The 259895-nt window shown below is 41.0% G+C and overlaps 4 protein-coding genes and 2 long non-coding RNA genes across 10 annotated transcripts; 2 read left to right on the top strand and 4 right to left on the bottom strand.

Annotated features, from left to right (window-relative positions):
* The first annotated feature begins 78014 nt into the window (after positions 1-78014).
* Positions 78015-115446, top strand: LOC125023985. Its single transcript, XR_007114688.1, has 3 exons — positions 78015-78866; positions 82317-82461; positions 115322-115446. It is a non-coding gene; the product is annotated as an uncharacterized LOC125023985 (long non-coding RNA).
* On the bottom strand, positions 80826-99917 carry LOC125023986. The gene is made up of 3 exons (XR_007114689.1): positions 99856-99917; positions 98684-98882; positions 80826-81056 (listed from the first exon to the last, which is right to left on the bottom strand). It is a non-coding gene; the product is annotated as an uncharacterized LOC125023986 (long non-coding RNA).
* Positions 115447-117621: 2175 nt separating the features above from the next.
* LOC125024081 (transcription factor IIIB 90 kDa subunit-like) lies at positions 117622-204582 on the bottom strand. The gene is made up of 19 exons (XM_047611750.1): positions 204310-204582; positions 203182-203390; positions 202456-202536; positions 194570-194743; positions 188718-188749; positions 182669-182741; positions 172868-173017; positions 170739-170832; positions 169668-169794; positions 168339-168378; positions 167944-168036; positions 164161-164487; positions 148380-148441; positions 147642-147723; positions 147491-147546; positions 145226-145491; positions 128286-128337; positions 122323-122494; positions 117622-118870 (listed from the first exon to the last, which is right to left on the bottom strand). The coding sequence occupies exons 2-19, from the start codon at positions 203363-203365 to the stop codon at positions 118833-118835; spliced, it is 2103 nt and encodes a 700-aa protein (XP_047467706.1). The 5' UTR covers positions 203366-203390; positions 204310-204582; the 3' UTR covers positions 117622-118832.
* LOC125024084 (BTB/POZ domain-containing protein 6-B-like) lies at positions 176876-181632 on the top strand. The gene is made up of 4 exons (XM_047611755.1): positions 176876-177847; positions 179123-179213; positions 179351-179469; positions 180002-181632. The coding sequence occupies exons 1-4, from the start codon at positions 177393-177395 to the stop codon at positions 181032-181034; spliced, it is 1698 nt and encodes a 565-aa protein (XP_047467711.1). The 5' UTR covers positions 176876-177392; the 3' UTR covers positions 181035-181632.
* Positions 204583-205672: 1090 nt separating the features above from the next.
* Positions 205673-216772, bottom strand: zfyve21 (zinc finger, FYVE domain containing 21). 2 transcript variants are annotated; one of them, XM_047611760.1, is made up of 8 exons: positions 216569-216772; positions 215293-215343; positions 214577-214745; positions 213786-213861; positions 213617-213708; positions 213383-213436; positions 210295-210425; positions 205673-208652 (listed from the first exon to the last, which is right to left on the bottom strand). In XM_047611760.1, the coding sequence occupies exons 1-8, from the start codon at positions 216692-216694 to the stop codon at positions 208617-208619; spliced, it is 735 nt and encodes a 244-aa protein (XP_047467716.1). In that variant the 5' UTR covers positions 216695-216772; the 3' UTR covers positions 205673-208616. The 2 variants fall into 2 exon arrangements, with proteins under 2 accessions (XP_047467716.1, XP_047467717.1); XM_047611761.1 differs by lacking the exon at positions 213383-213436 and having other exon boundaries at positions 216569-216771.
* Positions 216773-217495: 723 nt separating this feature from the next.
* On the bottom strand, positions 217496-258833 carry klc1a (kinesin light chain 1a). Of its 4 annotated transcripts, XM_047611751.1 has the most exons (16): positions 258404-258833; positions 252197-252464; positions 250414-250644; positions 248574-248652; positions 243142-243370; positions 242515-242602; positions 240089-240190; positions 236293-236466; positions 236090-236189; positions 235872-235924; positions 235515-235582; positions 235115-235223; positions 233944-234105; positions 227564-227694; positions 224058-224124; positions 217496-222127 (listed from the first exon to the last, which is right to left on the bottom strand). In XM_047611751.1, the coding sequence occupies exons 2-16, from the start codon at positions 252461-252463 to the stop codon at positions 222062-222064; spliced, it is 1926 nt and encodes a 641-aa protein (XP_047467707.1). In that variant the 5' UTR covers position 252464; positions 258404-258833; the 3' UTR covers positions 217496-222061. The 4 variants fall into 4 exon arrangements, with proteins under 4 accessions (XP_047467707.1, XP_047467708.1, XP_047467709.1 ...); XM_047611752.1 differs by lacking the exon at positions 224058-224124 and having other exon boundaries at positions 258404-258832; XM_047611753.1 differs by lacking the exons at positions 217496-222127; positions 224058-224124; positions 227564-227694 and adding an exon at positions 229743-230890 and having other exon boundaries at positions 258404-258832.
* Positions 258834-259895: the final 1062 nt, after the last annotated feature.

Here is a 259895-nt window from a genome sequence, read left to right as displayed (position 1 = left end):
CTATCCTCGGACTTATAGCGTGAATGAAAACGCGCTCTTGTCTCACAGGAAGCCCGAGAGGAGGTGGTTGGTTCACACGCTCGACTGCCTTGTGTTGATGAGAATTGTTGAGGGAGTGTAGAAGAGAGACACTGATTCACACTCAGGTTCCCAGCAGGGATTCAAAGCAGCGAGGGCTTAGCAGCTGCAGCCGGTGACTGATCAGCGTTGCTCATCACAGGGCGTGGCCGACGCCGGTGTCACGCAGGAGCTGGGAAGATGTTTCCGAGATGCAGAGTTCACATGTGACGAGCCGCCGCTCATGAGGCGTGAGGCAACCCGGCCTTACTCAGATGCGGATCATGGTCTGGAAACAAAGCTGCAGGAGTCACGGTTTGAGATTTGACCTGTCGACCCTCTTTGACCCCGGTCTGCAGCCCCCCCGTCCCTCCTCCCGTCGCCTCAGGGCTTTACACCTTCAGAGGAGGAGAGCGTTTGATCCGCTAACAGCTCTGTGACAGGCCCAAGAACGCTCTCCACCTCAGCACATACCGGCCGGGAGGCCAAGCCTTCACACACACCGGCTTATCTCCACTTCATGAGTGAACTGATGACCCACATGGAGCATTATTCATCACTTTCCGCGCACACATTCCTTTTAACGCAATAACCTGGGATGGTGTGAATTTCCCTTCGAATCCTTTTTATAGGATCGATCTTGCACAAGGTAGTGAATGTGTCCTCAGGTGGAGCAGTGGTGGTGGTGGTGGTGTCCCCGGCCTTCTAGATCTCTCTTCAGTGATCTTTTAAGTTTGTGGCAGTGACCAGTGGTAGTTGATACAAACGTCCCCAAACGTTGACCTGAACCTCAGCTTCGGTTCGTCACCGTGTTTATATCAGGTTTGGAACCAGGTGAAGCTCCCGTGGTGCTGGAGGTGTTTTCTTTGCAAACAGAAGTCAGCCTCATCCGTACACTAGCAATATTTTTATGTTCCGCTTGTTTCATTCAGGAATGTTTAGGGTGAGACACGCTGAAAACACTGACCAGCCACAACATTATGACCGACGTCCATTAGCTTCATCAGGTTTTAATGAGTCTAAATATGTCACGACTGCAGATACTCAGGTAAAGGTAAAGACCAGGTAGACGATCTACGCCCATCAGTAGTGCAGCGTGGATTATGATAATGATGTATATTTATAAATAGCACTAGGCCGAGTTTAATACTTAATCTCTGATTCAGCTTATTTAACCTCCAGTTTAGTTTACTTTCCACAATAAATAAATGAAGAAATTACTTTAGTTTACATATATATTTTGTTGGAGGACGTGTTGAACTCACTGATCAAGCCGACAGCGCACACAAAGACAAACTGCCAATAAGACGGAGGCAGAGACGGACAGGTGGACAGGTGGACAGGTTGGAGTGAGTGGAGATAACGGCAGTAAACCATCCTGGCTCCAGCGTTATCAGCCACAAACCTGCAGATTGTAGAAGCTGCACCTGCTGCTGCCGCTCTCACGCTGACCTCAGCTCAGAGGAACCGGCCGCCGACAAACACCTGCTGCTCACCTGCCCTGTACGGGTGTGTGTGTGTGTGTGTGTGTGTGTGTGTGTGTGTGTGTGTGTGTGTGTGGAGGGGGGGTCGGTGCGTGGGCGTGTGGGCGTGTGGAGATGGGAGCGGCGGGTGTGTGTGAAGCTATGCACTGTGGTTTGGCTTTTAAGGTTGATTAGACATGAAATATTTGTGGGTTTCTGTTCTACAGAATGACGCAGTTGAATGGAAAAACCAGACTAATTTCTTTGTAAGTGTGAGCGGACTCATCAGAGAACGGACATGGGCCTTGTTTGGGGGGGGGCACCTCCGTGGATCATCCTTCAGATACTTGATCAGTTTGGGATCTAGTGAATTTAGAGGCCAGGTCAACACCTTGTTCTGCTCTTCATGTTTTCTGAGTTGCTTCTTAAATGTTTTTGTGTGTGTGTCTGTTCCATTTGTACTCAGAAGTTGGAATTTCTGAGTTTCCCAGTTTTCAGCTTCACTAAAGCCAGAGCTGAGTTACAAAGATGGCCGCCCCGTGTGTAAACAGTAATTAGAAGCTCCTGTAATTTATCAGCTCTTCTGATTCATCGTTGTTGCTTTCATTCAGTCGTACAGACAAGATTTATCCACATACACACGTTGAAATGCTGTTATGATGTAATTTATGTGTATGGGAACTACAAGCTCATGTCGCACTAACAACAACATCGTGGCAAATTGTGATTAACAGTGTATTTTTTTTTCTACAGTTGAATATTTGAATATTTTTATAAATTTCTGCCTCGTGTGGTCTTGTATATTTCTTTACTGCAAATAATTCTAGTAAAAAACTCATGAGTTGGTTCAAGTTATCTGTTCTGTTTACAATTTGTGCAGCTTAAATAGCCTAAGTTAGTTTAACATTGTAGCAATAATATTAGTTAATATCAAGAATTATTTAAAAACTTTTAATTTGACTGCACTAAAAAACAAATGCAAATATTGAAGTTTCAACCAAGTTAAATTCAGTCAATGCAAAGGTCAGGTCCATTAGTTTCCCAGCAGAAGATGGTTTTAATGTTATTTACTTCACCTGTTAGTGGTCATAATGTTGTGGCTGATCAGTGTAATCAGTCTCTAAAGGTTGAATCTTTAAGGTTTTGAGTAATTTACAGTTTAGTTACCAGATATAAACCAATGCAAAGTTCCTCACAGAGACAAACTGATCTCTAATCGTATTTCCCTGATACTCTCACGTCTCAGCTCTTTAACTGCAGATCCAGATCCTGATCCAGATCCTGATCCTGATCCTGATCCAGATCCTGATCCTGATCCAGATCCTGATCCTGATCCTGATCCAGATCCTGATCCAGATCCTGATCCAGATCCAGATCCAGATCCTGATCCAGATCAGCCCCACGTCTCTCACCTCTCGGCCGCCGGTGGCTGAAGCTTTGATTTCCACTCCAAACCCTCTTAACGTGTCCACAGCCACAGAGCAGATCCCTGTCATCTTCCATGGCAGCATATGGGCCCCGGTTCCCACACCCTGCTCCATGTAAACATCTCATTAAGCCTTGTTGGGTGGAGGGGGCTCTGAGCCATAAAAGGAAGGAACAAAACACCAGCACGCCCCCCCCCCCCCCCCCCCCCCCCCGCCCCCCCCCCCGGCCTCCCTCCCCGCAGACAGTGTCAATTAGGCCCCCGTCTGGCTCGGCCGGCCGCCTGCGCTGGAGGAGCTGCAGCTCCTGTGAAGCTCCAGGTAATCACCACAAATTAATACCTGAAGCAGCTCAAAAGGCCTTTAAGAACAGGGACGGAGGAGGAGGGACCCCCCCCACCAGCCCCCACCCTGCATCCTGAACACCTGACACAGCAGATTAGTCAACACGGACATCTAATGTTTATTTTAAAAAACCCGTAAGACTTTATAATAACTATACAACACAACATGAAGCTTTAGTAAAACAACAATAAACAGTTAAACGTATCAATTACAGACACTAGGAACTAGTTTACACACGCTTTTATTCTGAAAATGTGTTTTTATACTTTACTAATTATCATTTATGAAATAAAGCATTTAGAAACTAGTTGTTGAGGAGAAGACAGAAGATAAAATATAGTTCTACATGGATCAAATACACGATTAAAATAACGTTTTTCAACAATTATTGTCTCTAAAAAAGATTTATATTTATTTATTGCATCTTTTTGAATTTAGAGACAGAAGCACTTGATTTTAACTTATCACAGAAGCTGTTTAACGGCTTTAAATATAACCTGCACCTTCTTCAATAATTCCTCGTAACCTTTATAATTTTAGTCTCAGTCTGTGTGAGAACATTCATGAAAGCAGCAGAGAAGCTGATTATTTTATAAACCATTTATTATCAAACTCAGCGACTGTTCGTACACGTGTAAATAACAAGATGCACATTTAAATAGTTTAATAAAGGTTTGATTTCTGCTTCTTTTTTTTTTATTTAAAATGAAAATCTAATGAAACCAAACTGTCCGAAGCTTCTTTGGGCCGTAGAGTCTGTGACTTCACTCATATCTTTTATCTCCTGGTTGTGTTTGTGTGGTTCATCTGATGGTTTTACTTCACTTTCCTTTCTCTGTGTTATCGTGTCTGTGCTCTACGCTCACTGGGCGTCAGTGAACTCATCACATTCTTTGATGGAGAGATGAAGATGCAGCTCAGATCAGAGATTCAGACCGGAGGAGAAACGGAGTTTACACTTCGGTTAAATTTAGGATGTTTGCTTTGGATTCACGGGTTAAAATGCATCTGAGCCCAGTTTCTCTGTAAATCAACCTGATATTTTAGTGGATTTCTGCTGCTCTTTTATGTTTTTTTTATTTTAGAAACGTGCAGTAAACTCAGATTAACTGTTAACTCTCAGGTTCATTCTTAAAACAGGAGACAGGACGTTAAACTTAAACCTCCTTTTTAATACACTCACAATACGTATATATGTATATAATATATACAATATAAAGGTTATTATTATTATTATACTGACAGGAAGTGAAGGACACATATATTATATGATTGATCTATTAATAAGGGGTGAGATTTGCTCCTTTATGTAGACGGCGGCTTATTTAGTTCATGTTTACTTCATTTTTTTTTTCATTTCCTGTTATTTATGTTATTTATGTTGATTGTGTCCATTCCTGTGATTCCTGATTTTTTTTTTTTTAAATAAACTCAACTAAAACTAAATTAAAAACAACAGCCTCCTTTTACACATATTCATTTTACAGACATTCTTAGTTTTAATTTTACGTAAGTTTACATAAATTTTTAAATTAATGCCTTTTCCTTTGTCGTTGTTAATGTTGGTGTTATTTTTTTTTTTTTTTGAGTATTTTATTTTTTTGGTGGAGGAGCAACCTTGAATAAACCCAGTTAGGTTTTTATTTTTTTATTTTTTGCTTTTTATTCGCTGACACTTTATATATGTTGTTTTATTTTTGTTGTTTTTTCTTCTACATTATTGTCTCAATATTATGGTGCAAATAAATGAATCTAAAATCCATATATATATATATATATATATATATATATATGAATCAGACATGGACATACGCATGAGAATAAAAATAAAATAAGAATAAGTAGATTTTATTGTATTGCTGCTATACTTTTATCTTTCTAGTTTAAAACCAGAGCTGCTGAACTCTATTTCTTTCTTTTCTCTCTCTCTCTTTTTTTTTTTTTTTTTTTTTACATCATTCATCACCAGGATCTTACTGATAATTAACCACATGTTGATACGTTTTTTAATGACAGAATCACCTCAAGTTCAATCATGTCTAGATTAGATTCTAGTTCAGATTAGTTTCTTGTTTAGTCTGGTTCTTAGTTCCGAGGCCAGAATCTTTTTTAAAGCCTGAGTTTAACTCTTCTCCCACAGATCGGCCTGTAGAGTAGGTGGATTTAGATATTTATTCATTTATAAGATCTTATTTTATCCTAGAAATAAATACTGTGACAGTCCAGACCAACACACGTTCTCTAGGTGAGATATCAGAGTCTAATTATATCTAAAATATAAACTCTACACAGACAGATGCTTTATTTATTAGGTCCATCTCACACAAACGTAATTTCCCACTGTTTGTTTTAAAGAGACGTCCAATAGATTTAATACGTTCTCACAACTCTGAAAGGAACGAGGTGAAATGTGTCCCAGACCAACGTTAGCATTAGCTCCGTTAGCATCACGGTGCCCATCACTAACGTTGACTGAGGTCACATATTCAAATACATCTCATGAACACGTGTGACTGGATTCACCAGGACAGATGTAAATGTGAGTAAATGTTCTCACCAGTTATTTCAAAGAGCCGACCAATAGAGGCTTCGCACTGACATCACTTCCTGCTGAGGCCACGCCCCCTGAGTAATGGTCCATACAAAACTACCGAATAACAAATGGTCCACAAACGACTTTGTGCTGTGTGGAAAAGTGGATTAGCCTCAGTTTCAGTTCATTTCACTTCAAAATAAATGTAGCTAAATAAAAGATGCTAACGCTAAGAGCTTTACTGAGACGTGACGTTAGACACATAACACGCGTAACTTAAGCTATGACTTCATCCAGAAACACAGCATAAATTAATATTACCTGACACTAAGTGCAAACCACAAAACCTGGATTCCAGCTGTTTCTCCTAAAGCAGCGATCCATTCACTTCCCTTTTCTTTGGCAGATATCTGTCAAAATATATCTCTGACTGCTGCAGTTTAGACGGATTTAAAAGCCTGTGATTCGAGCTAATGCTGCTAATCTCCATGTTCTTGCTGTGACATCATGTGCATTCCCTCCACAGGTAAATACTGTTAATGTGAAAAATGTGAAAACCTGAACCTGCCCTTAAGTGGCAGGAAGGCAGCTCTCAAAGAAAGGCTGTGTTGTAACATCGGATTAATTTCCACAAACCGGACGACGTTTAAAGTCTTTATCGCGATGAGAAATCTCAGTCTGCTCAGTTACTCACGCAGCAGTCGGCTCCTTAATAAAGAAAAGGCTCCGTGACCTGAAGAATGCCATTCAGTCTAAACATGTATATTTTTTCTTCTTCTTTACTTTGCACAACATCCTCAGTGGGAGGTGAGCAGAGATGCGGGAGAGGCTTCACTCTCACCACCACCACCACCACCATCACCACCATCATCATCATCATCATCATCACAGCTTCCACCAGTAGCAACAAGTGGCTGCTTGACTGCATATTTGTGGAGGTGGGCATGTTTGGCTTGGCTCACACGAATATTTCTGGTTGAGTACAGTAGGTAGGTGATACCCCACGCTGGCTTCATTTACAGGAAACACGGCTCTTTACAGAAAAAAGGCTCTTATATAACTGCAAGTGTCAGAGTCAGGATAGTTTATTGATTCTTCAGGGAAATAGTTTCGTTGTGTTAGCTTTCATAAAGGGAAATTGGCAGATGCCAATGAAGTGAACTAAATAAAACACAGTAACACAGGAAGTACTTAAAGTTAGCAGAGGATGTTAGCTAGTAGAGAACAGACGTGACTCTCCAGAGAATGGACATGGATCTTTGGTTGATTAGACATTTTTATATATTTTTCTTTTACATATTCACCCACAAATTTAAATTTCTTTAAATACACATTAACATAAATCCAACATATTTTAGTAAAGGGATAAATGGAAGCAGAAGACGTTTCGCACCGAGCGCCACATTAGCCGAGACCTGTCAATCTGTCTTGTGCTAGCGCTGGCTAACATTAGCCAACCGGATCAGAATGGTGTAAAATCTTAAAACCCAAGCAGGTGATGAATGAAAAGCTTTAGATTAATAGATTATCAGATTAAAGGTGTATGGTGTAGGAAATGGCACAAAAAAAGTTGGACCTTCTGTACACAGTAAGCCCCGCCCCTATCGCTGCTGAGCCAATCATGAGGCTGCGTATCACACGCTGAAATATTAGCAGAAGAGAAGTGGTCTTATGGTCACATGGGTCTTAAAATGCTCCTTAAAAGCATCAACAGAGTCAGAGCTCCTTGCTGTGCCGTTAGCTTCCGGTGCTAACAACATGAACCGGTTGTGCTAGCTCTGGCTAACATTAGCAATCCGGACCAGAATGGTGTAAAATCTTAAAATCCAAGATGATGATTGATGATCTAAGCGTAGGCGTAGGAAGTTCCTAAAATGCACAAAAAAAGTTTTGCAGATATGTTTTTGTTTGTCCAGGTGGAGTTAATGTGCAGCCTGATCAAGAGACAGATGGAGGATGTTGTGTCCTTGTCACGAGATGGTTTAAATGTTATTCACGTCTCCTGTCAGTGGTCATAATGTTGTGGCTGATCATTGTAACTATGATTCCTACGGGGACTGAACCCAGAACCTTCTGCATGTAAACACTGACTGGCGGAAGAGGATGGATGTTGCTTTGTTTTATCAACACAACAAGACGCTTGTAGAAAGTCGGCGCCCTGTTGCATGATGGGGGGTAAAATGGATGTCGCTTGTAGTTCATTGCATTGTGTTTTAATAGGGCATGCTCATATCTAAATTATGATTCATTACGTCGACTGTCGGCTCAGGCTGCATTCAAGCGACAAATACATATTGTTTGAGAGCAGCAGCGCCGCATACGTCTGCGTTTACAGCCCAGTGGTAAATGATTGAGGTGTCCTTTCAAGGCGAAACGCGACCATTGTTTCTCTAACAATCCCCCAATCTGACGCAGGAAGTGACACACAGGACACAAATACAATGACCAGCGCGGCTGTGCGTTGGCGACAACAGAACGGCGGCTCCACGGAGCAGTGGGAAAAAGTTCCTGCTCGCTCTCTGGAGCTCCAGAGCACGCATTAAAAAAAAAATTAAAAAAAAAACACATGTAGAAAAGACGGATTCATTTGCAGGACACGAAGGCATCACGTGTCAAACCTGGAGCCTTTATCGGCACGAAAGAAAAACCTTCTGCAGCAAACGTAGCTTTGATCTAAAACTGTGCGTTTTTGCACAACTTCTGACGAATAACACGTAAAAGTAATTAAAGGTGTAACGAGAACATGGAGATGATTTAAGGCTGATAAACATCGTAGGGCGCTGCAGGGAAAAACAAGACGTGAAGCTTCGGGAGCCGGTCCAAGAAGAGACCGCTTTCCCCCCCTCACCGTTCCAGACTCCCTCCTCAACTCCTTCCCTGCCAGCGTTTCACTTCTTTATTTAGCTTTTCTCTGTTATTCATAAAGGAAGCAAAGAATAATCGGTCGGTTGTCTAAGAGCTGCAACCGCTTTCGAGAAGTCTCCTGGAGAAGTGTAAGTGTTGACGCAGGCAGTGGAGGTTGTTTAAGGGCACGACACTTCATAAAGTTTAAGACAGATGTTGACAGCATGGACGCAGCCTAGAAGACAGGTGAGGAGGGCAGTGGGTCAATGCAGGAAACAAGCAGCGGCTCAACAGTGTTTTATCTGATACAGCAGCCAAACCAGTAACGAATGAAAACATACGAACTTCGTCCAAAGATGGTGCCTTTTTTAATTCTAAGGTATTTTGTGACGTGCAAATTAAACAGAATATTAATTTAAATAACATAAATACAACTAAGACTAAGAAATAAATGAACCAATATAATAATAATAATAAAGTTACAGAGCTAAGGAGGCTAAGCTAATTAAAAACTGGCACCAAATGAAGCACCCACATCAGCCTGGTTACTACCGTTAGCATTAGCACAGAGTACCGAGCATTGGTGCTCATCCCCGTCCCTGTTACTGCAATGCATCTGAAAACACATCCGCTAACGCCAGCAGAGGAACGGCCCAAATCCTCAGTCAGTAACAACTTGACCAAACGTCCTGTGGTACCTGAGAGAAGGAGGCTGCACATCAGCTGTTTGATGAGGTTATTAGTGCTTCAGCTTCAGATAAATACCTGCTCCACACAGGCTGTACATGTGTGCAGCTCACAGCACGGTGTGTGTTCTGGTCAACAATGTAAATTTCATTGTTGCAAAGCATTAGTTTCTACTGGGTTTTTATTGGTTGGTGCATCCTACTCATGCATCCTCCAGTAGCTTCATGGATCACATTTAGAAGATGTTTCCGTGTCGCCACCATATTTGCTGCTAAATGCAACACTTGTGCGTCCTCTGTCCTGGGATGATGGGGGGGGGGGCTGGACGGTCAGAGGCTGGACGGTCAGAGGCTGGACGGTCAGAGAGCGATGACAGATTCGCCTTTGAGCCTTTTTGAGTCCAACCAAGCGCCACCGGGTTAAAAACCTGAACCCGGCCGAGAGCACTCAGACTGACCTTCCCACAACTCTCTCTGTTCTCCGTTTACTGTCAACACGGGTAAGAGGCCTTTTTTCAAGCCGTGATTCTGTTTATTTGTCCTTTTCCTTCTTCTTCTTCTTTTGTCTCCTTTCTCCTTTGGATCTCCAGCCGGCGGGGAAGCGTTGACCTCTTGTTGAGCACTTAGTGTGAGGATCCCTGAGTCTAATCGCTCTGAAACTCGATGCGTCAGGTCGTCCTGTTTAATGTGTGCGTGTGTTTGTGTGTGTGTGGGAAAACTCAAACTTCCTCCGGGCTGCAGAATTATTTGGGAATCGTTGCTTTATTGCAACAAAAAAAAAAAAAGTTGCAGGATCTTGACGTGCCAACTCTTGAGCCGACATGTCCTTGACACCACCGAGCTGCACTGATTATGCCGAAGGAAAAAAAAAAAAAGAAAGACGTGAGGAAGGCAATCTGAGAGGAATGCCACTGGAATTCCCCGGAATCCCCCCCTCCCTCCCCCGCCTCCCCCCTCCCTCCCTCCCTCCCTCCCTCCTTCCACTGTCCCCCATCACTGTTCACAAATCCATAAGGAGTTTTAACATGCGGCACAATGGACAAGGGGAGCTATTCTGCGACCATAATGCAAGGAAATGTTACCTCAGAGCAAAAAATGTCAGGACTTACAGAGGCCCCCGGTCCTGCAAACAATCAGTGAGGAAGCCGAGGCAGGTGCCCACCTCCTGTGAAAATATCCTACTGCGACGTGACGAGGGAAAAGGCCGGGCGTGTCGCCGTCGCCAGCAGCAGGAGCAGGAGCAGGAGCAGGAGGAGCAGGAGCAGGAGGAGCAGGGCAATTAAACCATAAAGTCATAACTGCTCCGCCGCCACAAATCACTGCACCGATGCAAAACAGAAGCACTCGCATGCAAACACGCAGACACGTAAACAGCTCACGCTCACAGCAGGAATTCAGCTGGAGGTCAAGGAAGAGACGCCTCCGGACGTCACTTCATCAAACAGCTCAATTCGGTTTAATCTGATTCATGATAAATTGTTCTAAGCTTATATCAAGAACAAACATTCAACTAAATACATTAAGGTGAAGAACTTAACACGGAAATCTCAGATGAGGAGTGGCTTAAAATGTGAAGATTCATCTGATTCATCAAACATCCACTAGACAGTTTCCATGGAAAATTCTTATCTTTTTTTTATTACAACGGAAATGAAAGATAAGCAGAAACGAGGATGTGGATCTTTTAATGTAGAACACTCTCACATTTTTTGGAGGTGTTCAGGATGTGGAGAACCTCAGAAACCTAAGAGCGACTTCTCAGAAGAGGCTGTTACTACCTGCGGTGGTTACTGGATCTAAATGCTGCTGCTGGCAGGTTAGAAAGTCATCACGAGAAACGCCACCAACGAAAATCTTTATAATGGAAAAATAATGGAAATACTGAGGGTACACGAAGCACAACTGGACAGAAAAAGTGGGAAAATAGACGACGTACAAGACTCAAAACCACGACACTGGACCAGATCAATAATCCATATTATTATTTACTCCACAGACGGACTCAGCTCACATGGAGGGAACCAACTGATACGAGGCCGGATACGTAGAAAGAATTAATGTTTCGGTGTTAGGATTTATAACATTAGTCGAGCTCATTCCATAATATCAAGAAAAATACATTTTAATGTTTGAAATCTGATCAATTTAAGTACATTTTGAAGGTTTGCATCATGTTTTAATCTAGTAGATCAGGAGTCTTCAATGTTTTTCAGGCCAAACTGATGAGAGACTAAGTAGGGACACCCACCTACTATATGTGTTCTATATTAAACTCATTCTAGTTCTAGAAGACCTATGTAATATGCTAATAAATAAGTCAGACTCTGATATAAACTCACATTCCAGTTAATTAGGTACAGGAGTGAAATGCATTTCTCAGATCATAGTTGCTCTCGCGTATTAAAAAGGGCTTTCGTACGGGGTCTGGGAGCGATTTCGATTTAGCTTGAAGCACCGAAACTACCTTCGATTTAAAACGATGTTTGATCGGTTCTTCCGAAGAATGACTCCACGTATGACTCCGCATCTGACTCACATCAGTGGTTTGTAGTACTACTGAACTGACACATGCTCCTGTTATTGTGCAACTCTAATCAGTGGACTAGGTCAGTAGCTGAAACAAACTCCATCCTACAATAAAAATCAAAGTCAAAACCACGTACGACACCGTTTCAGCATCAACTGAAGAGTCGTGAAGGAGGATTGAGTGCAGGAGTTTATATCCCGGTAACTTATAATATAACTAAACTGCTCAGATATTTATGCACGTTTAATTTGAGAATTATGTTCTAAGACCCTGTAAAATTGGAACAGTGATTTAAGCCTGTTCCATTAGTGTCTTTGCTTTCAAGTGAGAATCTAAACTTTTGTTAACAATGACGTTCATTTCTCTCCTTCCGGTGTCATTGTTTTGCTGGAATGCAGCGGCAGAATTTATCGCTGCCCGTTCATCCACCATGTGAGCAAATATTGTGCCGATCAAAGGAATCTGAAATTGGAAAATTCGTATCTAACACTAACTGTGTCAAGGTTTTCTATTCCCATCATGCGTCAGATGAGTGGGCGGATGTCCTGAAAAAAAAAAACACTCCACACCTGTGATGAATATCTACAAGATGGCGGCGTGTGAAGGCTTGCAGCGCTCGCTAACGGCATAAAAATCAGCCGAAAGCAGGTGTTTGAAATGATAAAATTATGACAAGATTTTATCGCATCACCACTTTTTCCATTGTTGGATTTGTTGTGAAGTAGGTGGAGTCGGGCAAATATGGAGACGTCCGGAGACGCTGCACTGAGCTTCAAAACTCCAGGGAACATAAGAGCGACACCACAGAGCGTTTATCTGCCTTTATAGACAGTCAGCGGCATGAACAGGAATCCCAGAATGCACCTCACCTGTACTGATGATGGATGATGTGAAAGCAACTCGTCATTATCATGTTAAGTTTAGATCATAGGTCTTCAACATGGGGTCTGAAACCCCTAGGGGTCTGCGAAGGGGAGTCACAAAATTTTTGGTTGATTAGACATTTGTTATATGTATATATTTTTTTTAAATTTCCCCCCAAAATTTAAATTTCTTTAAATACATATTAACATAAATCCAACGTGTTTAAGTAACGGGATAAACAGCTGCATATATATATGTAGTTACGTACGTTTATGTTTGCAGCAATTGCACTCGTGTATTATTTGAAAAGCTAAATACTGAATGCAAAATGATAGTAATAATGTATAAGCCAAGTTTAACATAGAATACATATAGTAGGTGGAGGTCCCTACATGATCTCTGCATCAGTTTGAGGTCCTTGGCATCAAAAACGTGAAAAAAAGACCCCTGGTTTAGATGTTAAAATTCACTATTTAGATTTGAAACATGTCATAGAAACGTAATGTCATTAAAAAGGTACTTCAGAAGATGTTTCTTGTTGTTCCCAGTCTGTGTCACCAGTTTACAGAACTCTAGAGTAATTTACGTTGGAATTAAGATAATTAGCTTCTTTGCCATTTTTTTCAAACCTTTTTGTAAGCAAGGCAAATCAAAAACAAAACAACAACACTTGATTTGGTGCAACTATGCAGAAGATGCTGTAAAACGCTCAACGTACTAAACCGTGTGCACTGCAAAAAAACTTCTTCTTCTTCTTCTTCTTCTTCTTCTTCTTCTAAATGCGTGACGATGATCCAGACCCCGGACGTCTTGCACCATTTGATAAGTCGGAGACGTTGGAGCCACAGAATACTGTAATTTCGTTTTTTTTGTGTGTGTGTGTGTGCGCTGGTTTTTATCCGATAATGAACAGCTCAGCGTCCCACGAGAGACGGCCGGGATCAAAACTCTGCGGCCTCCCAGAGGACTTCCTTTAATGTCTTTGTGTGCGGGTGGATTTGATACCCTCGCTCCCTCCTTTAAATTAGATCCTACTACATCCATTAGTCTCAGAAGCCTGTTAATATGTCTCCTCAGAGGGAGGGGACCCCTGTATAAAGGTCTACAGCGACCTATTGTGAGTCTAAAGCCTGTGTAGGTTGTGATATAAACGGCAGGCATGCATGAAAAGACCTCCCATGATTGATTGTGCGTTTTTCTTTTTCTCTTTTTTTTTTGTGGTTCCAGATGTAAAAATCATGTTTTATCTTTTTAAGGAAATGCGGTCTGAGCTGCATCGCTGCAGCTTTCAAAGACTCAAGTTACTGTCAGAGAATCAGGTGCTGAAACAGGAGACGAAATCCACTGAATGACTTTGATTCTCCATGACAACACGGTTCTGGAGGAAAGGTATAGAGTGACGTTGGGAATTAAGAGGAAAAGGGACGCACATTAGTCAAAAATGAACAAATAGAAACTCAAAAAGAGCTGAAAATCTCCTTTAAATTCCTTGCATCCTTGGTGGCGTACGAACAGGAAGTGACTTGCAGTGACGTGTCGAACAGAGACCTTCTCAAAATCTTTTGAGACGCACAACAGGCGTATGCCAACTTAAACTAATCTCAGCTTTGAAGCAACAACCAATGGGAGTGTCCGATAGAGTTGATTGACATATGATCTTGTTTGCACTTGTGTAATTTTCAAAACGTCATCAGTCACTGCCCACGTATAGTTGCATACTTGGAAGCATTCTTGCCCAAACTGTTAATTAAGAAAGCATTGGCACGTAACATGTTGGGACTTGGGGCAACCATATATTCCAGAGAACATTTCTGGGCAACCACCAAGTTCCCTGCAGTTCCAGTCCCAGGATGACGGTCCAGAGTCTGAACATCCAATCCAACAATCCAACAATCCAATGTGTCAAGTCCGAACTACCAGGCAAGTCCAAAGCTGACATACTTGATTCCCAAAGAGTTCCCCAAATGTTTGCCTGAAGAAAACATCGTCCACCACTTTGGTTATAGCTGCAGGCTTGGGTGAACCCTCATGGATTTGCATTTTGTCTTTTCGGTGACAGTAAGCAGAGCTAGCTCCGTCCAACGACTAGCAATATTTTCATGTCCTACTTGTTACTCTTAAAAACATGCAAATGCAACCAGAACCTGAAGGGACCACCTGCATATAATAATGAGGCCTTATGCACAAACAAAAAGATAAACAACCAATGACACATCACTACAATTTAGTGAAGAAACGTCGTGTTTCAAGGCAAAGTTGCATTATAAGTTGGACACAAGTCCTGCAAGTTTTTCATGCAGTTTTAAAAGATAAAACATGATAAATCCTAGTTTGTCCAGTGGTTTGATTCCAGCTGCCAAAGCTGATTCACATTTAGCCTGAGTGCTGCTAATTTTAGCTCAAGCTTTGGTCAAACTGGGACCAAACCAGCCCAGTTTTCACACTTTAACTAAGTCAGAATAAATCTCACTTAACACAAAACAAAGATGCAAAACTGTGCATTTTATGGAAGAGGTAGCTGAAGGTCAAAAAGCCAAACATGGGCAACCAGAACCTGGAAGGACCGAAAGCAGATTGCTGTATATATTGATGAGACTTATGCACTTATTTAGCGTAGAAGCCTAAAATCCTACATCATGTTTCAAGGCAAAGTTGCATTATAAGTTGGACACAAGTCATGCAAGTTTTTCATGGAGTTTTAAAAGATGAAACATGATAAAGGCTCCATTGTCCAGTACGCTGGTTTGATCCAAAGTTAGCCCAAGTGCTGCTAATTTTAGCTGTAAACTTGTTCTGAATGGATCCCAACCAGCCCAGTTTTCCCACTTTAACCAAGTAAAAATAAATGTCACTTAACACAAAAACAAAGACGCAAAACTGTGCATTTTATGGAAGAGGTGGCTGAAGGTCAAGAAGCCAAACATCGTGACTGCATGTGTTCATGGGTGTGTGCATGTTTGTGCTTATCGCTGGCCAGGATCTCAGCAGGGAGCAGCAGCATTGTTAATACATGCTCATTTTATGTTGCACTGAGTGACAGACCAACTGGAAATGTACGTTCCCGCCTTTCTTGAGAGGGTGGCAGCGGGCTGCACTCGGGTGGGTTTAACATGAGGAAATGACACTTTCTCCTGCGAGATCTCAATCTGCCGCCGCACGCTGCCAGTCACAACAATGCAGTGTTGAAAATGGGAGTGGGCCGTATTATCCTCCTGGTTCCGAGCTGAAGGAACGGTCCGGCTGGTGGGTCTGATAAGCACCTGCCATGAGGCTGTGACAGAGGTACAAACTGTTCTGATTAACACCCCGAGTGACCCTGCATGAAGTCACCCACCACCAAATCCTCCAGGGATGTAATGCCCTTCAGTAAGAGAAAAAAATGACTTCTTTAGAACAAAGCAGTGAGTCATTTAAGGTGCGACCTTCGCCGAGCAGCTTCTCCAAAACTACGCTTCACCACGGATAAGAAATGCATCCAGGAAGATAACATAGGAGATAAGACGTGTAGGGGGTGATGAGCCACGCCTGAACTGACAGGCAACCAAAAATAGATAAACAAAACCTTGTTACTACAAAAATGTGAAGGCTAAACAGTGGCTAAGCATTTAGCTTTGTGTCTATGCTCGACACGCAGGTCAGGTCGGGGTTAGATTTAGAAAAGCCAGTTGAACGCCAGAAGAAATTAAATTGTACTTTTGATATGCTGCATTGTCTTTTATGACAATGACACGTGAAGTTTAACCTTTCTTTCTAGGTATTTAATGAATAATGGCTGTGAGGTTGCAAGCCATTGCACTTGAACACACCACAAAGCCAACAACCTGCTGGCCCATATGTTCTTGACCTGCGTGAAAGGAAATAAAGCTTCCACAAAACCGCTATTAGCCAGGAAGCTACTGGTCTGCAAAAGGACTGTCTGAGGAAGCAAAGTTAAAGGGATTATTAGCAACATCTACACTTCCCATCTTTCCCGTCACCATCTTCCATCTCACTGTCCCCCCTCAACAAAAAAAAACATGAAACTGAAACCACTTCCCATGGCCTTTTGTACCCATCACCGATTGCATAACTCCCATCAGCATCTGAAGGCAACGGGGCCCATTACCCTCCCAGTTCCTAATTACAGAGGCCAACTGGGGGGCACAGCAACGAGCCGACATGTCCGGACACAAACGTTTCCAACATGGACCCCGTTACAGACACACCTGTAACAGGGCCTCAGTCTCTTTGTGTATGAAAAAGCTTTCATGGTTTATTTGAGCCTTTTCAATCGCTACATGGGTGTGGTTGACCCCATTAGAAAATACAATGAGCAGTGAAGTGTTCAATCACAGGAAAATATTGTTTCAGTTTGTTCAGTTTACCTTCCTGTGAGTGACAGCTCGCCCTGCAGACTGAATTCCCACCCATGTGGTACCAAACTTCAGTTATCGGCTCACTTGCGGTTAATCCAGCCTCACACAACTCTCAATTATTTCTGGGAATCCTAACGAGGACCTGAGTGTGCCCATGAGCACTGATGTACAGGAACATTACTCCATGTTGTACCTCTTTGTACAGAAGAGATTTGGGCTTTGGTCCAACTTAGAATTGTAGTACAATTAAGGACTGAAGACAAAAATGTCAGAGTGGTTTTCAGATTTTTGTGCTTGGCTGTATTCTGACATTTTAACCCAGCACACCCTGCAATTACCAGTGTCTGAATTACTGGCCGTGTGATGGAAACATCACGTGTTTTTTAGCAAAACGTTTTAGAGGAAACATAATGACCGTATGGATTATGTCACAGGGAGGTGGACAGGGAAAAAATGTCGGTGTACAAAGTGCAGGAGTCTTGTGGTTGGATTGTGGGTTTGATTAAATACTAAAAAACAGTAAACATGCTGTCTTCCACTTCAAGCTCTGACCGTAGTTGTCTGACTTTGATTGACCGTCATGGCGGCACAGAATGGAGAGCGTACATGTTAAAGGGTGTCGACACAGGAAGAGACTGGAAGCAACGTGGCAGCAAGAGAATAAAATTCAGCGAGATGTCGGGAAAAAAGGACCCAAGAACTTCAATCAATGGAGCCAGTGATACAGTTGGCTCTAAGCTCTGTCCACCTGTTTGGTTCCTACGGCCAAAATGACGTCGTTTTGTTCTCGCAATTTGTACTGGTCACATCAACCGGAGAACCTTTTTTACTCGTGTGGTGTCTGGCAACTATCCTGTGATTAGTCTGAAGTCAGAAGTGAAGGTGGTTGATGCGTGAAAGCGTCAAAACGGCTGACCGACATCCAAAAATGTGACGTATGCTGCGGTAGGAGGGGCCTATGAGGACTTCCTCAGAGTTCGGCGCCTGAACTTCTTGTGAAGTATAAATGACGTGACCAAGCTAAGAATTGGTGTCACTGATGGTGTTTTCTTTTCAAATCGAGAGCAGTGCTGTAAATATCTGAGGCAGAGAGCACACGAGAGGATTGTAAAGAGGTTAAAACTCCAACCAAACTTCGCAGTATCCAGAGCAACAAGCTATTCTGGTGATAACGATAAAAATCCATGTTTTTGAGCTCTGAGATGATACTTTCCAGTCAGCACAGTTAAATCAGCTGCTTCATTTTTGTAGTGCTTCTCATATGCAACAGACCGACTGAATGGGCAATTTTCGGCTGAATTTCTTTGTCTTTCTTTTGTTTTTTATTTCCTGGAGGATGTAGCTGGTTTCTCCTGACTCATTTCCTGGCTCTTATCAGTCCGATTCCGGCTTGTGGTTGGTTCAGGTGGTGGAATAAATTTGTTGTGTTGTCTTTATCTCCATTATTTTTTTTAAATATGGGTCAGGTTAATTCCACATCCGCGAGCCTCGTTTAGTAATAAGCTGCTGAAAGATCTCCATGTCTTCTTCACCACCTGCTGCTATACTTGTTATTCTGCTCTGCACATTAGCCACAGGTGAGCTACAAGCATGTATAGTATGTTGCAAGCGCCTACATCATCAACTTCTGTTGTTTTTGGCTGTAAATCATGACAGATAAGTTATCGCACATTCCTAGTTGACGCTGACACTTTTGTGTATGTAATAACTTGCACTGCACTTTCATGGAAACACACCATGCACACTTCCTGGCTTGGATAATCTCTCATGGCAATAAATAAATAAATAAAACATAACTGAAGGTAGTTTTACTTAAGCAAAACATATTTATTCTTTGATACTAGAGATTGCTAAGTGGTCCTGGAATTTGCAGGTAATTCTTATTTAGTGTAAAGCCTGTGAAGAGTCCCAGGAACAGGTGGACCGAATTTCAAGTTCCTATTTCCATTATTGTTTTTTTTTAAAGAGTTATTCCTTAAATATTACCTAATTTGCATCATACAATTTTATATGAAACCCGGATGATACTTATTTTTTTGTTTGATGAGACGTTTTATATAGTTGGAAATAAAATAAAAAGTACTTTTATTTACCATGGATTGCAAAAATGAATTAATTTGCAAAAATGTGTCAAAAAAATGCATAAATTCATAGATTGGGAAGAATAAAGTATCATGTACATGTTGCACGTTAATATATTTTGATACTTTTTTTGTTTGATGAGACGTTTTATTTAGTTGGAAATACAATTAAAGTACTTCAATTTACCATGTATTACAAAAATGGATTAATCTGCAAAAATGAGGCAATAATTTTGCAAAAAAATTCGCTAAATTTTACAGCTTTGGAGGAATAATGTATCATGTACATGTTGTACTTTAATATATTTTGATGAAAAGTATTTTTTATGAGGGTGAACTATACCTGCTGTTTGTTCTAAGGATAAATTAGATAAAAGAATAAAAATGTCTTGGATTTATCAATAATCAAGATCCACTGCAACTCCAAACACGAGCATGTGCAAAATGAATGAATGTGAGTGGCGAAAGGCGTAACGCCCCCCTCCCCTCCCTCCCCAAACATAGCCCAAATAAAATATGTAATACTCGGTATGTGTTGTGTTGTGAGGCCGGACACAGACGAGCAGCTCCTGACAGGCACTTCAAACCCCTCCTGCCCTCTCCACCGTGTGGCCTCGCCGATAATGGGAACCTGATCGGAGGGAGCGCGGAGCGGGCGGCTGGGTGGCGGTGGAGGGGTGTTCGCCTTTTGTGAGAAACTCTTCAAAGCGCTGGCCCTCCTATTTGTCCGGTGGAGCTCTTTGTAACGGTATCCTCCACTGTCATTTTGCCCCTTTTATTTTTAGGCAGGGCTATTATTGCTCCCATACCCCTCACATACCCCTGGGCTTTGTGTGCAGGGACAGGGTCAGGTTTTAACTTTTTTTTTGTTGTTTTTTTTTTTTTTTTTCGTCCACCCCCTCCCCTCCCACTCCCCTTCCACTTGTCGTGAGTACAGGGTAATGCATCACACTGGCCAGCGAGCGCTCTCCTAATTCCAGGCCTCACTGGGAACACGGCGGCATCTGGTTGGTGCACGGTGCTTGACTGAAGCCTCCATTTGACTGCGGCGCGATGGTAATAATACCGTCTTCCATCTGCTGCGAGGAGTTTGTGCAGCTGTGTCGAAAGTCTTGGAGCTTTTGCCGCATTTCTAGAACAACTGCGCAGATTCTCCGGAGGTCACTTGAAGCCTGATCTAATAGATATTTGTTTCCGATCTCACGAGTACAAAAAAAAAAGAAAGTGACGCTTCTTTTCACACAAAGCTATTTGGGGGCGTCTGTGATCTCATCTGAACATTTAAACCCATCTATTACTATTGTCATCATTATTATTGTCTTTATTTATTTAAATTCCTTAACCCAAGGTTTTTTTTATATATGCATTTTTAATTTCTCCAACATATTTGGGATCAGTAGGACCAAAGAACTATAAAAACTAAGCATCAGCTATCAACAGGAAGTAGTATTCTTGGAAAAAAAAACTATGTCCTCATAGGTGGACACTGGGATTGTTTCATTATTTATATTAAATAAAGTTACCAATGTGTGACAAAATATAAAACTGTCTGAGCATAACCAGAAATGCGAACAATGAAGTCCCAACATCCTCAAACGAGTACTTGCTAATTAGCGAGGTTGTAGCTCGTTGCGATTAATAAAATTTGCTGCTCATATCAATAAATACTTTGCTTTAAAATAAATAAATGAGTTTCAACCATAGAACTTGATGGGGTTTTGTTCCTCGTCCACTTTTGTCCCGTGATCAGCTGCAGAATGAATCAGCTCGCTATCATGTTTCTACAGACTAGTGTACTGACCCTTTGCCACCACTAGATGGCAGACTAAAGTGTCCACTAACGAGCACAACGGGTTTAAATGAAGCAGAACAAGTTGCAATAGGACCTAAAATTTAATGTCCCCAAATGAGGACGCAGGGTCTCAGGAAGTTAAGTCTCGAAAATCACTGAGGTTTCCCCCCATTTGTTTTGTAATGATGTCAAGGTAACAAAACAAAATCAACAGAGATTAAAATAAACTAAAATATTAGGAGACTGCACTCAGTGCCTCCATGAAGCAGGTGCACACTGAAGTGAAGTGGTTTGAGAGCAATGTCTTAAAATGTCCAGGAGTAACGAGAGTGTCAACCACGAGTATATTTAGGAGAAGGTTCCATGCTGTTGGTGCACAAAAACTAAAAGCAGGTTTTCCTAGTTCAGAGTGAACCCATGGGACGCATGGGAAGATTTTAAGAGCGGGTTGGGTACGTTCCTGTGGTCCAGTCCAGCATGGATGATGTATATGGTGCTAAATGACCAGTGAAGGCTTTATAAATAAACAGATTAAAGTTTACTCATTACTCTAGAATGAATATACAGTGTACCAACTCATCAGCACGATTCTGGAGAGAAGAGCTCTTCCTAGCTTCCTAGCCTCCCAGCTAATAATAGCTCTTCCTCTTCAAGTGCAACTTTTTGGTCCAGGAACGAGTTGGTAGACAAAGCCACAGTCAGGCCTTGGAGTTCAGCATTTCTCTGCTGTCAGTTTTGTCTTTTGACCGACCCGTGCAGACTCATTACGCTGATCAGCAAGAGCCTTTTAGCAAAAAACACCCTTCATGCGCTGATAAAAGTTTGATTGCAGTGGCTTTCATTGAGGCTCTGGACGCAGAGGAGAAACAGGTGCTAGCAGAAGAGGGACGGTGGTGATTTGGGGTCACTGTGACAGATGCATGGACGTAGACAGAGCCCTACAGTCCATGGCTGCTGCCTGTTTCTCTGTCGGGTTGCCAGCCTGTTTGTGTCCACTTCCTGACCCTCTGGAGCAGTGGTGCATGCCACCCCCCCGCCAACCCCCCCATGCCCACGGCACCCTATCTGTCCCCCCTGTAATATCTGACATGAGTAGATGAATAATAGATCAGAGGCTTTAGCTGGCCCGTAACTCTACCTGATACCCCGGGACAGGAGGAAGGCCAGCGGCGGCTTCAGCCAACAGGGGACACGTGACCACAGCAGAATGGCCATTCAGTGTGACCGTTGATGAGTAAAAGCTGTATTATTACCGCCAGCCAAACACCATGTGGTTGATGTGAAGGCTTAACTGGCCGGTGCCTACAACTGTGGCCTCAGTGTGCGTCCAGCTGCTCTGGTGAACACAGCTGCAGAGGGAGAGCGATGGCTGATGTCTACAGTCTGTTCTGAGTCTTTAACAGCAACTTTGAACTGTATGTGAGGTCACGCTGTCATCTGACCCTCTGTTTTATTGTCTTTAGGTCACGTTATATACACAGTATGTGCTGTCAGCTGCAAGTCTCAGCTTAGAGTTTCTTTTCAGCATGTGTACTGTAAAACAAGGAGTTCAGAGGTCAGAATAAATACTAGATGTGTTTGGCTGCAGGGTCAACTTGGGCCGAGGCGTCTCACTAATGACAAGAATAAAAATGTCTAACCTTAATCAGAACAGACGGACCCGATCAGGAAGAATTTTCAGTCCAATCTGACTGAAAATCTGAAAAGCAAGTCTTCATATGGTGATATTAAGCTTTAGGTTTTATTGCAGCTCATTCTACTTCATTCAAACCCGTCGTCCTCATTAGTGGACACTTCAGTTTCCATCTAGTGGTAGCAAAGGATCAATACACTAGTCGGTAAAAACATGATAGTGGGCGTTTCATCGGATTCATTCTAGAGATGACTGAAGGACAAAAGTAGACAAGGACCAAAAGCCCATCAAATTCTACAGTTACAACTTATTTATTTGTACTTATTAACGTTTCTAGTTTGTTATGAGCCGCAAACGTAACAAATTCTATCAACAGCAGTGAGCCACACTGTCGCTAATTAGCAGGTGCTCGTTTGAGGACGTTGGGACTGGGATTGTTATTGTTGTTAACAGGACTTCGGTCTGTATAGGGAATCAGAAAGTGCTCGAAAGTAAGAATATTTAAGTGTGGTCAGTACTTAAACTGTCGCTGTCTAATAAAAGGCATTAGGTTTACAAGCCGTAATTGAAACATAAATTAAAATTTAAAGAATAAAGAACATTTCAAGCAGCAGGCAGGACCTCTGTAAAGCGTAAAGTATTAAGAATATTAATTGCTACCCAGCACGACTAAATATTTGAGTCCTCCGATGTCAATTTAGCATGAACGCCTCAGAACAAGCTGCTACCGTTTCCAAGATAAAGACAGAAAGTCAAATATTTTGTCCCCAACATGAGCGACTTGCTACTGGAGCCTCGATGGCAGCCATTTTTATTCGCAAACATTAAAGGAGATGAAGAAGAAAGTAGCGGATATGATTCATTTCAGAAGAATGGCAATTATCCTAGGACATCAGAGCGGAAGCACATATCTTGGAGGAGATGGTTGTTCCCCTGTTTGGGGTGAAACAATCAACGTGTTTTCAGTGTGCTATAAAATAAAAGGTGCAGCCGGGCTGTTGATGAACGAAATAACAATGCACGCTATGAGTCAACCTGCAGCTGCTGGAAAAGAAACAATTTTCACTTTTTCCCCAAAGGGATGTCGTGAGCTAGGCAGAAAATAACGCGCTCAATTCCTGTTTTTCTTCCACTTTGAGGAGTTCCAGTGACATGAAATGTTATCATTAGCTCCAGGACTCATCGAGTACTTCCTAAACCGACAAACTTTTGCTGTAATTTGAGGTTTAAAGTAAACCTTCCGGCATGAAACATGGTGGTGCGAGCAAGCTGCCAACATTTGCTTTATAATGACAAGACGTCTGTAAAGGCTGTCATCCATCCATCCATCCATCCATCCATCGATCCATCCATCCATCCACTTCCATTCATCTGAGATTAGGTCAAGGTTGCAAACAGCTAAGCAAGTAATTCCAGATGTTCCTCTTCCTAGCAACACATTCCAGTTCTTCCTGGGGTGTCCTCAGGCGTTCCCAGGGTGGACAAGATATATAATGCCCACAGCAATTTCCGGGTCTACCCCAGGGTCTCCTCCTAGCTGACTGTCCTCAGTAAATCTCCAAAGGTAGGTGCCCAGGAGGATCCACTATAATAATAAAACAAGATGGTGGAGGCAGTGTGATGCTTTGGGCAATGTCCTGCTGGGAGACCTTGCAGACACCCTTTCATGGAAACCATATTCCCTCCTCCTCCTCTGCCTCAAAGCAAAAAAAAAAAAAGGGTTCAGGAATGATTTGATGAACAACAACGAGCTCGAGGTGTTGACTTGGCCTCCAAATTCTCCACATCTCAGTATAGTCAAGCATCCGTGGGATGCGATCCATGGAGGCCTCCACCTCTCAGCTTAAAGCAGGACTAACTGGTTGGTGTCAGATACCACAGCACACCTTCAGGGGTCTAGAGGAGTCCGGGTCTTGAAAGGTCAGGGATGCATTGGTGGCAAAAGGACGACCTACACAATAATAAGGAGGTGTAGGTCAGGGGTGCCCACACTTATTTTGACTGGCACACCTGGCATAACTGCATGAATCTTCATGGAACAACACATGTCAATACATTCATGGTCACTTCCTTTACTCTGCAAACATTCCTCCTCCCTCATTTTTATACTCAGTCTACCCACACTACCTTTGAGATCCACAGGTCGATCACAAGTCACCTGGGAACCCCCACAGACTGCACAAATATGGACGTGTCGCCACTTCTTTGCATTGGCCAAATTGACGCTATATTCCCAGGTATATGGGTGGACCCACAGGACACTTTACGGACACCAATTTAAGACGATGTAGCAGCAATAAGCAGCGTCACTGAGACTCTGTTTCAACTTTTGTAAAAGTGCTAACTTCAGCGTATATTTCAATTTTTAAATTGTGTTGATAGGCCAAGTAAAACTGGATTTATTATAAATAATTTACGCCACAAGTGAATATTGTCGTCATGTTGGTGCACGTCTGGGACACGGGAGCCAGCGCTAGCCAACTTCAAATGGTCAAAAAAAAAAAAAAAAAAGACATGACACCCCCTTTCCTATAGGTGAAAAAATGCATCCCATCAACAAACCAGGAAATGGTTGCCATGGAAGAGGGAAAAGCTGTGGGAGTGACGTTACATTCAGTCTATGGAATGACTGCAGCCAAAGAGGAAGTGGCCAGAGATTTGGGAAAATTTAGATAATATTACTTACTGTTACACCTGATGGTTGTAAATGGTTGTAAACAGTTGTACAAAAATGGGTGATGCATTTCCTGCATGTTAATATATATAGTCATAAATAAATAACTAGATTCACATTTTAAAAATGGTTCGTTAAACATGTTCCTTCTTAGATTTTATGTTGTTTAGTTGTTTAGTGGTTTTAGGTCTGATGTGTTAATACAGTTTGTCAAAATGAGAAAAAAAAGGAACTGTAAAATGACACATGTGAGGTTGTGTTAAAAGAATGACACCAAACCAGGCAATGTAAACCATTTTTAAGATGAAATGTAAAGGTAAAACCTAAAGTAGTCAAAAATGGCCAATTATACTCTGGACTCCAGAAAGTTAACTACCTAAAATGACAGAAACCATCGCTGAAAAAGATTTATTTGACATGTATTTTAGTGTTTTAGTTACTACTACCATGGAGGGGGTGGAGCTTATGGCCTATACTGCAGCCAGTCACCAGGGGGATCTTTAGACATGTCGCCACTTTTTTTGCATTGGCCAAATTGATGCTATTTTCGCAGGGACATAGTCGAGGGTGGAGCCACGTTGAGTTGTGAAATTGATGCCCCGTCCACACTTCCTCCAAACTCACTCACGTTTTTTGTTTAATTAATACTACGCTCTGCTCTACGTCCACCAGTTACAAGGAAATGTGCTTATTTTTACTTTTTTTTTTTTTTTTTTAACTCTCATGGCCCCATGAGACACTTTACAGACACTTTGACTCTTGAGTATGCGTCAGTATTATATAAACTACAGACAATGACAGAAACAATCCTTGAAAAAGATTTATTTGACGTGTATTTTAGTGTTTTAGTTACTACTACCATGGAGGGGGTGGAGCTTATGGCCTATACTGCAGCCAGTCACCAGGGGGAGCTCTACTAGCTTTGGCTTCACTTTAGAGGAGCTGTTTCGCCTCAATCTTTGTACATTTTGTAGTTATCACTGTGTAAGTGGAGTACAATCAAAACAACAAGCTGAAAGAAGCTAAAAAAACATGCAGTCACGCAATGGAACATTATACACATCTAAATATGACTGTTGGACTTCCAGTAGGCAGAAAGTAAAAGGGGTGAAGGAGCTGACAAAGTGAGAGGTTTTCTCAGAAGCTGGGCTCTGAGGAGAAACACTACCTGGCCTTGAGTTGAATAAAGAGTCGATTACAACGGAGGCCGATCAACACAGTGTATCTGATTCACACACTGACCGGAGAATAATGCCACACGCTTGGATACTCGCACAACAAACGCAAGCAGAGGGCGCAAACACACAAATAGTCCCAACACACACACGCCAGCCTCTCAGGAGAGGATCGGGTTTCCTTCTGTGTCCAGTGGCTTATTAAACATTAAGCTCAACAGCTTCCCTACAGGAGGGGAAAAAGGCCTCCCCCCCCTCCTCACCCCTCCTCACCCACCCACCCCCTCGTCCCGGCCTCCCCTCTCTCATTACAGCTGTTGAGGTATGAGACAACAGAGGCAACAATGGAGCCAGAGGCCCGAGAGCCAATCGGTGCGTTCGCTGCAGCGTCGGCTCTGGCGACAGCAGGTCGGCCTGAGAGGGACGACTTCCATGTGGCAGCAAACTGAGGTGAGCTCCATCACATTAGACACGAGAAATCATACAGGACAATAACTGGCTGACCTTAAACTACTGCAAATAAAAAAATAAATCAATTAATTAGGAGAAAGAAAAATGCAGCAGTAGTGGGTGGACTTTCAAAATAAAAAAAAATGCATTAACCTTTTTTTTCCCATGAATTTATTAATTTACAGACTTAAATGTTGCATAGACAACTCAGAGGTTTTTATCTTAAAGGAAAACAACGTCTAACGATGGCAAATCAAAAATGCACCAAACCAACTCCCTCACGCCTTTTAATTTTTGAACGGTAAGAACACTTTTCTACGACAGTAAATGTAATTTTAGACATTTAAGTTGATTTAAAGTTTATCGTACATATCTGCATATTCTGAGTAAGTCTGATTAATGTTGTACAGTTTTTCTATCTTTTGCACGCTTTTATTTTTATGCTTATTTAAGTGTTGTTTTTATTTTCTTGTACCACTTAGACGAGTGTCATATTCCTCGTATGTGCGCACACACCTGGCCAATAAGGCTGATTCAGATTTAATCTTGGACAAAGCACGGAAGTCCGACATGTCAGTATGGAGTCTGGGATTTTTTTTTTCTCCATTTTATAGACTATAGACAATCAATTGTGTGATGAAAATAACGAGCCGCAGCCCTAACAGCTTCCTCTATCCTCGTCCCTGAGCTCCGAGGGGGTTTCTCGGCTACTCAGGTGTTGTGGCGACACACCCTCAAGTGTGTGAGGTTGATAGTTTGTCACCTGATACCTGACAACAAGCGAGAAGTGTGTGTGTGTGTGTGTGTGTGTGTGTTTGAGTTAGAGACTAAATAAATGACCTGGAAACCTTTGCTGAGGCGACAGCGCCTCCTTTTGGACGCAGCAAGAACAAATCACTGCTACAAATACAATTTAATGTAAAAAGAATGAAAGGAATGAGGAGTGGAAGTGGGAGGATTTGCATGTTTTCAGGACTATATGGAATGGCCATGAGTAAATGGCCATAACATTATGACCAAGTGACAGGTGAAGAGAATAACTCTTCTTCTGTGGTTATCATGGATCCAGTCTGTGGGTGGGGCGTATTAAACAAGAGGTGAACATTTGGTCCAAAAACGTGAGGTTAGAAGCAGATGGAGGTGTCTGGATAACTGGTCCTGGTCCTGGTCTGCAGTGGTCGGTACCAACCAACAGAGGTCATGGACCAAAGATCACTGAGTCTGACTCGTGTGGTTCTCTCGCAAGAGTTGCTCTGATAGAAAGGAGTCATAAAACTCAGCAGATCTGAGACCAGTCAGTCGACCTTTGACCTCTGATAAAAGCTGCTATAAAATGGACACATCAGAACCGGACCAGGGAGACATGGAGGAAGAAGTGGATTCTGATCTGGATGCATCATGTTTCCTTTCATCAGTCCAGCCCTCCAGTTACTATAGCAGTATAAATGGTCTCCATCAATTTCCATTTATTAATTATTCTAAATTGGTGTCTTCTGGTCAAATAAACTGAGTCAAAGTCAATGGATGAGCGGGTTGAACACCACAGAATATGTTTGCATCAATTTAAGGAGGATTAAAATGGGATTTATATCGACCGAGAACACGCAACTGCAGCAAAAACAAATCTTGCAGATGAATATATAGAAGAAGACACAGAAGAGTAAAGATCACTGAATCAACTCTCATCCAGAAACGATACCTCCAACCTTCTCCAAACTCCTGACGAATGCAGGCCTCGGTATCTCTCTGAAAGTCTTTCAGCCATCAGGTGATCGTCCCCCTCACGACATCAGATTCGAGGAAACAGCTCCTTTTCGTCTTGCCGATTTCCTGTGCAGCCACAGAAGCTCCCCTTCATCCTGGCAATTAAGGCAGATGTTGATAATGCATTAGTGGGCTGCAGACAGGCGGCCAGACACTTGAATCATTTAATTAGCGGCCACAACAGATTAGACTGACTGGAGAGGAGAGGAGACTAGACAAGCCTCCTTCAAGCCACTGGACTTCCTCTTAAATTAAAGTTAGGAGAGTCTGAGGGAAGATTAACTGACCTCTCTGTGTAAACCAAGAGATATTAGGAGGGTGAGGTCTCTCCTTAACCCTCCTTAGGTCTGTAAACACACTAGGTATTAGTCCTGATCGCTTCTTTATATAAGTGCGCTGGATGGAAAGTTGGGGGGAAAAAATGGTCAAAATCAAATGATATATATTTGTATATTTTAGACTCTTGTCCTATCACTGTCCAATTAAGATTAATTAATTTATTACAAAACGATTTAAAAGAATTACGTTTTCCGAGGTTTGGTTGCAATACTGCGTTTGACCACATAGACTGGAAGACATTTACCAGCAATGAAAACCAAGAGAGGCGCTGTTTCGTTCATTACGATTAATTAGCAAAAAAACTGTTATATAACGTTAAATATCTAAATATATGTACTTATTCATTTACTTAGAACATGCGCAGGAGAAGGATACGACAATTATGTGATAAACAAAACAATAATAATGGAAATGGATTGTAAACTTCCTCTTAAGTCAAAGTTTGTAGAGTCTAGGTAAAGATGAACTTAATTATTACGAACGAAATAAAATCTATTTGCCAATAAAAGCCACAGAAACACCCAGAACTCACATGTATTAATGTCTGCGTCCATTTCAAGGAGGTGACACGACGTTTCATTTCTCTTGTTGCACCGAGGTTCGTTCAGTTTGTTGACGTAGCCTCCGCTAGCTAGCGCGATTAGCTTAGCCAAACCCGCATCAAGCTAACTGTACCTGCTCTGTTGGTTTAAATACCATTTAAACTTCTCATCGAATGCGGCTCCGTGGTTAATTTAAGAGATAAATTTCCCCAAGTGGTGCTGAAAGCCGACGATTTAACGAATTATTGTTTAAAACAAACTTTTACTATTCCCGTGATTTGGCTGCAGTACCACGTTTGACCACAAACGTGCAATTGGGAGACATCCACAAGCTATAAAAAGAAAGGGGGCGCTGTTTTACAGATTACAGGAATTACGACAACAAAACAAGAAGTGAGTTATATTATATCAAAAGGATAAAAATAAAAATTATTGCTATTGTATCAAGTTTATAACTTTATCGTGAATTATTTTTGAATTTCTGCATTAAAATCCTTCTAAATTCCTTCTTTCTCTTCATAAATTATTTCCAAAAAAAGACAGGGGTGTAATAGAAAAACGAAAAGCAGTAACAAGAAAGAAAGACATACGAATGAAAGATAGATGTTTCATGTTTTAATTTGACCTGAATTAATTGGTTGAAATGAGACAGACCCACAGATGTGCAGCGTTGCCATTTAACCACTTGATGGCGCTGAAGAACCATTTATGCTCTTGTCCAGGTTGATCCCAGTTTCACAAAGAAGAAGCACAGAATGATGAACTTTCATACATGATGAGCTAGAAAGGGCTGATGACATGCAGTGTAAATCATACAAGTAGTTTAACTTTGGTTAATTGAAACATTTCTGTGTCTAGTTTTATAGTTAAAACACGTCTTTAGGCTTTTTGATCCTTCACTGAATTCTGAAAAGGCTCAAAAACTTTAATTTCTGTGTCTTTTTATTCAGCTGCACCTCATAAAAATGAATCTGGTTGCCTTTAATAGCAAATCTGTGATTAATTCAATTGACCCTGCACAAGATTTCACAACTAATATTACAACTAATACTGCTGCCACGTCTTCAGTAGGATTTAAGTTTAGCAGATTAAAGTGTTTCATTTCATGCATGCATTTCCTTTTAAGACACTATCTGCTTGGAGATGCTGGATCCCTGGTGCATCTTACAGTTAAAATGACCCTTGAATGTACTATTGATTGTTCTTTGTCCTCTGCACAAGTTTGAAGGTAAGTTGTAAAGTTACAACAGCACAAACTGATGAATATGTAGCTGCTTTATTCCCTGTTTTACCAGTGGCAGCGTCACTTCTGTATTACTTCATAATCACTTTATCATTTGATACTAAATTATATAAATACTAAAATACACGGACATAATTTGCAAAATTGCAAAATGATTGCACATGTCCAAGAGTAATTGTACACGAGGTTAAAAGTTACACATTCAAGTAGAAAAACTGCATCTAAAGTTATATAATATTACATATATTTTGCTCTGTGCATCAGTACTTGATGTTTGCTGTGATTAAAGCTCCTCGTCTCCTTCACCTTGACTAAGATCACAGGTTTTATGTATTTATTTGCTCCCTGCCTCTAAGACCTGGAGTCACATTAGAACCTGTGGAGTGAGCTGTTTATCTCCGCCGGCTGATTATGGCACCACGGGGCGATCGTTAAAACACAGACAAACATAAATAAGGGGAAATAACTAGTGTGGCTGCGTTTCCATGGTAACGAAACATAATGCATGTTTATATAACAGTTGGACAGTGGTGAAAGTTTAAACCACAGGTTCAGCTCATCATTAAACGGTTCATAACGAGGACATAAACGACTCTTGGCTCCATTGTTGTCGACTCAGAGATGTGAGACTGATTCTCACTTCGCTCTCTTGGACACGATAAGGTTCCCTCCTCCTCCACCTCCTCCACCTCCACCTCCTCCTCCATCTTCAACATAACGCCTCGTTCTCACACTCAAGGTTAACTCAATTACAGAGTAATCTGCTGCTGGCTCTTCACAGCCTCGACCACATTTCCAACCATTGTCATTATAGATAGAAAAATAAATAACTGGAAGTCCAGTGTGTGAACTGTTGTGTTTTCTTTGGGGCTAAAGGGTCAAAAACACAGCAAAAAAACTGTGTTACTTAAACGCAGCAAAGGTCGGAGTTATTTTAACACTTAATCTACCGAGACCAACACCTCCAGGTTCACCTTCTTCAGAGTGTCACAAGATTATTAAATAGACCACGACTTCCTTTCTGGTGAAGAAGTGCCCGTTTTCTGCCCTTTTATACGCACTGATCAGGCTCAACATTCAGTTTGGGATCTAGTGAATTTGGAGATCAGGTCAACACCTTGTTTTGTTTTTTTTGTTGTTGTTTTCAAGGATTCCAGGATTTTTATTTGTCATTCGCCACCATACAGAAGCATGAGATGGAATCAAACGAAGCACTCAGGTCCCGGATTATTACCCGTAGTAACTATAATATATAGATACTAAGTTAACAGTATAGATGCAAATAAAAGATAAATAAAGTAGAAATAGAAATAAAAATGACAACAGAACAGCATGTGCAAGGAAAATGTGTAAAACATTGGGTTGTCTCCTCAGACTGGAGGTCCAGCTCTCTACTCTGCAGCCTAGGGTCAGGGGTCAGGGGTCAGATTATAGGGGTTAGGGTTTAGGGGTTATGGGGGCAGAAAGTTATGTCCTTTCTGATGCAGGTTGCCCTCTTCCTGCATCTGGATGTGTAAATGTCCGTTGTTTTGGAGAGACTCACTCCACCACCCTGTGCAGAACCTTCTCCTCTGCAGCCACACAGACACAGTGATGCAGGAGCACAGGATTCTCTCCACCACAGACCTGTAGAACGAAGTCAGCACGTCTCAGCCGTCTGAGGAAGTAGAGGCGCTGCTGTGCATTCCTGACCAGAGCTGTGAGAGCTGAGTTGTTCCTAAAGTGTTTTTGTGCGTATGTGTGTGTCTGTGTCAGGCTGGTCTGGTATAAGAAACATCCACATAAATGAACAGAACACTGAAGATGGTTGACATGTTATTTGCTTCTCCTGCCGGTGGTCATAATGTTGTGGCGGATCGGTGGATCAGTTCCCTGTGAGGAGTTCAGACTGAAACTAGTCTCCTGTTATGAACTGGTCCATGTTTTATCTAAATATCTACAGAAATCTCTTGCCAATATTTAAATCTCTTCTGTATCAACTCACATTAAACATCACTGACTGTTTCAGGCAGTTTTTTCCTGCATTTTAAAATCAGTCGGGATCAGAGAGGAGAGAAGAACGTTAGCATAGTAAAACACGTGAGCGATAACTTCTTCCTCCTCCTCCTCCTCCTCCCTGCACGGCTGGAGAGCGTTATGAAGCGGCAGATGAAATATTAATCTTCCTGAATTTATGATGGGGGACAGCGGGGGGAGGAAGACAGAGGGAGAAAGAGAGGGATGGGCCGGCTAATAGAGAGATGCTGAGAGACAGAGAGGGAAGGAAGGTGAAGAGCATGAGAGAGAGAAGAAAACCTCCCAGTAGAATTAGATAAACTTATTTCAAACATGTCCTTGACGGAAAGAAAGATTCTTTCTTTATGTCGTTAGTTAAAAGGCTCCAGTCTGAGAGCAGCACATTCAAACCTTTTACAAGTGACAACAAAACGTTTTCAAGTTAAACTGCGAAGAAACTGAACGTCGAAGTAGGTTCATACTGAATACGGGTGTTTTTTTTCCCCGTTATGATATGAATTTTTAATAAACCTTCATACCTGTGTATTTGTTAGGAACGATGCACCATGAGACACTGTTTCAGACCGGACCATTTTAAAGGTAGCGCTTCTAAACACACACTGTGCGACTGTGTCACTGTGACGTGGTGAAGATGGAAAGACCCGAAAAAAGAAGCGATTTTTGGGGACGGTCCTTGTTTTGGATGACCTGTCCCCCGGCTAAAGCTGTCCCCTTGTAGCTTTTTATGAATGAGGAAAAAAATAAATGTTGCGCATAGACTACAGTTATTACGGTAGCCGCTCGCGCTGCTATTGACATTACAGAAAAAACAGTTTAAATATGTTTAAATATGAATAAATACGTCAAATAAATTAAAACATCATTTTCATCTCATCTTGATAATATTTAATTATTATTATTATGCCTCTGAGCTCAGATTTCCACGTCAGCAGGGTCATGCAAACCTGTTTTACTACTAGTGTGGGATTATTCTACAATATTTACTCACCATCACAGTAAAATAGTTCATCCTTAGTCAATCTGCTGCATTAATTCCTCTCTCAACCAGCAGAAAACGTTGTGAACTACGTAGAAGTTTCATTCTGTTCGTTAAAAGATGTTGAAGCCACATTCATGTCTGAGCTGCTTCTTGAGAATTTCTAGTTTCAGGGTGATTATTACCAGCTGGAGTTATAACAGGGAACCCTGCTGAGCTCAGTTCATGGAAAAACCAGAAGAGTTACTGAAAGAAACGACCACCGCTGCTGCTGGAGGACGTTCGTTCTACAGTCTAACCGGAAAAATCAACCCGCTTCTTGTTTGTCAGTGTGACGTGGAAACGTTTGGAGGTGACTGGTTTGACATTTCCCTGTTTGTGACTGCGATGGAGACGCTGGTCCTTGCAGCCCGGAGCAGGGCGGTGTCCTGGCCGTGAGGCGGAGGGGAGACAAAGAGAAGCAGAGAGCAGCACCTGATCCACATTAACCGCCTCCCACGGCTCAGATTCATCGGGGTTCGCGTCGGGCCGGAGCAGCGGAGTGGAAAGAGCGAAGCATCTCGGTGACCAGGGCTAATAAAGGAGCTCAGTGTCAAGTAAAAATAGGCTGCGATGTTAAGACATGGTTGGACTTCGTGACTCATGTCTCGGTTTAACGGTTTAGGGGCTGAATGTCAGACAGTCGCTGATTCAGTGTGAAATAAAAAATGAACTGAACCACTTCCTGCTGCAGCTGTTTGGGCCTTTTTGCACAAACCGATTTTACTGAAACATTAATTTTGTTTATTTGAACAAAATTTAGACAAAACAGATGCATCCAAATATCACAATCTACATAAGATTCCAATGTACAAACAATTACAAGAAATAACCCAAACAGAAAAAAACGATAATACCACATGAAATATGATTTATTAAATACTAAGAATAATATTAACCTCCTGAGAACCTGCATCCTCATATGGGGACATTATTATAATTTAAATAATGAAATAATCCCCCCTCCCCTACACAATATTAGGCGGGTGGTCATAATGTTATGGCCGATCACTGTATGTAGGCAGCTGCTGAAGTATGAAGCTATTTCCCTAATGTACCTGTGTCTGATGTGTTGTTGTTGTGTTTACGTTCTTTACTGTTACCTTAGATTGTTTTAGGGTTTGATTAGAGTTTAGGTAGAAACATTTTTATTATTTATTCATAATTTATTAATTGTTTTCTTGATGTTTCTGTTTATAAGCTATGGATGAAGCTTCTGGGGATCATATCCTGCTGTGAATCATGAAATTAAATTGGATTTGAAATGATTTGTAAAATAAACAAACCTTATTTAGCAGCGTAAGTAGGAGTAAAGGCATATCTTATCTTATGTCCGATATTTTTTATCTTTTTCCGATATCCGACAGCCAATATTGTCCAAATTCTTAATTTCCAATATCAATGGATATGGGATATCGATATACGTATATGCTTTTTTTTATTCATATGCAGACTAATTTTAGGTAGTTAGCAACCTGTTAGCCACGCTAGCTACACTCTGTTGATGTTTTGGCTCCGGGTGCAGTTTGATAAGTTCATCAATCACACACCAGTAAATGTCTCAGGACCCACAAGCAGCAGCAGCAGCACAACCCGGGCTTTATGTTACCTGCTTTCATTATCGGTAGTAAAACTGATAACGATATGAACAGATATTACAAAAATAGGCTAATAACGTCCGATATTATCGGTCGGCCGATATTATTTCCCTGAGAAGCTGAAAACAGAGCTAAAGTAGAGTTAATATCAGGTTGTTGGTTGATGCAAACATGTAAATCATGGTGTTTTATTCAAGTTGTTGCACTAAACTGGTCAAAGCACAGATCTTTCCATTTCTTTTTAACAGCGCGTGGTCTTACGAGCTCGTCCTGGAGCTGATTATTAGTCACTCACTCATCCAGACACCGACATGTGAAGTGTGTTCGGTTACAGCCAAAGTCATGTAGCACTGACCACTGAGCAGATGCGCTGCAGCAGTGGGAGGCTAAGCACCTTTCAGAAGGGCACCTTGGTTCCCCCGTACATCCAGCCGACAAATTAAAATCCTACACACGGCCTGAAAGAACCATCGGCATGTCCTGTGTCTTCCATTCTTAACCTCCTGAGACCCGGCGTCCTCATACGGGGACGTTATGTTTTAGGTTTGTTGCAGCTTATTCTGATTCATTTAGTCCTGTTGTCCTCATAAGGAGACACTTTTATCTGTCATGTACTGGTAGTGAAGGATTAATGCACTTGTTTATTTATGCTTATTAACTTTTTCTAGTTTGATTTGACATGAAAATGTAACAATTAGGTTAAACAACTCTAAAAATAGTACAATAATGTAGTTTTGCCCAGTTTTGTTTCATTCTTAGTTCTGTCTTTCCCTAACATTTGTTAAGTGGATTATTTTATAGTTTGACTGTTTTATAACTGTTTAAACTAAATAAATACATGTTAGCCAGGTAGCATGCTGCTAATAGTTTATCATCCCAGTAAGTTCCTGTCTTATTGTTTTCCCATTAAAGTTCATAGAACCACTGCTGTTCATTGAGTTAACTTTTTATTGTTTAATGACTGTAGATTATGAGTTTGTATCTAATGATGTTCTTTTCTTAAAACAGCAGTGACAGAGAAACTGGATTGATTAAGCAAATTTACTTGTTAGAGTATTGGGGAGTTTTTGTTTTATTTCTTGCTATATCTCCTGTTCACACTCCAGTCCAGAGGGTGGAAGTAATGCCCCATTTTGTTGGTTGCCAATAAACCCATAAACCAAAAAGAAGAAGAAGCCAATCAAATAAAACAATAAATCATGTAATCAAATACTGTAAAAGTATGAGGTGGAGAGGAGACCTCAAATGGATAAAGATTTGATTACATTTACACAGATCAGAAGTTTTTTAATTTTTATTAAAAAATTTACTAGATTCACTCCGTAGAGTCTAATGCACAATTTACCGAGGCTTGGTGGTTGTAAATATATATTATTTTTTTTTTTTTATTAAATCCACAGCTTGTCATGCTTGTAGTAAATACATTTTTCCGACTTTTCATCAGACTCATTCTAGGTCAGAATGTGACACCTACATGATACACTTTCAGAATTAAACCATCTATTCTGCGTCTGTGACCTTGTTCTCTGAGAGAAAGTTAGTCTGAAAAAACATTAGAACAGCCTCTGTCCTCATGGAGCTTTGGTTTAGAGACGTGAGAGGAAAATGAAAGAGTAAAGATTTAAGATAAAGAACTCGTCTGATGATAATACGCCGAACACATGCACGGACGAATACTGTGTTTTTATACAATTCTGAAAGAAGAATTTCGTTAAACAATTTCTGCAGAAACCAAACGACTCCCACACACTCAGGACCAGAGTTCCACATTTAAACTCACCTCCTGTACGATCGATACCATCATTAAACGTTAAAAATGTAAAGCTAGCAGCTCCTTGGTGGAGGCCCCGCCCCCTTTCTCAGCCACTCCCACCAGGTTCATCCATTCATCACTTCACAGCAAGAACCAACTCATCATAAAAACACAAAAAAAGACAAAAGACAGGTAAAAAAGTAGGTCATTAGAATAAGAATGTAAGATATATATATATATATAAGAATTGTTTGCTTGTTGTCTTGCTTTAAAGCTTTTTAAGGACGTTCCTGCTGAACATCCCGTGTCATGATTAGTAAACCTGTTTTACTGCCTGTTGTCTCCTCTCACTGCGGCTCCTAAAAGCTTTGTTACAGCCGTTAATGAAGTCGTGTAATGAAGCATGAAGGTAATTGACGTCTATTGGTGTTTTAATTAGATGAATGTAATAAATCCTCCCTGGGTGCGTTCGCTGAGAGAGGGTCTGTAAAAACATTAAATACATTCAGGACATGAACTCAGCTACTCAAGCTGATCATTAATTAAGGACCAGAAGAGCTGATTTTTTTATTTATTTATTTATTTAATTTGAACATTCAGAAGAAAAGAGATGCATCAAATGCTTCTACGGTTGAAAAAGAAACAAAAGACAGAAAAATTAAAAGACTTCAAATAACTGATATGAAGGAGCAGAGAGAAGCAACAGACTGATCTGACCCAGATAAAGAGGAACAGAGGAAATAGAAGACATCTGAAATGATAGAAAGTTAGTGAGTTAGGAAACGAATCAGAAAATGAGCAGTTAAAGAGGAGGAGGCTGCACAGAGCTGGATGAGAGTTTTATAAAACCATGTCTGTGTTTGGATTAAATGGAAGTAAATATCGATATAAATGTTTATGCAAAAGTGCAACGGAAACACTTGTTTTGCGTTTCCCCGTCACTGGTGATGACCAGGGATCGGGATCGATAGTCGGTATCATAAAGTCTTTTTTTTCCCTCTTTTTAGAAACTTTATTGAAATTTGTAAAGTGCAAATAACAAAAACAATTCCCACATGTCGACGACCCACACGTCAGTTTTTCTCCTGCATGGATGGAAGTGAACCTTCAACATGTCTGAGACCAAACGTTTGACTAAAGTTTGTCTGGACTTCACCTCTAAAGATGCAACGAGGAGGAAACACCTGGAATTAGATCCAACATCTGACCACACATAGCATTAGCATTAGCATTAGCATAGCATTATATTAAAAGACCAGAGATGTAGCGTCTTTGATAACCTGCTGCAAACCTGAACCAGACCTATGATGACGCAGGCGTTCATTAGTAAAACACCTTTCAACGGAAACACGTACAGAAATGTCATAAATATCACTTTTATTTAGCGAAAAACTGAAATGGAAACACAGTCGGTGTCGTTATATTGTTATATTTAAGTCTCATCAGCAGCGAATACACGTCTCTCGTTGGAAAGAAGTTTGTCTTAAAGAAACGTCAGAAAACTACTGGTCTAACAGATTTAGAAGCAGCTTTTAGCCCCGAGCCCTTCGACCTGTGAAAGCTGCTCATTTATCATCAAAACCAATAACTTCCATCTGAACCGTGTGAGCGTCTGAGTGAATGACAATAACATCATCTTATCAGACTTACAGACTTTTTTAGCTTCTTTTTTTTTACCACTTGATGAATCCAGACGTCTTAAACACTGGCCTCAGTGGGATTTATGGGGATTTATTTGTCCAGAAATCCTTTCGCTGAGGTTAAAAATAATTACTTTGGATGTGAAAACAATTACAGTGGAACTAAAATTTGGACTTTCGTTGGTCTGAAGAGCCTCAAATAACTGTTATAGCCCTACAAGACCAGTCTGGTCCACCACCGGATGAATTTATAACGTGCGAATATGAAACAGAAAACATTAAATCAATCAAATTTGCACCTATTCCTAATTTGTTCACTAATGTTTGCAAAATAACGCAACACTACGACCAGAACTGAACAGTAGGTGGCAGCAATGAGCTGAAATTAAACTTATTTATCTTAAAACATTTCATAATTTATTTATTTTTAAACAATAGTCCATTCAGTTTAACCATTAATTACGTTACTGGTCAAAATGCACCATTCTTCAAAAAAAGAAGAAAAAAATAAGACTTTCTTATGGAGTCTGTGAACTTTCTGTTCCCTGAAATGATTAAATTAGCGGGCGGTGGAGGGGGTGAAGCTGCCATGGTGGGGGGAGGCTAAACAGAACAGGGCCGACACAAAAGAATTCCTGGGGTCATTCCTCTGATGCCGATGTGGTCATTCCGGAGAACCGAGGGGAGGGGGGGGGGGGCATCTGGGCCCGGGGAGGGGACAAAAAGACAGACTGTCGACCCAACGGGGGCTCATCTGAACCCTGGACACGCTCGTTACTCCCAGAGCCTTTTAAAAGAGGGACGGAGGAGGAACTGAATGAAGCAGACAGAGGAAGGAATAATGAGGTTTTCAGGGGTTTGGAACAAACAGGCTGCGAAAGGAACAGATGAACCAATGAATATTTAAGCTAATCAATAGTTTCTTTGTAACAACAATGTTTCAAATGATCAAAGATAATTATCTGCATCTGTTAAGAGTTTTAGCATTTTTAGCTAATGGTTGTAAATCTGTAATATCTACGTGGTGAAAATGCATCACAGTGATGGAGAATGAGAGGTTTGTTGTTAAAGTTCTAACCTGAAGACCAGACAGACTCTGTCTGTGTTTTAATGGAAGTCAATGGGACATTTTTATCATCTAAGGTCACAAGAGGGTTGTAAATTTTAATGCTACACAAAAACTAGTCAGTATTTTAGATAATCTTGGTCATACCCAAGACTGATTTGATAAAAATGTCCCAACATTAGCTTCATGGAAAATAGCTCATTTTCATGTTTTTTTGTTTGTTTTTTCGTAAAAACAACTCCAGGTAATCAAACTGGCATTTAAAGGGTTAAAATTCCTCAAAATGACTATTTTTTTTGTAGTTTTGTAAAGTTCTGAAGTAGTTTGAGAAATTTATCTCGAAAAAATCTGAAAAAAATATAAATCGGTTAAGTTTTTACAGCAGTTTCTGGACATGGACGTTTTTGTTCGCTAAGGTTACAAAAGGATGGTACATTTTTTTCAGAGTGTTCTGTTAAACAATTAGAAATATTTTTGTTTTATTTCAAAATTTGTGTAGAAACAGACTTTGTTGCAAACACAGTGAAATGAAGAGGAAGATTTTGGCCAAAAGGACAAAAATGTCCCTGAGGGCTGAATGTGATTTGCTCAGATTTTCTTTAATTGCTCTGATTAACCTCCTGATTCCTGAGCTTTAGTTTTTTTATGCATTTTTTTAATTTCTCCAAAGCATCTGGGTTCAGTAGAAACTAAGAAGTATAAAAACTAAGCATCATCTTCCAACATGACGTAGGAAAAAACAGTCTAAATATAAATAAATCATTATTTATATTATAATAAAGTCACCGACGTGTGACAAAATATAAAACTCTTTATTTTAACACCTGAACTGAGTGAAACCAGAATTGTGAACAATGAACGTCCTCAAACAACTACTTGCTAATTAGCGAAGCTGTAGCTCGTTGCTACTGATAAGAAGACCTACGCTGTAATTACTTTTTGCTGAAATAATTCTAATATTTTACTCTGTACAAAAGTCAGTAACGTGTGTTGCAATGAGTTTTAAACCTGGAGTCAATTAAAATAATTAAGTTCTGTGTGTTTTTATACAAATTTGAGATTAGCAGAGGAGAACAAAACTCAAATGTTAGCTTCCTGTTAGCGCTAGAGAACAGCTGATTAGAGAGAAGAGTCGGACTCTTCATTCTCCAGATGGACACATGCTCGTTATTTTCACTTCGTCAGAGAAAAGGAGACGAAGAACATTAGAGGTAAGTTCACTTTGAAGAAGAAGAAGAAGAAGAAGAAGAAGAAGAAGAAGGGGGAAATAACTGATTTCAGAGACCAAACATGAACATGACAAGTGAGAAAATGGTCAATTATTCCAGACGTAGGAACCAGAAGAGACACTTCATAAAACACACACTCTGATAAACATGGACACAACAGCTGTTCCTTTTTTAAGAAGAAGAATCACAATGGAGGAGCTCTGCAGGCTGAGGGGGGGGGGGCAGCACCTGCCTCCATACGAATCTCCATCCTCACCCACAGGACACGGCTGAGAGATGAAGGAGGGTGAGGGGGGAGGAGGGGGAGGAGGGTGCGTGCCTCCAGTCTCCATTCACCCCAGTCAGCTGCCTCATTTGCATAGCGTTTGACTTGCTGCTTCTAATTTGGGCTCGTTCCCCTTTGAAGGCAGATGCATGTAAACAGAGCGTCTTTTCATCTGGAGGAGGATTCGGAGATGACGGATTCTAGGTCATCAACCCCCCCAGGACGCAACAACGGCGAACAAAGAGGTGGACGAACCTGCAGGGAGGTTTGAGGCTGGGTCGACCCCCAAACGGTCGGATGAAGAAGGAAGGAAGGAGGGAAGAGTCCACTCAGGTTGAGATTTTAGACACAGTCCTGCTTCGTTTCCTCGTCTCTGATTGAGATCGGTTTGTTCCTCCCTCGTTAGTTTCACCTGTGTCTCGTTCAGCTCTCAGTCCGAACTCACGTTGGTGGTTTTCAGGTCAATGACCCCAAACTAACCCAGAGATTAATTAGAGACCCCCGACCTACTATATGGTTCTATATTAAACTAGTGCTATTTATAAATACACATTATTATTATTATAATTTGCATCAATATTAAGTTATTCAAATAACACACAGGTTCAAATATGACGTTTTTTTTAATTTCAGTGGTGCAGCAGTAGAGCGGCCGTGCAACTGCCGTAAACATAAACATACATATATATGTATATACACTCACTGGCCGCTTTATTAGGTACACCTGTTCAACTGCTCGTTAACACAAATATCTAATCAGTCAATCACATGGCTGCATTTCACTGCATTTATTCATGTAGAGGTGATCAAGACAACTTACTGATTGTCAAACTGAGCATCAGGATGAGGAAGAAAGAGGATTTAAGTGACTTTGAACGTTGTATGGTTGTTGGTCTGAGTGTTTCAGAAATTTTAACTCACAACCATCTCTAGGGTTTAACGGAGAATGGTCCGTTGAAAATATCCAGTGAGAGGCAGTTGTTGATGTGAGAGGTCAGAGGAGAATGGTCAGACTGGTTGGAGATGATAGAAAGGCAACAGTAACTCAAATAACCACTGGTTCCAACCAAGGAATGTAGAATACCATCTCTGAACGCACAACACGTCCAACCTTGAAGAAGATGGGCTACAGCAGCAGAAGACCACACCGGGGGCCACTCCTGTCAGCTAAGAACAGGAGACTGAGACTACAGTTCACACAGGCTCACCAACACTGGACAATAGAAGAAGAAGGAAAAACGTTGCCTGGTCTGACAAATCTCGATTTCAGGGTCAGAATGTGGAGTAAACAACATGAAAGCATGGATCCATCCTGCCTTGTATCAACGGTTCAGGCTGGTGGTGGTGGTGTGATGGTGGGGGGGGTCATGATTTAAATGCCACAGCCTCCCTGAGTATTGTTGCTGACCATGTCCGTCCCTTTATGACCACAGTGGACCATCTTCTGACGGCTACTTCCAGCAGGATAATGCACCATGTCACAAAGCTCATATCATTCTCATAACATGACAATGAGTTCACTGTTCTCCAACGGCCTCACACACACACACACACATATTGTAGCATGTGTCTGGGATTTCCCCTGTGCACTGAAAAGGCTCTCAGCCAATTGTGTGGAACCTGACAGAGTCAGTGTGTAATCTGTGGCCTCGTGATTGGCTCAGCAGAGATAGGGGCGGGGCTTACTTAAATTGACAGGTTTTGCGACCCCCCTGCAGTACCTCTGCGGACCACCTAGGGGCTGTGGACCCCCTGTTGAAGACCTGTGTTTTCCGGGAAATAGACGCTGTTCGTAGCTTTACGCAGGTACGATGCCACTATTTTTCCAAAACTAATATCCTGATAATCGAAGCTCTTATTTTCTATGTTTAGGAACATTTTGTGTTTTCATCCATTTTCCTTTTCGCCGTGGCCACCAGGTGTCACTGTTCCACCTCGTGTTGATCGCTCCTCTCACGGTTTTTGAGTTTTGTTTACCTGTGAATGGTTTTCAGTTCCCTCTAACGAGCTGTGTGTGCAGAGTCGTGTCAGAGAAAAAATGTGTTTTTATACAACAGTGTTTGTATCTTGACCGAGGGGCAGCAGCAGCAACGCACACTAGTCAGAAGACAAACTGTGTGTCGCTGTTTTGTGCAGAGAGCACAGACCACAGCTGGGACGATGTGACTTCGAGGACCAGAACAATAAGGAGGTGCTGTTTGTTGTTGTGGGGTTGTGGGAGGTGAAAGTGTGCGCATGTGTGCAGGGGGTCAAACGTCAACGCACACCCACGCACACATTCACCGTGTCCCACAAACTGACATCTGCAGCCTGAACTCTGCCCTGTGGTGTGTGTGTGTGTGCACATGAGGACACGTGCATGATGACAAGTGTGTGTGTGTGTGTGTGTGTGTGTGTGTGTGTGTGTGTGTGTGTGCGACTATGTTACACATCTTGCATCACTACACGTCCTTTTATTGAGGCTGAAAGAGACGAGTTGGTTCCAGAAGATGCTGAAACCTTGGGGAGTTTTTCTGAGTGCACAGCTTTTAACAATAGGTCGTAAATTCAGGAGACGCCCCCTCATGCCTTGCAGCCGATGGCACACTTAGTGCACACACACACACACACACTTAGTACACACACACACACACACACACACACACACACACACACACACACACAGGAGTATCCCACATCCACACAACACGCCCACATGTGTCTAAATATTCAGTTGCCATGGAGGCAGATCAAATGTCTGACGCCCCCACTGAGCGTGTGCAGGCAGGTCGGCTGAACCCCCCCGAGGAGGAGGATGGGGGGGGGGGGGGTTCCCTGACACGACTCCCGAGAATCAATCAGTCAAACTTTATTTGAGCAGCGAGATTCGTACAAAAGGGTCTGAACTGTGATCGACATCACAGAGAAAACAGAAGAAGTGTTTGATGCTGGAGCACATGAAGAAGAACACGAACACCTGCTCTCCTTAAAGAAACAGGTGAGGGGGGGGGGGGACCCCCCAACCTCAAACTGTGACTCGAATTTCAAGGGTTAAAGTCACAAATAAGTGTTCAAGAAGATTTCTGGGCTTTGATATGGAGCAGATGTAAATTACAAAATGTCAGAAAAGCTTCACAGGATAAAACTTAAAAAAGTAAAACAAACAGTGGAGGAGAAAAGACTCTGAGTCTCAGGATCCTCCTCTGGTTCTACTTTGAGTCTGGAGAGTCCCAGTCAGATCAGGTGAACACATGTGTGAGACTTTTCCTCTGCAGTAAGAATTCACCTGTTACAGATATGATCAAACACAAAGACTCGACTTAAGGAATGAAATTATTAATTATTGGCTCTGAGGTCATTTTCATTCCAGATACTGAATTAACGATGTTTAGTCTCCACAAGTTATCTTTTTTTTTTTTTTTTTTTGCTAACTCTGAAGCATCAAAGGCCTCAATCAAACCTTGTATTAACCTCTCTAACCCTCTCAATCTGATCCATCTTTAAGCTCCTCTGTTCACACCTGGAGTTAATGAATTAAAATTGTCTCCACATGAGACCAGGGTTATTTATCAGGAGCCATTTTAGTCTAAAGAGCTGAGAACTTAGTCCTACTTTCAAAGCTATTTATCAACTTTCTCTAACTCCTTCTCCTCCAGATATTTCAGACATCCAGAGGTGTTGTAGTGGTTGGGAGTTACCAGTAGAGGGCGCCACTGAGACCCGAGAGAGGTTTTATCTTTGTTTGATGACGAGCAGCTGATCAAACAATGTGGTTTAGACAGTGTGGAGATTATCTTGCTACAAGATAAATGCACCCGTGTAACGTAGATGATTTAGTTCAGCGTTCTTTGACATTTTTCTGGTTAAGGATAAGCAGAGCGTGTTCTATAGTAAACTAGTGCTATTTATAAATATATTATTAGTATCACTTTGCCTTCAGTATTAAGATATTCATTATCCCTAGATCCATGTTAATGTGTATTCAAAGAAATTACAAAAAAAAAAAATTAAAAAATGTCCAATCAACCAAAGGTTTTGTGACCCCTCCTGCAGTACCTCTGTGGACCCCTAGGGGTCACGGACCCCCTGTTGAAGACCTATTATTTAGGACCATCTCACCCGTCGGTTTGCAGAATTGTAATGGAAACAATAAGTTTGTTTGTTCCTGACTTCGCACCGACACCAGGAGCGAACTGCTTTCACGCTAAGAGCTTCCTCCCCGGAGGAGTCGCTGCAATCGATGGCAACACATCAGGATTAATGTTCCCAGTGTGGACGAGAACATTAATGTGAACAGGAAGAGGTTCCACAGCATCAACACACAAGTGGCTTTTGATGCAGAATACAACAACATCTTGGATAAAGCTACTCTGGAAAAATAGTCATTGTTATTGTATATCTTTTGTATAATTTTGTGAATTATTGTCAAAATTTAATGACTCACTGAGACGCTCTCTAAGATATTTATTCTTTTGTGATTGGTCAGTTCTATGGACTTGGAAGTGACGTCATCTAAAATAGTTCTGTCATAACTCACACTTCACTAAAAGTGTGAGTGAGACACTTGATAAATAACTTTTAAGAGCAGAATCTTTTTATTTAACAGTTTTCTTAGGAGTAAAGTTTGATGAATGTGGCCCCTGGTCTCAGTTTGTGTTCTTTGTGTATTTTACTCAGCCTTGACCACGGTGTGGTCTAAACCACCCGACCACTACTACTTCAGATCAAACACAACCTGGATGTGTCCACAGCTGGACGTTAATTTCAGGTCTCATGGCAGATTCCCAGGAACGTAACCAACAAGACGTTTTCATATTTACTCTAGAAACCAGCATTTCTACGATTGGACTCTTAGTCTGTAGATTGAGAGAATTAGAAGATATTTTTAAATATTTAAGGAGTTTTTTATCCAAACCCCCGAGGGAAGAACGTGCCGCGGTAAAAAAAGACAACAGCACGTCTGCAGAGAAGTAGTTTAAGAAGTTACATTAAGAGGATTGAGTTTCTCCCGGACTCGTTTCACTTTAGATCCTTTGAAATGTTGTAGGTTCTGGTCAAACCACAAGCTCTCACTGGTAATCCAGGGATTTATTAAAGTTGGTTTATTAAAGCAAATTTCTGGAGTTTTCTATTCACCAGGCAGAGAGGAGGTTTACTGGGAATCATAAGGAAAACATAATCACTAAATAACTTCTCTGCCCTCTTCTATAACCTGCCTCCTCACAGTTTAAACCAATATGAAGCTGCATGATGAGGAAGCACCGTGATAATACTGAGTAAATATTACACTGTGGTTCTCCAGAGTCTTCATGATACTCGAGGCTCTTGGTCCCAGCGGCTCTTAAACTCTGATCTACTGGCTAATTCCTCCGAGGCGTCGCCAGACAGAAGAGAGGGGAAGAACAAAAGATAATAAATCTTGTGGGAGAAGAGGAGCACTTTAAGTTTTTGGCTTTCGGTTTATTTTTCACTGCATTAATTTAGTTTGGGGCTGCACGCTTAGGGATGTATTTAGTTTGACTTCATTTGGATCGATCCAGCGGCACCGTTTGTTCTGTTCGCTCCATTAAACTGGATTTTAACTGTGTGTGTTCCTACATTCGAGTCCTTCTTCTTTTTAGTTATACCCAGGGATGTCCCAGGGAGATCGGGATCAGGGGCGATCCAGGCATTTTTTAAACGATCAAATTGGAATGGGACTTCAGCCAAAGTCTGATCCTTAGTAGTAATTTATTTTCTGCCTTAAACCCAAAAACCATGTCCCTGTGGCAACTGTTTTAATGGTCGGTGGCTGGGGTCATAGCAAAAATGTGCACGTATAAAGAAACAGCCATAAAATCCTCATACATCAAGATTTTTTTTTGTATTTTTTTTCCCCATAAATCTCTTAAACATCTTGAGCTCAAAACTACCAACATTTCAGTTACTTTCAGGGTTTTAATCCTTTAAATTTATTTGAAGTACTTCACTTTTTTATTAAAAAGAAGGACGTCACCGGATGCTGGGTCTTTGGTGATATTTGGAGTCTTGGATATATCAAAGATTAACAATGAAACTAATTTGATGGCATCATTATTTTTTATGTATGACTGTTATTTGCATGTTCACCACGAAGGTGTCCAGAGGGTGAAAAATGCAACATAAGAGTATAAAGAGAAGAGTTCCTGAAGAAATTCATACCACAAGCTGTAACAAAATGATCACCACATGAAAAAAAATTTACATATGTACATTATATTTTCCGTGAATACCTATTAAAAAATCTGTTCTATTCACTTCATTTCATAGCTTTTCCCCAGGTTGTGCTGCCTACGAAGTGTATTTTCATATTAAATCTCTTATCCAATCAAATTTCAGCTATAATTTGTTGCTAGGGTCAAAGAAATCTGCCTGGAGTCCTTCAGAATCAGTTCTGGAGTCCCTGCAGCATAAAATCAATGCACTTGCATGCATACACTACTGCTGTACATGCAACTTTATGTCAATAAAGTTTGATTTGATTTGATTTACAAGACGGATTTTTCAGTAAAAGCTGGACATTGTTAAGAAAGATCAGGAAGCTACAGAGAAGTATTTGTCAGACACTTTCAGTGCTCTAACTACGAGCATATTTACATCTTTTATGTATATTTTTGCCATTTTATTGGGTCGACATTGATGCTTCTGCTGGATTATTGGGGCTTGGGGGCGCTGGGAGGTGTTTTGAATAAAGCTGAAGGGCATTGAAGGCTTATGTAGTAGGAGAATCATCATCATTCAATGCTACCAACAATAAAATCAATCCATGGAGTCCACTCAGGCCAAAGGCTGCAAACACGGAACGTTTAAAAGAAGAGAAAAGTTTCCTGGAGACTAATCTTCCAGAGAGAGTTAGGGAGTTTACGGCAGCGTTGGAGGACCAGAACATTTCTGGAGCAGAGAACACGAGGTACGAACTTCTCTCTCCACATTAACTTAGACTGAAAGAAAGATTTATTGGACTGAATCCAGTCGACTCCAGGAGAAGACAAGGAAAGACTTCAGGAAGCTGCAGGAGAGGAACTTTAGGACATTTAAGACCAGATCAGGACGTCCCCAGATATACCTCAGATTTGACACATCCCTACCAAATTCTACATCCACGGACGGTTCCCTCTTAGCAGTTAAAACAATTCATAAAACCCAGAATCAGTAAAATGTTTTCTGTTGGAAAAGGGACGGGAAGTGTTTTCAATACCTGCTCCTCCGCTGCCTCCACAATTCAACGTCAGGTCGACATACATTATTAAAAGAAAGTGAAAGTACCAATGAATAAATCGTGACGGCAAATAAGATGGGATGAGTGAGAACTGGGTCAGAACGAAGTCGGTCTAACCCCCCCTCCCCCTCCCTCCCTAATACAAACACACTCCAGTCCATTAAAACTTTCCAGAAGCGTTCCTACATTTGGATGCTCGGTGTGTAACGGCCTCGCTCTGCTCTGCTGCAGCAGCCACCGACTGATCCGCCGTGAGGAGGAGGAGAGTGAAAAAGGCCACATATTCCAGTCATATTCTCCTCCTGGAAACCTTCTTTGTTCCCGCATTTCTCTCCCACACAGTCATCAGATTACATCCTCCTCGCTGTTAGCGCTTTAAGCTCCTTTACGCTTCCATCGGTGCATATATTTTCAGCGAGCACAGCGTCGGAGGGATGTGATTTCTTGCAGCTTTGGTGGTAAATGCATCCCATGAATTTGCATACCGGACTTTCAGATGATGCTTAATGGTTTCTGGATGCAGTGGAAGCTCCTTCACACATTCGTAGTTTGGACTTTTTGCAGGCAGCTCTGAGCCGCGTTCATTCAATCATTGTCAACATCCTCAAAGTTGAAGAGCTCCTGTGTCTGAGGCGGGAAATAGACCTCGGAGCGGCCGCCATCCGTCTCAGACGAGATGATAAATGAACCCGATGCTTCCTTCTTTCCGAGAGGACGCCGTGTGCTCACATCCCGCCGCTTCAGAAAGAATCCGAGTTTATACAATTCTTGGATTATTACTTATAAAACATCTTGTTCTGAACAAGATGTTTGTCGTGAGGAGTGAGATGCAGGATCTACAGGGTTTGTTCAGTGTTTTTCCAATTAGACATTAGGGATCAGGAGCTCTGATGTATCGGCCACAACATTATGACCTTATTATTGTGCTAAAATAAGGCTAAAAAAAATTGGAATATAATATAATATAATTGCTAAAATAGTGAATGTGGACAGTGAGATAATTAGTGCAAGATAAGCAGATTATTGTGCAAAAGAATGTGTAAAAAGGCCCAAACAGGTCTCAGAGACGGTCTCTGAACAACTGAACACTGAGTTGGTTTAAATGTTATTCACTTCTCCTGTCAATGGTCATAATGTTGTGGCGTGGGGGGGGGTCTAGGTTGACCTTAGAGACTCTTAGTTGGTTTCTAATAAAGGTTGTGATCTGAGGGAGGCAACGTAAGGAGGTGACAGAAGGAGGAGGAGGAGGAGGTGATGGTGTTTTGGTGAAAGGTGGAGGTTGTGGGGGATGGAGGGGTTGGGGGGGGGTCTCTTTAATTGCTTTTCTTGGGTGAGTGGGAGGAACTGATTGACTTATGAGGTATGAAAAGGACGGACCTGCTGCTGCCAGAGTGAGAGTGTGTGTGAAGGAGTGTGTCTTTGTGCGTCTTTGTGCGTCTTTGTGTGTTTGTCAGGAGCATCTGTTGAAGCACGGGCCAGATGGAGGAGTCCTGTGTGAAGGCACGAGCTCAGTTCCTCCTCCTCCTCCTCCTCCTCCTCCTGCCTTCTGCTCCAGTAAAGAGGAGGCCCGGCCAGGGGCCCCGACAGATGTGTCAGTTTAACACAGGAGGCCCCTGGAGGAGACAAAAGGGGGGCGGAGTCTGACCGGGACGACCGAACTCTGACCTCTGACCTCAGTCGCAGACGAAACATGCTCCAGATTTGAATGAACTTGTTGCAGCTGCAGAGGCTCAAAGTGTCAATAAAGATTTATCAAAAGAAACAGAACTTAATCAAATGATCTCACATGGACCGCGTTAATATTTGGGCGTGGGGGGGGGGTCGGCTGCTGCTGCTGCTGCTGCTAGGCAACAGCGAGGCTAGCGGTTAGCGAGCTAACAGCCAGAAGGTGAAATTAAACTATAGAAACTAAACGACCGCGTATCAACTTCAGAGATAATAAGAGACGGAAGTTCTGCATAAAAATGACTTTCACTCAGAAAATAGACAAATAAAACAGAAATATTCAATTCAAAACAACTTTATTAATCCCTTAAAGGGTGATTTCACATCCCCACATGCTCATAACACAAAACACACAACTAAACAGAGACGGAAAGAAAAGTTGGCACCTGCATCAACTATCTCTGCTAATAGTTTACATGAGAATAAATATCTTCTGTAAAAACACGTCTCTTCATCTCTAAAGGATAAAATGCATAAAAAAGTGCCCAGTACATAATATAAAAACCAAACTGATTTAAATTCAGATTAATTTATTCATCTTTTCTGAACCTTCCTGTGTCATGCTACAGACCTTTGGATGTTGCGTTTCCTGTTTTTATTTTCTAATCTTCTTCATGTTTTTCGTCTTCCTTTACTTCCTGTGATTGTTTGATTGGTTTCCTCTCGTGTCTCATCTCATTAGTTTCACTGTGTTTCATCAATGCTCCTTGGTCTTGTTTAACTGGAACCACTCAACAAATGATCTGATCTGTTTCCCAGTTATTATATCCTTGTATTTCTGTTCTACTCCTTCGATTAGTGGTTTCCAGAGTTGATTTAAGTCTTTTTGGTTTTTGTTTTGTGCTCCTGCCTCCATTTGTGTCCTGCATTCGGATCAACACCACCACAACGTGGCACCACCTGTAAGCAAAGTAAACTAGACTAAACTAAATGACTGATCCATCTCATTCATTCTGACTCTTTAGGTGTTTTAGGGTCAGTGTCGGGTTGAGTTTTTAATCTATTTCCGTTCTTTCTTGATGTCATACACTTGTGCAGACACAGGTTTTGAAGATCAGACTGATTTTAGAATGAAACAGGAACATTTCTGAACAGACTCTTTACGTTCAGTGTCTCCTCTTTAAACACAGAAATACTTTGGGACCTGATGTTTCTGGAACATTTGTGTTTGTGACTTTGTCCTTTTATGTCGACGTGGATTCATTCGCCCTCAGAAATCTTTCAGCAGCTTGAACCTCCTGCAGGTGTTTCAGTGATTCATGTGCGGAGGAGGAGGAGGGGGGGGGTGAGATATTTATTGTTGGCGTGTTCGTCTGATGATTGGATGTGGGAGTGAAACCTGTGAGTTCTGTGTCGTTCTGCTGATTGCAGCTGGAGAACGAATCCATTTTAGTCACTGGGGAGAAACTTAATATCGGCCTCACAGAGACGCTCTCATTATGAATATTATTTCCAGGACTTTATTACGTCTTATGTTTCGGTCTTTATTACCTTCCTGCTCTCAGACGTTCGATTCACTGGTTGGTTTTTCTGCAGCACATTCCTTCAGGGATCAATAAAATGAATTGCTGCTCATCTTATTGTGTTTTATTTTATTTCACATGCACAGGTTTTCCAGAGCGTCCTGCAGCTAACGAGCTCCACGAAGACACACGCTGCAGATGTTCACATGTGGAAAAGCCCAAACGAAACGAGGGAAGACACAAACACTGATGAGCTACTCTCCGTATAGTGTTTATTTCTAACCCTTAACTCCTGCACTGAGCTCTGATTGGTTCAAAAGATACTATGAGTGTTTGAGTAAATGCTGCATGATGCAATATGTCATTTTCCTCTAGTTTCATTGATAAAAGTCAATAACTGTGTTCCAGCTTTGATTCCTCCAGAACTAAGCCACTTAGACTGATTCTGACTTTTGTGATAGAAACTTCAGAGTCTTGTCTTTTAAAAGAGACTAAGACCATGAATGAGCTCCAACATATTCATCAACAGCGTTCAGTTACTTTGGCTATGTCCTAAAAAGGTGTTATTTTGTTTTTATGCAAAAAGTCTGCAAACGTTGCAACAACTTAACTTCTGAAACTGGATCTTTGCAGGATCATAATCAGTTTCTAAAGCTTGATAAGTTGCATCAAACTAAACAAACTCCTATTATCAAAGAAAGAACAAACTGAATGATAGTTATTACAAATAAAGGGAAAATACATGAAAAGTACAAACACAGACTTTGAGCAAAACACTATAGATCAGTGTTAATAAAAAGAGGTTATTAAGGTCCAGGTTTTAAACTTTCTCAGAAATAGTCAAGTTCTGACTAGAACCCATTAATCCAGCGTTGGAAACAGCTAAAATATCAAACATCGCTTAAACAGATTAAAAGAAATCTTCACGTTTATCAGTTCATTTCTGGCTCAGTTTCTCCGTCTCCTGCTCTCGTCTCAGCTGCATCTTCATCACAATGAAAATGTCCACTGAGGTCACATGATCAAAAGCAGCTTTTTGATTGGATGTTTGTCTTGTTCCCGAATAAAAATAAATAACTAAATAAACACATTGTTTCTGCCTTTGTGAAAACTGAACCAGCCTAAAGGATCCACTGGAATATTATTTAAATCAAAGTTACGTTAAACTACAGTTCATCCAGCTCTTCTTCTGAAAGTTAATCTGGACGTATCTGGGTTTTGTTCGGGGTGTAGACTGTTACCTGCTCCACGGGAAGTTTGATGTGAATGAATGTGTGAGGAAAACTTTAAAAAACTATAATAAGTGAACGACAAGTCATGAGGAAAATGAACAAACTTATGCAGTTGATAACAGGTTATTTTTTTAAAGAGAGGAACAGAAGAATCTCTGTTTTTGCTGATCATTCTCAAAGTTAAAAGTTAAAGGTAGAATTGAAAAGTTTTCTCCTCCACAGAAAATATCCAGATGTGAAATCTTTCTTAATAGTTTTGTAGATCATTTGTCTGATTCGCTGCAGACCTTCTTCTTCTTCTTCTTCTTCTTCTTCTTCTTCTTCTTCTTCTTCTCTTTTTGTTCTGAAGTGGAAATAAATCTGTGCTAATGAAGTGTGAAGACTCTGGAGCAGATTTAATGTAATCTGTGAGTTAAATATACGACAACACAGCCGCCAGCTACTGGTGGATGTGGAGTGATTCTTCCCGGGGATCGTGACTCATCCCGGGCACATGTGTCTGGGGAGGGAGGGGGGGCATTATACATTATATGTAACATTACACATGCATGAATGTGGCCACTGAAGCCTTTGTTTACCATAAACACAGGAGACAGATGCTGTGGGCTCTGACTCAGCCGTGGGTTCTTCTGTTAAGCTTCATGATGGGACGTTGAGGACCCCCCCTCCACCCCCCACCCCCTCCACCCCCCTCCACCACCACCAGCCTCCTTTCAATTAAACTGCTCCACATGTGTGGGAGTGTGTGTGTCTTACTTCAGTTCTTACGCTGCTTCTTATGAGACGAATGCAAACGTGGCGTTTGTCTCTGAACGGTGCTGCTTAAAAAAGTCCTTTAAAAAGTGGACGAAGAGAATCAATGAAACATTTATTTATTTATTTAAGGAAATTAATCATTTTGTATCTGTGAGTTGCAAAAGTGGGTGAACCCTTGATTCAGTATCTGATGTGATCACTCATCATAGTGGGAGAGGAACCAGAGGAACCAAGGAACCAAGGGAACCAGGGGATCCACTTCTGAAGGAAGTGAAAAGGCCTGTCTGGTCAACATGGGCTGGGAAGGAAGGAAGGAAGGAAGGAAGGAAGGAAGGAAGGAAGGAAGGAAGGAAGGAAGGAAGGAAGGAAACTAGATCATGGAGTAAGCAAGGAGGGAAGGACAGGAGAAAGGAAGGATACTGGATCATGGAGGAAGCAAGGAAGGAAGGAAGGACGGGAGAAAGGAGGAAGGAAGGAAGGAAGGAAGGAAACTAGATCATGGAGTAAACAAGGAAGGAATGACGGGAGAAAGGAAGGAAGGAAGGAAAGAAGGAATGAAGGAAGGAAGGAAGGAAGGAAGGAAGGAAGGAAGGAAGGAAGGAAGGAAGGAAGGAAGGAAGGAAAGGAGAAGAAGGAAGGAATGACAGGAGAAAGGAAGGAAGGAAGGAAGAAGGAAGGAAGGAAGGAAGGAAGGAAGGAAGGAAGGAAGGAAGGAAGGAAGGAAGGAAGGAAGGAAGGAGCCCAATAACACCAGTGGTTCTAGTAGAACGTTAAAACAAGAACCAGGTGAATAAAGTCCTGATCTTCATCCAATAGAAACGTTGTAGATCATCTCAGAATGTTCTGGTTCTGTTCTGATGAATGAGACCAGATTAATTAGACCTAATAGTAACAGTACAGACTCCAGACTGTTCAGGCTGTTCAGACTGGTCGGCTGGTTCCTGGGCCTCATTGTCAGTGTTTACTTTGAACCAGGAACAGTGAGGATCTGTTTAAGCTACGCTAACACGCCGCTGCTCCACAGCCTCCTGTTCATTGTTGCTCTGTAGAAATGAGGTCATGAAGATCCACGGAAACACCTGCACAGTCCTGAGGGCAGATCTGATCAGCCACAGTGTGAGTGATGTCACCTGTGTGGGCGGATTCCAGGTGAGCAGGGTCTGTAGCAGTGAGTCCTGAGGGTTAGTTTGAAACTGCGTAATTATCTCACACCTCTTTTGTAAACGTTGTTTGCAGCAGCAACTAAAATAAACAGTAACGCTCATATCTGCCCTGCAGCAAACACAGAAAACACTCTGAGGAACCAGCAGGTGGACGTAGGGGATCGTTTAGCATCGTTTAGGAGTTAGCACGGTTTGTAAACAGTGTGAAGTGTTTTCAAGGGGGCGGGGCTTAACTGGAGGCAAAACATCTCAAACACGGTAGCCTGTAAACGGTGGTTAGCATATCTCAACGGACTGTTTTGGCAAGAATGAACGAGGAAAACGCATATTTTAGAGAATATATTAAAACGATTTGACCAAATGCAACTCATCAAGCTTTGGGAACTGATTATGCTCCTGCACAGATTCACTTTCAGAGGTTTAGATGTTGCAAAGTTTGCATTTGTGCAGGAGAAAACGATGCATGGATTAGTTAACAGCTCATAATTTCAGGCTTTTTGCAAAAAAACAAACAAACATACCTATGACTAAAGTAACTGAACGCTGTTGATGAACATGTTGCAGCTCATTCATGGTCTCGGTCTCTTTTTAAAGACAAGACTCTGAAGTTTCTATCTCAAAAGTCAGAATCTCTCTAAGTGGTTTAGTTCTGGAGGAATTAAAGTTGGAACACAGTTAAAAATGAGAAGAAGTTGTTGGTTGAATCCTATAACAACTTTTATCAATGAAACCAGAAGAAAATGACATATTGCATCATGCAGCGTTTACTCTGTGATTGGTTCCAGAAGCTGCTGCGTCCCATAAACCACCAGAGGAACGATAAACGGTTTTAAATGAGCTTTAACCCGTCACCTTCCTCAATTAAAGTTGTGTTTGTTTCACGCTGACGGGGACAAGAGAGCGACACAACATCCTCTGTGAGACATTCTCAGCGTTTCACTTTGCTGTTCAGCGTGAGTTCAGGCTTTTACGAGCCCCCGTCCCGTCGTCTAATCACAGAGCAGCTCAGCTAATTAGTGACGAGAGCAGCAAACACACTCGTTTCCATCCGTTCCTCCCGTCCCGTGACTGTGTCCTTAAACGCCTCTTAGCTGACGCCGTGGTGTCATGTCTGAACTAGACACTGAACACAGATGGAAACGTGACTCAACGTGAGATAAGATGAACGTAAACAGAAACACATCATCCTGGAGTCATCAATCATAACATGTGGTTTTATTTTGGTTCTGGTAGGAACCATCATCCATCCATCCCTCTGTCATCACAAAGCTTCAACCATCGATCCTCTTTCTATCACCTCTGGAGCGTTTCCAGGCTCCACCCCTTTCTCTCCGTCTCAGAGGTTGAAGAACTGATCCGAGCCTTCGTTACTGTAACACACTTCTCATTGTAAGAGCCTGCAGCTTTTATCCTCCACCCACCAGGATAGAGTGTGAGGTTTCCCTCCTCACCCACCCACATGCCTCAAAGGACCAGAACCAGACCAGAACCAGACTCAGGACCATGGGAGCCCAGACCTTCCTTTGACTCCCTGAAGGCACCACAACCCACTGACTGTATTAAAAAAGGGTCTTAAGACATTTCTTTTTAGCAGAACTTTTGGTTCTTAGATGTTTTATCTTGTTTTTATTTCTCTTTCCCCAAAATGAGATATTTTTTCCTTTTGTCGCCCTCTGAGATCTGTTGCTGAAAACGTCACTATAAATAAAATTATTTTATTGTTATTGTTTTTATTTAAGTCTTATTTTCATGATCTTCTCCTTCATCTTCATCACGTCTTCAGTGTCTTCATATTTGTTTTTGTTTTGTTTTCATCTCCATCATCCTCTTCTTCAAATTCTTCTTCTTCTTCATATTCCTCTCGTCTTCTTCTCCCCCTCATCTTTTTGCTAGTTCTTCTTCGTCTTGTTGTTCTTCTTCCTCTGTTTTTTGTTCTTATTCTTGCTCATGTTATTTTTATTTCCTTTGTTCTTTGTTGTTCTTCATCTTCTTCTTGATCTTTATCATCATCTTCTTCGTCTTGTTCTTCTTCTTAACTCCGTGTCTGAAGTCAAGGAAGCGACGCATTAATTCATCAGTAGCTCCTCAATGTTCAAGAAGAATAAAGTTCCTCATGTGCTTCTTTAAATTAAATTAAACCTCATCCCTCTTTAATTAAATCAATCAGCTGTTCTGATGGAAATACTGAATAACTAACTTCCTGGATTCCTTTAAAAATATATTTCAGTGAATTAAAGGTGGAATCATTATTATTGAAGCTTCACGTTGCTCTGGTTTAACCTTTTCTGTTTTTTTATTTTTTTTTTTTTTTTTTTTTGCAGACCACCCAGAGCAAATGAAACCATCAGATTCCAGGCCCAAACTCTCGGGAGCCCCCGTACAAATCTAATTTACCACATTTTCTTTAAGTGGATAATAAAAACCAATATTTGTCCCTGCGCGGGGGAAACACCCAGTCTGAGTCCATCCAGTGTGACTCATGTATGACTGGAGATTAGAGAGTTAGTCCTGATCAGGAGCAGCAGAACATCCCTTAATTCTCCTCCTTCAGACCCATTCTGCCTCTAATCCTTCGCTTTAACGTCGCTGGTTTCTCTCTTGGTTATTGGAATAAATCCGTTCTGTCTGAACACGTAGGGTGAAAACCTCAGGTACAGGAACAGAAAAACAAAAGATGAACCAGAGCTGGAATCAATGAGGACATTTAGTCCTCAACTCCAGTTTCCTTCTTTCTTCTTCTCCACCTCCTTAATCTTCTCCTTCTCCTCCTTCCTCCATCCCTTTATTCTGCTCCTCTTCCACCTCCAAGCCTCCTTCCTCATCCTCATTTTTCTTTTTGATCTTCTCCTTCTTCTCCTCCTTCATCTACTCCTACTTCACTCTCCCTCTTTTCTCACCCTCATCTTTTTTCTTCTTCTTCTGTTCTATTTCCAGTAGATGTAGTGCTCTTATCTTATCAGATCTTTTTATTTAGTCTCCATAGAAATGATGCCAATAGTAATAATAATGATAATGATAATAATGATAGAGACCAGGCTGGTTAAAGGTTAAAGGCTAAAGGTTAAAGGTTAAAAGTGACCGCGAGGCCTCCGTGATCTGACCGACTGGTTTTCAGACCTCCCACAAGCACACGACTGCATTTACAGTCAGAAATAAAACCCGATGAAAGGTTTCTTTCTCCTGTGATTCCAGGCGTCTTCAGTCAAAACTTCAGTCAACAGATCTGAAGCCACATGAGTGATCTTTGAAAGGCTTGACACCGCCTTTCATCTCCACTCCTTCTTTTAGCCTCTTTCTTCTTTTCCTGGAACAGGGAATCCCCCCAAATAATAAAAAAAGAAAGCGAGTCATTTGATATTTGTTGAGCAGTTTTACTTTAGTGTTGATGAAAAGCTGAGCCCTGCACAGTTTGGTTTCCCTCTTAAATGGAGTTAATTATAAGCATCACTATAAGCTCATACCTGAACGGTAAATATGAAGAAAACACATTATTTCATTTATATAGCGCCTTAAAAAAAAACAGGAACATGTCGTATAAAAACATGTAGAATACAGATCAAAGACGTAAAGTTATTAAAACCCAAGATGATCAGATGAAAGTAAAAACAGGTCAAAAGATCTATTAACAGACATAAGACTAATGTGAATTTATAATAATTATAATAGAAATACAAGTTATTACAACTCCTGTTTGGTTTCCTTTGTGTTTCTTATATATATAAACATATTGCATATTGCACTTATAGTCTGCATCTTGTTCTGGTTGGTGCATTTTTCTTTTAGCTTTGAGCTTTTACGGCTAATGCCTGTTTTTGCTTTGCTATTTTAACATCTTTGATTTTTTTATGATAATTGTTCTTAAAACATCTTACCAGAAGGACTACAGTTAAAAATTAGCCTCATTGCTAACACTGACATTTACTGTGAAGATAATAAATGTGCAATGTCCTTTTTTAAATAAATAAAAACATAACATAACACTTAGGCTTATAAATATTCCGCAAGGAACATTTTGTATATGTGTTCAGTATGAAAAGCAGATACACTCGTCCTCCGGCTCTGAATCTGTGACATCAATAATTCACAGAGACAATGTTCAGAACTAATGAGACGATAAGTCGTGATTACTCAGAATTTATTTTTTTGTCTTTGGTGGATTCAGACAGTTTTTCTTGTGGAATCTGAATCAATCAAATAAGATCCGTCATCTGAGTGTTGGGGTCAACTGCTCAACGATGTTTTATTCAAATCACATTTCATCACATCGTCTTTAATGTGCCGATTTGAGCTCACTTGAAGTCGGAGGAGCTTTTAATCTGAACAGAACATTTGCATGTGTCACCAAAAGTTTGCTCGGCCGATGTTTAGGGAGAGGATAAAAGGACGGACGGAAATACTTGGACCTCATCCTCCTCGATTATCGTCCTCTTTGATCAGCGGCGGAATCGCTCTAATCAGCGAGTACAAAGGCTGTCGGCAGAAACACACTCGGGTTAATAACTGCTGACACATTACGAGACGGTTTTACATCCTGGAACCGACAGCTTTGGACGAGACTGAATACTCACAGACAAGAGGCTCCAGGCCAGTAGGGGGCTCCCAAGGGGCTCACAGACTTTAATTTACAGAAGTGGCTACGTTACATATCATGTGCATGACTCTTTACATTACATTTCCAAATGAAAGGAAGTAAAAAAGAAATAAAGATAGCAGTAAATAGCTAACTATTAGCCTGTATAAATCGATATTTCAGTATCAATACATACGTCACTATTAAACAGGATGTGACATCATGATGACTGACAGTTGCCATTGAAAACACTGTAAACTGTGCTAACCGACCTCAGTGATCTGAGGTTAAACTTTTATTAAGGTAATTAACTTAGCTAGCTAAAGCAACATTAGCTCTGTTTGGCAAAAAGGCATCAACGTATAGTTAACATTTACTGAGTCTGAATCCATAAAAAATAGTATAATAATAATAATTAACCAGACACTAACTCTTGACACTATTGCTCAGACTCCAAATTCGCAAAATCATCAAAATTTTAGCCTCACTTTATCCCAAAGGAGGAAATGAAGACACGTCGGCCATTTTTTCTTTCTACAGTCTGTGGGCTAGACTTAACTTCCATTAGCATCACATTAGTTTGTTTTTACTTTGACCGTAGCTAACTTGGCTAGCAGAGCACTGTGCCCAGTTCTGTTATTGACAGCTAGTCGACTAGCTAGTTGTTAGCTAAGCTAGTTGTTAGCTTAGCTTAGCCTGAAACGTGAATAAGTCGCTAAATAACCTTCAGCCTAATTATCGTTACCAACATGTGCGTGATTTCTGCCGTCGCTTGAGTTTCTCTTGTTGTTTTATTCAATTTGTTCCTGCAGATGGAGAAAATGAGCTAATTTGGACATTTGTTACTTGTGTAAAGTCAGTGAACTTAACTTTTTTACACCCAATCCCCTCTGGCTGCAGTAAAAAAAGCAATAATAAGAGTCAAACATAATGAAATCATACGGAAGCAACTTTAGAAATCCCATTATATTTACCCATAATAACGCTAAATTGAAAGAAAATTGTCAGGTTGTCTCTGCAGAAGTGGAAAATGAACTCCTGCAGCTCCAACAACAGTTAATTCAAGATGGAGAACACACTTTCCTACTGCGTATCAGATTTTCAAGTTAATTAAATGAGCGTCTCGAGGTCCACAAATGGAGACGCCGACATTTTCATGACTCCAGCTGAAATTGGACATTAGTTCTGCCTCGTCAGATTCAAGCCACCAGAGTGTTTTACTAGACTCCGGCAGCAGCAGAGCAGCTCAGCCTCATACGCTCCAGACTGGAAGGATGTGAGGAGGCGGCTTTTGTTCTTAATGCTCCGTGCTCCAGCAGACTCAATTTAAAATAAGATAATTGGACACTACACTAAAGTGGAAACTCTCAGCTTCTGTTTGAGGAGGCTCGTGTGAATATGAACTGTGTGGGAGATTTAAAACAGTTTAAGGGTTTAAGGATTCAGTGTCTGGGTGTTTGTTTGAGGGTTGGTTTTAGAGTCAGGACACTTGGTTCAGATGGTTAGTGTAACTGTGTCAAGATTAATAAGTATTATATAAATACCTAAAAAAAAAAAAATGGATTCGGAGTGAATGACATTAATTCAGGGAATAATATATGGGCAATAATAGAGTTAAGGTTGTTACACTCTGAGAAAAACTTTGTTCTTGACACATAAACTTTTTTCTCATGTGGTTTCAGGTTATTATTCTGTGATTGGTCAGAAATTGGAAGTGGGCGTGGTTAATGCTCCTAGATCCAAATATTTGCTGTGCAACCGCTAATTAGGGCTGGGAGGTTTAACCAGAAATGTACATCACGGTATTTTTTTTCATGCATAATTCTGTAAATAACACGAATATAGTATATTGCGTTTTTCCTGTTGTATATTATGTAGGGTGTTGATTGGGATTAATAAAGATCTATCTATCTATCTATCTATCTATCTATCTATCTATCTATCTATCTATCTATCTATCTATGATGTGTAAACAACATTTCCTACTGGTTGAGAGAGGAATTAATGCATTAGATTTACTAAGAATGGCCTATTTTACTGTGATGATGAGTAAATATTGTAGAATAATCCCCCACTAGTAGTAAAACAGGTTTGCATGGCCCCGTGTTGCTGATGTGGAAATCTGGGGACAAAAAAATAAATAAATAAATTAAATATTACCAAGATAAAATGAAGAAACAGAGACAATTATGGTTTCATATTCATATTTAAACATATTTAAACTGCTACGTCTGTCATTGCATCCAGTTTTTATACAGTCTATGCTCGTTACCCTTAGGTCTGGGTCGGGCCTCTGGTCGGGATGGTTGGGTTAAAGGATGGAAAGTCTGTGCATGTGTCGGACCGGGGAACACGGACCTGAGAGGAGGATACGTTCAGCGTATGCGACAGGGCTGGGAGGAGGAGGAGAGGACGGCCGGGTGCCAGCTCTCTGCACGCCGTCAGGACTCATCCACGTCACGGACACAAATTAAATAAAACACTCGCTGCACAAACCACATTAACCTTCTCAGACTCATACCCGGTGTCACATACATAAACATCAGAGACACAACACTCTCCACAACTATAAGTCACACGAGTCTTCGCACGTGACTCAGCTGCTTCGCCGCCTGCTCGTCTGTCTGCTTCGCGTCCGGTTTCACTTCACGTCGTCTCATATTCTCGGCACCGACTGTGTTGATTCCAGTGGAGACAAATGAAACATCAGACTTTATTATTATTATTATTTATTTATTACTCTGTTAGATCGTTATCTCTGACGTTAAGCGATTCTCTCTTTCTCTCTTTCGAGTTTAACATAATAAATGGAATCATTTCTGCATGACATCTTTGAGGAGTTTCATGCAAAAGAGATAAGGAAACAGGATTAATCTTTAATTAAATCTGAGATTTAAAGATGGCATAGTCTTAAAATCTTTAAGAAGTAGCTGCAGAGGGTAGATTTCCACCCCCAACAACAAAAACGGAAAAAGCACAAGTGATGTATGTTCAGTAGTAATGAGCCTTTTAAAATATTCTGTCCTTGTAGCTGTTAACGAACTAAAGAAGAAATAAATCTAATAACATGCTTTTTTAGGGTGTTTTTGAAGAGGATTTAATTGTAACAATGTATTTTTGTTGCCTATTTGATGTTGTTTGGTGCCTGCTCACTGTTTTTTTCTGACTTGTGCTGCTGAAACATTTGAATTTCCCCAAAGTGCATCAATAAAGTCTTATCTTATCTTATCTTATCTTATCTTATCTTATCTTATCTTATCTTATCTTATCTTATCTATTTAGGTTATACAGTATAAAAACTGAGTTATCATAAAATTTGAGTTTGAAATATCAAAATTTATTAATATGATAATATGAGAGCAAAACGCACAACGTAACTGAGTTATTAAGTTTCAGTTTCTTCCTCTTGTTTGGAGAAAGTTTAGAAGTTTTAATATCAGAGCGTCTACAACGGTGTATTTTTACACTGCGGCTTAATTAATACTGTACTTCGATAAATGACCTGAATACTTCACCATTCTTACCGGGGAGGATTGCCATGAGCACATTTGACAAAAATAGGAAACACACACACACACACACACACACACACGCTTCCATCCGGCTGTGAAGGCATGTTTATGAATGATGGATTGCCTGGTGGAGGAAACGCTGAATATTCATAAGGCCTTTTGAAGCAGGCCTCCTCCGGCTACATCAGACATCAGTCGTATGGTGAAGGTCGGCGGAAAGCTGACTCACGTTAAAATGACCATAACCCCCCCACCCCTCCACCCAAACACACACACACACACACACACACACATACACACACACACACGCACAACCCCCGTCAGTCCACACCTTCCTCCCCCGCCTCTCCACGCCTGTCCGCTCGCCATGTGACACGTACCATCTGTAGGAAGACAGGCAGCAAGACATGCACACACATACAGATAACACAGACTACACACACACACACACACACACACACACACACATATGTGCACGAATACACACGCATTCACGCATTTACACACACGTCAAGAAATATTCCAACGCACGCATAAAAAATTTATTGGAGGAAGAAAAAACAAATTGTAAGAAAAACAAAAAAAAAATGCACAAAGGAAGCGAATCCGCACAAACGCACACAGACACACACACACACACAAATGTCAGATCCCAACTGCCGCCTCATCACTCAGCCTCGCGTCCGCTTCGGGATTGGGTGATTCAGCTTGGCAAGTCATGTACTGTGAACCGTGATTGGCCTACTCGCGGGAGCGTGCTAATCTTGACACGTATTGAACCGGCTGCTCGATCCCCTGAATACAAACGAGGTGTGAGGCCGGGAATCCCTCTGCCTCCATGTAACATCTACAACTGTTTCGTTTTTTTTGCTTTTTTTGTTGTTTTTTTTTCCTGCTTGGTTGATTAAATTCACACGGTAATTAAATAAATCTGCACTTCTCGCAGAGGAAATGGCTTCATATTTTTTTTTTTTTTTTACGCACACAAAGACTTTATCTGGCCGGGGTGAATTAAGACGGAGACGTCGATAAAAATCTTTCAGTGGGAGATGGAGAATAGGAACCCGGAGAGTTGAAAAGAAATTGCCGTCCCCTGAAATGGAAGGAAAATTGAAAACTGTAATTTGGCTGCTCTCTTCAGACGCCTGAATTCTCGTCCAGGAAACTCTGCCGCAGATTAAAGAGAAAGATCAGGGGAACCAAACGGAGAAAAAATAAATGAACTTTGAAATAGGAACCGGTCAGTACGAACACTAGGTGGCGTTGTGTTTCTTGTCAGTGTCAATAGGTCAAACTTTACAGTTGATCTATTACATCATAGAGTAAAGAAGAGTCGTTCATGCAGCACAACAACCAGATGGATAATAGTTTTATTAATATAATAGCTTTTTTCATCTCATACATACTGTGCGCGACACTTCTGGTTCAGATAAGATGGCGCTATCCCTTCTTGGATGTTTTTGGTCTAGTTTAACTCCAGTTAAGGCGTAAACATGGCAGAGAAAATCGATAGAGGAGAACTATATTATTCAGAGTAACGTAACATGCACTTAAGTGTCCAGTTAAAGTCTGATTAAGGCAATAATTAGTTGTTGTTGTTTTGTGCTGGTTGTTCGGTTTCTCTACATACCAGTAACTTGAATAAACTATAGACTGTAGAAAAAAAAATCTCCACTCTTTCCTATTGGTCAAACAGATGCTAGTATATCTGGGATATATGCGGCGCCATCACATGAGTTTGTAGCCAAAGTCTGAGCCGTACCTTCTGAGATTTAGTCAGTTTTACAATGAAATACAGAAGCGTATTGCATTCATTTAAAAAAGAAAAGGTAACTAAACATCTTTTTCTAAGTAATGTATTTTTTGGTTTGTTTGTTGGCCTAATTATCTCTGTTTTTCTGAGAAATTTTATTTTTTATCATTTTCTTTTGGTATGTTCTTTTTTTAAACCTTATTTTTCTCGTGTTTTTCCTGTCTCTTATGTTTTTTGCACTCGTTTTCTTGAGTGAGTTTCAAGGGAATTTGATAAAATAAATGCATATCTGAAAAACGGGGGGAGAAAAAAAAGAAATATTACTTACAAAATTTCTTTTTCAAGTGAATTCATTATGCTTCTATAATGAATTGGTGGATATCTTGCAAATTCCATTTGTTACTATTGCTACTATTGTTCTACTACACATATACCCACCATTAGACAAGATTCCACATGATTGTACGACACATTTCCCATTGTCACTGTTGCACATGATGACATTGCATATCTCAATTTCTTCTTTAAATTTTTTTGTTTACTTGCTGCATCGTAGGCTTTTGAGGATGGTAATTTCAATCCTGTATTGTGTTGCACATAATTACACTATTACACATGCTTGTGTAAACATTGCACATCTCTCTAAAACTCTTTTAATTTACACTATTAATGTGCCTTCAACACTATTTTTTTTAGCGTTTTTTTTAACTTTCTACTGTGCATTTATGTCTGACAGCAGTTATCCAGTAGTCAACGTCGACTCGACTTTCATCACATTTTAGTTGACTTTAAAAAACCCAAAGTCATTCAATCCCTACTCACATCCTGTTTTTATTATTAGCCTCGATTTAACCAGGTTGATCCCGCTGAGATACAAAGACCTCTTTTCTAAGGGAAGCCTGGCCAAGACAGCAGCCTGAGAAAGTCGGGACAATTAAGAACACACTAGCTAGGTGGCTAGCTGTTGCAGGGCTGCTAGAGGCTAGCTGGAGGCAGAGGCTAGCTTCTGCAGGGCTGTTGATGCTAGCTGGAGGTGGAGGCTTGCTGGAGGCTAGCTTCTGCAGGGCTGCTGGAGGCTAGCTCTTGCAAGGCTCCAGCCTTTATACAGTCCAGAGGGAAACTAGGCCTCAATCACACAAGCCTTAGACAGAAAACTTGCTCTCTGGTGACTAAGAATTAAGCTTCTGAGACGTCAGAGTGGGAAATATGCAAGTATCTCACATTCAAGCCCAGATTTACATAAAATATACGATATACAATGACATAAAATGATGAAGTTGACTCGGCTGCCATCTTGGATTTTATAGTGTCAAATAACTAAAAGGAAACTTCTCAGACTGTTGAACATTCATGAACATTATATTAACAACCTACGAGATACTAGTTGGTGTAAAAACATGACAGCAAATTCATTCTGCAGCCAATGAGATGACAAAAGAGGACAAGATACAAAAACCTCATCAAATTTCACACTTGAATAAGTGTTTTTTTTTTTTCCAAAAACCACTTTGAGACGATGCTTAGTTTTTAGAGAAATTGAAAATGCATACCAAACAAAAGCTCAGGCTAGTAGGATTAATGCTAATGTTATAGCTAGCAGAACAGTGTACGAGAGTAGTGATACTTCTATTATTATTCTTGGTCAACAAATGAAGCATCCAGAGCAGAATAAAAGGCTGCGCTGAGTCCAGGGTGTTTGTTCATATTTGACACAGACGGCTGCGATTACAGCCTGATGCAGTCATTACCCACAACGTTTCTTTCAGTGGCTTCACCCTCTGTCTGTTCCCTCATCAAACACTGATCACCTCAGCTTTGTGTTGTGCGACAGCTCGTCAAGATGAATGACACGTCTTCAAATAGAAAGTTCACAAAGATGAGAAAAGAAGAAGAAAAGTCACTGATGTTTTTCCTTCTGCTTCAAAACGAAACCCAGTGTTTTCTGGGAAATGTTGGAAACTAATGACAGTAATTATACGATGATCAACTGTAACATTAAGAACAGAAACCAGTGAAGACGATCTGATTAACGTTCTCCTGGAATCCTGGGTTCTAGTATATATACTGATCATCCACAACATTATGACCATTGACATGAGAAATAAATAACATTTAAGGCGTCTTGTGACAACTCAGTGTTCTGCATGGATGTTAATGGAACCCAGGTTCACCATCTACTGTCTGGACAAGTCTGGACACAAGTGGTCTTCATGGAAGAGCTGCAGCTACAAATCCATCCCTCTGACATGGAAACAAGACCAAGAGACTCAACTATGAACCAGAACATAGGAAACATCTGGACCGATGAGGCAACATGTGGAGTATTTGTCAGGTTGTTGACTGAAGGGCTGGAGAGAGCTACAATGATGAGAGTCTGCAGGCAACAGTGAAGCATGGAGGAGGCTCCTGGAGAGTCTGGTCAGGATCAATGGTCCTCAATGCTGAGAGATACAGGCAGATACTGATCCACCATCAACACCATCAGGGAGGAGGAGGACTGGCCCCACATTTACTCTGCAGCAGGACAAAGAGCACAAACATCCAGACAAGGTCATTAAGAACTATCTTCAGAGGAGACAAGAACAGCATGACCCCCCCAGAGCCCTGGTCTCAGCATCATGGACTGAGTCTGGATTACATCAGGATACAGGAGGATTTGAGGAAGATCTGGGGTTAGTTCTCCAACATGTTTGGGACGATGAAGCCCATGAGGAAGTGCAAATAAACTGCAGTTCATCAAGTGGCCACTAGAGGCACCAAAAGGGAAAAAATCCCCATAGACCCCCACGTTAAAAAAACAACAACTTTACAGCATTATTAAACATGCTGGTAGCCTGAGCTGACAGGTGGGCGGGACTCAACGCCCAGGCTGCTTTAGCTCCGCCCCAACACGACCCCCCTGTGCACTGGAACTAGAAGAATTGATGGTTTCTGGAAGGTAAAGGATGGTTGTTTAAATATCTCGTCTGTTCATTCAGTACATTTTGTTAATTGATAAAAATAAACTATTAACACTTCCATTTTTGAAAGCATAAGAAAAACCTTTTGCACAGAGCTGTATATAGAGCTGTGTATATATATATAAATATACACATATATGTGTGTGTGTGTTAATACGACAGCATCTAAGTCACACACACACCTGTTTTCCTCCAACAAATTCAATTTGACGCTTCCTCAGCGGAGCATGATGTTCTCAGATGCGCTCGGCGGTGCCATCTGTGACAGAGCAGCGTTCCCACGACTCGTCTTCTCAGGCCTCAGATGTATCAGACGAATGTAAAAAAAAAAAAAAACTGAAGAGGCGAGGAGGAGATGTCGGCGGATCTAAATTGACTTAGGGACACGTTTCCTCCCTGGGGGGGTTGAAGGAAACAGGAACTGGTCTGTCAGCGTGTCAGAAGGATTCTGGCTCTGGAGGATTCTGCAGAATAATAGGACGTCTTTTTCTAGAAAACTGGGCTACGACCAGACACTTTCATCAAGTATATTGATTGACCTGAGTCTTTTATTCAGGTCAGGGTCCAAAAAAAAAAAAACCCAACAACCAACAAATCTTGCACAGTGTGGTTTTTCATTTACTCAGCTGTTCAATTATGTTCTCTGTAATTAAGTGGAAATGCTGAATTACTGCAGTGGCTTGGATCACGCTGCCTTCAAGACATAAAGTCAAACATCCGTCATGTGAAATATTCTCTGGTCTGAGCTTCAGTGGAAAGTTTTGGTTTGATGAATAGATCACTTCAGCAATCACAGAGGCAGCGTGGGGTGGGTTTTATTTTAGCTAAGCTAGCGCGGCGGCGGCGTTCAGATCCCATCGAGTTCAATGTGTTCACGAGTGTTTTTCAGCTATTTCTGACTTCAGAGTGGAAACAGTTCAATGATGCGTTTAAACGTCGGGATTTTCTAAGTTTCTGCATAAAAATGACTCAAAATGAACTGAAAGTAGATAAAGAGAGAATCACACCAGAAGATTACGATTCTCTGTTTATTCAAGAAACTGAATCATCTGTTCTGCTCTGAGCTTTTAAATGAATGTTTCTGGAAACAGCTGATCAGGAGGAACCTGGTCCAGAACAGAACCACTGGTTTCCTCTCCTTCCTTCCTTCCTTCCTTCCTTCCTTCCTTCCTTCCTTCCTTCCTTCCTTCCTTCCTTCCTCCCTCCATGACCCAGTGGCCTTCCTTCCTTTCTTCTTTCCTTACTCCCTTCCTTCCTTCCTTCCTTCCTTCCTCCATGACCCAGTTTCCTTCCTTCCTTCCTTCCTTCCTTCCTTCCTTCCTTCCTTCCTTCATCCATGACCCAGTTTCCTTCCTTCCTTCCTTCCTTCCTTCATCCATGACCCAGTTTCCTTCCTTCCTTCCTTCCTTCCTTCCTTCCTTCCTTCCTTCCTTCCTTCCTTCCTTCCTTCCTTCCTTCCTCTATGACCCAGTTTCCTTCCTTCCTTCCTTGCTTACTTCCTTCCTTGCTTCCTCCATGATTCAGTTTCCTTCCTTCCTTCCTTCCTTCCTTCCTTCCTTCCTTCCTTCCTTCCTTCTTCCTTCCTTCCTTGCTTCCTTCCTTCCTTGCTTCCTCTATGATCCAGTTTCCTTCCTTCCTTCCTTCCTTCCTTCATGACCCAGTTTCCTTCCTTCCTTCCTTCCTTCCTTCCTTCCTTCCTTCCTTCCTTCCTTCCTTCCTCTATGACCCAGTTTCCTTCCTTCCTTCCTTCCTTCCTTCCTTCCTTCCTTCCTTCCTTCCTTCCTTCCTCCATGCCCAGTTGCCTTCCTTCGTTCCTTCCTTCCTTCCATCCATCCATCCATCCATCCATCCATCCATCCTTCCTTCCTTCCTTCCTTCCTTCCTTCCTTCCTTCCTTCCTTCCTTCCTTCCTTCCTTCACAGTTCATTGGTCCATCAATGATGAGCAGATGCAGCAGAACAGGCCCAAACCAGGACATTAGCGCCCCCATGTGTCCTGGAGGGATGAGGTTCTGATGCTGGAATGCAGTGTTGGTTCATCTCCAAACATTTAAACCAAACTGTTCTACTCTGGTCTCATCTGTTCACTAAACATTGTCCCACATGTTCTTTGTGGACAGAGAGCAGTGTCTTTGGTTGTTGAGTGGATTCATCAACATGAACATCAGCCAATGTGAGAGAGGCCTTTAGCTGCTTAGAAGTTCCCCTGGGTTCCTCTGGTTCCTCTGGTTCCTCTCCCACTAAGATGGAGTGATGTTTGTTGGTGGACCACTCCTGTGGAAGGTTCAAGTTTACAGTTTTATCCTGAGTTTCCATAGTTTATAGTTTATTATTCAGATCAGTTGCTGCAGGTTGGATCTAAATTAAAGCAAAATGTAAATATCTGGTTCCACATTTTATCTTCGTTCATCTCCATTTCAAAAGACGCCCTTCGTTTTATCCTCCTCTTTAAAGCGTTGTCGTTCTTTTTGATTATTCTCGGATCAGTCGCCATTATCAGGTGTCAATGTTTTTATTTGTTTTCCTTCTCAATCATAAAACAGTTAACACGACGGTGAAAGCCTTTCTCGATGGGACAAACGGAGCAAACAAAGGAACAATCACCTCCGTTATTCTCTTACGAGAATTATGTTTTTCAAAGAGTTAGCAAATTACCCTCTTAGCCACAAAGATGGAGTCGCTATTATCTCCATTTAGCGCCGTCGCATGCTCCATTACAGACAAAGAGAAGGAGGGAACGGAGACGGAGGAAGAGAGCGGAGAGTAGAAAGGGAGAAAGAGGGAGATTAAACGCACCATTAGACCAAAATGACTCCTGTGAAGAGGGATCAGAAAACAAACAGGGCTTTGGAGAGGCTGCTGGCAGCGCTAGCCGAGGCAATTACCGCCATTATTATTGTGATCATGTTTACAGTGATTACTCGCCGTCCACTTACTGCCTCGCCGTGATGAGGGAGGGATGAGCTGCGAGCGCTCGCTAACACTTTGAGACGCACTCAGACATCGAAAGGAACCACAATGAAGAACTTAAACGGAGTTCATGAGGACTTCCCACTTTGATTTATTGGGGATTCTCTTTGCAGGACAAGGCTGTTTATGAAGAGTATTAAATTAAAACACCTCAGAATCTCCTGTTTCTATACTTTGATTTCAGAGCTCGTCCAGATACAGTCGGTAAAATGAGACCGGATGAACGTGAACATCTGCAAAGAGAAAAAAAGACGACGTCTCTGTTTGGTGATTGATGACCGATCCCATTAAATCACCGTCCTAATATCGTGTAGGTCTCCCTGGGGGGGACTCATCAGAGGATGGACATGGGCCTTCTGGGGGGGGGGGGGTGTTAATGGGGGGTCTTTGAGGGGAGGGTCCTCTCCACAGAGACTTGATCGGTTTGAGATCTTGTGCTGTTCAATTGTTCCTAAAGAGCTTTTATGTGTGTGTCAGGTTGTCATCAAGGAGTGTCATTGCTATGGGGTGGGGAGGTCAGGAGGAGGGCTGATCTGGTCTAGGTGGGGGCTACATGTCTAAGTCACATCCACATGAATAAATACCAGGTCCAAAAGTTTCCCAGCAGAACACTGAATCGTCACAAGATGGTTTAAATGTTGGTGGTCATAATGTTGTGGCTGATCGGTGTGGACAAACCTCAGAATATTTCCCGAAGAGAAAAAGTGGAACGGAGCTGAACCTAAAAGTTTAAACGTGTTTAAATTAATTAATTACATTTTATTTTTTTCTCTCCTCCCTCGACCTCCATCACATCGACCAGAGGTCGACGAATGCTCTCCGTCGCCACGGCAACCGCGGCCATGTTGAAAGATGCTGGCGTCGATACATGATGCTGCGTTGTCCTGCGTGGTCCAGGTCTGATTTGTCCTGCTCTGAATGACGTCATTAACCTTTTAGTGCTGACTGATAAAAATAATAACAACAACAACAACAATAATAATAATAATAATAATAATAATAATAATAATAATAATAATAATAATAGAGCAGCTGTGTGTGGGACTCAGCCTCTGGTCTTTGCCGTCTCGTTTCTCTTTCTGTCTCCCCCTCTTGTCTTTCTCCCCCTCCTCCCCCCCCTCCGTGGTCTTTCTCTGCAGCCTGATGGCTCCTAATCACTCCTGGTCTGTTTCTGTGACTAATGGGCCTATTAGAGTTTGGGTGGAGGACGGAGGACGGAGGCCGTGTGGTCTCCAGGCAGCGCTCGCTCATGGTTTCCACTATTCACTCTCCTCCCCTCCACACATGCATGTGAGTCTCGTTTGTGTGATTTAAAGGGGGGGGGGGGGGGTTTGCAGCTCGGAGCGTCGGTGGAGCGTGACTCTAACGGGGCCACGATCCAGGGTTTGACCTGTAAACTGGATTCACAGGCTGAGGGGGGCACAGAGACCCTGCAAACGCCAGGAAACTTTATTTAGTTAGTTATTTATTTGTACTGCTGGGATATTTTATGTATCTTTTTAATTTATATTTATTTATTTATTTTATTTGATCATATTTGCTTATATTTATATATTAAATGTATTTATTTATTTATTTATTTATGTGTTATATATTTATCCTGTATTTTATATATTTAATTTTATATTTATTTTAATACATTTTATTTATTTGTATTTGGTGATTTTTTTATGCATCTATTTATTTATTTGTTTATTCGTTATTTTTCCACATTTAGGTGTTATGTATTTCTGTATTGATCTATGATCTATAATTAATTTCTCTTTTTTTTTTACAACATTTGTTAAAACTTTCTCATTTTTAGTTTGTCATGAGTTCTTGTGTCTTTATTGTCATATTGTTTTGTGTCTTTGTTTTTTTTTCTGTCTATTCATGGTCTTGTGTTGATTTTGTGTCTTTGAGAATTAGATTGTGTCATGTTAGAGTTGTGTCTCTCTACAGCCAGTTTGTGCCTTTTTTCTTGTCTCTTTGTGGTGATTTTGTGTCTTTTTTGGTCACTCTGAGTCATTTTGTGACTCTTTATTGTCATATTGTTGTATTTTGTAGTGATTTTGTGTCTCTTGTGTCATTTGTGGCCTGAACCTGATCAGAGCTGCTTCAGTCAGAGAACATACAACTATGAGAATATTGACTTTTATTTTTATTTTTTATTTAATAACTGTTATTTTTAGCGTAACAATAAGAAAATAAAAGGATGAACTGTGATAAATAATTGATAATAAATTATAATCTGAGAGGGAGGGAATAATATTTGTACTTCTACTGTCATACATATATTTATGTAGGAATTCTATTCCAGGAACTCATTTACATTTTCAGATTTTTTGTGAGTTTAAAGTATGAAAGTAGAAATGAAAGTAGAAATGAAACTGAGCAGAAGAGACGAGGGAACGTGGAGATAAATATATAGTTGTGGTTTAAAATGACTGAATCCTTTAAGAAGTAGTGAATATAAATGTGATAGCTGGTCTGGTGTGAGGACGGGGCGTGTCCCTCTGTCCCCGGTGGGAGACGGAGGGTGAAAGGCAGGTATGTCCTCCAGACTGACTCCCGCTGAGCAGATAAGAGGAAATGATGATGGTTACGGGACGGACGCGACGTTTCCTCCGTCAGCCATCAGCTCATTAATCTTCCCCTGACCTTCAGAGGACGAGACGGTCCATCAGAGAGGAGGGGGGGGGGGGGGGGGGGGAGGAAGAGGAGGAGGAGGAGGAGGAGGAAGAGGAAGAGGAGGAGGTTCAGTTTCTCTTTACATGACAACACAGGTTCAAATCCTGACTGGGACTTTTCCTAAATATCATCGTTCTTCATCAGACACCTGTCACTCAACCATGAGATAAAAGAAAAGGAAAGAAAAAGAAAGAGAATGAAAAGAAAAAGGAAATGGAATGAGAGGAGAGGAAATGGAAATAAAGGAGAAAGGAAAGGAAGAAGAGGGGAAGAGATGTGAAAAAAGAATAAAAAGGAAATGAGAACAAAGAAAAGGTAAGGAAAAGAGATGGGAGTGAAAAAGGAAACAAAGGGAATGGATGGAACAGGAAAGGAAATGAGAGGAAATGAAAGGAAAGGAAAAAAGAAGAGGGGAGGGGAATAAGAAAAGAGGAAATGAGAATAATAACATATGGAAATTAAAGGACAAATAACATAAGATGAAGAAAACAAAAATAGAAAAGATCAGAAAGAAAGAAAGAAAGAAAGAAAGAAAGAAAGAAAGAAAGAAAGAAAGAAAGAAAGAAAGAGAAGAGGAGAGGAGGAGAGTTTGGAGAGGACAGGTGGAGGTGAGCTAAATGCTGATGATGTTTTCTGGTGACAGGTTGAAGGATGAGTTTTTCTTGCAGAAATGAAATTTTCCTCCCGTCAGTCGACAGGAAAAACAACAACTAGAACAAGCAACGAACGAATCACAGCAACAACTACAACTACAAAGGAAAGGAAAGGAAAGGAAAGGAAAGGAAAGGAAAGGAAAGGAAAGGAAAGGAAAGGAAAGGAAAGGAAAGGAAAGGAAAGGGGTCAGCCCCAGGATGCTCAGAACCAGCTCTGTTTAGTTCTTCATCGTGTCTTTAACATGAGCCTGAGTCTGTGATGGGGAAGTCGTCCTCCACTGACTCCAAGGACCAGAAACCTCCCACATCACGAAGACCCTGGAGAGACTCACAGACTCTCAGATCCTGATCCAGGGGGTCGCTGAGGATTACAAGTATCTGGGGGTTCACGCTGACGTTAAGCTGGACTGACGCCCGGTTCAGGAAGAACCAGAGACGCTCAGGATGTTCTACGAGCAGAAGGCTGAGGGCAGCAGACACCAGACGGATGCATCAGGCCTTCACAAAGCGAACGATGAGTCCATGACGACACTAACTGGTCGGCCACAATTTACTGAGATTGTGCAATAACTCATGTTCGCTTTCTTGTCATATACTGGATGTATGGATTTCTTTATATATTTATTGGACTCCATGTGCAAAAACTTACAATCAACACATGTTCACTTGTACTCGTACATATGTGTTTATTCTGCATATTCTTCTTATTGTCAACATTTGTTCCAGTGAACTCTGGTTCACTTTGAGTAGGAGCTGCTGTAACGAAAAGTTCCCTTGGGATCAATAAAGAAATTCTGACTCTGATTCTGAAAGAAATGAAAGGAAAGGAAGTGGAGGACAGTGACGTGGGGTTTTCCTTCAAAAGAAGAAGAAGAACTTAAATCATCTGAGGGACGCCAGGTTTGAGAAGGTGCTTTTATGCCCTCACACCAAATTAAACTGGCCAGCTGAGACACTTAAATATGCATGACTTCAGCTAGTGCTGCTAGCTTTCCTAAAAATAGAGCAGGAAGTCGTGCTGGCGTATCAGTTCTGAGGTCAACGCGTCACCATCGTTCACAAACAGAAAAAACTCTGAAACCTCTGTGGCCTGGACGTGCGCCTCTCTGGCCAGAGGATTAGATGTTCGCTCTTTAATCCCGCTCCACAGTGTCTTCTGCCTTTCTCTGCTCTTTCTGTTGGGCGTCTTTAATCCGGGGAGAAACCCCCCCGAGTGCCTCTGCTTTGTGTTACCAGCTGCACATTCGCAGGTAGCTGAGTGCATCTGCATGTCTTTTTGTGAGCCCGTGCATTGTCTCGCGGATGTGGCCTGATGTGTCGTTACAGCACATGTGAGTCTGTATTTTTAGATGAAACTCATGCCGGCGTGCAGCAGCTCGGCCATCGCCTCCCCCCTTCCTCCCCCCCACAAACACACACTCCCTCCGTGCCCCCTCTCTGAATTATTCATCCGTTTGGGTGAAGTAACACACATCTATTATTCATCCCTGCCTCCCTGGTGTCAAGCCACTCGTGCAGCTACAGCGTTGTGAAACCTGAAGGGAGCGCTGCTTTGGGCGCCGGCACGTCGCTTCACAGTGTGCAACACTTTGCAACACTAGCTATTGTTGGGGGGGGATTTGCATAAACTGAATAGGAATTTAGCAAGTCGATGCTTCTGCGAAAAAAAATATTAAAACAAGTTTAAATCCAAAATGAGATTCTCACCCATTTTTAAAATTGTGTTACGATGCTTGTGTGTTGTCTGCTGAGCACTTTGGAGCAGGAGGCTGCAGCTTCACTTCTCTGTGACTTTACTAGTCAAATTATTTGCAAACACGGAAGGAAAACCTACGATTTAATAAATCTGGGTAACTCTTAACCTCCTGAAACCCTGCGTCCTCATATGGGGACGTTATGTTTTAGGTTTTATTGCAGCTTATTCTGCTTCATTTAGACCTGTTGTCCTCATAAGGAGACACGTTTGTCTGCCATGTCCTGGTAGCGAAGGGTCAATACACTTTGTTTATTTATGCTTATTAACTTTTCTAGTTTGATTTGACGTGAAAATTTAACAAACTTACAAGTACTCGAGGACGTTGGGATTTCATCGTTTCCAATTCTGCTTTTGCATTAAAATAAACAGTTTTATATATTTTTTTGGGATCACATTGGGGATTTAAACTGTAATGTACAGTGAAATAATCCTTGAGTTCACATCATTTTTTTTTTCAAAAACTACTTCCAGTTCAAACTTGATGTTTTTTTTATATACTTCTTAGGTTCTACTGATCCCAAATACCTAAAGATCTTAATCTTATCTTAAAGAAGTTAAGATGGATCCTGACCACTAAAGTAAAGACTGAACTTTCAAACTCCTCCTTTTAGTGATCAACTAACATCTATGTAAGATGCTCCATCAAAATGAAAATGTTTGCAAAATGTTTGGAAAGTTAGCAGAGTTGGTCCACAACCAACTACAGGATAACCAGTGATAGATAATGGATGGATAATAATAAAGGTCAGTTTAGTCACTTTAACACAGGTCCCTTGTATTCAGATTGTCCAGGTCTGACATTATTTCACGGACGTGTGTTAACGCCACCATGCTAACTGTATGTAAATGCATTTGAAAAGTAAATATGCTAAATTATCTATAATTTACTCCTTCTTACTCAGTTTTCCAAGGAAGTTGACTCCACAGGTTAATGAACATCGCCAGAAAAGTAATATTGATCTGTTGAATTATCTGAAAATTCATTTGCGGCCATGCATGTGTTTCTTGAGACACAGATATGATCCTTAAATGTTTCCTGATCCACTTAAAACGTTTCTGCGGAGCCAGGAAACAGTAAATAACAGCATCCACTTACTTTCTTTTCTGGTCTGGAAAGAAAAAAAACAAAAAAGATTTGGCAAAGCACTTGCTGCATTTTGGAGCAACTGCCAAGTAAACTTCCAGCAATAAAGAGAGACTGGTTCATTATCTGCCACAGTCACTAAGAGAATTTAGCAGCATCAGCTTGTGGCTGGAAGTCGTTTCCAACTCTTAAAAAGTCTATCGAAGCCAAATCTAGATGCATCCTTTGTCAATATTCTGCAGCAGAGCCAGGAGTAAGTCTGGCCCTGCAGATAAAAGCTAAACAAACTGGACCTCAGATGTCGTCTAAGAGCAACAGTCAGGTTTAAGTGTAAATACCACATAGGTTGTACGCAAACAAACACACAGGAAGTAACCAGGAGGAAGAATGGAAGAGCAGTGGGGTCACCAGAGGTCAGCGCCACCTGTGAGGAAGCTCTTGGTCGTGATTGATGTTTCTTGCAAACAGAAGCCGTTTATGTTCCTGTGGCTGTCATCTCCACTCTTATCATGGAAATGTGCACTGAACCTGCCGGATGTTCCCCTGGGGGGGAGCAGGGTGAGTGTGAGGAGGGAGGAGGCGAGGAGGCGAGGAGGAGGAGGTGCAGCAGGGTTAAATAAACTAAGTCACTAGTCTGATCTTACTACCTGCTCCAAATATTTATGTGTTGTTGCTCTCAGGTTTATTTAACTTCTTAAAACCCCCACAGTTATAAAATAAAGAAAATGATGTTTGCATGAACGGCACCTAGAATCAATAATGATTGAAGTGGACTATTAGTTAGTAGATTGTAATTCAGATTGTAATATATTCAAACTTTCTGTATGATCACTCAAAGATTTTAACTTATACCTAATTTCACATACTTGTAAACACAAAGAAAACAAATACGTCTTCCTTTAAAAGATGATAAGGTTCTATATACTCTTTCCTTTTCTTCAGATATAGTAGGCAATGCGAATAGAAATGTGCAAAAGTATTAATTATTGTATATATGAGATCAGCTCTCTTTACCAATCAGTACCTGGATGTTCTTAAGATTTATTTATTGAGATTTATTAAGAGTTATTTATACACAGTACAATGCACCATGAAATGTATTTATAATATACACAATTCTCAAACGATAATGTTTGTTTACATACTTTGAATAGTGTGCACATTATTCCTCGATCCTTCTGCATAGTATTCAATAAATATTCAGACATTTCCATGAATAAATAAAACAAATCTTCTACACAATATTATCCATTATATTAGATAAATTCCTGTATTAATGTATTTTATTATTAGTTCTATACACATATTAAAACAAGCATCACTCACTTTATACTGAAGCTAGATTTCATTATTACCCTTTTTATTCCCATTGATTGGTTAATTGATTCATATGGGCTGTCTGCTTCTAACAGCAGGTGTCTTAATTGGCGTTTCTGAAAGAATGATCCAAAGTTATCAACTTAAACTTAAACTTTTAAGAGGCACAACCGGCGTCGGTTTAATTTTAACTAGCTAGCTTTGCTAGCTTAACGTTAGCTAAGTTAGCTTAAAATGAGCTTTTAGGCTTGACGTTAGCTTTACTAGTTTGGCGTAAGCGTAGAGTTAGCTTAACGCGAGCGGAACGTTAGCATCAGTTTAGCCAGCTATGTTAGCTTAAAGTTAGCTTAAAGTTAGCTTAGTTAATAAGTGTAATGTTAGTTGAACGTAAATTTGAGGTTAGCTTTGTTAGCTTAACATTCGCCTTGTTGTAAGTGTTACGTTAGCTTAAAGCAGGGTTAGCAGTAGCTTCGTTAGCTTGACCTGCACCTGAACGTCACGTTGGCTTCATTTGAGCCTCGTTAGCTCAACTTTAGCTTCGTTAGCTTAACATTCCGCTCCTTTAGCTTAAAGTTAGTTTCGTTAGCTGCAGTTGTTTAAGTGAGTTGAGCGCACAAGGTTCGTTAGCTCCATTTTAGCTATTAACTTCATTTTTTTTTCTTTAAACTAAGAACCCGGATAAATAAAAGTAAAGGTAAGAAAATCATTTATTATTAGTGCACTTGTGTGAATTGTTATGATTTCAGAGGTCAGCTGTTTACTGCCAGAGCTGCTGTTTGTGTTGGAGCTGGTTTAATTCATTGTTGTTGTGATACTGAGGTCAGCATTAACAGGCTGTTCCTGTACCAGAATTTCTCTCAGCATTGTTTTAACATGACCTCCCACATGCATGTGTTCACATTGTTGTTTGTTTGTCTTGACCCTTGGTTCTCGTTTTGCACAACTGCAGGAGTCAGTGAAGGTTTTAATCCAGGCAACGGTGCATAAAAAATCTGTTGGTCAAATCTGAATCCTTGTAAACTTCTTATCAAAGTCAGGTTTCCTCAGGCAAACAGGCCTGAAATCACCTGTAGCTGCAGCCGAAAACTGACACGATAAGCATGAAATATGGATTCATACTGAAGTAACATAACTTACTGATGTTTACACTTGATTCTTCACTGTTTCTGTTTCAAGTGATTCTGAATTAGGACACTACTCAGCTGAAAATCCTAATTTGATGCATAAAAAGTTGATGTGGATGTGGATTAATTTGTATTTAACATATTGTGATTATTTCTGTAGAGAACAGAATAGATGTTTAGTTCTCTGGAAGCATAAGAGGTTTAAACACGAGAGGAGACAATGAATCATAAAGAAAGTCAGCTAGTTGTTGTCATGAAAGGAGGGAAACTCAGTGGGCATGTACCAATTTTAACTGTTCACAACTTTTAGGATAAGATAAGATAATTCTATATACTATTTATTTATCCCTCAGTGGGGAAAACGTCAGTGTTGCAGCAGTTTCAAGAGGAATGCACACAGGAGATAAAGGGAAGTAAACATTAGATACGTACAGAAAACTAAACTTTAAATTGATCAATTTGATATATAGAACACCAGAGAATAAAGTCTGTGCATGCAAGCTTTAATACTAACTAAGCCTACAGGCGTTTCACTCTCTTCCAACACATTTTAGACCAAATTATTTCCGTCATTTGTTGCAGCTCTAGAATAAACAATAGAGTAATACAGGGCTGAAAAGGTGCAATCTGGTTAAGTCGCGGGGTTAATTGTTTCTGGGGCTTTTTGCTGCACGTTTTCCTCCACATTTCTCCATATTTTCTCCAACTTTGTTGTCTTAAAATCTTCCAAACCAAACACTTTAAACGAGAACCTGAGTGAGCTCAGAATAGGATAGAATAGAAAAATACTTCATTCATCGAGTGTCCAGTAGCTTGTGCACAAACATACACAGACATCAATATAATATAACATAACACACCAACGAAATCAACCGTGCTAACGGCTGCTGTTTCTCGGCCCCTCCAGGATGTCATGGAGGTGGAGGGGGGGCTGATGTTGTCCAGGATGGACTGTGCTGTGCTGTGTTGTGTTGTGTTGCATGTGCGCCTCTCAACAATAGTCCCCAGTGAGTCCCACTTCCTGCCAATCAGCGGCCCAGCCTCCTTAACCAGCAGGTGTAAATCTGCGTGTTTATAGCGCCGTCGTTTCACTTTTCCCTTTTTCCCGCCTGTTAAGGTTGTGAGCAGCTGCTGTCAAAACCTTTTTATCGCCTCACAGAATCATTTGGAAGGTTTTCACAGTCAGCGCCGTTAATGTGTGCACGGTCAAATGCTGTTTATTCCTCCCACGTGTTGCCTTTTAGTAAAGAAAAGTCAATAAAGTGGGGAAAAAAAACTGAATGTCACCTACAATCAGGTGTAAATCTGCTGCAGTGACGGGGGAAAAAAAAGTCGATATGAATTATGGTTTCTCTTGAAGCTGTGCGTCATGTGGGAGCTTAAATCTGTCTCCACAGATATCTTATCTTGTTGTTTTTATCCAAAAGGAGCCAGCAGGAATTTATTTATCATTTAAAGCAGCAGGAGAAAAAGGAAGCTGTGTTGAAGGTGTTAAAACATGCAGAGATTAACACCGACCCGGAGAGGGTTCGTCTCCTAATCCCTGTCCTACACGGGAACTCTGTGAGACAATGACGGGGATTTGGGAAGTAGCTTTACCTGGTGCGATGCTCAGGGAGCCTGACAGGATGCAGATAATCATCACTTCCTCCGATGACAGGAAGTCGATCCCCCGTTCTGGGCTCGGAGCTCAGTGTCTTTTTCAGATGTTCGCCCTGATATCCTCAGGAAGTCTTGAAAAACACTCGCTCCTCTGCTTCCTGTCAGCGTGAACAATAAGGAGTTAGGAACGAACGCGGGGGGAATTTAATTAGTCGTGTGTTTTAACTCCGTGGGTCGTTCCTGACACCTCAGGTCCTCAGCACACGTGGATTAGGACACACATCCTCAAAAAGATGTTATACAGAGACATAACTCATGATATTTCTAATAGAGTCACTTCACTGAAGATTATGGATTATTTATCCATCTGAAATGTCCTTAGTAAATAATTAAATTAAAGAGAGTTTATAGTGTAGCTCCTTGTTGGCTCCTTGGGAGGAAAATGTAAAAGCTCGGAAAGTTAAGAACATGTTTTTAGCAAAGCATATTTAAGTTACACTTCAATATTTAACAGGTCTGGGTGGCGAAGTGTCGATTTGATAAATTCATTTAAAGACATTTCATACGTCATACTTTTTTAAAATCGTAGTGCAAGAAATTCATACCATTCTCAGTCCAGCTGTACAACAACTCACCTTTCTGTAACAGATAACTCCATGTTGTTCATGCTGATGAGCATTATTACACCTTATTAGTTCCTCCTATGTTTATATATTCACTTCTGTCTCCATTTCTTCTACATTTGTTCATAAACGCTATTTTATTTTTATTTTACTAGATTTTTACTGATATTTTAATTTATTTTACTAGAGTCTTACTTATGTTATATTATTTTTATTTTATTATACTAGATATTTATTCCTATTTTATTTGTTTTATTTTTACTAGATTATTTACTTTTATTTTTTTTTATATTATTTTACTAGATTTATTTATTTTTTTTTACTTATATTTTAAGTAAGTCTAATACGATGAATTGTTTTATGAATTGATATCAAATCTCTATTGGTTTACATCAGACGAAGGTTTTTCCAAATTTAATCAAATAAATTTACCATAATCATAAATGAAATGTTTAGCTTCCAAGGGGTGAATTGTTTGTCCAAATCTGGGGAATAAATAAATGATGAACTTCACTCACGCCCACAAAAAGTTATTTTACATATATGACCAGAATGATTAATCAGGTTTAAGGAAATATTATAAATTTAGTAACTGAGACACAGAAATGGATGAAAAAGTAAATGAAACCTGTTTGTCTGTTTTTTAAAGTAAAAGTTTTGCAAAGTTTATTTGCTGGTGAGAAATGATCCAACGGAAAAAAAAAAAAAAACTTCTTGGACTGAGCCTGACAAATCTGGACAGGAAATGAAATGCTTAAAATTGAGAGATTTATCTTTAAATTTTTTATTTTGCAGAGCACGCATGGCGACACGTCTTCCTCCGAGGTGTGTGAACGAGGAGGACGTCTGGTGACAAATGAACATGTCAGAGATGTGAAGAGTCGCCGTCTGCTGCAGACTGCAGACTGCTGACCGAGCCTACGAGGAGACGTGATGACAGGTTGGTGTTTTGTCACCTATCATGAGTAAAAGTCTAACTCCATTAAAGTATTCATGGGAAGCTTCCACTCAGGAGAGAGAAAAGATAAAACCTGAGCTCGTCTTGTCGTGTTTGTGTTGGACAAACGCTGAACAGAGTCTGTGGGTTGTTTCTGATCGGAGGAAGGGGTCGGATTCACTCAGTTTTCATGCTGTAATGAAGGTGGATGAACAGCAAAGCCTTTTAAAGCTTCTCCTTCCAAAATATGCATGAGATGAATATTTCATGTTTCCCCAGGAGGCTGTGCAGGGTTTAGGTAGCGGCGCATGTTCAAATCACTTTTCTCTTTATGTCTTCTTCTTCCTGTGCGATGTTAAACACATCCACGGCCCTCGTGCTGCGGAGCGCCGGCTGTTACGGTGCGTTCAATTTGTGTTTGGAAGCCGGAATTTCCGAATTCCGAGTGGGAATTCTCATTTTTATACTCGAAAAGTCGTAGAATCAGTTTCCAAGATGGCCGCCCTGTGTGTAAACAGTGATTAGAAGCTCCTGTAATATTCCTTTTATCATCACTTCTGATTAGTTGTTGTTGCAGTAAATTGGTCGTACAGACAGTATTTTTCTACATACATACGTTGAAATACTGTTATGGTGTAATTTAAGTTTTTCATGTGTTATATGAGAACTATAAGCACACGTCATGCTAACTATGAGGTGAAAACGTTTGCAATGAGGATCTTAAAGTCAGCGTCTCTTTAAACCAGCAGTGCACAGAATCTCATACAACACAGGGTCTTATTTTACAACCTGTTTACTAAACCTAATATTTAAACTAACTAATATTTATACAAACAGTTGTAGCTAACTGTGATTAATGGTGTATTTTGTTTCTACAGTTCTATTTTTTATAAATTTCTGCCTTGTCTGGTTTAATTCTAGTAAAACACTCATGAGTTGGTTCAAGTTGTTTGTTTTACAATTTGTGGAACTTCAGTAGCTTTGGAAAAAAGTTTCCACTTTGCAATAAAATGTTGCATAATGTTGCAAAATATCTCAAAATGTAAATATTGAACACACAAAGTTTCCACCAAGTTATATTCGGACAAGGCCGGTGCTTTCGTGGCGGCGGCCATCTTGTTTTCCGACTCGGAACGCCGATAACTCGGATGTGACGTCATTCCCAGCTCCGACCTCCGACCCCCGAGATAAATGAGACGCGGTATTAGCTTTGGCTTGATGGAGCTGTCACTTCACCGACGCCTCCTCGTCAAATCACCCCGTCACGCTCTGCTTAGCGTCAGCGCCGGCTAAAAGGAGTCGAGCGAGAGGTCAGAGGTCGCCGCCATCTTCACCGTTTCTGCTGCAGCTCAGCTTTTCATTGACCGGCCTTTGAGAGAGACATGAAACAGGAGGGAATGAAAAGGGAACAAGATGAACTGTTCAGGTCGGAGGTTTCCATTTGATGTAAAGAATAAACTGTCCATTCAGCTTTTCTTCGGCCGGGATAGATGGAAGAAGTAGCTGACAGTTTCACTGATAGCGTTGTTAACTTTATTTGAAGATGAGGTTAGAGGTGTGTTAGATGTGAGCTCTGCAGAGTTTCCTTTTATCTCCGCCTGGGAAGGACGAGGCATTTTACTGGATAAGACCAAAAGTTGGTTCCTTTAAAGGAACAAAAGAAAAGAGAATGTTTTATTTTAGATTTAAAAAACAGACCAGAATATAAAACGTGGTCGAGTGGATGCGCTGAGCATCATAAATAGATGCTGCATGTGTCCTGAGTGACTTTAACCGCAGAGAAGCTGCATTAAATCAGCAGTGAAACACTCGTCTCGTGTCCTACCTGTCAGACACTGGACATTAGTTGACTTTGAAAGGATGAAGTTCATATAAATGTCAAGCTGTGTTTTAGTGAGGAAGAAAAATGTGTGTTTCTCATTTATTCAGTTCACCACAGCGAACGATAACTCACACATGTTTTACTGAGACTTTACGAGCGTCCAAACAACCAGTCGGCTCTTAGACCTAAAACATGGGAGACCTGCAGCTCTTCTCTATTTAATACGGACTGAAATTTAATTTAAATTTAAATGAGCCAGAAACAAATCTCTAAGTGAAAACTAAACAGGAAGTAGGAAGTGACTAGTGGGAAATAAGGAGTAGGAAGGGACTATTAGGAAATAACGAGTAGGAAGTGACTAGTGGGAAATAAGGAGTAGGAAGTGACTATTAGGAAATAACGAGTAGGAAGTGACTAGTGGGAAATAAGGAGTAGGAAGTGACTTTTAGGAAATAATGAGTAGGAAGTGACTAGTGGGAAATAAGTAGTAGGAAGTGACTATTAGGAAATAACGAGTAGGAAGTGACTAGTGGGAAATAAGTAGTAGGAAGTGACTATTAGGAAATAACGAGTAGGAAGTGACTAGTGGGAAATAAGTAGGAAGTGACTAGTGGGAAATAAGTAGTAGGAAGTGACTATTAGGAAATAACGAGTAGGAAGTGACTATTAGGAAATAACGAGTAGGAAGTGACTAGTGGGAAATAAGGAGTAGGAAGTGACTATTAGGAAATAATGAGTAGGAAGTGACTAGTGGGAAATAAGGAGTAGGAAGTGACTATTAGGAAATAACGAGTAGGAAGTGACTAGTGGGAAATAAGTAGGAACTGACTATTAGGAAATAACGAGTAGTAGGAAGATAGTGAGTAGGAAGTGACTAGTACAAAGATGACTAGCAGAAAGTGACTAGTAGGAAATATGAGGAGTAGAAAGTAACTAGTAGGAAGGAAGAAACATGAATTGGTTATAGGGAAGTGACTTGCAAGAAATGACTAGGAGGAAGTGACGAGTAGGAAGTGGTATACAGGATAGTTATTCCTTGCTACAAAGAGATGGATGATGAGTAAATCGCTTTATATTTGGCTTTAGTCGTCATTTTAGAGCCATAGATCAAATCAATTTGAAGTCAAGACACTAATTGACTAATTTGTCCGAAAGAGAAACCGCCTCAAGCTAATTTAACTAAAACGATTGTGCTATATGTTTGCAGTGGGTGATGCAAGAACATCATTTTAATCTGAATTAAAGAGTCTTACGCCGTAATTTTCCTGTTACACACAAAGATGCAGGAAACAAAAAAAGTGTAGCATAGCTCCGCTGGAGCAGGCGGGTGGCCTGGTGCAGAGGAGGCAGGCTTGACCCAGATGTTTCAAAGTGCCATTTACCAGCCGATAGCACTGACAGACTGCCCACATGCTACGGCTAATTCTAAGCTATTAGTCTCCCACTCGTCCACGCAGGCCGATGTGCTCGTTTGGCTCCGAGCAATGTTTTATTTACAGAGCAACACAACCAGTAATTTGCCTCCCGTGTTGCGCCGCCGTCAAAGCCATCTGGACACTTGTCTTTTACTCTAGTCGTAGTACTACTACTACTACTACTACTACTGCTACTAGTACTAGTCTGGATTCTTTAAGACTTCACGTGCATCTACAGGCGTCAGTTCTGATTAATTTCTGGATTAAAGTACAACAAGTCAGTCAGTTACAACCTGGACTGTAAATAAAATTATAAAAGCAAAACTTTGGTTAATTTATTCGGTACATCAGTGAGCAAAAGCAAAGGTAATAATCTGCGTTAATGTGTCGAGCAGTTTAATTGTAAAGGGACAGACAGTTTCAGAAACCAGGCTCATTAATTCTGTTAAGATTCATCTACCTGTAAATGTGACATCATTTTTGAGAAATGTATAATTTCTTGCCTCAGGATTGTGTTGTGTCTTTTTTTTTGCGTCAGTGTTTTCACTGTATTTCTCATTGTTCTCCAGTCATTAACCCGTCCACCGAGTGGGAAAACATTTTAAAGGGGAAACTCTGCGTCACGGCATATTTCCCCACCACTTTCTTCTCACCCAGGAGGTTATCTCACTCCACCGGCTTAAAATAGAGCAAAGAGTCAAAGTTGGCACTGTGACGCTTCAGGGAAACCAGGAGCAGCTTCAAAATCCTTAATTTTACACTGCATCTGGTTCAAATGTGCCTCCTTTTTTTATTTTTTATTTTTTATTTTTGAAGCATCTGTGACACAGTTTGGATCTTTGAAATGTTGTCCCAATAAATGGAAAATGGGTTTCCATTTTTAGACTGCAGTGCCAGAGCGCTGGCGAAGTAGCGTCAGGGTTTGGGAGCATATTCAAAGCCGGGTTGATGCACTAGTTAACATAATTACAGTTAATAATAACAAGCAGGGAAATTCAAAACAGGAGGTGGATGAGAAGGCTCCTTTTGCTTGGAAAATGTTTTATATTAGTATAAAATAAATGTAATATATTTGCAGGGATCCAGACTGATTTTATTTACTAGGGTTCGCTGTGGCTTAGCTTAGGGGCACAATTAAAATTGACCTGTAGCTCGTTTATTCCCATTTCCCACATTTTTGTCTGTATTATTAACAAATGATTTGGCAGCATTACTGAAAAGAAAGTATGTGGTCAGTACCCAAAGCAACTTCATTCTTTAAACTCTGTTGACGTATTTCAGACCTAATACGTATCCACAAACTTCATACACTGCTTATATTCTAAATTTACCTTGGTATCAGTTACCACTAAGAACAAGTACAAGCTATTATTCCAATGATAACTCTTCTTGTTTCTGTTGCTTTTAAAATCTTTGAGGACTTCATTAATCCCTTTGTGTTCACCGCATATCGTTATATTTGCATGAATTAAAACAAAAGAGACTGACAGCCTCAGTTTTGTGGGGATTTTATCGGTTTCCCTGTGGAATAACATTGGATTTTTTTGGGGGGGATCTTGCCGTATAAATAAATCCGACTGCAGGGACTCTGCCCGGTGAGCGTCCACTCCTTCAGAAACCACCACTAATTACGAAGAAGGTTACCCCCCCCCCCCCCCCCCCCTTTCCCCGTAGAAACAGCTTAAATCAATTAGCCCACGCTCTGGACGGCTGGGCTCAGTCCTCGCCGCCTTTCTCACGATCCCGCTGAACTGTGGGAAGCTCGTCTGATCGCCTGCCCTCCCCCCGAGGCTTCACTTCCCCGCTCCTCCCTTCCCCTCGTCCTCTATTTCCTCTCACCTCCATCCTCACCAGCTCTGCATTGACGTCCTAACAAATGCTCCAGCTACTGTCCTCTAATTACTGTATAGTAGAAGAAGAGCCAGCTCCGTCCACACACTGGACATATTTTTAGGTTCTGCTCGTTTTTGGTAACCAGAACCTCGTTACTCTAATCCGACCACTTGTTACTATTTCTAAACCAGTAATCAGATTAAAGTTACTTATCAAAGTTTCTGTGCGTTACTATTTTCCCATTTTCCTGAGTATAAATATATATTTTTGCATGTACCTAATAAAGTTAGATGTAATCTGACTTTTACCAAGTAATCAGTAAATACAGGTCATAAGCTCCACCCCTTCCATGTTAGTGGGCGGGACTTGGGTTGGTTGAACTAAAACACGTCAAGTACATTTTTTCAAGGATAGTTTTTGTCATTTTATGTGGTTAATGTAATGTTGATGAAATTTTTTTTGGATAAGTTTCGTTTGAGTTTATTTATTTGATGCTATTTAAGCAGGACATGACATAATGGGGACTTATCCAAGTCTCTGTGTGTTACTATTTTCCCATTTTCCTGAGTAAAGCGATCCCACGGTGAGATTTGTAAAAACTATTTTCATTTAAATAAGCACAGTGTATAATCCCAGATTTCCTTGTAACTGGTGGAGTTAGAGCAGAGCGTAGTATTGTTATTGTTATCGTTATAATCATTTTTTAGGAAGTGTGGGCGGAGACTCTGGTTCTAAAATATCTCCGGGAAAACAGCCTAAGTTTTGCCAAAGCAAGAACGTGCAGATGTGTTGTCCATATTTATATACAGTCTATGCAAGAGACTGAGAGAGAGAGAGACTAGAGAATCGTTTTATATGTGGACAATACTTGGATTTAAAATGAAGAAAATGTTAAAATGCAAAGTTTAAGATTCACATCCATGAACTGTAAAAAGCTTTGTCTGTCATAGTCGGGTTTCGTGTTCAGTCCCCTCATGTTTAAATGGTACAAATGTCCAAGGATTGATCATTAAAATTTTTAAGGAATCATATTTTAAATCGGTGTTTTTGTTCAGTTTTACATTTACATCTGTCTTCATATTTAGACCCAGTTATCTTCTGGATGTGCAGCTCATACCTGTGCTACAGATTTACCCAGCAACTGTGTTTTTAAATCGGAGATTAAACTCCGCTGATCCCCGCAGAGGAAAGAGTTGATGCAGCAGCAGAATAACAAGGTTCAACAGGGAAGCAAAACGAGAATAGCAGCACACAAATAGAACGAAGAATAAGCAGGAAAACAGAATACAGATGATAGGAGGGTTGTGTAAACACGTTCTGCTGAGACTTCCACTATGCTAAGTGGGCTACATGGCTACAGACTTATAATATTTATGGATTTACTTACAGATGTTCCCACTCAGCTCCAGCGGTCCCAAAAAATAAAGCTCAGCGGCTCAATGGCAGGAACAGGGAGATGTTTGTGTTTTTGGTTATTAGCAGACTTTGTCTTTAGCTCCAGGCCAAACTAAGTCCTGACCCTGTGGAGCGGCGCTGCTCTTGTTAGTACAGATTTGGAAGCTTAAGCTTTTGCTAAAGTGTTAAAATTAAACTGAAAAGGCCTCTTTGGGCACCACCTGACCCACCGAGACATGGACCTGGTTCTCAACCTGTTTTCAGTGACGCACCCACGGTGAAATATTTTTTCAACTAGATGTAATACACAGTTCATTCATCTGTAGTGGTTTCTTTTAAAAACACAAACAATACCCTAAAACTTGGTAACAAAGAAATAGTTAACTTCAATATGAATAAAAATTTTTGCACATAAAATAATTATGCACAGTGGTGTGGAGGTGGCGCTGGAGACGGGCTGGCTTCATACAGCTGTTAGCCAATATCTCTTCGCAGAGAGGCCATTGGTTTGTGTAAATGCCATCAAAACATACTCTTCTGAATACTGAAGAAATTTTACCAGCTCTGGTTTCACCTTGTTTTTGGCGTTTTTTGCCTCCGTGTTCTGATTAGCATTGCTGCTACGCTTTAACCACGACTCCACAGCTGTGATTGACAGGTGATGCTCATTGACATGACCAGGTTGGGTCAAACCATCCTGGTATGAGGGACGGGGGGGTTTGAGGAAGATGGAAATTTAATAGCCTTCTGAAAACAAATTATATTCAATGAACTTTCAATTTTTTTTTATATTTATTAAATAACTGTTTTAAAGTATTTTTTGAATTGCTATCATTTCTTTTTGTTATTATTAATATTATTTTAAATGTCATGTACCCCCTGGAGTCCCTTCAGATCCCCCCAGGGGTACGAGAACTTTATCAGGTACCAGGATGTTTAAGGTGAGGGCGGGGCCTCTCTGCACCTGGTCAACACCTTCAACTTGTTGTTATTCCTCAAATCATTCCTGAACCTCCAGTTGTTTCCTCGTGAGACGCTTTCCTCCTCCTCTTCCCTCTCCTTCTCGTTTTCCTCTTCCTTCCTCCCTCCTTTCTTGCTCCTTCTTCTCTTCTTCCTCTACTTACTGTATTCCTCTTCCTCCTCCTCATTTTCCTCTTCCCTTTGCTCCTTCTCTGCTTCTTCCTCCTTTTCCACTCTCTTCTTTTGTTCCTCATCTTCTTTCCAATACACCTCCTCTTACTCCTTATTTTCCTCTTCCCTTTGCTCTTTCTCCTTGTGCTCTTCCTCCTGCTTTCCTTCTTCTTTTTACTCCATTTCCACCCTCTTCCCAACCCTTCCTTTCTTCCTCTCTTCCTTCCTCTCTTCCTCTCTTTCTTTCTCTCTTCCTTCCTTCCTCTCTTCCTCTCTTTCTCCTCTTTCATCTTCATTTCCTCTCTCCTTTCTCCTTTCTCTAATCTTCTCTCAATCCTCCTTCTTTCCGATCTCCTCTCTTCTCCTCTTCTCTCCTCTTCTTCTTGTTCTTCCTCTTCCTCATCTTCTTTCCAGTCCTTCTCCTCTTCCTCTCTTCTGCAGCACATCTAGTCATTAGCATCTATTTCCTGACTCCTCTAAGCTGTTGTTGAGAGGTCATAAGTTGTAACTCTGGAGGCTGAGGGTGCTGCTGTTCTTAATATTTAGTCTGCACTGATTGGTAGAAACGTTGTGGAGTGTAAAACAGATATGACCTCATGAAGGCGTGACATTCCAACTGATTGTGTTCACCGTCGGCAAAATATTTGTCGAGAAACTATTTTTTTTTTTGTTTTTGTTGCGTTTCTGCTTCCAGGCAGAGCTCCTACCCGTCCACACTCGAGACACCCTTGACACGGAGGATGTTTACAGATTTCCTGACTGGAAGCTCATTTTTGTCTCTTGTTAAAAATAAAAAGAAGACAAGGTTCTGCTATTCTCGTGTTTGACTACATGTTCTTGCCAGTGTGTACTTTTTCAACCCTCTGGAGGAGGGGGGGGGCAGAAACGCTGAAGCCTGCCCCCTCCTCCCCCATCCATCCAGACAGACAGCGTGGGAGGGGAATGAGGAGGGGAGTGGGACGGGGGTGTAGGCGTTGGGTTTACCAGACTTGGGGGGTCCCGTCTGCAGGGAGATAAATAGTTCGCTATCCATCCAGCTAAAGCCCCTGGCAGGTTCTATCTATGGCAACAGACACCTCAGGAATCAAGATCTTCTCTCCTCACCTCAAAAAGGGGGGAGGAGGAGGAGGAGGAGGAGGTGGAGAAGTCATGGAGCTCTGCGAAGCTCCATAAATATAAAATATGTGGGATGCTCGGAGGGAATCATCCAACCTCTGTCATTTCTTAGGCTTTCATACCCTCTCCATCCAAAGTTCTTCTTTGTTTTCTTTTTTTTTACGTTTGTTGTTTTCGGGATGTTTGTAAACTGCTGCTCCAGATGCTTTTGTTTATGACTGGGAAAATTACAGGGCCATGGAGAGTAAAGGGCTCTCCATGCTCCCCAGCTCCCCACGGTTCAGGAATGGTTTGAGTAAAAAGATGTTAAAGGTTTTGACTCGGCCTCCAAGTCAAAATATTAGCTCTTCCCAGCGAATAGTAGCTCCTTCTAGCTTCCTAGTCTCACAACTAATAGTAGCTCCTTCTAGCTTCCTAGTCTCACAGCTAACGCGTCTCTAGTGTAGCAACCTGCAGAACTTGGTCATTTTATTACATGCTATTATTATTACTGTTTTTGCTCATTTATCGTAGACTCTTTATTTGGGGTCTAATTGTTGTTTTTTTTCTTATTACTTTAGTTTGGGAGCATTGATTAAACAAAATATGGAAATGTTTTAGAGAGTTTTGTTGGCATTAAGATCCCAGCGAATAGTAGCTCCTTCTAGCTTCCTAGCCTCCTGGTTAATAGTAGCTCTTCCTAGCTTCCTAGCCTCCCAGCTAGTAGTAACTCCTTCTAGCTTCCTAGCTCCTGCATAGTACTCCTAGCTAATTCTAGCCTTCAAGCTCTTCCTAGTCTCCCAGCGAATAGAACTCCTTCTAGCTTTCTAGCCTCCCAGCAAATAGGAACTTCCTTCTAGCTTCCTAGCCTCCTGCTGCAACAGTAGCTCTTTCTAGCTTCCTAGCCTTCCAGCGAATAGTAACTCCTTCTAGTTTCTTAGCCTCCTAGCTAATATTAGCTCTTCCTAGCCTCCTAGCGAATAGTAACTCCTTCTAGCTTCCTAGCCTCCTGGCTAATAGTAGCTCTTCCTAGCTTCCTAGCCTTCCAGCGAATAGTAACTCCTTCTAGTTTCTTAGCCTCCTAGCTAATATTAGCTCTTCCTAGTCTCCCAGCGAATAGGAACTCCTTCTAGCTTTCTAGCCTCCCAGCAAATAGGAACTCCTTCTAGCTTCCTAGCCTCCTGGCTAACAGTAGCTCTTTCTAGCTTCCTAGCCTTCCAGCGAATAGTAACTCCTTCTAGTTTCTTAGCCTCCTAGCTAATATTAGCTCTTCCTAGCCTCCTAGCGAATAGTAACTCCTTCTAGCTTCCTAGCCTCCTGGCTAATAGTAGCTCCTTCTAGCTTCTTAGCCTCCCAGCTAATAGTAGCTCTTCCTAGTGTCATAGTCTCTAGTGTAGCAACCTGCGGGACTTTTTAATGCAGGTGGTCATTCTATTACTTTCTATTCTGGCTGATTGGTTTTGCTCATTTATCGCCGACTGCTGCTCGTCTGTTTCCTTATGCCGCGGAAAAGAAAGAAGCAAGCGATTTGAGTGTCTGTGTCAGTGTGAAGGATGGAGAGACAGAATAAGGTCAGGGGCAGATGGAGTCGGCATCATTCACATCACATCTGCAGCTTAAAGGATAAAGAGGCAAACAGGTGAACGGGCGAGGTGATGGACTGATCTCATTAGTGACATAAAGGAAAAAGGATAAGGAGGAGAAGTGACCCGCTGACAACGGACGTCCTCTACCTGCATGATAATGTGTAAATCCACCACCAACTTTTCCCCCGTGAAAGTCAGATTTTGTTTTAAAGTCTTCACATGAGACACATTTTCTGTCTGCGTTCCTTCTGCAGCTGTGGAACTAAAAAAGATTCCTCACTCTGTAAATACTGCTGACACTCCACCATTCCCCCCCACTACGTTTGTTGGCAATACAAAAGTATTAATAATTCTTATTCTTCAGTCAGCTGACAGCGAGCAGAGCTAATTATGTCAGAGTCAACACGACCGGGGCTGGTGGCAGCCTGACAAACCTGCAGAGCAGCTGCTTAGATTGGATTCAGAGATTATCTAAAGACCACATTTCTGGATGGAAAGCTCAGGATGGGTGTGCACCTCATTAACATGTTTTTATTTCCTCGCCTTTGTGCAGCCGAGGTCTTGGCAAACAGGCAGGCAGACGGTCGGACAGACAGACAGATACAGACAGATACAGACAGATAACACCAGTCATAAAGGGAAACAGATGGAGTCAGACGTAAACACACAGACTGCAGCTCTTATGCTGCGATTCTGACTCATTGCTTACATTCAAATTTAGAATTTCTCTCCAGATTCCACACATTTTTATTTCTGTGTTTTATATCTGACTACAGTCAAATTAATGTGATACACCCTTATGTTAAAATTCATTAGGCTTTTTATTTTAGCTTCTAAATAAATTAGTTTGTAGAATCGTTCTTTATTTGCATAAATGGCTCCAGAAAAAGTGTCTTTTTAGAATGAGGGTTTATCCCCATCTGGGTAGCTTTGAATTTAATTGGGCAGATGAACAAATTTTAGACTGGTTTTGTTTTTTTGTGTTACTTCAGTTTCGTTGGCATTAAGATTTCAGCTAATAGCAGTTCTTCCTAGCTTCCTAGCCTCCCAGCTAATAGTAGCTCCTTCTAGCTTCCTAGCCACCGGGGCTAATAGTAACTCTTCCTAGCGTCATAGTCTCCCAGCTAATAGTAGCTCCTTCTAGCTTCCTAGCCTCCCATCTAATAATAACTCTTCCTAGCCTCCCAGCTAATAGTAGCTCCTTCTAGCTTCCTAGCCTCTCAGCTAATAGTAGCCCTTCCTAGCCTCCCAGCTAATAGTAGCTCCATCTAGCTTCCTAGCCTCCCAGCTAATAGTAGCTCCTTCTAGCTTCCTAGCCTCTCAGCTAATAGTAGCCCTTCCTAGCCTCCCAGCTAATGGTAGCGCCTTCTATCTTCCTGTCCTCTTAGCTAATAATAACTCTTCCTATTGTCATAGCCTCCCAGCTAATAGTAGTTCCTTCTAGCTTCCCAGCTAATAGTAGCTCTTTATAGCTTCTCAGTTAAAAGTAGCTCTTTGTAGCTTCCAAACCTCCCAGTTAAAAGTAGCTCCTCTTAGTTTTCTGGCCTCCCAGCTAATAGTAGCTACAAATAGGAACTCCTTCTAGCTTCCTAGCCTCCTGGCTAATAGTAGCTCCTTCTAGTTTCCTAGCCTCCTGGCTAATAGTAGCTCTTTCTAGCTTCCTAGCCTCCCAGCGAATAGTAACTCCTTCTAGCTTCCTAGCCTCCTGGCTAATAGTAGCTCTTCCTAGCCTCCCAGCTAATGGTAGCGCCTTCTATCTTCCTGTCCTCCTAGCTAATAATAACTCTTCCTATTGTCATAGCCTCCCAGCTAATAGTAGTTCCTTCTAGCTTCCCAGCTAATAGTAGCTCTTTATAGCTTCTCAGCTAAAAGTAGCTCCCTCTAGCTTTCTGGCCTCCCAGCTAATAGTAGCTACTTTTAAATTCAGACACAGGAAATGTGAGGGGACGTCACAGTTGGCTTTTGTTGCCGGTAGTTTCTTTGATGTTCTTTCTGATTTTGAACTTAGATTTACTCCTACCACCTATACATTTCAAAGGGAATAACACAGCACAAGTAACTAATATCAGACTCCATCATTTGTCATGCATCATTTAAAGTTGGCCTCTTTATTAAGTTGTGATTGCAGGAAACTAAATTGGTGGTTGGTCTTTGTGTTGTGATCAAGTGAAATGTTTTAGACACAGGAGACGTGAAGCGATGTCACAGTCGGCCTTCGTTCAATGGTCGTCTGTTAATTGTGTGTCCATGTCCTGAGTATTCACATCCCAAGTCCTCAAGTTCAAATCAAGTTTGGAAGATTTTTGATCGCACCGTCAAGGATCTGGTTGGTCCTGGAGGAACTAAAACAGTTTTTCTGCCGTTTCCTGAAGTATTTTAGACGTTCTGGCTGCTCACCTTTATCCAGACTAAAAACCGTGAAACCCACTAGTTTGTTTTAAAGTCACTGGCACAGATGAGCATCCTTGTTGAGCGCTACTTTTTCTGTTACTTGGCTTTATAAGGCGACTGGCAAACAATCCCGTTTTGGCGCTGATTTATGCGACACTGTTTTATTGTTTCGTGACATCTTGAACGTGACAAAAAACATAAAAACAACAACGTTAAATGTCCTTTTTAGCTCTACAAGCACAAATAGCACATCCCCCCATCCACTGTTACTCCGCTTTGCAAGTTTCCTTTATATATATATATATATAAATATATATGTATATCATATAAATATATCAGATTTCCGTGCTTTCTTTCCTCCTCCCTGCCTTCCCCTCGCTGTCTCTTCCAGCCAAGTCTGCCAGCTCTCATGCAGATCTGAGCTTGGACAGATGGTCGCGAGCAAAAAGTGTTTACTTGCAACACGGTTCCTAACAAAACGAGCAGATGCCTGCACGAGCCGCCGCTCCCCTCCAATCACCATGATACCCAAACAGGCCCGACAGGAGGAGGAGGAGGAGGAGAAAGCTCAGAGGAGATGAGAAGAGCTAGTTTGTGCTCAAATGGAGGAAAGAAATTTAGTTTCCCCCATCATCAAATATACACCAACCCTTCGTCACACACACTACTGTTGTCACAGTATTCTTTCCTAGGTTTCTCATGCACATATTTGTTTGGTCTTTACCTTTTTCCTTCGCGCGGAACCAGAACCTGATCTATATCCGTGAGCTAATATCCAGATTTACTGGCGTCAGCGTTGATCTGAGTCAGATTTCATTAAAAGAAAACCATGATTAGCTCAATAAAAAACATCCAGAGTCACTGAAATGGATCTGAAACAGTGTTTAACATTGTTTAAAGCATTTTCAGATAATTATTAGTGATGTGACGCTTCATAAAGCAGCTCTGCAGCATTGAACACAAGATGCTGGTGATGCTACATATCTGGGTTTGTAATATACTTAAGTTAAGACAGGAAGAAACAACTGTACATATGAAAATTTAATTATTAAACGCTTTATTTAATGCCCTTCGTAAATATTACAAATGAGGCTTTGTTTACTGCAGTATTATTCCTCTTTGGAGGTTTTAAAGGTACTTTCGTTGTCCAGCAGAAATCTAAACAGTATCTTTGGTTTTGTTGTTTAACCACCTTTAATCTCCCTAGTTCCTGGTGCCAGTAACTCACTGGAATTAGCCGGTGCATTGCAATAAACCCCCGTCTCCAGTCTGTGGCGTCTCCTACCTCCAGTAATGCCAAAAAACTTTAAACCCAATGGTCAATTAACAGGTGTAATTTGTGGAAATTCTAATTCTTTGTCTTGGATCTTGGTCTGATGAGATATTTGGTCCAATTGCTGCTTTGAGCTTTTTTGGTGACACTTATGGTGCTTTATATAAAATTCAAGGCACAATTAACCAACATGGCCACCATGCGGCAACAAGCTATCCCATCCAGTTTGAGCTTAGTTGGGCCGTCATTTGTTCTTGAACACACCTCCAAACTATAGAAGGACCTAAACCCAACTGAGATGGTTTTGAAAGGCAACGTAGTCGACAACAGCATCTTCTCAAAACGTCTGGAAAGACTATTTAATTTAATCTCATGAAGCTGACTGAGAGAATAAAATAATCTGAAATATAAAACATATTCTGTTTGGTTCAACACTTTTTTATTTACTATATAATCCCAACTGTGATCCTTCATAGCTTTGATATCACAGACTTTTCCGTAAATGCGGCCATCTGCCCATGAATTCCAATAAAAATACATCGTATTTAGTCTGAAAAGACGTTTCTCATTGGTACTGATGGCAGGGAATAGAAGACCACTTGAAAATAATAATAGATTTTGTCCCCAAACCACGTCTCTACCACTTTTATCCATTATAACCACACACACCTGCACAAACAGCCATGTGCCACAGCTCCCAGCATCCTTTGCTGTGGCCATCCCCCCTCTCTGTAATTATCTTGATTGGCACCCACAGCAGCGGCTTTGATTAACGAATCGTCATTAGTGATGCAGGAGTTTCACAGTCAAAAACGCAAACATCCCACCCTCCCTCCCAACCAATTACTGTATGTTGGTGTTGGCCGCCACCGTCAAGTGACTTTAATGAACCGCTAAAAATAGACTTCTTTCTTTTTTCTCCTTTTTTTTTTTTGCTTGGCATGGAGGGATTAATCTTCTTCTTCTTCTGAACGTCCTTGAGAAAATGTCAGACATCTTCAGGCTTATGAAAATACTTGCAGGGTCAAATCGAGCCGCTCATCGATTTCTGTGTCGTCTCTTTGTTCTGTTGTCGAGACCTTATCACCCAACGTGAAGTCAGTCTGGCAATTTTTCAGCCGTTAATCGATGCGGTTGGGTGAATTTCTATCTTCAAGCATCTGCAGATGCGTAAAGCATAAAAAATATTGGCTCTATATTTAGGTCATGTGCACGGAAAAAGTCTCCGTTGGTGTTTAAAACATCATAATTACCCTTTGAAAAGCTGAGTTAGTTGCCTTCAGAGATGCACCTAGTGGCTATCCAACTCCCTGCGCGCCGCTCGCCTAATTCACCAAACAGACTCTATGCAGAATATTCATTAGCAGCCACAAATATCTTCTTTCTGAATATTCATGACTACAGGGAGAACAAGAACGAAGAAGAAGGAAAAAAAAAAAAACGAGACAAAACATGGAGGGGCCAAGGTCTCAGTCTATCTTTCTCTGGAACAGCGTGTTTTTCTTCTGTCTCCGAAACATTTTGTTCCAGCTTTTTTTTTTTTTTTACTCTACAGACACGTGAGTCAATTCATTTAAAGTAGGTTTCCTCACACTGAGAGAACAACAACAACAACAACAAGGAGTTTTGTAGAAAGTCTTTAAAGGTTTGAAATAACGACGTCACAGAATATTGGAACAAAAACAGTTCAACGCAGTGCAACAGCTGATCTAAAGGGCTGGGTACAATTTAAATTTTCCAATACCAGTTGAGTATTTTATTCGATTATTTTCAGTTTAGATTCAGTTTTTTGCACAAATACATTTTGAAAGTGCTCAAACTGCTTCTTAAATCTATCGAATAACTTTGCAAACTTGTACAACAACGTATTATTTGGGCTGTGTAATTTTCATCATCACAACCATGAACCAATATTCTTCTAACATGATGAAGCTCCTCATCAAACATGGAGAATCTCGCCACTGAAGAGAGCAAGTTAAAATTTCCAATACTAGTTGAGTATTTCATTCGATTATTTATTTATTTTCAGATTCAGTTTTTTACACAAATACATTTTCAAAGTGCTCAAACTGCTCTTAAATTCAAATTTCATCATCACAACCATGAACCAATATTCTTCTAACTTGATGAAGCTTCTCATCAAACATGGAGAATCTCGCCACTGAAGTTAGCGTTAGCACGTAAAGCTACGTACCACAACATGCCGAAAACGATTTACTCAACAGTAAATGTTTTAACACACAAAGGATTAGCGCAGTTAGCCTAGTAGCCATTTATATATTACCTGAAGTTATCCACAGTTGCTCTGCGTCATGTTGAGAAGACAGGACTTGTAAACTCTAGGACCAGCAGGTGTGTAGTTCAGCCGATGTCTTTTTTTAGTGGCGTCTCCGAACGTTGAACAGCACGAAACAAGCTGCTGTTGTTGTGGTGGCGGATCAATCACACGGTGCATTGAATCAAAGAACGCTCTCAGTGATTGGCTGCAAGCAAAACCACAGAAACGGTCTTTTTTTTTTTTTCTAGATCCAGGTACAAAAAGAACTGATTGCAGTTCTTCATTTAACAGGTGCAGTTTCAATACTACTCGTACTGGGTTGTTTCGGTTGATGCCTTTAAAGTGTTTAACCTGTTGTCGTTGTCATAAATTTACTTGTTATGGTTTCAAAAGGAGGCGTTTGGATACTTTCAAATAAATTCAGTTTAAAGCAAAGATTTTAAAACATGTAAATGCAGCCAATTAACATTCAGCCTGAACCTGAATATGAAGAATCTTTAAGTTCCTGTGTTCACACCTGGTTTTAAAATGCGTCCACATCCATCAGCTGAGATCTGATGTCAGTTTGTCTGTAAATAACAAGAACAATATTGCACCAGCTGCTGTTTCTAATTGATCTGTACCTGGATCTTCACTGAAATCACACGCATTAATTTATTGATCTCCACTCTGATCTGATTCCTCAGGACAGATGCAACGTCTGAACGGGGTCTCACGTAAAAGACTTTAAATCAGATTTAAAAACAAAAAATTTGCAAAATCTCACACACATTTCTGTGCTTTTTCTGTCAGATCACGACCATATTTTGTTCTGCTGTTTGTCATGATGTTTTAATGTCTTTGTCATTGTTGAATACAAATAAACCTGCGTTGCCATGACCACAACAGTCACAACAACTCAATCATTTTGACACCAGAAATTGCAAATCATGCAGTTACTAGAAATTCCTCCTTTATATTCTTGGTGTGACATTACAGTCATGATGGATGAAGGATTTCTCAGTACGTTTTATTCATTTCCTGATCATATCAATTTGTTTTGAATGTATGTTGGATGCATATGGATTTTTAGAGATGTTTTGATATTACAGATTCTAATACGTGCACACCAGTAATAGTAAATACTAGACACATGGAGCATCAAAAGGACTTGGTCCTTATTTCTTCCCTAAACTCACCATGTTCCTGCAGACGTAGAGTAAAGCAGCAGAGCGTTTGTTAGGGAGGAGCAGCCGTTAAACAGACGAACAGAAAGTGCTGAGTTCAGGTCTGGAGGAGGGAGATATCAAAACAACCGTCTGTAATGAGAAACCTCTCCACGGGACCGCGGGCCAATCAGAGCCCTCCCTGGGTACATGTCAAAGTGATGTCAGCCCGTCCTCGTCTCCGCCGCAGGACCGAGCTGCAGCTTCATCACTCACCTGCGTTTTCCATGATGAAACAAATCGGTGTCTGAGTTTCATCAGTGGCGGCAGCTTTTCAGATTCAGGTCGGCGCAACGTGGGAGCACAGCGCGAAACACGATGAATAATCCATCACCGTGATGTTAAAATAACAGCTACGCATATTATATAGACTTCTCTTTATGTCTTTTTCTTGTCAGTCAACATTAATTTATACCTTTGCACTTCATGTCCAACCAGCGCTGCGTTTAGTTTGCTGCTGGTTTCTTAGTGTATGTTCCAAAAAAAAAAGGAATTAGAATTAAAAGATGAACAAATAGTCATTAATATTCTGATTATTAGTTCACTAACTATTTTCTTTTAATAGTTTTCTTGCAGTGTTTTTAAAACTTTAGTTTTCTGCTGCACTAGAATCTAAATAAACAAACGTACCTTTAGAGGAACTTTGCTTGAACAGAAAAACACAAATAAACCAACTCATCACTTGCAAATCAGTTTCATGTTTAGGGCTAAACTTTGCTGAATAATAACATTTCTTTTTGTTTAGTTTTTTAAGGTTTGTCTGTGATAACAATGCAAAAATAATTGAGCACAATATGTGGTTTGAACATAGACGGGTATTGTTCCTATCTCCATCTTCTCGTTTAAATGCAATTTATTTTCTTTATTTTTTTTAAACAACGTGAAGTTGGACATTAAAGCTCTGAACCTAGAATCGCCCCCGGTTTGACTCTGTCACCATAGGAAGATAAACTGATGTAAGTGAACTGGTGGCGTCAACACAAAATGGTTGATTGTAAACACAAATACAGGGATTTACATTTGTAGATTTGTTTTAATTTAATATTGTGATTATTTATGCGTAGCTAGTTGATCATACAACTTACATCAAGTAAGAGAAAGAGAAACTTTCTATACCTTATTCATGCCTTGATTATTTTTAATTTAATTTAATTATTTTATTTAGTCATTAAAAACAAAGCGCGTAGGGAATCTTCTCTAAATCTCCTCTAAATCTAAACTTACTAAACTGTTTTATCACATCAGCTGTAATCTCCTGTGAGTTGGTGCCTTTTATTATGAAGTGAGAAATAAACACAGATTTAGTTTTCAGGGTTCCTCTGTGTGTCTCCATCGTTTCACACTCAGAGTTTGTGCTTCATGACTAATTGCTCAGTAAATAACGTGAACAAAATAATAAAAAAAAAAAAAACACAGAGGCAGCTGGGAGTCTAGTGCTGCTCATTAAGCTGAGTGGCGTCGCCCAACGAGCCGAACTAAACACGACCCGTGATTACTCAAAATCAAACATAACTCATTTACATTTCATCTTTGGCAAGATGTTTATTTTAGAGATAATGACTTAAAACTTTAAAGGCTGTAAAGACGTCTTTTACCTCCACGGTTTAATAATCACATTCCTACAGTCATAAAATGAACGGAAGCAGGAAGCGCTTATCACCAGGGAAACAAATAATCTAGATCTGGGCGTCGCCGTCTTTTTTCCGTGCCAGACTCCACCAAACTTCCAGCTAATTCAAAAATGGTCCAAGGGGTTTTTCAGGCATCCAGGTCAGAGTTTATCCTAAAAACTGGCTGAAACAGGGACAACTGGACTCGTAGAGTCTCTTGAAGATGTTTCATTCAAGTCTTCGGTTCTAAATGGTTGGGGAGTTGGTGGTTTCCACCTGAAACTGAGATGACAAGGGAGGAAACTGTTTCCCAATGAATGATGCTCTGATGAAAAGAAACATGGTGTGAAACATCTTGGAGACAGAGAATCATCCATTGGAGAAAGATCTGGTCATTAAGAAGAAGAAGAACGAATCTTTATTGTCATATATTATATGGTGCATGTGCACCTGAAACAAACCCCAGCTCCTCACCACGCTTTTAGATCTAAAGGCTTGGTCCATGTCCACTTCTTTCAGTTGGTTGTTTGGAAACTAAAACAGGGACCAGGTCTAGTAAACTGTCTAATAAAGAAAGCTGAAAGTTGTGATGCCATCCCACTTATTATTTATCGTTCCTCTGGGTGGTTTATGGGACAGCAGCAGCTTTTTGAACCAATCAGAGCTCGAGTTGTGTTTGAGTAAATGTTGCATGATGCAATAAGTCATTTTCTTCTGGTTTCATTGATAAAAGTCATTATTAGATTCAATTAACACATTTTTTTTTCAAAACAAAAAAAAATCAGATGAACCCAACAACTTGTTATTTTTTAACCGTGTTCCAACTTTGATTCCTCCAGAACTAAACCACTTAGAGAGATTCTGACTGTTGTGATAGAAACTTCAGAGTCTTGTCTTTAAAAAGAGACAAAGACCATGAATGAGCTCCAACATGTTCATCAGCAGGATTCAGTTACTTCGTCTTAAAAAGGCTTTGTGTTGCAAAAAGACTGGAATGATAAGAGGTTAAAAGCAGTTTATACAATACATGAAATGTCTGCAGATACAATATGATGCATTATTGATCAGTCATATTAACTTTGAGCGTCAACAGAGTTTGCGTCATCTACAGGAACACAGAACGAGCACAAATGCATGTTAGTTTAAATCATATATCAGAAAATTCTGGATCTAACCAAGTTGGATCATCTCTCTTTAAGTACTTGTAAATGGTCTAAACAATGAAGAGCTCTAACACTGGATTTTAAATGGAGGCGATAACCTACATCTTCAGTAGCGGCCGATGTGTGTGGTGGAGGTTTGGGAGGAGGTGTTTGGATGTGTACAAATATTTCCACTTCATTATGAGACTGTAAGTAAATTACACCATGGCATTAACATCATATGGGAAACCTGGTTTATTAGTGCAGTACTTCAGTAAAATGGACTCTCAGACTTTCTCTTCCTGTTCTCACATTCAGCATCGTCGCAGGAGTTTCAGCGTCGGAGGCCTGAAGGCCGACTGCTGGTCTGCTGGACCCTGCAGGGCGGCACTTTAATAAACCTTACATCCGACCCAGAGCGAAACACATAAACCCAACCAGCCCTGAGTGCTGCGTGAAGCCGTCCACGCCGAGGGAGGGGGGACACACTTTAGAGTGTGGGAGGGGGGGGGGTATAAAATGAGAAATGGTGCAGGGGGTGAGGAAGTAGCTCCTCACAGCGAAGGCCTGACGACCATCTCCTCCACACATGTAGTCGTTCGTTATGTCACAGGACTTCATTTGATATGTTGTTTACAGGCAAATCAACATCAAACCTGAACCGTTTGTCTGCAACAAGAATCATGTTGTGTTGGTTGTGTTGATCTTAGATTGTAAGGCCAATATCCAGGCTCCTTTTAGCTCTTAGAAGGTTTTTATATGCTCTATTTTCTTCGTTGCATTGTCTGTTTGCACCAGAGCAGAAATATTACGGAGTTTTTTCTGAGACCGCTATCTAAAAATAATGGTTTTAATTAACCGTTATTAAGTCTGTGGAAGGAAAAATGACAAACTACTGATTTGAGCGGTTTTCGTGGGCTTATATCCGTTTCAGTGCTATTTCAAATGATGCTTTTCTTGGTTCCTGGACACTTGCAGCCCAGTTTCCCGTCAAATCTTTATTGTCAAGAGCTTTGACAACATCCTCAAAAGGTTAAACATCAGCAGTCCTGTGAGTCCACTGCTGTCATGGTGTCGTGCAGCAATTTGTTTTGCCTTAGCCCTGAATATATATATATATATATCCCTGTTCTACCCCTGGGGCATCCCCTCCCTTTAACACAGCGTCCCTGAGTGCAGCTTTCTCCAGGCACTTAGGTGGAAAAGTGTGTGTCTGTGTGTGTCTGTGTGTGTGCTGGAGGGAGGGGGGGATTAATTGATGACACAGCGTCCCGGCGTCCTGTTTGGTTGCCGTGCCGGAGTCTCCGTGGTCATTGTCTGGAAAACAATCCATGCAGAAAGTGGAAGGTGGAGCGACGAGCCTTCGCTGCAGAGCCGAAAAACAAACCAGCCGTTCTCCGCAGTGTCAAAACAAGGTCGTGCGGACGCGTCTCATAACACATCATCCCTGAGTCCGACGGCGAGTCTGCAGCAGCACGCGGCGCTGGGAGGGAGGCGTGCAGCCAGCTAATGGAGGTGGAGGTGCAGCTGCAGAGGATGGAGGGGAAGCTCAAACAGACCAGACAGCTGACACACATGGTTTCGTCCATGAGGGCGTCTGTGTTTGCGTCAGCGTATAAATAAATATACATTATATTAGAGAGACTTTTGTTTGTGTATTTTTTATTTTTTTTTTGTTGTTGTTGAGAACTAACAAACCAGCCGAGAGTAGACACAACAGAATGTTTGGTTGCAAACAGAGGAAACAGAAGTATTTTGTACTGAAGTAAAAGTACGGATACTAGACGCCCGCTGTGAGCTAACACATGGATGCTAATAGCTTTGCTAACGTGTCTTTGCAGAGCTGGTGGAGTTGGTTTTGTGGCAGCACATATCTACAATTTCATGGATTAGCATTAGCATATTATAATGCTAATGGGACTTTATAGAGGGCAGTGTTCATAAATAAATGAGCATAGCTTGGCTCTAATGAAGTGTCCAGCTGGCTGTTAGCATCTAGCTGATCTCTAGTCTCTGTGAGTTACTGCAGGGAACCACATTATCAATGTTTTACTTGGTTCTTTCTTTCTTCAGCTACATTTGCAGTTATGCTGTGAATCCTTAGCATTAGCGATGATACCGTTCCATGCAAACAAAGATGTGATGGAAGTGCAGAGACAGCAGTTAGCTCTTAGCAGCAAAACAATGCAGCACTTGTGGAAACCAGATTAAGTGCAGACACACTGAGGTTTCCTAACCTTTGTTCTCAAGGGCACCGCTGACAGCGTCGGCCACGGGTGATGGAGGAGAGAACGGGGCGGCGAGGGATGTGGAGGGAGGGGGGGAGGAAGGGAGGATGGATGGAGGAAGTCAACCAAGCCAGTCTGACCGACTCTGGTGCTGTCACACTGCAGCTCGATGAGCCAAAGCTGCTCGGGTTTAACTTCCATCTCCTGCAACGAGGAAACTGAACACGGATTTAAATTCAGCTCTCGGACACTTTTCTGGAAACACAAATGTGAGACTTCAGCCTCTTGTTCTCTAACACGTTTAAAATGAGGCCTTTGATCTGGACATGAGGGGAAGATTTACTCAAGTGTCGTCTGAGACGAGAATGAGCTAATCCCATAAATGTGATGGCGCTGGCAACATGGACGTCAGCTCGTCTGGATACAGTCACTGTAGTTACTTGTTTGTCAAACTTCAGCCGCTCTCTCACGGCCGATAAACCTCCCCGTGACCTCGGCCTCCGTAAAATATAAAAAGGCTCTTTATTTGCATTCGGCACCTGGGTGTTTTTTGCTGCATGTGGCTGCACATATACACGACTAAATCCTTCCTGAATTGGAGCCCGAGTGGCTGACCAGTGGAGAAATAATGGGCCGTGCTGTACTGGCAGCGTTTACAGGCCATGAGGTTGGCAGCAGGCGGCTGAGTGAAGCTCGAAATGAGTCTGGCTGACAGAGGGGGGCTTTGAGGGGTAGAACAAAGTAGTTTCACAAAAATATGAGAAGGTCGCTCCAAGATCCGAGTGGTTTATAGGACAGGATTAGTTTGGGAACTGGTCACTGAATCTTTTGGGTGAAAAGATTTAGTTTCCTTAAGTGGAAGAGAGCGGGTTTGACTGTAACACGAACGGATCAGAGGTTTGTGTAAAACTTTGTGTAAAACTTAAACTGGATCATCCCTGAAGTCTTGTTATAATATTATCTGTATTAACTATATGTGGTTTGTAGGCGTTTCATTCTACTGAGAAATATTGATTGTGTGGTTGCATCCAGGACTATAGAATAATCACCGACGAGCTAAGAACTGCAGTTCCACTAATGACCACTAGAGGCTCCAAGAACGAGTCCAGTTTTTTGCTCATAAAAACATATAATTTTTTGTCTCGAGTCCAGAATTACTGAATTTAGTAAGATTCATCCTCTGAGATCAAGTTATCTTAGCAGCTACCAGTGGAAAGTTGTTGAGATATTTGAACAAAAAACAACAATTTCCAGGGCTCAAGTAGCAACAACTGCAGTTCCTCTAATGTCCACTAGAGGCTGCCAGTCAATCCCCATTGACCTCCATGTTAAAGGGTCTGAATTTACAGCAGAAATACACATGTTTACAGCCTATAAATATAATGTCATGGATGTAGAAAAAATAAAATGAGCCAACAGTATGAACTCGCGTATTGTCAAGATGGGATTAATTGGTTCAGTCAGTCCACACACTACAAGCTAGTCTAGCTAATCTAGTCACAGAAAATCTAACGTAATTTAATATTTATATCCACTTTAAAGCAGATTTAGGTTGTTAGTCTTGTGGCTCTTTCTACGCTTTTGGCTTATTCAGCAAGAATTTAAACCCATTTACCAGATCATTAGCTAAACTGGTTAAAAACTAATGAATTCTAATAAAAGAGTCTTAAACTAAATCATCTCGTATTCAGCATTAGTTTCAAATAAGAGAGAAGAAAAGTTATTTGAAATATGTTTTGTAGGATGTAGTTTCTATTATTTTGAAAACCGTGATCTAGTTTAACAACATCACAAACTTAATCCTCCAAAAACTGTGTTTTAACGTAAAGAAAGGCTGATTTAGATTAGAACACATTCACTATTGTACCTAATGAAGTGGCCAGAGAGTTCACATCCAAACAAGAGACATAAACTGCATCTACAGACAACGCTCTCATTAATCTGTGCATCGATGCAAACAAGCTGCTGGATGAGGGACATCACAGACCTGGTGTACGAGCCAAACTAATGAGCCTTGTTCTATTGAGATGCCGGAGGTTTCGTCTCCGGTAAAACGAAAGTCGGGGAAGGCAACAAGTTTTTCTGAGCCGATCTTTCTACTGTATCTCCGTCAGTCGTCATCAATTATTCATCTGGCAACAGGTAACTTCTGTGAGCTCTGAGCTCCCGGAGCAGGTTCTGTGTTGATATCTCGTCTCAACAGACTTGTCTCAATATCTTTCCTTTTCCCAAATGTAATTAGAAGCTTCCAAGATGTTGTCAAACTTGGAGTTACTTAGCAACCAGGACCGCGAACCGCACCCTGAGTCCTTTAAGCCTCGTGTTTTTAGGAGCAAGGGGAACAAAGTTAGCGTCTGATCACAACTCAAAAGCCCGAAGTGAAGAAGAGGAGGAGGAGGCGGAGGAAAATATAAAAAGAGGACCCCCCTCCCCTCCTCGTCCTCCTCCTTGTGGTCTTTTTAATCAGCCGCCAGGTGTTCATCCCCGTCCCTCCCTTTTCTTCTGTCTCTTTCAGTTTCACTCAGGCTCCATCGCCCACCTCCCATCATCATCATCATCATCATCAGCAGCAGCCGGCTGTAAAAACAGAAAAAAGATTCACAAGTTAAGCATACAATTTGTGCAAGAGCAGCACATGCAAACACACACACACACACACAGGTGCATGCACACACACACAAAAACACACATACACAGGTGGGCTGAAGCTTCCACCCTGTAATTAAATTCTGTGTCTCCCACCTGTGTTACAGAGGCAGATCTGACTCGAGCTAATTACAGGGCTGCAGTCGCACAAAACAAAAAGAAGGGATTCGCACACACACAGACACACACACAGGCAGAAAGAAAGAAACACACACCACCAGTCTCTCTATAGCTGTGAGGTCCATCTGTTGACATAATGCATTCTGTATGAACCCTTAAAAACATCGAGAGGATCAGGGAAAATATTCTCACAGCCACAAATCACCTCTTGATGTTGTTTTGTCGAGAATTAGGCCACAAAGACAAGTATTATGCACACAACCTTGTGTGTGTCTGTGTTTGTTTGTGAGGAACCCGTGTGTAAACATAATGTATTCACCAGCTCTAGTTTAAACTCGAGTGTCTTGATAAAAATGGCAGAACAAGGTTAGTTCTCTCCGTAAATAAAAAGACCACACACCATAAAATTATGTGTCAGTGTTTGTGAAGATCCTCCAGAGACGCAAAGAATTCACTAGCTTCTAACCCCAAAACCAAACCTTAGGAGGCAAAACGGCCTCACGACGTAATAAAAACAAGATCATTTAAACAAATCTGTTTCAAGCTTTGTGAAGGTCTTTCAGAGACATAAAGAATTCACTTGCTCTGCACCTTCACCCTAAAGCAAAGTAGTTTTAACCCTTAAAAAGTGGAGAAATTACCTCAAAGGCTCAGTTCTTTCTGAAATATTTACCCCACAACTTCATAAAAACAAGACCAAACGATGTTGATATCTAATCTAAGGACGCTGCGTAGACTTAATGTGTTCCTTAGCTCCTTAGCCTAACGTCACAACAAAGACTTAACACATTTTAACTCTTAAAAAGTGACAAAATGATAAAACAAGAAAACAACCATAAATAAAAGACCAAACAGCCAAACTCATGTTTCAGTGTTTGTGAAGATCTTCCAGAGACATGAAGAATTCACCAGCTTCTAACCCTACAACCAAGGGGAAAATTGGCCTCATGGTGTTTTAATTTTCCCTGAAAGATTCGTCCCCGTAACCAGACAAAACGCACAAACACACAATTTAAACTCTGTGAAGCTCCTCCAGAGAATTATTCATTCGTTAGCTCCTTAAAGCCAAGTTTTAACCTTGAAAAGGTGAAGAAATTACACCAAAAGGTTGGTTTTCTGCAAAAGAATTGGTCCCCACAACTTAATAAAAACAAGACTAAATGTTCAGTGTTTACGAAGATTTTAAAACCAAATCTTAACACTTAAAAAGAAAAACTGACCACGCAACTTAATAAAAAATACACAAACTCATGTTTTTATATCTATAAGGACCATAGGTAGACATAATGTATTCCCTAGCTCCTTAGCCAAACCCTTAGCCTAACACTTAGCCTAACCTTTAGCCGAACCCTACAAACTAGTCTTAACAAGTTTTAACTCTTAAAAAGAAAAATTGGCCCCTTCAACTTCATGAAAACAACAAAGCATGAACAAACTCATGTTTTAAGCTTTGTGAAGACCTTCCAGAGACACAAAACAACCCTAAGAAAGTGACAAAATGACACCACAAGGTTAGTTTTCCAAGACAAATTGGTCCTTACCTTAATAAAAACCACCACAAACACACAAACGTGTTTTTCTATGTTTCTCAAGACCTTCCAGAGACACAAAGCATTTCCTTAGCTTCTTAATCTAACCCCCAAAAACCAAGCTTTAACCTTTAAAATGAGACTAAATTGACACACAAACCTCATAGAGATTAACACAGTGCTACAAAGCAAAGCGATATTCACATATTCACATCCCTAAATGAACCCCGCGGGGGGGTCACAACGTTTCCCATCAGGGTTCCACTGTAAATCTGCTGTAATATGCTTCAGCGTCCCGCTGCTCTTTGGTTGCGGCCTCCTGCTGCTCCTGAATCACATTGTGTTTGCGTCCTGAATGCATCATATTCAGTTCATCGCGTCCGGAGAATTTTACACCTCTGAGCTGCGTAAACAGGCAGATAAAGACCAAACACCAGATCCTCCCTCGATTCAGATTCTGTGTGAGAAACAGTCCCGTTTAAAAGAAGGAGGAAACAGCGGTGGATGTTTTCATGTCACTGGAGCCTGTTACTGGACAGTGACTCAGATCTTTGGTCGATAAACTTAATGAAGCAACGATCATCTAGAATTAATAAAGTTTAGACCAACGGATAACGTGGTTCCATAGAGAAAAGCTTCATACGATGGCTTGTAGCTCTTCCTAGCTTCCTAGCATTACAGCTAACAGTAGTTATCCTTCCTAGCCTCACAGGTTATAGTAGCTCCTTCTAGCTTCATAGCCTCACAGCTCATATTAGCTCTTCCTAGCTTTGTAACTGCTAAGCTAATAGTAGTTCCTCCAAGCTTTGTAGCCTCTCAGCTAATAGAGGCTCATTGTAGGTTCCAAGCTTACTAGCATCACAGCTAATATTAGCTCTTCCTAGCTTGTTATTCTCTCAGATAAAAGTAGCTCTTCCTATCATCCTAGCTTCCAAGCTAATAGTACCTCTTCCTAGCTTCCTAGCTTAAGGTGACCAGACCTAAGTTCGGGAAAAAGAGGACTCTTCAGTGAGGGGCCAAGAAACACAAACCAAATTCGATGTAACCATGTTCGAGGTTGAGGACAATTTGAAAATTGTTTCAAAGTCTGAGTTTGACGCATTTTTAGGTCTCAAAAAGAGAGATATGTCCAGGAAAAGCCTCCTGGTGAATAGTACCCCTTCCTAGCTTCCTAGCATCACAGCTAACATTAACTCATCCTAGCTTCCTAGCAGCCAAGCTAATAGTTGCTTCTTCTAGCTTCCTAGCCTACTAGAGTCAGAGCTAACACTAGCCCTTCCTAGCTTCCTACCTTCACAGCTATTAGGAGCTTCTTTTTTTAGCTTCCTAGCCTCCCTAAGTCTGTATCTGTCCACGGTTTTGTCTTGAACATACACGTGTACAATGCCTGAGATTGTGAGTTTATTTGTGTGAGCACAGTGTCGCTGATAGTTTCGTGGTCTGTGAGTGTGATGGTCGTCCTGGGAGTTGTCTCTGCAGATGGGAGCTCGGTTATTCCGTAATGAATTCAAGCCATACATCAAAACACAGCACCAAACTCATCTGTGGCCGCAGAGAAACTATCTGAAGCCTCCTCCTCCTCCTCCTCCTGTTTACTGAGTCACGCAGCCAAAAAAAAAAAAAAAAGAAATGCTGAGGATTTATGTTTGGGAACCGGGGGACGACAGGAGCTCGGCGCTCCGTGGCGGCGGATTCAGCTCGGCTCTGGAGCCAAGAGGCTGGATGGCTCCACAGCCAAGACTAATTTCTTCATTTTCTACGCTGTTCAGTCTGATTTGGTCTGAGCCGTCGCTGTCTGTAGCTCAGCGGCGAGCAGAGCGAGAGGGTTTTCAGTGTCACTCGGTGGCATTTTCCCAACTACGTTTCCACATTATGTGTCTAATTTCTGTAAGTGCTGCGGCGGCGCAGGCCGCGCACAGATACAACTGCCAGACTGACATATTGTCACGCACAATTTGTGAGTCTTACTCGACTCTTTGAATAGCATCTGAAAGGAGAACTTTCCAAAGTGCTCCTCTCTGCAGCTCTTAACTCACCGATGCACAAGCACCTGAGTCATAGCAAAACTTATTTTATAGCGGAGAGACATGAGATTTATATACTTTAAAAAAAAACTTCCAGACTAGTACCTGTTGTTCGCCTTCTTGACCTCTGGAAGACTTTTAAAAAAACCTTCGGTCGTTGTTCGTATGAATAATAACCAACATCCTGACAGTCAGAACATATTTTCAGAGGATAAATTCAGGTATGTATGAGAAGTAGCTTGAATTACGGTTTTAAATAGCTTCAGTTTGACCAGTGCAAGGAATCAGAGACGTGTTGTCCATATTTATTTAGCCCATCAGAAACGTGCATGACTTGTTTCTGTTATCGACCAGAAACTGGGACGACTAATGTCTGTTAACGGCGTATTTTAAAAAACAAACATCGCGTTCAACGCTTAAAACGGTCAAAAGTTTGTTTGGACTTCACCTCAAAAGATGCAGACTGGGCAACTTGCAGCAAAGGGAGGTGTCGCCTGGAATTAGATTAAAAACATGTGATGACGCATGGCATTTTTAAAAAAAAAAAAAAAAAAAGCTAATGTAGCGTCTTTGCTAGCCTGCCAGACCCCACGCTAAGTTAGCAGCATCCAGCTCTGTCCGTGCCATAGACATCAGAGATGATGATGACAGCAGACGTCCTTCTTCATTAAGACCAACTTAATGTTGTTAACGTGTAATTTACATTGAGCAAGTCACTTGTTTTTAAATTAACGCTAAATTAATTCATGTAGGATGAACTAGCGAACACCGTCGTAATCACATGCAGCTGTTTTTTTGTCGTTTAAGGACATTATTTCCCTTCACCCTGGTTAAAAAAGGCTCAATTTACAAAAGAATAAGGGGAAGAAATTCCAAGAGGTGAAAGTTCTTCATCTATTTTCAGTGGTGGTTTTAATGAAGAGCAAAGCCACATATCACCAGAAAAGTCTAACATGGTCCTGTTTTGGGAGAGAAACTTAAAAACTGAATATTAATTGAAAGTACTGTGATATCTTGTGATAATTTTGGGTTGTTCTCTGGATGGTAGCTGGTTTTTATACGCTGCTGTTTTTATTATGATACTTATTGTGAATTTTATTCTACATTGGTCCATTTGTTTCTTGGTCTTAGTTGTATTTATATTATTCAAATTAATCAACGTGCACGTCACAAAATGCCTTAAAAAATAAAAAATAAAAAGGAACCGTTTGAAGTTTGTTTTGCACCGTTTGTACCAGTTTGGCTCCGGTATCAGATAAAACCTCAACCATCACCACCCTCAAACTCTCCCCCCCCTTCTACCTTTTCCGCACTGCGTTTTCCTGCATCAGCATATCAAACTCACCCCACCCTCGTCGATCTGCATCCCACCCCTCAAACACCACAACCTCCCTCCCTCCCTCCTTTCCTCCCTCCCTTCCTTCCTCCTGGTTGCCTTCCTCACCCCAATTATTTCCCGGGACCTCGGCTTAGAGGGATTCCTCCACCTCCCGTTCTGCCTTTTGTAGTCGGGCTCCTCACTAACCTTCCCCTCCTCTGCAGGCGATGGTGTCCATCGTGTAAATGAATACATGGGGGTATTCACGCCGCCCTCGGTTGCCTTGTTTTCTCTGCCGTCATCTGGATGACTGCTCCTGACAGGTAGCTTTAGGCTGAGGGGAGGTATGGTACGAGTTTAAAGACGATGGTCCAGAGGGAACCAGTGAAGGACGGACACAAACCGTCGGATTTAGATGTGGAATAGAACAGACTCTGTCACAATTACATTAAGCTTCTCTTATGTTTGCAACTAAACGCACGATCACATGGAAAGAGACTGTTAATTCAGAAAGTTGGAGCGACCACACAAGAAAATATAGAATAGAATAGAATTCCCTTTATTGTCGTGATGCAGTGTAAAGCAAGACTGAAGTGGACGAAGTCGAACTAATTTAAAACATTTCAATCTGGAACCAATCAGAGATGAGACAAGATGAGGAGTTGAGACGAGATGTGATGTCTTCTTGTATCTGATCCTGTGTCATCATCATCTTCTCGTCTTGTCTCCTGCTTTATCAAATCGTCTCTATCTCGTCTCGTCTCACCTCTGAAGACGGGGACAGAAAGAGATGTAACATTAGGAAAAACCTTTGATGAAGGAGGACGGTGGAGGCGGGACGTTACATAAAAATGATGAGACGTTAGAGGAGAGGAAGATGAAGAGAGAATAAAATGGAACATTAAGGAGGAAGATGCACTAAAAGACTAAAAAGAAAAAAGGGAAGAAGAAAGATAATAATGGAGGGATAATAGGACACGGATGAGAGGACGGAGAGACGTTAAAGACCCGGTCAGAGCTGCATTTAAATCCAAAATGAATTCAGTTCAAAGGAGTCGCTGCCATCTGTGGATCCACTTCCAGCCTGAAAGAGCTATTACAGCGTTTTAACTTTTATTTAAGCACCTCCACTGGGACCAGGAGCTGCCCCACACAAGAGAAATGAGACGTTTCAGAGCCCAGCGAGCTAATGAAGCTGCTTTATTGTTTGCTCTCGGAGTTTCTTTTCCAGCCTCTTTGTGTGATTGATGGATGATTGTTGAAAGATGACTGGAGCTAAAAAAACAAAAACAAAACAAAAATAAGCTGAAACGAGGACGACTCGGCTTCTAGAGTTTATTCAAGATGTTTCATCCAAGTCCAGAAGAGGAAACTTATTCCTTGTGAAGGACGATTTGCAGGAAAGACAAAAGCACCTGAGGAAGAAGAAGAAGACGACTCCTTTCTTTGTAGTGACGGAAGCAGGAAGGAAATGAAAGGATAAGGAAGGAGGAGGAAGAGGCCAAAGAGTTACGCTCGGAGCAAAAGAGACTGAACAAACTTTTAAATTTGTTCAGTCGAGCCACGTAAGCGTCATTTTTCATGTGTGTGGGGGAGCGAGAGCCTTTCGGCCCAACGACGTCGCTGACACTGCAAAAAAACAAACAGACAACTTTTATTTTTTATTCCTTCTGCCTCCTTCTCAAAGGTTAAAGTTTGGTGTCGGGGGAAGATTAAGTCTCGGAGCAACTTTAAAGTGTTGAGGGGGGGGAAAGTCGGCCCCGTGGGGACGGACCAAGCCGACTAAGAAGGGGGGGATGGGGGGGGGGTGGAAAGCTGACCTGACAGCACAATTACACAGCATCAGAAAGCATGAAATTATTTTCTGGGCTGCGTTACTTTGAAAAGTCGACCTGAAAAGGACACCAGCAGAGGAGGGTCACATCCAGGGGAATTTAATAGTTTTCTTGACTGTTCCTGTTCTTAAAAAGGCCCGAGGCGTCGTTCTGGTTCCAGCTCAGATGTTGGCGGCGGGTTTGACGGGACGTTTAAGTCCCAGAGACAGCTCCAGGCTTACTTCCTGACATTTTTACGCCGTATAGTAATCTGCTAATACGACTAATTTAGCTGCACTTTGGATGAACCGCACGGGGAATATTGGATCCCAGTACTTCTTATTTATCTTATAAATATAAAATCCACAACCAGAATTCAGCAGAGAGGACACTTAAAGGTTAACAAATATTAGAAGATTAAAAATATGGACAAAATTATAAGAAATTAATTCCCCCAGTTTCTCCCCTTGGCTCGTTTTTTACACTTTTATTTGACTTTCATTTAGACTTCTTCTTCTTATTGGATCACATTTTAACTTTGCGAGTTGGAAATTAAATATGATGGTTTTTTTTTTGTTTTTGTTGTATGAAACCTGTTTGCTGGAAATAGGGTGAATTTAAGAAATCGATCTGAGGGTTTTATGACGATGTTGGATCTTCCAACTCCAGATCGATTGGAATTGGATCGATTTTATGTTGTGATCAATCAGAAATCGTGTATTTTTCCCCTTTTGTCCCTCGCGGTTGGAATATATGCTTTAAATTTAAGATTTTTATTGATTTTGGAAAGAAAACTGAATGAAAAACCTCCAATCACAGCTAAGTATCTGGTCGATAACAGACTCTCGTCATGTGATTGTGTGATTAGCAACTCGAGATGTTTATGATTAAACCCCGGCACCAGTCGTTTAGGTCTAAAGACTTGGATGAAACTCTACTTGTCCAGCTTGTGTTTTTGTGTCCAGTCCTTATTTAAATCTTCTTTCTCTTTCCGGTATTTCCTTGTAGACTTGAACTCGGCCTGAACTCTTCCTGACAGACACCAGCATTGGGCTCCATCCTTGACCCGACACCATCCACCATCATGACGGTGCCTTTGATGGGACCAGACGCTGCGTTGTGCGAGTGGATCGTGTGACGCCGGTACAGTATTACAGATCTCTGGAGGCTTTGTTGTGTGGAGGAATTCTACCGAAAGACGAGTCGCTCATCAGAGGGAAAGGAAATCTGAGACAGGAGAGACACTTACAGGACGTCAGATGATGTAGGACGAGTCTTCACACGCAAACTTTTCTCCTTTCGAGGCCAACATCTTAGTTTCAGACCTGTGGTTCAAATAATGCTAATGATGCAAGTTATTGTTAACAGAAAAAATATATAACCATAGGCCATGATAACCTTAGGTCATGATAACCATAGGTCATGATAACTATAGGGAGATGATTGCCTTAAAAGGTTTTGCACCGCTCACAATTTTCTATATTTCTGAATAAAAATGACTCAACGTAGACAAATGAAACAGAAATATTATGCTTTGGTATTTGTTTATTCAAGCAAATGAATTCATCCGTGTGATGTTTATGTTTTCTAGCCTCGAGTCTTCAGGGAGTTGAGTTTCCAGTCAGACAGACGAGCTCTTCTGGTGAGTCACTTTATTAGTTGTAATCTTACAGTTTCCTTTTTAATCTTACCTGAGGCTAAAGTTCAATTAATTTATTCTTTCCGTAAATTTATAACCAATCACAAAGCTGTTAATAGGAACATTGTGTTGAGGTTTGTCTTGATGACCATGTGAACACCAGCGTTAATTCTGATTTGGTCTGATGCGTTTTAGTCTTAAGGCTCATTTAAGGTCCTGCAGCACCTGGACGCTGTGTAACAAGCCACCGAAACACTAGCCAGTAAGTCGCTGTGTCTTTTGTTAGTCGGGTTAATTTTGGTTTCTACTTCCTGCTTCATGTTCAACAATGGCGACGAAACTTTTAGCTAAATTTCGCCCAAGTCAGGTCGTACAAATGTTTGAGCCTCACTGATTCTTTATTGATCCAAAATGTTTGAAAATTGGGAGATGGAGAAACAACTGGAAGAGGAAACACACACTTATCTAGTAAACTAATCAGAGCTCTTAAGGTCTGCGTTGTCGTTAGGCTAAAATTTTAATCATTACATGTAGTCAAACATCATTTCATACATCGTCTTTAGATAAAATATTAATCAGAAGATAAAATAAACAGGACTAAATAATAATAATTCTAACTGAAGCAGGTAACAGTTTGTATTAATGCTGATCTCTTAGACTAGAGATGGACGATTTTTGAAAATAATCCAATTGCAATGTTTTTTCTCCCATTTAATATAATTATTTTTTTTAAAAAAAGAGACTAAAACTGTTAAAGTGAAATATGGTTGAGACTCATGGTTCTCATTTTATATCAACAACATTAAAGACAACAACAAAACACAAGTGCAGCGTCGTGCAACAGAAACAGACTTTCCAATTACTTTTTTTAAAACCAAAATAATTATTTAGTTAAAAGCTACGGTGTTCGCTAGTCACATGACCACCGTGTAATTATAAATTCAATCAGTGGTTCAGTCCTGTCTTAGTCTCTTGTCGATTCCTAGAAAGGATCTAAGACGGAGCAGCTTGATAATGTTGGTAGGCTAATGCTAACTGATCATGTATTTTAAATGTCCGATATTCAAATAATGTTCTAGTCAACTACCGTATTTTCCGCACTATAAGGCGCACCTAAAAACCTCCAATTTTCTCAAAAGCTGACAGTGCGCCTTATAATGCAGTGCGCCTTATATATGGACCAATATTGAGCCACAACAGGTCTCGCAACTACGGTAAGAAGCCGCCGACTTCATTTTCCCCCGTAGAAGAAGAAGAAGCGCGCGGTGCATGCTGGGATATTTGACTGGGCGAGGCGGGCCGTTTCATTTCCATTTGTGTGTTTGTGTAAAGGCCCCAAAATGGCGCCTATTAAGAGACACGCTTACGACGCAGAGTTTAAACTCAAGGCAGTAGAACACGGGAATAGAGCAGCAGCGAGAGAATTTAACATTAACGAATCAATGGTGCGGAAGTGGAGGAAGCAACTTAGTCAAAGAAAATATGAAAAAGGAAATTAATGTTAACCAATGTTAAATGTACGATTGTAAAAATATAATGTCAGCTACTCCCTGAATCTGCCAAAGTTAGTCTCTAGTAACAGCAGCAGTGTTTTAGTATTTTATTTTAGTTATTAGTATAAACTAAACTGCCCAAAATAAAACCACCAAGAAAAACAGGACAACAAATGTTTCTTTGTTCATTAAGTGAAATCTTTACTGTAGCAGCAAAGGCACAAAACATCATCCAGACGTAACATGGTGACTTATAGCAGCAGTCGAGGGTGAACCTCATTAAATACTGTTGTATGTGGAAACAGAGAAAAGGCCACAACCTCCATCACCACCAACCAACCAAACCAACCCCGCTCCCACTTTAGTATCATCATCATTTCAAAAAAGGTAAAATAAAACAGACCTGTTCTCTTTAAGCTCCTTCAGTCATTTGGAAAATATAACGTGGAGGAAAATGTATTTACAGATACATAAATCAGATACAACGCAACATAAATTAATTCCACTCCAATAAAAATAAACGCTCCCAAAACCAAATTAATTAATAGTCAAATAAAAGCCTTTTCCTTCTACCAACTAGGTGAAAAATTAAAACTCATGATTGCTTCAGTTGTTCAAAGGCAACATCGTCGTAGTACTTTGGGTTTTAGTGTCCGACGCTTGTTTTGTTGAGAGTCAGCAGTGAAACATTAGTTAAGTGTCACGAATGCAAAGTGCAAATTCAAGGATTACAGGTTTTGTTCAGCATCTGTAAACATTCCTCAAAAAAATAAAAATAAAATAAAAGTCACAAAGCTCATTTCTGCAGCACGTCAACAATGGATAGTTTTTTTTTTTTTTTTTTTGCAGGTGTTTCTTCGTGGTACCTGAGAATAAACTGATATCTGATGTTCATTAGCTTGTGAAGTCTTATGCATCATGATTTATCTTTTCCTTCCAGGGAGTGTTCTTCACTGTAAAGCAGCACTTTTAAAACACTGACATGTACATTATGTTGTGGAGTTACCAGAAGTAAGCAGGGGTGCAACGAGTCACTATTTCTATTATTACCGTTAGCGTCACATTCACAACGTTCACAGCGTCCACGCGTGAAGGAAACTCTCTGGGAGGCAGGAAAGATGCCACCAGGTTGAACCCAAACATGGTCAGTTTACGACAAATAATAATCTTAAAAATAACTGATACGGGCTCCAACCAGTGTTTACTGGAGTATTTGATAAATTCATACCCAGCACTGAGGTTCCTCCAGCTTCTTATTTACTCGTCCAAACCTGGAGCTGCAGCCACTCGGTGCTTCCTCCTCCCGCTAGTAAACATCTGATGCACGTGGAGGGAGATTCAGAATTGTCTGTACCAGTCGGGGTATAACAGCCTCTAGGGGGCGCCGCTAGAATCCATCGTCGTATTCTCCATCACAGCCGTAATCTGGAGGGTGAGACGAATAAAGATGAATTAGAAGATAAATGGTTATCATTGATTCATTTGGATCTCCATTAGCTTTGGCTAAGGCTAACGCTACACACCCAACACAGTTATCTTCACACTGCTCAGTTACACAAAATGTACCACATGACAACTAAAAACATCTCACAAAACAAAAAAGAAAGACATATGGGGCTAGTTCCAGTTAGCTCTCAGCATAATTAATTCAAATTAAAATGATTAAAAACGCTCCACAGGTGTTTAGAGAAACACTGGAAATAAGGATTTTATACTTTTAAATCATCTAAATCAGACTTTTTTATTAGTTTTATTTGTGAAAATGTTTTTTTTTCCTCCCCACCTACAATTCATTTTTATCTCTTCATTGGCAACGATTTTCATTAATTTTGTTCCCTGTGTTTAAATTTTCCAAAAACTAAACAAAGATGATTTAATATCCAGTGGTTGTGAATTATTATCATAATAATAATAAACTATAGTTATTATTTCTGCAGTTGTGATCAGATGTTAAACGTCCTGGAGTTGGTCTCCTGCAGTTTCCTAAAGTCTGTCCCTGTCTTCTCCTGGAGTCGACTGGATTCAGCCCAATAAATGTTTAAGTCAAAGTTAATGTGGAGACGAGAGCTCGTACCTTGTGTTCTCTTCTGGAGAAGATTTGTCTCCAGGAAACTTTTCTCTTCTTTTAAACGTTCAGTGTTTGTTGCTGTTTGGCTGCAGCTTTTAATCTGAGTGGACTCTGTTTAGTCATTTACTAACATCTAACCAATCATCCACATTACGCTAGTTGCTAGCTACTGACATTCATCAGATTTGACGACTAAAACAAAATAAATAAAACCGGTTAATATTAGATTTCTCCTTCCACAGTTATCAATGAAGAAATTAGATTGAAAGGCTCTAGACATGAAGTTCTCTGAGGATTGACTCACCTTTTCGGAATCAGCCTCTAGTGGACATTTGAGGAACTGCAGTTTTTGCTACTTCGGGTTTTAAATTTCAAAGCAGGGCTCGTGTTTTTTAACGCTTGACTCACAGCAGACATGTTTAGACACAGGATTCTGGGGATTTTTCCAGCTTTGACGTTAACAAACCTCCATTAAAACAGAAGAAGTTTTGACGTTTATGTCAGAACTAAAACTTGAACTTAACACGACGCATTCCCGGAGAATAAAAACATGCTCAGCTTCCACAGATTTAAACAGAGGGTCAAAAACACTGAAACTCTCTGAGGACGAACACTGTGGACTGTCCATCGACTGAAGGACTCAGAAGACGTCCGTCCTGTTTCAGAGGACGAGCCCTGAGCCAGACCTTGACCCCGTCACCTTCCTACGAACAAAGAGCTCCCTACAGGAGTCAATTAAGCAGCTCAGGACTTTTTATTGCGGCCGAGTCGAGGACCTGAGAGTTTAACAGTCGGAGACATAAAGTGAAGAAATATAATCTTAGCGAGGACTCATTAAAAACAGACCAGGGGTCCGAGCCCCGACCCAGAGACCCGGCGTCATTAAAAAGTAGTCTGACTGAGAAGTGACAAATCAGTCTGTCGCCATTAACCTCAACTAAGATGTGGAAATGAAGCAGCCGACAGAATCTGCGCTGGTTTGAGGCTCTTATCAACGCGAACTCACTTCAGATGAACCCGGTCGACCTCATTCTGTCCTGAGCCACAAACAAACTGAACGATTAGTTCATCATTTATTTGTTAATCAGCAGATTGTGATGAGGTTCAACAGGGTCATTTGGTTTTGGGTATTTATAAGTTTGCTGGCAAAACAAAACTATTTATTTATTTTCAGTAATTTTGTGCAAGTTTATGACTTAAACAAAAAGAACCAATCAAGCGCCTCTAATGAGAGTAATTAGTTTGAAGCCTTAATTGACACCGACGTTCAGAAACAAGTTGAGAGAATCTGACTCAAGACGACGCAATCAGACAAATATGTACTTTTTAAAAAATGTCCACACGAACCAAAACAATCTTTTTTCTCTGGTTTTGTTTCTAGAATTTATCTGTAAAGGTCGATCCAGAGTAAAACCGCATCTAGTTGTAGGAAAGCTATAGTACATATCCAGGCCTATGTGTGGCGGTGTTTCTGCTACAGCCAAAAAAAAAAAAGAATAAGAAGAAGAGGCGGAGCATGTGCATCAACCCTGCACATCGTATACAAACATACAGTCTTTAATACTTTTTAGTTCATTGTAGTGGTGAAGCATCAGTATATATCGGACCAAGCCTCTACTCAAACCATTATGACTAGAGGGTCGAGGGGTGATGACATCATCAGACGTCCACACGAAGGCAAAAAAAAAAAATAAAAAAGAAACTGCACAGGCTCCATATTTCACTGGGACCTGGATTCATAAATGTTCCCAGACTCGTCATGATGGTCAAGACTTATGAGGTTTCAGCCAAAACGTGGCCGTAGTTATTTATTTTCCATTCTGGCATAAACCAAAACCAGGTCCCTGTGGTGTCAAAACTACTTCTTCTCTTCTAATGGTGGTTAAATTAAATTAAATTAAAGCCAAAAAGTCCCAGAAGAAGAAGACAAAAACCAACATCCTGTGACTAAACATGTCTGGTGTGTGAACTGAGCTGAAACAACAGCAACAAACAGTGAACGTTTAAACGAAGAGAAGTTTCCTGGAGACTAATCGTCCAGAGAAGGTTAGGAAAGAAGTTACAGGAGAACAACTCAGGGACATTTAAGATTAAATCAGAGGCAAAATGCTAAAGCTAAAGGGAGGCCAGGATTATTATCGCAGAGAATATTAAAGTTAAATTTAGTCAAATGCTGAAGTTTCGACTATAAAACAGTTAATGTCCTGTGAGCTTTTGACCCATTTTCCAGAATAACTGCAGCTCAATATCAGGCAGTTTAACCCTTTATCATTCCTGGGACTTCTGCATCTTTTTGAACCAATCAGAGCTCTGGACATGAGTTTTGTTGCATGAAGTCATTTTCTTCTGGTTTCATTGATAAAAGTCATTATAGGATTCACGTGTTTTCAGATGAACCCAACAACTTGTTATTTTTTAACTGTGTTCCTACTTTGATTCCTTCAGAACTAAACCACTTAGAAAGATTCTGACTTTTGTGATAGAAACTTCAGAGTCTCGTCTTTAAAAAGAGACAAAGACCATGAATGAGCTCCAACACGTTCATGAACAGGATTCAATTTACTTTGGCTATGGCTATGCTAGGAGTTATTTCGCAAAAAAGTCTGGAATGATAAGAGGTTAATAATCTTCGGGGAGAGGCACAAGTTAAATTACCATAATGACACCATATATCTATCTGGTGGGATCTATCTATATATCTTTCAGAGATTTTTCTGATTGCACCAGCTCTGATGTAGTTATGATAATAAAAAATGCACCAACGTCCCACCAGCAACATGTAGGATAAATAAATAATGTTAAAACTGACCGTTGGCGCCCATCAGCTCCATGGCGCTGACACAAGCCTCTTCCTCCTCGTCCTCCTCCTCGTCGGCGGCCGGATCGTCGTAGACCACCGGGCCGCTCTCCACCACCACCGCCACCGCTCCACTGGCGGAGGGGGGGCCCACGGGCACCGGCAGGGGGTTGGCGCTGGCGACCTGGCAAACAGGAAATATTTTCGTTCACGAGTTTACGTGCGGAGTCGTATTTTTTAATATTTTCCTCTGCAGGACACAGGTCACCCCCCTCCCTCCATCCTCCCTCCCCCCCCCAGGGGAAATCTAAACCAGCTCTGATCTCATATGCCCCCACTACCTTTAAAATGAAAGAATAATAATAACATAGCGTAGAGTCGCTGTAGGTCAGCGGAGGACGACGTGTTTAACCTGCCGCAGCGTTTCTATGTGACAATATGAGCTTTTTAATATCGTCTGTATCAAACAAAAGAGTCAGAAATTAATCAGAGCCTCGGGGTAAATACACCCTTCAACACTGCTCCTTCTTTTTTTGCATTTCATCCAGTCACATTGTCTCGGTTCAGCTGTCGAAAGTTTGCACCATGAATTCCCCTCGAGGGCAACTACAGGTGACTCTACGAGCAGCCGAGTCGTTTCCAGGTGCATGCTGGGAGTTGTTTTTGATCCAGAATCAGAAACAGGAGGGAAAGTTGGCAGCGAGAGAGAGAGGGAGGGAGGGTAAACAAGTAGCGCAATAAAAATAGACTCTGCCGCAGAGGTTGGAGTCAAATGAATGTCAGAGTTGAACTGTGAGAATTTCTTATCAGTATTTTCCCTCAAAAAAAAGAAAGAACAAAATGACCAAAAGTAAAGAATCTGCCACGTAAACAGGCATCGATTGAGCTGTAGTATTATTGTAGCTGCTCCCGTATCACAGGAAGTTTAGTTTGGATGATTCACGACTCTATCGACCCATCACACACAATTTAGCCTCTAAATTTATTCGAATCACAAAGCGATTATTGCACCTAAAAACGACGTGATTTATTCTAACTGCTGCATAAAGTTACGTTAAGTCTTTTCTTCAGTTGTTTGTTGATTATAATCTATAGGTCCTCAGCTTTCAGGGGGCAAATAATGTGCATTATTAGCATGAACTAGCATGGTCGCTAGCTCTTTCCACATGTCAGGTGTTTAAAAATCTCACCAATCCCCTTTGTCTTTACAAAAAGAATCAAACACCATTGTTGAAAGTTTAAAGACAAAATTGCTTTAGATGTTTTAGAGTTGAAGGGACCATAAAGGTTCACGAGAGAGTTGTTGAGATTAAAATGGGAAAAAAAAAACAACCTTTGGAGACGGGAACCTGAACTAATCTGAACTTGGAGGCAACTAGCAAACGTTTCCCTGAAGGAAACATCGTCCACAACTAACAACAAATCCTTCATGCAGCATCAGACCGGTTTCCTCAGAATATAAGTCTGGTAAAAACTCCACTGTGCACATCTGGATAAATCCAACCAGAGCAACGAAGCATTCAGGACAAATAGCTTTAATTTCTGTTAACGTTGCTCTTTCAATGGCACCATTGAGTCATCTTCATATTTATCTACTCACGACCAAGTCACTGTTGCCCAACTGTACCAATCTTTTGATTCTAGAGAATCTCTAGACCGACTATGAGTCCAGTTCAGTCTGGAGCAGTATTTTTATGTCTGACTTGTTTCACTCTGAAACATTTGGAATCAAACAACAGGATCATGAAACACTAGAGACTAAATATCAGCTACAACCTTTGAGGTGAAAGGTTGAACTGATCATCCTGGGTTTTAATTAAGCTTCTTCCTGCTCATGCGTAGGTCACAGTGTCGTCAGCAAACCCTGAAATGTCATTAGCGTCCATCTAAACCCTAATAATTCAACTTCTACTGATTTATAATGGAGGTTAAACCTGGATCCAGCTGTCAGTTTTTTCTCTCCACTGTAGCTGGAGAACAAGGTAAAACCACTGTATCAGTACAACAAAGGGAATTTATTTCCTTGGTGATGAAACGTACAGATACCAAACAATGTGTTTCACCGGGGAGGATTTATCTACAACGAGGCACCTCACTTTGTTTTTGTCTTTGCTCTTTTTTAAGCTTTGGAATAAAAAGAGGGAAACCCACAGCGACTAAAAGGAAACCGTTCGTCCAGGGCTAATTATAAAGCTGGAGGAGAAGCAGGTGGAGGGTCCACAGCGTGACACCGAGATATTTCTGTTCTGTTACAGTCCCTGCTGGGGCCTTTCGTTCTTGCCTTCCTCCTCCAATTTGTGTTTCTTTTCCTCCTCCATCCCTCCTTCCTCTCCTTCCACCTTTATGCCTTTCATGTTTCTGCTGTTTTACTCCTTCACCCGATAAAATATCTTCCTCTCCTCTTAACTCCTTGTGTCACGATGCAAGAAAATAAAATAAAATGAAAACGTCCTAAACACGACGCTCTGGGCTTTAAATAGGTCGGATCTATAAACTAGCACTACGTCTGTCTTTGAAGGTTCTCAGTCATCAAGGTCATAAAAGTAGAAAATTACAAAAAAAAAACAGAAACGGGAACTAAGAGTTCCTTGAAGATGTTTGATTCAGGTCTTCAGTTCTTAAAGACGAGCGTGGGGGTTCAGGAGGTAAGAAAACAGATCAAAAACACAGAAAACATGTGGATATTTGAACTGGTCTGTTCTTATAAACATAGACTGTATATAAATATGTACAACACGTCTCCGCTCCACTGTCACTGGCCAAACCGACGCCATCTTGCCAGGGTTATGGGCGGCGCCAGAGTCTGATCAGTACGACCTGAGGGCGGAGCCATGGTATCGAAGCCCCGCCCACACTTTCTCCAGACTCACTCACGTTATTGTTATTGTTATTGTAATTAATTAATTGCTCTACCTCCACCAATTACAACCAAATGTTGGATTATATGCTGGACTTATTTTTAACAATTGCTTTACGTAGCGGTTGACATGGCAACTGGTGATCAACATTATGTCACATCCTGTTTCTATAGCGTCAAATAACTAAAACGAAACTAAAACAAAAATAAAATTACTCTTGAACACGCAACGTTATATTAACTACCTAAAATAACAGAAACCATTCTTGAAACAAATTTATTTTAACTGTTTTAGTCCCGCCCACTAACAGAGGGGGTGGAGCTTATGATATATACTGCAGTCAGTCACCAGGGGGAGCTCTACTAGCTTTGGCTTCACTTTTGAGGAATAGTTCTGCCCTCCATCTTTACACAGTCTATTTTTAAAAAGCACTAAAAAAAGATCTCCCAGAACGGACAAAGAGGAAGAACCTGTTCAGACTTCGTATTAACATCTGTCCCGGTCCATCTTTAAGCTCCTGGTCGTAATTAAAACGCGTCCCCAGGCGGCACCTGAGCTCTGATCTCAGCTGGTCTCTGGTTTACAGAGTGAACGATGAGGTCGGTGTGTTTCTACAGGACGAGGCTGCGAACGCTGCACTTTGTCCAGTTTACTGCTGGGCCGACAGCTTCTGCACTTCAAACGGATTCCCTCTCCACGACTATCGCTCGCCTCAGCAGACTTATCGCTGCAACGTCGGAGCAACCGTCTGCGGTTCAAAGCCCTTCCTCCCCGTGACCCCGTCGCCCCCTTTCAGATTTCTAAGCCTCTTTGAAAATCCCCCACGTCTCCGAACCTGAGTCTCTCACACTAAACGTGGCCACAAACACAACATCTCCGTCGAGTGAAAAACTGATGGTTTCCTCCCTCGGCTTGTTTGACAAATGTTAGAACTAATTGCTCGAGTTGCAGGAGGAAGATTTTTCTTTTTTTTTTTTGTCTTGAGCAATGAACAGAAGCTCTGACTCTGTGAGGAAACGACAACATTACATAACACGAGCTGTGAGCGGCCAGAACCAATGGCTGTGCCCGTCCGCTTCCAGTTCCCAGGGGCTGGTGGGGTGATGGGGGTGATGGGGGTGGCGAGGTTGCTAAGTAACAAGCCTTGTTTACCCGGCCCCTTGTGGCCATGTTTTCTTCCTGGTCGACAGAGTCTGACATGATGAAGAGAGAGAGACAAAGACCAATGGAGGGATGAGGAGACGTTAGGGGAAAGATTCTAGTTTCCAGTTTGAAACTTTAACTCATCCTGTCCTGTTCTCCTGTTCCATCTTTGGGGGGAAAGGAAAGCGAGCAAATTCAGAAACCTGAAGAATAATTTAATCTATTTTCATTAAATCCAACACCAGAGAAGAAGACTTCCCAGCGGCCTCATTTAAAAGTTTTATTTAATGACGACACACATCATGGAGACTGGGGGTTTACTTTTTGCCATCCTGTATCTTTTGGAAGCTGCACAAAAAATGGTGCAACAGTGGAAATTTAGTTTTTTTCTCCCGCACTTCTCCAGAGACTGAGTAACTTTTAAAGACTGTCTCCTTTGTTTGCAGACCACACTTGGTCTAAAAACGATGTTGTAACGTTGACTCTCAGATATTCATCAGCACAAAGGTTATTAGAGCAAAAGCGTAAACTCCCAGAGCCAAAGACCATTTTCATTCGTATCACCAGCAGCTTGGTGTGTCAGAAGAAGTAGATCTAGGCCCGTCCATACTCTAACACTGTGTTCATGTTCGAGATACGAGGTTACCAAGGAAACGAGGCTGGAACGCCTCCTAGAGAATAAACTGTCGTCTACAAAGAGACGGACAAAGCTTTAGCTGTTAAAAGTCACTCAATCTACTCCACCTGGACAACAAACACCAAACTAGAAGCTCAAAGTGGTTCTCACATATTTCGTACGGCCGAGTCTCAACACCGATATATTCATTAGAGACATTTCTATTTTCTAATGTCATTGATTCTAGTTTTACACGTCTTCCAATCGTCTGCCTGTCCTGACTGACCTCGTTGCGTGATCTCGCCAAACAGCAGCTAATCAGATCTTCATAATCAAGATCCACTTAAATCAGGCAAAAGTGGGCGTGGCTTAGATGGAGCTACGTTCAAGGAATTCGGAAATGTAAAATACTTGACCAACCGCTCAGGACCTATTTAACTAAATCTGTTCATGATAAGTGTTTGGCCTGGATCGTAAAAACTATTGATCCTAAAAAAGTCAACTTCTGTACCTAGCTCCACCTTTGATGTCATCGTAATAAAACAATAGAAGAAGAAGAAGAAGAATGACTTTTGGTGCTTGAGTCTCCAAAAAAAGTGACAGTGATTCCAACCTTTAAGACTCTTCCGACGCCGCTCGTGGTCGACATAAAGTCCAATTTAAAACCAAATTGAGACTCAAACCAGGAGAATCTGTTCTATTTCTGACTGAAGTCGCCTGGAAAGCTGCAAAGCTATAAATGTTGAGAATGAGGACATCTGGAAATTAACCGTCCAACGCCAACAAGTCTAACTGGGTCCAGTAAAGCAGAGGGAGAGGACACACAGTGAAGTCATCTAAAAGTCGTGACTGCAGGACGAGAACACAAAAAGACCTCTAAACCTGCAGCTGAAGACATTTTAACGTCAGAGTTTAAGGCCGTATTTATTTTAAGACCCTGTCAGAGGTTTATTTATTTATTTTTTTTTATTTTATTTCAGGAGCAGTGAACGGCCTGCAGCAAGAAAACTGAGCGAAGGAGGAGTAATAATACGGGAAGGGCAAACAAAGACAGAGGGAGGTTCAGCCTGAGAGGAGATTTATTTCTCCCCCGTCCACTCTGCAGGAGATCAGAGCAATCAGCTCCGTTACCGTTTATTTTCTAAAACCAACGAGGAAAGTGTCCTACATTCAAGAAGCAAATGTATCTGAATCCTGATTTATCGACCTTCTGTTGGATCAGAACCAGGAACGTGGACGTGATCCAGATTCAGGAACAAGACGGAAAAACTCTCACTCAGATAAGAACTGAACCCTGGAAGGAAGGAAGGAAGGAAGGAAGGAAGGAAGGAAGGAAGGACATGAGGATAGAAACTGACCTGCTCCACAGCCACCTTCTTGTTGGGTTGTCCTGTGATGAACGGCTGCAACCTGCAACACAAACAACAACAACAACACACAATGAGCACAAAACAGAACATTTAACCGCTGGTTATTGTGTCACATTCCAGTAGAAGGTTTAGTTAAAGAAGGTTTAAACCAATGAGTGGTCGTCTTTGAACGTGTTGTTCCTCCTGCTGCCTGTAGGGGGTGCAGAGGAGCACGAACGAAACTCAACTAAACGCAACAAGAAAAGATCAAACTAAAACCAAACCAACCAATGCACAACAGCTCAACTGCAACCAGCAGTCTTCACCCAACAAGAAGAAATAAAAAGAACCTTTATGTTAAACAGTGGCCGGTCTTTATGACCTGGAAGTTAAAGGACTGTAGAGAATGAGGCCGGACGACGATGACCTGAAACCAGAATGAAACGAGCAGATTTTATGGACCTCTCAGTCTGAAAGTGAGAGAATTCACTTCCAGACATTAGAGGAGGACAATAAAACCTTTCTCTCCGAGGCCCGTTCAGATTATGTTTCACCTCAGCAGCGAGGACGTCGTCCGTCTGCCAGGTTACGCTCAGCCACCGTTTCTACTTTATACTCTTTCATTTCCTTGTTTTTGAGTTTGCTGCCTGAAGCTCGACACAAAGACTTGAAGGGGATTACTTTGATCTACACAAACACACGATTCTAAGAAAACTGATTCAGCATTAAAATCTTAGAGGAATAAATGTTATGCAATGACATTTTTATGGAATGGAAATCCCAAACAGGCTTTGAAAGGACTTTTACAGGCCAGTGGTCGTGATATTAATGATAAACTGTGCACTGATCAACACAGATGCTCCAAAAGTGAGTCAATCCCCATCGACCTCTATGTTAGCTGCAGAAAATAAACACGTTTAACGTGGTACAAAGAACAGCTTCGGTTCCTAAAGCTAATTTTTTCTATTCATGGCGACTGTGCACGTCACAGTTTTATTTTTTTTTACCAGTCGGGTAAATTTTTGTTTCTACTTCCTGTTTCACTTTCAACAACAGCGACTGAAACTTTTGCAGAAATTTCGCCAACGTTGAGTCATACAAATGTCTGTACAGTTGAACCTCCTCAGTTAACCTTACTGATTCTTTATTGATACAAAACAATCAATTCTATACTTCTAATACTATAATAATAAAAAAGAAACACGCTACTACCAAGCGACCATTCACAGCTCTTACGCTATGGCTAAACACCGTATTAGTTAAAATTTGGTCGAGGAAAATTCGTTGCATTTTTGTCAACTTTGAATTATTACATTCAGTCAAACTGCAAATGACATTTCATACGTTGTCTTACATGAAATATTAATCAGAATTATTTTCAACTCTGATCTCTTAGACACTAGTTGAATGAACACTAGTTGGCGCTGTGTCTTTTTTGCAAGTCGTGTTAATATTTGTTACCACTTCCTGCTTCAACAATGACAAATGAAACTCACCAAAATTTCACAGAAGACAAGTCGTACAAATGTTTGTATCTCAGAGCCTCCTCCATTAACCTCCCCTCATTATATTCCATATTTATTCATCCAAAACAAACAATTAGTAAAAATTGTGGAAAAAGAAAAGCAGATGGAAATAGTAAATCACAGCTCGCCGCCATTTCTGTGGAGGTGAACGTCTAAGCTGTTGGTGTAGCATCGATATTTATGGTAAAATCAGACAAGATGGCAACGAGTGGAGACGCAACACTGAGCTTCAAAACCTCCAGGAAACACGTTAGCATAAAAAAACAAACCCTATTTAGGACGTAGCCAAACTAACCTGAACGCTGCTGATGAACATGTTGGAGCTCATTCATGGTCTTTGTCTCTTTTTAAAGACAAGACTCTGAAGTTTCTATCACAAAAGTCAGAATCTCTCTAAGTGGTTTAGTTCTGGAGGAATCAAAGCTGGAACACAGTTAAAAAAAAACATGATTTTTGTTTCACCTGAATGTTTTGTTTTGAAAAAATGTGTTTATTGAATCATATAATGACTTTTATCAATGAAATGAAACATGTTGCATCATGCAGCATCAGCAGCTCTGATGAAGCTGCTGTTGTCCCATAAACCACCAGAGGAACTTATGATAAAGGCTAAACACCTTTTAAAGAAATAGGATATAATAGACTTATTTTACATGAGACACGATATTATTACTTAATAATTCTTTTGAACTTTAAATGTATAAAATATAATAATAATAATGATGTATAATATATTCATTACAGTGTTCACCTCGGGATTTAAATGTTGACACAATAGAGGGTTGAGGGTTTTAATTAGATCACTGCATCTGGTCTTTGGATCTTTCTTGGCTTGAGGCGACCGGCTCATAATACGAACCGTCAGGGTGCAGAGGACGGGAGGGGGGGGGGAGGACGGAGGGAGGAGGGGGGAGGAAAATAAATGGTGTGAACGAGAAGCTGTGAGTGACAGGCGTGGCCGTCTGTCTGCGTGTCGGCCATCTTTTCCTCGACAGAGATAATCAGCAGTGAACCCATCACCACCACTAATTCCTAAGAAGCCGTCCCACCAACCAACCCAGCGGCTGGAATTAGCATCGTTCCTGGTTCCCCCCCCCCCTCGTCCGTCCCTTGCTCCCCCCGTCCCTCCCATGCCCACCCGGGCCGACGCCGAGCGCTCCCCGGGGGCTTACAGTAAGTGCTCAACTCTCACTGATAACACAGAGAGCGTGAGTGAGCTTTTAATTAATCTGCTTTAACCAGGGGAAAGGAGAAGGGACGGGGGGGGGGGCTCATTAAAAAGGCTGGCGGATGCCCCCCCCCCCGCTGAGAGAGGACTATTCAGGGCTCGGTACATGTGCGAGACGAGGCCTGTTCCCCCCGAGTCCTGACCTGGACACTGAGGATGGAACGAGGGAGGAAGCTGCCGGGCAACGGGCAACAGGCAACGGGCAGCGACGGACGGAGGCAACAACACAACAACCAGGGAGCAAAGGATGAAAAAATATGGGGGGGAGGTTTAAAGGGGACAAAGGGGTGAGATGGCAAAGAATAATGCGATGGACTGAGGCACAGAGAGGGGAGGACCGAGTTATTATGGGTTATTCTGAGGTTGTTAGCTTGAATGCTAAGCTAGTGGTCGCTCCAGATTAAAACTATAGACGCGATAAATATGGAACAAATCCTCTAAAGTGAAACCAGATTAGCAGAACTGGTTTGAATCATTGACTTTAACAGCATCTAAACGGTAAAACCAAATAATAATAATAAATAAAAGGTGAAGAGATGTTGTGTGATTGACTGAAATAAGATGTAAATGCTCAGAAACCTGTCGTTGTGTTTCATTTAGTGTCAGGTAATATTAATTTATTCTAAACTATTTCAGTTCCAACAATAAATGAACGAATAAACAGAATATTTGTGATGACTCCTCGTCGTCCTTTTAACGCTACAGTATTTTATGGCTAACGTTACTTCTCAGTGAAGCTCTTAGCGTTAGCATCTTTTATTTAGCTACATTTATCAGAACTGAAGTTCTAATAAGTGATAAGTCTACTACAAAGCTGTGTCTTAAAGTCATACTTTAGTATAAACTGTTTCTCCACCTGTTTTCCTATAAACATATATTTTTTATTTTCTATAATTTGTCCTGAGTCAGATCCTTCCTCATCACTTCATCCACTTCCTGTCGTTTTTATTTCTTTGCTGCTCATTTCATGGATCTTATCGTCGCTGCGTCGTTATTGTTTTTCTCTCGTTAGCGTCGAAGGTGAAACTCCTCGTTTCTAATCCCGCTGCCATCTGCACCCGTTTGTTGTTGTTGTTTTTTTTATTTAATTTAATTATTATTATTTTTTTTAAATCGACCTCCACCTCCGCACCAACGTAATAATGGAATAATTTCACTGTTCGTACTTTAATCTAATCGAGGAGATAACGAGGAGGAAAGACGAGACGCGAGCGGAGATAATCCTCAAACCGGGGGCTCGAATGAAATTAGTTCTGTGCGACGAGCTCGGATGTAAATAAATAAATGATGATAATAATCTGAGCTCGCGCACAAAACACGCACACAAACGCACACAAACGCACAACCTCCTACAGCACAATTAATTCAGACATAATCACAACCCCCACATACCCCGAAACCCACTCATACTTTCCCAGACACACACATACAGACACACAATACAGCCTCACACACCACCTAACAAAGACTGTGTGTGTGTGTGTGTGTGTGTGTGTGTGTGTGTGTGTGTGTGAGAGACTTGTGTCCATTCAGGCTGCAGTGCATTGTGGGTCTGTGTGCAGCAGCTTGGCAGCAGGAGCTGCAGATTCAGCCAAAAAGACTGATTGTGTTTGGAGGTTGTTGTTGGTTTTTTCTCCACTGGTCAGTTTATCAAACACACACACACACACACACACACATAAACACACACACACACACACGTACACACACACACAAATAGAACCTGGTACTGTAGATTAACAGGAGGCAGAATTACATTGAGGTCATTTGTTGCACAAACACATGCAGAGTAAACAGAGAACGACCCTGATGAATGTTTATCTACACAAATAAAAGTATTCATTATTATCTTTATGTGTAAATGTTGTTCTCATTGTCTTTAGATTCGCTCACATTGATCCTCATTAAACATTAAAACCCTATTTGACTCTTTTTAAATTTATCTAATCACTTTATATTTGACACTATTTTCTGATACGGATTAAAATAATTCAACACTTAAATCTCAGTATTTATTGAAGATACTTAAAGTTCCTTCAGTTCAATGTTAATAGAAATCACCTGGTTTGGTTTTACAGGTTTATATGAGCGGAGACAAATAAGTGGAAAGCAGCGCTGGCTTGCTAGCAGTTAGCGTTAGCATTAGCATTAGCATCAGCTCTACACGACTGATGATCATTTTCCTTTAACTTTACTAAAAGCACTAACAACACACTATATAAAACACACTGTAATACACACTACAACACATAGTCTGACACACTATAACCGAACACACAATGACACACACTAACTCACACTCACACTATAACAAACAATAACTCACACTGTAACACACACTGTTACACACTATAACAAACAATAACTCACACTGTAACACACAGATCAAAGTTTCAGACTTTGTGGAGATTTTATAAAAATAAACTCCAGTTTGACGTGAGTTTCCTGCATCAGCCTGATGTCATAACAGGAAAGTGACATAAATAAAACTAAAGGAACCAGAACTAACTGTGAACTAACCTTTGATGTCTTCAACTTCATAATCAGGAAAAAACTCTTTTTGTGTTGTTTTTGAACGAGAATATGACAAAACATTTTACTGCAGCGTTTACGTCTTTGGAGGAAAAATATAAAAAACCAAAAAGACACTAATCACACATTAAAGTCTAAAATCAGGAAAAATGAAAGACGTTAAATATGAGGTTATCGGAAGTTATCAGAGTTGAATCAGTTGAGGGTTTTATTTGGGGTTTTATTGAAGGTTTTTTGAGAGTTTGTTGAGTTTGTTTGTTTGTCGCCTGCTTCGCTTAAGTAATTTAAACCTCAAGAAAACCAACGACTACTTAAAAAGTTAAACTCTAGATCTGTAACTGAGAAGAGCTGGGATTCATCTCATTCAACTCTACCTGAAATAAAATAAAATAAAATAAAACAATGAGAAAACCTCCATCATCACCATGGAAACCAGACGGGACTGTAAGGTAGAAGAATCATTAAAAGACCAAAACCCCTGGGACGAGATTAAAAATGATTCAGTTAAAGATAAAGAAAGTGGAAGAAGAGAGAAAGATGGAGAGACGGGATAGAGATAGAAATAAATAGGAAGACAGAGGGAGAGATGGAGGCTGGAGATAATTTCTCTGTCTAAAATCTTTAGTTTTCTTTGTTTTAGTGAATCAGCTGGAGTCAGATTGTCATAAAAACCTGAGAAGTATTAGTCTGATGAAGATGATGATGATGAATAAGATGATGAAGATGATGAAGAAGATGAAGAAGATGAAGATGATAAAGATGATAAAGATGATAAAGATGATGAAGATGATGAAGGCGGTGAAAGTGATGAAGGTGATGAAGATGATGAAGATGATGAAGATGAAGATGATGAAGATGGTGAAGATGGTGAAGATGATGAAGATGATGAAGAAGATGAAGATGAAGGTGATGAAGGATGAAGATGATGAAGATGTGGTATTTATCAGTCTTTATCTCCGTCTCTGAGGAGCGTTTGTTATTTTCAGGGCGACTATTAATCTGAGCTCAGTGTCACTTGTGGAGGTCAGAGGTCAAATGGCTGCCGACAGCACAGCCGGGGGGGGGGGGCTTTTTGGCGGCCCGCCGTCACCATGGCGACCGTTTACAGCAGCAGGGAGTGGCTCCTGACTCCCGGTCAGGCCTCGACATGTGATAAATAACTTCACCCCTTCAACCTTCTTCACCAAAACAATACGACCATATGCAGAAAGAAGAACGAGGAAGAAGAGGAGGTTAGGATCAGGATGAGAGGAAGAAGGAAGAGGAGGATAAAAGGGAAGAAGAAGAGGGAGGAGGAGGAGGGAGGTCACGGCTTCTTCTTTCTCCTTGGGCTTCGTTTCTTTTATTAAACTCTAAAATGCTGCGCTGACGTTTTTAAAATAAACTTAAACGTCAGCCTGTTTGCAGACGATGTCCTGGTTTCTAGGACACAATGATTCATTTAATATTTCCTCTATTCTGCTGCAGGCGGCGACATTAATTACTACATGTTTCTGTGTGTTAATATTTCCAGTCGTCTGTCCTATATTATAACATTTAAATCGATTAAATTATATTTTTAATTGGCTGATCCATCAGTCTGTAGTTTAAGGACCAGGTCACGTTTTTATTACTTATTAATAACATTACAAGAAAATATCTGAACTATCGCTGTTATTTTTTATTAAACTATCAGTCGACCATTTGAGGATCTTTGTTTTTTCTGTGAAACGTTTCCACCGAGATCAAACTTGCTTGAAAAATGAATTAATTACATATTTAAATAATTTAAAGTCGATGTGTAAAAGTCCTTAAATATTCATTAAAATAATTCCTGAGCGTCAAATCATTAAAAAAATCTAAAACTCTTAGATCCCTAAAGAGTTTGCTTATCGCTAAAAATCTTAATTTTTAGGGATGAAATGACAAAAAAATAAATAAATTGTGTTTTATTATTACACATACGTCATAAAATTCACCAAATATAAACAAGATTACGTTTTATGAGCATTAATCCTTAAAAATCTCCACCAGGATCAAACGTCTCCACTATTTTCATAACAACTTGCTCAAAAAATGAATTAATTATTTAAATAGTCTCTATTTAAGGCAACGATTTTCTCCTCGAAAGGATAAAAGATGAAAACAGTTAAAATGTTTGACAATAATCCAACGTTAAATTAATTCCTTTGCGCCCAAATCGCTCATAAATATATATTTTATATATTTAATTGTTTTAATCTGATTAAATTGTCTTTTACTAGAAATAAAAAGTCCTAAATTTATCCGAGGGAGTTTCCATATATCATAAAATTCACCAAATAGTAAAACAAGATTACGATTTATGAGCATTTAAATGAGTTTTTTGAGACCACAGTTTTCTCCACAATAGAATGAAAGTCAGTAAATATGTAATGAGAGATGAAAAAAAGATATGTTTGACAATAATTTATAAATAAAATTCTAAAATCGTGAATAAATCTAATACTAACAGATTTTATTGATATTTTTTTTTAGTTTTTACGGATTAAATGACAACGACAACACTACACATCACACTGCCATAAAAATATATAAACAAGATTACGTTTTATGATCATTAATCCTTAAAAATCTCCACCAGGATCAAACGTCTCCACTATTTTCATAACAACTTGCTTGAAAAATGAATTAATTTATATATATATATATATATATATATATATATATATATATATATATATATATATATATATATATATATATTTGTATTTAAATTTTTTTTTTCAATTTTTTGAATTTTTCTTATTATTTTTCATCTTTTCTTATTTTTTTCGTATTATTTATTTTTTTAGGGGACGTAACGATTGGTGGAGACAAAAAAAAAGGGGGGGAAACCACTTGTGCACTGTAGAAATGACACAAAGTTAATTTTTGAACCAAAGTGGAATAAAATTTAACGTTACGTCATGTTTCTACGTTAATCAAAAATGGCCAGAAATGTGAAAAATAAGCATCACTTCAGAACCAAAAACACGTTGAGTTAAAATCATTCTCAAAATCGCTAATAAATCTAATATTAATCAATTTTACAGATATTTTTAATTCTTACGGCTTAAATGGCGACAAACTCTCATGAAATTTTAGTTTTATTAGTTATAAAAAGAACCAGCTGACATATATGGTGAAATTCACCAGATATAAACAAGATCCTGTTTAATGAGCTTTAATCCTGAAACATGAGGTCGGATGTTTTTATTTCATCTGTAAATACATTTTTATTCGGTGTCGATCTAAAGCTTCTCCTGAGTTTCAGCGTCGCCTCGTTTCCCCTTTCACCTTTTAACCTGCAGCTTTCTGCAAACTCACTTTCCACCCTTTCAGCATCACCCCCCCCCACACATCCTCCTCCCCCTCCGTCCTCCCCCCCTCTCCCCCCCTCTCCTCACCTACTACCAGCTACTCCCTGTGTTGGACTATCAATCTCTGCTGAGCTTAGTGGCTCGTTCCTAATCAGCTTACTGCCAATGAGACTAAGCCTGAGCTGAAAAGGCGATTGAAGGGAAGGGGGGGGGGCTTTAGCCACTGGCTGACAACTGGCAATAGCTGGAGGGAGAAGAAGGGGGGAGGAGGAGAAGGGGGTGTTATTAAAAGTATAAAGAATAAAACAGAAAAATGAAACGAGTCTTTTAGGAGTGTGAATCTACACTGGGACTAAAGAGGACGTGTCTCAGTGGTGGAGTGTCTCTAAGAGGACGGGGGGGTTGGTTTGGTTGGATGGTTGGATTGGGGGGGGTGGAGTGGGGGGGTTTAGAGCCGCTAAGCCGAGCCGAGGCCCCGCGAGGCCGTGAACTACCACAATAGTCTCAACTCCTTTAGTGTCAACATTTTCAGTTGCTGCCTGGGCTGATTTTTTTTTCCCTTTTATTCTGAGGCTTAAGCCCCGGATAAAAAAAGAAGGAATACTGGGATGATTTCCAAATGGCCCAGTTATTTTATTTTTTTTTAAAGAGTTGGACGTCCTGTTAGTTACAGTGTGAAGAAGAGGGAGGGAGGGAGGGAGGGGGGGAGATGTTTGGATGGAAGAGGCTGCAGAGAGACATGTGGTTGCATGAGATTAGTAACGAGGAAACAATGATGCCACCAGATTCTGAGCTAATTAGATGTACCCCAATCAGCCAAAACATTATGACCACTGACAACGATAAGTTAATGACGTTTAAACCATCTTGTGACAATTAAATGCTCTTCTGTGAAACTTTTAAACCTGGTATTCATTCAGAAACATCACCAGATGTTGGACCATGTCCATTCTCTGATGACACCTACGCGACATTAGGAAGGTGGTCATAATGTTGTGGCTGATTGCTCTGGTTTACCTCCACGTTTGGTCTCCACCAGCTCATTTTAGTTTCTTTTAAAATGACCGTTAATTCCTGGAAAACTCAGCTTTTTAATCTAATCCTTGAATACGTGCAGCCGCCATCACATGGTGGTGGGAGGGGGGGGGGATCAGAGGCTTTTCAGGGAGGGGCTGCAAACCACACACAAATTATACGCCCCCCCCTCTTCCTCCCTCTTCCTCCCTTCCCAACACAGCTGCTGCGTTAACTAGGAAAACATCCTCTCTGGTCAGGAAGCTGTGATTCCGACCTCCTTCTCCACGGGACCACGTTCAACTTCTTTCCTGTTTCAGCTTTTCTGAAAAACACGTTTCCCTTTTCTCGTGACACCTGCTAAAAACAAATGGTATTTCCTTTTTTTCCTCCCTCCCTTCAAGAAGAAGTGTTGGAAACATCTGGCTCAAAAAAAACAAAAAAAAACACTGAGTTTTCCAGTTTTTCCTCCGAGTCTGTGGCTCTGATTTAGATTTCTGGAAAAACGACGCAGACTGAAATTATTCTGAGGAGGAAAAAAAAAATGCAGCGAGGAATTCTCTAAAAAGCTTTTCACAAAGGAGAAGAAAGAAAGAAAGAAAGAAAGAAAGAAAGAAAGGAAAAAGTTGTGAATTGGGCAGAAAAGCAGGAGTGAAGCAGAGAAAGCGACAAAAGAGGAGGAGGAGGAAAAAATATCACTGGAGGGCAATTATCTGGGCTATTTCTGGAAGACTGCTTTTTCCATCCTCCAGTGGGGATGGAGGGAACAGGGAGGGTCTGTTTGGCAGCCGGCGGCAGGAGGAGGAGGAGGAGGAGGAGGAGTGAACGAGTGCAATGGTACGTTTGAACCTACAGACTGGTCCAGTACAGTAAATACAGCAGCAGCTTCCTCAGGTTCCTGAAGTTTTTCCTCGTCTCCTGCTGGAGTCGACTGGATTCAGTCCAATAAATCGTCCTTTCAGTCAGAGTTAATGTGGAGACAGGAGTTCGTACCTCGTGTTCTCTGCTCCAGAAATGTTCTGGTTCTCCAACGCTGCCATAAACTCCCCAACTCTCTCTGGAAGATTCGTCTCCAGGAAACGTTTCTCTTTATTGTTTTTAACCTGAGTTGACTAAACGGATTCTCTTTATTTTACTGAAGGACGATCAACTACTACCACCTCATCAAACATCCACGTTAAAATAGGAAGTAGCTGCCGACATTAATCCGATTTGACGTTAGAAAAACCGTCACTTTAACGTGTAAATAAAACCATGTCAAATACTAAAAGTTGTTATTAATGAAGAATTTATCAGAAAAGACCAGAACCGTCTTTGTTCCAGGCTGTTAACATGTTTATTTGAGCTAATAACATCAAAGTCCTTCGAGGATCGACTCACTTTTTCGGAGTCAGCCTCTAGTGGACATTGGAGGAACTGCAGATTTTGCTGTTTCGGGTTTAATTTTTAAAGCAGGTCTTCTGTTTAGCGCTTGTAGACAATAATTATTAAATTAATTCATCAGACATGACACAGATTAACATCAATATGATTTGAAATTGTAATGTAATTACTTAATTGAATTTTCTTTTTGAGCTGCTATTGGATTAATCTACTACTCGTTTTGGCAAGTAGATTTAGTTTTACATAAAGAAATAAAATATGTCACTTAATTTAAGGACGTTTTAACATCTACGTAGAGTCACTCACTTTTCGGAGTCAGCATCTAGTGGACATTAGAGGAACTGCAGCCAGAGAGTCAATAATGATCAAGGTTCATTAAGGAAAGTTCCTACGGTTCAAATGCATCTAACAGACTGAAAATTTAAACGAAATAAAGCAGCAAGAGGTCACAAATATATATATTGTGTACATATAATTGGAGGCTGAGACATATTTAAGGCCTATAAAAACTTCAGATCACTCTAAATATAATAAATATAAAAGAAGATTTATCTGTCAGGTTGAGGAAACAAGAACAAAACCAACAAACTGTCCTAAAAATAAAAAACTCTGACCCTTGAAAACAACAACAACCAGTGAAGTGATGTGTCTTAACGGCTGCTTTAGTCTCGTCAGACTCTGCCATCGCGATCAAACTCATCTGAGACGTTGTTTTATAAAAGTACAAATGTGTCAGTGGAAAAAGAGAGAGATCAAGAGAAAAGATGAGACGCAAAAAAAATAAATTAAATAAAAAATGAGGAAAAACTGAGATGCGACAAAGACAAAGAACTCGTTAGTGAGACGGAGAAGTGATGAAGCAGAGACGCAGCAACAACAACAACAACGATGGGGCCTGAAGCTTCGGAAGTTTTTAACTATGAGACGATTAGAAAAGACGAGAGGACGAAGAAAACAATAAAAAAAAAGTTTAAGAAAGTTTAAGAAAGAATGAAAGTTTAAGAAAGAATGAAAGTTTAAGACAGAGGAACTAAAAGGAAAGATGTGGATGCAAATGGAAGGAAGAGGTGGACAGAGAGGGTTATCAGCCAAATCATTATGACCGCTGACCGGAGACGTTAATGACATTTAAACCATCTTGTGACAATTTAATGTTCTGTTTGGAAACTTTTGGACCTGGGATTCACTCAGAGCAAGATGGTGGTTGTATTGTGGTATTATTCGGTAATTTAATTGTTGTGTTGTGGTACTTTTGGGGGCCACTGCTTGTCCTCCAAGTGGTTGTTGTTGTTTTTTTGTCTTTGTGGTAGTTTTGCATCTACTTGGTGTATGTGTTGCACCACTTTGTGAGCGTTCTGCTGAGAAACGTTTGGACCTAGGATTCATTCTTCATTGGTGTGGATGTTACTTAGACATGTAGCCCCCACCCAGACCAGACCAGACAAGACCAGACCCTCCTACACCCCATAGCAATGACACTCCTCGATGGGAGCATCCATCCCCAGCAGGACGCAGCCACAAAATACTTCAAGAGCAACTTGAAAAACCATGAAGAACAGCACCAGGTGTTGACCTGACCTCTAAATTTACTAGATCCCAAACTGATCAAGTATCTGTGGGATGATCCACAGAGGCCCCTCCCCCCTCACTAACAACAGGACACCCTCAGAAGGCCCATGTCCTACCAAATAAAGTACATCCATCTAAGAAGAGAAAACCTCCAGAGGCCAAATCTAAACAAGTGAAGCCTGGAGGTGGAGCAACCAGGAGCAGCGAGAAGCAACCAGGAGCAACCAGGAGCAGCCAGGAACAAACCAGGAGCAACCAGGAGCAACCAGGAGCAGCCAGGAGCAACCAGGAGCAGCCAGGAGCAACCAGGAGCAGCGAGAAGCAACCAGGAGCAACCAGGAGCAGCGAGAAGCAACCAGGAGCAACCAGGAGCAGCGAGAAGCAACCAGGAGCAGTCAGGAGCAGCGAGAAGCAACCAGGAGCAACCAGGAGCAGCCAGGAGCAACCAGGAGCAACCAGGAGCAACCGGGAGCAGCCGGGAGCAGCCGGGAGCAACCGGGAGCAGCCGGGAGCAGCCGGGAGCAACCGGGAGCAGCCGGGAGCAGCCGGGAGCAGCCGGGAGCAGCCAGGAGCAGCCAGGAGCAGCCAGGAGCCCCGGAGGAGGAGGCGGCAGCACAAAGCCTCAGTGTCGCCCCTCAAACAGGAACAAGGCACAATGGCTGCACTGTCGGCCGCCTTCTCTCCTGCGCTTCCATAGGTCTCCCTGACACCAGGCCTCCTCTCCCCCTCCTTTTTTTTTTTTTTCTCTCAATAAAGCAGCACAACAACCTTTTCAGGGGCCGGAGCAACGGTCTGCTCTTCGCCCGCCGCCCTGAATGAAACCATTCTCTGCCCAACGGCTGCAGCCTGACGCTTGTTTCTCTCAGAGCTGAAACCAACTTTCGGAGAGAATGGGAGATTATCATCATCTGGTAGCAGGAAAAAAAAAAAAAAAACGAGAAACCACAGGGGCTGAAAACATTCAGAGCGAGAAAAAGGCAACGTTGAGCGATTTCTAGACAAATGGATGGATCCATTCAGGAAAATGAAGGAAGGAACGAAGGAAAGAGGTGAATGAATGATTCACAACGAGACTCCGATCAATCATTTATCAGCTGGACGGGAATGATGTGTTTTTAAAAATTCATCCATTCTCAAAAAAACAAACAGGAGAGGACGGGGCAGCTCCTCTTTAAAGGAGATCAGAGGAGGAACATGGAGACGCTCCTTCATTCATGAAGTGTGTCGGCTTTCCAAGGAACAGCCATTAGTGAAGTGGAGCGGCTCAAATCCTGCAGCTCTGTTGTCGGACGGTGTTTTGGTGTCAAACTTCCATAAAAAAAAAAAGTTTTTAGTTTGGTCTGTTGGGCTGATCTGACGTCCTGTTAGTGGCTCTTTTAAAGACGGAGATTTTAGTTGTTTTCATTTATTCATGACATGAGTTTTTTAAGTGAATAAAGGAATTTTCAGCAGAAAATGTGGAGAAGAAAAGAAGAGAAAGATAGAATCAGTTGATATCAATATAGAGGAAATAGAATAGAACAGAACATAATAGAAAACCTTTATTTGTTGCAGTTTGCAACATAGTGGCAGAAAAGTAACAAGAATAAAGAGTGAACTGTGTAAAAAAATAAATAAGATTAAAAAAGTAGAATAGAATAAATAATATACGTATATATAAGTATTGGCACATACACAAAGGAAGAAAGGATAGAAGAAGAATGAGGAAGATGAAAACAAGGAAGAGAAGGATGAAAAGGCAGAGGAGGAAATAAGAAACAGCAGAACTGAGAAGAAAGAGGAAAAGAGGTGATGAAAGGAAAAATGGAAAAGAAAGAAGAGGAAGAAACAGGAGAAGAAGAAAGAGGGGAAGGAGGAAGGAAGCGGAGAAGAAAGAAAATGTAGGAGGAGAACAAGGATGATTGGTTTGGAAGAGAAAGAAGCAGAAGTGGAAGGAAGAGGAGAAGGAGTAGATGAAGAAAGTGAAACTGGAAAAGACAGAAGATGAAGATGAGGGGAAGGAGGACGAGAAGAAGAGGAGGAAGTAAGACTGTAGGACTGTGAAGAATGAGAGAAAGAAACTGAGACGTTTCCTCCTCCTTCCTCCATGTTTCCGATGTTTCTGTTTCTCCTCAACCTGAAGGTTTTACTCCGTGAACCAGAATCCAGATTCCTCACGGTTGTTTCTGTTCAAGTCGTTCATTTAACCTGTCGTTGTGTTGAAGCCGTGAATGGAGCCACTTACAGAACAAACACAAAGAAAGAATAAAAACTCTCTTAAGTGTTTCTCTGTCCTTCAGGATGGAAAAGACTCTCGAGCCTCAAACGCTGCATGACCTCTGACCCCTTACCCCCCCCATAAGGAGGGACCAGAGCCCAGAAGCAGTTTCCCCCCATGACGACGATAAATCAATAAAGCCTCATGTTCTCGTCCTCTAATGACTCTGATAATGTGTCATAATCTCACTCATCAATCATGTTGTCGGAGGACGACGAGCGCATGTTTTTCTTTCTGCTGAAAACAGCATCTGTCAAAACTATCGGCACAAGAAACTACAGAAATTTAACATATTTAACCTATTTATTTTTATTCATCTTATTCATCTTAATAACTATTTGTCCCAAGGGTTAAGTCTGTAACTACTTTTTAATGACAGTCTCTTAACTTATTTATTTTTCTATCTGTTAGTTGCTAGTTATAGCATCTGCCAACCTTCCAACCTACCTACCTACTGAGCTAACTACGTACTTACCGAGCTAAATACCTACTTACCTACCTACCTTCTGAGCTAACTAGCTAGCTAACTACCTAGCTACTGAGCTAACTATTTACTTACCTACCTACTGAGCTAGCTACCTAGCTAACTACCTACCTACCCAGCTAACTACCCAACTTCCTCCCTCCCTCATGCAAACAAACACACTGTCTCGCTGTAAATCTACTCGTGTACACTCCAGTCCTGTAGGGGGCAGTAAAGCACCCGACAACTTCCAGATCAAACCACAAGAGAAGAACTTAAAAATACTTTTAATATTCACCAAGAAGGAAAAATGTTTGGGAAGGATTTCAGCCGTTGTTTTATCGGTAGCATGCTACCTAGCTAGCTAACGTTAGCCATGAAGGCTATTATGTTGTATCACTTTTCCTTCCTTCCTTCCTGTGTTTTTACTAAACATTATATCTGACTTGTTAAATGTGTCTGAAGTGAGTTCAGATAAAAGATGGAAACTGAAATGATCTGTGAGACGAGGACGTTACTGAGTCTCAGTGTTTCTGTGACTGTGAATCCGTTTGTAGCTCCAGAGAAAAAAACTGTGTGTTGTTTTTCTTTGTGTTTATATCACATCACTCTGGAGTTTAATTAAAGAGCGTTTTACAAAAAATACATCATAAAAAAAAAAAAAAAAAAATGCAATAAAAAGTCGACTTGTCGTCGTCCTCAGAGGATCTGAAACCAAACATTGAGCTTTGTCTTTAGTTTAGTTTACAGAAGCCGAGCAAACTGCATCCATATGAGTGGAGCTGAGCTCAGCACAGATAGGGAGGAGGTGGGAGGAGGTGGGAGGAGGCGGGAGGAGGCCGGGGGGGTAGGCTGCCTCTATAGGAGCTCCATAAAGATGGCACCTAAAAACCAACATTAGCTGAAAGAGGTTTAAAAAACAGAGCCACAGGAAACCAGCTCCCACCCCCGGCTTTTCTCCACCCTGCAGAAAATCCCCCATTAGATGAGTCTGAACGCTGTGGATCCATGAACGGAGGGAGGAATAAATAAATAAATAAATAGAGAACAGGAGCCGGGCATCTGTCCTCCTGTCACAGGTGATTATTTTAAGGCTGCAGGAGTCGCTCTCCATCCATCTCGTCTTTATTCAATCCAGCATCTGTTGTTTGCATCCAGGATGTTTTAATGGTTTGAGGGAGGAGGGCGGGCGGAGCAGATGTGATTAAATATGGATTTGTGAGCGCTACGTGTTATTATTTATCAGCGCTGACATTACAGCGAACAGCGCTAACAAGAGGAGGGTAAACAGTGACCGGCTGAGATTAAAACACGAGCTCTGAAATATTTATTAACAGATACTCGACCAGGAACTGGATGAAACAGTTTGATCAACGATAACAGAGAGAGATGAAGCAGGTGAAGAAGAAGACGGGATGAGAATAAAAGGAAGGAAAAGTGAGATAAAAAAAGACGATGAGGAGAAAACAAATAGGAAAAGGAAATAAAAGAGTAATTTTCGTCCATCTTTGTCTCTAACTGAATTAACTCAGTAGAAGAAGACGACTAAAGTGTTGGAGGAGGACTTCCTGTTTGTTTAATCGTCTCCTCTCGTCTCTGTTCGTTATGTTTTACGTCCAATAAATGAATAAATGAATAAACCCGGAGCGTGACCGACCTCTTTCCCAGCGTGCTGAGCGGCGTGCTGAGGCTCAGCGGAGCTCGGGCCGGTTTCCTGTTACGTCCCGTTAGCTTAGCGGCCGACGGCTCCTTCCTCGGGGACTCGAGGTGTCGCGCCGGGCTGTCGCCGGGCTTCACGTTCAGGTCCTTCAGGACGTCGTAGTTGATCTTGGACGAGATCTTCTTCTGCTCCAGCATCTTCTCGATGGCCTCGTCGGCCGTGCTGGCGTTGATCGGAGGACGCTTCCTCGCGGGGCCTCGAGACTGTCGCAAAGAAAAGACAAAGAAAATTAACATTAAAAGACAAGAAAAGGCGTCTTGAGCCAGGTTATAGCAGCATTTGCTAACTTCCACCTGTCGCCCCTGGACAGAACTGATGGAGAAGAAACATAAGAAACACTGGAACATGATGTGATGAGTCATTTAAAAGTGGACAAAACTGTTTAAAAATCATCTGACGTGTTTATGAAATGTTTTGTTCTGCAGCCATGTGACCAAAATGCTAATGGACTCATGCTAACATGCTACTATGTGCAGTTTACTGCATTAGCATGCTAACATTTGCTAGCGTGGCTGATTAGAAACATTGTAGAGGACGGACATTCGCTTCACCTGCAGCTTGAACTGAACATTTTTATTATTTATATGATAAAAGGTATAAATACAAACTATTCTGTGTCGACTCAGAAGCTTCTGATGCAAATATAATAAAAAATGCAGCTTAAAAAAAAAGAAAGAAAGGAAAATGAGGAATATATATCACTTAAATTAAGAAAACGAAGTAAAGGTTTATATATATATATTTTTATATATATTTATATATTATATCCAGCCTCAAAGAAGCCACATGTATCTTTATTTAGACTAAAAACAAGCAGATTTATTTTTACAGTAAATAGTTTTACTTTTATTTACTCAACAGTAAAGTCATTGCTCTGGATTCTTCTATGGAAACACGTTATTGCCGTTTTTTAATATAATGTTAAGAGACAAAAAGATGCTTTAAGTAAGAAATGTTAAATTTGACAAAGCAGTTTTTGTACTTTTAGATTATTATTCTCATTTTCAGCATTAACTAGAGAATTTAGGAACAAAATACTTTAAGAAAGTCTGATGCTTTGAACAAATAACTGCTTTATAAGAAGAAGAATTTTGGTAAAAACTCTAATTTAAGATATTTTATCTCAGATTTCTTTCTTTTTTTAATTATTTAAATGGATTCCACTTAATTCAGCAAATCAGCTTCAAATCTTCTTTGTATATTCAAACATTTAGGTTTGAGAAGATTTAAATCCACATTTATGACCGAAACCTGCTCTTTTTGTAATTAGGATATAAATCTGACGTCCTTAAACCAGCAGCGTCTGATAAACTCAGTTTCCTGGTGAAGGATGAGGCGGTTTTCTGGTATTTATTGGCTGATGTGTCGGTGACGTGGCGACGAGCTGCCGGCTGGATCAGAGCTGTCAGGAGGCTTCACGTCTCATTAGATCTCTGTTCCAGTCGCAGTTAATCCAGACGGTTAAAAAGCCGCCAGCAGATGTTGTGTCTAACGCGCGAGTGTGAGAGATGAGCCAGAAATCAGTAATGGGAAATGAGAGGGAACCAGTTTCACAGGAAGCTGCCGTCTCGTCTCCTCTCGTCTCGTCTCGGTTCAGTCGGATCCATGTTTGATAAGACGTTTAATTCATCTTTTAAATCCAACTCGGTTTTATTTTATTTTATTTATTTCGTTTAGCCAAACTCATCTGGATTAATTATGAGGAGAATATTTAAAAAAATACGTTTGCATCAACTAGATGTTCCTTCAACCAAACAGAGACTTTTAAACTATTTATTTATTTAATTGCAGCAGATTATAGATGATGATTAGCTTGGTTTTCTGTCTCAGCTTCCAAAGATCGGTGGCGTCTCCTCAGCTTCTCGTCTTTGTGTCGTCGTACATTTTAAATCCGATCATGTTTCTGTCCTGGACTCGGACTAATCGAGATTTACTGCACTAAACATTTCTACAGAAGAGGAGATTTAAAAATGTATTTAAACATAAATATATTCAAATCTTTTTTTATGAATTGACATCAGATTTATCAAATGAAGATGGTTCTGAATCAGAAAATAACAACAAATAAGAACATTTAGACTGAATACGTTCAGCGTGATTCATTCTCAACGTATGGACGTGTGAATATCTTCTTAATATTAGACTTATTTTTTTATTTTTTAACAAACACAGTCTCAGATCTTCACTCTTTCTACCGTTTACCTTCTTTTCTTTGTAGATGCCGAGCTCCTTCTCCTTCTCTATCTTCGCCTCTTTTTCTGAAATCAAGAAACAGTCGAGTTAAAGTCTGAGGTAAAGAAGAACGAGTGAAGAGTTATCAGCTGCTTCCTTCCCTCCCTCCTTCCCTTCGTACCTTTCTGCTCTTTGAGGTAGTCCGAGTTCTCTGCCATCCAAAGCGCCGTCTTGATTTTAACTTCTTTGTCATTGAGCAGATACTGTTTGAAGGAAAGAAAATGTAACAGGAGAGAATCTTTTATTAATAATTTAACAGAGCAAACGTGACTGATCTCTTCCTCATTCTCATCGACCACTTTGTCTCATTTCCTCTTACGCTCCTTTTCTCATTTTCTTTCTTCTGTTCTTCTTCCTTCATCTTCTTTCCCTCATTCTTCTTCTCCTACGTCTGTTCTATTTCCAGCAGATTTGATGCTTTTTTACTTCCTCCTTCTTCTTCTATTACTCCTTCTACTGCTTCATTGTCTTGTTCTTTAACTTCTTCTATTACTCTTTCTATTACCTCTTCTTCTATTACTGTGTCCCCTTTCTTTTTCCATTATTCCTTGTACTGCCTCTTCTTTAACTCTTTTTATTACTTCTTCTATGTCCTCTTTCTTCTTCTACTATTCCTTCTTCCTCTTCTTCTTCTTCTGATCCATTTCCAGTAGCGTTGACGCTCCTCGTCATCAGAAACTCTCCGTCAATAAAGTTCCCGACGTTCTGACGTGAACTCGTGTATCTGATCAGATCATTTTATTTATTTCGTCTCCATGGAAACGGTTAAAACCTCTGATCAGAATAACTTGATCAGGATTAAGAAGAATTATTGTGTGCGTAAAGACTGTGGAGCTCGTTAAGCAGCGTGTTAACGTACCAGCTCTATCTCATTGTCATCGATCCCACTCAGGTCCAGCTCCCCAGTGTCAGCGGCTCCGTCTGTCACAGACAAAAACACATAAAACACATCAGGTTGAACTAATTACGTAAATTACAAAAAAAGGCTAAAAAAAAACGGAAGTGCAGTTCCTTAAATGTCCACTAGATGCTGGCTTCTGAAATCAACATCCTGCTGCGTTTCTTCCTCTCGCTGTGGAATCGGCAAATAAAACGTCCCACGACTCCCGATAAAACTTTAACAGGCTCTTTCTCCAGTTATTGTATAAGATGCAGGATTAAAGGCCTTTTCACGCAGCACAGAGAACAACATTTTACATTAATTAATTAACATGAAAGAGCAGATCCTCAGACGTGACCTTTGGGGGATGAAGACTCATTTTATTTAATGCTGCTAACGGTGCAACATGTATATAAATGTATATTTTACAAAGTTCTGTTCTTTTACTTAGACCATAATTAAATTAATGTTCCTTGTGTTTTATTTTGATGTCTCCTATTTATTGCAGACCATGTGGAGCTGCACCTCCTGCTACAACGACAACAAAGCTTCTGACATCGAGTCCATCCTGTCGACCTTCAACTTAAAAGGTCTAATAAACATGCACATTTCAACAGGACGTCAACTTTCTCATACTGTGGAACATCTTCCATCAACAAGTTAAACAGACCATTGTGATCATTGTTTAGCTAATTATTTACACAAAAAAAAGTCCTTAAATGTCCAGTAGATACTGGCTCTGACATCGAGTCAATCTCCATAGACGTCCATGTTAAAAAAGACGACTTTAAATATGAAAACACGTGCATCTTAACCTCTCATAATTTCGGCCTTTTTGCAGAAAAACTCATATTTAGGAGAAACTCAAAGTAACGGAATATTTTTCATGAACATGTTGGAGCTCATTCATGCTCTTTGTCTCTTTTTAGACTCTGAAGTTTCTATCACAAAAGTCAGAATCTCTCTAAGTGGTTTAGTTCTGGATGAACCAATAACAAGTTGTTGGGCTTTCCTGAACTTTTTTGTTTGGAAACAACGTGTTGGTTGAATCCTACGATGACTTTTATTAATGGAATCAGTTCTGTCCCACATATGAACCAGCGTTGGTGTTAAAGAGTTAACAGGAGGTCGACTTCCTGCTGCCTGAATCAACAAATAAACCTCCCGATAAGACGTTAACAGCCTCGACATTAACACGCCCTCCTTTCACTCAGACTCGCGCTTTATTTTGAAAAGCTGAAGCAGCACTTTAAATTATTCACGTGAAGCCTGAGACGAGACGCCGCCGCCGCCGCCTCGCTGACTGCGAGAACGACGCAACGGACGCGTTTAATGTCTCGATAAAAAGAAAAAGAAGAAAGAAGAAAGAAAAAAGGCAGTGGAGAAAAAAAAATCCGACTTTAATAAAGGAAACAAAAGATGTTTCCACTCCGACAGATTCTCCAGCTCGATTAGCCGCCGCCTGCAGGCGTACGACATTCAGTCAAAGCGGGAAAAGATGGATGTTAAAGGTTTATACGAGTTATTAAACGTCCGTCAGCTTCCTGCGTCTGACGTGTTCACAGCGGCCTTCCCTCACGTTCAAACTCCCAACAGGAAGGCGGCTTCAAAGAGTCCACGGGCAGATTTCCTGCTTCATTAAGGGAAGACAGGTGAGGGGAGGAAAGACGAGGACGTCCTCACACTGAGCAGGGTGGAGAGGCTGGGGGGGGGGGGGAGATAATCTAGTCAGGCATTTGGAGTTTAAAGCTTCCCTTAAAAAGAAAGAAAGAAAGAAATGAACGTCTCCAGAGGGAAGAGGCAGGTCAGTCGCTATCTGTTGGGCCCAGCCCTCTAAGAACTTCCTCTCCGTGAAGTGCGAGGACGAGATAAGATGGAGACGAGCCCGGAGAGAGATCGGCAGCTCCGGGAGGGAAAGACTGAGAGCTGATAACACCGGTCCGACCCCGGAGAGGAGGAGGACGAGGAGGGAGGAGGGAGGAGGGAGGGAGGAGGAAAAGGGAGGGAAGGATGGGAGGGGAGGGAGGGAGCAATTACCGGGTAATTATTCAGCCGCTGCTTTGATATATCTGCACTCGCTAATTTGATCAAAGCCAGAAAAAATTGTTCTTGGTGAGAGGAATCTGCACAGCTAAGGTTCAGGAAGTTCAAGTTCTTTTAATAAAGAGAAAGAAAAAGACAAAGAGAGAGGATGTCACAATAAAATAATGTGAAATTATAACAAAAAACTAAAAGAAGCTCGAGGTGGTTCATCTTTACCAGGTGGCAAAGTTCAAAAACTAAAAACTGCAGTTCCACTAATGGCCACTAGAGAGACTCAGGATATCCGAATCAATGCAAAGTAACAACTCACTGAATCAGTTATGTCACAGAGTGTACTGTACCAAAACAGATGAAAAAAACATGTTAACAGCCAGTTTTGATCTTTAAAGCTAATTTAATGCACCGTGAATGGATCGTTGTTGAGTTGTTGCGTTAGTCAAATGTTTTTGTGAAACACAACATAAGAAAATATTAGCTCATTGCTACTAATAACTCAAACAATGTGCAAAAGATTTGGGCTACGAAGCCATGAATTGATGGGATTAGCTCAAACGGCAGCATGAGGCTAAATAAATGAGGCTAACACTGAAGTGCAGTTCCACTAATGGCCACTAGAGGTCGGCTACGAAAATGAGTCAATCTCCATGGACCTCCATTTTAAAATGTTCAACTTTACAGCAGGAAAAATCTCGTTATTGGTCAAACGTTTTCGTCAAACATAAGAATATATTAGCTCAATGCTACGAATAACTATTGAAGTGCAGTTCCACTAATGGCCACTAGAGGCTGGCTACGAAAATGAGTCCATCTCCATGGACTTCCGTGTTAAAAATGTTCAACTTTATAGAAGAAATAAAGATGAAAACTAGTTTAAACGAGCGATTGAGGAACAGTTCAATAGTTACTCAGGAAAAATCTAATTTAATTTCTTCTGTTTACGTGGAATAAGTCTGAAACTTTAACCTCCTTCATTTATTTCTCATCTGTTTTTCTGTCTCTGTCGGTTTATTTAGACTTTTTATTGAGAAGTTTTGATACTTCACAACACACACCATCGATTTTCCAGTGAACTAACTAAACTAAAGGACGATAAAAGCTTTTAACCAAAACGCTCTGAGGTTTAATCACAGCTGCACTTATTACATTTCTAATAAAACAGTTTTTTTCTTCTGCAGGATGAAAACGAAAGAGGAAAAGGAGAAAGAAAATATAATGATTTAACTTTGAAGGATGAAATTATCTCGTCTTCAGACACGAGATGAAATGATTCGAAGCGTCTGGATCCATCAGTGGAAACAGCCACAAACCTTTTAATGTGTGAGTGGATCACGTCACCACATCAGCACCAAAGACAAATAACTACATAAAAATAAATAAATTAAATAAAGGTTCCTCATTTCTCCTCCTGTCATCTGTCTGATCAGACCGTTTTATTCCGTCTCCATGGAAACGGTCCAGTCACATCATCTTCAGTCTGAGCTCGACTCATTTCTTCTTCTTCTTCTCTTTTCTTTTTCATGAACACAGGTAACAGAACTCTGAAGCTCCTCCAGGCTGTTAACTCCATCACCCACAGGTAACCCGACCACACATTCACCTCCTCCACCCTCCTCACCCGTCTCCCTCCCCCTCATGAAGGCTCGTCCTCTGATGTGGTCGGGAGAATAAGACGCTTGATACCAGAGAGGAGAAAGAACAGAGAGAAATCCCTCCAGGAGTGAAACTAAAACAGGTGAAGCTTTGAAGATGGAGGGAGGAGACGTAAAATAAGGGAGGAGCATTAAAAGGTTTTTATCTTGGTAACTCGACACAGAAACGCAAATTAAATCCGAGACAATAATTGGCCAAACGAAGTGAAATCCAGTGACGAGCAGCTGTCTGACATCATCTGTCTTTTTATCAGCTTTGACGTTGAGCTTTGAGCCTTGAGCCGCTAAAACATGGAAATAAAACGGGTTAATATTAAAATTCTCCTTCTACAGTTGTTTCTAATGAAGAAATTTGCAGAAAAGGCTGAAGTCATGTTTATTTCAGCTGCTGACATGAAGGATTGACTGGACAGTAACTATTTCAGTTCCAACAATTAACAATAAAACATTAACGCTACAGTTTTATATGGCTAACGTTACTTCTCAGTAAAGCTCTTAGCATTAGCATCTTTCATTTAGCTACATTTATCAGAACTGAAATGACCTAAAACTAACTGAAAACAACTTAAACTGAGGTTAATCAACTTTTCCAAATCCCTAATAGTTCATATGGATCATTGTTAAGTCCAATTGTCCACATTTTTCCCTGGTCTCTCTGTATTTATTGACAAATTTCACTGTGTTTTTGTCCCTCAGGGGGCGTGGCCTCGAGAAGTGACATCAGTACATATTAACATACGAGTATATTTAATAAAAAAAACTGTAGAAACTATAATTACATCGCGCTATGAGAAATATATAAAACATTATTAATTATAGTTGTATAAACTGTAAATAACTTTATATAAATATAATGTTTACAAATCTATATGAAATGTCTTTATGCACAATATTGTATATAAATAGATATAGTTACAAATACAGTGTATGATACAAATCTCTGACTTAAAGAACCACATAGATCAGTGGATTAGTGGATTAGTACTTTATGTGATTCTGGCTCCATTGAGTCAGAAGCTCATGTTTTTATGTTTGTGCGTTATTTATATGGACATTCACACTGATATATTTATACTTTAAGTCCTATTTTAATTTTAATGATCTTGATGATGTGAATAAATTGTGTGTAACTTTATCTGGCAAACGTTGTATTAACGAATGTGCCGAAGCCGAAGTCTGTCACCTCGTCCTCATAGAAGAAAGTCTCATTAGTTCCAGTTCATTAAACAACTTTCTGAACATAACGTACGTTTTTATTCATGATTTTATTAGTTAGTGTCTCACAGATGTTTTTAATTTTGTCAAAGGAGGAACGAGTAATTTGTCATAAATATTGGATTTTTATATTGTCTCTTATTGTGTGTTGTGATGTGACAACGAAATAAAGCCCATCTATCTATCTATCTATCTAGATTATGCAAATAAAGAGGTTCTTCAGGTGCTGTTCTTAAAGAACCCTTTAAGAACCATTATTTTTGACTGTGCACGTCGACATCAGTCACAACAGCAACAGGAGGCGTCGCTTTTATTAGGAACAAAAACTCTAAATGCCTGCGCTGCTTTATTTCTCTCTTATTTCTGCTTTATTTTGCGTTTGTTCCTTTGTTCCTGGAGCCTCCAGGTGGAGGTGGGAGTCGTGATGAACTCCTTTTATTCTGCAGAGGAACGAGACGTGAAGACAGACGGAGGTAGAACCAGCAGGACACTCAACAAACAACCTCCTGCTTTAAGAGACGAGAAATGAACAAGAAGAAGAAGAAGAAGAAGAAGAAGAAGAAGAAGAAAAGTCCAAAGAGGCTCAAGACAAAAAAAAATAAAAAAGAGGCAGAGCAGGAAAGATTAAGAGAGGAGAGAGAGATGAAGGGATGAAGGAGACAAAGAGGCTGATTGAGAGAAGTCAGCAGGAGGGAACCGGAGAAAAGACACAGAGAGAAATATTAGAAAAGAGGCTTAAGAGGAGTTCAGAGATCTCCTCTAATCCTGATCAGAAGACGAGAGGAGGAGAGAAAAGTCACACTGGATAAATTAAAAGGAAGCTCCGGTCTGCTGACTCCTCCTCCTCCTCCTCTTCTTCTTCTTCTTCCTCCTCTTCCTCCTCCTCCTCCTCTTCCTCCTCCTCCTCCTCCTCCTTCTTCTTCTTCTTCTTCCTCCTCTTCCTCCTCCTCCTCTTCCTCAGACAGTGAGGTGTGAAGATGCTGCAGGATCTGATGTCAGCAACACTCCGCCACAACCAGCGGGAGGAGGAGGAGGAGGAGGTCTGGTTTTTAATGGAACAGATAAGTTTAACATCTGACATTAAAGGAGTCAGGAGGAGGAGAAACCTTCTCCTTCTACTTATTCTGTCTCTCCTTCTCCACCTCTTGCTCCTCCTTTTGTTTCTCCTCCTTCTGTTCCTTCTTCTTCTTCTGTTGTTTCTACTTCGTCTTGTTTCTTCTTCTGTTTCTCCTTCTCCTGTTCCTCCTCTTCGTTTCATTTCTCCTCATTCTGTTCCTTCTTCTTCTTCTTCTTCTGTTGTTTCTACTTCGTCTTGTTTCTTCTTCGTTGGTTTTTCTCCTCTAAAGTTGTCAGTGTGTTCCCTCATGGAGCCTCCAGCTCATCCATGTATGAACCTCCTCACTCTGCAGTCTGCCGAGGAGGAGGAGGAGGAGGAGGAGGAGGAGCAGGTGGTTGAGTGGGAGGACTCTGGGTCTGGGCTCCTCTAAGGTCGGGGGGAGGTGGGGGTGGGATGGGGGGGTCAGGTTTTAATGGGCTGGCCCGACCCGTCGGTGTCAACGAGAAAACCTCCCGGTCTATTTATTTCCTCAGCCCCGAGACCTCGTTACCTCAAACTACAGCAGGAGGAGCCGCCTCCTCCCCAGGAGCATCTGGGTTTATTTACTGGAGCCACTGGAGGAGGAGGAGGAGGAGGAGGAGGAGGTGGTGGTGGAGGTTAAGGATACATTTTCCTCCTATAGGAATAATTAAATAAATAAAGTTCTTGCTGTCTCCCAGCTGTAGCATGCTAGCACAGTTAGCCTCTGATGCTACATTTAAATGTCAATGCATCTGCTTAACTCACAGTTAATAAGGGATTAATTAAACAAGAGTGAGAGGAAGAAAGGAAGAGCTGCTGATAGAAGAAGAAGAAGAAGAAGAAGAAGAAGAAGAAGAAGAAGAAGAAGAAGAGAAGAAGAAGAAGAAGAAGAAGAAGAAGAAGAAGAAGAAGAAGAAGAAGAAGAAGAAGAAGAAGAAGAAGAAGAAGAAGAAGAAGAAGAAGAAGAAGAAGAAGAAGAAGAAGAAGAATTAGTCCAGTCTGCTTATTGTTTTTCCTCCATCTTTCTACTCTTAGACTCTTAGATGATGTCTCCTCCTTCGTCCTCATTGATTCCATCTCTGGTTCATCTTTATTTTTATTTGTTCCCCTCGTGGAGCAGAGAGAACGGATTAATCCAGATCTACGTGGTTATTAGAGGTTTACTACTAGACGTGGTGGAGGCGTCAGATCAGGACGCAGCAGGTTAAAGGTTAAAGCGTCGTGTCGTGTTTGTTTGTTACAGCCTCCTTCCTGACATTCATCTGAAACCAACACATGTTTTAATCATTTCCATCAAGTGGAGTTAAAACCGAGCAGCGTCCATGATAAAAGCCCCCAGAAAGGATGGGAGGAAGGAGGGAGGAGGCTGGGGGGGAGGAGAGGAGGGAGGGAGGGAGGAGGCTGGGGGGGTAATAGCCAGAGGCGAGTGGTTTCCTGTCGGCTAAACGGCTGCTGTCATCTCTGGTCAGACCAATCACAGCTGGAAGAGGTGATGGTTCAACACTCAGAGTTTATACTGAATATACAGAGGAGGAGGAGGAGGAGGAGGAGGAGGAGGAGGAGGTGGTGGAAGAGGAGGAGAAGGAGGAGGAGGAAGACAAGGAGGATGGAAAGAAAGAAGAGGAAAAGCGAGAAGAAGAAGAAAGCAAAGGAGGAAGAGGGAGAAGAAGAAGAAGATGCAGAAGAAGAAAGGGGAAAGAAGAGGAAGAAAGGCAGAAAAATAAGGAGAAGAAGAAAAAAAAGAGGAGGTCCTTCTGTTTAACTCCCCCTGGAAGAGGAGAAAGAAGCAGAGGATGAAGAAGAAGAAGATGGAACAATGGAGAAATCTACCTCTTCACATCCATTCACTCCTCATGCGTTTATATTCAAAAAGCACCAAGAAACAAACCTCTATGACTCTATTAGACTAATAATAATAATTATCTTCAGTTTTCTTCTTCTTTAGTTTTAATTGTGTGTCTCTCCTCATCTGATGCCCCTTTTCCACCAACTGGTTCCAAACTGGTTCCGAACCAAAAGCAGACCAGTTCTTTAGGTTCTTTGAAGGTTCATTAGTTCGAATCCGTCCGACCATATGTCTGTTAATCCCCCACCCACACTGACCCCCCCCATGTAAAGGCCTGACCAGCTGTCCCAGCAGCAAAGAGGCTGCAATTATCAGCCTAAATTAGTCATTAGTTATTACTAATTAAACACACAATTAGCTCCACGTTTGTTGTCCTGGAGGAGGAGGAGGAGGAGGAGGAGGAGGAGGAGGAGGAGGAGGCTTCAGGCTTTAACTTAACGGTTAAATGAAATATTTATTCAGCAGGTTTCAGATTCATGTCACTTTCCCTCAAATGTGTTTAATCACCAAGTACTGGACTTGTGAGGACCAGTTCATCCTTTATAGATTCAGACCAGAGAAGAAGAAGAAGAAGAAGAAAAGGAATCAAAAAGAGAAAGAAGGTAAAGAGGAGAGAGAAGGGAACAAAGATGAAAGAAAAGAGGATGATAAAGATGACAGAGGAAGAAGAATCCTTGTGTTTTATTGTGATGCGACGACTCGTCTTTCGCATCTTTAACCAGTAAATAAACCTGAAGAATCTTCTCATTAATATTTAAAACGATGATAAATCGTCGATTCGATTATTTAAAAAGCTTCTTTCAGCTCCACAGATTGAGCCTTCGACTCTCACTTCTCCTTCAAATGTGATGAGATTGAATAACTAAAGAGCCTTCCTCCTCCTCCTCCTCCTCCTCCTCCTGCTCCAGATGAAAAGATTAAAACCGGTGACCTCCTGGTTTGAAAGGCTCCGTCTGCTCGTTAGCAAAGAGACAACACCAAAAAGATTTTTTTTTTTGTTTCGTTTCAGATCTAAAGTGTCGGCCGCCTTTTTTAAACGCAGGGATGAGCCTTTTGAGTTTCTCTTTCATCCCTGAGCGACTCCTCTGTGGACGCAGGGAGATGCAGACGGATGCTGCTCGTTTAAGGAAAAATAAAAGAGGATAATTGACTCGGCGGAGGAGCTTCCACCAGGAAACACACAGAGATTTACTGTAGTAAGAGGAGGACGGACGGCTTTATGCTAGTTTTTCTTTTTTTTTTTGCAGAAGAGTCGTGTGGCTTCTTAAACAGCCGGTAAAATACTCGAGGTGTGAGAAGCTGAAGTTCATTCAAAACACCTCTAAATATCATTGTTATGACACCAAAGCTACAAAAACCACCAACAACCAGCGTTTCACACAATATTTATGCAGCATATGACACATTTTTAGATGTTGGCTCTCACTGTTTTTACTGTTTGTTTGTTTGTGTCATGATTTTAGTCTTATCAGTCGTGTTGTTTTAAAGTAAAGATTGATGGATAAAATAAGAGCAAATGTTTTGTATCCGTGCCGTTGTATCTATGGACAAATGTATGTAGGATTAAATAAAGTATCATAAAATGATACGTATTGTAAGAAAACTGTTAAATTTCAATCTATATTTTCTAGTTAGCACCTACAAATTTAAGAGTCATGTTCATGAGGCTCTGAGGATAAGAAGAGCTACTAGCTGGGAGGCTAGGAAGAGCTTCTACTAGCTAGAAAGCTAAGTGGGGCAAGTGATTATAAATTCTGAGCTGGGAAGCTAGCAAGAGCTACTATTAGCTGGGAGGCCAGGATGCTATCTGGAGGCTATGATAATATGAAGAGTTACTGTTAGTTTGGAGGCCAGGAAGCTAAGAGGATCTCATATTAGCTGGGAGGTAAGGATGACAGGAAGAGCTACTGTTACATGGGGCTAGGAATACCTTCTACTAGCTTAGATGCTAGGTTGTTGGGAAGTGCCATTATTAGCTGGGAGGCTGGGAATCTAGCAAGAGCTACTATTAGCTGGCCAGGATGCTATCTGGAGGCTATGATGATAAGAAGAACTAATATTAGCAAGGCCAGGATGCTAGAAAGAGCTACTGTTAGCTGGGAGGCTATGATGATAAGACTAGCTATTATTATCTGGAAGGCTAGGAAGCTAAGATGATCTAATATTAGCTGGGAGGCTATGATGATAAGAAGAACTTCTACTATTAGCTGGGAGGCTAGGAAGCTAAGAGGATCTAATATTAGCTGGGAGTTAAGGATGACAGGAAGAGCTACTGTTAGCTGGGAGGCTAGGAAGCGCTTCTACTAGCTTAGATGGTAGGTAGCTGGGAATGCCATTATTAGCTGGGAGGCTGGGAATCTAGCAAGAGCTACTATTAGCTGGCCAGGATGCTATCTGTAGGCTATGATGATAAGAATAGCTACTATTAGCTGAGAGGCTAGGAAGCTAAGATGATCTAACATTAGCTGGGAGGCTATGATGATAAGAATAGCTACTATTAGCTGGGAGGCTATGATGATAAGAAGAACTTCTACTAGCTTAGTTGCAAGGAAGCTTGCAAAAGCTACTGTTAGCTGGGAGGCTAGTAAGGCTAACAGTAGCTCTATCCTAAAAAATATTTTAATCATATATCTAGAGATTTTAAACACTGAATGGGGTCAAATTGACCCCATAGATAAATAATAGGAGGGTTCAGGTCCGGTCGCCTGCAGAAGTAAAAGCTGCTCCTAACACCTAGTTTCACACATTTCAGGCGACTCGTACCCCCCAGACGTTTGCAGCCAATAAAAACCTCGGCAGAGTGGTTTGACGAGGGCCGTGGAGCTGTGCTCACCGAGGTAGTTAAGGTCAGGGCAAACGGCATCGATCCGACTAAGTGCTCCTCTGAAAACAGTTCGCCTCAATCAATGCTGCCACGGTTCCCTGAAGACCAGAAGACCCGAAGACCCTGAGACCTCGAGACCTCGAATATGGACCAATGTGACAAAGTCGGGCCGAGGTGTCGGAGTCACGTTCCTTCTTTTTCCGTCTCCCTCCTCCCCTCAGCGCGAGTTAATGAAAATGCCATTACTCAGACAGGCCGTCGATGGGGGAGAGGAAGGGGTGAGACAAGGTGAGACACAGAGAGGAGATTAAGTAGGAAAGAAGGACGGCGTTCAAAGGACGGAGGAACAGAACCTACTGGAAATAGAAGAGAAGAAGAAGAACGAGGAGGATGAAGGAAGAAGAGAATCTACAAACTAACGTGTTTTATATTTCCTCCATTTCCCAGAAGCTCTCGGTTATACTAGTATGAATATCTATAGTCCAGGTAAACATTTATTGTCTGTGTTTCCATCTCAAACAGAGATTCTGTTCTGGACGACGTTTCCTTTCTTGTTCTTTTTTTTTTCCTGATTGAATCCTAAATTACACTCTTTCACTTCCTCCGCAAACAAACGACACACAGCAGAGTGGAGTGAACAGATGAAAGGATCGGCCCTAATGACAAGGTACCCTGTCCACTTAATACTTCAAAGATTGAGCTCCGAGCCGGGGGGGCGGGGGGGCGGCCCTCATGGGCCCCTCCCTCGTCCACCACAATTAGCCGAAACCTGAACCGAACCAGGACCAACCTCCTGTAACCAGCCAGGAAAAAAGAAACACAGCCTTAAGGCTAATCATGAACATATGTCCACACACACTGATGTAAATAGAAATGAAGACAAAGCTATTAATAGCTGGGAGGCTACAAAGCTAAAATTAGCTACTATTAGCTGGGAGGCTAGGTGGCTGGGAGGAGCCATTATTTACTTAGAGGCTAGGAAGCAAAAATGAGCTGCTGTTAGTTACAATGCTAGAAAGCTTTGAGGAGCTACTATTAGCTGGAAGGCTAAGAGGAGCTACTATTAGCTGGGATGCTAGTTGGCTCGGAAGAAAAATTATTAACTTAGAAACTAGGAATGTGGGAAGAGCTACTATTGACTGGGAGGCTAGTATGAGCTAGTATTTGCCTGGAGGCTACGAATAGCTGCCATTAGCTGGAAGTCTATGAAGGGCTACTGTTAGTGTAGAAGCTAGGACACAAGGATGATGTCTGATGATGAGGCTAGGAAGCTAGAAGGAACTACTATTAGCTGGGAGGCTGGGAAGCTAAGATGCGCTACTATTAGCTGGGAGGCTAGGAGGCTAAGAGGTGCTACTATTAGCTGGGAGGCTAGGAAGCTAAGAGGTGCTACTATGAGCTGGAAGTCTATGAAGAGCTACTGTTAGTGTAGAAGCTAGGACACTAGGATGTGCTACTATTAGCTGGGAGACTAGGTAGCTAGGGGGAGGTATTATTGGATTAGAGGCTAGGAAGCTAGGAAGCTAAGAGGTGCTACTGTTAGCTGGGAGGCTAGGAAGCTAAGAGGAGCTACTATTAGCTGGAAGTCTATGAAGAGCTACTGTTAGTGTAGAGGCTAGAAAGCTAGGAGGAGCTTCTATTAGCTGGGAGGCTAGGAAGCTTAGAGGCGTTACTATTAGCTGGGAGTCTAGGAAGCTAAGAGGTGCTACTATTAGCTGGGAGGCTAGGAAGCTAGGAGGAGCTACTATTAGCTGGGAGGCTAGGAAGCTAAGAGGTGCTACTATTAACTGGGAGGCTAGGACCCCTAAGAGGTGCTAGCATGAGCTGGGAGGCTAGGAAGCTAACAGGAGCTACTATTAGCTGGGAGGCTAGGAAGCTAAGAGGTGCTACTATTAACTGGGAGGCTAGGACCCCTAAGAGGTGCTAGCATGAGCTGGGAGGCTAGGAAGCTAAGAGGTGCTACTATTAGCTGGGAGGCTAGGAAGCTAGGAGGAGCTACTATTAGCTGGGAGGCTAGGAAGCTAAGAGGTGCTACTATTAACTTGGAGGCTAGGACCCCTAAGAGGTGCTAGCATGAGCTGGGAGGCTAGGAAGCTAACAGGAGCTACTATTAGCTGGGAGGCTAGGAAGCTAAGAGGTGCTACTATTAACTGGGAGGCTAGGACCCCTAAGAGGTGCTAGCATGAGCTGGGAGGCTAGGAAGCTAAATGGTGCTACTATTAGCTTTTTCAAGCAGCATTTATGAACTGAACAGAAACACAGTGAATTCTTTGTTGCTGTGGCTGAAAACTAAAACACCTACAGAATAATTTAACGTTTTAATATACGAACTGTCTATAAGAGAAAATCCGACAGTGGGAATGAACCCAGCGATTTAGAGTCTCAGACTCTGATCACATCACCGACCAGCCCACAATTAAAAACCTTCCATCGCCTCCATTCCTCATTTTTAACGCCGACTCTGTTGCTCGTGGTCACACGCGATTCACGGAGGCAGAGGGACGACTCCAGCCGACGTCACCAGGGCGACAATAAATAAAATAAATAAATAAATAAAATAAAAGAGACGAGGAGGAGGCGTTTACAATTAACCCGGGAGCGTATGATTCAGAGCGTCGCGACCCTTTCTCCGTCTCCGAACCCTGAGTTAGTGCGACGGTATGAGACACGATGTCAGAGCCACGTCTCCATCCGACCTGAGACCTGAGACCGTTACCATGGAGACGGGACGGGACACGACGTCTCCATCCGACCTGAGACCTGAGACCGTTACCATGGAGACGGGACGGGACACGATGTCTCCATCCGACCTGAGACCTGAGACCGTTACCATGGAGACGGGACGGGACACGATCCGACCGGAAAACATCAACACACGAATAAGTTTATTAGTGAAGAGGTTCGACTGGAAACAGGAAGGAGGAAGGAGGAGGAAGATAAGGAGGTAGAAGAAGAAGAAGCAGGAGGAGGTGAAGGAGGAGGAGTATAAGGAGGAATAGAATAAGGAAGAGGAGAAAGAGGAAGAAGACTAAGATGAGGAAATGAAGGAGGAAGAGAAGAAAAAACGGAGGAAGGTGAAAAGAAGGAGGAGGAAAAGGAGAGAGGAAAAGGAGGAGAATGAGGAAGAAGAGAAAAAGGAGGAGAAAGAGGGAAGATAACAAGGTGGAAGAGAAGAAGAAGCAGGAGGAGGAGGAGGAGGAGGAGGAGGAAAAGGAAAGAAGATGAGGAGGTAGAAGAAGAAGAAGCAGGCGGAGGTGAAGGAGGAGGAGTAAAAGGAGGAAGAGGACGAAAAGAGGAAGTGAATTAAAAAAGTGAAAATATTTATGAAACAACAGATTAAATTTAACTGAAGTCTGAGACCAATAAATCCTGTAAAATAAAAAGACTAGAAGGCTCCTCCCCCTCTTTCTCCTCCTCCTCCTCCTCCTCCTCTTTAAGTTAAGGAGTTAAGTGTAAACATTTCAGATGTTTTATAAAATAAAATAAAAACCTTCCAGCTCAGTATTTGTGAACAGTATTTTTGTCCTGTTGGGCTTCAAACCTGTGACCTTTAACTTCCAGGATGTTCTGCAAACATTAGACCACTCCTCTCCTCCTCTCCTCCTCTATCCCCCCCCTCCCCTCCTCCCCCGGCCTCTCCTGGCCCCCCCCATCACCTCCCACTCCCTCCCACTCCCTCCCACTCTGAGCCACAAACACACAGGTTTCCTCATCAGGACAGATGTAGCTGAACGGTAGCGCTACAACGCATCCATCAACGCCTCTGCTCACCCAGATGGGGAGGGAGGGGGGAGGACGGGGGAGGAGGGGGGAGAGGGGTAATTAGGTAATTATAGGCAACGTATGATGGATCCCTGTAGTCGTTTATTTTTGAATCCGATAATAAGTCACAGTGACAGAGGTCGTGATCACTGCTGCAGCTCAGCCTTTTTTTTTTTATTCTGCCCTGAGTGGAAATAATCACCTGACTCCATTTAAACAGATTTATTTAGAAATATGCAGCTTTTAGTTCTTCACACGGCTTTCAAACATAGAAATGTGTTGTTTCACTTTGTTGATTATTGTTGTTTGTTTTGTTTCTTCTTTTATTCCGTGTTTAAATTGATGGTCATTCACTCAGTATTAGGAGATTAAAGGAGAACAAGTTACAGAGGTCTGAAAGCAAGATGGCCGCCTCCACGAAAGCTCTGCTTTGTCTGAAACTTGTTCAAGAGTTAAATTTTTTGAGTGCAAAGTGAAATTTAAAAAGGTTTTTATTCTTGATGTTATTACTATAATGTTAAACCAAATTTAGGCTTTTTAAGTTCCACAAATTGTAAATGGAACCGAAAACTTGAGTTTTTTTACTAGAATTATTTACAGTGATGAAATCTACGAGACCACAACTAATGACAAGAGCTAATAAACAGAATGTTACAGGAGCTTCTAATTACTGTTTACACACAGGGCGGCCATCTTTGAAACTCACCTCTGGGATAGTGAGGAATCTGGAAACCTGCTCATCTGATGTTCACCCCACGTTACTGAATAAATAAAACACATTTCTGTTTCTTTTTTTAGACCTGCAATGCAAAATATGCTCCTATTTAAGACTTTTTAAAATTCCCTGACTTAGAATGAGTTGCTATTAGGTAATAATAATAATAGTAATAGTACATTTTATTTATAGGCGTCTTTCAAAACACCCCAGGACATCGTACGTTAGTGAGACAGGGTTTAAAATAAAAAACAGACATCGAAAGCATTAAAAAGTACAAGTATAAGACTCAGAAAAGATAAAATAATAAAAGATTTGCTTAAAAACAGAGCCACTGTATCTCTGTTGCTTCTAACCTCCTGAGCATCCGCCCACATTCAACCAAACGGCTGAAACAACACAATGAATTTCAGCCCGGAGCCGAGTTCATTACCACAATTAAACCTGTGAGAGCTCTTATTTACCGTGATTAAATAAACGCGGATTATTATTGTGTTACCGCAGCATTCGTAATCAGATCAGCTGCTTTCACGAAGACGTTTGAGACACAATAACTCCTGATGAGGCGTCTCCAGCTTCCGTTCAGACAAACGCAGTAAATCTGAAAATATCGTCGGGTTCTACTCACCGTTCTCCTTCTCGTTCTCTCCGACGCAGTTGTTGATGGACTCGGGGAGGCCCAGCGTGGACGATGAAGGCATCGTTCCCAAGATGGACGCCAGCGAAGGGCCTCTTCTCTTTGGGACGTGGTCCTCACCCTCCTCACCCTCCTCCTCTTCCTCCTCCTCCTCCTCCGCTCTCGTCTTCTCCAGTTTTATCAGAGCCTCCAGAGTGAGCTCATCCAGGTCTTTGCCAAAGTGTTTGGCCACGGCCTGGAGCTCATCGTCGTCGTCCTCTGGTTCCTCAACGTCGGCCAGTTTAGACGACGTGGAGAGGACGTCGTCATTCAGCAGGTCTGCAGAAAGACAAGAAGAAAAAAGTAAATAAACACGTTCTTAGCGGTGGAAATAAAACATATGACGGGATGAAAATCAAACTGATCTGTGGCCTGAAATGTCTTTGTTGTTCTTTCAGCTTTAAACAGAGTGAGGTTTTGTGGTTTCCCCTCAGTTTCAGTCTTTATGCTAAGCTAGGCTAACTGCCACCGAGTAGCAGCTTCATATTTGTTGTGTGGAGCCCAGGAAGTCTAGCGACCACTAGATGACAGCTAATGGAAATCCTAATAAAGAATAAGAATATTTACAGTAGATGGAAAAATCCGACAATTTACGACGAAATGTTTTCTTCTTGTTTGCAGGAGGTGTGTCTTGAATTCTTTAAATTTAACATGTAGTCTGTTTTTGGGGTTTGTTTTCATTTTCTGTTCAAGTTTTATCCATTATCTCCTGGTTTTTAATTGTTATTTAAATAAATAATAGTAAAGCTAAAGAGAAAATGTAACAAAGTGCAGTTCCTCAACTGGCCACTAGATGCTGGTTCGAAAAGAGAGTCAATCCCCATAGACCTCCATGTTAAAATGTCCAACTATACACGAGAAATAAACATGTTTATGTTCACAGTTTTGATCTTTACAGATAATTTATCATATTAATGAACATGAAGGATTATGGGCCTTTCTATAGAGCATAGATCAGTTTTTGCTTCAACGTTTCTTTTCTTAGCATATTACGTAAATTATAAATAAGTGTCAGGCCTTGTTCTGAATTTCACTGACAAAACAATCCTCCATTTTATTTTAATATGGATCATTATTGGTCATTTTGGTGAAACACAACTAAAAGAAATATTAGCTTACTGCTACTGATGACCAAAGAGAGAGCGCTAGCAACCTGGAGAAAAGAGTTCAACTTCAGATTCTGGCTCGAAAGCTGTTTATTTTTATTGCCATTCAAAGCAATACAAATAAAAAAAAGTCTGATTTCCTGTGATTAGCTCAAACGTCAAACTTTGAGGCTTAAATTTATGCTAATGGAACAGAAGTGCAGTTCCTTAACTGTCCACTAGATGTTGGCTCCCCCGTATCCTCCGTGTTAAAATGTACAACATTACAGCTGAAATAAGAATGTTTACAGCCTAGTACAAGAAACTGCTTTGGTCTCTACAGCTTTTTTTTAGGTGAAGTCAGGCACTCGAGCCAAGATGGAGGCGGCCATCTTGGATCACAGGCGCCACATTGAGCTTCAAAACCTCTGGAAAGGGTTCGTCCACTTTGAAAAGACCTCAATTGGAGTTATCTTGCTAAATTATATAAAAAAATGTTACAGTTTCCAAATAAATTAGCGACAATGCTAATAGAGATGGTGGTTTAACTCCTACTGAGTGAGTTGTGTCCTAACGCCTGCTTCCTTGAATTAATCCTAATAATTCTTCAGCTCACCTTCACTTTATTGCACATTATTATGCAGCTCCTGACTCCCTGTTTTCCCTGAGGATTTATAAAACTGCATCACGGTTCATCATAAAAACAAGTCAACGACACAAACAGCAGCAGATAAAAATGGAAGATGTAAAATCGCCACAAGTGCAGAAAAATGATCCCCGAGAATAGAAAGAATGATGAATATTCACATCGAGACAAAATAATTGGGACTGTCTTTTTTTTTTTTTTTTTTTTTGGGCCGTCCTGGTATCTAATTAAAATGTGTCCTTTAATCAGCTGTAATTAAAACGTCCTCGTCGCAGACTTTCAGGCCACGAGACAGAAAAAAAAAAATCAACTCGCTGTGAGAAGAAACTGTCGGATCTGAAAAGCAGCAGCTGGAGCAGCAGCCTGAAAATCAGTGACAGCCTTTTAAAAACCTCCCACTGCGTGAAAGCAGGAGGACGCCGGGACAGAAAGAAAGACTGGCCGAGGCAGAGATAAGAGCCAAAGGTAGGAAGAGATAAAGAGCAGGAGCGGCGGGACGCTGCAGTCTGTTGTGTGTTGCTGTTTTTCTTGGATGGGATGAAGAAACTCAACAGCAGCTCGGACTCTTCATCCTCTCTGAGACGGACACGGCGACGAATAAAAAGCTTCGTCACACTTTAACCTGGGAAGTCTGAAGACGTCCGTCCCGCTCAAACTATTCAACAGCTGCTCGAGTTTCTACCCTGGATTTTATTTCAGAGACGACTCGTCTGGTCTTGGAGCAAAGCATCTTCTCGTCTATATAGTGGCTACACAGCTACGTGCAGCTACTATTAGCCGGGCGCTAACCTCCTGGTCTGAGTGATGAAGCTTAAACGCGGAAATGCAAAACTTCAGAAAGTCCAACTTTACAGCATCATTAAACATGTTTATTTCACTACTCATGACGACTGTAAGGGGTTGATTTTTTTTCTAAATCATTTGTTTAATTTTTGTTTAGAATTCTGCATAATTTTCTGCACTCTGAGTGACAGCTGTTAGCCTGAGCTAACAGGTAGCGGAGTGTTGGGTGGGTGGGTCTCAACGTCAAGGCTGCTTTAGCTCCGCCCCAACACAACCCCCACGTCCATATTTGGAGTATTTGAGTGTGGGCGGAGTAAAGCTCATCCAACATGGCGACCACAGGCTCCGCCCACTCCGGGTGACGTTACGATGGGTTTGTTCATAGGATAAACAGTCAATGCTATTAGCTGAGAGGCTAGGAAACTAGCTTCTAGATCGTCATGTTGATGTGGAAATATTCTTCACTTTCTAAATATTCTTGGTGCTAAACATTTTTACGCTCTCATCAGGTGCTTTTGTTTGTTTTTTTTTAGACGTATCAATACAAAACTTTATCGCAAAAGTGCAAAGAAAACGCTTATTTTTTTTCTCATTTCCCTGTCGACCAGTTCATTTTCAGTCCATCTTACTCAAAGTGAAGTCTCTCAGGTGTGACGAGAAATTAAAGAGAATTATGGGATATAACAAAAAGAAACTTTCAATGGAAACAAAACCGAAATTTCAGAAATATGGAGCATGAATCCCAGAAAATGATGGAAGCTGATTCATTTTACTGTGGCTGATACCAAATGGATGAAGAGCAACAATGAGCAGCATGAATGAAAATGAATGGAAGCAAATACATGTAAATACTGAGCTAGTGGGTCTGAGTTTACACACATTTTAAAGTAGAGCTACTATTTATTTCTCTTCTTTCTGATGCCACAGACTTTATAGAGGTGAGATTCTAGGGTTTAGTCCATTGATGTGACCAAAAGGTGTATTTTCCTCCATATTTTAGGATCAGTGAAATGATGCCTCATACGTAGCAACGGGCTGAACCAACCTTCCCCTTAACTGAGAGTTTCTGTGAGTTACAAAGACAACGTCCAGGAATCTCTTCTAATCTAAGACTCCTTCAGATTCAGTTAGGAGCGAAATCTCACAGTCTTTAGTCTTTAGTCTCTAAAAGCTACGATGTGGGACACACTAAGGTTAAAACATTAGCATCATGGGCGTCACCTTCTTTAGTGTAGGCGGCGTAAACTCCTCTCAGTTTGGGTCGACTGTTCTCCAGCTCTGCGTCTATTTCATCCTGGTATCCTTGAATCTCATCTGTAGAGGACAGAAAATAAAACTATTAAAACCATTAAAACCTAAACAACGAAAACAGAAAAGGGAGCAAACGGTTCAGCAACATGAATTTAACTCCAGCTTCGATTGTAATACGTCACTACTGTGACTTAATGAAAAGTTAATTACACGTTGAGCAGAAACTAAATCATGTAGAAACCAGAGTCTGATCTTCACTGAGTCAAGGTCGGCCAAGAGGAGAAACATCAGAGGAGGAAACTTTGACTGTGGAACAAATCATGTGAACTTCCCTGAAAAGTCAGAGGAAAGAAAAGTGTTCGTACCTTCGTAGCTTTCCATCTTTTTCTTCAGCTCGATCTCCAGCTGCAGGAAGGAGAAGACAAAGGAGGACAAACTAAATGAAAGTCTTTCTCCAAACCCACAGTCACTGCAGTAATTTCATAATTATCCAACCACATCAGCACAGTTTACTAAAACATGCAGACGTCCCAGGACACGGACTCTTCCTCCTCAACGTTCATTCAACAATTCTGTCACAAACTCTGTGGAAAATCAGCCAGTGTTTGTGTTGTTTTCTGTCTAAAGTCTGATTCACCAGCTCCACTCGACTGTTCTGCACTTTAAATAACACACTGGCTCAGTTCTATGAACCAAACATTAGGTTCTGCTGCTCATTATTTACATTCTGTTTAAACACATGTAGGTTGTTGCTCTGTATCCAAACATGTGACAATAAAGTTGAATCTAGTCTTTTTTTATCGTCTTTTCTTTAGTTAAAGTGTTAAACTGTTATATTTTGGAGTCGATCTCTTTAAGCCTCATGATAGTTTTTATTATTACTGTTCTTCTTCTATTATTATTATTATTATTAATTATTGTGTTTCATTTATTTTAAAATGAGCCAAAAAATAAAATAAAAGTGGAAGTAAAACATCACAACAAAGGAACCAAAGCTCTTCTCCACCTCCTCCTGTTTTATTTCCAGTACAGTTGATTCTGTCCAGAACCTCTTTGTCAATAAAGTTTTAAAGTGACTGATGTTTATTGATTTATTTTAAAAATCACAAATTAAACTCGAACCTGAAGCACAGAATCAGAAGTGGATTCATACGAACGTTCACACGGCTCCAACTATTACAGTTGTTTAAATCACTGATTAGTCGCTGATTATTTTATGAGTTAATCATCTAGTTTATTAACAGAAGAAACCTCAGATGTTGACTAAAACGAGGAAAAATCAGCAAACTAACACTTAAAAATGTTCTGATTCATTTACTAATCAAGTAATTGTTGGAACTTTAATTTCACGCATGATCCACAGGTTTAAAAATACAATTTATTTGGTCTAAAATCTGACTCCACAGAAGCATAAAAGACTGGAGAGTTGTGTTGAAGCTGAGGGCGAGATGGTTTGTGGATGTGCAGTGATCTCTGACAGCTGTAGTTTAGAGGTTAATATCCTCCATTAATTATTGGAGGAAGCCTGAGGGCTGCATGTAATCATCAAGATAATATAAAATGAATTTTTATATTCCTCTTTGGGTGGGTGGGGGGGTGATTTCATAAGCAATGTGTATTTTTATGATATTAACTTCTTGAACCTCAGGTGAATTTTAAGACTCCTTGAACTTAAAACGTGATAAAATCCTGACCTGATGGACTTTTTTCTTCTTCAGTCCGGCCGTGAAACAGGGCGGGTCGCACTCCTGGTCCAGGTCGACCTTCATGAACTCCTCGATGGTCAGCTGACCGCTGGGCGTGTCCTCGAACTCCGTCAGTCTGATGTAGAAACAGGAGGACGTTTACGTTTTAAGTTACAAAGAACAAACGCAATCACTTTAACCACACACCAAGAATAAAAACGCATCTCAGTTTGTCTGATCAATTATAATCCAGTCAAAAACATGTTCTGAGCTGCTGTCTCAAAAATAGTGCATCGCTATCCTACTGCTGTTTCAGAACCAAAAACATGTCTAATTAACCAGATAATAACAGTATTTTTGACCATTTATAAAACTACTCAACAACATGCACATGGTTTAGATCCGTTCTTTGTTCTGAGCTGCTGTCTCAAAATAATGTATCGCTATCTACCGCTGTTTCAGAACCAAAAACATGCCTCATTAACCAAGTACTAATGCCATTTTTCACTACTTGTATTTTAATCAATAACATGCACATGGTTTGAAGTCATCCCATGTTTTGAGCTGCCGTCTCAAAACAGTAGCTCGTTATCTCCTGCTGTTTCAGAACCAAAAACATGTCTTATTAACCAGGTAATAACAGTATTTTTGACCATTTATAATGAACTCAATAACATGCACATGGTTTGGAGCGGTTCCTTGTTTTGAGCATCTGTCTAAAAATAATGTATCGCTATCTACTGCTGTTTCCTAACCATAAACGTGGCTAATTAACCAAGGACCAATACCATTTTTGACCACTTGTATTCTCATGTACAACTCCTGCATGGTTTGGAGTGATTCCTTGTTTTGAGACGTCATCTTAAAAGTATCTACTGCTGTTTCAGAACCACAAACGTGACTAATTAGTTATGCAACAATGAAATTTTTGACTACTTGACTAATCTAATCAACAACATGCATGTGGACTGGGGCTATCCCTTGAGACGGTAGCTTAAAACAACAGATTGCTGATCATCTACTGATGTTTCAGAACCACAAACATGGCTGTAAGTACTTTAACATAATGCCACCACCCACCTTTTTCTTAGCGTTGTTTCACACACTTTCACGACGCTGACGATTTCTTTGACAGTGCGGCGAAAATCGTGGAAACGAGCTGCGACTAGAAGAGCTGAAAACAAAATAAAAATAAATAAATAAATAAACAAACAATGTGATGTAATTTGACCAAGGAACAAAAATTAGATGGAACAAGACTGAAAGTTCAGATGAAAGTAAGGTGAAAGGCTTTTAAATATATATATACACCTTAATGGCTTACACGACATTAGAGCTTAAGAGGAAAAGACGTGACTGAAGACTTAAATGTGTATTTGGCTTTTCTGCACAAACACCTTCGAGACTAAAAGAACGAGCCAACAAACGGGGGCACCTCAGCCTGCGGAGCCAACAGTCCACCCCCACACCGAAACACGGTTTTAAAAAGGAGTAACAACAACGCTAACATTATGCAATGGATTGCAGTGCGATCCTTGAAGGGGAACAGTTATATAAGCGTCATTAGGGTTGCCGCGCTCAAGAGCCTGTTAAAAGATAGATGCATGCTTCTGCTTCCACATGCACAGAGCTAACAGCCTTTAGGACTGAAGTGGTGGCTTTTAGCTCGGCTCAGGACTTTCTCAAACATTTCATCAGCGCTACCTTGAAACCATGTAAGTTCAAAGCTGCCGTTGTTTCTTTTAAATGCAGAGTTGACTTTGTCATTTATCACTTCCCTTTTGTCCTTGAACTCAGAACGAATCCAGACTGCAGTTTAAAAACTCTCCTGTCCCGAAAGAAACTTGTAGCAGATGCATATTTTTTCTTCTTCTTTCTTTTTTTTTAATCCATCAACTTTGATATCTGCATCATGTTTAGGAACAAACTTTTCCTTCTTCCATCCGAGCGTATCCTCCTCAATGATTAATGATGAGCAATTAATTATTCAGGCGATGCAGCAGAGGAACAGAGAAAGCTGCAAATTGAAACCGTGAGCGTAAACATGCAGCGGGGCAGAGGAAGCCGGTGATTCGATTTCAGGACGTCTTAGTTGGTAACGCGTCAAACCCGAGTGTATTCCAGGTCGACGCCGGCCGGCGAAGGAAAGCAGAGCTTTGAGCTCAGCTGCTTCGCATTAACTGCACCATGAATCACACGTGAAGAGGATGATGATGATGGACCGGATGAAATCAACACCACATGAACTGAGGAAGTTTAGGCAGGTGCTGGGAGGACGGACAGATAACCCACAGATATATTTACAGCGTGGTTTTAAAGGCGTATTTAAGGTGATTAACGAGGTTTATTAACTGCTCACCTTTAACGAGCTGGTTAAAACGATTAGTTTGATTTCTCACCAGAAGAAAACTCAACATATTTAAACCGAACCAAAGAAGAACGAAGGTCAACTGTGATGTCTCCTGTTTTTGGACTAGAAAAGTTGCACTTGAACACCACACAATGGCCTTTGTGGTGTGTTTAAGTACAACTTTTTCCTGTTTAAGTGTTCACACCAGCAGGTGGCAGGAGTCCGTCTTCATCAATCAAATGGGGGGAAACTAGAAGAGCTCCTGTTAGCTCGGAGGCTAATTCTCACCAGAACATGAGTCCGGTACGATGCAATATGTTTATCGAATCGTGGGCTTAAACACATTTTTCTGTTCAGGCTGCACACAGCTCCCATCAAAAGGGAAACACGTCTGAAGTGCATCGATGTTTTTTTTTCTCGTCCTGGAATAACACCGTTCACCCACAGGATCAGAATATAGCAGCCAGGAGATAAATGCCAGGTGTCTTAACGTCTGAGCCAAGCCTCTGCAGACGCCTGCAGTCTATACCTGTCAGCGCGCTACTTCATATCCACAGATTAAAAAAAAGCAACGGGCTATTTTTCTTGTTTATCTCCTTGCACCGTTTTCATGCTCCCTCTGTCACACTGATAAACTCCCCAGTTAAACATGTCACACAACTTCTTTTTTATTAACAGAAAGTGCGAGTTGGGCCTCCAGCAGCCTCTCCCGAGTGTCTCCGGTTGAAGCATCTTGATTAAGGGCACCTTGGAGTTGGATGCCGACAGGCCAGACGGCATTAATCACTTTCCTTTGCTTCCGAGGCCTAGAGCCTGGAATAAAAATAAGAAATCCGACGCCGCCTGGTGTCACGGTTACCTGCTCCGCAGAGTCCTGACGGCCTTCGTCCCGCATCCATCCAGTCCCTCTTCATCCTCTGCACCAGTCGCAGCGCTGTCATGGCGACGTCGTGGTTCTTGTCACCGAACTCCAGCATCTGGGCGAAGCGGGGGATGTAAAGACACGGGTCTGATGGCGAGAGGACAGATTCACTGGTTTAGTTTATTAGGAGACATGTGTATGTGCTCGTCTCTTCATATATTCAGAATAAAGTTTAGTTTTTTGGTTTTTTAACATTTAAAGGGCATTAGATGGAGGTTCCTCTAAATTTGTAAATAATGATTTGTACCTTTATATGTTTGTGTTTCTTATTTGTGGTTTAATTTTCCTTCACGTATGTAGATGCTGCCTCTCTTGGTTTCCATCCCGCACAACAAAGAAATCACCATTTTTAATGTTTTCTATCTTCAATGTGCAAATACATAAAACAAAACAACACAAGAGACAAAAAAATGACACAGAGGGGCACGAAATGAGTTGCAAAACAAAAAAACAAAAACACAAAACAATGAGAAAGTGACAGAAGAAAACAACAAAAGGACAAAAAACAACCACAGAGACACAAAAACACCAAAACTAGGACACGCAAACAACTGTGAAGATGAACCAACTGACCGCAAAGAGAAGACAAGAGTTCAGTAAATTAAAAAAGAAATGAATTTAGAGGCCAGGTCAACACCTTGTGATGTTCGTGTGGTATTTTGTATCATGCTGGGGATGGATGTTGCCATCGAGGAGTGTCATTGCTATGGGGTGGAGGTGTCTGGTCTGGTGTAGATGGGGGCTACATGTCTAAGTAACATCCACATGAATGAATGAATGAATGAATGAATGAATGAATGCGTTTCCCAGCAGAACACTCACAAAGTGGTGCAACACACACACTAAGAGACACAAAATGACACCAAGTAGATGCGAAATAACCAAAATGAGATGCAAAACCACCACAAAGACAAAAAAAAAAACAAAAAAACAACAGCTCTGAGGACCAATAATGGCCCCCAACGCACCACAAAACAACCACAAAATGACTGATGAATGCCACAAAAAAGACACAAAACAACAACAAAGAGACATGAAACCACCACCATCCTGCTGGGGATGGACGCTGCCATCATGGCGGGTCATTTCTACGGGGTGGGGGGGTCTGGTCTGGTCTGGTCTGGTCTGGATGGGGGCTACATGTCTAAGTAACATCCACATGAATGAAATCAGGTCCACAAGTTTCCTTGCAGAACTTTAAATTGTCACAACATGGTCGATGTTATTCACTTCACCTATCAGGTGGTCATAATGTTGTGGCTGATCGGTGTATGTGTGCACGTTTCCTGGCTGTAAGTGTCCTGTAATGATCAGCGTCAGTCTCGTGTTGAAGTTTCAGAGGCTGTTTCTGTTTTTGTTCCAACGTCCTGTTGCCAAAAAACTCTCAGGATGATCCTTCACCAAAAAAACGCCGTCCAGTAAACAAGCTGCCAACGCGCCCGTATGACTTCTGTTTACAGGCCCTCGCTTCGTCTAAACAGCAGATAAACCAAAAAAAAAACAAAGGAGGCCGGATTAAGTCAACTTTTCCATTTCAAGGAAAATCACCGGGAGTCGCTCCTGAAACATGCGCAGATTTAAAAAGTCTGGCCTCCTGCAAAGCCGCCCAGTAAAAACCAGTCTCCTGGAGCTGGCTGCTAATTAGCTCCACTGGAGAGCTGGAGGATTAGCATTTAGCTCAAGTGCACCTCCAAGCAGCCTGTTTCTCATTCAGCATCCCCGTCCAGATTTTCTCAGCTGGTGAAAGGATTTAAATGGGCAAGTTTCCAACCACAAACTCACTTCTTAACCCTTGTGCTGCTGCTCATGTGTCTCTGAGAAGCTACAGGAATATTTCTGCAGCATCAGAAACATCAGCTTTAGCCATGAAACAACGTGGCAGGTGACCAGCACGTCTCTCTTTTTTATTTTAATTTAAAGATTATTTGACCAGGCTGAGAATTTAACAATGAGACTTAAAAGAAATCCTTTTTTTTTTTTCCCCACCACAGACAAAAAAAAAAAAAGTAAGAGTTTCATGCGGCGTCTATGACAGTGGAGTCAAATATCCTTGAAGTCCGTGGCTCTGTTTAAAAAGCAGACCAGTGGAAAGCTGGTAGAGCCAGCTGGTAATAAGATCCAGGCTGATCCCTTCCCCCTCTGCACCATGTAATGATACGTCTGCAGAAACTGGCCATCGCTGCTCCAAGTTTTACTGGAGCGTCTGTACAAAAAAAACAAAAAAAAAAACAAAAAAACAGGCTGAATCAATCTGCGACGCCCAAACAACCCGGCGGTCATTCTGTGATGGAGCGCTGCCGTTTACCTTTTGAACCTGCTCCGCCGACATTACCCAAAAATGACTCTGCCCGCCCCCAGAGAAGAGCAGCAAACTCACTGTTAGTGGACTCAAAACTGCAATGCATTCTGGTTCGTTTCGTGCAGGATATGGTGCGAATGGCTCTGCCACATATCAGAGCTCGATTCTGCAGAATTATTTTTAAATTCCACTGAGACATTCAGACACAATGTCATTTTGTTTGCTCTTTGGATTTTACATTGTGAAAAATGGACCGTAAATGTATTATTTTTGATTTTAAGCAGATCTGAGTTCGGTGACATTTGACCACGACCATATTTACCACAATACACGGAAACACTTAAGTGTAAATAATGTCACTCTGAACATTTACAGCCACTGTCACAACAGAATTCTGCCATACTGATGTCTAACCTCGTAAAAACAAGCCAAAATACTTATAAAAGTTAATGAATAGACCCAAAAAACAAACAAAACAAGCACAAAGAGATGTAACGCATGCAATAAAAGAAACAAAATAACGCTAAAGGGCACTAAATGAGACACAATCAACCCCAAAAACAAACATAATCAAAATGAGATGAAAAACCACCACAAACACAAAAGAAAACAACTCAGAGGACAGAAATCGTCCCCCAAAACCGACAAAACCACCACAAAAGGACACACAAATAATTAAAAAAGGTGCACCAAATCACTGCAAAGAGAAGGCAATGTTATATATAATAATAATAAAAAAAGTGCATAAATGTGCAAAACCATTTAAAACGAGAAACAGAACAACCACTAGGATACTTAAAATAACTACAAAGAGACGTAAAACATTTATAAACAGGCAAAAAAAGCTTTCAAAAGCCAATAAACAGAAAAGGTGCACAAATGTCACAAAAAGGACATAGTGTGCTCATATATTAATTTATTCATTTATCATAAGGCTCTGATGTGCTACTGTACTGTACATTAAGAGACATTATGCTTTTGTTTTGTAATAAACCTTTAAGTTTTATTCCAAAAGAAAAAAAAAGTTATGATAGTTTTACCCTCTTAACTGTTTCTGGTTTGTCCATAAAACCTGACATAATCAAGTTTTAGTCAAGTTTTGATAAAATAACAAAATGATGATGATGATTTACTAGTTTTTCCCTCTCTAATGTATCTGTCTGGCTATAAAAACCTGATATAATGCAGAATAGTAAAGAATAGAATATCTTTATTGTTATTGTACAGGTACAGTTAAGGTACCTGGGACAAAAACAAATAAAAAGATAAAGGAAATGTAAAAAAAAAAATACATAAAACATACATAATTTCTTTATTATTGTTTAAGGCCGCCAATATGCCAAAAATAAAGACATTTAACTCATATGTTTTATATTTTAGTTTTAATCTAAGGGGGTTCTGTTTTTCAGAAGGGGGCCATTGCCCCGCTGTGCGCCCCGGAGACTATTGTCTACAGCTCCGCCCCTGCCAGCTGTAACCTCGTTGGGGGGAGGAGCGTTCACACGTGACGCACTCTGCGGAGCGGCCGAGGGAGGAGCCTCTGAGCTGATGACGTGAGGACATCTGCGCGGTGCTTCTGACCTGATTGGCCGCCACTAAATCATGGGCGTGTCCAAAGGGAGATCACGACGAAAGGGGGAAAAAAAAAAAAAAGAAGGGAAAAAAAATAGAGCAGACGTTATAAACTCCCTCATAAGAGAGTTTACCTCGGTAACGTACGGCCGCAGCGGAGCTCCTCTCAGCCGGACGCGACTCGGTCCAAACGGAGAAAACGGAGAAATAACCGAGGATTAACGAAGATACGGGGTGGGAAAATTAAAAAAACAAAAAAAAAAAAAAACGGATTACCCACTCACCGGAGAAAGGGAAAACAAGCGACGCTTCGCGGACGAGGGAGGATGAGCTGACCGTTGGTGGAAGTTGGAAGCGGCGCGAGGAGGTGGAGGACGCGGACACGGACGGACCTCCACCACCCGGGCCCTGGGCGAACTGGGGGGGGGGGTTTAAACTTCGCCATCGATGCTGTTTTAACACGGATTTATAAAAAAAAAAGGCACCCCGCTCATTTTTATAATTCATTTAGCTCGTTTTTCCTCCTCCTCCACTACTCACTCACTTGTTCGCCGGGGCTGTACTAGCGCTAAGATTTTGTCGCGAGAGCCGATGCCAGCGGCAGACTGCAGGCTGCTCCATCATGGCCGGATCATGAGGTGTCTCACGTACCTCCTCCTGCTTCCAGAAACCCTAAAAAAGTCCACGAAGGTCGGCAGGCTGCCGGTATGTTATGAGATTCTGACTCTGTCCCTGTCGAGCAAGAAGAAGAAGAAGCAGCAGCCGCCTCCTCCTCCTCCTCCGCAGCAGCAGCAGCAACAGCAGAAGAAGAAGGAGAAGATGGCTGCGGAGTTGTACCCCACTAACACCACCAACACCACCACTAACCTGGCCAATGGCACTACGGTAGCGGACACGGAGAAGACCAAGGAGGTGCAGGTGTGCCAGGCCAGCAGCAGCAGCAGCAGCAGCAGCACCGCGACCACCCCGACCACCCAGCAGAACATCAACAACAACAACGTGGACCCACCCAGCTGGCAGTGCAGCCACCCGACACTCAGAGAGAGGTAACAAAAAACACAGCGAAACGTCTCCCAAATGTCAGGAATACTCCCAAAAGTCACGCCAGGGTGCGGATAAATAGCCTAATAGTCATAATCACGTAGTTACAGTACATTTGAGTCACTAAAACCCACTACATTTACATGCTTATCGTGGAGCAAACCCTTTTTTTTTCTGCAAGTTCTGATAAATTTAACCATAATAACCTGATATAATGTGGTTTTACTTAGATGACTTCCCCAAAACAGACCCACTTAACTCACATTCTGATATATAATGGTTTAAAAAAGGCAATTAGAGCACATTTCAATCACTAAAACAACATAAAACTGCACTAAGACCACTCAATTTATATGCTTTTCTTTTTGGAATGAACCTTTTTCTACGAGCTTTAATAAATTTACTAGTTTTACCAGCAAAAACCTAATAAAATCTGGTTTTAGTCCGCTGATTTGTCAAAAACAAAGACACTTAACTCATATTTAAATACATAAAAGGTTAAAAATATAAGCAGCACATATGAATCACTAGAACCACTACATTTATATGCATTTTCTACGAGCTTTGATGAAATAACACCACAATAAGAAAAGGATTTACTAGTTTTACCAGTAATAACTCTATATAATTTGGGTTTAGTCCGTTGTTTTGCCAAAACAAAGACACTCAACTCATATTTAATTGTGTAATAGTTAAAAAAAAAAAAGGGTTATTGAAGCACATGAGAACCACTAGAACAACATAAACTGCACTAAAACCTCTGCATTTACATGTTTTTCTTTTTTTTTTTGCAAGTTATGACAGATTTAGATAGTTTTACTCTGAAATGTTTCTGGTTTGCCCATAAAAGTTAGTTTTCCCACTGAAAACCTAATAGAATTTGGTTTTGCTCAGCTGATTTGCCAAAAACAAGACACTAAAAGCTGACAATAAAAACATAAAACTATAAAATCACTACATTGTATATATGCTTTTTATTTTAGAGGAAACCTGTCCTGCACAAATGCACTGACAATCATTTACTTGCTTTTCTAAAGTGTCTGTTTAGCCATAAAACCCTAATGTAATTTGGTTTCACTCTCCTGATTTGCCAAAAATAAGACATTTAACTTATATTTATAGTATTTTTGTTGTTGTCAGCTTTTCCACCACAGCTATAATCTATGAAAATAAACCAGTGTCTCCAGGCAAAGCAGTGTAGGAGGACTCTGTTATTCAATACTTGAGGCTTATTCGTTTTTTAAAAAAAAAAAAAAAAAAAAACCCTGCTCTTCTTTCAGGAATGCCTTGATGTTTAACAATGAGCTGATGGCCGACGTCCACTTCATTGTCGGTCCCCTGGGGGGGTCGCAGAAGGTCCCCGCACACAAGGTAAAGACCTCTCGGAGAAACTATGAATTTAAAGCAACGTTTTAAAGGTTATCGTCCCTGCTCCTGCATTGAGCCCGGTAGAAAAGACCGACTCTGACGCATCTATCTCCCCTCTTCTTCTTCTTCTCTGCTCTCAGTATGTGCTGGCCGTGGGAAGCTCCGTCTTCTGTGCCATGTTTTACGGCGATCTGGCGGAGGAGGAGTCTGAGATCCATATCCCAGATGTGGAACCTGCTGCTTTTCTAATTCTGCTGAAGTAAGCCACTCACACACACTCACGGCTGACCAGAAGCAGAGCACGACAAGCGCAGTCAGTGTCACTTCAAAGCGCGTTATTACTCATCCAGAGCTGAGCCGAGGCGAACGCCAGAACGCTGCGAGCGCCAGAGAGCGGCGGCGGCGGCGGCGGCGGCAGCACAGTGATCTGTAATTGCTGGTTTTCTCTGAGCTCTTTGTTCAACTAGAAACGTTTTTTTTTTCCCTTATTCCTCATCCCCAAGCCCGACAGTTCTCTTATATATGCAGACTGGTAGTTAGAAATAACAAGGCTTTCATTCAGCGGCGTTGAACTGCTCGCATCGCAGTTTTAAGTTATCGTAAAAATCCGATCTGATAAGAAATGAGAAGCCGAGGTATAAGCTCCTAGGACATTTAAGATCGGATGCACACTTATACTCAATATTAAACGATCTGTATCAGACCAGAGGACATCTCTACGTTTTATAAGAAACATTTTATCAGTTTCTGCATCACATTTCTACACATTCAACCTCCGTTCCTTCTCCCAGGTACATGTACAGCGACGAGATCGACCTGGAGGCGGACACGGTGCTGGCCACCCTGTACGCCGCCAAGAAGTACATCGTCCCCGCCCTGGCCAAGGCCTGCGTCACCTTCCTGGAGACGAGCCTGGAGGCCAAGAACGCCTGCGTGCTGCTGTCCCAGAGCCGCCTGTTCGAGGAGCCCGAGCTGACGCAGCGCTGCTGGGAGGTGATCGACGCCCAGGCCGAGCTGGCGCTGCGCTCCGAGGGCTTCTGCGAGATCGACCTGCAGACGCTGGACATCATCCTGAGGCGGGAGACCCTCAACGCCAAGGAGGTGGTCGTGTTCGAGGCGGTCATGAACTGGGCCGCGGCGGAATGCAAGAGACAAGGTTTGGGCGCCACCACCCGCAATAAGCGAGACGTCCTGGGCAAGGCGCTGTTCTTGGTTCGCATCCCGTCGATGAGCCTGGAGGAGTTCGCCGACGGGGCGGCGCAGTCCGACATCCTGACACTGGAGGAGACGCACAACGTGTTCCTGTGGTACACGGCGGCTAAGAAGCCCCAGCTGGACTTCCCTCTGACGGCGAGGACGGGCCTGGCGCCTCAGCGCTGCCACCGCTTCCAGTCCTCGGCGTACCGGAGCAACCAGTGGCGCTACCGGGGCCGGTGCGACAGCATCCAGTTCGCGGTGGACAAGAGGATCTTTATCGCCGGCTTGGGCCTGTACGGATCGAGCGGCGGCAAGGCCGAGTACAGCGTCAAGATCGAGCTCAAGAGACAGGGGGTGACGCTGGCGCAGAACCTGACAAAGTTCGTGTCGGACGGGTCGAGCAGCACGTTCCCGGTGTGGTTCGAGCACCCGGTTCAGGTGGAGCAGGACGCCTTCTACACCGTCAGCGCCGTGCTGGACGGGAACGAGCTCAGCTACTTTGGGCAGGAGGGCATGACGGAGGTGCAGTGCGGGAAGGTGACGTTTCAGTTCCAGTGCTCGTCCGACAGCACCAACGGGACGGGGGTCCAGGGAGGACAGATCCCCGAGCTCGTCTTCTACGCGTGAGCTGCTCCCGGACTATATGATATTAGGTTTTATTCTCGCCCTCCCAGCCTTCAAAAGTAATGTAGCATTAAAAGACACTAAAATGGCCTGGTTAGTTCTTCAAAGGACTTATTTTAAAAAAAAAAAAAAAAAAAAAGCAAAGGAGCTGTTGTTTTATTTAATTTAATGTTATTTTTTTATTTAAATGCTGATTTAACGTTATTTGCTCTTGACGCTCGCGCTGCTGTAGAAACAACATTAACACGGCGGTGATCTGTGGTTACGTAATCAAGCTGAGCTCCACAACTGGAACGAGTCGCGGCTGCTTCATATTGTGCGAGTCTATAAAACAATGTTGTTGCTAAAGTCCAAGCGGCAGCAGGAGCAGAACTTTATGTAGTGTTTATGATTAGATTAAAACAAAAACGTAGAAACCTTGTCAGAGAAAGTCGTTTTGCACTTGAGAGGACGGCCTCGGAAACGTTGTGTCTTTTTTTTTTTTTGTAAAATATGATTTAACTGTTAACAGCTGGATGCCGTTAAAGAGCAGATGTATTCTGTACGAGGATGCTTATACACCTGACGATGAAACATAAAGGATATAATGTGATGGAAGCCACACGGACGTCGCTCACATCTTTGTGAAGCCTGGGTGAGGGGAGGGAGGCGGGGGATCAGAGGAGCTGCAGCGCCCTCTGGTTACTGCACAGGGAACTACACCCTGATCCAATCAAAACATCAAGCTCATGCAGATATGAATTAATTAATTAATTAACTAACGAGTCTCATTCTATTTATTTCTTGATGGAAAAGTCAAAGGGCCTTATTTATTTTTGTTATATTTTGGTTAGCGGACTTATAAAAACAGAAAAACACAAGTTAAGCTCCACTTGAATGAAGTAAAAACCTTCATCACAGTCATTTACTGCAATATTTGAGGTGAACTCACAACCAAACTACTCATTTCTGCAGCTTAATGACTTAATTAAGGCTTAAGAAATGTACAGGACCAGACAAAGACTAGAAAATATAAATGAAACCATAACAAAAGCTAAAGTTTGAAGAGTAAATAAATGACCTGACGTTCACTGTAACGACTGAGACAAACAGCGTTGATCATTTCTTGTTATTGTTGGTTTTAGGATAAAAACATATTAAATAAAATGGTTTTTAAACATAGGAATATTTAAAAGGTACGTATCAACCTGCAGTATTTCCCACTAGAGTCATGCTAACTCTCCCTTTCTCCACCTTTGCTTCTTTGACTCTATTATTAACGCAAACAACAGCCCGGTCTTTGGATAATCATTGGGCTCAAACATTGGATAAAGAGGTTAAACAGATGATAAGCAATAAATAAATAACCCCAAATTAAGATTTAACAACTTATAATGAAAGAAAAACTGGACGTGAAGTTTAGAAGCTCTGTTTCGCCTTCTAGCGAAGCTGCAATATTATGAAACGTTCAGAGACGCCTTTTAAATTATTTATACAGCAAATGAGACCAACACACTCCAGTTCCATTGTTGACGAAATATCTTTGGGTTTTAGATAAGTGGTTGAGACATTCAGTCTCCATTTCTTATGTCGCCAGGTGAAATGATCTGTGTTTTATCAGCATGAATGTTTGAGTAAAATGTGGTGGAGGTCGGTACCTATAGCTGGAGCGTTGATGCAAAGTTCTCTGGCCAGTACCAGAAAAGTTCTGCCCAAGACGTAGACGTTGACCTGCGGAGGAGAAGCAGAAACAAAACGTAAACCTTCACGTCGCTGGTTAAAACCCTACTTCTCTAATCCCGCGTGTCCTTGTTCTATCTCCCGGTGCCATCAAAGCCAATCAAAGTCACTTACGAGCCTTTACTTTAGCTTTCAGCCCGAGCAGCAGAGTAAAACTGTTACGTCACCGTCAGGTTAAATGTTCTGGTTACGCAACGGACGTCAAGGTTTTTCAGAACATTTCGCTTCAATACGTGCGATTAAAAAGGCTGAGCTTTAGGGGGATTTGAAGGTTCGATTCATATCTAATCAACAAATCTGCACTCGCTGTTCCTGCATTGTCCCCCCCCCCCCATCCCTTCCCCTACAGGTCAATATCCCGTATCTAAACTAGAGATGCGGTCGATGCAGCTGCACGTTGGAAATCATAAACTGATCAGCTGATCATTAATGTGACCTCACGGCCTGAACGGAGGTTTTACCATCAGACTCCAAACAAAAAGCAAAGAGGTTAAACGAATTAGGTTTTAACTAATAAAACTAAAGAAAATCTGTCAACCGCCAAAATGATAATAAAAAAAATCAAATACTTTGTCTTTTAAGGAACATTTCCTGATTTAAGTCTCATTTCTGTAATAATCATTTATTTTTCGACCACTATCGAGAACTTGAAACATTATTCCAACCTTGAATTAATAGTTATTAGGTATTAACTTGATTAAAACTGAGAATTTAGTGAAATCTGTCAAGTAACAACAGTAGTTACCTTTTATAGGGGGATTTTCAGCGCGTCTTTGGGTTGTTTGTCTATAAACCAAATGGGTCCAGATAAATTGAATCATTGGGAAAATAATCTGCAGCTCAGGTTCATTTTTCTGCCATAACTGAGATTTTTTCTAGATCTAAACCAGATTATTTGGAAAATTTACAGAGAATTCAACAAGATCAGTCAACGCCAAAAAAAAAACGTGCATCAAACGTTTCCTGATTTAAGTCACATTTCTGTAATAATCATTTATTTTTCGACCACTACTGAGAACTTGAAACATTATTCCAACTTTGATTTAATAGTTATTAGGTATTAACTTGATTTAAACAGAGAATTTAGTGAAATCTGTCAAGTATCAACAGATGTTCACTAAAAATGCACCTTTTGCCTTTTATAGGGGGATTTTCAGGATGTCTTTAGGTTGTTTGTCTATAAACCAAATGGGTCCAGATGAATTGATTCATTGAGAAAATAATCTGCAGCTCAGGTTCATTTTTCTGCCATAACTGAGAATTTTTCTACATCTAAATCAGATTATTTGGAAAAATTTACAGAGAATTCAACAAGATCAGTCAACGCCAAAAAAAAAAACGTGCATCAAACGTTTCCTGATTTAAGTCACAAATTTCTGCGTTTCAGATGGAAAATGGTTCGATGACCTGTTGCATGAACGTCGACACTTGCGGCTTAAAAACGATCCGCTGGGAAAATAATTGGCAGCGCTTCAAAAAAACCAGAGTCCGACATTTATTTTTCTACCATTACTGAGAACCTCAGACATTATTTCAGCTCTAAACTTGATGATGATTGAAGTCTAGAAACTAGAAACCCGGTTTGTTTGCAGGAAGAAGGGTTTGTGTGTCGTCAGGGTTATCACAGTGGAGCCTCCCATCACAGATGTTTCATTGTTTTGGGCCCCACCAACACCTCCAGAAGGCTGCGCAGTAAATCCTGGCCGACCCCCGCTCAGCCTGAAAAGCCCTCTTGATGGATAACTGTTGAATAACAAAGCTGCACGGCTGCACATCTATCATCTTCCCGCTGGAATTAGCTTTCGGGATGAAGCCGAGAAAAACCTGCAGCGAAGACGCCGGAGAAAGCTGGAGGAATCGGGTCGTGAACTCGGGTCAGATCTCTGTCATTCCTTCAGGCCCGACTCTCACCAGACGTCCTGGGGGGGTTTTTTCTGGGAGCAGACAGACGGACTCTCGCTCTCGTCCCCGTCCCCCCGTCCCCCCGTCCCCGTCCCTCCCCTCTCTGGAGTCGGACAGGGACGCAGATGCTCCCCTCAGCTATTCTGGGAGCCGGATTCCAACGAGGAATTTATACACAAAAGCAGAAACGACGGCGGTGGAGGAAGTGGAACAAGTGTGGTCATTTTAAAGTTTTAAAAAAAGGCAGAGCTACCGTGTGATTATGGCTAAAACGAGGATGTTGATCATTACTTGAGACTGTCGGTCTCAGGAGATTCAGCAAAGAGACATATTTTCTATTTCCAACCGAACCAGACAGAGCTGCAGAAAGCAACTTGTTTATAGCTTAGACTTTAGATGGTAACGAAACACAAGGGGAATTAACTGGAGGAAGGATAATTTCATTTATGTTTTCAGCTTTGCAAAAAGCAAAACAAAGTTTTGAAAGTTGCCAGCGTTGACCAATCAAGTTTGAGCACACTTCCTGGTTGCCCATTTGTTGCCCAATTCGTCTTGGCCAATAAGTATAAGAGCTTCCGGGTCTCCCATTTCTAGGCGAAGTAGGGTTTAAGAAAGCTTCCTGCTTGGGCCAATCACATTTGAAAGCGCTTCCTGGTTTCTTGCTTGCAGTGAAAGCAAAAAAGTTCGAGGACCCTTTTGGTTTTTCCCATTTATAGTCCAACAAAGATTGGTCTATTGTCTTTCAGAAAACTGCCTGGTTTCCCGTTCGTAGTCCAATTTGTCTTGGCTAATTATGTTTTAACGAGCTTCCTGGTTTCCCGTTTGTAGTCCAAGGATTGTTGGTCAATCAGTTTATTTCCATTCAGGTGAAAACGTTCAGGAAAGTTTCACTTTAGTCGCTCAAGTTGTAAGTCCGACCATCGGGATTCGTCCCAAAGCTAAACCAGAAACCATTAAAACATTCTCCATCAGCCCAACATCAGTCAGACGTTAATCTTAGAAGTTGGTGGAGAACAAAAACAGAGCTACGAAAACAGAGACTGTACTAAACACACACTCTAATCTTGTGTCTGCTGAATGTGAATAAGTTGTGAGAACACTCACACTAAAAAGTTTCAGGGTAAAAGAAATAAAAACAAAGAAAAATAATGACCCAGACTCTTTGTTTCCAAACTCACTTCCTGCATCACCTTTGACCTGCTGTACTTCCTACGCTATAAAGATTTATTACAGATCTTTAAAGCCCTTTCACTTTGAGTTTAACCCCCCAAAATGATAAGATTTAGATAATCAGATAGATGAATTATTGGTAACACAGCTTGTGCTTGGACTAAATCTTAAATCTAGTCTGAGAGACTCTATTTAGACTGGATCTAAATCCCTTTCTTCCCTTCGTCTAACGCTGAGCTTGCGTCTCTGACATGAATCACCCCGACTTTAAAAGTGTCAGCAGTCGAGGAGTTTGTGGTGAAAACCCGAGAAGCCGAGGAAAACATAATCCACCGCGGCGCTAAGTGAAACTTTCCGGGTCGGGGGGGTCAACTCAAAACAAGCTCACGATCAGAAGGTGGAGTCACTCGATACTTCTGGGCTCGACAGGTGGAAGCGAAGGAGGCTGCTTTTAATTAAAGGATCCCTGATTTGTGCGACTGAAGCCGGCTCCGGTGACATTAGCCAACGTCAACAACTTTAAACTACAGAAGCAAACAGTTATGTTTGTTAATGAAGATCTGAGAACGAAATGCCGACTGTTGGATAGAAGAGAAGTTGGTGGAAATGTTGGATTTCACATGAAAACAAGTCCCTTTGTTCACCTACACTTGTGCTAATTTAAACTTTGTCTAATTGACTTTTCGCAAGACTACCAAACCGTCATAGGCTGATTCATTGGGAAAATAATTTGCAGCTCTTAAAAACTTGAGTATCAGGTTCATTTTTCTAGATCTAAATCAGATTATTTGGAAAATTTACAGAGAATTCAACAAAATCAGTCAACGCCAAAAAAAACGTGCATCAAACGTTTCCTGATTTAAGTCAAAAATTTCTGCATTTCAGATGGAAAATGGTTTGATGACCTGTTGCATCAATGATATGTTGCCATACATCCTGGCAATCGTGACTATGCAAACAAAGTCCAATAAGCTAATTGGGGGAGCGGTGTGGTCGGACACTAGGTGCCCCCAGAGTTTCGCTGGGGGAGTCGTGTTACTCCCGAAGCCAAAAAACAAAACAGGAGTGGAGCCTTAAAATAAACAAGTATACACAGGACTGCTCCAAGGTAAGGCTAGCATGGGCTAAAGCTATAGTGATAGCTAGCTAGTTAACATCGAGCTAACAAGACGCTCATATACACAAAACTGTATATCAAAGTTATGGCTACTATTGGCGAATATTAGTAATATTAACTAGCTAACTAACGTTAGCTGAACTAATGTTAGCTAGCTAGCTAGCGAGAACACGTTATCTAGCTAACTTTAGCTGTTAGCCAGTTTGCCAACAGGAAATTTTATCTGTCGTGTAGCATTTTGTGAATGGACAGTCTACTCCTGAAGCTGAGCTCGTTGTGTTTGAAGTAGAGGTCGTGAGGTTTCTCAGATTTTGCTATTGACAATAAATCGTATTTTCCCCATTCGTTGCATATTTTAACATTTTGATTATATCCCTCCACTCCAAACCGAAACTCATTTTGCCTCAATCTGGAGGAGATCCAAAAAATAATCACTGACACGCACCAATTTACGTCTTCCAGCCATGACACTGTGTTGAGACTCCATTGGCGTCAAGAAGCTTAATGGGCTAGCAACAGTAACTAAGGGGGCGTGGCTTCTGCGAAAGTTCATAAGTGATATTCAATTCAATTCAATCTTGTTTATATATTGCTTCAGTAACAATACAAATTGTCTTTGTTGGAGCAGAATCAGTTCCCAACGGAGAGACTTTCCGCTGCAAAACCTTTGGACATTCAGAGTTGGGAATATAAATAAAATAAAAAAAACTTCCCTTGCCCACAAAATATTAGCAGACGACCAAGATTTCTCCAACTGGGTGTTTACCCTACATGGAGCTCAAAGAGAACGGACTCATTCCAACAACCAGAGAGAAACCAGCACATCCACAGTCTACTTGGTTATTAGAGGTTTACACAAGTTTTATGCCAGTTTTATTTCCGATTACCATCAAGTGTCTGAAAAATCTGATTCTCTTTGTGTTTGGTACCAACACACCTGTGGTTCAAAGAAACGCCTGAGTCACAGTAATAAACTAAGAACCTGTTAAACGTCCCCCTGCAGAGGACAGCTGATATTTAAAGTCAGTATTGATCCGGTTTATATATCAATACTAAGCCACGTCCTTAAGCAGCTTTGTGAAAAACAGGTTGTTAAATCCGACCATTCATCCAAACAATGCAGGAGAGACCAAGTGGCCGGGGTGTGGATCCATAAAAAACAAAACAAAACAAAAAAAAGATTGGTGGAATATAACCGCCTCAGCCTCAACACTCAGCATTAACAAACGCCTCGACCCCACCCTCACGAAATCCACTTCAAATCCACTCCCAGCCTCAAAATGCCAGGGTGGGTGTGTGCAGGGTGGGAGGAGGGGTGGCCGGCTCCTGGGGCGACAGCTGGGCGCATAAAAATAAAAGCCCCTGACCAGCTGTGACTCCGAGAAATGCCCCACCAGCTCCACCAACTCCACCAGCTCCACCACACCCCTGACTCACTGTGAATCGGCTGCCATTAAATATGCAGACAACCGGTGGGAGGAGGCGGAGGAGGAGGGGGGGGGGCTCTCTCTAAAATTATACGCACACAACTCAGGTTTAATTACACGGGTGAAAGTACGAGTGGTTGGGAAGAGGTGCATCATGGGAGTCGTGGTGAAAGGTAAGACGTCAGACACAAAAATAAATTTACTTATTTACGTATTTGTTTGAATTAGAGTTTTAAGATTTAACAATAAGGACTAAAAAGGTGTTTGTTCTTCTATCAAGTAACAAAACAAGCAGCGTCATTCTAGTGTAAAAGTGATAGTTAGTTGTAGGTTTAGTTTTTGGAGACGTACCTGCAGAAGGTCGCTGAGATCCAGGAGCATGTCTGAGAAATCGAGTCAAGGCGACTGAAACCGAAAGGAAGTAGAAGCTGAGCAGAGAAGAAATAACAACGAATCTGGACATAAAGATGGACGACAGGATCCCAGAGAGTTTTATATCTGATATTTTTATCCTGTTTTCTTAATGTTTTTGTTCTTGATAGTGCAGCAAAATACAAGTATTAATGAACTATTACCTTCCTAGCCTCCCAGTTAATAGTACGTCTCCAAAACCCTCCAGCTAACAGTAGCTCTTCCTAGTCTCCCAGGCAATAATAACTCTTCCGAGACTCGTAGCTAATAGTAGCTCTTCCTAGCGTGCTAGCCTCCCAGTTAATAGCAGTTCTTCCTAGCATCCTTGTCACCCAGCTAACAGTAGCACTTCCAAGCCTCCCAGTTAATAGTAGCTCTTCCTAGCAACCTAACCTTATAGCTAATAGTAGCTTGTCCTAGCATCCTTGTCTACCGGCTAACAGTAGATGTTCCTAGAATCATTGTCTCCCAACTAACAGTAGCTCTTCCCAGCATCCTAGCCTCCCAGCTAATAACAGCTCCTCCCAGCATCCTTGTCTCCCAGCTAACAGTAGCACTTCCAAGCCTTCCAGTTAATAGTAGCTCTCCAAAACCCTCCAACTAATAGTAGCTCTTCCGAGCATGCTAGTCTCCCAGCTAACAGTAGCTCTTCCTATCTTCCTTGTCTCCCAGGCAATAATAACTCTTCCTAGACTCGTAGCTAATAGTAGCTCTTCCTAGCGTGCTAGCCTCCCAGTTAATAGCAGTTCTTCCTAGCATCCTTGTCACCCAGCTAACAGTAGCACTTCCAAGCCTCCCAGTTAAGAGTAGCTCTCCAAAGCCTCCCAGCTAATAGTAGCTCTTCCTAGAACCTTCCTAGTAATGTAGCTCCCAGCATCCTTGTCAACCAGCCTAATAGTAGATTTCCTAGAATCTTAGCTACCAGCTAACGTAGCACTTCCTAGCATCTAGCTCCCAGTTCCTAGACTTCCAACCTCCAGCTAATAGTAGCTCTTCCCAGCAACATAACCCTATAGCTAATAGTAGCTCGTCCTAGCATCCTTGTCAACCAGCTAACAGTAGATGTTCCTAGAATCCTTGTCTACCAGCTAACAGTAGCACTTCTTAGCATTCTAGACTCCCAGCTAACAGTAGCTCTTCCTAGCCTTCCAGCCAGATAGCTGGCCATTGGCTGTAATCCTTGTGTTGTGTTCAAGTTCAACATTTTGGTCTGGACATAAGAGAGTCGTTCCTTTGTTGCCTTCAGTTCTTTGACTTCCTGATTTTCTAGCTTTGCACATGCTCAGTAGGCTCCCGGCGCCTCAGTAATGAACCGAAATAATTTTAGGAGGAAAACACAACAACAACACGTCTGGATCATCGGGAGTCATCCCATCCTCCCCGGTCGCCGTGGTGACGGCGTCTCCGTGGCGACGGGTGCACCTACCAGGATGGATTAGTGAGGCTCCTCCATACAAAAAAAAAAAATAATAAAAAAAAAAGGCCTCACAATGGAATTAGCAGCGGTGCAGATGAAATGGAAAAGATAATCCCAACACACACCGTCTGGAGATCACAGACGAGTCCCTTAATCAGGAAAATAAACAGCAGCAGGTCCTTCAGCACATCTGGGTCCACCAGACAAAGTAAAATAAAAAAAAACACACCTGCACCTTATCTGGTGCAACAGGAAGGATATTAAGATTTGAAGGATTGCCTCATGATTTCTCAAGTCCGCCAGGTGCAAACATCCAAACAGGACGTAATTACTCCTCCCAGCGAATCCATGGCCGTGAATAAATTTCTTCTTAATGATGTCTAAGTGACGGGGGGGGGGACAAAATCCACAGACCTCGTTCTGAGTGATTCCTCAGACGCCGGAGCTGCTTAAATAGAAAGTCAATCTGCCTTTTTTTTAATATTAAATTTCACGTAAAGTTTTTGCTTTTGTTCTGTCGAGCTGCTCCAGAGGGAAGTTAAGACGACGCTTTATAATTTGACAGATGTTCATTTACACTCGTATCGGCTCCAGATGAAGGTTTTTCCCAAGAAAAACAACATTTTACTCATCGGAAGCAAAAACCCCAACATAGTTTTCTCTCCATTTTCTTTGACCTCGGTTGAATCAGTCACGTCTGGGATGAACGGGAAGTGACTCAGTCCTCATCACCCAACATCACTAGTGTTGAACCTCGCTAATGCCCTCGTGGCTGAATAAGAGCAAATCCCTGCTGCATAAACCTGCCGGAAGAGCGGAGGAGCAGCAGATTAATGCTCGTGGTTTTAAAATTAGATCCATCGACGCGGCCGGGAGGAAATCTCCTGCACCCAGAGCAGGTAAAAGGCTAACGTTTGTTCACAGGGGGAAACTTTAAAGGAGCTTTTTTGCATCTGACATTTGCAGCGTCGATCAATACTGACCTCTAATTAAGGAAGAGTTGATAATAAAATATAATTTACAACCTCCCTGTCCTTTTCTGCCATTGGCTGAAGATTTGGGTAGGAACGATTTGCTACGTAGCAACACTGACATCGGCACCATTTTAGCCGTTTTAAGTTTATTGAAGAAGTTTGGAAAAATTAAAGTTTAGATTCAGGTTTTAATCAAAGTCACAGCTGCTCAGACAGTTTAAATATTAATTTTACACACACATCTTTTGAATAGGAAATATAGTAATAGCTCTTCCGAGCCTCCCAGTTAACTGTAGCTCTTTCTAGCATCCTAGCTTCCCAGCTATTAGTAGCTCTCACTAGCATTCTAGCTTCCCAGCTATTAGTAGCTCTCACTAGCATCCTAGCTTCCCAGCTATTAGTAGCTCTTCCTAGCATCACAGCCTCACAGTTACTGGTAGGTCTTCCTAGCATCCCAGCTAACAGTAGCTCTTTCTAGCATTCTAACCTCCCAGCTAATAGCAGCTCTCCCTAACATCCTAGCCTCCCAGCTAATAGTAGCTTTTTTAGCTACCTACCCTCCCAGCTAATAGTAGCTCTCCCTAACATCCTAGCCTCCCAGCTAATAGCAGCCCTTCCTAGCATCTAGCCTCCCAGCTAATAGTAGCTCTTCCTAGCCTCCCAGCTAATAGTAGCTGTCCCTAACATCCTAGCCTCCCAGCTAATAGTAGCTCTTCCTAGCATCCTAGCTTCCCAGCTATTAGTAGCTCTCCCTAGCATCCTAGCTTCCCAGCTATTAGTGGCGCTCGCTAGCATCCTAGCTTCCCAGCTATTAGTAGCTCTTCCTAGCCTCCCAGCTAAAAGTAGATCTTTCTAGTAGCCCAGCCTCCCAGCTAATAGTAGCTCTTCCTAGCACCCTTGCCTCACAACTAATGGCAGCTCTTCCTAGCATCCTAGCCTCCTAGCTAATAGTAGCTTTTCAAAGAATCCTAACCTCCCAGCTAATAGTAGTTAGCATCATGGCCTCACAACAAATGGTAGCTCTTCCTAGCCACCCAGCTAATAGTAGCCCTTCCTAGCATCCTAGGCTCCGAGCTAAAAGTAGTTCTTCCTAGCATCATGGCCTCCCAGCTAAGAGTAGCTCATTTAGCCTCTTAGCTAATAGTAGCTCTTCCAAGACTCCCATCTAATAGTCGCACTTCTTTGCTTCTTAGCCTTCCAGCTAATAGCAGCTCTACCCAGTCCTATAAACTAGACTATTTAATTCAAATTATTTAGTTTCAACTAAAATTATATAACTGATGAACAACTTAAAGTGAAAAGATGATGTGTTTTAAATTAACTTTTAAATGATTTTAAAGGCGCCAGGCTGATGGTTCGCTGGCACAATAAATAATCATTTATATGTTTTAGGACCTTTTGGAGAGGAAGGGACATATAAATGTAATAAGCTAGAACAGGGTGGAGAAAGACAGGAGCTGGGGACATGAACGATGTGTGGCTGGTTCTCGTTAAACTCAACTCCAGGTTAGACGGGTGTTTCCTTTTGTCCCTGATCCTCACCCAGCTCTGGAAAAGGAAGCGAGCGTGGAGCTATTTTTACTGCAGCTTCACTCCCCCCAAACGTTCGCCGACACAAAAAGGGCCCAGTCAACAATGCAGCAGGAAGGCATTACACCCAGCTCGCCTCTTTATTCGTTAGGTAAACCCGTCCCGGCTGAACTGCACTCCGGTTACATAACACAATCATCCTGGGAGGCGACGTGAGTCAGAAGCAACAAGCACGAAAACAAAACGAAAACAGAGCTGCTCTGCTTATTAGAACGGATGAAGCTAAACGTCCCATCATCCCCACGACGACGCAACAATCTCAGTTTTTTTATCAGCGGCCTGTTTTCAGATTATGGGGTTGAGAGTTAGCTAGAAAAGGCCTCTGGTGAGACCGTGCACATGGAAATTAATCAGCAAAGACGGGCGTTTTCGCTAACTGCAGTGGTTGATTAAAAACGTAATGAACTTGACAGTTGTGCTGTTTGTCGTTTGTCGTGTTTCTTTAGGCCAGTAACTCTGGTCTGACCGGATCCCTGCACACATTTGCAGTTTGAGTTCGTCTTATCTGAAGTCAGGCTGCAGTAACAATACGCTAATAGTATGGCATCCAGACGTCCTTCTCCCCAGCAACATTTTCTGGGTTTCTAACATTTTCTAGCTCCTCGTGAAGAATTTCAAGGCGTTTCCCAACAATTTGAGATATGAAATGCTTCCAGAAAATTCTGCTCTACCCCACAGCCTCCTTCCAGCTGGTGAGGCTTCAATGGGAGGCGCCCAAAAGGCATTTTTAACCAGTAGCTCTTCCTAGCTTCCAAGCTAACAGTAACTCTTTATAGCCTCCTAACTAACAGTAGCACTTCCTAGCATCCCAGCTAATCGTAACTCTTTATAGCCTCCTAACTAACAGTAGCATTTCCTAGCCTCCTAGCTAACAGTAACTCTTTATAGCCTCCTAGCGAACAATAGCACTTCCTAGCATCCCAGCTAATTGTAGCTCTTCCTAGCCTCAAAGCTAATAATGGCTCATCCTAGCCTCCAAGCTAATAGTAGCTTGTCCTAGCCTCCTTACTAATAGTAGCGCTTCATAGCCTCTCAGCTAATAGTAATTCTTCCTTTCTTCCTATCCTCCTAGCTAACAGTAGCTCTTGCTAGCCTCCCAGCCAATAGTAGCTCTTCCTAGCTTCCTAGTCTCCCAGCTAATAACAGCTCATCCAAGCCTCCAAGCTAATAGTAGCTTGTCCTAGCCTCCTGACTAATAGCAGCGCTTCATAGCCTCTCAGCTAATAGTAATTCTTCCTTTCTTCCTATCCTCCTAGCTAACAGTAGCTCTTACTAGCCTCCCAGCCAATAGTAGCTCTTCCTAGCCTACCAGCTAATAATAGCTCATCCTAGCCTCCTTACTAATAGTAGCGCTTCATAGCCGCCTTACTATTAGTAGCACTTCATAGCCTCTCAGCTAATAGTAATCCCTCCCAGCTTCATATCCACCTAGCTAACAGTAGCTCTTACAAGCCTCCCACCTAATAGTAGCTCATCCTAGCCTCCAAACTAATAGTAGCGCTTCATAGCCTCCCAGCTAACAGTAGCTCTTCCTAGTCTTCTATCCTCCCAGCTAATAGTAGCACTTCATAGCGTCCCAGCTAACAGTGGCACTTCCTTCCCAGTTAATAGTAGCTCTTAATACCATCATAGCCTCTCAGCTAATAGTAGCGTTTCATAGCCCCCAAGCTAATGATAGCTCTTCCTAGCTTCCTTGCCCAGCTAATCGTAGCTCTTCCTAGCTTCCTAGCCTCCTAGCTAATAGTAGCTCTTGCAGTTCCTCCTTTGTACCAATAACGTCAGTATTCTGTGGAAATGAACGGGAAGGATACGAGGCGTGCCCTCGGTCCTGCAGACCAAGTAGATGCAGGCGGCGATGACGTGGGACGACTTGCGGCCGCGGGTCAGGTGTTTGGTGAGCGCCATCTTGTAGAAGTTGAGGGCCGTGTCCAGACAATGCTTGTTCAGCTGCAGCTGGTGACCCAGAGTGTTGATGTGCTGCTTCGCTGAGGACAACAAATAGAAAATAAGAAGCAGGTCAATTGCTGCTGTGAACGGCATCGAGTGATTGACTATTTCGGGAGAGTAAATATGTTTTGAAGAAATCCTGAATAAATTCAACTTTTAAACATGTAAGCAGAGACAATTTCTGGTCACATCTCATTTCCCTTTTATTATTATTATTATTATTATTATCATCATTTCATACTCTCACTGTCCTGTGGAACTGGTTCAGGGAGTGGTTGTCAACGGCAACTGTCAATCATCATGATGTAACATCCTGTTTTTACAGCGTTAAATAACCACAACTAAACGTCTCCACAACAACATTGTCTAAAATAACGTAAACCATCTGTGAGGAAAGTGTATTTCACGCCCACTAATATGGAGGGGGCGGGGCTTATGACCTATACAGCAGCCAGCCACCAGGGGGAGCTCTACTAGCTTTGACTTCAGTCAAACTTCAATAAAACCAAACAAACATCTGCAAACACGTCAGGACACAGACATCTGCAGAGAAGCGTGAAGGTTTAATTCTACACAACGTGCGCAAATGTACATGTCCCGGCACAAGCCTGAGTCACGACATCGTTACACGCAACCACACAAAAATACATGTCTCAGCAGTTTATAATTACTGGCATTCAGCGGTGAAGTGTGTGTGTTTAAGTTCTTGTTTGTAACACAATGTGATGGCCGACACCGTTGGGATTATCAACACTGTGAGGACATTTTTCTGACACACACACACAACTTTTTGTTTTATTTTTTTAGGGTAAAAGGTCATAATTAGTTTAGGATTTAGGATCGAGTGAACGCAGCTTATCAGTGGAAAGTTTGTGTGTGTTTGTTGGTTCGAGACCCGAGATGAGCTCAACATGTCCTCATAACTGAGTGTGATGTCTGGGAATGTGAGAGCTCGTCGTGTCTCGTCTCGTTGTTTTCACGGATCAGAAACCGGCGACGAGCCAACGTCAGCGTGTCAGAACGACACCGAACCATCGTCATCGTCGTCGTCGCTCAAACACATCTGGACGCGTGGTTTGTGGTTTTTAAACATTTTACGAGTCTCAAAACCAACAAAGAAAACAAAAGACAACAACCAGCTGGTGGGTACAGTCATACCGGCCAGAACATTAGGAACACTCATGAAAACCCTGTGGATTTGTTTCTGTTAAAACGCTGTTTCATTTCACTGTGTCACGATGTCATATTATTATTACAAAATCAATTAAAAAATAAAAATTGATGCAAAAAATTGTGTTTTTACTGAATAAAATAGGAGCCTAATAAGATTAACAATAACTGAAATAACCAATATAATTGATAAAGTGTTACATTATCCAGGCTTTTTTGATTTAAATGATGGAAATTGTATTTGTATATTTATTTATTTTCTTATTATCTAATTTATGTATGTATGTGTCATTTTCTTTAACCTGAGTGTTTGATTGTGGGTGTGAGGTGTTGATAAATGTTTGTGCGCATTATATGTGGAAAAACTCAATGAATATACTGTTAAAAAGAAATAAAATTGTTGTTTTGTTGATGAAACAACATGTTTCATCATAGAGAAGAATCAAAAAACAGTTTTCCTCTTTAACACACATAAGATAAATTAAATTAAATTAAATTAAGTGTAAAGGAATAAAATAAGATAAAAACATACAAAATAAACATTCTAGAGAAAAAAACAGTCTATTTACACAGTTGCAGCTTAAGTTTTATAGCCGTAGGTGCAGACTTGTTGTTTTTGTTTAGTTTTAATGTTGATGTTGCAGGAGGTGGAGATGAGGTCGATCTGGTTTCTCTTTCACTACAATCCTGAAGTTAATGTTAAGTTAATGCACATCCAGAGGGAGAAAATCTTTTTTTTCTGTTGTGACAAATCAGCCTGTGTCAAAGTCTCCGCCTATATTTTGTTCTCTGAATAATCCTCCCTTTAATCCAAACAATTACATGTGCAATAAGGTGGCGTCTTCGTGGATCAACGGATTAAGACGCCAACAATGTAACCGCAACATCTCCAGTTTGAGTCCAGACAAAGAGCTTAAAATCATTTAAGGGAGGGCGCTACCTGCACCATCATTTGTCCCAACGTATAATACCTGCTCTCCCATAACAAACAAACACTCGACGAAACGACGAGTTCCAACAGGAACGTTTTGGCACAGGCTGTTATTTATGAGCTATTAAACGCTAGCAGGGTTAGCCGCGAAATTAGACACTGGGCGTTTATCAGTATGTATCACACTGTTCTTGTGAAACGTCGTCAGTCGCTGGATTTAATTTTTTCAGTTCCAAATAGACATCTGACCAAGTTCAAAATGGCCGCCGTGTGTCCTCCAGAGTTTGGACTTCAGAAAACAAACCTGTCAAGTCCAAACTTCCAAGAACGTAGGTCAGACGTTCACAGTATTCACAAACGTTCACTGTGCCACTTTTATTTCACGCTTCACAACTTACAATTCCAACAAATGTTTTGTAAACAAGATGGCCGCCTCCACTGTGCAATCTACAAAGCTTCACATGTTTTTTCTAAATGTATTTATTACATTCTTTTGTATTTTAACCTCTTTTTTTTTTTTAAAGTTTCATGTTATATAAATAAAAGGAGGAAAAAAAAGGCTCCATCACGCGGACAAAGCTAGTTAGCCTAGCGTATTTTAGCGGTTCCATCACGCAGACAAAGCTAGTTAGCCTAGCGTATTTTAGCGGCTTCCAAGATGGACGTCTACTAAGTAAAGTACTATAAGTAAAGCTGAAACTGTTTAATTGTTGTTTTCTTTTAATTTGTTACATTTTAGCCTCTTTTTTTTAATTTAATTCTATAAAGATCAATGGAGAAACTCCACCATGAAGAAAAAAGCTAGTTAGCTTAGCAGGTTTTACTAGCTCCCATATCCTTTGGGCACAAGTGAATTTTACACGGCCTTTAACATGACCTATGTAAGTGTTTTAAAAGAGCAAATTAATGATTCGTTTCTTGCCATGTTGTGCAATATCTGAACTGAACAAAAAAATAAAATAAAATAAAAATAACAATTGCTCTTCTACTTCCTTCGTAGCCGGCGTCACAGATAATAACTGGGGCAAAGACTCGTGCTGCAGCTGTAATTAGGCTCCTCTGCACAGTTTTTTAAAAAGTTATTTCTCTGCCCTTTATTTGACTCCAAACCTCCAGAAACAGCATCAGAATCTTAATCAGAGCCTCTTAAAATACATAAATAACACCTCGTAGCATTTAAGGAAAATCTGGGACGCCCTGAAGCAGTGTGACATTTACATACATGTCTGAGGCAGGGAGCTATAAATACACCTGGATGTGGTTTAAAAAAGCAAAACGAGACTCAGAAACGTGGCAACGCGTCGAGTTCAGGGGACGAGTTCAGCTCCGGAGAGTTTTCATGTGAACAAACAGGTTTGATGTGAAACCTGAAGAAGAAGAGTTTGGTTTAGTTTGAAGTAACTGAAGTAACTCATCGATCATTTAATCAGCATCGACTCACTGGACTCCTTCCTTCCTCCCTTCCTTCCTTCCTTCCTTCCTTCCTCCCTCCCTCCCTCTCACTTTTCTTTCCTTCCCTTCTTCCTTCCTTCCTTCCGTCCTCTTTTCTTTCCTTCCCTCCTTCCTCTCTCTCACTTTTCATTCCTCCCTTCTCTTCCTTCCTCTCTCACCTTTCCTTCCTTCCTTCCTCTCACTTTTCCTTCCTTCCTCTCACTTTTCCTTCCTTCCTTCCTGATTCCCACTTTTCCTTCCTTCCTTCCTTCCTTCCTCTCACTTTTCCTTCCTTCCTTCCTTCCTCTCACTTTTCCTTCCTTCCTTCCTTCCTCTCACTTTTCCTTCCTTCCTTCCCATATCCTTTCCCTTCCTTCTTCACTTTTCCTTTCATCCTTTCTATCCTTCTTATTCCTTCCCTCCTTCCATTCCTTTCCTTCCATTTTCATTCTACTCCTCACCTTCACTTACATTCCTTCTCACCTTTCCTCACCTTCTCTCCTCTTCCTTCCTTCCTTCCTTCCACTCTCACTTCCTCCTCTTCCTTTCTTCCTCTCTCACTTTCCTTCCTCCTCCCTTCCTTCTCCTCCACCTCCTCACTTCTTCCTCCCATCCTTTCGTTCATCTTCACCTTCATTCTTCCTTCCTCTCACTTTTCCTTCCTTCCTTCCTGATTCCCACTTTTCCTTCCTTCCTTCCTTCCTTCCTTCCTCTCACTTCCTCCTTCCTTCCTTCCTCTCACTTTTCCTTCCTTCCTTCCTTCCTCTCACTTTTCCTTCCTTCCTTCCACTTTTCTTTCTTTCCTTCCGTCCTCTCACTTTTCCTTCCTTCCTTCCTTCCTTCCTTCCTTCCTTCCTTCCTTCCTCTCTCTCACTTTTCCTTCCTCCCTTCCATTCCTTCCTCTCTCACCTTTCCTTCCTTCCTCCCTTCCTTCAGTCCTCTCACTTCCTTCCTTCCTCTTCCTCCTTCCTTCCTTCCTTCCACTCTCACTTTTCCTTCCTTCTTTCCTCCTTCCTCCTCACCTTCCTTCCTTCCTTCCTTCCTTCCTTCCTCCCTCTCTCACCTTTCCTTCCTCCCATCCCTTCGTTCATCTGTCACCTTTCCTTCCTTCCTTCCTCTCACTTTTCCTTCCTTCCTTCCTTCCTTCCTTCCTCTCACTTTTCCTTCCTTCCTTCCTTCCTTCCTTCCTTCCTTCCTCTCACTTTTCCTTCCTTCCTTCCACTTTTCTTTCTTTCCTTCCGTCCTCTCACTTTTCCTTCCTTCCTTCCTTCCTTCCTTCCTCTCTCTCACTTTTCCTTCCTCCCTTCCATTCCTTCCTCTCTCACCTTTCCTTCCTTCCTCCCTTCCTTCAGTCCTCTCACCTTTCCTTCCTTCCTTCCTTCCTTCCTTCCTTCCTTCCTTCCTTCCACTCTCACTTTTCCTTCCTTCTTTCCTTCCTTCCTCTCTCACCTTTCCTTCCTTCCTTCCTTCCTTCCTTCCTTCCTCCCTCTCTCTCACTTTTCCTTCCTCCCATCCCTTCGTTCATCTGTCACCTTTCCTTCCTTCCTTCCTCTCACTTTTCCTTCCTTCCTTCCTTCCTGATTCCCACTTTTCCTTCCTTCCTTCCTTCCTCTCACTTTTCCTTCCTTCCTTCCTTCCTTCCTTCCTCTCACTTTTCCTTCCTTCCTTCCTTCCTTCCTTCCTTCCTTCCTTCCTTCCTTCCTCTCAGCTTCACCTTCCTTCCTTTCTCTGCTTCCTTTCTCTCCTTCCTTCCTTCCTTCCTTCCTTCCCTTCCTTCCTCTCCTATCCTTCCTTCCTTCCTCTCCACTTTTCCTTTCCTTCCTTCCTCCTCTCACTTTTCTCCCTTCCTCTCCTTCCTTCTTCCTTCCTTCCTTCCTTCCTTCCTTCCTTCCTCTCTCACTTTCCTCCTTCCTCTTTCCTTCCTCCTCTCTCACCTCTTCCTTCCCCTCCTTCCTCTTCCTTCCTTCTCCTTCCTTCACTCCTCTCACTTTTCCTTCCTTCCTCTTCCCTTCTCCCTTCCTTCCTTCCTTCCTTCCATCCTCTCTCACTTTTCCTTCCTTCTTTCCTTCCTTCCTCTCTCACCTTTCTTTCCTTCCTTCCTTCCTTCCTCTCACTTTTCCTTCCTTCCTTCCTTCCTTCCTTCCTTCCTTCCTCTCACTTTTCCTTCCTTCCTTCCTTCCTTCCTTCCTCTCACTTTTCCTTCCTTCCTTCCTTCCTTCCTTCCTTCCTTCCTTCCTTCCTTCCTTCCTTCATCCTCTCACCTTTCCTTTCCTTCCTTCCTTCACTTTCCTTCCTTCTTCCATTTCCTTCTTCCTTCCTTCCTTCCTTCCTCTCTCCACCTTTTCCTTCCTTCCTTCCTTCCTTCTCCTCTCACCTTTTTCCTTCCTTCTCCTTCCTTCCTTCCTCCCTTCACTTCATTCCTCTCACCTTCCTTCCTTCCTTCCTTCCTTCCTTCATTCAGTCCTCTCACCTTTCCTTCCTTCCTTCCTTCCACTCTCACTTTTCCTTCCTTCTTTCCTTCCTTCCTCTCTCACCTTTCCTTCCTTCCTTCCTTCCTTCCTTCCTTCAGTCCTCTCACCTTCCTTCCTTCCTTCCTTCCTTCCTTCCTTCCTTCCACTCTCACTTTTCCTTCCTTCTTTCCTTCCTTCCTCTCTCACCTTTCCTTCCTTCCTTCCTTCCTTCCTTCCTTCCTTCAGTCCTCTCACCTTTCCTTCCTTCCTTCCTTCCTTCCACTCTCACTTTTCCTTCCTTCCTTCCTTCCTTCCTCTCTCTCACCTTTCCTTCCTTCCTTCCTTCCTTCCTTCCTCTCTCACCTTTCCTTCCTTCCTCCCTTCCTTCAGTCCTCTCACTTTTCCTTCCTTCTTTCCTTCCTTCCTCTCTCACCTTTCTTTCCTTCCTTCCTTCCTTCCTTCCTTCCTTCCTTCCTTCCTTCCTTCCTTCCTTCCGTCCTCTCACCTTTCCTTCCTTCCTTCCTTCCTTCCTTCCACTCTCACTTTTCCTTCCTTCTTTCCTTCCTTTCTCACCTTTCCTTCCTTCCTTCCTTCCTTCCTTCAGTCCTCTCACCTTTCCTTCCTTCCTTCCTTCCTTCCACTCTCACTTTTCCTTCCTTCCTTCCTTCCTCTCTCTCACTTTTCCTTCCTCCCTTCCATTCCTTCCTCTCTCACCTTTCCTTCCTTCCTCCCTTCCTTCAGTCCTCTCACCTTTCCTTCCTTCCTTCCTTCCTTCCTCCCTTCATTCAGTCCTCTCACCTTTCCTTCCTTCCTTCCTTCCTTCCTTCATTCAGTCCTCTCACCTTTCCTTCCTTCCTTCCTTCCACTCTCACCTTTCCTTCCTTCCTTCCTTCCTTCCTTCCTTCAGTCCTCTCACCTTTCCTTCCTTCCTTCCTTCCTTCCACTCTCACTTTTCCTTCCTTCCTTCCTTCCTTCCTTCCTTCCTCCATCTTTGTCCTACAGTGAAATCTCTCCTGTTTTTCTTAAACTTCATTTAGATTCCGTCCATCGCGCCGACTCACGAGGGACCGATGATACATAACTGTCCAACACAAATACAGGAGGAGGTGGGTTTGCGTCCCCAGACATGAATCACTGGGGGGGGGGGGGGGGCTGAGACGCAGACGGCCATAAATCTGACGACACACATTTAAAGCACGACAAGCTAACACAACAACATGAGGCCCAGACACACACACGCACGCACACACACACACACACACACACACACACACACACACACACACACACACACTTTTACTCACTGACGCCTCCAGGAGCTTTTAAAACACTGTCGCCCTCTACACGTGAAACCAGCTTAGCTTAGCTTAGCATAAACACTGGAAACGGAGGGAAACTGTTAGCCTGGCTCTTTCCTCAAAACACGGAGCTAAACTAAAAAACCTCCGACAAAAAGAAGTAAGAAAAGGTGGAAAATAACTTTAAAGATCCTTCCTTTATCCAAGTCTTTCATCCCTCCCTCCCTCCCTCCCTCCCTCTCATCCATTAATGTTTAATAACTTTCAGTCAGCTGTAAAAGACGGGACGATGACAACGCGTCTCTGACTAATCGTTGCTCAGACGCCATCATCAGCTGAGCAGACGGCCGTTGCCGCGGTAACAAGGTCTGACAGTTTGTTTCTGCAGCTTTAGTGACAGACAGAGAGACGCACAAAGCTCCCGTTTGACTCTGTGGAAAGGACGGCGGCGCCCCCCGCTGGTCACTCACCTCTCTGCAGCGTCTGGGCTCTGGACTCGCGCCCCATCCCCGACAGGTGAGCATCTCCAAAGGAGGGGATTTTACCTCCAGCTGCAGGACACAGAGAGACACATGTTCAGATAAATCCTCCTTCCTTCTCTACCTCCTCTCTCAGTTTCTAGTAAATGTTTAAAATAAATAAATAAATGTTCTTGATGTTATAAAATGTCATAAAAACTGAGAAAAGAAGGAAATCCTAAACTGTTAAATGATATTTCTTCATCTTCTGCTGATTTAACTTTTTAATTTTTAATGTCATGTGATCCAGCAGCGCCCCCTGGTGGACGGACGCGTGAACTACAGCGCAGAGAATAAATCTGGCAGAGTCGGCAGACGTGAAAACATCTCGGGAGGCTGAAGGTCACAGACGAATAATCAGGAGGTTAACATTCAGAGATACGCTCACAGAAACGTGTTACATAAGAGCCACGCTTCTCTAAAATCCATCTGTCGTTTTAGCACTTTCCATAAATGTGAACCTTGATTTATTTTAATTTATTTGTCATTAAATGAAGCCGAATTAACCGTTACCAGCTCCTGTTTTTAATGAACTATTGGACACCAATTAAATTATCAACAGATCTTTTCTAACTAGAGAAAACTTAAAATCCTCATAAATCACAGGCAAGTTTTGAATGGATTTGGTTTATGACGACGTTAACAGAGATTCATCTCTTTCTCTTTCTGTGTTCTCACATTCGGATGAGATGAACTGTCCGACCGCCAGCGACCCTCCGCCCCCCGTCTCCACGAACTCCACCTCGGACACGATGATGTTGTCCTCCAGGACGGAGCCGCAGGACATGCAGACGGCATCTCCGCGGGCCTGGTCGACGTCGATGTCCGAGCCGCCGCAGTTCTTACACACCTTGGAGCTCATGGTGCAGCTCCGCCCGCCTCAAAGCCTGATGGGAAATAAAAAAAAGACAAGTTTTAAACTCTTTAAAGTCTCTTTGTGGACACTGTGCATCATTTAATGAATCTCTGACGTCTACTAGCATCTCGTTCAGGTGATACAGCGTTAGTTCTGATTTTGCATCATTTGATGATTATTCTGCGTCTTATCATGTCATTTAAATGTCTTTAAAGTCCATTAGTGTCACTTTCGGATGAATTTGTGTCCGTTTGAGGCATCTTTCAGGACTGTTAGCATCTCAATTTGGTCAATCTGTGTCCGTTTAAGGACATTCAGTCTTATTTAAGGCATTTTTAGTTATTTTGCATCACACTTTGCCTCTTTATGGACGTTTTATGAAGCTTTCTCATCCATTTTTAGATAATGTCACCCCACCCACGGGGGGGCAACAACAAACTTCAGCCCCAGGGCCCCCTGGGAAGTTGCTCCGCCCATGTCAATGACAACACTTGTGTGCTTTAACTTGTAATAGTAGGATGTAAAGCGGCCGTTTTGCGTGAATATTCAGACTAAATGACGAGTTTTTCGTCTTGTTTGCATCTTCTCACTGAGACTGAGATTGATTCTGCTCCGTTAGCTGTTAGCTTCTCCCAGCTACGTGGCACTTGCTCTGCAGCCGCAAGCTAACTCGGCGTTTTCTCCTCCTCAGAGATTTTAAACAGAAACTTATAATCTAAAACCTTATAAACTCTCTGTCTTTTATTGGCGTCTTCCAGGTTTCGCTGTAAACCCTGAGAAGTTTGCGGTTTTTAGACATGGAGACAAGGAGACATGGAGACATGGAGCTGCCAGCAGCTTGGAGGAGCTAACGATGCTAACCGGCTTCATCATGAAAGTCACGTGGAAACTAAAACACGCTAATAATTGACAGTTTAACACGGACACGCAGGTAAAGAGTGGGTTCATACCTTGAGTCTTGTCACAGCAGCTGCAGCAGCAGCAGCCCACGGAGCCGTGTCAGCTTTTTTTTAAGTGGTGTCCACACCACAAATCTGGTTCTTATGGACTATTTCTTAATTTCTGAGGACGGGTTCGTGTTTGACCGTGTGTGTCCGTCTGTCCCGTCCCGCAGTGAGTCCACGGCAGCGTGACAGAGTCGGAGGGGGTTCAATAAATGCTGCAACACCGTGAAATCCGCTCACAACACGCCGGCCATGTGCGTCTGATGCTGGGAGACCCGGACGGAACCACCTCATGCCAGCGGGGGGGTGGACGCGTCCACATAATTAATTAATGTCAATTATCCTTCCACAGATGGGACAGTTTTTAAAGGTTAAATGCTTAATATGATTTAAATTTTATATAGTTTGATTTAATGTTACTTCTGCTTAAGCAATAGTACGTACAAATATTTTTTAACTGACGATAGGAACCCCCATATGAGTAATGGAGCTTCTTCCGTTCTTCTTCTTCTTCTTTTTTTTTTAAATGAACATGGCGAATAAAATAAAATAGAATAAATGTGTACATATATTTATGTATGTTTGTGTGTAACTATGGATGCAGAAATTAAGTTTAATATATATACATATATTAAATTAAAATTTAGAAGTGTAGTTTAAAAATACAATGAAAAAGGTAAAACTGAAAATTGAAATTGAAATTAAAACTGAAATAAAACATATGTTTGCTTGTGTGGAACTACAGAAGCAGAAATGTAGTTTAAAAAATAAATAAGTAGACCAATCAGATGAAGGAACTTAATATAGTGCTGTTAAAGTAATTTATTTAAATAATAAAATGTAATATTTATATGTGTGTGTGTTTGTGAGGGACACAGAAATGTAGTTTAAAAATAGAATACGTAGATAAAAGGGCAATAATTAAATATATAATGAAATAAAATAAATTTACATTTGTATTGCCATTTATTTGTGTGGCACTATGGATGCAAAAAAATGTGTTATTTATTTATTTAAATAAAAGCTAAAGGGACATCATTATTTCAGCCACATCAGAAGAAGGAATTTATATATATTAATTTAATAAATATTTATTTATTTAGCTTTTTCCACCATACATATAGTTTCAAAGCTTTAAGTTCTAACAGGATGAATTAAAATCTTTATTTTAATTTATTATTATTATTTTTTTAAATTTAAAATCAACTCTGCCAAATGTTTTTAACTGACAGAAATAAAATAAAATTAATGTTTTATATCAATGCAGTAGAAATACAGTAATTAAATATTTATTCTTTCCTGAATTATGCAGTTTCATTTATATTTTTATTCCATATCAACGTCACAAACAACCAAACATCTCAACAAATGTATAAACACTTGGTTTTTATTCTCAACAGAATAATCCAACAAAAGTTCGCAGCATGTTCAGCGGAATAAACGAAGCAGTGGCTGAATAATAACTTGGTGATTTTACATGTAGTGCAAACTTACAACAGACAAACTTCTGAATAGATTATAAATGAAGGGGCTGCACAGTGAGACCACATCAAATCCAACACGAAGCCAGACGTGCGGCCGACAGACAGAAAATGGAAGAATTAAAGTAGTAAATAATAAAAAATATATATATTTATATAATTTTACGTTGGCGTCTGTGCAGCCCCTCACATCCGCCTTCATCACAAACAGCTGTTCAGGGGGAGAAAAACAAATAAAGTGAAGCGTGACCACAAATATCTTCTAATCCTTCTCCGACCAAACTAGTGAACTAGTCGACTCTTCGGCGAAGCAGCGTATAAAAATAAAGTTCTTGGTCAAACAGCTCTTCACTAAACAGCTTTTAAATTCTTAGAAACAAACGAAGACGAACAGACGCCGGCAAATTAATTGCAGTCAATTCAAACTTCTGAGCTAAAGTTAAACATCGAGTGTGGAACTGAAGCTTCTTCTTTGCTTTTATAACGTTCAGGCTTGAACACTTGAAAGGAAATTAAATAATAATAATACAAAATGTAGCTTTTGTGTCAAAATCACACAACTAATTAAATCCAATAAATATAAAAATGTTTTAAAATAAAAAAAAATCAATTAAAGATGAATTTGGTGGCGTTTTCCTCCAGTTTGTTCTTCTTAAATACAGAAAATCCTCTTGGAAAAACCAGGAGGCAACTTGTATTTATACACACACACACTGATCAGCCATAATATTATGACCAGGCAGGAAGCAGGAAACTGTAACGTCTACATGTTTGGATCAGAACATCTCCCAGAAACTGCAGCACTGGTCGGTATCGTCCAAGAGACGGAAGAGGAGGAAGAGGAGGAAGAGGAGGAAGAAGGGATTGATCCAAGGAAGGAGAAGAACCAGAGACAGCTGGTTCTGGTTCTGGTTCTGATATAAAGGATCAGTCAGGGGGTCCATGACGACCTCTGACCTCTGATGAAAGCTCCTACGATGGACACATCAGATCCAGAACCAGGGAGACACGGAGGAAGAAGGTGGTTCTGGTCTGAAAACCAGAGTCCTTGTAGTGGCTGTAGTGGTCATAATGTTATGGCTGATAGAGGAAAGCAGCACAAACTTTCAGAAGACTGTTCAACTTTAAGTAAATGCTGATCAGGGGATGATTTGGCTGCAAAGGAAGTGAAGATTATTATCATCTCAACTTTTCCACTTTTGTTTTTGTTGGTTTGTGGCTCTGAATAAAAAAAAACTTTAATTATCTGACTCTGTTTAGGAAAAACTGTTACAAAAAATATATGTAAGTACGCAGACGCTTCGCTGTTGAAGAAGTAGGATATTTAACAAAACAGCTCGTACAAAAACTTCCCATACGTGAAACTACACTTAAAGCGTTTTATTATTATTTAAGCTTCACTAGAATCAGTGAATAGTCTGTGAAAAGTTTCCTTAGAGGATTTAAACGTGTAAATACGTGAAGCAGAACAGGAAACAAAGACGACGACGCGTCTCTTAAAGCAAAAATCCACCGAATCAAGTCGCTTTTGTATAAAACCCGACAGAAATCTGTGACGTTCTTTGCGCTTCAGGAACCGTTTGGTTGCTTCTGCTGCAGCTTCGAGAATCCGACATTTCCCAGAAAGTTGCCATTACTGCCCCCTGCTGGTTAAAACACGTTACTACAACCACACTGGAAATAGGGTTAATTGTGCTTTTTAAAAAAAATATTCCACAGTCCCACTAAACGGCTTTAATTAAAGACCACGTAGAGGATGTGATGTTCCCTCACCTTTAATTTACACTTAGGTCCATTGTTTGCTCTCCTGAGGGAAATATCGGACTTTTAAGCTGCTTCAGTTTCTATAAATACCAAATACAAGAGACATTGAGATGTCTTCTTCTTCTACTAAACCAATTAAACGGTTGAAGATAAACATGGAGGAGATAAAAAAAAAATCTTCTTCTTCTGTTCTATTTCCTGCACATGTGCATGTAAACAATTAATCCATCATCACCTCATCCACCGTGTAAACGTATCTCAGCTCGTCTGCTCAACGTTTTATCAACTTCACACTAAAGTCTCATAAACGTCAAACTGTAGTTTCAGCTTATGATTTTTTTTTTTTTTCATCATTTTCACATTTTGATTAGAAAATCTCCCATAAAATACTGCATCTGTTGCTCATTTTATACAGAAAAAGAAAAGTTTTTCTGGCTCCTCCTGGTCTCTTCGGTTTTAATTTCCTGTTTTTTTTTTAATGGGATTATCGGAAATTAAAGCAACAGAAAAGGGTCCTGACATGCAAATTAAACCACAAATAGCTGCTTCTCGTCTGCGTTAAAGGGTTTTAAGGTGGATTTGTACTTTAAGCGTCTATCTGGAAGATACTTGGTTCTGTTCAGCCGACCGACAGTAATTTATAAAGTGTCTCAGGAATGAAAACAGGAAATGAAACAGCAGCGTTTAAAATAATTGAACACTTTTTTTGTGGAGAAACAAAAAAACCAACATAATTCATGTGTAAAAGTAAAAGTAAACGCTGCGTTTCCTGATTAATGCATTAAATCAAATTGAAAAGATAATAATAACAAAGATCAGCTCAGCCTACTAGCGGTAAACATGATGTATAAAGTACTGGTTATAGAGGTAATAAAGTGTTTTCTTTGTTTTATAGAAACGTTTCTTGCAAAAAATTTACCGTGATAAGAACCGGTATCAAGAACCGACGAGGAATCAGACGGAGGAGAAGGAACTGGCGTTAATAAAATCCAAAACGATACCAAAGCCCGTGGAGACGGGTACGAAACACTTGGGTGTGTGCTGCCACCTGGAGGTCGATCCGGGTCGTCACTGGTCCCGAGCTTCGTACAGCAGCTTGGCCGCCTTTAACGAAAAAGACATTTAATTTATACTTACACTTCCATTCCCAATTAAAATGCGGAAATTCAAGATATCACGCAAAACACGTTGCAATGGAAACATGTACAAAATTATTGCAAAACACTGTGATTGAAACGCGGCTAATGAGAGTTTACTCGTCTTCTTTATGATGTGTTTAAGTGAGGAAACATTTTAACTGTTCTTTTAATTTTTCTTTATTTTCCGTCTAAAACGTGGCTTATGACTTGGTGTTAGTTCTATACAACATCTAACTGCAGCATCACCCCCTAATAATGTGCAAAACCTAAATATCGCAACAATAAAAACTGGTAATGGAAACGCCTGCATTTCTAAAAACCCCTCAGATATCTAAAGCTAAAACACGTCAGTCTGGATTCATCATTTAAAAAGAGAAGTTACTATTAGCTGGGAGGCTAGGAAGCTGAGAGGAACTACTATTAGCTGGGAGGCTAGAAAGCTAAGAGGAGCTACTATTAGCTGGGAGGCTAGGAAGCTAGAAAGAGCTACTGTTAGTTGAGAGGCTAGGAAGCTGAGAGGAACTACTATTAGCTGGGAGGCTAGGAAGCTAGAAAGAGCTACTGTTAGCTGAGAGGCTAGGAAGCTGAGAGGAACTACTATTAGCTGGGAGGCTAGGAAGCTAAGAGAAGCTACTATTAGTTGGGAGGCTAGGAAGCTAGAAAGAGCTACTGTTAGCTGAGAGGCTAGAAAGCTGAGAGGAACTACTATTAGCTGGGAGGCTAGGATGCTAGAAAGAGCTACTATTAGCTGGGAGGCTAGGAAGCTAGAAAGAGCTACTGTTAGCTGAGAGGCTAGGAAGCTGAGAGGAACTACTATTAGCTGGGAGGCTAGGAAGCTGAGAGGAACTACTATTAGCTGGGAGGCTAGGAAGCTAGAAAGAGCTACTGTTAGCTGGGAGGCTAGGAATCTGAGAGGAACTAATAGCTGGGAGGCTAGGAAGCTAGAAAGAGCTACTGTTAGCTGGGAGGCTAGGAAGCTAGAAAGAGCTACTGTTAGCTGAGAGGCTAGGACGCTGAGAGGAACTACTATTAGCTGGGAGGCTAGGAAGCTGAGAGGAACTACTATTAGCTGGGAGGCTAGGAAGCTAGAAAGAGCTACTGTTAGCTGGGAGGCTAGGAAGCTGAGAGGAACTACTATTAGCTGGGAGGCTAGGCAGCTAGAAAGAGCTACTATTAGCTGGGAGGCTAGGCAGCTAGGAAGAGCTACTGTTAGCTGAGAGGCTAGGCAGCTAGGAAGAGCTACTGTTAGCTTAGAGTCTATGAAGCTAGGAAGCACTAATATTAGCAAGTTGGCAAGGGAGGTAGGAGGAGCTTATATATTAGCTGGGAGGCTAGGAAGCTAGAAGAGCTACTATTAGCTGGGAGGCTAGGCAGCTAGGAAGAGCTACTGTTAGCTTAGAGGCTATGAAGCTAGGAAGCACTAATATTAGTCGGCAAAGGAGGTAGGAGGAGCTAATATTAGCTGGGAGGCTAGGAAGCTACAAAAAGCAGTCTAAAAAGTGTCTTATTGCTGGGAGTTAGCTCTATACAACGTTTAGCTGCAGCGTTACACCCGTTAGAAATGTGCGAAACCCAAACATTGCAAATGAAATAAATGTTTCTTGTACCTTGTGCATCGCGGCCAACCACAACGAGGCCACCTTCTTGTCCTCCGTCGCCTCCATTCGCAGCTGCTCGGCATCCTGGGAACCCATGGGTTTGTAATGGAGGAGCATACCGCTAGCCCGCGACGTCCCTCCTACCCCCCCCACAGGCAATAAAAGACGGATTCAATAAACCAGATATGATAACGAGTCATTATTTAGTCTAATGAAAAGCAAACTGTCACTGTGTGTAAAGACTATTACACCTTTCTATATAAATAAAGCTCGTTAGAAATGCTACAGGTTATTTAATGACATAACAAAGATGAGGTTAAATGGTAAATAAAGGGGGAGGAGTCACACGAGATCCGATCAACGACATCCTGTTAAAAAGTGATTCAAGCAGATGAACCAACAGAGAGATGACGCAAAGACAAACAGAAACACAAACAGTGACTGATTATAAAACGAGCTGCACATGATGAGACGGTGAAATGTTTTCATGCTGCGTTCAGGAAACACGTGAAGACATGCAGCGATGTCCCAAAAGCAACAGCATCAGCTTTTATTGGACTTTTCTTAATAGTTAACTACGATCCCTGTGTTCATGTGTGATATGAAGTTAATTAACAGCAACGCAGCAATAATTTATCTGAGATAACTGAGCCCGAAGGTTGCACACGAACACACCACGAACAAACCAGCTGCAACTTCACCCGAAGGAATTCATCTTTTAAAAATAGGAAACAGGATATGCTAAGCTACTGTGACCAAGTAATTTCCCTTGTGGATCATTAAAGTCTAAGTTTAGAAGAGGCTAGAAGGCTAGGAAGAGCTCTTATTAGCTGGGAGGCTAGGAAGCTAGAAACAGCTAATGTTAACTGGGAGGCTAAGAAGCTAGGAAGAGCGACTATTAGTTTAGAGGCTATGGAGCTAGATCTAATATTAGCAAGTCGGCAAGGAAGCTAGGAGGAGCTACTATTAGCTGGGAGGCTAGGGAACTAGGAGGAGCTAATATTAGCTGGGAGGCTAGGAAGCTAGAAACAGCTAATGTTAACTGGGAGGCTAAGTAGCTAGGAAGAGCGACTATTAGTTTAGAGGCTGTGGAGCTAGATCTAATATTAGCTTAGATCTAGTCTGCAAGGAAGCTAAGAGGAGCTACTATTAGCTGGGAGGCTAGGAAGCTAGGAGGAGCTAATATTAGCTGGGAGGCTAGGAAGCTAGAAATAGCCAATATTAGCTTAGAGGCTATGGAGTTGGGAAGAGCAAATATTAGCAAGTCGGCATGGAAGCAAAGAGGAACTACTACTACCTTAGAGACCAGGAAGCTAGAATTAGCTAATATTAGCTGGGAGGCTAGGAAGCTAGAAACAGCTAATGTTAACTGGGAGGCTAAGAAGCTAGGAAGAGCGACTATTAGTTTAGAGGCTGTGGAGCTAGATCTAATATTAGCAAGTCGGCAAGGAAGCTAGGAGGAGCTACTATTAGCTGGGAGGCTAGGAAGCTAGGAGGAGCTAATATTAGCTGGGAGGCTAGGAAGCTAGAAATAGCCAAAATTAGCTTAGAGGCTATGGAGTTGGAAAGAGCAAATATTAGCAAGTCGGCATGGAAGCAAAGAGGAACAACTATTAGCTTAGAGACCAGGAAGCTATAATTAGCTAATATTAGCTGGGAGGCTAGGAAGCTAGAAACAGCTAATGTTAACTGGGAGGCTAAGTAGCTAGGAAGAGCGACTATTAGTTTAGAGGCTATGGAGCTAGGAAGATCTAATATTAGCAAGTCGGCAAGGAAGCTAGGAGGAGCTACTATTAGCTGGGAGGCTAGGGAACTAGGAGGAGCTAATATTAGCTGGGAGGCTAGGAAGCTAGAAACAGCTAATGTTAACTGGGAGGCTAAGTAGCTAGGAAGAGCGACTATTAGTTTAGAGGCTGTGGAGCTAGATCTAATATTAGCTTAGATCTAGTCTGCAAGGAAGCTAAGAGGAGCTACTATTAGCTGGCAGGCTAGGAAGCTAGGAGGAGCTAATATTAGCTGGGAGGCTAGGAAGCTAGAAATAGCCAATATTAGCTTAGAGGCTATGGAGTTGGGAAGAGCAAATATTAGCAAGTCGGCATGGAAGCAAAGAGGAACTACTACTACCTTAGAGACCAGGAAGCTAGAATTAGCTAATATTAGCTGGGAGGCTAGGAAGCTAGAAACAGCTAATGTTAACTGGGAGGCTAAGAAGCTAGGAAGAGCGACTATTAGTTTAGAGGCTGTGGAGCTAGATCTAATATTAGCAAGTCGGCAAGGAAGCTAGGAGGAGCTACTATTAGCTGGGAGGCTAGGAAGCTAGGAGGAGCTAATATTAGCTGGGAGGCTAGGAAGCTAGAAATAGCCAAAATTAGCTTAGAGGCTATGGAGTTGGAAAGAGCAAATATTAGCAAGTCGGCATGGAAGCAAAGAGGAACAACTATTAGCTTAGAGACCAGGAAGCTATAATTAGCTAATATTAGCTGGGAGGCTAGGAAGCTAGAAACAGCTAATGTTAACTGGGAGGCTAAGTAGCTAGGAAGAGCGACTATTAGTTTAGAGGCTATGGAGCTAGGAAGATCTAATATTAGCAAGTCGGCAAGGAAGCTAGGAGGAGCTACTATTAGCTGGGAGGCTAGGAAACTAGGTTTGAGCTAATATTAGCTGGGAGGCTAGGAATTTTGGAAGAGGTACAATTAGCTGTGATGCCAGGAAGCTAGGAATAACCAATATTAGCTTAGAGGCTATGGAGTTGGGAAGAGCAAATATTGGCAAGTCTGCAAGGAAGCTAAGAGGAACTACTATTAGCTTAGAGACTAGGAAGCTTGAATTAGCTAATATTAGCTGGGAGGCTAGTAAGCTAGTACGAGCTACTGTTAAGAGAAAGACCAACGGACTAATCGGTGCCTCCTCAAAGTTTAATAACGTCAATAACGTCCTGATATTTGTTGCTTTTGGGACAAGATGAAGCAGGAAAGCGTCACAAGTTTAATTTCATACAAACACAAACAGAGAGAAACCGGACGGAGGGAAAAATAAACGGATGAGTCGGATGAAGCGACGACGAGGAGCGAACTGTCGGCAGCGAACCAAAGCTAACCTTCAGAGAAACAGTGACTGTCCAGCAGACTGGTGTAAGTGTGAATGTCATTCTCTGAGCCGGGCAGCAGCAGAGAGGAGGAGGAGGAGGAGGAGGAGGAGGAGGAGGAGGAGGAGGGGGGAGTGTTAGTACAGAAAAAAAAACAAACACAAAACAGATCTCAGTGTTAATCAAGAAATTTCTCAGCTGGTTAGTAATGACAAAAAAAAAAGGAGTAAAAAAATAATGTCTCACCTCCTGGACTGGTCCCGTCTGTTAAAATCTGAATACTGGAAATCCGAGACAACTCGATCTCAAAGTGACTCTCACCGTCCAGGAACAGGTACCTGGCGTTCAGGTCATTCACATTATTCACCATTAATTCACAATAAAAAAACAAATAAATAGGGTTTAAGAAGATCACCTGTGGTTGTTGGAGAGACGACACGTCATAGTCTCAGACTTCTCTGACGTCCCCAAAGTGACGACGAAGGTGCCTCCTGGAATGAAAAAATAATAAACAGAAGGAGAAGATATTATATAATAAATAAATAAATGAGGCATAAATCTACAAAAAAAACGACAAATTTAATTAATTTTATGCCTCGATAATCCTGTTTTCAGGAGGCTACGAAGAAGCCGCTAGTCGTCATTAGCCTCAGCTTCATCTCTTTGACCACTTTATAAACTTAAGCTAGGAGCTAGAAACACATGTATGACTTTACAAAGGCGCCGACTGCTATTTTAATGTTTTTAACTTAAAATATAAGTGATCGTTTCTGCTAGAGATCTGTTTAAAAACTCTGTAGTTGTGAAGATTAAAGGCAGCTTGTTCTTGACACATGAACCTTTACTGGACTTTTTTTCTAGTGTCGCGTACGGGTAGTATTCTGTGATTGGTCAGAAATAGGAAGTGGGCGTGGCCAATTCAGAAAAGTGGAAATGCTAAATGCTAATATTAGCAGAGTGACGGCTAATCTCTCCTGGGTAGAGATGATTCTGTGTGCAGGTTTATGCTGCATGAACAGTGGGATCTGAAAATGATAAGAAAAGTGTCTCTTGTCGTCCATCTCCTGCATCTCCCACAATGCTTAGCGCATGCAGTGGGAGGGGCCTATGAGGACTTCCCTGGATAAACGACCTGACCAGAACGAACTTTTGTTCTTGTTCTTGCAGCCCCGAGGTCGATAACGAGCTTAAATCCAAGCCTCTCACCTCCCAGGAGAACTCTGAGCTGCCTGTCGTAGAACTCGGACTCTTTCTGCGAGAGCAGGCTGCACTCGGCGCACTGTCGCACCGGGTCCACGAAGCACATGCGCGGCAGCGCCACCTTCTTGCTGCAGCATTTGTCGCAGAAGCAGCGGCCGCATCGCCGACAGTGGTGCTGCAGGAGAAACACGAAGCGTGTCCGTGTTAAAAGGAGGAGATTCTGATCTAAATCATAGAACCATCTGATACCATCTGATACCATCTGATAAAGATTTGCCGTCGTAAATTCCTGCAGTGATTGCGTTTTTTAAGAAACCGGAAAGTCCTGAATAAGCAACCTCAACATTTTATGGAAACTGTGTCTATTCAGAGATTCACTTCTCATTTATACACTTTCTAATCGTCTCTCTCTTCAGCTGATTTCACTAAAAACTAGATTTTCCAGTAAATCAAAATGAATAAACAGACGTGGGCTGAGCAGCAGATTTATGGTGTTTTACTGGAAAGAAACATCACTAAGAGTCTTTGGTGTATTTTAATGCCAAAATAATAATAAAATAAAATCCTCTGAAGTTTCAGACGAATGCATGAGGATTGTCTCTGTCCGTCTCTATCTTATTTTGCAGATAAAGTAGTGATTTTGAATTTCCCCAACGCGGATCAATAAAGTACTATCTTATCTTATCTTGTCTCTTATTGAGCGGCGAGAGAACACAACCGACCTTTCTTCTGATGAAGTCGAACTTTGTGTCACACTGCATGCATCTCGGGCACTGGGAAAGAAATTAAAAAATAAAAAAAAAGAAAAAGAGAGAGGAAAAAATGCAAAAACAGGATGTTACACAACATGCTGAGCTGGACGGATTCAGGCTCAACCAGCAGAACTTTTTAGTCTTACACAGAAACTAAACAATAACACATCTGTAGTTTATGCAAATTAACTGGTCATTAACTTTTTTATAACTTTTTAAAACTAATATTCTTGTTCTTTCCACTTCTCCTGTTTCCAAATTCATCCTGAACACAGATTAGATGACAAATGATTAACTGTCAGTGTCAGACTCAGTGTTTATCTTTCAGTGTCTCCTCTTGTACTTTGACAAACAACTTATATCACATCAGCTAGTTAGCTCAGCGAGACAAGCTAGCTGCTAGCTAACGAACAAAAGAACGGGAGTAAAGTGACACTTTTTTAAAGATGTGAACCGTAAACGGATTTAGCCAACGCGGCTAGCCTGGAAGCTAACGGGGGGCTAACTGTCAGCTAGCTCCCCCTCGTTAGCTGCCGGACTAGCCCCGTTAGCCTGCTACGCCCAGTCCAGGGGCCAACGGCCAGCGTCGAACCCGTAGCAACTAGCGCGAGGAGACCGGATGCGGAGAAGTTTGACTTAACAAAATAAAAGCGCACCTCCGACAACATATTTAATCAATAACAAATAATACTATTTTTTAAGATTTAAATGCTGTAAATCAAATATATTGAATTATTTATTGTTTTATTATTTTTTAAACAACACATTTAAGGCTCAAAAACCAGAAACATTGGTGCCTGTTTCTGTCAAAATCGCTCACGGGGGGTAAAAATTGTTAACTTAGACGTAAGTGAGAAACATAGATAAAGTCAATTGCAACTGGTGGGTTTCCTATTTAAAACTCAAACTTCCCACCAGCCGCTTAGAAATGAAGAAGCTACTCGTACGAAACGTCTTCAAGAAACTCTACAAGTTCAGTAGCTTCTTTAAAGCGCTTTTTGGATATAAACCATGACCTGGACGACTGAGAACATTCACAGAAAACACAGACAAATCGAAACTAACTGTGTCTGTGTCTGTTTAAAGTCTTGGTCCTGGTGCTAATAAAAGATAAACTAAATAAACGTTGAACAACAACAATAAGCTCTCGGGTAACCGGAAGTACTCGGTTTGTTAAGTCTAGCTTCTCGCTGTCAAACAACCCCCCCTCCTCCCAAACTCCCCCCTCGACCCCCGCCCGTGTCACCTCTTTATCCGGGACCCACTGCGGCTCGTCCAGGGAGAAGGGGCTGTTGAAGGCACCGTTTTCCGGGACCATGCGGAGGCCGCTCGGGCTCCGGACGAGTTTCTTCCCGTCGGGAACCGCAGACATTTTCCCCCGTCTCTCCTCCTCGGTTTTTCTGCGGAGCCTCCTGCTGCCGCAAACTAGCGTCTGATGCCGTAAACTCCTGTCAGTCCGGACACGCCAGGGCGGTGAACCAATCAGAGCGCGGCTTTATATCACGTGACTTATCCAGGAATTAAAGGGGTGTTTTGTTTTTTAAAGCTCTTCTTGTGCCGTGGAGACAAAAGAATAAATTCAGCACTTTATGAAGATAATAATAATGATTAATTAAAATTATATGGATAGTTATTATGATATTTATAATTGTATACTCACTGATTTTTATTATTATTTTTAATTATTTTACATATTGTTATTGTTTTATTATTACAATGTTATTATTTTATTATTACTTTTTAAAATTGGCAATATATCTAATGCTAAAGAGAATTGCATTTATTATTATTATTATATCAAACACATTTTTACAGATTTATTTTTTAAATTATTTTATTATATTTACCTAGACATGTACACAGTGATTCATTTCTTTTTTATTATTTTTTAAATGAACAATATTTTTAACTGTTCACAAATAAAAATATTAAAAAACATTGTAACTCCTATTTTTATTATCCTGTAAACCAACAATATGTTTATTGATGTTTTATTTAGATTATGTTCTTATTGTTATATTATTATTTAAGATTTATTTTATTATTTAACTTTTTAGTAAGAAAAATAACATACGCTCTGCTCCTATTATTTATTCATTTTGTTCCTGACTATATTCTATATTTTATTATATAAAAAAGAGAAGAAATATGTACAAAATATCACACCACAATGGAAAATTTGATTTGATTTTATTCTTCAATTACAGTTAAGCGGAACATTTATTTGTTGGACAAGCATCAGATCTGCTCACATCAAAAAAAAGGGACGAGTTCTTCCATGAAGCCAGTTTAAACCAGGTGATTTACCAGAAACACAGCGGACGTTTCATATTTAACACAGAACAGAATTGACCTTGTTTGCGTAATTTTTTCCACCCACTCAGGATTTTGTGCTTGTTTTTTTAATGTATGTGTTGACATATTTCACAACTCTTGATGAATTTACCAAACATAAAAGTACTGCTCACTGAAATATTTAAAATCTGGAGGAGAAAATGTAAAATATTAGATAATAAATTAGCAGTAATTTAACCACTGAGCTGTTCAGATCGTTCCATTCAACCTAAATAAAAACCAGCCTGTTCTCACTGTCTGTGAGTCTGTGTGAACGTTTCCACATGAATATATATAAAAAAATAAAGGTAAAACATCCTGATAACATATTTTATTTAACCATCCACATCACTGCTCCATTCATCAACATGGCCCTTAACATGGGGAGGAGAAAAAAAAACACACTTTCACAAAAATGATAATAATTAGTTTCACTGTTTTTTATCTAGAAACACACATTAAAGTCAAATAAAACTTCCCCTTTACTTCCATTAATCTACATTCACGTCATTACGTCACCACTCAGAAATCAGGGTGTTGGTTTGAGAACATGTTAGAGGGATCTTTGCAGCTCGTCCTTTAAAATGCGACGGCTGTGACGCATGGGGCAACAAAAATCTGACTCCATTAAATAAAACGATCACAAACTGATTCACTCACAAAGAAAAACACCAGGAGTGGATTTTTTTTTTTAACTTCTATAAGTTTAATAATGTGTCTTCAAGCAAATTTAAGTGGTTAAATCATTAAAAATTTTATCATTTTTAGTGAACAGAACATTTTTGCCACTATTGAAGCAACTTTATTTGGACTTTATGAGCAACAAAATCGACAGTAGTGATTTTTAGTCACCACCTCAGGAGTTTAAAAAGGCGTTTTGCTTGTGTTTACACCTTTAAATAATAAAAAAAAAAGCTTGAAAATCTCCCTTAAAGTTGCTTAATTAATGCAGCTTTTGCTTATTTTTTATTTTTTTTCTTGTGCCGCCTTCATTTATAATAATATTTAACCGGTTTCTAATAAGAAGCCGTGTTGCCCGGTTTCGTCAGAGCCGTCGGGACATTTTTCGTTTATGTGCCTCGTTACTTTGTGGAGCCTCGAACATCACGACAACAAACACAAAAAACACAACACAAAAAGAAGCAGGTTGATGAGCAGACTGGTCAACAGCAAACTCAGATCAGTGTCAATAAAATCAACTTTAAAAAGAAAAATAATCACAATCTAATTCTAACATGAGATATTTAAAACATTTAAAAAAATATTCAGCTTTTATATTTACATTTCGGGGCTTCGTCTTTATTATCTTGGAAAAGAGAATGAATGTGTGTGTGTGTAGAATAATGTTTGTGGAGCTTCTTCATATAAAGTCTCTGATTAGGTCCAGATGTCGGTGCTTTTTATTTTTATTACTGAACAGTTTTTCCACCAATAGAGAGAAACAGCAAAACACTTTTTTATTGCACATCCTGCTGGAAAAAAAACGACACGTTCGTGAAAAACAAACGAGACAAGTTGTAAATGCAGAAAGTGCATCAGTCACACGTCAGTGCAATAATCACTAAGAACAGCGAGAGTTTTATTTTTAACTGTTAAAGATTTAACATGTGCTGCATTTTCCAAACAATTCGGAAACAAAACCACTTACTTCTGCAAAAATTTAGACCAAAAAGTATTTTTTAGAAGCCCCTGAAACTTATTTAAGATGTAAAATTTCATGTTTTTAATATTATATATATATATAAATATATAATATTATGGTTCAGAATAAATTTATAAACTATGAATCTATTTTGCCTTGTTTTATACCTTTAATGCACTTAGTTCATGATTTAATTTAAACTATCAATGTGCAGATTTTAGTCTAGAACATATTTAGATAAAATTACTTCAGAACTTTGGTTTCGTCTTTTAGAAAAATACGCTTAAACACAGAGAGTTAAGGCAGGAACAATTAGCAGTGCATGAGTTTATTGTAATTATTTTAATTTAAATCTAACTTCCTGATATAAAAATTTACTTCTGCATAAATAGACGTTTATTTGTAGTTTTTGAAGGCACTTCTTCCTGCATATTTCATTCATAAAGTTTTGTACCAGACTGTAAACATAAGAGTTTTTAACGTGGACGTCTATGGGAGTTGACTCACTGTTGGAACCAGCCTCTAGTGGACATGTGAGGAACTGCACTTCTGCGTTTTTAAATTAATATTTTCTTATCTTATTATGTGCTGATAAATATACGACAGAGTCTCTATGCAAAGAGACTTTAAGCGCGGTGAAGTTTATTAATAGAAATGCTTTGAATAAAGAATAAATCTTGACAAATGATCCATTTTTTTATGATGAAACCTTCAGTATTTCTATAGATATTAAACCACTCCATATTTAGTCTGATATATAAATTAGCTAGGAACATTTCCTTATTTTGTATAAGCAAATATATTTTATTTTGCAATTTGCCGTCTCTTTTTAACCCTTAAATAATTCATAATTTGCACCGTTTTGTTCAACTCTACTCACGTGGTAAAGTTTTGTCTCAGTGAAAACAAGTGTGGAGTAACATGAACTTCGCCGTTAGCGTGTTAAGCTATTAAGCCTCGGTCCTGAGAACGTGTTAATATATCATCAATAAACTCATGATCCTCTGTTTGTAAGGTTTAAGAAGGCAGCGCCGCTACCCTCCAGGCTTATTACAGGAACATGTAGAAGGAAAACTCTTCAGAGCAGCGCGAGGACGGAAACAAATAAAACATCATTTACTAAAACCCCAAATGTAAACATAGAACTTCATACGTCGAAAGCTAAAATCTTCAACTCAATATTTTAAAAAGGAAGCAGCTGAGATTGAGATGAAGGTTTTTTTTTTGTTTTTCCTCGAAACGGTTTCCGGGTTCTTGTGAATTAACAACGTCTGAGAGAATAAAGTAAAACCAGATTCAGAACTTCCTTTTGGAAACCTGCAGCAGAGCGAACGCGATGCTAAGCTAACGTCCAGGTTCGGCCTACGAAAAAAAAAGAGACGTCATTGGTGGACGACGGTTCTGAGCAGAGTTGACAGATTTAGGTGAATGATTTTCTGAGAGGCAGAAATTTCATTGGTCGAGTTAAACGTGAAAGAGTTAAAAGTCCCAGATAATTGAGAATTAGCCGATGAAGTGGAGCGGGAGTGGAGCTAGCAACCCTAGCAACACCTCGAATTAGCCTTAATATAATTTAGACAGATGAGTTTTAAATAAATTCTCCACTGTGCAGTTGTTATAAATGAGCTAGAGGCTCGAAACATGTTTATTTCTGCCGTAAAGACGGACATTTTAACATCATTTTATAAATCCCCGACGTCTATGGGGATTGACTCACTTTCACAACCAGCCTCTAGTGGACATTTGAGGAACTGCATATCCATGTTAGCTTAATTTTTGGATTCAAAGGTTGCAATTTAAGCCAGTCACACCAATTTATAGCATCTATTGATTGACAATCTGTATGTTTTTGGTAGCAATTAGCTAACATTTTCTTTAGTTGTGTTTAAAACGAAACGGCTAACAGACCCTTAAACAAAATGGAAACCTGTTTTGAAAATAAAGTTAAATTCAGTGATGGCTGGACACTAAAACTAGTTTGTTAAGTACATAATTAACTGAAAAACAAAAACAAAAAAGCATGGACGTCCATCACTTTCAAATCCAGCCTCTAGTGGCCATTTGAGGAACTGCGCTAAAACAAAACGGCTAACCGATAACGAGCCATCATTAAATAAAATGGAGACTTGTTTTGAAAATGAAAGCTTAAACCAGTTTGTTAAGTACACAATTAGCTTAAAAAACAGAAGCAAAACAAAACAAAAAGCATGGAGGTCAATGGGAAGTGACTCACTTTAAGAGCCAGCATCTAGTGGTTATTAGAGGAACTGCGCTTTCTTGTTAGCTACATTTTTTTTATAGCAAAGATCGAAAACCTGCCATGTTTGTACGTTGTTATTTTTGTGTTTTACCAAACAACTGTTGATTAACTGGACCAATAAGTAAATTTTAGCCTCTGCATCAGAAAATGTTTGTCAAACCTGAAACTCTGCTTCTGCCTTCATTCAAGCGGAAGCATAAAATATGTTAAAAAATCATTCACATCCGCACAGATTTATACAGTACACGCAAAAAACAGTTGGACATACAGGCCACCGTACTTTCATATTTCCCATAGATATGTACTCATTAACTCTGAAAGAGCCCGAAACCTTCAAAAAGTGCAACGAAAGAGTAAAACCTGTACAGTGTCGGTCGAGTGTAACGTGGGAGATGTGAAGTTTTCACAAACAGGTTATTTACAGGGAGGACGGTCTGACGTCTGGAGGTCGGTTCGGTTCTCCGTCGGTTTCCCGCCGTCGCCTCCTCGGAAGTCGAAGACTTTCAACGCGCCAGGTTCGTGTGGCTAGCACTCAGGTCGCGACTTTTCCTCAGACAATTATTTCGTTCCTGGAGGAAATGAAGCGAGAAGAAAGAAATGAGACGGAGAACGGACGTAAGTGTTGGCGGCTAAACATCAATCCAACTTCCAGTGTTTTATTATTCAAATACTGCAGCCAGTGTTAGCTTGATTAGCTAGCTTAGCATATAGAGTCTAAAGCGTTTATTTATTTATATTTTTTAGTATTTCCAAAACCAGAAAAACACATTCAATATCAGTGTTAGCATGTCTGGCTAACTCGTTAATTAGCTTTAGCTATGTCCAAGGAGTATGTCATCAACTATCGTTATAGCTAATGTTTAAATGCTAAGTTAGCTTGTTTTAATCTTTCCAACCCTCCCTAAAGTCCCACAACTAGCTAAAGCTAGTTAGATATTTATCTAACTAGCTTTAGCTACATTCATAGTTAATGATTTAGCATGATTAGCAACACAAACTTGTCTTTCCATAACCAAAAACACACTAAATATCAGTGTTAGCATGTCTGTCTAACTAGAAGAAGTATGTCATTATCAAACAACGATTGCTAGCTTTTAAATGCTAATCTATCTTATTTTAGACTTTCCAAAACTCTCTTAAGTCCAAAAGTTATTATCAAGCTTGTGGCGAACTCGTTAACCAACTTTAGCTGTGTTCAAGGAGAACATCATTAGTTAATGTTTAAATACTAAGCTAGCTTGTTTATCAGTTCTACATTCAGTCAATGGTTCTAACCAAAGCTGTCGTTGTTAGCATTTACAGCTAATTTACTTAATCTACGTTCAGGGTTAACGATTTAGCGTGTTTAGCTAGCTTAGCAACCAAAACTCGTCTTTGCAAAACCAAAAACACAGTTAAATGTGATTTTTTTTTTCACAACGTAAAAATTTTGTGGTTAACAATTGAGAAATTGAAGTTTTAAAAATAATTGCTTTAAATATATTGAACCATTGTGATCACTTTAAAAACAATCTACTAATGTGACCAGTCTCAATGTGTTTTGGGTTATTTCCACATCAGTGATGTTACACTTCATAGAGAAATATCTCGTTAATCGTTCACTTGGTGAATAAATAATTTCTGTTAATAATTTGTATTGATTAGTGAAGTAATGATGAGGTTAGTGACGTAGTCGCCTGCAGCAACAGATAAAACAGACGTGTTATTTATAAAGACGTGAGAATATGAAAAGATCAAGAGTCCAAAAGATTCAGCAAAGAGTTTAATAATCTACTCATCCTGTTTTCATATAAATAATTATCTGTAAGGACCAAACGTTTACAGAGAGAAAGTGTTAAAATATTTATTTAACAGTTTGTTGACTGAAAAAATAAAATAATGTCTCGTCTATTTGTTTTATCAAATGTTAAATGAATATTTTGCCAAATACTTTTGTTTTTTATCCAAATCAGCTTTATTCTTCAAGTATTTGTGCAACTCATTGAAATATTTCAACTTATTTTTCACAATATAATTCAGTTTTCGTCCTTATTTTCCTCAATATATTACAACTTTTTAATTAAAATATTCTACTTTATTTCCTTTCTGACTAATCACCATTAGTTTTCCCTGAAACATTGTTTCTCAAAATTTAAAAATTGTCAAAAATATTACTGGATTTTTCTCTGTATGTCACATTTACTTTTAGTCGTAGTTGTTTTATTTTGTTTTATTTTGAGATAAAGACCTATTCACAGCCACATATAATAATAATTACTAATTATCTTTAATTGATTGATTCATTTATTCAGTCTATAATATATCAAGGGCCTTATTCACAGTTTATAGACCTTAATTCTTCATCTTGAAATGATCTTATCAGCGATATAACAGAGAAACGAACGACACGTTGAACATCTGGTTGATAAATAACAAATAACTGATCCTGTTAAATGATTAATTAATTCCCTTCGTCGTGTTCTTGTCCTTTAATCTGTGTGTTTTCTGACTCTTCCTTACTTGGTATTGGTCAGTTGCAGCCTTGTCCGCCACGTTAAGAACCCCCATAGAGCTGGCTCGCTTCATGCTGCACCCGCATGCAGGGAGGAGGCGGACGAGGAGGGAGGGGGTGAGAGGGTGAGGAGGTGAGAGGGTGAGAGGGTGAGGGGGTGAGAGTTCAGGGGGTGAGGGGGGATGAGGGGGTGAGGATTAGAGTTTCCGTGGAGGAGATGTTGGTTAATGACACTTGTGATATTTACAGCACAAAGGTTAGTTTCACATCACACGTCTGAGGCGTCGTTACAAGTTTAAACTGAACTAAATTAAAATGTTTATTTATTAACAGTTAATACGTCGTGTGTTTAAAGATCAGTGAGAAGCCACAAGAACAAATTAAAGGTCAACATCTTGGAAAATAATCAAATTAATTTATTTGATTTGCTGCAAACGTCTGGGACTAATTAATGAGACGTCTGGTCCCAAATTATATTATTATTATTATTATAAGTTATAAGCTTCAAATATGTGAAATGAGAAGTTAAAAAGTGCAGCTGTTGATTTGTGATTAAGAAGAATAAACCCAGTAACTGAAGATTAAAAGCCAATTAAAAACATTTTCAGGCTAAACACCAATAAAATGTTTATTTTGGTCAAATATGTATTTTAAAAGTCTTAAAATGTCTTTTTTTTAAGGTATTTTATTATATTTCCTGTTTCTTCCAACTCATATTTACTATTAGATGCATCTAGTAAATAACTTAAAGTTGCATTTCACTTCGAATGGATTCATAAATTACGTTTAATTTATTATTATTATTTTTATCATTATTCTTATTATCTGGGAACCTGAAGTTTGTTCTTCTGACAGATCTGTGCAGCGTCTGTGACGGACGATATTTAACGTTACTGAGAAAGTGGAAGCTGTGTTTTTACTCGTATTGATGAGAGGTGACAAACTGGTTTTATTTAAAGTTCATGCAGCCGCAAAAACATTAATAAATAAATAAAATGATTTCACTGCAGAAAACGTCCCTGAAGATCAACAACATCTGATGAAATTAAGACGTGATTTATATAAATATATGTCACTAACGGGTTATTGTTGGTCTCACTCTCTTCCTCTTCACCCGTTTCCTGTCTGAGTCTAAAAGGATCCGCCACAACATTAAGACCACCGACCAGTGGAAAGATCAATCTGTTCTGAGAGAGTTCTGACTCCTTCCTATCAGAACCAGAACCAGAACCAATGATCTAATGATCCCTGGTTCAGAACACGAGCTCTGGTTCTTCTAATTCCTTGAACCTCCTCCATCTCCTCTACTTCCTCTTCCTTGCTTGTATACTTTCTCCTCTTTTTACTCCTCCATCTCTTCTTCTTCATATTCTGAATTTCCTCTTCTCTTTCTTCCTCCTCCTCCTCCGCCCTCCTTCCTTGAAACTCTTCCATGTCCTCCTCATCTACTTCCTCTTCCTTCCTTGTATCCTCTCTTTACTCCTCTTCCATCAGTCGTCCTTGTCAAAGTCAAATCCTTCCTCTTAAACATTTTTCCTGCTTCTAAAAACTTACTCCTGATATATTCGTCCATCTGGAACCAGATAATCAGAGTTTTCTACTTCCAACCTGGATATAAATGACAGTAGTGGTCGTAATGTTATGGCTGACCCTCAGAGTTCAGACAAATCTTTTTATTTCCTACTTCTATTTTATCACATGGTGCGTGTACCTAATAATATGGACGTTTCTGCAGTGATTTAACTTGTCTGAGTCGGTGGAAGTGATGATGACGTCCGTCATCATCCTCATGAAGAAAAGCGGCACCGAAGGGAAAATGGAAACCAGTGAGCGAACACACACAAACACACGAGGCATGCAAGGTGACAAATGAAATAATAAAGCAATTTATTCATTAAAAAAAAAAAAGAAAGAAAGTAAAGTAAAATTCAACACAGGGTCCTACACATGCAGACAGGCTGTTTAAAAAAATAACATCCACAAAAGAACCGATAAAAGTCCGAAGCCGTGTGAAGATAAAACAGCCACAAAATGAAATAAATAAGACGGAACCATTAGTGGTTAAAATAAAAGGAAACGAGTCCCGCGGCCACAACCAGCTTTAAAGAGCAGACGTTAGTAGTTTGAGATGATTTTATTCTCATTTCACTGAACACGTCTGCACAGGCACCGCTTCCTAATTAACTCTGGTTTTAATCACGTTCAGGTTTGATCGGTGAGAAAATACGTTAATTAAGTTTAAAGTGCAGCGAGTAAACTCAACGCATCTATTTACTAAATATTAAACCGCTTTAAATATTAAAATATAAAATGTCTTTAGACTTTATGAAAAAAGCTGAAAAGTAAAAACTCTGGAGAATTAAATAAACACAATTTAATTTATTTCATTCTTTAAAAAAAAACACTTTGGTCTAAAATATTAATAATTATTTTTCTCTAAATTTTCCCACATTTGTTCTTAGATAATATTAAAATATGTTATATAAAACTTTGGTTTTGAGATAAAAATTTATTTTCTTTGAATATTCACACTTATATTTTTTAGATACTGTAACAGATGTAAAGTATTTTTATTTCAAGTATTTTTATCTTAAATATTAAGATGTTTTGTCCCGAGATAAAGTTAAAAAAATTTTCTAAAATATTACAAAAGTGTTTTTTTCAATACCTTTATTTTTTTGAATAAAAAAAATAATGTTAAATATTTTTATTATTTATTTATTTATTTTTTATCTTGAATGACTTATTTCCCTTTATTAATAAAACATATGTTGAGGTAAATTACTTTTAAAAAAATATTATCCAAAATAATACGAACTGATTTTCTCTAAATTTCTCTCAAGACAACAGATATAACACTGACATGTTTTTATTATTTCAACCACAGATATTTCACATATCTACAATATTATCCACAAAATATTTTCTCTTCTAGGAATAAAAACCTTTTTCCCTGCTTAGTATTATAAACCTTTGCTTTTCTCTACATACAGTTATTATTACTTATAATTATTACTTATTATCCCATTGTTTCATCACAATTTTGGAATTATTATAAGAAAACATACATTTTTTTGGTCTTTCTACATTTTTTAAAACCAAACTGACAATAATTAGTGTTTCCTCCTATTTAGACGAGTAGTATTTGGATTTTATTCTTAGTTTTTATTCCCTTAGTTTTAATGATCAGCTGATTCTGTCGACCAAACCTGACTCTGAAAAAAGAGAAGCCGTGCGAGTGCAGAAGCAGCTGAAATGGTTCTGATGTGTTTGAGCTGGTTAAAAGTAGAAGCTCCCTCCATCATTTCATGTGCAAACACAGCTTTAAAGTTACAACCTCGTCACCGCCAGCAAAGTCCGATCCCCCTCTTTAGTTTTTGGTTTGAGCACCGAGAAAACGCCGTGCTGAGGGCGGAGCCACCTGTAGTGGGGGGGCGGGGTTTGGGTGGGGTTGGGGTTGGGGGGGGATACAGGTGTCTGGGTGGGTGGAGGGTGGAGGGTGGAGGATAGTTACCCCGGGTTCTTGGGTTCACTGTCTCGAGACGAGCCGCCTTTCAGCTTGCGGACGAGTTTCTCGCTGCTGCGACGGATGGAGGCTCGTAGTTTGCTGAAGGAGCCGCTTCTCTTCAGGGAACCGGATCCGTCCTGGAGGGAAACGTCGCAGCGTTACAGGACGATCTCATTTCATTTCATTAACAAACATTAAAACAGAGACTTTGAGGCAGAGCTGCTGAACGTTGAGCTGCTTCAGATGTGGCAGATTCAGTCTCTTGTGCAGAGTTTCTTGTGCAAACACATGATGCAGGTTCACACTCGTCTGCAAACGCTGATATAAACATCAAACTCTTAATGTGAAGGGATTTTTTCTTTTATTCCTTCTTTAATATTAAAACTTCTTCTGAACTGTTATAATTTCTGCTAAATCTTTTCTCTGGTTTATATTTCATGTCATTTCTATTTCTAACCATCGTCTTATTTTAGAGTCTAACACCTTCTGTAAATGTCTAAACTCTATAATATTAATATCTTTGACTCGACACCTCGTTTACTGAAGCTTCTGTTGTTTTTGCTGTGAATGCACTTTTACCCTGGAGCTTTAATCAAGCTTAACTTTTTATATTGTTATGTTTCGTTATGTTTGAGAAGAAACAAAGAAGCTACAACCGTCCTACAGACCTGGACTTTCCTGTTTCTCTTCTCCTGCTCTGGTTTCTCTAAGACAATCAGACAATTAAATTGTTCCGTCTGACTCACAATAACCGACCGTTGGCACCAGAAGTAAAAAAACAAAAAACAAAAAAACGCTCCTTCATGGTCAAATACCTAAATAAATCCAGTCCTGTGCAAAGGTTTTAAGCAGATGTGTGGAAAATGCTGTAAACTAAGAATATAAATAATGATGTTTATTGACGTTTGAAAAGTCACATCAGTATCTGGTGTTACTGCCCTTCACCTCCAAACCAGCATCGTCCTTATACTTGGACAAAGTCGGGGTTTAATAGGATCATAGACACAAAACAAGATCATTTCTCTTCTAAATGTGAAGATGAACTGTCAGAAACCAGTGGGACCCAGGTCCATCATCTACTGTCTGGACAAGTCTGGACACAAGTGGTCTTCATGGAAGAGCTGCAGCTACAAATCCATCCCTCTGACATGGAAACAAGACCAAGAGACTCAACTATGAACCAGAACATAGGAAACATCTGGACTGATGAGGCAACATGTGGAATATTTGTCAGTTTGTTGACTGAAGGGCTGGAGAGAGCTACAATAATGAGTGTCTGCAGGCAACAGTAAAGCATGGAGGAGGCTCCGGGAGAGTCTGGTCAGGATTAATGGTCCTCAATGCTGAGAGATACAGGCAGATACTGATCCACCATCAACACCATCAGGGAGGAGGAGAACTGGCCCCACATTTACTCTGCAGCAGGACAAAGAGCCCAAACATCCAGCCAAGGTCATTAAGAACTATCTTCAGAGGAGACAAGAACAGCATGACCCCCCCAGAGCCCTGGTCTCAGCATCATGGACTGAGTCTGAGTGTAAGTGGATCTAGAAGAACTGATGGTGTCTGGAAGGTAAAGGGGGGTCACACCAGATACTGATCTGATTCAGATTTCTCTTCTGTTCATTCATGATGGAAATAAACTGTTATTAATAAACACGTCCATGTTTGAGTTTTACAGCATTTTTCACACCTGCATAAAACTGTATTAATCACATCTTTGTTTTTGTTTCTGCAGGTTTGAACAAGAGGAATTTAAGACTTTTTAAAACCATTATGGATTAAATTTAAGAATTACTATGAAAATAACTAAATTCATTGTTATTCCAGTATGAACGAGCACATTACTAATGAGGAACAGAAACATAACAGGCCGAGGCCAAACCAGACTAAATGTAACTAAATTTTTACAGCTTTGTTGGAACATACAAGGAGTTTTACTCCAGTAACTTAAAATAAAAGCATAAAGAAAACAGAAAAACTGTACAACATAAATTAGACTTTCAGAATAAAATAATAACAGACCTATAATGCAAAACAAGCTCATATTCAAGACTTTTATTCAAAGCCTTAAATTGTGATTATTACATTTTAGGAACCCTGGGTATTAAAGCATTAAAGCTCAGTCATGAGGAGGCGCACACACAGGAAGTGGAGGGGACACACAAAGAGGCGACGGCTCGACTTCAGGTGAGCAAAGAGTTTATTAGAAGTTAAGAAAGACAAGAGACAGAGTAAGATGCACAAAGAGGACGGGACACGCAGAAGTTTAGTAGCAGGAGAAACAGACCGACAGGAAGAAGGAGAAGATTTAAATTCACACATTTCAAACAAGTGCAACGACAACGTTTGTTTGTTTGCAGTAGCCCCCCCCACCCGACATCTATATACAGACATATATAAACAGGCCGGATGCACGAGGCCGAAAGATTCACCTCCTCCTCAACAACGGACTTTTAAAACCTCTGAGGCTTAAACTCGGCCGTGCATGAAAAGCCCGTTACCTCTCACGTGTCCTGTTACTGACATCACAACAACGTTTAGTCTGATATCGCTGCAAACAGACGACACACACACACACACACACACACACACACACACACACACACAGCAAAAGGCTAAACTCTAGCAGAGCCACAATCCTCTACTCGATCATGCTGACGAGTCACGATATTTACAGCGCGTTGAGAGTCAAAACTACAGCTTCTAGATGTTTGATGCAGAATTAAGACGCCAGGAAGAAAGAAAGAGAAGAAGAAGAAGAAGAAGAAGGAGCCTTTAAATCCGACCATCTCAGACCTGGAGCTACTCATCAGATTAAATGTCTCGTTAAAAGACTTTACATTAATTAATTCTGTGGCTTCTCTACATTTGAGCCTAAAGCGAAGACTGAATTTTCACACAAATCTGCAGCTTTTCTTTTTTACGACTTATATCTTTTACCATTTTATTTGGTTTCATTTCTTTCTTCAGTCATTTTTGCACCTTTAGGACAAAAAACAACAACTCTGACATGTGTAAGTTACTTTCTGAGTGTCTGATCTTTTTCTTTGTAGGTTCCAGGTCACAGTGGAGAGAGTTAAAGGAGAAGAGATATTTGGTTTATAGACAAACTGTCAGTCACACACAAACAACCCACCCACCCCCCAAACAAACTACAGTGTTAAATAAACGAGAGACAGTCGTCTAACATCGCCTGAAGGATCCCGTCAGAGTAAAGAGAGGAGGAGGGAGAGGGAAACTGCGAAGCCGGAGGAAGCTGAGGCGAGATGAGGCATCCGTCATGCAGGAGACAAGTTTTTAGAAACCGTTACAAGGCATCTGGAGTTAGGCCTGTCGGTCGGTCGGACGGAGCAGGAGGAGGCAGAGAGAGAAAGAAGAAGAAGAAGAAGAAGACAGGCAGATGAGACATGGACAGTTTTAATAAAGCAGCAGTTAGAGAGAAATGACACATGTGGACACAGGGAAGAAAAAAAAAGGACACGAACACATATAAAACAGAAGGAAACAACACAGGGGAGGAAACAAAAATACATTCAACTCTTTGTTGTCGTCTTGTTGGACATTTTTTTTTTGTCTCCATGTTGTAATTTTGTCTCTTTCAGGTTATCTCTGAAGTTTCTTTATGTCCATGTTGTCGTTTTTTGTCTGTTTTTCTAGTTTCTTGGTCTTAATGCTGTAGGTTCATGTCTTTCTGTATTAATGTTTGTCCGTTGTAGTTTTTGTCTGTATGTTGTATTTTCTTCCTCTCCTCACTCTGTTGTAGTTTCTGTGTCTTTCTATTGTAGTTTTTTCTCTCTTTATTGTAGTTTTTGTGTCTCTGTTGTAGTTTTTTGTCTGTATGTTGTATTTTCTTCTCACTCTGTTGTAGTTTCTGTGTCTCTGTTGTAGTTTTTTCTCTCCTTATTGTAGTTTTTGTGTCTCTGTTGTAGTTTTTTCTCTCTTTATTGTAGTTTTTTGTCTCTGTCGTAGTTTTTGTCTCCTTGTGGTAGTTTTCTTGTCTCTTTTAGTTAATTCCATGTATCTTTCTCGTTTCTTTATGTGTTTTTTTTTGCCATTTCTCAGATTAAAATTATTTTGATGTAATTCCCTGATTTTGCCACTAGGTGGAGCTACTGCACAGTTCATTGTGATGTGGAACTGCTGCGTCTAAACCTACTAAAGGTAAAATAAGTTTAGTTTGGTTTAGTTTGGTTTAGTTTAGTTTAGTTTTGTGCGCCACAGATTAAACAAAGAGGAAGCAGGTAGAAGACGCTGCTGTGAAACTAAATATTAACTTTTTATTTTTTTTAGATGCTACAGAGGAAGGAAGAAGGATGAATAACAACCACTATCAACTAATCTGCCTGATTATTTACTCGATTATTAACTGCTTGGTTTAAAACTACCCTTCCTTCCTTCCTTCCTTCCTTCCTTCCTTCCTTCCTTCCTTCCTTCCTTCCTTCCTCTCTTGCTGCCAACAAACTGACAAACAACAACAACAACAACAAAGGAAACAAAAAGCAGGAAAAGTCAGTTGACGTCACACAGATGCAAAGAACAGGGACAAAAACATTCGTGCAGCATCAGTGGAAACAGATCATCAGCACAGAAAGAAGCACAGTACAGTACAGAGCCCGCGACTCACGTGAACACACTGATGGATTTATTTATTTAGCATAATAACTTTAACAGGAGCTCACGGTGAGAGGAGAACTCACCAGGAAGCGATGGAACTCAGTTTGTTTTTAATTCACCTAATGTAAGAAATAAATAACTAAATATATCGAGTATAATGTCGATGTGAACTGAGTCTCAGTATATTTAGCGTCATAGATCCTCTGAGAATATTCTGTATTAATCATTGTTTTTGACTCATATTTGTTCACTTCTACGTAAAAATATTCCTTAAAGTAACATTTAAAATAAATAAAAAAAATATGTGTCTGGCTATAGTTTAAATATTCATATACATTAAAACATTTTGCTTAGAATAGATTAAATTTCGCTCGACTGTTAACGGACTTTTGCTCATATTTATTATAATTTAACTGAGTTTCAATTAAACACGAGATCAGAATAAAATTATGATGCATCAGGAACAGAAGAAGAAAAACGACTAAAATCTAAATCCTGCAAATTATTCTTTTATTAATCTATAGGTATTTATACCATATAACTTCTTATTTTCTGCATATTTACTGTATTTACATGTTTTATTTTATCTTCCTCCTATGGTTGTGTTTTTCTACATCTGTAACCCAAAATATATCATCTCAATCTGAAATCAAATATGTATCAAACTGACTCAATAATAATTAATAACATGTCTCTTCACTCATGTGTTTACTTTAGTTGTGGAAATATTTGAAGGCCAAACAAAGACACTAAATTACGTTCCAGCTGAGTTCTCCTCCAGCCGACGCCTCCTGTCCTGATTTATGAATAAATAAATAAATAAATGAATACGTCCAGAGATCAGCTGGCGATCGTCTGCAGGTAAAAATCAGTCAGGACGCAGCGTTTAGACGTCGATTCGTTTCTCACAGCTGGAGGTTTGGGAGATGCTGATTGGCTGTTCAGGGCGCTATGACAACTGTTGCTATGTGAGGAGAGAAGATCTGAGCAGCAGCAGAAATAAGATGTGGAGGAGAAAACGTCTACACGTGGGAAAGGAAAACGCTGCAGGAACTCAACAGAGGAATGGATCGGTTAGAAGTGTGATTAAGCAGAGATTTCTCAGGACTCAGAGTTAGTTTAAAGAGAGTTTAGTGGAGAGTGAAACGTTACAGGGTTCCTACTGTCGCTCAAGTGAACTGAAGCTGAGCATCTTTTCACTTGATCTTGTTAATGAAACTGAACTAACTGACATTCAATCAGCACTGAACAGTCATTTTATAATTCACATAGTGAGAGAATCCTGACGACGACATTTAATTTGGTTCTAGATGAAGGAACAAGCTCGTGGCGTCTTTCTGGACAGAAGCCGACGATGACGTTTAGCATCGACTCAGAAAAACTGGAAAACAGTTTAAATGTTTGTCACGTCTTTCCTACTAATTCATCCAGGGCTTAAAGTAATAAATAAATCCTCAACTCTTAGCGTTAGCATCTTTTTATTTAGCTACATTTATCATAAATGAAATAAAACTGAAATTGAGGCTAATCCACTTTTCCAAATCCGTACTAGTTCGTGTGGATCATAATTGAGTCCAGTTGTTCTTAATTGGATTAAATTGCCCATATGATGAATGTTAAGGAGGAGGATCTTTGATGAACTTTATTTCTGCTCCTCGACTGTTTAAGTCAGATTTCCGTGGACGTGGCTTGAGTCCAGAAAGTTATTGTCGTCTGTGTGTGATGTGAACGTGTGTGAGATCTCGCTGAGGGCTGTGTACTGTACTTACCCCGTTCCACTCCACGCTCATACTCACTTCCTCGCCACCGTCCGGCCCGCTCTCGTACTTCACCGTGTCCGAGGTCAAGCTCTCGCGGCTGCGCTGCTTCTCCCGGACCTCGGGGTCGCTCAGCACCTCGGCCACGCGCTGCTTGTGCACGTTGTCCAGACCCTGAGACGCACAAAAAAACAACACGAGACGACAATTAAGCGGCAGCTCGACTGATCCGAACTGACGCGGGAGCTGAGAACCTGCTTTGAACACAGCAAACAGAGCACAACATATGGAAACAAGCACCGATTCATCCGATCCAGTTAATAACAAAGCTGCAGATTTCTACCACACAGGCCCTGGTAGGAAACAGAAAAAAAACTACATGTAAAATCCTAAGAGACGACAGAAAACAAGACAAACATTAGCTGAGAAAGTTTGAAAACTCTTTGTCTCTGGTCACTAAATATCTTACGTCTCGACGGAGACACTAACTGTCATGTAGTCACTGTTGCACCGATGCTTATTTATACAACAGAGATAATTGTAAATTAATCAGCAGTGTTTGGAAACACACTTAGTGCTGCTCTGCTAATATTCACAGAACCGGACCAAACGGACGACGACTGACGACCAAGTCTTGTCGCATCTCCGGTGTCTGGATCAAAAGGCACTTGAATGCACCACAGAAACTACAACCAATAAAATCCCTCCTCACACCAGGAGGTGGCAGCCGTCTTGATTCATCATTTAAAAAGAGAAACGGGACGAGCTACTGTTAGCTGGGAGGCTAGGAAGCTACATTAGAAAGAGCTGCCATGAGTCTGTTTTTTCACTGACAGAGAAAGAAGTTTCAGAAAGATCCTGTTGAAAATTAGAGGATGCAAAAGCTGAACTGCAGCTAAAAAACCAACATTTGGGAACAAGCATCATCAGACTGTTTCCTATGAATCTATGAAGAATCTTAGAGATTAATTATTTAGAGCAGTCACTGTCAAAGTGTTATTATTCATTTAACTTTAACATTTATTACATGTTTTAAATGTTAAACATGCAGCTGTGAGAGCAGTGACACTTTAAGGATTTGCCACCAGTTAAAATCATCTCATCCCTCATTTTAAACCAGACGTCTTCTTATTCTTAACATTCCTTCATCGGCCTCGTGTTGTTATTCAGCCGGAGGCCACACCTGCTTTCTGGAACGCATGGCAGCTTCCTCCAGAGTCTCGGCCGCCTCAAACTTCCCCTGCCGCCTGTAGAGGGCGCCGAGGTTCTTCAGGGTGGTGGTGACCGTGGGGCTGCAGAAAAGAGGAAGGAGAATCACATATTAGAGGCTGTTCTTAAATTACTGAAGCATTCGATAAGAGATCCTGTTGTGGTGGATGGTTGAGATAAAACATGTTTTTAAACAGACCACGACCTGAGAGCATTTAGTGCTACAATGCATTCACTACTGTACCTAATGTTTTGGTAAAGTAGCTGTTTATGTTTGTTTTTTTCTGGATAATTTTAAATTTTCACTAAAACATGAAGCTCAAAAGTTCAGTATAGTTGTTTTAATCATTTGTTGCTGACAGAAACAAACCGACCTGTCGACTTTACAGGCTTTGTACCAGCCTCCGTATTCTCCAAACGGTGAACCGTCCTTTGGCTTCCCCTGGAAATAAATACATAAATAAATAAATAAATAAATAAATAACTAAAGAGATAAAAATTATGCTTTAAGGAATCTATGCACTCTTTAAAAAGTAGTTTAGAAACCAGCTGCATCTTTAAATGCTTTAAAAGAAAAAGGATAAAAGGGAGTTTAATGGTGGAAGTATTATTATTATTATTATTATTATTATTATGAATTAGTTTCTGCTCATCCAACTCTTTTAATATTAGAAACATGTGAGATTAAAGGAGAATAACTAACATTATTCTGCAGAAGAAGCGACACCCACCTTGCTTTGTTCCTCTCTCTCCTCAGCATGCATCCAGATCGGCTTATTCTCATCTGCAGAAACAACGAGAATCAACAAACTCGCATTAACCGCAGGAGAGAGAAGCTGAACGGTGTTTTTTTTTGTTTACAGCTTTGTCGTCCTCCACCTAAAATGATCAGAGCAGCCTGAGCGTATGAACCTTTACATTAGTTTGGGATTTATTTTCAGATACTAACCGTCCACGGAGCCGAACTCCCTCTCGTGAGCTCGGGTGAGTATTTCTTTATACAGAGTCTCGGCCTGTTTGAACTTCCCCTGCTTCAGGTAACAGGACGCCTGAGGAACAGAGACGATCAGCAGGGAACTTCAGGCAGAACCAACCTTCAAACTAAGGCTTAAAGATGAAAAATATAAATAATAAATTATTATGAATGTGCACCAGGTTGTTCTTGGTCTTGGCCACGTTGGGGTCATCGGGGCCCAGCTTGGTCTGGTAGATCTCCAGCGCCCTCATGTAGTAATACTCCACCTCGTCATACTTGCCCTGGTTCTGGCACAGCAGAGCCAGGTTGTTCAGCTGCTTGGCCACATCTGGGTGGTCTTTGCCCAACACCTGGCACCGAGGAAAGAGACGACGGGGGGGTTAAAAGACGACAACAACAACAACCTGCGTCTGGCATGAACCATTTGGTCGACAGCTCTAATCCATTAATGGCTTAAAACCATCACGGTAGCAAACGTAGATGGATCATTAAGAAACTAGAAAATATATAAATATTATATATATTGTTGACACCAGACGTTTTGAATAATTCTTAAGATCAGTTTTTGTCACAGAATCAAACGAAACAAACTCATATTTGAGTAGATTCTTGTTCAGATTAGTTTCTTTTAAAAGGCTCATTACTGATGAACAGACGTTACTTATTCAGGACATTATTTCAAACTCTCCCCTTTTTTTGATGACGTGGTTTTTAAAGGGACCCAGGACTCATTGTGTGTTCACACCACTACACATAGTTTGGAACCACTACTACTCATTCTTAAGCTATGCTATGTTATGCTAATGTTATGTTTATGTTTATGTTTATGTTTATGTTTGTGCTGTGCTGCGCTGATGTTATGGTATGCTATGGTATGTTATGTTTATGCTATGCTAATGTTATATTATGTTTATGTTATGTTTATGCTATGCTATGCTATGCTGTGTTATGTTATGTTGTGTTGTGTTGTGTTGTGTTTATGGTATGCTATGTTTATGCTATGCTATGCTATGTTATGCTAATGTTATATTATGTTTATGCTATGCTATGTTATGTTATGTTATGTTGTGTTGTGTTTATGGTATGCTATGCTATGCTATGTTATGCTAATGTTATATTATGTTTATGCTATGCTATGTTATGTTATGTTATGTTGTGTTGTGTTGTGTTGTGTTTATGGTATGCTATGCTATGCTATGTTATGCTAATGTTATATTATGTTTATGCTATGCTATGTTATGTTATGTTGTGTTGTGTTGTGTTGTGTTGTGTTGTGTTTATGGTATGCTATGTTTATGCTATGCTATGCTTATGCTATGCTATGCTATGTTATGCTAATGTTATATTATGTTTATGGTATGTTATGTTTATGCTATGCTATGTTTATGCTATGCTATGTTTATGCTATGCTATGTTATGTTAATGGTATGCTATGTTTATGCTATGCTATGCTATGTTAATGCTATGCTAAGTATTTTTGAGGTCACGTGTCCCAGACCACCTCCACATGTGGACTGACACCAGATCAGTGTTCACACCTGGACACTCGAGGTCAGATTCTCCAGGACTGAACCCGATAATCAGACGGATCATTGAAGGAAACAGTCTGAGGTTTATCTGAGTGAGACTGATCAGGACAGAACAGAAAAGAAGAAGAAGAAGGATGAAGATGAAGAGTGACCAGGTGAGAAGGTCACAGAGACGGGAGGTGAACAGTGGAAGTGAAACCATCTTAGTTGATGAATCACAGCTAAAAGCTGACGTGTGGTGTCGTAGTTTGTCCCTGGGGAGTTGTAGGTCTGTGGGAGGTCTGAGCAAAGATGTGGAGCCCGGACCTCCCACACCTCCACCTCCTCCTCCTCCTCCTCGGCCACATAAACATCGTACGGCCTCCCTGTAAACATCGTTAGCTGGAAAAAGGACGGCGATACCTGCCGGGTCCACGACGCTGAGGAACCGATTGTGTTTATTGACACGTTCAGACACAAAAAGTGCTGCAGTCTGTCGCAGTTTCATCTCAAACTCAGCTCAAAGCAGCAACAGTAACAAAATAAGATTCCTTTTCATCTGCATTTCAACAAGAAGCTGTTTACATGTCCTTCTCCACTATTTAATGACATGATTAAATTGCTGTAAATGTGAAGGAATGTGTAAATTTAACGGCCGGTTAGACTTTTCTAACTCCACTAATTTAATTGGGGATGTGAGGAAACAGATCAAATATGAGATAATCGCCCTAAAAACCTGCAGCAGTTAATCTCTTTTTTTTTTTTTTTTTTTCATATTAATATTTCCTCTCAAGCTGAGTAGTGAAAAGCTTTGACACCACTTCACAGAATTCACCTTCCAGGTATCTTTACTCCTAAGAAACACTCTGCAGATGAATGTTCCTGCGCTTCCATGAAAAGGTTGAAGCTGCATGAAGAAAAAACAAACGTCCTGATTCAGGAGCTGTTTGCTGCAGCCTCCGTGCATCGACCTGCCCGTGCAGAGTCAGTCCTGCAGCTTAAGCAGGAGCATTATCATCCGAGTTTAAGCAGCACAAAGAAATGAAACTGCTCAGCTTAACCAAAGCTGACGTCTAATTCTCAGAGGACGGAGAAGGAGAGAAAGAAAGAGGTGGAGGGTTTGTTCAAAGTCGAGAGCGGAGGACGAGTTGCTTTGAAGCAACGTACGCTTCAAATTACAGGTGAAACAAAGCGGCTGAAAACATGTTAACCCTTTAATATTAAACGCCACAAACACATCAGAGTCATAATAAGGTGAAAATTCATGTCTCAGGTCACATCACCAACACATCTGTACCGGCACAAAGTTGGTTTGGAGTTGGATTATATTCCTGCAACAACTTTCAAGCAGGATGAATAATCTAACTAACTGCTCGTGTTTTTCTCTGTATCAGTAAAAACGAACCTAAAACCAAACTCAAAATTTTAGCTCCTTGTGTTGAATCACTATTTTTAAGTCTCACAAACAACAAGCTTCAAGGTTTTTAGTCTTTTCGTTTTGTGTTAAAGGGTTAAAATCTATGTCAACAAAGTTCAAGCAGCTGAACCACAAACACTAAATGAGCCTGATTTCAAATTAAACCATTTGTACGAGCTCTAATTAGTCCCGGGGGGAATAATTAGCTGAATTAGTTGAATTTTTTAAATCTTAAACATTCAAATGCAACTGAACTCATAGTTTTTAGCATTAGCATTAGCATTAGCAGTGGCTAGCTAAGGCAACAACATGAATGACTGATGGTTTCATTTGTACTCAGAAGATGGAATTTCCGAGTTGCGCCTCGTGTGTAAACAGCAATAAGACTGATTAGTTTCTGTTGCATTAAACCGGTCGTACAGACTGACAGTATTTTTCCACATACATATGTTATAGTGTAATTTTTCATGTGTTACATGGGAACTAGAAGCTCAGGTTGCGCTAACAACGGCTAAAAACAATAAACAAAAATAACGCAAAACAGTGTGAAACACCATTGTTTAAATTAAACAACTAAAACTTTTGAATATTTTTATGAAAATCTGCCTCGTGTCGTCTTGTAGATTCATCACTGTAAATAATTCTAGTAAAAAAACTCATGAGTTAGTTCAAGTTATCTGTAAATGTTGTAAATTTAGTTTAACATTACAGCAATAATATTAGTTTACATCAAGACTTCTGTGACTAAAATGCCAATAATTCAAGTGTGACGTCTGAACTCCGCGGTAAATGAAAAAACGCACCGTGACACACAAAGAGTTTTCAGTAGTAAACGTTTGAACATTTAACAGGGATTTAGCAGCAGTGTCTCTGAATATTTCCCTTTATTTTAGTTTTTTATTTCTGGTCCTTCATTTGTCTGTGACTCATAGGAACCATTTTATAAAAGTAGGACACAGAGTCCGTCTGGAGAAAGTGAAAGTGAAGTTCTGGTTGAAAGTTTTAAAACCATCTGTGAGGATTTAAAAAGTTTAAAAAGCCGCTCACCTTCTCCCTGATCTCCAGCGCTCTCTTGCACAGAGGCTCTGCTTCCTTGTACTTGCCCCTCTTCCCGTACAGGACGGCCAAGTTATTGAGGGTGGCAGCAACCTGACAGGAGACACAAACACATTTATTATCCCACAGCTTCTCTTTTTTTTAAACCTCAGTCATCTTCACCCATGTGCAACCGCCACAGCAGCGTCCGTGTCATTGATCTGGTGAGTGAGTAATTAACCAGGAGGAAAAAGGGGGACGTGCGGAAACAGGAAGTGATTGTGGTCGGCTGCAATTTGATCCGAATCAGCCGAGGCATGAATCTCCCAACACGTGCACTCAGGAAGGAGGGAGGAGGGAGGAGGCGGCGGAGGAGGAGGAGGAGGAGGAGGTTCGGAGTTCAGCTCCGATCCCTGATTCACAACAGGTTCTGGCGTCCATGTGGACAGAGGGGGAGGACAGAGGGGGAGGACAGAGGGGGAGGACAGAGGGGGAGGACAGAGGGGAAGGACGGGAGGTGACGGGGAAAAAGGGGGAGCTAACTGAAAAGCAGAGTAGCTTCACTCTGAAAAGGTGATGACCACAGCCTGAGATATAAAACAACGATCATGTGATTCACACGTCCACAAACATACAACAGCAAATCCAATTATGCCGATAAATCTTCATCCTCAGCCTTTAAATTAACAGAAACGCTTTCACAAACTCAATAAAGTCCAGATTTACGCTGACAGAAACCTGACACCGACCAATATGACCACTTTCCTTATTTAAATAATCAATATTAAATTACAAAAAAAAAAAAAACCTGAGTGAGCGTTTTTTCTTCATGCTCAGTGAAGATATAAGCGAATAAATCAAAGTGAAACAGAAAAGAGTGTTTGTCACGTCTACAGGAAGTAAAGAAACAATCAGACACATGAAACTCCAGAGTCTGTTCAGGTTTTAACATGTGTCCTGATCGATCTGATCATAACAGAACCACTAAAGCCTAAATGATCCCTTAACTTTCCTGACATGAGGACTGTGAGTTTTAACAGCAGCCGAACTGGAAACGATCCAAACGCTGAATCAGCTGTTGCGTAAACGCGGCACAAACAGCGACGTACCAACAAGTCCAGCAGGTTCACACCTGATTTAGGAACGAAAACGCGAGAGTCTCCCGCTCAAATTTACAACCTAGACATTAAAAGTAAAACGCAGAGAAAGGAAGGTGGGTGGAAATGAAAGAGAAATGAGAAACCTGTGAATCAGTGTCAGATAAATCCGGGGTGATTTCTTTACAATAATGAATCAGTGACAATCAGTTCCTTGTGGAAAAGAAGGGGCCTGATATCAGGGTGGAGGGTGGAGGGGGGGGGGCTAACCTCAGGTTCACAGAGTGGAGGGTGATGGAGGTCCAGACAGTGGAGACAGAAACCTGCCGGGGTTAACAGAGTTAGTCGACCTCCAGTCTGACAAACAGAAGCTCAGAGGAATCTGAGAACAGCCCAGTAAATAATTCACTGCTGCTCACAGACCTGGACAAACACATTCAGGAGTCATTTCAAAATGTTTGATCTCGGTTTGGATTTAGATTTCATCTGCTTTTATTTCTATTTTCTATTTAACTGACTACTTTATATTTGCAGGTTGTAAAGTTGTTTCTGTCAAACTGGATATTTAGAAAAGAAAATCAGGAAATTAAAACTGAATTTAGTTATAAACCCATGAATAATGACCATGAAACTCCAGCGCTACAATCCTCGTCTTACTTCACAAGGTCTTTAATAATAATAATAATAATAAATGTCTCAGCTGTCTGTGTTGTTATATGTGCCACCAGAAGGGAAGCTGAGGAAATCTCCTTAAATACGTTTTATTAATTCCTGAAGGAGAACTGGGATGATGCAGCCGGAGCCAAATATAGCTGAGCAGCCGAAAGTTTAATGACGGTGTGAGAATATTAAAAATAAAGTCACGGTGGATGTATCACTGTGTAATTTATTTATTACACGACCTCAGTCTCATTAAAGTGATCAGGAATCCACCGTTTATACCAGAGGAAATGTTGACTTTTCAGCTCGTTAGCTGTTTGTGTCATTATACTAAGCTAAGCTAAGCTAAGCTAAGCTACCTGTAGTTTGCACATCAACAGCACAAACATCTTCTAATCTGAAGCTTCGTCCACTTATAAAACTTATTCTCTCGTCGTCGTCGTCGTTGTTTTTGTAGTTGACACTCGGTCTCTAGTGGATGTTTCAGCCTCCGGTTGCCACGGTAACCCTCCCGTATCACCCCCCCAACAAAGTAGAACATAAAAATCCTGCTAGCGTATTGTCTCATTATGCTTCATCTGAAAAGAAAAAACTGTCTGGTTGTTTTTTAAAACAAGAAATCCAGATCGCAACAAAACAAATTACGTTTTGATGTAACGCAGCGATGATGGATGCACTTACAGCTGGATGGTCCCGGCCGAGAGTCTTCTCCCTGATGGCCAGAGCGTCATTCAGTAGGTTGGCCGCCTCCTTGTATTTGTTCTGGTCCCTGACGGAGACGAGAAAACAGAGTCAGACACTATTTTGCAGGTGACATGATTGAAAAGGCTTCGCTGCGTTTCCCACCGTCGACCCAGACTCTCGTTCCTTCAGGGTCACAAACCCACAAGTCTGGGTCGACTATTCAAAACGAAACATTGGCAACTGTTCTGTGAAATACGTGTCGAGCTCCTGTGGGTGAAATCTTTTGTTTCGCCCACTTCGTGTCACTGCGTACTGTAAATCTGCGACGGCGTCTAAGCTATGTTTGGCTTCTTCTGACGTAGGCTCCCGGCTCTTATTTGGAGGCCGGTCACACACACACACAACGCTTTGAGGTTGGATACCAGAAGGTTTCAAGGGACATGCCACAGTGTTGTGAGGGCGACGGCAAGAAAAACACACGGTCATTAACATATTTTGTCTCTCTTGAGAAAAGAAATTTGTGGAATTTGAAGGAGCTCTGGTGATACAAGGTTAAAGACATTCTTAAAATGTCTTAATTCTTAAAAAGACGTGAAATAAATATGTCGCTGATTATTGTTTTACCTGTAAACGAGGGCGAGGATGTTGAGCATGGTGGCCACGTCGGGGTGGTCGTGTCCGGACGTCTTCTCCAGGTCTTCCAGGGCCTGTTTGCAGAGCGGCACCGCCACCTCGTAGCGGCCCTGCGACGCGTACTGGATCACCAGGTTGTGGAGCGTCCTCAGGCGAGCCGGGATCTCGTAGCCTCCCTGCTGGGCGGCCGCCGCCGCAGCGCTGCCATGAGCTGGTTGAACTAAAGACACAGAGGACGGAAAAATAAGAGTTAGTTCAGATAATCGTAGATACGCTGCCTGGTCATCGGACGCCTTTAGAGACATTTTCTGTGTTATTGTTTCAAAAAGAAGCACCAGATTTATTTTCATCCAGTGTTTTTAATACATTTGTCATCAAGCTCTTGTATTGATGATGGGTGAGTCTGACCACTGCACAAATCCTTCTCCAGCTCATAACAAAGATCCACAATGAGGTTCAGGTCTGGACTCTATGGGGATCTGGTCTCATGCTCCCTTAAAACACTCTTTCACTATTTAACCCCAATGAATCCTGGCATTGTCATCTTAGAAAACGCCCGTGGCATCAGGGAAGAAAATAAAAATCCATTGATGGAATAATCTGGTCATTCTGTGCATTCAGGTTAGTCAGCTGACCTCATTCTTTGGGCTGTAACCCCAGATCTTAACACTAAAGGCTGGTACAGGAGGCACGAGTCATGATGGGGGCATCACTTTATCTTTACCCAGTTTTAATTTTCTGCTTCAGTCTCCTGAGATGTTTTCTCTGCTCGATGCAGCCAATGATTTTCCTTCTCAAACAAACCACAGGATGCGTCTTTCCACATGGTTGTTTTAGAAATGAGAATCTACTCATCGCACCAGTTGGGCTTGAATAACTTGGTGCCAGCTGAAAGATAATCACCCATGCGCTAATTATCTAATGCTTAGTTAAATCCAGGTGGCGACTTCCAAACGTTTGTCAAAGTACCAGTATTTTTTGTTTACGTGTATATTTGTCTTGGGTGGAAACTCCTGCACAGTTCCCACCCGTGATCAATCATTTGTGAGTTCACACAAACGGGTAAAAAAATTGACACCACGTCAAACAAACGCTGGCGGACTCCTACTATACACACACATACAAACAACGCCCTCTTTCTACTACAATGAACAGCTGACGCACGGCTTCCTGTGTTGTTGTGTTTAAACGGGGTCAGGACGACGTGGTAGCAACTCGCCACATGATACGCAGCATGTCTGTCTCTGCACGTCTAAGAATGTATGAATGAGAGCGAGCGAATGAGCGAGAGGTCGGGGAAACCACCTGATTGGGTTTCTCATTATTAAAAGGCAGCTCTATATTTACTCTGCAGGAAAAAGTCAGTGGGGTTTTTGGGTTTGGGTCAGTGGTTCTTTGTTGGGACCAGATATTTGTTGCTTTGTTTTGGGGTTTTGTTTTACACGCACAGCACAAGCTTATGTTTATTATGTTATAATCGGTTAATCTGCTTATTAGCGTTGGGAGGCGGTGACTCAGATGCTGGAGTGGATTACAAACTAATCACAGGCGTGGTGGTTCGATCCCCGGTCCGTCCACGTGACACGAAGCTCAATAAAAACTTCGTCTCACTACTTGATTATCACAATACTACAAAGTGTTCCAGCTGTAGATGTAGGATGTGATGTAACAAAAAAAAAGGCCAATGTTATTTTTACGTTGTTGTGTTAGTTCAAGTTTTGATAAAACCATAAGAAATTACATCTTTGTTTTGATTGACAGGTTTTCTGAGCTGTTCTGTGTTTTTGTAAAGGATTTCCTTTTGTTTTTCCATGTACTTCATGCACAAAATATGAAGAAAAATTAAGAAAACGTTTGAACAACCAAACATTAAACACATTGTTTTGCTTGTTTGCAAAAAAACACAACTGAATGCATCTTAATAAACATTTAAAACACAAATTATTTTCTAACTTTCTAACATCGACTACACGTACCAGACACTGCTTTGATTAAATTAAATAAATATGCATGTTTTGTTCTGATTTGACTGGTAAAGCAGGCGTCTTTTGTCCTTATTCTGCAGGTGAACAGTCGAATGAAAACTTTGAATCCGTACTTTGCATTCGCCGCGATTTACGGAGGTTGAAGGAGTTTGTTAAATGTTTGCATAGAAAAGAAAAAATACGGTTACGTAAGCCTCAGGCCAGAGCTGTCACCATCATTATCTCCATCCCGCTGACAGTAATTTACCCCAAAAACCCCCAAAAAAAGCTTGTGAGGAAGTGGTGAGGAACGACATCTAATCTGCTGCAGAGATGCGGAGCCTGAGGCAGCTCGGCTTCACGCTCACAGAGGATTAACGCCGGTGGAGGAGGCTTTCGATGACGCCGCGCTGCTTCATAAACACCACACATCCATCTCCTCCGTGCTGCCTTCATTAAACACACAGCGCCGCTCATTACTTTAAATTCTTATTTGTTTATTTGCCTGAAGGGAGAGATTCTTCTGCAGCAGTTTGAAGAAAACAAACGTCCCGTATTTTTCTTATTTTTTGGTTCTTCAAACTTGTATTTACTGTCCTCACATGTAGCTACAGCTGTATTTACTGTAAGCACGGACATTATTTCATTCATTACTAGACTCTGTTCTATTTCCTTGTATTATGTTCAACTCAAGAGTCACTTAGAATTAAATTTCTTAGTTTTGGGAAATGTTGATAATCATATTTATACAAAAACTTTCTGTGGGGTTCAAAATAAACACAAAAAGGACAAAGATCTCTCTAGATAAACATTTTTTGATTATCTGCAGTTTACCGACCTATAACCGACAACTCAGCAGAGAAACCTCTCTTTCTTTTTTTTTTAAAATCATTATTGCCGTATGGACCGACAAGGAGATTTACGCTGTGGAAAGTCAATCTTATGCTCTTCTCAGTTCCTCCAGCTCACAGCTTATATTAAATTCAGTCTCTCCCTACGAGTCATGATTCATTTAGCTGCTCTGCGCTGAATATGTTATGTTCCACCACCAGAAGAAATAAAGACGCCAGAATTCAATCTGAAACATTAAAAAAATAAAAATCTAGTCCTTTTATTTGAACATGTATCTTACAAGCAGATCCAAAAACATGAGGAAGTTACAAAAGATTGAGGTTTACTTGACACAACTAAGATTCTGAGATAAAACTAGAATTTAATCCTCATGAAAAATCTGGAATAACTTGTTTAGCCAGTCACCAGAAGTAGCTTCATTATTGTTTATTATTCTTTCTGCTCTCTTTCGTTCTGCAAAATAAAATGATGAGCGTAAAGGTTCCTGACTTCCTCCTATCACCTGTTCATACGACTAATCGTTTTTAAAATAAAAGCTTCACAATGTCCTGAAACACCCGTAAGAGTAAGACTTTCCATAAACCTGAGGAAATGGTGCATTTGTTTGGAACAACTTGTAGTATTTGGGGAATTTAATTAGTCAAAATAAAGCACAATTTATTGTGAAGTTTTTGGAAAATCAACTCAGCTTTACAGCTTAACTTCAGACTTTGGATGAACTTGTGGATAAATTTAAATCCGATTTACCAGGTAGAATCCTGAAAAACTAAACTAAGTGACTGTTAAACATAAACCAGCTGGTCGATTAAATTAAACTGTTTAAAAAAGAAAGAGCACTAGAGTATAAACTTGGGGAGTTTAAACCGGCTGGTTCAAGGAGTTCACTGGGGTTTGTCTTCATGTATAAAAGCTTCCGAGAAAGATCCCGGTTTCAGAACAAACTGTTTGTTGGGATCAGACGTTTGACTGAAGGTCTTTAAATACTGTCGGACGATAACTCATCAAAAAACTATAAAATAAGTATTTCTGGTGTTTAGAGAACAAACGATTACTTGAATAATTGCTCATAAATGATCATAAAAAATATACTAAAGCCAAATTTTCCTGGAATCTTTTGCGACTCGTTATTTCACCTGAGTCGAGCCACAAACACGATGCAGAAGAACTGGAACTATATAACACAACAGTGACGGGGAGGTTTTTTCTGCCCATTTGGCCTAAATCCAGACTGAACTAGGTCCTGACTAATGGGCCTTTACAGCCAACACGACTTTACTGTGTGGACTCTTCAACATAGACATGACGAGTGGGAGAAAACTGGGGCAACGCGGAGACTGAAGCACAAAAAGAGACAAAGATTTATGAGGCTCGAGAAAAGTGCAGGACACATATCACTCTGGGGACGTGCATTGACTAGATTAAGTTACAGGACGGGAGGTATCAGTTTAAAATTGCCACTTCCATCAGGAAAAGAATCTGTCTGCAGCTGCCAAGCATAAATATTCTGGATGATGCAGTTGATATAAATAATGTGAAGGTACTGACGTTGTTACAGCTCTATTGGTGCAGTAACTAATCCGAGGTCCGTCTACGAAGACAAAGAAAATCGAACCGACTGCAAAGAACTACTGGAGGCTGACTTAACCGCATGTATCTGGACCAACACATCGCACTTGAACGCACCACAAAGACGAAGCCAACGACCAGCCGGTACATATGTTCTACACATGTGTAAAAGACCTGGAACCTCAGCTAGGAGGGTAGCAAGAGCTACTGTTAGCTGGAAGGCTAGGAGGCTAAGATGAGCTACTGTTAGCTGGAAGGCTAGGAGGTTAGGAAGTGTTACTGTTAGCTGGAAGGCTAGGAGGTTAGGAAGTGTTACTATTAGCTGGAAGGCTAGGAAGAGCTACTATTAGCTGGAAGGCTGGGAGGCTAAGAAGAGCTACTGTTAGCTGGAAGGCTAGGTGGCTAAGACGAGCTACTGTTAGCTGGAAGGCTAGGAGGTTATGAAGTGTTACTATTAGCTGGAAGGCTAGAGGGCTAGGGAAAGCTACTATTAGCTGGGAGGCTAGGCAGAGCTACTTTTAGCTGGGAGGCATGGAAGAGCTACTGTTAGCTGGGAGGCTAATAAAGGCTACTGTTAGCTGGGAGCCTAGGAGGTTAGGAAGCGTTACTATTAGCTGGAAGGCTAGAGGGCTAGGAGGAGCTACTATTAGCTTGAAGCTAGGAAGAGCTACTGTTAACTAGGAAGAGCTACTATTGGCTGGGAGACTAGGAATAGTTACTATTAGCTGGGAGGCTAATAAAGGCTACTGTTAGCTGGGAGGCTAATAAAGGCTACTGTTAGCTGGGAGGCTAGGAGGAGCTACTGTACATACTTGACTCTCCAGAACCTCAGTAAGTTCAATAATAATAATAATGACTAGTGGCAACACTAGAGGACACCACAGAAAAAACAGTCAAACATCTCCAGCAAACAGACAAACATTAGCTTAATGTGTCACCTCTCAAACCACATCCAAGACCTGGAACTATTTCACACGTGGGTTCAGATTTATAAAATGTGTGCGAACCGTTCAGAGTAAATGGAAGAAGATGGAGACTTACTGCCTTGGGCTTGGTCGTCCTGGTCGTCTGGGAAGAGATCGTCCAGAGTCTCTTTGCTGGAGTCAGAGTCCTTCTCCTCCTGAGAGGAAGGAAGAAGAGCCGCCGTTAGCTGGGATGCTAGGAAGCTAGGAAGAGCTACTGCTGCAGGCGCGCTGCAGTCTGGGTCTAATCACACGTTTTTAAAACAATTTGAATACTTGAGATTGTTCAGGGTTGTAGTTTCCGCTCATCTGCTGCTAATAAGGTGTTTGGAGAAAGTTCACAAATGGTGGGAATCAAAAGAAGAAATGAAAAAAATTTTAAAAAAACTCAAGGGAATTAAAGTGATGAGAGTCTTGGGAGAACTGATGGTTATAATGTTGAGCAGGTATAGGCCAGAGAGGAGAAATGGGATGATTCAAACAAAATGAAGGCAAGGAAGATCTACTGTTAGCTGGGAGGATAATAAAAGTTACTGTTAGCTGGGAGGCTAGGAAGAGCTACTGTTAGCTGGGAGGATAATAAAAGTTACTGTTAGCTGGGAGGCTAGGAAGAGCTACTGTTAGCTGGGAGGATAATAAAAGTTACTGTTAGCTGAGAGGATAATAAAAGTTACTGTTAGCTGAGCGGCTAGGAAGAGCTACTGTTAGCTGGGAGGCTAGGAAACGCTACTGTTAGCTGGGAGGCTAGGAAACGCTACTGTTAGCTGAGAGGATGATAAAAGTTACTGTTAGCTGGGTGGCTAGGAAGCACTACAGTTAGCTGAGAGGATAATAAAAGTTACTGTCAGCTGGGAGGCTAGGAAGAGCTACTGTTAGCTGGGAGGCTAGGAAGAGCTACTGTTAGCTGGGAGGATAGAAAGATCTACTGTTAGCTGAGAGGATAATAAAAGTTACAGTTAGCTGGGTGGCTAGGAAGAGCTATAGTTAGCTGAGAGGCTAGTGAAAGCTACTACTAACTAAGAGGTTGAGAAGAAATCCTATTACTTGTAAGCCTAGGAAGCTAGGAAGCTAGGCAGAGCTACTGTTAGCTGGGAGGATAATAAAAGTTACTGTTAGCTGAGAGGATAATAAAAGTTACTGTTAGCTGAGAGGATAATAAAAGTTACTGTTAGCTGGGAGGCTAGGAAGAGCTACTGTTAGCTGGGAGGCTAGGAAGCGCTATAGTTAGCTGGGAGGCTAGGAAGATCTACTGTTAGCTGGGAGGCTAGGAAGCGCTATAGTTAGCTGGGAGGCTAGGAAGATCTACTGTTAGCTGGGAGGCTAGGAAGCGCTATAGTTAGCTGGGAGGCTAGGAAGATCTACTGTCAGCTTAGAGGATAATAAAAGTTACTATTAGCTGAGAGGCTAGGAAGATCTACTGTTAGCTGAGTGGATAATAAAAGTTACTGTTAGCTGAGAGGCTAGGAAGAGCTACTGATAGCTGGGAGGCTAATAAAAAGTTACTGTTAGCTGGGAGGATAATAAAAGTTACCGTTAGCTGGGAGGCTAGGAAGCGCTATAGTTAGCTGAGAGGCTAGTGAAAGCTACTACTAACTGGGAGGTTGAGAGGAAATCCTATTACTTGTAAGGCTAGGAAGCTAGGAAGCTAGGAAGCTAGGAAGAGCTACTGATAGCTGGAAGGAAAAAAATCTCTATATCTTTTATTATTATATTATTATATATTATTATTATTATTATATTATCTATTATTAAGATTATCACTGTGTCGTCATCTGATCGACAGGAAACAGATTTTACCAACTATGTCATAATAAACAGAACAATAAAGATAAAGATTTAGACGGGGATGCATGATGTTCAGGTAGTATAGTAGTTATTCCCCGGGGTTCGGAGGAGGAGCCGAGGAGCCGAGTACTCACTGAGGGGGACAGGTCCTCGTCGTACTTCTTCAGCTGGTTCATGAACTCCAGGTGCTTCTTCTCCTCCTCCAGCTGGGCCACGCTCTGCTCGCTCTTCTGCAGCTTCTGCTGCGTCCCGGCCAGCTCGTCCCTCAGCCACTGGTTCTCCTGACCCAGCCGGCGAACCTGAGCCCTCAGCTTCTGCTTCTCCGACTCCACCGAGCTCAGGTGGCTCGACAGCGCCATCATCACCTGGGGTTAGGAGGAGGAGGAGGAGGAGGAGGAGGAGGAGGAGGAGGAGGAGGAGGAAGAGGAGGAGGAGGAGGAGGAGGAGGTGGTTATCATGCAGCCTGAGAACAATATTTACACCGAGCCTCAAACCATCATCATCTGTGAGTGATGGGATTTCAGTTCCTGCAGATTATCTGAAGATGTTTATTGTATTGAGTCTTGAAGTTCGGTTGTGCAGAAAGATTTAAGATTTGATAAGAAGACTTCTAGTTAGTGTAAGAGATTGATATTTCATTAATCGACTAATCAGAGAGCAGGGAAAGCTGGATAAGTTCCTAGCATGTCGCAATGCTACTCAGCCATCATCAAACTCTTAATTAAGGACACATGTTTTAGGTCTCAGGTTTCTAATCATGATGAATAAAGACACGAGTTGCTCATTTTAGTTTTTTCATTTGCCAACTTGATTCAATACTGATAATTTCATAATAAAGGCAGCATCATGATTAAAGTCATATAATAGCAGATACCGATCGTTTCCATGCATGTGGTTCCTATAGGACGTTTTCTCAAAATATCAAAAATATACATATTTTACAAAAGAAAAACATATGTGCAGGTTTTTATCCTGACAGATCCTAGTTTTCTATTTATTCTAATGAGAGGTTGACCCCTTAGAAAGTAGAAAAATGATGTTTTACAGCTTCTCCTGGAGGTAGAAATTAAGTCTAGATGTCGCATGTGCAGCGTGTTGTATATTAATGAGATCGATCCTGCAGCTTGAGGCCGAAGCATCAATGGTGACTCATAAAAAGCTGTTTCGCCAACTGAGCGATGACACAAGAAGTTTAACGTTTGTCGGCAAATCCGCAATTTTGGAAAACACAGAATAAAAAGACTGTAAAGAGCGTGTACACGCAAACATTGCTTTGATTCTTGATTCTCTTGGTTTCCTTTTATTTCTCTCACTTTTAATATTGTTTCATACTTTAATTTTCTATATTTTTGGTGTAATTATTTAAGAAAAGATCGTTCTACTTAAATAACTTATAGGAGAAACATCAACATGCTCAGTTTTCATGGCGTCTACCTCTTATATTCTCAAACTGTCAAATAACATCATGAACCAAGTCTTGTCTTTGTTTCATCATCAGATTCTACCTTTACGCTTTAGTCAGATTTGTGTACAAATACATTGTATTAAATACTGGGCTTGTATAAGTAAAGTCAGGATACGGCTGCGAACACTTAAATTTGTTTATAACTGAATGTTTCTAAGTTTTCATCTGACTCATTTGAAGCCATATTACTTTTTAATCTTTATTTATTTAGAGATAAGTGAGAAAGAGGTAGAGATATACAAGTCTTACTTTTATCTACTCCTTTTCGGTTTTTAGTTTTCTGCTTTTAACTGTATTTCATTAATTCATTCGTGGGCTGATGGGTCCCTCCATATGAGCTGGGTTCTTGTTTGCTCTGGAGTCGTCAGACCAGATTTTGTAAAGCCTCTTGAAACTATTTGCATTGTCATAGACTCTAGATAAATAAGACTGAATTGAACTGAAGCGAATACCTGAGCCTCGCTCAGGCCGAGCTCCAGCATCTCCAGGGACTTGCGGATCATGTGCGACTTCTCCTCCACCAGGACGCCGTCCTCGTCCTGCTTGAGGCAGCGCAGCGTCCCCAGCAGCCCCTCCAGGATGGAGTGGTGCTCCTGCTTCAGGGCCTCCAGCCCCTGGATCACCTGCTTGGTCCGGGAGATGATCTCGTCCTGGGACAGCTTCTCCCCGGGGTCCTCCTCCTCCTTCACGCACACCATGGTGGACATGTCCTCACGCATCCTGCAGGCGTTAAAGCTGAACGTTATTATGATGCTTTTAAACAGTTTTACAGCTTCACGTGGAGCTAATTCACACTGTAAACACCAAAACAACAACAAACACTGAAAGCTGCAGCATTTAAAAGAAGAGAAAAGCTTCCTGGAGACAAGGTACGAGCTCCTCTCTCCACGTTACATTAGCTTAGATAGAAAGAATCCGGTCGACTGTAGGAGAAACTACAGGAGAAGAGATTTTGTTTACTCAAAACACAAAGATCCTCTGGTCGTTCGAACCCTTTCTGGTCTCGTTTGCCTGCACACAACCTTTTAGTTTCTCACCAGAGCTTCGTCTCCTTTTCAAATCGACAGTCAGCTGACAACAAGAAGCATCTCCGGCTTAAAGAAAAGGTCGGTCGCTGTGTTTCTGTGAGTGTGGGTGGTTCAAGTTGAGGCAATTATTTTAAAAAAGTTTCCTTCCCCAACTCCACTCAAGGTGAATTTTAAGCGACAGAACCACCTGTTCTGGAAAGTTCAGCAGAAAAAAGTCTGAATAAACAAAGAAAAACTGGTCTGGAATAAACTGAGGAGTCATCGCTTAAGACGCTTTAAGGAGAAATAAATAAATAAATAAATAAATAGAATTGTGTGTTGCTTTGATAAAAGGGTTTAAACCAAACCAGACAGTTAAAAGCTGACGCCTGCTGCCAGCTCAAATCTCGTATCTGAGGTTTGTGGTCCGTGTGGCGTCTGCAGATAACGAGCTGAGCATCGTCAGGCAGGAAAACCTCCGACTCGTACACATTTCATGTTACGCAACAAGACACTGCAGCTCTTTTAAATAGTGGAGGGAACAGGTACAAAAATATCTACATCCACAATAAAACTAATCTGGAGACGGTTTGTATTCTGCATGTAAATACTCTACGTTCTGGTTTCATGAAACAGAAATTGACCCGTTTGGCTTTAATGAACCAAGAACACGGATCCAACTGTGAAGCACGGGGGCGGCAGCATCATGTTGCAGGGAAGGAAAACAGATGGCATCACGATTCAGGACGATTATGTGGAAGTATAGAAGCCAGGAGAGTAAAGTTTGGCCACAAATATAATCAAGGGACTATAAAATACTTAAATAGACATGGAAGTAGGAGTTTATATGTATTTGGTGAAGGTTTATTTAAACTTCCGACGACAATACGCAGTTTTTATCCAGTATAATTACATCATTTACTCTACAGTGAAGTAATACTAGCCCTGAATACATCTTGTTCATGATTACAGTCTTCGTAGAGCTGCTATAATAATAATAATAATGCAGTGATGGCACAGGAGTAGCACGTAACATGAAACTTCATTACATGTGTTTTAAGGCGAGTGATCGCTTCCTGAACAGATTTGTTTCAGTTTCAAAACAGTTATAAATAAATAAAACTGAGACTAGAGATTTTGTGGCATTTACACAATATTTCCCCTCTAGTTTCACATCTCTTCTACTTCTTAAATCCAGTCAGATTTTGTCGGATCGGCCGATGTTCAACATTAAAAGACTGGTATCGCATCGGGGGACATTCCTCATTTCAAACAGACTTCTTTTTAAACACATCTCTAATGTATTTACTCAACGATGCAGTTTATATTTACCCTGCTACTCAGCTCCTTCCTACTCCAGCCTGACTTTCTTTGCTTTGTACTCATCACACACACAAACACTTAAGAGGATTATGACGAGGCGCTTCCACAGCTCCTCGTATTGAGCCGAGTGTTTCAGTCTCTCGACGACTCTCGGCTGAATAATTACAGAAAGCAGTGACTGTAAAATAGAGAAATGAAACTGGGCTGGGTGTGACTGAGCTAACATTAGCCTCGTCCTTGATGGAGCAACGACACGATGAACCAAGCTTCCCACCTCTGCAGTGGCTCCAGGTGAAAAACTCACATTTCAGTTCAAGAAAATAATCAGCCAAAGAGCAGAAAAGACGGACGAATGGACGGAGGGAGGACGAGCTGCAGCTCCGATGATCACTCCATGTGACTCGGTGACCGTCCTGCAGCCTATCAGCTGAGCAGGAAGCAGGAAGCAGGAAGTGAAAGTCCAGTGTGCAGGAAGAGGTGGGAATCTGCAGCGACGAAGCTTTTGCTGATCTGTCAAACTTCTACGTTTTTAATTTGCAGAAGTTCTTAAAAGCTCTACAAAAAAAAATCACTGTTGTGTAAAGCACCGCAAATCCAAAAACCACAAAGACAAACAGCAGCCACCGCTGCAGGCGATGTAACACAGAAGAGAAAGTGACGAGCTCTGCTTCCTCTTCCAACATCAGATGAGCCTCGAGCACCACAAGGAAAACGACAGAGATCTACTCACGATCCTAACTTTGTGAAATGTAAATATCTGGCTTGAAAAACGCCGCTGCTCTTCATACGAGGAGGATACGGCTGCGACACACGGGGTAGAAGGAAGAACAAATAATTTAAAAAAGCATAAAAGTATGGATGAGGGAGCCGGAGGAGGAGACGAACACAGAATCCAATCTCGTGTTTTTTGCATGAGGACGGAACCGGCGGCGCTGCAGAGACCGAGAACAGTCTGAGTCAGCGATATGTGGGCAGAGATTAGATTAGAAGAGCACAGCTGCAATTTAAACGGAGACAAAGAGCTTTAATTATCGTTCTAATTTATTTCCAGACACGCGTGTTTATCTGGCTCCTCTATACATCATATACAAACATGTTATAACAGCTGCTGCTGCTGCTTTTTAACATTCACATTAACCAAAGCAAAGAGGTCACATGTGTCTCAGACCACGTCCACATGTGGACCGAGACGAGATCTTTCAGATTCATCCTGAACGGATGTTAATGCATCTGAACGGGTCCTTTGTTTCATGGCTGCGCTAACGAAACTGCTTCACCACTAACTTTGTTTTTAACGATTCTGTAAACACGTCTTTATATAGGATCCAAACTAATTATAGTCGCTGTGATATTATCCAATTATCCATGTGCTTTATGGTGCGTAGTTACTCTGCTGAAGAGTCTTTTCTGATGCACAAATGTGGCGACAGAACTAAATAAGCGAGTCACAAGACAACATCACTGCAGGGCAGAAACACAGGAAATGAGAAATACTATCTGGTATGAACAATAATAATAATGATAATGAATGAATGATAGCTTTGGCAAAATCCAGCTCCCTAAACTTTGTGCAAATTAAACTAGTAAACTATGCGTCATCATCTTCTGGTAAATCCTCCCATGACTACAGCTCCGAGTACTTCCAGTATTTCTATGAGCGAGAGAATAAATTTAACAGGGAAGTAGTTTTAAAATATTCTGATCTGCACTGCAGAAACCCTGAAGCCTCGAAGTTACTGGATTTATTTCACACTGACTTTCATTTTCAACTTCATCCAGACTCTCTGCAGGTTTATTTTTTAGATTTCGAGTCTATTCCAGCTACACCTGAATTATCGTTCCCCAGGTTTAATATAAAACAACCACATCTGTAAATCACTTTTCCTTTTTAGCTATTTGAACATATAATCTTTAAATTTATCTTATAATCTGTTGAGAAAATGGATGCAACAGTCCTGAGATGGTGTTTTTAAATGTTAACCCATGAAAAACGCCAACAAAGAGAACATCCACCATCTATTTAATCAGTACGAGTTACAGGGGTCGCTCAGACGCTATCTCCTAGTGTAAATTTGACATGTTCAGAGTATTTATTTTGTGTGCATAGGGTCTGTATATATGTATATGTGACTTCCTGACTGTGGTGCATAGATGCTAATATCCAGATAATTTGAGTTATAGGGTAAAATGTCAATTTCACAGTACAAATAAGAAGAAATCCTTATAGGAACCATGTGTTATGGTGCACTCAGGTACAGAAATACGTCATTTAAAATACCTCAAATATTAACACTGGCTTCAAACGTCGGGTTTGGATCAGGCTAAAGTTGAAATATTAATTCACAAAGCAGATTAATACAATTAAGACGTCCCACACCTTCAGGGTGAGGCTGCAACGGCCACGTTTCAGTTGTGTTCACGTCACCCCACACCTACATTAATCCTTTATTACCTGACCAGCAGAACAACACTTTAATTCTGCATCACTTATATAAATATTTGCCTTTACACTGAATATTTTAGGGTTTTCTGGACATTTAAATGCATCACTTTTGAGTCTGGGAACATGTTTAAGCAACAAATTAAAAGTGGAAATTAATACCAGTTTCAAAAAAACGGTATTAATTGAGTTGTTATTCAGATATTATTCACAATTACATAAGACACACCTTCTGGAAGAGGCGGTGCCAGACCTCACCTTACACCTGCAATAACAATTTAACAGCTGATCAGCAGAAATATACTTTGTTTTTGTTTTGTTTTTAATTATATTACTGTAAAGTAAATATTTTAGATCATCTGGACATTTTCTGAGACGTCACCTCGGACTCTGGGAACGTTTTTTTTTTTTTTATTTAAGAATGAACCGAAAGCTCGATGGATCAGCTGCAGCGTTTCTTTCGCCTATGAGCCAAGTCTGCAGCGTTACAACAAAAAATCTGCTGCAGCAACACAAAACTATCATCTCCCAGGAGCGGCATAAAGAAAGAACAAAAAAAAAATAAAAACCTCTGGGAGCTCTGAGCCAACAACAAGCTTCCCCAGGAGGAGGCGGTGGGTTGGATTAAACTCTAAATAAATTACAGGAATACGTCCTAGTTCGGGGGACACATCTGTCTCATATGTCCTATACTTATACATTTTACCCTGTGTGCTATGTGTAATTATTATTATTATTTTTGTTTACCACTGGCTGCAGGTACGAGAATATATTTCCAGGGTTTATGCAGGTCTGAACAAGTGAAACTTAAGACTTTTTAAGACCAGTATGGGTTAAATTAAGACAATCTGTGACACACAATTACTTAAAAAACAAATTCAACTATCAGCTCAGGACATCGGCTCCACTAATGAGGAACAGAAACATAATAAGCTGGAGCCAGAGGGGGTCATGCTGCAAATTAAGACTTGACTAAATGTAATTTAAAACCTACAATGCTCATATTTAAATTGGATTATCAAATTGTAGACTTTTTTAAGACAGAAAACCCCTAATTTCACTGTGCATGTGACAGATAATAATAATAAAATCTATTTTATGCATCTTAATTGTGATTTGTGCTCAGTGCTGACTGCTTTTTTAAGTCCTGGGTCTCAGTGCTCAGTGTTCTGTCCACTTCTCTGAATAAAAACATCGGACAAATAAGGAACCGTAGTTATTTTGTTATCATGAAAATTTGCAGATCACAGTTTGCAAATTCATGCTGAGGCCAGATTAGACCCTGTAGAGGAGCCATATGTTTCACACCTGTGTCCTAGTTGCTGATATTGTGTGTATGCATGCGTGTTACATAAAAAAATATTATTTTTTTTTTTTATTTTTTAGTTGCTGTCCCAGCTGTTTGTCTCCACACTGAGATCCAGTGTCCCACACCGGGGGTCCAGCACCTAACACAGGCGGCTTTCAGAGCCCCTCAGCCCGCTGTGAATATCAATGACAGGACCCGTCATCACATGACAGGACCCTGAAGTCCCCTGAAGAGTGGCCGGGATATGCGCCGCTTCCCCCGGCTAACAGAAGGTAAATGTGCCCGAGCTTCCTCCCTCTCAAAACGGATTAACCTGAAGAACCAGTTCCCCCCCCATGACACCCGGCTAATTCCTGAGCTAACGCTCTGTCGCTCAATGCGCTGACACCGTCTAATTCCTGCAATTAACAGACCACCAGGCCAATTCTCTCTCTCAAAAAAAAAAAAAAAAAAAAAAAAAACGCAAACACATTAAGTTTAATTAAATACCCTTAACATGGAAATTTAAAAATATATTATTTTTAAAGAGTGGTTAATTGGCTAATGATGCGTTCCAGTGAATAGACGGAGCCATTCTTACCGTTCTCTGGGACATCCGTTGCCGATGTAGCTCGACTGTAAACGCTCCTCTTTCCACTTTAAAGTCGCGACAACGTTTCCTCACAGGCGTAAATGTATATATCTATATATTCTAATTTATTTAATTTGATTTTTCTCTCTCTCCTCCGTGTTATCCGCCCTGCTCGGGCTTCAGCCGCATCAAGAGCCGTTAATAACGTTGAGTAGCTATGGCTACATAGCTAAGCTGTCAAAACACACTGAAATTAGACGGAGCCAATGAAGGTGTTCTCCGCTGCTTCCATGACAGGACGCGGCTCCGTGAAACTACCCCGACGCCGGCTTCATGGGGCTAAAGGGAGGGCAAATAAATAAAAAAAGTTGCCCATGAAGATGACAGCTCCCCGGGTCCTGGTCCCGACTGGCTCCGCGAAATGGTAGTGGCGAGCGATATAGGGATGTCCGTATCGATGCAGAAACGTCGATACCTCCCACCGAGGCTTGTGTTTTTTAATCGATCTTCACATCAAAATGTCGATACCAAGTCCACTTTCACAAAAAAATAAATCTTAGCACTTCATTAAACCGAATCTGCAATCAGTTCAAAAATGAATAAATAAATAAAAAGCGTGAGAGCGAGAGAGAGCGCGCGCAGAGATACCTGAAACCTCTCTGGAGACTGTAGAATGTGACCTTTGTTGTCAAAGTTCAAGTTCTTTCAAGTTCTAACCTGATGACCACTCTGTCTGGTTCAAAAATAATTATATCTGAGCCAGACTGATCTTATTTTCATTTTTGCAAGAGAGAGATTGTTTTTAAATGTGATTTGCTCAGATTTGACTTGTTGTTTTGCACAGATTGTTTTCAACTGCTCTGATTAAAGAGAAATCTGATATTTGACAGTTTGTTTCGATCTTATATAAATGTATAAAGTACATTTTTTCATAATTACATTCACAAATGCTTATTGTAAAAGTAATTTTCATATAGACGAGTAAGCATCTAAAAGTATCGGTATCGGATATCGGTATACGGCTCGTGATATTAGCCTTGGTATTACTTGGTATCGGATCGAAAGGAAAAATAGGGGCATCGGTCATCCCTAGTGCGGGATGGTGGTGTGCGATGCCGCTAGATTTGGTATCGACCCGATATCAGATAAACACAGGGTCGATATCAATTTGTCACGTTACAATAAATGTTAAAATACAAGTTTAACTAAGTTCTTTTGTTTAATTAGCATGTGCGTTTAGGAAATAGAATACAATACTAAAATAAGACGGCATTTCTCCCCTTCATTGCACTTATTTTCTGGATTTCTTTTCTTAAATTATCACTCTACAACAAATATTATATATATAAAATCTACCTGGTTATTTTCTAAACTGAAAGGCCTCTGCCTCCATGATGGGGGATTTTTCTCCTTCTTCATTTCTGTAGCTCTGTTTTATTTTCTATGATTTTTCTTATACAAGTTTGTTTTGTTACCGCTGAATCTTACAACGTTTTTTCAA

This window comes from Mugil cephalus, chromosome 17 (assembly GCF_022458985.1).
Source record: "Mugil cephalus isolate CIBA_MC_2020 chromosome 17, CIBA_Mcephalus_1.1, whole genome shotgun sequence".
In the NCBI taxonomy this organism is placed as follows: domain Eukaryota; kingdom Metazoa; phylum Chordata; class Actinopteri; order Mugiliformes; family Mugilidae; genus Mugil; species Mugil cephalus.
This window is presented reverse-complemented; position numbering and strand designations above follow the sequence as displayed.

Bases quoted from the DNA above. Each gene is read 5' to 3' on its own strand.
- LOC125024084 (XM_047611755.1), top strand. From the start codon at position 177,393: ATGCCAGCGGCAGACTGCAGGCTGCTCCATCATGGCCGGATCATGAGG. The intron at 179,214-179,350 runs GTAAAGACCTCT...CTCTGCTCTCAG, and splicing joins AGAAGGTCCCCGCACACAAG to TATGTGCTGGCCGTGGGAAG. The intron at 179,470-180,001 runs GTAAGCCACTCA...TCCTTCTCCCAG, and splicing joins GCTTTTCTAATTCTGCTGAA to GTACATGTACAGCGACGAGA.
- zfyve21 (XM_047611760.1), bottom strand. From the start codon at position 216,694: ATGTCTGCGGTTCCCGACGGGAAGAAACTCGTCCGGAGCCCGAGCGGC. The intron at 213,709-213,785 runs GTGATCTTCTTA...CCTGAACGCCAG, and splicing joins CGTCTCTCCAACAACCACAG to GTACCTGTTCCTGGACGGTG. The intron at 208,653-210,294 runs GTACAAGAAACA...TTTTCGTTAAAG, and splicing joins GGTTGGCCGCGATGCACAAG to GCGGCCAAGCTGCTGTACGA.
- LOC125024081 (XM_047611750.1), bottom strand. From the start codon at position 203,365: ATGAGCTCCAAGGTGTGTAAGAACTGCGGCGGCTCGGACATCGACGTC. The intron at 147,724-148,379 runs GTACGTTAACAC...TCCTTCAAACAG, and splicing joins ATGACAATGAGATAGAGCTG to TATCTGCTCAATGACAAAGA. The intron at 122,495-128,285 runs GTCAGTTTCTAT...CCTGTTTGCCAG, and splicing joins AGAAGGTGGCTGTGGAGCAG to GTCGCCAGCGCCAACCCCCT.
- klc1a (XM_047611751.1), bottom strand. From the start codon at position 252,463: ATGCGTGAGGACATGTCCACCATGGTGTGCGTGAAGGAGGAGGAGGAC. The intron at 236,467-240,088 runs GTGAGCGGCTTT...CCTCGGTGCCAG, and splicing joins CGCTGGAGATCAGGGAGAAG to GTGTTGGGCAAAGACCACCC. The intron at 236,190-236,292 runs GTGCACATTCAT...TCTGTTCCTCAG, and splicing joins CCAAGACCAAGAACAACCTG to GCGTCCTGTTACCTGAAGCA.